Below are 288358 nucleotides of genomic sequence, written 5' to 3' on the forward strand. Positions count from 1 at the left end.
ATGGCTCACGGGCCCAGCCGCTCCGCGGCGTGTGGGATCTTCCCGGACCGGGGCACGAACCCGTGTCCCCTGCATCGGCAGGCGGAGTCTCAACCACTGCGCCACCAGGGAAGCCCCCAGCTCATTGTTTTGAAACCTTATAAGTAAAGGGGAAGAATTAAGCCTATTTCTCTTTCCTATACAACCAGATTTCCAGGTAATCCAATAGTCAATGAAGCGAGGTTTTTCTTTGTAAATGTTTTCCAACTTATAAATGAAGAAAAATGATAAAAATAGAATGACACTGTGGTGCTATTTCTAATGAATTAACAATCCTAAGCTGATCTTCATAGCTGCTAATCATGAAAATGAACAACCAGACACTCCATGGCTCCTAATGGAAGTCACAACACCACCTAGGAAGTAAGTGGTACCAACAAATGTCCCCTGAATCTGGGCACGCCACTAGATCTGTCTGCAGGCAGTGCAAGAGACAAGGAACATGTAATCAATCCTGAGGATGCTACCAACCAAACTGACTGTGGGAAACTTTACAGGAGAGACACCAACAACAAAATAGAGAGGCTTAAAAGACACTAATCTCAAAATGTGGACCTTATTTGGATCCTCATTCCAATAACCTATTTAAAAGTTTAATATTTATCAATATTAAACAGGGAAGTTTATACACTGACTGGATATTGATGTTGAAAGAATTATTACTAAATTCTTAGACATAATAACTATGTTTGGGTTATTTTGTTAATGTCCACATCACTTGTAAGGGATTTGCTTCAAAAGAATTCTGAAAACGAAGAAACAAGGTTGGCCATGGCTGGTAATTATAAAAGCTAAGTGATGAATCTACAGAGAATATGAGTTTCTCTTCTCTACTTTTGTGTAATTATTAAATTGTTCATAACAACAAGTTTTAAAAAATGAAAAGAGAGTTTCTTCCACTTTTTCATGCCTGTCTTACTTATTGTATCATTGACCTAGGTATATTTTTCTGATTCAGCTGAATTAGTACATTCTAATTCTATGCCTATGAAAAAGGATAATACACAAAATATTTCTAAACACAAATATCTGATAAGATAAATTTCCCAATCATATTACCTAACCTAAAAATGTCTTACTTAATTTTCTTACTTAAATTTCTTTTTTGATTAGCATCTCTCATCACCTCCTTCCCAACATCTGCTGCAGGTGTCTTTCTAAACATGTGATCTAAACATAAAAGGAACCAACTGCTGAGTAGCTCCCCAACTCATCTCCTGTCAATATCCCCAATACAGAGTCACTACAACTGGAAGTTTATCAGCGCTTCACTAAATAAAAGTGATGGATAATCACCAGTCAGAAATAGGAGGAAGAGGAGCTGGTGGTGGTATATGGCCTTTGCTCTCCAGCTGACCTGTCTCTACACTCTGTTCCTTGGGCGGATTATTTCATCTCAGTGACCCCTTCATAGAGTTTTCATAGAGAATCAGATAATGCATATAAATATTAAAAAGAGGTCCAGGGACTTCACTGGTAGCACAGTGGTTAAGAATCCACCTGCCAATGCAGGGGACCCAGGTTCGAGCCCCGGTCTGGGAAGATTCCCCATGCCGTGGAGCAGCTAAGCCTGTGCGCCACAACTACTGAGCCTGTGCTCTGGAGCCCGCGTGCCACAACTACTGAGCCTGCACTCTAGAGCCCACGAGCCACAACTACTGAGCCCACGTGCCATAACTACTGAAGCCCGCGTGCCTAGAGCCCGTGCTCCGCAATGAGAAGCCACCACAATGAGAAGACTGCGCACCACAACAAAGAGTAGCCCCCGCTTGCTGCAACTAGAGAAAGGCTCGTGCGCAGCAACAAAGACCCAACGCAGTCAAAAATCAATCAATCAATAAATAAACTTATTAAGAAAAAATGAAAATAAGAAATAAAACGAGGTCCAGACATAGAAAAAGTGCCCAAAGTAGGCAAGATTCTTTCCCACTGAAAATGGAGGCCAAAAAAGACAATGGGAACCTCAGTGGTGGTTAAAAAGAGGGCCCAGAGGAGTCAAAGGAGCCCAGAGACAGTGTTCAAGGTGCAGGTACAATGGCCAGGGTGACAGAAGAAGAAAGCTTCTTGGGATACAGTCAAGTATCGACTACAGGAAATCTTAGTGGACCCACAAAGTAGGTCACCAGGTCCCAGGAGATGGGGAGGCCACTGTGAGATGGTATCCACATGGGGAATATAGGGCCACTGCTCATTCCTGATCTGCTGTCTCCACACACCTGCCCCTCACCTTATACCTGCCAGCTGGCACCCACCCCATGCTGCTCAGCTCCCGGCCAGCTCAGCCTCTCCAGTGTGGCCCGTCCTTTGGTCTTCCTCCCTGTGTCACTTGTAGACTCCAACTGGTAGTCTTCCCTGGCACAACTTCTTTGTGCCTAATAATCTTATCCATGGGTCTCAGGCAAGAAAGAAAAGGCTTAGATAATATATTCAAATGATCCATGAAATCAGATTTTGAGGATCAAAAGCTACAGACCTGCGCCATCACACTGAGTAGGGGTCCTTGCCACACATGCACAAACGGGGATTCCCAGTCCAGACAGCTCCCTCCTCCCTCAGCAGGAGCCCCTCCCCTGCCTTAGGACCTATTTGCATGAATTGGCACCCAAGTTTCCAGGCAAAAGAGGCAAGTAGAGATAAATGAAGGTTTGCTTGATGTCTTTTTCTAACTAACCCTGAAGGGACAAAGTGACCGCAAGCAAAAGCTGAGAGTTCCTTTAATGAGCACCCATGAGGTTCCAGACACAGGCTGGGCTGCCTGAGGCCCAGGTGGAAAGGTGGCATAGAATGTGGGCTCCATTTCTGCCTGACACGTGACCCACTTTGATTCAGGAAGGCTGAGGCATATGCAGCACTGTGCAGCCCTATCTGAAGAGCACTCAGAGACAAAGGCCAGGGAGGAGAGGCCGTGGTGAGGGGCTTCACTCAAGTGACAGCAGGAAAGGACCCAGCAAGGAGACCAGAGCAGAAGAAAATGAGAGGACAGGTTGTAATCCCATCTGACATTCCCCCAGGGACCCCAAGATCTCTAAGCACAATTGGGAGGCTGAGATCCTGCCTTTGCCGTGGAAGTAATCAGCCACCAGCATTCAGACTAGTAATACTGCCGCTATCTTTTTGTACTTACATGCTGACGGTCCCAGGGCACTCAAATCACACACACATGTGGCCTGAACACCTGTGCAAGGAGATTCAAAGAAAGGGGGCCTTGTCTCAGGCACTTAGGACACAGCTCCTTGCAGGAAGGACAGGGTTTATATTTGACCAGGAAGACCAGCTCTAACCATACACAATAGCCCACGATCTAAGGTACAATGAATACCAAAGAAAGCAAGAAAGTTGAAATTCAGAAAAGCTGAACGTCAGTGTGTGCTGAGAGCTCTGAGAAGGCATCTCAAAAAAACTGTGTTTGTTCTTTCCCTGAATATTTATTTATGGAGCAGTTCCCAGGAGCGAGCCAGGCATTGCTCCCATCTCTGGGAACCAGAGAGAAGTCAGGGTTGCCCTCAAGAGGCTCAGAGCCTTGCAGGGTAGCAGGGCTGAGGCGCTGTGACAATCTCTCTGCGGGTCCATAAGGGAGGGAGCTGTGGGAGCACAGAAGGGGACTACTCATGCCACCCAGGCGGGAGGGAGGCACGAAGCCTTCTGGAGGCGACGACTGCTCCAAGCTTAAAGCAAAGGAGCAGCGCTAGTCCAGGCAGGGGGACAGAAGCAGCAAAGCCCCTGAGCTGTGATGGTTTGTCCATGGAAGGTCTGTGGGGTAGGAAGTAAAGGGGGGAGCCAGACCCCAAGGGTCTTTGAGCCCTGATAAGGCAGAAAGTATCAGAAATGCCAATGGGACTCGTGGCTCTGGGGAAAAGAGAGAATGAATGAGGTTCGTCAGTCAGAGGAAGGAACCAAAGCATCAGGAGTGAGAAGGCTCATCCTGGCAGCCTCCGCCCGGCTGTCGCCTTCTCCTGGGCTCCTTCTCCTCCTCTGCTAAGCAGGAGCCACCCTGACCCTCCCCCTCCTCACCCCAGACACAAGGACCCAGTGAACTGCGGTCTGTAGAGTCCTGAGACTAGTTCCAAGCGCCGTACAAGCACTGGAGCAGCTCTGCTGTGAGCTCCCAGAGCCAACCCGGTACATCCCAGACAGCGGCACACAAACAACGAACCCGCTTAATAACCATGCACTCAGAATTGTATCCAAGGGTGCCCGGCTCCTCTTTTCTAGGTAGAAACCAAGTCTAGCTGATTTATTTTAAGTGAGAGTTACACAAGTCATCACCAAGTATGGATTTAAGCTTTAAGAATTAATGAAAGGGAAAAATTGTGAATGTGCCCAAACCACGATCCAAATGAAGCTTTGTCCTTGAACAAGCATAATTTAGGACTGTCATCTGTGGGCCTGGTAATGAAAAGGAGACTTTATCCAATCCCTTCTCCAAATACTAAAAATTGATTTTTGACCAAGGTCAATCTAGTGTTCTGGATCATTAACTCCAGAGAATAAATCATTTTGCGATGCAGTAAAACTGGTTTCTGGGGGTTTGCTGTTTCAGGCGGCTGGTAATGCAGAACTGAGAGACTCTTTCAGCCTGAAGCAGCTCTGGGGAGGACAAAGGGGCCCCCCTTTTCTGATTCTATGGGCTTCCTTTCAGGCATCTGAATTCCAACTAGACCTGCGTGCTTTCAAAACAATCCCATTTTAGCCTTCTCCTCCGGAGGCCTGAATTCCAGCTTTTCCTTCAGGAATGCCCTCTGCCCATCCGCACTCTGGGTCACATCAGCAGCTGCTGACCCATGGGGCCCTGGTTGGACCAACCTGACTTGGACAGCGGAGCAGGAGAAAGTGGGTGTCCCCCAAGGCCGAGATCCGTGGCGCTCATTCAGAATCCGAATGAGCCATAAGCAAACTTCATTATTATCAGTAAGAGGTAGGAACTGTAAGACATTCAGGAAAAAATACATTCTTCTCCCTCAGGAGTGAGCACACGATGATATTCGCCTGATTCTTATTCTGGGTGACAAAGGTGTCTCTTCCCAGCACGGGGACAGGAAGCTAGCACTTTTCAAAGGATCAGCAAGTGACAGATGTAGTTCCAGGACCAGCAGCACTTCTGGCTTCCCCTCAGCAGCCCGAGCTCCTCCTCTGTTCTCAGCCCACTATCCTGCCCCCTGCCTGTCAGGCCAAGGAGTGGGGTGGGGGTGGGGGGTACTGTGTTCAGGCCTCAGGCAGGACTTTCCCCAAACCCTGCATCCTCGCCACCACAGGGGAGCGGAACGCCCTTGCATCTTACCCTCCTCTTCCCACCCAAAGGGCGGAACAACCCACATTTCCTACTCCTTAGACCTCTGAGTCTCCTGGTCCAGCCTTACAGTCAGATTCGACACACAGAGAAAAACTGCTTTATCCTAAGGGAAGTCACCGGAGGAGGCATTTAAAAAACACTACCCTCTTTTCATTTAAATTGTCTTCAGTCATGTTCTTTTACTTGTAATGATCCTTAATGAGTATAGGACTGGATAAGACATTCCTGTTTGGACCTTTCCAAGGACAGCTTTTGGGGCCTCTGCCTTCTGAAAACACAAGGATTATGGGGGTGGGGGAGGATTAAGGGGAGTGGAGGGAGGGGTTCAACCTTTGATTCCATCTGTCCAGTGACCTCCAGGGCAGAGGGGTCCCTAAGCACAGAAAGGAGGGCCTCTGGGCTGGCCTGCTGCTCGACCCCTTCTCAGGTGAGTAGAAAAGTCAGGGGACCTGGCCCTCTGGGGTTGGCTGCACTTTGACACATGAGCCTCTTTCCACTTCCTGCACCCTGATCCCTGGAGGGCAGGGTCTGTACTAGATGTCAGGTGCCGGACCGAGACTGACACCTTTCCCACCTGCCCAGTCCTCCCTGTCTAGCTTTCACCCTGTTCCTCATGAGCCAAGCCACTCATTGTCATGGACTCTGCAGAGATCACAGCACTGGGCACCGCGTCCCTCCACGGCTGGGAGGAGAGCGCCATCTGGCCAAGCAAGGCCTGAACCACCCACAGTGAGAACTGGCTCTTTAGATACTGTCATTAGAAAGCTCACCCCTCCCACCACCTGAAGCCCCAGTTCACTGCCCAGGCCTGCTCACTCCACCCCCGGCTCTAGGGCCTCCCCTGGCCATGCCATCCCTGGTCACCGAGGCCTCAGCAAGCGCACACTGTCAGGATGCAGTGCTCCTGATTACCCTTAGATCCGCGTAAATATCACTCCCCAACAGATCTAAAAGGACACCACCAAAAGCTTCTTGCCTTCATTCTGGCCTCAGCTATTTGTGGCTTGAGAACCCAGGAAGCAGCGTCCTCAGGTCCATCGGCACCACTGCCCACCCCCAGCCGTCAGTCACCCCCTGCAGGGGCTCTGCACTTCCTCTTGGTGGAATCACTGTGGCTGGGTAGGTAGAATCCACTTCTGCAAATCCCAGAGGCTTGCGCTGGGGGAGGGGAGAGGAGGGACACTGAATGAGCAGGGGTGCCCATCTAGGACAGCAGGGAGGGAGCTGCCGTTGTGGGAACACTGGGGTCCTGCACATTTGCTCCCTCAAGGCAAGCAAGGTCTGAGGCTGACTTCCCTGCAGACGCATCTCCGCATCTCCATCTGGGATTGGAGTCTTTGATTGAGTTTAATATCTGGATTCAAAAATGCGTTACCATTTATAAAATCATCTTTAATAATTTCATACCACAATCTTCAAAATTTAATAAGCCCTCCAGAGATAATTAATAAAAACGTGACCTAACTTAAAAGTAAAAGGTAGTGGTAGAATATCTTCAGATATTAAAAGGCTGTTCCCAGGCATCCAGTCCTGTGATCCTTTTCCCACCTTTCTGGGAACCTTGGCTTTTTCCCAGCACTGCCCTCAGCAGGAGGAGGAGGGAGAGATTCAGACCAGAACAAAGAGTTAAATTCTCACCTTTGAGCTCAATTCCAAGAGCTGGGTGCTTAAAAGGGAACTGATTGTCCTTTGAATTTCAAAGGATGGATTTGAGCTGGATAATGTGGAACCACAGCTCTGAGAATGCAGCCTGGAGTTAAAGTCCCAGAGTGGAGGAGGTGAATGTGGGGAAGGAAACAGGAAAAGACAAAGAAGCCTCTCCCTGCTGAGATGGGGCTGGGGGTCAGCAACAGGATTTGGAAGTGGTGACACCAAGAATGGGACATTGCCTGCGTCCCTTTGAAGGGACTGAGAGAGCTGAGTTTTGTGGAGGGGAACCTGAAAGCAGAGGGTGGGAGACTGCCCCACTTCCTGCTGAAATTCTGGAATATTATCACCTAGATGCTTTACAGCAATGTGGGACCCCTAGAGAATAGAGCTGGTGGCACGGCATGTTTAGCTAACATATTTGTCAAGATTCTTGGTTTAAAACAAAGAAATCAATTCTGGCTAAATAATCAGAAAAGACATTTATCAGCCGGGTATCAGAGCATCCCCAGAATGGACATAAGGGACATGGAACATGCAGCCTTGGTTGGGCAGTGGAGACCTCTGGCCTTTGGCCTCTGCCCTTGCAGATGCCACGGCTGAGTGTCTGAAGCTGGTGCAGCTCATGCTCTCTGCTGGCTGCATGAAGCTGGCCCATGTCCTTCTGTAGGTGACGCCATCATTCTTGCACTGCTGACCCTCTGAGACTCAGCCATGCCCACCCTTGTCCCCAGCCCACTCCTCACTCACTGGGAGGACCATGCCTCACCCCACAGTGACCTCTGGCAGGCACACTGTCTCAGAATCCCTGGATAATGTCTGCATCCCTCTCCAAGAGGTACAGAAATTGTTGTGGATTTTCTCTAGGCTCTGCGAGAGATGAGACAGGCTGGGGTAGGTGGGCAGAGGCTGACTCAGGCCCTCTCTGGTTCCAGAAAATATTTATCACTTTGGCTTTCCAAAATCCAAACATCTTTCCTATGTGAGGGAATCCCAAGACAGAAAGGAAGCAGCTCTACCTCTGAAGCCATGGAGTGGGAGAACAGGTGGCAGATACTCCCTCTCCCCACCTGCCAGCCCATGGGGTAGACATGTGACCTGAGTATGGCCAATCAGGCGCTACCACCAGGTCTTGGCTCCTGAGTGATGCAAGAGCTCAGGGTCAGGTAGCTGGTTTCCATGGTGGCAGAGATGGGATGAAGTCCAGCACTCTGGGGGCAGCAATGCCCATGGTCAGGTGAATAGGGCTCAGCTGTCAGCCGTCCATGTCTATGAAGAGACAGCCCCGTGATGGTGTCTTGCTGCACCCTGCTGTACCCTTCTCAGTATTTGCCTGAGCCCTGTCCTGCAGCCTTGCTCCAAAGCCAGGACAACACAGAAACAGACACTAAGAACTTATTTCTCCCCAGAGGTGAGGACAGGAGGAGGGCAAAGGGTCAGTTCTGAATTTGGCTGAGTATTTAACCAAATCTACAATGTCTTAAACCAGAAGAAACTGCATTACTAAGATTAAAGTTAGTTGGTTGGTATGTGGTGAGAGGGGTGGTCCTGCCTTCATTGAAAATGAGGTCTCCTGAGCATGTTCGGTTCAGTGATATAAAAAATGAGATTGTTTTATGTCTGGTGTAGATAGTGAGATTAAGTGTAAAGAGCCTCCAAGCAGTGATCTAGAAAGAAATCACTGCATATCTGATCACAGTGGGTGGCCATGAGTGGGTCCAGGGGGAACAGGAACTCAGCCATGGGAGGGGACTGGCCCACAGGCCTGGAGCCCTGACACGGGAGCAGAAGGCATCACTTGCTGCTGATGGGAAACTGTCTCCCTTGGAAGACTTGGGGCATGGAGCCAGACCAACCCCTCTCTATTTTCTTGAGCGTTCCTGTCTTTTCCAACACCCTTGGAGTTTTCCCTTTTACCCAGAATTGCACTCTCTTCCCTGCCCTTGGATGATGCTGCCTTTGGCACTGTGCCCTGGACCACTGTCCTTAGTGCCCTGTATCACACCACTGCTGTACCCACCACCAACCCAGGGGCCAGGCATCTGCCCTGAAATGTGGGTCTCGCCTGCCTGGAGACTTGGTCAGACATGGGACACCATCTCAGGAGTGATAAAGGCAAGGAATGGAGCTGATGAAGGAAAGACCACAGGACAATGACAGGAACCCCCATAGAGCCCAATGGGTGTCTCTGACTCAGGAAAGAGTGGGGGAACCTGGAAGTAGAAGAAAAGAGGGCCAAATGGCCTCCATGGACCCCTCACTAGACTCCCCACTCACCAGCAGACAGGAAAAGGGGAGGTGGGGCTGTGAACCAGATACCCTTCTACTTGAGAGATACATTTCTTGATGGTTCAGCAGAAGATGTGGCTCAGAAAGAAAGACAACTGGACCATCTAGCTAGAACTCAGGGGTGGAGATGATTTCAGTAGCTCTTAACTGATGTTCCCAAATCCCCAGGTGAACAGCACATGTCTGAGGACGAGGAGAGAGGGCAGGACAACAGTGTTCTCCCCACTCACAACCATACCCAACAGCCTGCTCCTCAATCCTGGGCAGACACCAGCAGCTGAAGGTGACAAGTGCAGTCCTCTAACCACCCCATTGGAGCCCATGCCTGCCCTTCCATCATAAAGGAGCAAAACCTACTGTTGAGTGACAGTCTCCCCATTGCCTGAGAATTAGTGGTTAGGGCCCCCACTAAAAACACATCCTAGGGCTTCCCTGGTGGCGCAGTGGTTGAGAATCTGCCTGCCAATGCAGGGGACACGGGTTCGAGCCCTTGTCTGGGAGGATCCCACATGCCGCAGAGCAACTAGGCCTGTGAGCCACAACTACTGAGCCTGCGCGTCTGGAGCCTGTGCTCCACAACAAGAGAGGCCGCGATAGGGAGAGGCCCGTGCACTGCGATGAAAAGTGGCCCCCGCTCACCGCAACTAGAGAAAGCCCTCGCACAGAAACGAAGACCCAACACAGCAAAAATTAATTAATTAATTAATTAACTCCTACCCCCAACATATTCTTTAAAAAAAAAACACACATCTTAGCTTCCAAGAAGGTGAGATGTAAATCAAGGCTGAGATTGAAGGTGTAAATTTGGATTAAATTTTAATAGCCAAAAGAGACCTGAAAGTTACAGAATCTTACCAAGATACTGTGAAGGATGGGAAAGAGATTCAACAGGGTGTGGATAAAAAAAATGACTGGGGAAAAATAAAACTGCTCATGTTTACACCCCTCTGGGTTGAGCATCCTCAACCAGCCAGTTACAGGGAGACTTCAGCTCAGTCACCCACCCCTTGAAGCTCCAGACAAGCTGGTAGAGAGAATTTGCTCCCATGTCATCATTTTCTTAGGGAACTGAAACCATATACACCTGGCCTTTCTTTTCCCATCTTCTGTGAAGGAGCAGGAGATGGAAAGAGGTGAGAAGAGAAAGAGAAGTCACATGATGTTGGGTTTAGTGCTTCCCATACATTATTTTCCTTATCCAGGCAACCCATTCAACAGGTAGCAAAACTGAGCCTCCAGGAAGTGAAGCAACGAGCCCAGGTGATCTTAAATTTACAGGCAGTTGTGTCTGATGCAAGTCACACTCCTTCCTCTATGTGACAAATAGTATGAGATGACACCGTCCCTGCCTAAAAACAAACCACTTTCGTCTTTCTCCTATTTTCCCCAATTCATACCACTCTGCACAGGCCTCTTCCCCCTGTTCCCTCCCCCAGGGCCTGGCTTTGTCATCATCAACGATGCATTTCCTGATATTTTCCTGGATATTGGGAATGACGCCAAACATCTGAGCCTCCCCGCCCCCCTCCATGAGAAGGTGGCTGTGAAGACATGTTTTTCATGAATCACAATCCTGAACTCACTGGACGTTGCCTTTAGCACTTGAAAATATGCCAACTAAGAAGAAGGTGACGTTTCTTCCCTATAAAATGCCACTCTATTTTTACAGGTTCAGCTCCCCATGCTTGGTCAACCAGCCTGGATACTGTGGGTCCCAGAGGGAATTTCTGCTAGGATTACTAGGTCAGACTAAAAACAGCTCATTTCTCTCCCCAGACTGCCTCCTGCCCAGTCTGCCGGGGCTCAGCTGATGGAGGAGCTGGGTTTTGTTCACTCATTCATCCCCTCAGTCATCCACTGGACCAGTCTTTGCTGAGCACGAGGTGGGGGGTAGGTAGTGAGCCCTGGAGCTCAGGCAGGGGAGATGCTGGCGAGAGTTGGCCAGCAGCCCACGGGGGCCACGGGGAGCTCTGAAGGCACAGCAGGAGGAGGCCAGACTCAAATCCAGGAGGCCAGGAAGGGCCTGAGGAGGTGGCACATTGACTGGGATTGGCTGGACTGATGTTTGCTGGCTAAGAAAGAGTCTGCGTGTGCCTGGTGCTTGAGGGGTGGTGGGAGTGAGACATGCACCGGGGTGGACTGGGTTCAAGGTCAAACGTGGTTTCTCCTGCTTCTGGAAAAGATGCAGTAACAGGGACTGGATTTAGCCTCCTGCCTTGAAACAACAACAAAAACATTAAATGTATGAAATAATGGTTTTCAAGATACTGGATCTCTGGCCATGAAGAACGGTGATCCTTGAGAGATGGGAAACCGACACGGTCAGCTTCCTGCCTTGAGAGAGCGTCAGGGGAGGCAGGGAGGGCCCACACAGGGTCCCGGGCTCCGTGAGTTGAGGAGACAGCAGTGAGAGTCCAGTGAGACCAAGGCGGCCGGAGTTCACAGGACACAGTGGGGATGAGGACAGAAAGACACACGGAGGGAAACCCGGATATGTGTAGCCCATCCCCTCGGGTACCTAGCAGAGAGTGTGTGTGTGTGCGTGTGTGTGTGTGTGTGTGTGTGTGTGCGCGCGCGTGCACATGCGTGTAAACCACCTGAACCTTGCGTGGGAGACACCTTCAAGTATTAGAGTGATCAGCACCCAACAGGGCCAGAAATAGCATCCATTCCCACAGGCCAGACTGGAGAACCAAAATCATGAAATGTGGGTCCCACCGACAAGGGTCTCTGACTTCAACCCCAGGTGTGAAATCTTCATAAGCCCATCAGACACGAACCTGCCTCTCAGTGTCCTGTGGTGCTTCTGGGCGGGCGGGCGTCACACTCCTGTCTTCACTGTCCCCACCCAGTGGCGCTCCTCCTGGGCGGCCCTGGGCTCATGGCCCTGAAGTGGACCTCACCTGTCTTGGCTGAAGCTGCAGCTCCTGTGGCCACCCCACTGCAGACCTGTGATGCTTTCATTTCATTTCTAATCACTGCACTCACTGCAGTGTCCTGCCATGTCAGCTTTGGATGTTCTCTTTCCCGGCCAGGGAGGACTAGTGTGTCTTTTCTTACAGCTCTTTCATTTGGCTCAGTTTTAGGTGATTTGACACCTCCTCTCCTTAGCAACTTGGAGGACCTTCTGGGGACTGGCCAGGAAGCAACAGATGTGATACTGATTGAAACACTGTCACTCCACACTGCCCCTGTACAGCGTTCACCCTCTTCCCCACAGTGCACACTGCCCAAAAGGCCATCAGCACTGCCCCTGTACAGTGTTCACCCTCTTCCCCACAGTGCACACTGCCCAAAAGGCCATCAGGAGGAGAAAAGGGTGAGAAGAAGGGAGACAAGGACGAGGCGGAGGAGGAGAAGCATCAGATGCTTTGCCAGGCTCTGCCCCCTCCAGAAGGGGACTGCTGCCGCACTGCCACCCATGTGGCTGGCCTGGAAGACAGTGGAAAAGGGCAGTCCTTGCAGCTGCCAGAGCTTTAAGAGGTACAGCTATTGTGAGTCTGCCTGAAAGGTAACATGAAAATGCACAAAAGTCCAGTTCACAGAGTCTTCAGAAACCACCAGCCATTTCTACTCACACTGCAGCATTGCCCTCAGATTTCCATTAATTTTTTTCCCCAACTGAAGCCAAGGAGAGTGTTCTGGTCATTGTCACTGGAGAACAAGCCCATAGACAATAGCTTAAAGTGTCTTCTGTTGCATGGAACACTTCAAGGACACAAAACATTAACTGTAGGAAATGAAATGAGGAAAGTGTACACAGAGGGAAGGAAGAGAAATAACTAACCGTTACTGAATACCTTCTCTCCAGACCTTTCATTATCTGACTAGACGCACCGAGTGTAACTTCAACAGTTCCAGCAGATCTCAGTAGTTATTAATAAGACAGTTCTCCAGGTACTGGGTGTGTTTGGCTCTTGTCTCCGGCACCTTGCATTGTCGATCTCCAGGTTAAACATATTCCCCTGGTTGCCCTTCTCTGCTCCTTCCAGCTTGCTGACAACTGTAGCCCCAGTACTTTCACTGGATGGGTGCTAAGGGACTCCTCACGCTTCTCTTCACAAGTACACTTCTCTTTATTCAATGTGCTCTGCTCATCCTCATGGCTCCAGCACTTCACTCAAGTGTATTGGTTTATTTTATCTCATTTCTAACATTTCATTTTCATTTCTTCCATAGTTTCTCAGAATTCTTCCTTGTGGGAAAAGGAGTTTTTCACCTCTTGAACTACTTAAGCCCTTGGGTAAGGAAACATTCTCAAAATACATGATATTATTTGATTAAACTCTCAGAAACATAGCATTGATATAAATGCTTATACATCCTCAATTTTTTTTAAGTAGAAGAAATTTATTAGTAACTAATAAGTTAGTTTCAATTATTTTTGACATACTCAAACACAGGCTACCTCCACCTCATATCTTCAACTGTGTGTGTGTGTACACATATATATGATATTATGATATATATCAGTTTAATTGAGATATAATTCACATTGCATAAAATTCATCCCTTTAAAGAGTACTATTCAGTGGAGTTTAGTATATTCACAGTTGTGCAGACCCCTTATCAACAATATCTGCGTTAGAATATTCTCATCACCCCAAAAAAGAAACCCCATTCCCGTTAGCAGTCACTCCCCCTCAACCTCTAGTAAACACTAACCTATGCTCTGTTTCAATGGATTTGCCTGTTCTGAATACGCCATGCAAATGGAATCATATAATATATGGTCTTTTGTGACTGTATTCTGTTGCTTAGAATAACGTTTTCAAGGTTCATCTATGTTGCAGCATGTATCCATACTTCATTCTTTTCTATTGCTGAATAATATTCCATTTTAATAGATATACTACATTTTGTTTACCCATTCATCAACTGATGGACATTGGGTTGTTTCTGCTTTGGGGATGTTATGAATAATGCTGCTACAAACATTCACGTACAAGGTTTTGTGTGGACATGTTTTTATTTCTTTTGAGTATCTACAGTTGGCTCTCCATATCCATGGGATCCATACCTGTGGATTCAACCAACCACGGCTCAAAAATGTTTTTTTTAATTCCAGAAAGTTCCAAAAAGCAAACCTGAATTTGCAGCACCCCAGGAACTATTTATGTAACACACTGTATTAGGTATTATAAGTAATCTAGAGATGACTTAAAGTATACAGGAGGATATGCATAGGTTATAAGCAAATACTACACCTTTTTATAAAAGCAACTTGAACAGCTGAGGATTTTGGTATCTGCAGGAGTCCTGGAACCAATCCCCCGTGAATCTAGAGGGATGATTGTACATAGGAGTGGAACTCATGGGTCATATGGTAGCTCCATGTTTAACTTTTTGAGAAACTTCCAAAGTGTTTTCTAAAGTGGCTGCACCATTTTACATTCTCACAAGCAATATATGAGAGTTCCAATTTTTCCACATCCTCATGAACACTTGTTATTATTGGTCCTTTTGATTACAGCCATCCTAGTGGGTGAGAAGTAGCATTTCATTTCAGTTTTGATTTGCATTTCCTTAACTACTAATGGTATTGAGCATCTCTTCACGTGCTTATTGACCATCTGCATATCTTCTTTGGAGAAATACCTATTAAAATATTTTACCCATTTTTTAATTGGGTTATCTTTTAACTATTAAGCTGTAAAAGTCCTTTTTATGTTCTGAATGCAAGTCCCTTATCAGAGATATGATTTGCATGTATTTTCTCCCATGCTGTGGGTTGTCTTTTCACTTTCTGGATAATGTGATTTGAAGCATAAAAGTTTTTAATTTCGATGAACTCTAATTTATCTATTTTCCTTTGTTGCTTGCATACTATATCTAATAAACCATTGCCTGACCCAAGTTCATGAAGATTTACTCCTATGTTTTAATCTAAGAGTTTTGCAATTTCTCTTACATTTAGGTCTATAGTCTAATTTAATATGTATGTGGTGTGAAGTAGGGGGTTCAATTTTCATTTTTTGCATGTGGATATCCAGTTCTCTCAGAAATATTTGTTGAAAAAACTTTCCCCCATTGAATTGTTTTTTGTTTTGTTTTGTTTTTGTTTTTAGAAAATATCTTTTTTTTTTTGGCTGCATTGGGTCTTCGTTGTTGCATGGCTTTCTCTAGTTGCAGTGAGCAGGGGCTACTCTTCATTGCAGTGCATGGGCTTCTCATTGAGGTGGCTTCCCTTGTTGCAGAGCACGGGATCTAGGCGTGCAGGCTTCAGTAGTTGTGGCACACAGGCTCAGTAGTTGTGGCTCGCGGGCTGTAGAGCACAGGCTCAGTAGTTGTGGTGCACGGGTTTAGTTGCTCTGCAGCATGTGGGATCTTCCCGGACCAGGGCTCGAACCCATGTCCCCTGCAATGGCAGGTGGATTCTCAACCACTGAGCCACCAGGGAAGCCCTCCCCCATTGAATTGTTAAAAACACCTCCCTTATAGAGTTCTTAGTTGGAATCACTGAGCTAATTTGTTTTGTCTGGTAAAAAGTAGGCACTTGAAAAATATTAGCTGATATTATTAATTGCCAGGCTCTGTGATGAAAATACATAAATAAACAAGATGGCCTGCTTTTAAAGAGCTCTCCCTCTACTAGAAAAGACAGAAATGGACACAGATAAATTGCAAAAAATAATATGATCCATGACACAGAGGTTTACAGGTGAAAGCTGCTGTAGGAACACAGAGACTAGATCTTGGGAAAGTCAGGGAAGATTTCACAGAAAGAAAGAGGTGGAAGGACATTCCAGCTGGAGAGGACACCCTATGCAAAGTCAAAGAGTCATGGAATAGCAGCAGTGTTTTAGGAAAAGGAAAAATGTACAGTGTGGCTCCAGTTTTAGATCTAAAGAGAAGGATGGTGAGAGATGAGGAAGAAGGGGAAAGTAAAGGTCAGTAGATGGAGGGTCTTGTGAAAAGTTAGAAAATAATTCTGTTTGCAGTGAATAGCCCTCAAGGGAGAATCATGATCAGTGTTGTGCTTGAGGAAGATAGCTTGGACCTCTGGCAGCCCTGTGAAAGGTCTATGGGGGAGAAGTTAGTAGAAGGAAGGGGAAGAACAGAAGGGAATTGTTTCCATGTTAGGGTGGGTCCTCTACCAAGGTGGAAGAGAAATTCTGGGAAGTAGCACTTAAGGCCCCAAGCCCTCTTCTTCCAGAATCCTCAGCCACAAGGGCCCCAAATGGGATGCTACTCTTCTGCATAGATCCCTCACAGCCTTGGAGAGAAAGGCAAAAGAGAATAATCATTTATTAAGCACCTTCTGTATCCTAGGTACTCACTCTTGGAGGCATCATTTGCTTGTAAGGAAAAGAATCCAGTTGAGCTAACCCTAGCAAAATGGAGAATCTATTCGAAAATTCAGGTGAAGCTCACAGAATTAAAAGGGAGAAGATGCACCTTGGACAGCGTACCAATATTATAAACTTTGACAATTAAATTAATAAAAGGATAGAAAATCACCACTAGAACACCACAGTAATAAATGCTTATAAGCAAGACCCAATGATGCATGCTAAAAATTAGTGGGCAAATTTTCAGGAGAAACAAGGATATTTGCATAGCCTCAAAGTATCTCCACCAAACCATTGCTATGGTGGTTTTAACATATGTCCAGAAATTCTTTGGTACTCCTCCCTCTTGAATGTGGGCTGGACTTAGTGACTCAATTCCAAAGAGCAGACTATGAAAAGGCAGAAATAGCGACTTTACACTGGAGAAAACTGACAGACATCAACCTAACTGAGCAGTCAAGGTTAAATCACCAGTAATAAGTCATTTTGATGTCATGTACCCACCCCGATATGATATGACAGGAAGGGCACTGCTTCCTTCACTCTCTTGTATTCCTAGCCCCAGACCATTCATGAGAAAATATCGGACAAACCAAAATTCAGGGACATTCTACAAAATACTTGACCAGTAAGAAGTATCAAGGTCACGTAAATCAAGGAAAACCCAAAAATAGTCACTAATCAGAGGAGACTAAGGAGATATGAGAACTAAATGCAAAGTGATCTCTCGTATTGGATCCTGGAACAGGAAAAGGATGTTAGTGGGAAAACTGTGGAAATGCAAATGAAGTCTGTACTTTAGGTAACAGGGTGACCAACCATCCCAGTTTGCCAGGACTGAAGGGGCCCCTTGGGCATGGGACTTTCAATTTAAAAAATCAGAATAGCCCTGGTTTGTCTGGGACTGGGGCCTTCCTCGCACAAGAGGCTTTCAGTGCTAAAACCAGGGAAGTCTCAGAAAAACCTGGATGAGTTGGTTACCAAGTTCATTTCTTAATTTTGACTAGTGTCTCCTGGTTATGTAAATGGTAACATCAGGGGTAGCTGGTGGAGGGTATACAAGAACACTCTGTACCACCCTTCCAACTCTTCGGTAAACCTAAAATTATTTCAAAATAAAAAGGTTAAAATAAAACAATAGAACTAATAAAATAGTGGGGAGGAGGCAAGAGGTAAAAGGAAGTATAATTATCCTAATAGCCTCTCTTTTCATGGCAAAAAGTTGATAGATACAGTCAAGGATCAGGAGGGAATCAGAAATGGAAAAGTCTAGAACTAGACTCCCCTGCGTATCCAGGCTACAGCGGCAGGTCTCATTCCTCTCTCAGCCCTTCATCTCCCAGCAGCCCTACTGCAGCCTTCTTTCTCCCCAGCCTTCTCCCTCTGCGCACATGGGCGCCCCAGCTCTTCATGACACCTCCTCCCAGCACTCAGGACTGCAGAGGCAGAGTCTCTGAGTCCTATGCAAATTCCATGTTGAACAAATCTGGGTCTTGCGCCCACCACTGATTCAATCAGTTATAGGCAGGGGTGTAGGGGACATAGCCCACCACCCCTCTATCAGCAGAGAAGGTGAGTGATAGGCAAGCAAAGGGGTCACCAGATCACTAATGCTTATGGTGGGGTGAAGTGAAAAAAATCCAGATAATACTGAAGAATACATAATGTCATTGAGCACCTTGGTGTTGCCTCCAGACAAACAAACAAAACTGTTTTGGTTTGGTTTTATTTTTTTTTAAAGGTGCATATTCATTCCTGCTCAAAGCAAAGACCAAAGGCTGCCATGGCCTCCTGCCTGGATCACATACACACAGACCCTCAAGAAAGACCCCGTTAGTCTCCTCCTCTCCAGCCTCAGCCACCTTCTCTTTGTTCCCTGTCGGCATGAGAGGGGTGGCCTCCTCCTTCATTTTCTCTCCAGTCTTACCATTGTGATATACATTCTGTACCTTGCCTCACTTGGGCTTGCCCTTTTGAATCTTAAGAGCCTGTTTTTGGGAAACAAATAGTTGAAATTTGCCTATTCCTTGCACTTTTTATTCCTATTTATCTTACTCATCTTGAAGACTACGTGAGGGTCTTGCCTGACCAGAGGTGAGAATCAGGAAATGTATACAAAGAAATGGCAGGAAAAAGCGGTAAGCATATGTTATTACTGTACACACCAAATGTGTACCGGAAGAAATAAAAAGTGTAATGTGAGAAAAACCTGCAACAGACCTATATATTTTAAGTGTGTTTAGAGGTGGTTCCATCTTGGAGAGGGTAAATAAATATATCATGTAACCCCCAGTTATGTGTCCTAAAAGACATAAAAGATCTTTGCCTCTTTTCCTTAATTTTGTTCTTTTCTTTCACAACCAAATTCACATTCAGCTGGTTCAAGTCCAGTGAGTATCTGATTCAGGTAAGAGATTTATTACTTTTGGCACGCCTAACGATTTCCACCTTTGATTCTATTGGTTTAAATTTATGAAACCTACACTTCTTATCTGCACTTTCATTTTTCCCATCTTCCCCTCATTTTTATAAAAGAGGGACAAAATGCTGAAGTAGCTGCATAAAGGCACACTGCTGTGTAGACAAAGAAGGTGTGCTGTGGCCAAAACTGGACTGTTGGCCAGTGGGCAGTGCCACCAGCACCAGCTGAAAGGGTGATTTACCGGCTGATGGGCAAACGTGTAAGTTCAAAAATGCAAGGTTTTATCCCTTTCTTAAATGCTCTATTAGAAATGTTTAAATGTTTACTTTAAAAGTTGTATGTGCTCATTGTAAAAAGATGGACAATCGAGTTGTATGAAGAAAAATGTAACTCTCTCACTCTCCCACATGCCCTTTCACCCCCAGTGCCATTGCTGGAGATAATCAATGTTAATTGCTTGGTGTGTTTCTTTCCACATCTTTCTCTATACAAACAGAAATGTATACAAACATATGCAGGCAAACTTTTTTTATGCTTTGTTGTATTATTTTGCATCTCAATGGATTCATATTATGGACATTATCTTGCAACCTATTTAGTCAACAGTATACAATGGACCACCTTCTAGACCTCTGCATAGAGCTCTAGTTAGTATTACCTTATGCATAATGTTTCATATCATGAATTTATCAAAATTTATTTAACCATTCCCCAAGATGAAACTTCAGATTAGTTCCAGTTTTTTGACACCAAATTTTCTCATATGTTTAGAGAAAAAAAATAGCCCTGTTACTTCTGTAAGAGAAAGATAGCTAAAACTGGATTTATTTACTAAGTCAAAGGATTTGTATGTTATTTATGTTATTAATCACCATATTACTTTCCCCAAAGTTACAGAAATTCACACTCCAACCAGCAATGTTTAAAAGTGTTTACTTCCCACTGTTAGGGTGTGTTATCAAGTGCTTTAACATTTGCCAATTTGATGAGTGAAGAATGGTATCTTGTTTTCATTTGCATTTACCTGCTTCATTAGTAAGATTAAGCATCTCTCCAAATGTTAATTGGCTAATTCTGTGAATTACCTGTTCATATCCTTTGCCTGTTTTTCTGTTGAGTTATTTGTCTTTTTCTCACTGTATTAGTTTTCTATTGCTGCCATAACAAATTACCACAAACTTGGTAGCTTAAATAACGCAAACTTATTTTACAGTTATGAGGTAGAAGTGAGAAATGGTTCTCACTGGGCTAAAATTAAGGCGTTGGCCAGATTATGTTCCTATCCGGAGGTTCTAGGAGAGAATCTGTTTCTTTCTCCTGCTTCTAGAGGCAACTCACATTTCTTGGCTTATGGCCCCTTCCTCCATCTTCAAAATCAACAATAACCATCCAAGTCCTTCTCACGCTGCCATCTCTCTGGTTCTCTGCAACCAGGAAAGGTTCTTTTGCTTTTAAGGATGCATTAGATCAAGCCCACCTGGATGATCCAGGCATAGCTTTCCATCTCAAGGTTCATTAATCACACCTGCAAAGCCCTTTTGTCACCTAAAGCAACCTATTCATCGGTTCAGGGGATTAGGGTGGGGATATCTTTGTGGTCCATGAGTCTGCCTACTACACTTAACAATGTATGGAAGTAATTTTTTAAAGAGGGTATTTGCCCATTGTCAGCACAAATGTTGCACACATACTTTAACCCTACCATTTGTTTTTTTATATTGTTTATGTCTCTGCTCTCTTCAGACTTGGAAATAACTTTCTGATTCACCCACCTTAATGTTGTATAATTATTGTTAGGTAAGCGATAGTCTTCTGCAGTTTCCTGAGTCAAACAAAAGCAGCCTGAAGAACCAGAATGACACCCTCACCAGATCTCTCATGGTAAAGTTAGAGTAATAATTGGAATGGACCCTTAGAATGGGGTCATTTGAGTAGATCTGGATAAAACCGAACACCTCAAATTCCCAAATCCTTCTAAGTCATCCTTTGCCAAGAGAAGCCTCCCCTCACTCCTCAGGGATGAGTGCATAGTTCTGCCTTGCTTAAAGAGCTTTGCCCTTACCTGGGGTCAAGAGGATTAACTGCAAGAGGAGTCTCATTCTCCTTAAGATCCACACCTCCACTACCACCACTCCCTCTTGCCTGAAGACCCATTACCAGGATCAGATCCCAGCATAACTCAGGGGTATGAGTCTAAATACGGCACAAAGTGGAGCTCTGCTGGTTTCAAGCTCGTAATTACTAAAGGAGAAATTATTCCACCGGAGACACTGGGAGTTAAGATTCCCACAGCTCCTCATGCTATTAAACCAGCAAGCAACAAAGGGGACTAACTATACAGACTGGGTTACCTGATCCTGATTATCAAGGAGAAATAGGATTGCTGCTTCCCAATGGAAACAAGGAGGAGAATTCTGAAATAGTGGAATGATATATGCAAAGTACTAACTGACAGCTAAGAATGTTATACCAGCATAAAAATCCTTTATGTCCTTCACAGTAAAGACAAAATACAGACATTTTTTCAGATAATCAAAAACTAAACATCTACATCAGATGAAACACTAAAGAAAGTTCTTCAAGCAGAAGAAAAATAATTCTAAATGGAAGCACGGATTTCCAGAAAAAAAAAAAAAACAAAGAGAATTAGAAAGGATATACAGTGTACATACATATAGACAGACAGATCTAAATGAATACTGACTGTATGAAACAACAATAATAATGACATCATGTGAGGTTTAAGAATATACATGCAATTAAGATACATGAGGAAAACAGTAAAAAAGGCAAGAAAAACATTAAGCTAAAGTATCCTAAAGCCCTTGAATTACTGAGAAATGAAAGATAATTTATTAGAGTTTAAAAAATTAAGGATGCCTACTGTAATGTCTAAGATAACCATTTAAAAAACAGTAAAAGAATATAAAAGCCATCAAACTAATAAAGAAGGGAAAAAATTTAAACCACTTGATGAATCTATAAGAAAGCAAGAAAACATAGGGAAAGGAACATAGAACTGCTGAAACCAATAGAAAAAAGCCATTAGGATGACAGATTTAAACCCATATCAACAATTATATTAAAAATAAATAAGTTAAATATTCTTTAACTTATTAAAAGGTAAAGGTAATAAATAAAAGGTAAAGGTTATCATGGGGTAAAGGTTCTCATGGGGATTAAAAATCAATTACCAGGGGTTAATTGAAAGAAAATAATAAAGAACAGAAATTAATAAAATAGAAAGCAAATGTAGAACAGAGAAAATTAAAAATCAATTACCAGGGGTTAATTGAAAGAAAATAATAAAGAACAGAAATTAATAAAATAGAAAGCAAATGTAGAACAGAGAAAATTCAAGAGAACCAAAGTTCAAAAACAAAGCTTGCTTCTTGAAAGCTTTAATGAAATTTATAAATCCCTAAGAAAACTAATCATGGGGGGCAAAGGGAAGGTACAAGAAATCAATATCAAGAATGAAAAAGGGAAATGACTACATATCTGCCAGGCGTTAAAAAGAAAATAAGTAGAAATAATGAACAACCTTTGGACAATAAATTTAAATATTTAGGTGAAAAGGATAAATATCTAAGAAAACACCCCCAAAATAGGAAATATGAATTGTACTATGCATTTTAAAGAAATTAAATCCATAACCAAAAATATTCCCTCAAAGAAAACTTCAGGCCCAGACAGCTGCACTGGTGACCTCTTCCAAATATTTAAAGAGAAATAATGCCAGTCACACCCAAACTCTTCCAGAAAACAGCAAATAGGAAACACTTCCCTACATGTTGCTCTATGTAGCAAGTACAACCTTTGATTACAAAATCTGACAGTCTTTATAAGAAAGGAAATCACAAGTTAATCTCTCTTATAAACACAGAATCAAAATTCATACAAATCGCAGAGCGGCTGGGCCCATGAGCCATGGCTGCTGAGCCTGCGCATCCGGAGCCTGTGTTCCGCAATGGGAGAGGCCACAACAGTGAGAGGCCCGCGTACTGCAAAAATAAATAAATAAATACATACATTTAGCAAAGTCACTGGATACATGATCAACCCACAAAAAGTAGTTGTAGTTGTAGTTTTACATTCCAATGAGCAAGTAGATAAGGAAATTTTAAAATACTCCAATTATAGTATGGTAAAAAATAAACCTGAAAATAAATTTAACAAAGAAGGTACAAGAACTCTAGTTTTCGCAGAAAACTACAAAATACTGTGAGAAATTGAAGATCACCTAAATAAATGGAGGGATATACCATATTCATGGACTCTACCAAAATTTCAGCAGGATTTTCTAATTCAGCTTGGAAGTTGGCAAGACAATTTTAAAATTTATATAGAAATGCAAAGGGCCAAGAAAAGTGAAGAATCTCTTGAAGAAGAACCAGATGGAATAATAAAAGCTACTCAGCGTAAAGACGTAGAAAGCCAAAATAATTAAGGCAGTAATTAAACTAATGGAACAGAATATGGAGTCCAGAAACAGGCAATCCAATATGACTCCTTGGTTTCTAACACAGGTAACTTTGTATAGCACAGGGAAAAATAATGTTCTTTTAATCAACCTGGTGTTGGGTCAATTCGATAAACATTTGGAAAAGTTGAATCTTGACCTCTATACCATCAACAAAAATTAAACATATGTGGATTGTACACTTAAATAAAAACAAAAAACAATAAAACTTCTAGAAGATAATATGGGGAAACTTCTTCATTATCTTGGTGTAAAGAATCATTTCTTAAACAGGACCCAAAAGGCACTAACTTTAAAGGAAACAACTGCTAAGTTGAACCTGATTAAAATTGAGAACTCTTGTTCTCCAAAAGATACTATTAAGAGAATCAAAAACAGGTCAGAGGATGAGAGAAGAACTTCTGCAATATACATATGTGAGTAACAACAGACTTGAATCTAGAATATATCAAGATCTACTACGAGCAAATAAAAATAATACACCACAATAGAAAAATGGGAAAGACTCCTGAATGGGCACAAAGTATGGAAAAATGCCCAATAGACATATGGAAATGTATTCAATTTCATTAGTCATCAAGCAATTGTATATTAAAACCACAATGAAATATGATTTCACACCCACCAGAACGGCTAAACTTAAAGAGATGAGTAATACCAAGAACTGTCAAATATAGCAATTGGAACTCTCGTATTTGTTTAAATAAATTATGATTCAACAGATCTACACAATGGAATACCACTCAGTTTTTTAAAAAGAATGTGGTATTTATATGTGCTTACATAGAAAGAACTCCAATGCATGTTTTTAAATGAAGAGTAAAAGGAAGAACAGTATATTACATCATATGTATTTTTAAAAGAAAGGATACAAACATGTATATATATTTACATGTATTAATATAATTACATAAACATTTTTGAGTTAAGAGCATATATCTGGGACCAGACAGAGCTAGATGTGAAGACAACCTCTGACTCTTGTTAGCTCTGTGACCTTGTGCAAACTTCTTAATATCTCTGAGCCTCGGTTCTTTGTTAAATGGAAATAAAAATGGCAACTCCTTTATGGAGTTGCTCACATGATTAATGCACACAAGTGCTTAGCATAGTTCTAGGACACAGTAAATGCTCAATATATTCAGCTAAAATTATTTCGTTTTACCATTATGGGCACATAATAGATTTTTTTTTTTTTTACTCAATAAATGAGCCTACATTCAGGGAACCTGGGGTTCCTAGCATAGCCTGTTGTGCTGGGGCTGTCCCCAGGCCTCTGCCAATGCTGATTTGCTCCTCATAGAAGGTCTGGGGCTGTAGAGGGTCCCCCCCCCCCACAGTCCTGCCTACTGCCTTGGGCCCAGGTCAATTCTGAGCTTCTGCCTGTCCCATTCTTAGCAGTGGCTGGGTCTGGCATCCTTCTAAGCATGCCCCCAGAACAGAGGACCACTACTGGCTTAATCACCAATCCTACCACCACCCAGAGGCACAGCCTCTTTGACCCTGATCCCCAGCCCCAGGTTCCCCTGCCCCAGCCCTAGCTGAGATGCAGAGGCAGACCAGAGGCCACCATCAGTCCCTTGTTTTCTATGGATGGACGGATGGCCTCTCCCAATTGGCCACATTCTCACATCAGTCTCAGGCTAAGGTCATACTGGGGAAGAAAATAGACTGATTCACTGAAAATCAGTTTGCCAAAGCCAATCTGTAAATGACTGAGTAATAAATTTTTGAGAATTAATTTTTGTTTTAGTTTCATCATAGCTTTCTTGCAGCCATTTAATCACAGAGCAACCTGCCCAGGTCAACTGCATATGGAATCCTTGTATGTTTCACTGTTCAAAAGCTGTTATTTAACTGTAAACGGATAGACTTTCCCTTCATCTCATGGTTCCTAGCTTCTTTATTTTTAAGGATCTTTGCCTAACCCTTGCCTTTGCTTATGAGTCTTCTCTACATGTGCTTCTTGCTCCGACAGCAAAACATCTACAGCCACCACTCCTAAACGGGGTTGAGGGTTTGACAGTTTTCAGTGAACTGGTCATTCAGTGTTTTAATGATTCATCAAATTTATTTTCAGCAAATTAACTTTTGGTGAATTGGCTTTTGGCAAATTAGCCATTCAATAAGTTAGTTTTCATCAAATTGACCTAGTTCCATCAGCAATCTAAATTCCCAAGTGATATTTTAGAATAAAATGCCAACTGGTAGCGAAGAAAGAGTCACATTTTTCTTACACTGTAAGAGAACTAGGACTCACTAACTATTAATCAGATGCATGCTAATATACGAGTATAAACACACAAACACACACACACAAATATGCTCTTAACAAAGCATGACAGATAGCCTCATCCACCAGAGGGCAGACAGCAGAAGCAAAAAGAACTACAATTCTGCAGCCTGTGGAACAAAAACCGCATTCACAGAAAGATAAACAAAATGAAAAGGCAGAGGACTTTGTACCAGATGAAGGAAAAAGATAAAACCCCAGAAAAGCAACTAAATGACGTGGAGATAGGCAACCTTCCAGAAAAAGAATTCAGAATAATGATAGTGAAGATGATCCAGGACCTCGGAAAAAGAATGGAGGCAAAGATCGAGAAGATGCAAGAAATGTTTAACAAAGATCTAGAAAAATTAAAGAACAAACAAGCAGAGATGAACAAAAATTAACTGAAATGAAAAATACACTAGAAGGAATCAACAGCAGAATAACTGAGGCAGAAGAACGGATAGGTGACCTGGAAGACAGAATGGTGGAATTCACTGCCATGGAACAGAATAAAGAAAAAAGAATGAAAAGAAATGAAGACAGCCTAAGAGATCTCTGGGACAACATTAAACACAATAACATTTGCATTATAGGGGTCCCAGAAGGAGAAGAGAGAAAGAAAGGACCTGTGAAAATATTTGAAGACATTATAGTTGAAAACTTCCCTAACATGGGAAAGGAAATAGCCACCCAGGTCCAGGAAGCACAGAGAGTCCCATACAGGATAAACCCAAGGAGAAACACGCCGAGACACACAGTAATCAAATTGGCAAAAATTAAAGACAAAGAAAAATTACTGAAAGCAGCAAGGGAAAAACGACAAATAACACACAAGGGAATCCCCATAAGGTTAACAGCTGATTTCTCAGCAGAAACTCTACAACCCAGAAGGGCGTGGCATGACATATTTAAAGTGATGAAAGGGAAGAACCTACAACCAAGATTACTCTACCCGGCAAGGATCTCATTCAGATTTGATGGAGAAATCAAAAGCTTTACAGACAAGCAAAAGCTAAGAGAATTCAGCACCACCAAACCAGCTCTACAACAAATGCTAAAGCAACTTCTCTAAGTGGGAAACACAAGAGAAGAAAAGGACCTACAAAAACAAACCCATAACAATTAAGAAAATGGTAACAGGAACATACATATCGATAATTACCTTAAACGTGAATGGATTAAATGCTCCAACCAAAAGACACAGGCTTGTGTAATGGATACAAAAACAAGACCCATATATATGCTGTGTACAAACACCCACTTCAGACCCAGGGACACATACCGACTGCAAGTGAGCATATGGAAAAAGATATTCCATGCAAATGGAAATCAAAAGAAAGTGGAGTAGCAATACTCATATCAGATAAAATAGAGTTTAAAGTAAAGAATGTTACAAGAGACAAGGAAGGACACTACATAATGATCAAGGAATCAATCCAAAAAAAAGATATAACAATTATAAATATATATGCATCCAACATAGGAGCACCTCAATACATAAGGCAACTGCTAACAGCTATAAAAGAGGAAATTGACAGTAACACAATAATAGTGGGCGACTTTAACACCTCACTTACACCAATGGACAGATCATCCAAACAGAAAATTAATAAGGAAACAAGCTTTAAATGACACAATAGACCAGTTAGATTTAATTGATATTTACAGGACAGCAGATTAAACTTTCTTATCAAGTGCCTGTGGACATTCTCCATGATAGATCACATCTTGGGTCACAAATCAAGCCTCAGTAAGTTTAAGAAAATTGAAATCATATCAAGCATATTTTCTGACCACAACGCTATGAGATTAGAAATCAATTACAGGGAAAAAAATGTAAAAAACACAAACACATAGAGGCTAAACAGTATGTTACTAAATAACCAAGAGATCACTGAAGAAATCAAAGAGGAAATCAAAGAATACCTAGAGACAATGACAATGAAAACACAATGATCCAAAACCTATGGGATGCAGCAAAAGCAGTTCTAAGAGGGAAGTTTATAGCAATACAAGCCTACCTCAAGAAACAACAAAAATCTCAAATAAACAATCTAACCTTACACCTAAAAGAACCAGAGAAAGAAGAAAAAACAAAACTCAAAGTTAGTAGAAGGAAAGAAATCATAAAGATCAGAGCAGAAATAAATGAAAGAGAAACAAACAAAACAATAGCAAAGATCAATGAAACTAAAAGCTGGTTCTTTGAGAAGATAAACAAAATTGATAAACCTTTAGCCAGATTCATCAAGAAAAAGAGGGAGAGGACTCAAATCAATAAAGTTAGAAACGAAAAAGGAAAAGTTACAACAGACATTGCAGAAATACAAAGCATCCTAAGAGACTACTACAAGGAACACTATGCCAATAAAATGGACAACCTGGAAGAAATGGACAAATTCTTAGAAAGGTATAACCTTCCAAGACTGAACAAGGAAGAAATAGAAAATATGAACAGACCAATTACAAGTAATGAAATTGAAACTGTGATTAAAAATCTTCCAACAAATGAAAGTCCAGGACCAGATGGCTCCACAGGTGAATTCTATGAAATTCTATCACCTATTATTCTATCACCTATTTAGAGAAGAGCTAACACCCATCCTTCTCAAACTCTTCCAAAAAAATTGCAGAGGAAGGAACATTCCCAAACTCATTATATGAGGCCACCATAACCCTGATACCAAAACCAGACAAAGATACTGCAAAAAACGAAAATTACAGACCAATTATCACTGATGAATAGCGATGCAAAAATCCTCAACAAAATACTAGCAAACAGAAGCCAACAACACATTAAAAGGATCATACACCACAGTCAAGTGGGATTTACCCCAGGTATTCAAGGATTCTTCAATATACATAAATCAATCAGTGTGATATACCATATTAACAAATTGAAGGATAAAAACCATATGATCATCTCAATAGATGCAGAAAAAGCTTTGGACAAAATTCAACACCCATTTATGATGAAAACTGTCCAGAAAGTGGGCATGGAGGGAACCTACCTCAACATAATAAAGGCCATATACGACAAACCCACAGCAAACATCATTCTCAATGGTGAAAAACTGAAAGCATTTCCTCTAAGATCAGAAACAAGACAAGATGTCCACTCTCACCGCTATTATTCAACATAGTTTTGGAAGTCCTAGCCATGGCAATCACAGAAGAAAAAGAAATAAAAGGAATACAAATTGGAAAAGAAGAAGAAAAACTGTCACTATTTGCAGATGCCATGATACTATACACAGAGAATCCTAAAGATGCCACCAGAAAACTACTAAAGCTAATCAATGAATCTGGTAAAGTTGCAGGATACAAAATTAATGCACAGAAAGCTCTTGCATTCCTATACACTAACAATGAAAGATCGGAAAGAGAAATTAAGGAAACAATCCCATTCACCATTGCAACAAAAAGAATAAAATACCTAGGAATAAACCTACCTATGGAGGTAAAAGACCTGTACTCAGAAAAGTATAAGACACTGATGAAAGAAATCAAAGATGATGCAGACAGATGGAGAGATATACCATGTTCTTGGATTGGAAGAATCAATATTGTGAAAATGGCTATACTACCCAAAGCAATCTACAGATTCAATGCAATCTCTATCAAATTACCAGTGGCATTTTTTACAGAACTAGAACAAAAAAAAAATCTTAAAAATTGTAAGGAGACACAAAAGATCCCGAATAGCCAAAGCAGTCTTGAAAGAAAGAAACGGAGCTGGAGGAATCAGACTCCCTGACTTCAGACTATACTACAAAGCTACAGTAATCAAGACAATATTTTACTGGCACAAAAACAGAAATATAGATCAAGGGAACAGGATAGAAAGCCCAGAGATAAGCCCACACACCTATGGTCAACTAATCTATGACAAAGTAGGCAAGGATATACAATGGAGAAAAGACAGCCTCTTCAATAAGTGGTGCTGGGAAAACTGGACAGCTCCATGTAAAACAATGAAATTAGAACACTCCCTAACACCATACACAAAAATAAACTCAAAATGGATTAGAGACCTAAATGTAAGACTAGACACTGTAAAACTCTTAGAGGAAAAAATAGGAAGAACACTCTTTGATATAAATCACAGCAAGATCTGTTTTGATCCACCTCCTAGAGTAATGGAAATAAAAACAAAAATAAACAAATAGGACCTAATGAAACTTAAAAGCTTTTGCAAAGCAAAGGAAACTACAAACAAGATGAAAAGACAACCCTCAGAATGGGAGAAAATATTTGCAAATGAATCAACAAAGGATTAATCTCCAAAATATATAAACACCTCATGCAGCTCAATATTAAAAAAACAAACAACCCAATCCAAAAACGGGCAGAAGACCTAAATAGACATTTCTCCAAAGAAGACATATAGATGGCCAAGAAGCACATGAAAAGCTGCTCAACACCACTAATTATTAGAGAAATGCAAATCAAAACTACAATGAGGTATCACCTCACACCAGTTAGAATGGCCATCATCAGAAAACCTACAAACCACAAATGCTGGAGAGGGTGTGGAGAAAAGGGAACCCTCTTGCACTGTTGGTGGGAACGTAAATTGATACAGCCACTATGGAGAACAGTATAGAGGTTCCTTAAAAACCAAAAATAGAATTACCATATGACCCAGCAATCCCACTACTGGGCATATACCCAGAGAAAACCATAATTCAAAGAGACACATGCACCCCAATGTTCACTGTGGCACTATTTACAATAGCCAGGTCATGGAAGCAACCTAAATGCCCATCGACAGAAGAATGGATAAAGAAGATGTGGTACATATATACAATGGAATATTAGTCAGTCATAAAAAGGAACGAAATTGGGTCATTTGTAGAGACGTGGGTGGATCTAGAGACTGTCATACAGAGTAAAGTCAGTCAGAAAGAGTAAACAAATATCGTATATTAACGCATATATGTGGAACCTAGAAAAATGGTGCATTGAACCAGTTTGCAGGACAGAAATCGCGACACAGATGTAGAGAACAAACATGGACACCAAGGGGGGAAAGTGGCAGGGGGTGGTGGTGATGGTGGGATGAATTGGGAGACTTTGATTGACATATATACACTAATATATGTATAAAATAGATAACTAAGAAGAACCTGATGTATAAGAAATAAATAAAATTAAATTAAAAAAACAAAAACGTATGCCATGCAGTTGCCACGTATAGCAGCCAGAGTCTATTTGAACTGATCCAGCAGCCCTCAAGTGAAAGGAGGTTAAGAAGATGGAATGAGGCCACTTGGCATGCTGCCATCTGGAAACAAGGGACTGTGGAAGCCTGAATACACTCAAGAGTTGGTTACTGAATAAGAGAATCAAGTTCAATGGCTTCACCCTAGACGAATGGGCCTGATGATTACAACAGGCAATGTATTATACATTGGGCCCTTAAAAGCACAGACATCATCCTAAGTCATTCCATTAACTCTAGAAGGTAATTATTGTCAATTATCCCCACAACACAGATGAGAAAACCAAACAACAGGGAAGTGAAGTAACTAGTTCAATGTCACACAGCTCATGAGTGGCAGAACCAGGGTTTAAATCCCGAGCCCAAGTCCCTCTGCTTCTCTGGTAGTTGTCAAAGCTGGGTCTCAGCTAAGATGGAGCATTAGGAAAGATCGTATCCGGGCCACAGTGCAACAGAGTGGAACAAAACCATAGCCCAGGAGTAGGAATAGGGGAGCACAAGGGAAAGAGAGGAGAGAGAAAAAGAGGAACTAAAACATGCTGAGCGCCTCCTCTGTGCTAAGAATTTGGCCAGCACTTTTCTCCCAATGGTCTTGACACTGAGGCAATGTCCCTGTTGCACCGAGAAGGAAAATGAGGTCCAGAGAAAACAGACGAACTGCTCAGGGCTCACAGCTTTGAAGTGGTGGAGCCAGGCTTAGCATTCAAATAGGTCTGATTGTAAAGCCCACAGAAATTGGACTCAAAATTGGGGCTGAGTGGGCTGAGAAGGAAAGACGGAAAATGGGAAGATGGCTGCATGTGAGGCAGGCAAAGCCTGGTTCCAGCAGGAGAGCCATCTCTTTTCCCAGAGGCAATATTTGAAGAAAACTCAAGGCCAGAAAGCAATCACTTGGCTCTCAGAAGTGTTTCTGAATGAGAGGAAGGGTGTTCTGGATACAGCCCCTGCCCCCGGAGGCCACCAGGCACTCACAGCCCTTTTATAAGCCCCCTCCCGGCCGTCAAGCACAGAGTTCACCATCCACCGAGCCATTTAATTTGGCAGGGCAAACACTGGTGATCAGTCAGAACGCTTATCAAATGTCAATTAGAGCTCTGCCGTAATTGATGTCTACTTAACAGCCTGTTGTCCGATGCCAATTAAATGCCTAAACAATCCATCCCATTTTATTGTACCAGCAAGACAGTGATTGTACATTTCTCAGTCAGTAACTTTGGAGTTAATTTTATCATGAGCCTTTCGGAATATGGAAACCCAGAGAGGACTCTTAGGCAGATATTTAATTGATACGCTGCTTTGATACTGCTAAAGTCTTTCTGATGTTCACTACCTTCCCCGGGAAATCAAATTATTCCTTTCTGTAAAGGTCAGACTCCACTCTTGGTATTGGTGCCATGCTTGGGTAAACACGTGTGACAGCAAGGAGCTGGGCAGGTGAGGAGGGAAGGGAGACAAGCACAGAGGGACTTGGCTTCCCTCCCTCCCTGCCCAGCCTGGATCTCTCTGGGAAGGGACTTGGGAACTGCCCGGGACTCAGCAGAATATGGGCTCTGGAGCAGCCAGGAGTGGGGGGGTGTGCAAGGCTGAGTCTCGGGCCCTGCACGTAGAGGACATACTATGCACGTTCCTCAGTTTGGTTTGGAGAGGGACCTTACCACTCGGCTATCTGCATCCCATGGAACAGTACAATGGCTACGTGGGAATCTGAGGCCAGATTCTTTATCTGTGGAGCAGCCAGAAGGCTGAGCAGAGCCCACCTGGCCTGTGAGAGGAAGTGGGTAAGGTGCACGTCCAGAGGTATGAGAGACAAGGCCTCAATCTGGGCAATGGGAAGATGTGCCAGTTATTCCAGTGCCTTTCAGCTCTACAGGCAAAGGACGAGCTCTTTCAGACACCATGGAAGGAGTGGGAGGTGAGCAGACATGACCACTGCAGGTAACCCCAGTTCTGGTCAGTGTGACTGTCAGTCAAGGAAAACTCTTGGCAAAGCCTGAGTGACATGGAGAAGGAAACAGGAGGGAGTGGAAGGCCGTGTGGGGTGGCTTCCTGTCTGACATGATGCAAGGACACAGGAGATCATGCAAGCAGTACAATGCCTGGCATGTGCAGTGTGTAAGCAGCCAGTAACTGGACACTGTCACTCCCTGTCTTTGTGGGCACTGTGGCCCTCCCGGTAGACGCCTCACCAGCTCCCCCTCCCCAGGCCCCATGGCGGGGTTCTCAGTCTTGGCTGCATGTCACACTCATCTGAGAGGTGAAGAACTACCTGTGCCCTGATATAGAATTAGAATTTCGGGGAATGGGGTCCAGGTTTTAATATGTGCTGGAAGCTATCACCACTCTCACCTCCACCCAAATAGTCTAATAGGCAGCTAGGTCTGAGGACCACTGACCTATGTCTGTGGTTTCCAGTGCAGCCTAAAACATTAGAATCACCTGGGGAGCTTTAAAAAAAAAAAAGAATCCCAGCTTCTGGGCCCTACTCACAGGGTCTGCTCATACACAGCTCCTCTGACAAGGGCGGGGTACCCCACCAGTCACCACCACTGAAGTCGCTGATGGGGACCTGTTACATAAATGAGCACAAGATGGCCTCTGTGTGCTGGCCTCCACATTGTTTTATTTCTTCATTGCAAGCTAAGACCCCTTAGCTCAAAAGCCTGCCAATGCTAAATTCAAATTTTTACACATCCAATTATTGTTAATATAGTCCAAACAAGCACCTTTTAGCCATTTAGAGAATGACTGCTTTGCAGACCACTTCACCCAGCAGCTGTTACCTACTGACAGGATGGGGCTTTGCAGTCACAAGGCCCCAAGCTGCTAAGAGACCTCACCAGATACATAAGCCCCCTCTCACTTCCCTTCTCTCCTGGGGAGTTCCCTTGCCCTCCTCCCCTTGAGTAGCAACCCTGAGCTGCCATGCCTTCTGGCCAGGCTCCTGCTACAATGGACTCCTTTCCCCCACACGCAACCCTGTCCGAGCATCACCCAACAAAGCTTACTGTGTGTTACTGCCTCTTGTGGTCGTATCTTTTTCTTTAATCAGCCCCCCCAAACCCTCACACCCATACAGGACTGCAACCTCCTGAGAAGAAAGGGCAAGTGTGGACCCAGCGACCCACACCCATCAGGAGCAGTGGCCTTTCACGACAGGCCACGGAAGTGGGGATGGGCCCAAGACCCCTCTATTGAGAGGCGCTAGAGGTAAGGAACAATGCAGGCTGGTCCAGTGGGAACTGGAAATGCACTCTAGAAAACTCCCCTGGAACCTGGAGCTTATTTTTGTGCGTGGAGTGAAGCCAAGGTTTAACTGCTCTGGTTTTCCAAATATTCTGGCAGAGGTTGCAACACCATCAACTAGATAATCATTGTTCCGCTATTTTGATATGCCCTTTTTATTATGACCAAAATTCTAATATTACTTGAATATATTTCTGCATTTTAATATCATCCATTAATATATCCATTTCTGGACCAGTACCATATTCTTTCAATTACTGTCCCTTTATGATAGGTTTTATTATATGAAGGAAGTTTAATTCGTGGAAATTTTTCATCTCAGGATTTTCTTGGCTGTTCTATGTTCATGATTTTAGATGAACTTTAAGAATAATTTGATTAAGTGTTTAAAAAATAAAATAAGACCCTGATGATATTTTAACTGAACTGCAATTCTATATAGACAAACTCGGGGAGAACTGCCATCTCTGGAGTGTTGGGTGTTCTGGTCTTTTCATTCATTTACTGAATAAATTATTAGTGAGCTCTCCTATGTGCCAGGTGTACTGAAGGTGCTGGGACACTGTCAGCTATGATCCCTGCCCTCTCAAAGCTTATTCTGAACTTTATTTACTTAAAGAATCATTCACACATAGATGAGAGTTGAACTGTGGCTGCAAGTGTGTCTTCGCTAATAAAGACATGATTAGGACTCAGGACTCCAGTCCCCACTTCTCCCAGGGTGAGTGCTGGAACACAGGGCCAGCCCTCACTATCTCCGTGGAACACCCAGGCGCTGCCCTCCCTCAAGTGTGTGTCCAAATGTAGAGAGCCTGGGAGCCTGCTGAAAGACTCAGCACAGGAGCAAGATGGGAAAAAATTGGAAATAAAATGTCTAGATGTGAGTCTTGAGGATCGTTGCTAATGGGTTCACCTTGGGAAGAGGACTGAGAGCCTAGCTCATTTCTTACTGCCCCGAAGGACCTTAGGGAGGTCTTGGGAGGAACTGTTGTCAACTGTTGTCAGGAAGACCCAGAGACTCTTTGCTTTGTGGAGGGTGGAGTTGAGAAGGGTCACTGGACTGGGCAGCCTCCCTGACCCCTTCTTCTGGCCTCTGGGAGGCTGTGATGTCCTCAGTCCTCACCGGGTGGGTCAGCTGCTCCTGCTAAGTCCCTTCCCCAGCTTCTCCTCCCCACCCCACTCCCCAAGAGGCTTTCTTTAAAGCACAGCCTTGGACCCTTGGCTCAAATCCCTTCTCAGGGTCTCAACTTCCACCCTCCTGCCCTAACTGGCCATCGCTAACTTTCTGTTCACTCAGATTCTAGCCCAGGGAGACCCATCTCCTCCATCCCAGTCGTACAGTTGGGCTGGCTTCTCTGCTTCCCCTGGTTCACCTCCTCACTCTCCGGCAAACATTCGCCAGAGGCAGCCTGGGTCTGGCCCTGAGGGAGATGCAGGGATGCAGGGACACACTGATGGATAAGACATGGTGTGTACAGCAGACGAAGGAGTCAGCTCCAGGACACAGAGCGACAAACAAGCCACTAAGAAAACCGACAGCTCACAGAAGGGAAAATCTGAATGACCAACAAACATATGAAAAGAGGTTGAGGGCTTCCTTGGTGGCACAATGGTTATGAATCCACCTGGCCAACGCAGGAGACACGGGTTCTAGCCCTGGTCTGGGAAGATCCCACATGCCGTGGAGCAACTAAGCCTACACGCCACAACTACTGAGCCTGTGCTCTAGAGCTCTCGAGCCACAACTACTGAGCCCACACGCCTAGAGCCCATGCTCCGCAACAAGAGAAGCCACCGCCATGAGAAGCCCTTGCACCACAGTGAAGAGTAGCCCCGGTTCACCGCAACTAGAGAAAGCCTGCGCACAACAACAAAGACCCAGCACAGCCAAAAACAATAAATAAATAAATTTTTTTAAAAAAGAGAGAGAGAAAAGACAAAAGGTTGAGGTCATGGGGCAAGGAGAATGAAACAAAACTTCCTTCTCTTCTACGCAGAGGAACAAACATTGAAAAGTCTCCTAACAGTCAGTGTTGGTGAGGTTTGAGGGTATCTCAGAACTGAAATCCCTTGGGGGCATGTGAGCAGGTACAACACCCTGGTGAGAACTCAGTCAAAGTTTATTTAAGGTGAGGATGCATGGACTCTACATACTTATGAGCCAACAATTCTACCACTGGGTTATCTGCTGATACCTTCCTGCCTGTGATCTCAGGAGACACATGCAAGAACATTCCCTGTAGCACGTTTATAACATTGAAAAATCAAAAACAGAGCCATTCATTGGGAGGAGAAAAAGGATAAGTAAACTACAGTTTATTCTTAAAATCAAAAGCCCTCCATTATGGTACAAATGAGCAAAACATATTTACATAAATCAACATGGATAATTCTCAAGAGCATAATGTTGAATAGAGATTCCATCCAACTGCAGGAGCCTGGGAGCGGAAGGAAAGGGAACGGGGGAATCGGGGCTTTGGTGGTATTTTTTAATATCTACTTCTTCAAAGAGAAAGCTAAAACAAATGTGGCAAGCTGTTGTTATCTATCAAATCTGGGTTTTGAATACATATTTGTAATTTTCTGTAGTTTTCTAATGTTCCGTAATAAAAAATTTAAAAGAATATTTTATAACACAGTCCTTAAGGAACTTCCAGGCTCCTGGGGACATGAGACAAGAAGGCAGCTGTTAAAACCGATAAAGAAAGAGCCAGCACAGAGAGCCTGAGCACAGACAAATGCCTGGGAAAACCTGGGGGACGCATCACAGAACAGGTGACACTATCTGGGTCCTGAGGGATACACAGGAGTTTTTCTAGCTGGACGGCAGGGGTGGCTGGGCACCTCAGGCACATGCACATGCAAAGCATAAGCATGGGACAATCACGATGTTTGGAGGACCTGGACTGGTCTGAGGAGGCTGTAGAGGGGGGCAGAGGCCTATCCAGGAAAGGTTCTGTCATCACACTCAGTACTCTGGCCTCATCCTGCGGGAGTGAGAACCACTGGGGTAGTGAAAGAGGAGTGGCATGCTGAGGTTTTGTGTTCCACAAAAATGTCTCAGACAGTAATGATTCCGGATGGAGAAAAGAAAAATGGGGGCTCAAAATAAGGCATCAGCAATGCAGGCAGAAAAGGGGATGGACCTAAGAGCTATATGGGTGGGAATCCCATATTTGCGGGACCCATGCTGATTTGCCTTCCTAAAACATCCCAGTGGGCTCTGGGCTGGACCCTGCTTCATCCCGCCTGCCTACCCGTCATCAAGCATTGTCAGTGAGAATGAATCACCAGACTCAGGCAAGGATGCAGGACCATCATTTGGGGACCATGTGATTCAGGTGGAGTCCACGGCCCAGGGCTGGCCAACCGGAGCACTGCATTTCGACTGGCACGCTGGTTGTTTTAGGGATGGGCACACAGGCCAGAGTCAAAGGTAGGCAATGACACGTTCCTGGATGCCCTAGAAAGGGACTGTCCCTCTTTCCCCAGAGCCTGCCAGGATGTGGCTGCACTGCCAGGGGCAAGGGTCTAACCATGACGGGGAGCCTGAGACAAGACCCAACATGGGAGAGAATGGAGTGCAAAGCAGGAAAAACGAGAAATGGCACTCTTATGGCGTCCTTTAAGCCCAAATCAAGCCACATCGAATCCCTTCTGCTTAAGCCAGTTTGGAACTAATTTTCTGTCATCTACTTGAGTCAATCCCATGGCTTCACCCCTGGCCCAGCATGGAGTCAGCTGCCCTGTCTTCAATGTCAGGTCCCTTCCTTGGCCCCTTAGACTGTGGTCTGTCTCCTCCCAGGCCTGCTGGGGTCCAGGCCGACCACCTGAGGTTTGCATCCCATAAGATCCCTGGGGTCATCCCCAGGAACACCTGCACTAGGCCTAAAGGAGCAAATGCCTGACGTAAGAACAGAGCAATTGCTGGAAGGACTCTGGGGAGGGGGCTCAGAGGGCCACAAACACCCTTTTCTCCAGGAAACACGAAAGTCATACACTGCTTGTTCATCCTCCTTATTGAAATGGGGCCTTCCACCTTGGCTACATTGCAACAGGCATATTTAACATCACCCTTTTCAATCTGTGACAGCCATTTCTGCATTCTCGTCATCGCCATTAACATAGAAAGAGCTCTATAATGACTCCAAGCCTTACTGAGCATCCTTTCCGTTTATCTCATTATAAATAAAACTATCTTGTTATTTGGGTAAACTAGAAAAAGAAACGTTCTGTGTCAGATGTCACAGGGCAACTGCTTCTTGTTATTTCATCATATCGAAAGGAGTTGGAGCGGCTGCTGAAAATCTGCTCCCATTTTTGAGTTTCAGAGAAGAAGCTTGGACATCAAACCCAGTGGATCCTATGGGGCCCCTGCGTTTTCTGACAACTCTCTGGTATTTTCTGTCTTTGCACAAAGCAATGCCCAGGAAGACATGAGATGGTGGGGAATGGGGAGGGCATGGAGCTAGGGGAGATCCAGAGCTGGCCAGAAATTCCCCCAGTCACCCACCATGTCCAAGTGGGCAGCAACGGGGGGAAGGGGAGCCCGCAGTGATTGGCCAAAGCCAGCTGTCAATGCCCCACAGGAAGCCTCCGGAGGCTTCTACCTACCCCATCAAACCAGAGGGTGGAACCTTGTGAAGCTGCCTCGCCTCCTCTTTCTCTGAGTTCTAATGGTGGACCTGCATGGGCTGTGGCCTGCCCTCCACACCTCGGCCCACTGCTCACATCATGGCTTTTCCTGGCTGGTGGCTGACTGCTGTGGACACCTGTGCTGGGCCCTCAGGTCCCTATTCGCAGTGCTTTATGCCTCTGGGGAAGGAAACCACTTCCTGGCGTGTAAACTCAGGGCAAATCAGGATCTTTACACCACAAAGTTGTACTTAAATTATGGGCGGACCAGAAAGTCTGTAATGCTTGGAAACCCTGATTCACCGGCGACAGTACCTGCTGTGGCATCAGAATGGAGACGGGACAATGGCCTTACCTCTACCCAACAGAGGAAAGACAAAATCAGAATCTACCCATAGGCAGCAACTGTTCCATAAGCAGAAGGCTTACAGGACTGGAGGACGACTACTAATGATGCTGCAGTGTCAAGCCGCCTCGTCTGTAAAGTCTAGGAGGACCTCCATTCAGGGTGACGTTGGGTGGGAAACCGGCCCCTCACCTTGTGCAGGCCATTTGCCTGAGCCCTGACCGGAGATCATGTCCTCTCCCCACCAAACATACACACACACACACACACACACACACTCTCACACAACACATACATACCGTACATACCTCACACACACCACACACACACACAATCTCACCACACACACGCACCATATGTACACACCATATATAACTCACTCATATCACATACTCACACCACATATGCACACCGTACACACACACCACACACACTACATGCACACCACTCATATACACACACCCCACATACACACCATACACACACACGCACACGCACACAACAAAAACTCCTCCCCCAGGAAAACCAATGGCAGTCTAGCTTGCACAATCTTCAAAATATTAGTGTCTCCATGAAGTCTTTTATATCATGGAATTGGGCTGTAACTCATTCAGACCTGACCCCAAAATGGCACTAATCGTTCAGCTTTGCTGGACAACCGCCACAAACACTCAGTGGCACATGACGGTCAGCACTTATTCTCATGCTTATGAGTGTGGCCCACTGAAGACCACCGGTTGAGGCTGGGCTCAGCAGGGCAGCCCTGCTTCAGCTGTGATCTCCCCACTATGGGCTGGCACCTGTTCTATATGCGCTCATCCTGGGGCCCAGGAGGAAAGGGCAGCAGTCATGGGGGAAGCTGGCCTCACGTTCGATCCCCAGAGCCCAGGAGGGCAAAGTCAATCTGTCATGGACATCACAAAGCCCCGGGCACCCCTCACAGATGGACAAGGGATGGATCCCAGCTCTGTCACTGCTTCAGACTGAAGGGTTGGTTTCCCTTCAAAATATCATGTCGAAATCCTAATCCTCAACGAGACGGTTTTTGGAGCTGGGGCCTCTGGGAAGTAGTTAAACCCTGTGGGTGAACCTCTTGTGAATGGGATTAATGCCTTTCAAACAGAGACCCCTCACCCCTCTGCCAAGTGAGGTTACAGTGTGAAGACAGCATTCAATTAGGAAGTGGGCTCTCACCAGAACCCGACTAAGCTGGCACCCTGATCTCATACTTCCAGCCTCCAGAACTGTGAGAAGTAAATTTCTGTTGTTTATAAGCCTATTCCATTGTAGCAGCCCAAATAGACAAAGACAGTCGCCCTGTGTTAACCCCCCTCCTCCAAAAGGAAAAACATGGCTGGACCTCCCCCAAAGGGGGGAAGGATGATGATCACCCTTGGGCTCTTCTACTTCTCCCCCCACTTTCTACTCATTCTCCAATTTTCTCTCTTCTACACCATCCTGTTCGACTGCTGAGTCAGGTGGGCGGGGACTGTGGCCAAGAGGGCAGCATGCCTGTGGGGCTCCCTCTGGGCTTGGGCTCGGCCTCCTTGGAACACTGGCAGTTTCTTGCCGGACTTGCCTCTGCCCTACCGTCCTCCATGGAGCCCTGTGGGGTCACGTGGAAAACCTGGGCTTGGAGTCAGGAGGGTCTGGGTTTGACCATACCCGCTCACCCTGCCTGGCAGGTGACACGGGCAACAACACTCATAGTCGCTGAGCTGCTGAGGATTAGGGGCGATGGTGCATGTGGATGGGGTACCGGGGAGGCATAATGTCATGTTGGGTGAGAGATGATGTCTAGCAGTTCGGGTTTTTACTAGTTGAAACGTCAAACAGTGGAGAAGACCTTTGTTTTTTTTGTTGTTGGGTTTTTTTGCGGTACGCGGGCCTCTCACTGTTGTGGCCTCTCCCGCTGCGGAGCACAGACTCCGGACGCGCAAGCTCAGCGGCCATGCCTCACGGGCCCAGCCACTTCGCGGCATGTGGGATCTTCCCGGACCGGGGCACGAACCCATATCCCCTGCATCGGCAGGCGGACTCTCAACCACTGCGCCACCAGAGAAGCCCCGAGAAGGCCTTTGTTTAAGACCCAGCCCAACTAACGCCTCAGGACACACCCCTCCGGAGCACCTGTGTACCCCTCCTCAGGACCCAGGCAGTGGAAGAGGCCTGGTGGTTGGGATGAAGGGGAGGAGAAGCTGAGATGGTGGTGGGGCCGGTGAGAGCGGTGGGCACAGGGCCGCCTGATCCTGGCTGGGCCTGGGACCCCCTCAGGTGAGGCCGAGGAGGACAGAAGGTGCCCTGAGGCCGGACGCCACTCTCCTCCAGCTTCCCCCAGCAAAGTCACGCGCGACCCGCGGCGAGGGAAGGGGGGAGGGGAAGAGCTTCCCCAGGCACCCCACGGAAGCATTCACCCAAAGCGAACTGCATTTTAGTGAAAAGTCACAGACTTACCTCAGGTTGTCACAGTGTCGCTCTCTAGTGGAAACGGGGGCTGTGAGCCATGCAGAATTGTGTCGTAGAGAAATAACACGACTATTTTGATACACCCAAGTCCGTGACGGTCAAATTCACGTCTGCCACGTGCTGGGAAGGAACTCAAGCAGCAGAGTCGACGAGTGTGCCCGGGTTGACCACTGACTGCACAGAGGGTGGTCGGGGCACTGCTCGGAAGGGCACTACGGGCAGAGACCGGAACGTCCAGGGCTCCTCCGGCCCATGTGCGCAGGCGCTGCGGGGTCGGAAAATGAGAGCTGAACGGTCTGCAAGGGAAAGACCCACAGCACCAGAATAACGAAAAGTGGGGATAAGCTCATCAGTGGAGCCTGGGCATTGAAGCTGCTCCATCACGGACCGGCTCGTGTGCCGCAGGGACATACCTGAGCCAGACGGGAAGGGAAAAGGCCTATGGGTACGTGGGTGGCGGACTTCCGGCGCGGAGGAGGGGCTTGGGGGGGAGACGCGCCGTGACCACTGCCCCGCCCACTCCTCCCATCCTCCCTGCCGCCCAGATGCGCAGCCTCCCAGGTGCTGACAGCGTTTGGGGCCTCAGGGGCCTGTGAGAGGGAGGCCCAGCCCCTCCACCTGAGGGGGATTCGAGCATAGAGTTTGTGAGCTCTGCCGGCCAATGGCACGGCTCAGCCTAGAATGGACGTTGGAGGCGGGCGACATCTAGAGGCCCAGACAGGAACTGACACCTGGAAAGCCAGACCTGGAAGCCAAGGGCACAGAACAGAGGGCCCAGCCTCCTTTGCCCTAGGAGGTCGATCAGGAGCCCATGGGCTCTCCACGTGGCTCTCCACAGAACAGGCCTGGAGTACAGAGGGAGAAGCACTTTGGAGTCATTTGGACCTGAGTTCGAATCTCAGCTCACCGCTTCCAGCCATGTGATGTGGATTAAGTATTTTTTCCTCCCTGAGCCTTAGTTTCCTCCTCTGTAAAATGGGGATAATAACACCAGTCTATAGATATGGTCTCTGCCATACAAGTCACTCTGTGACAGCCCCTTGCACCCCTTCTCCCAGAAGCAGCCCTCTCCTGGCTAGTCACAGTCAGCAGTTCCCAGATGGCCCAATCAGAGCCCTCCCTTGGGATTCCCACACTGAGGCTGGAAAGCCACAATGCCCAAGGGCCAGGGAAGAAGCCCAGAAGTAGCTGTGTGAAATTGAGATGCCCCAGGGCCAAGTGCACAGCCCTGCAGGAACGTAGCATCAATCTGCCGGTCGTCAGAGGTCATCTGCAGATTGGCTATAGGCTGTAGATGGGGAGGCAGGCAGAGAACTAGGGAGGGTATCTGGTCCCCCAATGGATGACCAGCCTTCCAGGTTTTCCCAGGACTGAAGGGACCTCTCGGGTGGTGAGACTTTCAGTCCTAGAGCCAGGCCAAATCAGGACAAGATTTTCAACCTCTGGCAGTCAGCAGAGGACTCTGCCAGGACCTGGGCTCTGGAATCTAATCACACAGAGATAGGCACTTGTGCACATATGGCTGGGGCATCTGCCTGCCAAGCAGACAATGAGAACCATGTTGGCTGGGAGACCTGACTTCCAGGGCCACCGTGGGCTGACCCCTCGCAGACCCATCCACAGGAGACCTTATGAGTTCCCGAAGCAGGATGCTGGGGACACACATGCGTCGGGAGCCTTGCAGCTGCCTCCTCAGCACATTAACTGGCAGAACTTCTAATGATTTTAAATAAAACACTTTATGAAGGGCAAATTCCACATTTTTGCCCGCTGCTATCTAAAGTTTTAAATTCCACGTTATCATACAGTCAAATATATTACAACTGTAACCAGCTACTCGTCTAGAGGACGTTCACCTTTTTGTCGATTTTCTTGTTTCCATGTCCCTGGCCTTGTATTTACAGAAAATGCTGTCTCTGGAGCCTTTGAAAATATGACCCATCATTTTTCTACAGATGCCAATGCTGAGGACTCTGGGGGGCCCAAAATATGCACCCCATCTGCACCAGGGCTTGAAAACTTGCTTCTCCAGCCCCAGCAGCCTCGGGTCAGAGGGTGGGGTCACTTGGTTAACTGCACGTCCCTCAGGGATTAAGTGAAACGGCATCTTCTCAGTGAGGCCTGCTCTAGCCTCCCAATCAAAAACAGAATCACACACACACCCTCACACAAGCTCCTCCTCTCCTGTCCTTTTTTTCTCTAGCACACATCACCATTTAAAGGTCCATGTATCTTCTTTTCTGTCTTTCCCACCAAAATGTAAGTTTCATGAAGGTAGGGATTTGTGTCTTTTTTCTTCATACTGGTGCATCCCTAACACCTTAAACTGGGGCAGACATAGAGCAAACACCTTAAAAATATTTGTTGAATAAAGAACTCCAGGCTTTCACATAAAACATGGAAGAATCCCCCGGGAGTTATAAGACACCTCCCTGGTCCTTCACAAGTGGAATTCCGCACCATGGGTCAGCCTTTACTCTGGGCCTAGACCTGCCCTAGGTGTCTTACAAGAAACTCATTTCACCCCAGCAGTGGTGGAAGGTGTAGGTGGTGTTAGACAAGGATGCTGAGCTCAGATAGCAAACCTGAGAAGCTGCCAGCTACTAGGAGAGCAGGGATTCAACCCTTGGGTGAGTCTAGGTCCTGGACCCTGCAGTGGTTAAGGTCAGACCCCACAGCTCTGTAACCCCTACAGTTGGATAGCTGTGGGCAAGTTCCTTAAGCTGACCATGCTTCCTTTTTCTCACCTGTAAAACCAGAACCATGAGCACCTACGTCCCTGAGCGAGGGTGGGATTAAATGAGGTACCACGTGAGGCGTGGAGTGCTGGGCCTGTAGTGAGTGCCGGGCGCTGGAGCCGCTACTGCGCAGGCCCCAGCCCCTCTGTCACCGGGTCTGTACCTGGGCAGGGCCCCGTCATCCCAAGCTCTCCTTTGAGAGTCTGGAGGCTGATTTCCTCTATCACTCAGGACAGGACTGAAGGTCAGGAACCCCTGCTTCAGCTGTCAACTTTATGGCCAGCCCAATTCTCTCATCGTGCAGGCTCCCCAGCTGGGGGCAAAGGCTGGGGCCCTGTGAAACACAGACAGAGAAACAGACCCATGCCCGGAGGCGGGGAGGAGGAGAGATGCGGGGACCGCAGAGGGTTCCTGATGGAGACCCCAGCCTGCCTGTTGTTCCTAGGCCTCCGCGGCACCCTGTCTCCGGCTCTGCTGCCCACTCTACCGCCAGGACGAACCCCCAGCACAGACCCCCGTCAATCTCCCCTGCACTTGAGAAGTACTAATTGAGCCCTGTTAACATTTTCCATCTCTCAACAACCCTGCAGGGAAAAGCTACTGTTACCGATCCCGGACGATGGGCGGGAACCCAGGCTGCACCAGCGGTCCCCGCCCGGGGGGCCTTGGAAACGAAGTCGGAGAAGACCTCCAGGCGCAGCGGCGTCCCCCTTAGATACTCAAGGGATATCCCGCCCTGAAACAGGCGTACAAGGAGGGGGCCCAGGGGCCCTGCGACCCTAACAGGAGTCGTTCTCTGTCCCCGGCCTGGTTGCCTTTCTCCCTACTCTCCCGACCCAGACCCAGCCGCTGCTCCGGAACGGGAGCCGCGCGCCCCCGTGTGGCCATTTCTGGGAACGCAGGTCATGGAACCTGGCCACCCCAGGTCAGAACCGGCTGGGAAAATGCCCTGGGGAGGAAGCACCACCGAGGGGGGGGAGGGGGGCAGGAGGAGAAAGAGGGGAGGAGGTCCCTGCAGCACTTCCACAGGCCTTACTCAAATTGGAAGACACTTGATAGAACAGGACCTCCTAAGATAGCCACCCCCTGAGGAGCATCCTCTTCTCTTCCTCTTGGGGGCTTAAGAAGCACCTACTGGCCCAGGGTCTTGGCCCTCCCATGAGAACTTTAGCCTGAGCTGGGTGCAAGGCCCCTCCAGGGCTGCCCTAAAGATGTGGGACAGAACAAAAGAAGTGGCCCAGAGTAACAGGCAGCAAGACTAGCACTGCTCACTCAGCTTCATCCCTGCAGTCATTCAGCAGGACTGATGGAGTGCCCTCCAAGAGCCAGCCACCTTCCTGGCACCAAAGCTGTGTCCTCTACAGGCTACTAGAGTCTTTAGATCTATCCCCCAAATTCAGACTTACCAAAGAGCCAAGGCCCCACAGTGAATCCTGTGCACCTCAGCAGGAGGCTTCTCATCATTCCCCGCCCTCCTTCCAGCCCCAGGTGGAGGCCTCCTGCACATCTGGCTCCCCTAATGTGGAAACTCATACTTAAGGAGGAGTTACTGTGTGGGAGGCACACACACCCCTCCGATAACTCCGGTGGGCACTGGTCCTACCTAACCTTATCTAAGATGGAGTATGCCCTTAAATGCATTAGGAGTAGACCGGAAAGTTTGAAGAAGGCCATCCAGGCAAGTTGCCATCACATTTTGGCCAGTCTGCCCAGGGTACATGGAAGAGGTTGATCCCATCTTTTGGATTTTGCCAGAGATTCCTGTTGTCCTCCAACAGCACTCTAAGGAAATTTTGCTTCATTTAGTCATTATGCAGAGCATGGCACACTGGGATCTGTTGACATTCACTTGACGTGACTGTGAGGGTTTGTTACTGATTGGGTAGTCAGAGAAAAGCCACTGAAACTTCTGGGAAATTGACTCAATATTGTAACACATTATGTTGAAAAAAATGGAATCACAGTAATGATGAGCTCAGTTATGTGATTGGAGACTTGTGGTACCTTCATTGTTGAAAGTGTGTGTACTTGTATGCACTTAGGATATTTTATAGTTTACAAAAACGTTATGCTCTCATCTCCCTGACTCTAGCCTTTTCAAAACCCAAAGGAAATCTGCAGAGATTGGCCTCTTAAAGCCATAACCAATGCAAAAGCAAATCAGAGTGTGCCTTAGAGGGTGGAGTTTAAACCCTGGCCCCTGGACCTAGACCCTGAAGAGGACTCACCAATATACACCTGGAAACTGAAGAATATTTTACAAAGGAGAGACCTACTTCAGGTACATGGGGTTGTTCATTTTGGACTTCAGAAAAACAGACCTGCTTTCTGTTTCTTCCTCTCCCGCTGTTGGCAAAACACCCACCCCCCCATCCCAGGACTATTTACACACATATAGAGAACCAGATGTCCCAACTGACAGAGCAAAGTTGTTTGAGACTACTGAATATTTTAGTCAAATTCTCCAACTCGAACCCAGCTTTGGCATGGTTCGTATCAGGGTCTTGCAAATCCCCTCTGGAGCCAGCCTGTATTTGGAAGACAAAGACAAGTATTCTTCTCTTGATAGCACAGAAGATTCTTAAGAGTCCTGGGCATCACAGGGCAACCACACTGCCAAGTCCACCTGCTCTCTGGTAGGAGCCAGGAAGAGGAGGGTAAATGGTCTGGACCAGCACTAACAGAAATGCAATGCTAGCCACATATGTGATTTTAAATTTATTTAAGGACACATTTAAAAATTGTAAAAGAAATAAATGAAATTAATTTTAATGACATATTTTATTAAACCCAATATGAAAAAATTTATTCCAAATGTAATGAGTATAAAAATTATTAGTGAGATATTCTATATGAAATCCGGATTTTATACTTACAGGACATCTCAATTCAGACTAGCCACATTTCAAGAGCTCAGTAGCAATGTGTGGCTCACAGCCACTTTACTGGACTGTTCAGGTCTAAAGTTCATTTCTGTGAGTTCATGACACAACTGAGCACCATCATTGTCATTCTCCAAAGTCCAAACCAGGGTGTCAGGTCCTCAGTGCTGCTTCTGAAATATAACTGGGCCAAAAGTACCAAACCTGTGGGCATGGGGGCCTGTAAGATCTAGTGCATAGGAGATTGGTTCAAGATGGCAGAGTAGAAGGACGTGCTCCCACTCCCTCTTGTGGGAGCACCAGAATCACAACTAACTGCTGAACAATCATCAACAGGAGGACACTGGAACTCACCAAAAAAGATACCCCACATCCAAAGACAAAGGAGAAGCCACAATGAGATGGTAGGAGGGGCACAATCACAATAAAATTAAACCCCATAACTGCTGGGTGGGTGACTCACAAACTGGAGAACAATTATACCACAGAAGTCCACCCACTGGAGTGAATGTTCTAAGCCCCACATCAGACTTCCCAACCTGGGGGTCTGGCAACAGGAGAAGGAATTCCTAGAGCAGACTTTGAAGGCTAGTGGGATTTGATTACAAAACTTCGACAGGATTGGGGGAAACAGAGACTCGACTCTTGGAGGGCACACACAAAGTGGTGTGCACATTGGGACCCAGGGGAAGGAGCAGTGACCCCATAGGAGACTAAACCAGACCTACCTGCTAGTGTTGGAGGGTTTCCTGCAGAGGCAGAGGGTGGCTCTGTCTCACTGTGAGGGCAAGGTCACTGGCAGCAGAAGTTCTGGGAGGTACTCCTTTGCATGAGCCCTCCCAGAGTCTGCCATTAGCCCCACCAAAGAGCCCCAGAAGGCTCCAGGGTTGGGTCGCCTCAGGGCAAACAACCAACAAGGAGGGAACCCAGCCCCACCCATCAGCAGACAAGTGGATTAAAGTTTTACTGAGCTCTGCCAACCAGAGCAATACCCAGCTCTACCCACCACCAGTCCCTCCCATCAGGAAAATTGCACAAGCCTCTTAGATAGCCTCATCCACCAGAAGGCAGACAGCAGAAGCAAGAACTACAATCCTGAAGCCTGTGGAACAAAAACCACATTCACAGAAAGATAGACAACATGAACAGGCAGAGGACTATGTACCAGATGAAGGAACAAGATAAAACCCCAGAAAAACAACTAAATGAAGTGGAGAGAGGCACCCTTCCAGAAAAAGAATTCAGAATAATGACAGTGAAGATGATCCAGGACCTCAGAAAAAGAATGGAGGCAAAGATCAAGAAGATGCAAGAAATGTTTAACAAAGACCTAGAAAAATTAAAGAACAAACAAACAGAGATGAACAATACAATAACTGAAATGAAAAATACTAGAAGGAATCAATAGCAGAATAACTGAGGCAGAAGAACGGGTAAGTAACCTTGAAGACAGAATGGTGGAATTCACTGCTGCAGAACAGAATAAAGAAAAAAGAATGAAAAGAAATGAAGACAGCCTAAGAGACTTCTAGAAAAACATTAAACGCAACAACACTCACATTATAGGGGTCCCAGAAGGAGAAGAGAGAAAGGACCCATGAAAATATTTGAAGACATTATAGTTGAAAACTTCCCTAACATGAGAAAGGAAATAGCCACCCAAGGCCAGGAAGCGCAGAGAGTCCCATACAGGATAAACTCAAGGTGAAACACACCGAGACTATCAAATTGGCAAAAATTAAAGACAAAGAAAAATTTTTGAAAGCAGCAAGGGAAAAATGACAAATAACATACAGGGAACATCCATAAGGATAACAGGTGATTTCTCAGCAGAAACTCTACAAGCCAGAAGGGAGTGGCATTACATATTTAAAGTGATGAAAGGGAAGAACCTACAACCAAGATTACTCTACCCGGCAAGGATCTCATTCAGATTCGATGGAGAAATCAAAAGCTTTACAGACAAGCAAAAGCTAAAAGAATTCAGCAGCACCAAACCAGCTCTACAACAAATGCTAAAGCAACTTCTCTAAGGGGAAAACACAAGAGAAGAAAAGGACCTACAAAAACAAACCCATAACAATCAAGAAAATGGTCATAGGAACACACATATCGATAATTACCTTAAATATGAATGGATTAACTGCTTCAACTGAAACACACAGGCTCACTGAATGGATACAAAAACATGACCCATATATATGCTGTCTAAAAGAGACCCACTTCAAACCTAGGGACACATACAGACTGAAAGTGAGGGGATGGAAAAAGATATTCCTTGCAAATGGAAATCGAAATAAAGCTGGAGTAGCAATACTCATATCAGATAAAATAGACTTTAAAATAAAGAATGTTACAAGAGACAAGGAAGGACACTATATAATGATTAAGGGATCAATTCAAGAAAAAGATATAACAATTATAAATATATATGCACCAAACATAGCAGCACCTCAATACATAAGGCAACTGCTAACAGCTATAAAAGAGGAAATTTACAGTAACACAATAATAGTGGGAGGCTATAACACCTCACTTACACCAATGGACAGATCATCCAAAATGAAAATAAATAAGGAAACACAAGCTTTAAATGACACAATAGACCAGATAGATTTAATTGATATTTATAGGACATTCCATCCAAAAACAGCAGATTACACTTTCTTCTCAAGTGCCCATGGAACATTCTCCAGGATAGATCACATCTGGGGTCACAAATCAAGCCTCAGAAATTTAAGAAAATTAAAATCATATCAAGCATATTTTCTGACCACAATGCTATGAGATTAGAAATCAATTACAAGGAAAAAAACATAAAAAACACAAATACATGGAGGCTAAACAATACGTTACTAAATAACCAATGGATCACTGAAGAAATCAAAGAGGAAATCAAAGAATACCTAGAGACAAATGACAATGAAAACACAATGATCCAAAACCTATGGGATGCAGCAAAAGCAGTTCTAAGAGGGAAGTTTATAGCAATACAAGCCTACCTCAAGAAACAACTAAAATCTCAAATAAACAATCTAACCTTACACCTAAAAGAAACAGAGAAAGAAGAACAAACAAAACCCAAAGTTAGCAGAAGGAAAGAAATCATAAACATCAGAGCAGAAATAAATGAAATATAAACAAATCAATAGCCAAGATCAATAAAACTAAAAGCTGGTTCTTTGAGAAGATAAACAAAATTGATAAACCGTTAGCCAGACTCAACAAAAAAGAGAGAGGACTCAAATCAATAAAATTAGAAATGAAAAAGAAGAAGTTACAACGAACACCACAGAAATACAAAGCATCCTAAGAGACTACTACAAGCAACTCTATGCCAATAAAATAGACAACCTGGAAGAAATGGACAAATTCTTAGAAAGGTATAACCTTCCAAGACTGAACCAGGAAGAAATAGAAAATATGAACAGACCAATCACAAGTAATGAAATTGAAACTGTGATTAAAAATCTTCCACAAATAAAAGTCCAGGATTAGATGGTCTCACAGATGAATTCTATCAAACTTTTAGAGAAGAGCTAATACCCATCCTTCTCAAACTCTTCCAAAAAATTGCAGAGGAATGAACACTCCCAAACTCATTCCATGGGGCCACCATCATGCTGACACCAAAACCAGACAAAAATACTACAAAAAAAGAAAATTAGAGACCAATTATCACTGATGAATATAGATGCAAAAATCCTCAACAAAATACTAGCAAACAGAAGCCAACAACACATTAAAAGGATCATACACCATGATCAAGTGGGATTTATCCCAGGGAGCAAGGATTCTTCAATATATGCAAATCAATCAATGTGATACACCATATGAACAAATTGAAGAATAAAAACTATATGATCATCTCAATAGATGCAGAAAAAGCTTTCGACAAAATTCGACACCGATTTATGATAAAAACTGCAGAAAGTGGGTACAGAGGGAACCTATCTCAACATAATAAAGGCCATATACGACAAAGCCACAGCAAACAACATTCTCAACGGTGAAAAACTGAAAGCATTTCCTCTAAGATCAGGAACAAGACAAGGATGTCCACTCTCGCCACTATTATTCAACATAGTTTTGGAAGTCCTAGCCATGGCAATCAGAGAAGAAAAAGAAATAAAAGGAATACAAATTGGAAAAGGAGAAGTAAAACTGTCACTGTTTGCAGATGACATGATACTATACATAGAGAATCCTAAAGATGCCACTGGAAAACTACTAGAGCTAATCAATGAATTCTGTAGAGTTTCAGGATACAAAATTAATGCACAGAAATCTCTTGCATTCCTATACACTAATGATGAAAAATCTGAAAGAGAAATTAAGGAAACACTCCCATTTACCACTGTAACAAAAAATAAAATACCTATGATTAAACCTACCTAGGGAGACAAAAGACTTGTATGCAGAAAACTGTAAGACACTGATGAAAAAATTAAAGATGACACAAATAGATGGAGAGATATACCATGTTCTTGGATTGGAAGAATCAATATTGTGAAAATGACTATACTACCCAAAGCAATCTACAGATTCAATGCAATCCCTGTCAAATTACCAATGGCATTTTTTACAGAACTAGAACAAAAAATCTTAAAATTTGTATGGAGACACTAAAGATCCCGAATAGCCAAAGCAGTCTTGAGAGAAAGAAACGGAGCTGGAGGAATCAGACTCCCTGACTTCAGACTATACTACAAAGCTACAGTAATCAAGACAATATTTTACTGGCACAAAAACAGAAATATAGATCAAGGGAACAGGATAGAAAGCCCAGAGATAAGCCCACACACCTATGGTCAACTAATCTATGACAAAGTAGGCAAGGATATACAATGGAGAAAAGACAGCCTCTTCAATAAGTGGTGCTGGGAAAACTGGACAGCTACATGTAAAAGAATGAAATTAGAACACTCCCTAACACCATACACAAAAATAAACTCAAAATGGATTAGAGACCTAAATGTAAGACTGGACACTGTAAAACTCTTAGAGGAAAACATAGGAAGAACACTCTTTGATATAAATCACAGCAAGATCTGTTTTGATCCACCTCCTAGAGTAATGGAAATAAAAATAAAAATAAACAAATGGGACCTAATGAAACTTAAAGGCTTTTGCAAAGCAAAGGAAACTACAAACAAGACGAAAAGACAACCCTCAGAATGGGAGAAAATACTTGCAAATGAATCAATGGACAAAGGATTAATCTCCAAAATATATAAACACCTCATGCAGCTCAATATTAAAAAAACAAAAAACCCAATCCAAAAATGGGCAGAAGGCCTAAATAGACATTTCTCCAAAGACATACAGATGGCCAAGAAGCACATGAAAAGCTACCCAACATCACTAATTATTAGAGAAATGCAAATCAAAACTACAATGAGATATCACCTCACACCAGTTAGAATGGGCATCATCAGAAAATCTACAAACCACAAATGCTGGAGAGGGTGTGGAGAAAAGGGAACCCTCTTGCACTGTTGGTGGGAACGTAAATTGATACAGCCACTATGGAGAACAGTATGGAGGTCCCTTAAAAAACTAAAGATAGAATTACCATATGACCCAGCAATCCCACTACTGGGCATATACCCAGAGAAAACTATATTTCAAAAAGACACATGCACCCCAGTGTTCATTGCAGCACTATTTACAATAGCCAGGTCATGGAAGCAACCTAAATGCCCATCGACAGACGAATGGATAAGATGATGTGGTACATACATACAATGGAATATTACTCAGCCATAAAAAGGAACGAAATTGGGTCATTTGTAGAGATGTGGATGAATCTAGAGACTGTCATACAGAGTGAAGTAAGTCAGAAAGAGAAAAACAAATATCGTATATTAACGCATATACGTGTAACCTAAAAAAATGGTACAGATGAACCAGTTTGCAGGGCAGAAATTGAGACACAGATGTAGAGAACAAATGTATGTACACCAAGGGGGGAAAGCGGCGGGGGTGGGGGTGGGGGTGGGGGTGTGTGATGAATTGGGAGATTGGGAGTGACAAGTATACACTGATGTGTATAAAATTGATGACTAATAAGAACCTGCTGTATAAACAAATTAATTAAATTAAAAAAAAAAGATCTAGTGGATAGTTTGCTAAAGCCTTCACAGGGCATTCCCATCCCAGGAGTGACTGCCTGCAGAGAGTAGGAGGTTGAGTCAGGGCTCCTATATAAACAGGCACACCTGTTCTATTGAGACTCTATGCTGGCTTTTCCAGGTAAATGAAAGTCCACACTGAGGGAACCTCCAGCATTTTTAGTGCTGTTGTTGAATTGCTAATGAAGTCCAAGACCAGTAAATCTCTTGTGATGTACTGATCTACTTTTTTTCTGGCAGTGATAAAAATGGAACACATTAAAGTTCCCCTCTTTGCCTTGGCTGCCAGGAAACTCAGAACCAAGTCTGCTCTCAGTTAAAAGATATTGCCTCCACCATTACCATGTAGTTGTTGTCCCTTCACTCTTATTTTAATGCTTTGGGGATTTTGCAGGGTTTCTGTCTTCTGAAATATTAAGCAGCTTTGAAGTCTTTTGGAAACGGGTAAGGCAATGTACGTGTAAGGATGTTTCCAAATTTTACCACTAGATGGCAGCATAATTCAATAAAAATATATTGGCTTCAGTCCCACCCCCACCCCCACCCCCACCTCCACCCCGAACCAATTCTGCTAGTTAAATAAGTGTGTGACTTTGGGCAAGTGACTTTTAACACCCTGAGTCTCAGTTTTATCACATGAGAAAGGAAGGGCTGTTGTGAAAATGAACTGAGATGAAATATACCTTGGGAAGCGGTAATGGCCTTGTGATTAAATTGCATGGACCCTGAACCAGATGGCCTCGTTTCCAATTCTATTGTGTCACTTAATAGCTGTGAAATTTTAGGCAGCTTATTTAACTTCTCTGAGCCTTACCTTCCTCTCTGTAAAACGGAGATACTGCTGCCTGCTTCATAGGATTGTTGCTAGAATTAAAAGAGTAGCACAGGGCTTCCCTGGTGGAGCAGTGGCTGAGAGTCCGCCTGCCGATGCAGGGCACGCGGGTTCGTGCCCCGGTCCGGGAGGATTCCACGTGCCGCGGAGCGGCTGGGGCCCGTGAGCCATGGCCGCTGAGCCTGCGCGTCCGGAGCCTGTACTCCGCAGCGGGAGAGGACAACAGTGAGAGGCCCGCGTTCCGCAGAAAAAAGAAAAAAAAAAAAGGGTAGCACAGAGTGCTTAGAATGATGACTGGCACGCATAGGACACCAAGGGTTATTAGCTATCATGACTGTAATGGACACATACAGTACATATCAGAGTACTTGTCACAGCGCTTTTTTATAAACTAAGGTTTGTGTTACTATGCCTGTTAGTATCTTAGATGTTTGAAATGGGACCTCCATTTGGCCCACAGGCTCTTCCGTGTGTGAGGCTGTAGGATTGACTGCTGGCCCTGCTTCTGTAACACGACACTTCTATAACCCTATTAACAGGACACTGTGAATTAAAACTGCTACCTCAGTGGCTGGGCCCCTGGAAGCAAGACATCTATGGGCTGAAGTCAGCAAGGGAAGGCGGCTTAAGATAGCTGAGAAACCTCAAAACTAAATCTTGACCAAATCACCTATGGAAGAGAATGCAGAATACTTAAGACTATCCAGTACAGCTAAGAAAGGCGTTCTTGAATAAAATCAGATTATAAAAGGCCAGGTTTTCAAAGGGAAATAAAGAACTGTAACCAAGAAAGGTAACACAGAAGCAAAGATGAGAATAGTGCAAGGGAATTAAAGCCCAGAATGAAATGAAAGGAGTGGAGTTTTACTGTTATCCCAACAAGATGATGAACTGGATGAGAGGGTATTAAAAACCACCTGTGGGTTCTTCAGCTCCAGGAGGCAGAGACCACGCAGCCTTCCTCTCTGCCCACCCAGCAGCCAGTACAGTGATGGCATACGTAAGATACCCAGCAAAATTACTTAAACCCGATCATCACAAGAAGTTAGAACTTCTACTTGTTTTCTCTGTTGGGGAAGAAAAAGATTTTCCGGATGGAAAATGTGGGGAAAAAACATAATGGGAAACAAATGACTGCACTTGATGAAAGACTAAAAAGGAAAAATTTTGAGTTAATTTAAGAGAATACTTGCTAACAGCTCAGAGGGCCTTAAAACTGATATAGGTATCTTAAGACATGGTAAATGCCATTATCACATTTATTGCTAATAAAATTTCATTCACTCTTTTCCTGGCATTTATGGAACCATTTTCGGTAATAATGTGATACATCACTGAAGCAACTTCAAATATCCTATTATATAAAGTCTATCACATATAGTTAAACTGGAAAATAAAATAAATTATAAATTCCCTATTCCTTTTACTCAATCAGGGCTGGAAGTGTGGTGTGTATGCTGAAGGGAGTGTGTGAAATGATACAGAGTTTGAAAAAAAATCAACGAAATGAATATTTTAGATCTTTGTGGAAAAGAAGTTATGAGAGAAAGTACACTGTGGACGTCAGTGTTGAGAAGGACAAGGAAACTTTTATAATTATGAACTTTATTTTTATTTACTATGCCAACATTTTCAGGAAAGAGACTTTACATCCAGTTTTTATAATTCATTTTACAAGCAAATTCTAATATACAGTATTTACTCTGAACTGTTTTTTTAAATCGGTGGGAAAAACAATACTGCAGACATTAAAGACCGTGGTGTTTCTGATTTTAGTCAGCAGTGACTTAAGAGATTTTAAATTCTTAGGGTCAGTATTATTTTGTTACGGCAATGCTTTACCAAGGAGAAAGTGGGTAGCTTTCCCCCAACAAAGTTAAAACATATGATGTATCTTTAACAGCATAGTTGTAGATTGGTGCTCACCATCATAATCATTTACCCAAACATACTCTTTCAAATTGCTGCAGCAGAAAAATTGAAGGGAGGTGTGGAAAGAAAATTTTAAAATATAATTCAGGCATCAGAATTAAGAAAAACAGCAAGGCCATCATCCCCAAGGAAAAACATCAGGTATCTGTATTACAGCTATAATTAATGTTCAAATGTGTGCATAAGCATGCAAACATAACCACCCCAACTAATTCATAAACACGAAAACTATTACGTAAGATTGACAGTAAACTGAAACTATGCTGCAGTCTTACTGCTCTTCACTGCAAGCCTATTTGATGATTCCAAATTGCATCCTCAGTGCCCTAGAGGCCAGGAAACCATCATGACAACTCTGCTCAGAAATGAAGAGTGCATCTCTGTGTCTGTTACACCATCCATGCTACAGGAAGATTTAGAAGTGACAGCTCTACGGGGACCATGTTCTCTCTGATGCATCTGAGTAAAATACTTAAGGGGACAATGAAACATTCAAAGAACTTAGTGCTTTAATGGAAAAAGTGACATGCTTAGAATACAACTGTGAAAGGCTGTACTTCGAACAGCAACAATTATAGAGAAATTCATTTCAACAAAGAAAGCCACACCCAATAGGAGGCATTTCGATATTTCAGGCACAACTCCAAGCAATTAAGCTCATTTAAAGTGCAAATCTGATATTTTCTTTCATATTCAGATTTTTACTTGTTAAAATACTTAGTAAAGTTCCCTAACATCTATATAAATACGATGAACAGTAGTCTATAGGCCTGAAAATATTGCACAAATTAAAATGAGACTCCAAAAGAAAAATGCTAGAGGGTCTCAGTTATTAGAAACATTCTAAATGATATTACTATACAATCCTTTAATGCCTTAAAATCATCTGCACCTGTACTGATTAACTCCTTAGCCAAGCTGTCTTTAAGGAATTTTATATGCACCCCATTAACAGCCAAATGTATAATTCTACATACTCTATTTCCTCTTTCACCAATGTGAAACTTAACCAATGCCCATAAGACTTCTTCCTCGGGATTTAGAATTCATACACTGCCACCATCTTCACCGAAATCACAAGAACAAGGAAAAGAGTGATCTGAGTTCCTGTGCAGGGGGATTTGGCACAGAGTTGACTTACAGAAGCACTAAAGAGAGATCGAGCCAAATGTGAGTGAGCTCTGATTATTCAGGTGAGCTACAGCCTCACCTCATTTCTGACTTAACATTTACTAAGGAGCAGACTAGCATAATATTCTTGCAGTTTTTAAAGAAAACTGCAGGCAAATACTTTGTTGTTTCATGCAAGCATCCTAGATTTTTTCTCTTAAATTTAATAGTATGCTTCATAATTATATTAATGAGCCTTCTGCCAAGACTCAGGCTCAACAAAGGTACAGAGAAATTGAACTGATGGATTAATATTTCTGCAAATTCATCAGGGATAAAAAACAGAGCAGGAAAAGGATTAGAATAAACATATTGCAGGAGTCAACATTTTTAATAAAGACATTTCCCTCAGACTAGGGGATTAAAAATAAAGTAAAAATTTAAAAATTTTCCCCTAAAGATAAAGGCCTACTTGTTAATAATGTTTCACAAGAGTTTATATAATTTCTAAATAAACCAAGACCTACTAATCGGTATGTTTTACTTTAGGGAAACACCCCATTTGCAATATCTGAGATCAGTTTTCTTTCTCCTTCAAAATAAAAACCACATGTACCCACTTACAGCTTCAGCTATTACTGCTTGTCCCTATGAAGAAAAAAGAGCCTTCCTGATATGTCTGATCGCTTAGCATAGTAACAGTATCTAGACTATGGGAAAAACTTTCTCAACTTTAGTGCTTCTCTGGCAGAAGTGCTGTCAGATGAGAGTATGATACTAGATTTGTGTTGCTCACCTCTTACCAAATCCAAGAATCGCTGGTATCTGGTGAATGGCAAATTCATTCGAATGGTTCCTTATAGGTAAGGGAAGACTGCATCAAATGGTAGTAAACACCTCTTTTCAAATTTCTGCTAGAGTACTTGCTGTGTTGTTCCTCTAAAATGGGACGATGTACATTTTTTTAAAGGGATCCCTAGGAATTTGAGTGACTGATTTTTTGGCCATAAACCCTTTTGATAAATTTTTGGTCAGCTGATCACAACAAAGATTGACGTTGTAAATACTATCTGTGTGAAAGACATTAATTCTAACAAAAGCAGCAACAGTTGAACAGCCTACAGATGCCATGATTTGGGAGAAGAGGAGGGCAAATTTACTGAACCACCTGACAAGCGGCCTGCAGCATAATTAGGTTAATGCATATGGTCCCTTGGCAGTTCCACAGCTACCTTCTTAGCACATTAAAATAAATAAACATATTGCCATTGAAATATCTTTTAATACCTTTTAATAAAACATAATTTCCCCTTTCTAATTTTATTTTTCTTCCCAAATCTACTTTCAAGAAATTGTCATTCAAACATACACCAACATAAAAGGGAAACCTGGAAAACTCAAAAAAACACAGCTATGAATTCCGGTTTTCTCAAGATAGTCTTACTTAAATTTATAATTATATTCAAAATACTTTAACTTGCTTTGCTATAGAAAATAGTTTTAAATCCCTATATACGGGATATTTATATCCCATCAAAGTTCTGTGCAAACATTTCAAGTCCATTATTCCAGTCTTCGGATATTAGCAGAAAGTCAATAAATATAAACATTGCAATAAAGACTTAATTTAAAATATATACTGTGGAACCTCAAAACAGCTATCATGGATCCATAAGTCGATAGGGTTCAAAATGGAATTAACAGCAAAACTCTAGCACCAACATATGTTACAAATGAATACATCTTTACGTCAGGTTTCAAGATGTATCCTCACTCGAGCTTTCCAAAATTTATTCAGTAATAAAAACAAACACAAATGGTGTGTGTGTGTGTGTAAAACAAGATGTTAAAGCAACATATAATTGGTTTATATACATAATATGAAACATTTTTAGCCAGGGGAATTTGTCTGGTAAATAAATATTGAGACTATAGCAAAGAAAAATAAAACTTACATAAACTTCCCAATAAAAGCCTGATCTCCTGTATTCATCACAGAGCTTTTGCATAGACCTTTTAAATATACAAATCACTGGCCAGAACTCTACGTACAGACTACCATCTTCCATTATCACCAAATCTTTAGTTATAATAGTAACCATATTCACAGGAGGGATGAGTGAAAAAGGGTGAGGCTGTGACAACCACAATTAATACAGACCTTAAAAGGACTAAATCAGCAAAGCACATTTGTTGCTTGCTAAGTGGAATATTATGAATTTTCTGATGTGCAGAGGGATGGATAACATGATTAGAGCCTTCTGTAGACCTCTGAATGGGTAAGCAAACTTTTGTGTTTACCTGAGACAAATATGCTCAAATACTATGTACTTCAACCAGGATATAAAATGGAAGAGCCAAACTAGTAGAAGCTTCCACATTTTAATTTTTAGATTTGCAAGCTTTCAATGGAACCTCCATCACAGTAGCAAACTGCACATAAAGCTATTACAGACTGTTTTTTAAAAAAAACAAATTGGCAGGTGATGGCTATGCTTAATGTATCTTTGGTTTAGGAAGACGAGAATATTGATTAGAGGCCAAACAATCCCCAGAATTCAAATTGTCATTAGGATTCTGCATGATTTCTTTTCTTCTTGTTAGTGGCCTTGGGATGCTTGTCTTGGCCTGGAAGTTTTGAGGCTCTAGTCGGGGGCTGCTTATTTGTTTTTGTTTGAAAGAGCCAGCAGGGGGGCGGAGCTTAGATGCTTTTGGATTTGGATTATTTGCAAGATTTGTTTGACTAGATGTTGGCTGGAGTTTTGCAGAATTACATGGTGTGATTATTGGTGACTTCTTACAAGTGGGATTCCCACTTGGACACGTTTCAGGAACTGGAGGAGGTACCACAGAATTCAAGATGGATGGCTTAAAAAGCTTCGAGGACTTGGGCTGAGATGTGTAGCCCTCTGGTGAAGACTGATTTCTTCCAGCTCTCTTAGCCTGGTCTACTATACTTGACTGGGGAAGTGTCTGAAGAGAAGTGGTTACAAATTGCATGTCACTAATTTGATTATTTGCCAAATGATAAGGCTCTTGAGCATTTATGGTCATGTTCAAGTCTGCTTCAGAAGGTGTACTCTTCACCACATCCTTAGTGAATTGTGGGCTTGATGAAAAAGGCCGGTCTCCCAGACCACTGCTGCTTTCTTGTTGCAAGCCGTGTGTAAAGCTTTCATCCAGAGGTGCAACAGCCTGATGTATGCCCTGGATTATGCACTCACTGTGGGCCTCGGTATGTTGTGGCTTTGCTAGTTTTCCCTGGGCGTGGTCTGTGGGTCTGGGAAGGCTGCTGGAAGGCTGTAGTACTTGAGGCTATTAGAATTAAAAACAACATTAGCAACAATTCATTTTAGAAATAACACCCAGAATTAATATAAGTTCCAATTAGGCTGTGTTGGTACTTATTATGTTTTAATATGAGAAGCATGTGGGGGTTTTTCAATTAAAACATAAATTGCAATATTCAAGTAATTCATGAGACACATACAAGAGTGATGATGCAAACAAAAAATGGTACAGGCAGTAAACACTAAACAAGATCCAAAATCAAACAGGAGAAAAGAAAAATATTAAAGTACTGATTTACTGTAAAAAATGATTCCTACCTTAATTGATTCATTAATTATTTAAAACTTTATCTATAAGACAGCTTGACAGAATGATAGCAACTATGACCTTCAGATCTTATTACCCATTTTAAAGGCTTATTTTTTAAGGGAAGATCTATACCACTTCAATACACTTCATCAGAGGAAGCATTAACTTCAAAGTGTCAGGTGCTGTACCTCTATCGAGAATTAAAATTACCAGCAGATAAACAATTTAGAATGAAGATTATGTTCTCAGTTGATGTGAAATTCTAATTACTTAAAAAAAAATAGGTCAACATCTTTAGCTAATGTTAACCTACCTTTAATATTCTTACTGAAAAGTTTCAGAATAAAATGTTTTCACAGCTTATTTGTTCTGTCTCACTGCCATTTGAGGGATCAACCAAGGTTCTCTTATGGCTGATATATGAAAAACAGATTTACCTTCCCCAAGAGCAAATGTCCATTAATAAAACTAAAAATAACCAGCCTTTCGAATGATGTCTGAGATTAAAACGGATTTCAAGTTGCCTGTAACTTGAACTAAAGCTCAGAAGCCTACAAAAGTAAAGTTCTTACGGCTCACATGCCTTGCACACACTTCTCTGGAGCTTACTGTGTGATTATATTCTATACAAATCAGAGGAAACATACAACTTCCATTACTTTGGGGCATTCAGTAAAGAAATATGAATCTTAAAGTTATCTTTCAATGGCCCAAACAGTTAAAAGTTTATGGGGCAGAGCCTATTGGTCATATCATGATACAGGAATAGTTGCTCTAAATGTTTAAACACACACACACACACACACACACTCATATATACGTTCTATTAAATAATGTGGGCTGAAAATGCCAAAAAATGTGGCAAAGGGCTTTGAAACATGAATGTTTTTAAAAGACCATATTTTACTAATAATTTTTTTACTATGCTAATCCACAAACAAATCTACACAGTATCTCTAATTTCCCCAAAAGAAAGGGTGAATCTATTTATGTTGCATCACTTGTATTTTGCTCCTTTTTTCACCTCCTTGACCAGCACTGGACGATGGCTACCAGAGTCAGAAATCAGGGATTAGATTATGGAGGGGTTACAAGTTACAGAGAACAAAGGTCACCAATTCATGGAGGGATGGTTGGTCGTGATGGCATGGGGTCGACTTGCTACTTATAATAATAATAAACATCAGGAAAATGACTACTCAAAGTTAATCCATGCAGAATATGTTACATTAAACTTTTATCTTAGAATATTTAAAATAAATAAGTCATCTCAGTTTTTGCTTCAAGATAAATGTCCTAGTTAAAGTCACTGGGCATTTTCACAATATATCACCATAGAGATGATTTAGAGGTACTAAAATCATCAAGGAATTTATTCAAGACTCTCCTTGGGATTCCCTAGAAAAAACTGGCCATGCCAAAGTGATATATTCTTTAGAAAGATCAGTAAAAATATAAAGCAGGGCCCTATTAAGCAAACCAAAATCTACCTAAGGGAAAAAAAAAAAGCAACCAAGGAGGAGAAAAGTGCAACATTAAACGGTTAATTGAATGGGGATCTGTTTTCCCTTTTTACCTCTTTTCACCTTTAAAAACAATAAGATAGTCTACTCTCGAATTAAAAATCTTAAAACAATTTAAGACCTTTGAAAATATCAGTGACAATCTAAATAAATGATTTTATTGTAATATGTCTATCGCCCATAAGGAAAAAAATGGTATAAGTATGCACTACCAGCTCAAAGCATACAGGTATAATTTTCTAAGTAAGATTAAACTGATTATTAAGACAATCAAGCCTCCAGAAAAGGGGCATTATGAACTGTAGATAAATTATCCATGCGCATTGTTCTGATTACTTATATTACCCAAATGACCACTGCTTACCAGAGAACTAAATGGAAATACAACAGAGTGTCATGTCAGAAAGATGTTCTGCTTGTATTAAAGGCAATAAAGCTCAATAACAAATACTAAAGAACTAGAAAATAATCAGGTTTTTAAAAAATAATAAAATTTTGAGTCTTTTAACTGAGAGGAATTAGACTAACCAATTATACAAAAAGTGTCCATACTATCATTTAATTACATTAAATAAATCAGTGGTTTCTAAATGCTGAATAGTATAGATTTTATATTTTTATTAAAAGTTTATTTTAAATAAAAATTTAATTTCCCTATCCCAAAATAAACGTCTTATTTTATTACTTATTTGAAAACTAGTTTGTAAATCAATTCTGCTACTTGATCTTCTGTCTCTAGAAGAAGATCAAGAAATGACTATAGTGAGGACCAAGGAAAGGCTTACTCCTGATTTGTGGAAGACTGTAAAACTGGCTACCCACTAAAGACTGGGTTGTCATTAATTACCTGTTGACAAGTAGAACAACAAGTTGCCTCTTAACATCTAGCAAGCAAAAGCAAAGATGTGTTTGGACAGCTTGCTGCTTGCAGTACAATCCCCCAAATTCTAAACTCTCAGCTGTATATTAATAATTCATCTTGCCCACGTTTACTACTGCACTACCACAGGTGTTTTCAGAATGCATTTTAAATATAAAAAGAAAAACCCCATGTAATCAGGGATAATAAGATCAATAGGAAGGAATATCAAAACCATTCATTCATTTAAAAAATGTCTGATATATCATGCACCGTAGTAGGTGTAGGAAAATATGAACCTGAACACAATGCTGTTCCTGTGGTTGAGAGGCCTCATAAGAAAGAGTCAGGTAGACAAATGATGAGACCATGTCTCAAGCATAACAAAATGTAGAAGCAAGAAGAAAATATATGGCTGATTAGAGAGGTCACAGAAGGCATCCAAGAATTGCAAACGTCTGAACTGAGTTTTAAGATGAGTAGGAGTTTGCCAAGAAGACAAGAAGGGAAGAACATTCAGGGTAAAGGGCCAGTACATGCAAAACACAAAGGCAAAAAAAAAGAACATGATTATGTTCTAGTAACTTCAAATTGTTTGAATTGGCAAGCACAATGTTGGTAGGGAAGTGTAGGCAAGGGCCAACTCATAAAGGAACTCGCATCAGGCCAAATAGTTCTGACTCTGTACAGTAGATGATGGGAGACATTGATGAATTTTAAGCAGAGGAACTGTAAGACCCAATGTGTATTTTAGAATGTCACTCTGGTGGGATCGGTGAGGAATGTAACAGTAGGGGATGAGACTGTTAAGCATAACACCCAGGTAGTACGCCATTGCTAACAGCCCAAGTGATAAATTATAAGGGTTTAAAATTAGGATATAGGAAAAGAAACTGGAAATGATTGAAAGAGTTTTGAAGGAGATAGAGAAATTTAAGATGAGTTCAGGTTTCCAGCTTCGAAGATGAAAGACGAGGTATTGCCCTGTATCAAAAAAAGACCTCTGGGGAAGTTGCCCACCAGCCCATTCATTACATAGCTTCAGCCGCCCACAAGACTCAGAGGGCAAAACGAATTCCCCCACTACTGCAGGGACCTCTGGAAACTCTCTGTAGTCACAAATTCGTAGAGCTTTAGTACTCCATCCTTGCAACTTGTAGAAAGGTTGGTTACTAAAGCTTAAAAATGTGGATCCATTCCTAGACTGAAAGAACTCAGGGCTTCTAACTGGACTCAGCAACTTCAAGTCTTACTTTAGTAGTTAAATACATACACTTCAGCACACTATTCTGAGACTTCTCAGATGCAATGGCTACAGATGTTAAGGTCAAGAGTGCCAGCAATAGGCACTACTGGGTAATTATGCAAGGGATTGATAGGCATCTTCAATGATAACCTTAAATGTCTTTCTGTGCTGCTTACAAAGATAAGCAGAGACTATGCGCTTCTTAAGGCACGTACCACGCTTTATTCATTTTTTGTTGTTGTAGTTGGTATCCTCAGTATTTGGCACACAGCAGGGATTAAATATGTATTTACTAGATAATAAATAAATAAATGAGTATTGGTAAGTGGTATATTCCAGCACGGCTTCTTTGGTAACAGACTAGCAAAATGATACTCCCCTATTAGGTCAATGATGCAGCACTAATTTAAACGAGTCTTAATAACTGATGGAAAAGAAATCTTATAATTAAAAAAATGTTTTCTCTAAATAAGTTTGGGGTCAGCTTAATGATTCATGTTTAGAAACATAGCATGAAGGATTCATTACATGTTAGCTTGAACACAGCACCTCCCATTATGACCTGCACCTCCCATAATGATCCACCAGCTACGCCAGAGATGTTTTTTAGTTGGGAGACTCGACATTTCTGGATGAAATATGTTAGGGAAACTGTCTTAACAAGCATTCAACTATTTTCCATTTCTAATTCTAATAATTAAAAATGATTATAACTGTAAAACACTTAGGATAGAACCTCCCAGAGCACATCAAAATTGCTCAGTAAATGTCACTCACGACTATGAAAAGGTGTGAAAATGATTAATTCAAGCCATTGTCCTTTTGTAACTACATCTTGGGGGGGCGGGGAAGCAACTTCTATAATAGTATTATAATAAACTAGTTGCTACAGATTGCAAGGTTTCTAGGCTCCAAATACATATCTCAATAATGTCAGTCATATCTAAATGTTTTAAATCCACAGGAGGCATATCTGATATGACACAGAAGTCAAGATTCCTCAAGTGTCCTCCTGGAGATAAACTAGAGCTAGGACATGCAAGGCACTTTAACGTTTAGAGAAAATTTACATGTGGCTACATGAAGGAGCTAGTACAACACAGTATTGAATCACTGAGCTTTGGAAGTCAGACTGATCTGGGTTTGAGTTCTGGCTCTATCTCTATCAGTGAGATATTGGGTAAATTATCTTACTACTCTGAGATGGAATTTTGTAACTTGTAAAATGAGGATAATAGTGCCTACACCTCATTGAATTGTTGTAAATCACAAATGATAACATGCATATAAAGTGCTTAGTATTATGCCTGACACATTACATATACTTGAGAAATATTATACTCTAGACTGTAAAAGAAGGGTTTCCCTTCTTTCCAATGGTAGACAACCAAACTCTACGCTCACATGCATAATCTCTAATTATCACAAGACCTTAGGTGGAAGGTACTATCTTCTTTTTGTAAATGAGTAAACTGAGGTTAAATGAAATTAAGTAGAATCTCCAAATTCACAGACTTTAGTAAATGGCAAAGCTAGAATTTGAACTGACAGAGAATTTAAAATGCAGCACTAAAATTTTATTATTCTTTGATATTTGGGTTAAGTCCAATGAGTTCACAGACTTTCAGAATATGCAATATAGCCAGATGATTGTTTTAAAAACTCAAAAAGACAGATTCAATACCAACATTCAGGTATTAACTTTCCTAGATAATGTCCTATTTCCTTCTTAGCTGATCTGTCCTACAGAGGATAACTCTCAGACACCAAATTCAAGCCACATGGTGAAGCAGTATTTCCAGGGAAAAATGGTTCCAAGAGACCCACTGGAGGAAATATACTGAACACAAGGAAATGCAAATTAGCACTCATCACAAAAACTCTTCACCTTCACCATTTCATAGCACTTCAAAGATTTCTAGCATTAACATAAGAAAAAATAGTCATATCTGTAAACATACAAAGGAAGTTTCTGTAAACATTCTTGTTCTAAAGTCACCAATAGTAAGACAGCAGCTAGAAATATCAAGTCCTGATGGAGTAAAAATATGTCAAAGTGTGTAAGGTAGAAAACAGAAAATGTTCATAAAAATGCTATTGCATAACAGACACAGGAATGACCTAATATTATTTTCTTGATATATACAAGTTTATTATCATTATTAAATACATTTCAAAGGTTAAAAGGAAGATGGTAATGGAGCCATTTATAACATGCCTGTAACTTCATGCAGGCTCTGACATGCATCATGCAAACTGGGGGGGGAAAGTTACAATGAAGAAGGTGGTAGGAAAAAATCTGAAATTGTACTGTACCACGCTTTGTCAGAGAAGTAATGGACTAACTTCTCAACTCCTTGCCAATGGCATAATGGGAGAGCAGAGACAAGAAAAAGACAGGACAGTGGTGTCAGAGACCACATACAACACCAAGGAATTGCCATGACTGGGTAGCAGCCAACGGTATTTGCTTTTCTTTTGTTGTATTTTTCTAGGACTTATTATTTTAATATATTTCTATAAAATGAAAACATATTCTTAATAGATTTATACTTTCTTGCTGAAGTGGTTTGCAAGTTAATACAAATATTCATATCCACAGAACAGTGTATATAATCTTCTTACCCTTAAAAGGAATCACTTGAAGAATCTTACCAAATAAAATACTGAAAAGAATTTTGACACAATTAATATTCATACTCCAAAGATCTAAAAAGGTTTAGCTGCATGTAATCCCTTATAAAGGAAGTAGAAATTATTTTTAATAATTTCAGTCTTGCATATTATAAATACAACTGAATGTTTACTTTTAACTGCTGCTGCATTAAAGACCAATAAAAGAATAATCTGATTTTCATGTATGTCTTAAATATAATGTTCTACATTATAAGCAAGGCTCCCCACATCACTATAGAGATGGAAGACAGGACTGGATCCCTAGTATAACTAGATTCAAAGAATTCTGGTCTATAATTCACATGACCCCAATGAAAGCTTCCAAGGATTCCTGAGGACCAGGAATGCTCTCATTCCCTAGATCTCAGAATAGTGCCTCTAGATCTCAGAGAACTTAGGGAAGATATATGACTGATAAATATAAATTATAAATAAGCAATTTCTGAAATAAGGAGTTCAATGACTTTTCTAAGTTGATCAGTTAACTGCTTTTAAAAACTATCAACACAACACTGTAAAGCAACTATACTCCAATACAAATTAATTAAAAATATAAAAACTATGGACGTGAATAATAGTGACTTAAGTAAGTATTTACTGCACAGGCATAATTAGTGTGAGATGCTTAATTTTCATGAGTCTGTATCTCTAAGACAAAGAACCCATCAGCATCTACCCCTGGGATGGAGAACAGTTCAGGGAAAAAGAAAAAACTAAACTAAATAACATCATAATAGTACAATTCCACTGCTGTGACCAATACGCATGGTATATTTATCCAGAGTAGGATACTGCAGGCACTATGATATGGCAACAAATACAGCTAACAAGACAATCCCACAATCTGCAGAGCAGGCTATAAAAGGCTTATACAGATAACAGCAATTGCTTTGTTTCTCATAATTGCAAGGTGTTGAGAAAGAAACTAACCCATGCCTACGTTTATGGGACGGCCTCCTGGACCATGAGTTTGATGCACATTTCTAGTCAATTAACCAATGACTAATCTGCACTTGAATTAACTGCAAATATGGACACAGTGCCATATTCTATATCAACCACACTTTTAAAAAAATAGCTTACTGTAAAATCAAATTGTTCAGTTTTTACTGAGTTACTCTTTTCGACTTCATCAAAAATATTTTATTTTTATGAAAAGTCACTCTCAGAGCTAAATTCTGATTAAAGCACTGACTGATGCTATCTTTACATGTACAATTGATTACAGTCACATGGTGAAGCCAATCAGATTGAGCCACGTTAATGTATACCTTATGAACATGTTTGACAGTTCAACAATACACATCACGCATCTCTAAAAAGCACACATCCTTTAAGAACCATCCTTCTAGTGCTGACACTGATCTAAACACAAGAATAAATTGCACTACAATAGTATCTCTGTTTAATAGGGGAAAATGGAAACAACATCAATGTCAAACAACAGGAAAACATTAAATAAATGATATCATAGTCACATGATAATGTATTATCATGTAGCCATTAAAATGTTTTCAAGAAATATTTACTATATAAAAAATGCTCATATAATACTATGTGAAAAAAAGCAAAACAAAAAATTGGGAAAAAAATATGAGAGTATCATATGTCCTAACAGAAAGTACTGTTTCATGAATCTTTAATCTGAATATTAAATATACACACGTGTGTCTTGGGTTGTAAATATATAGTTTCATTCAGTAAATATATACTGGGTTATGATGTAAAATGAATTTGTCAAAAAAGGTTTGTGAAACAACCCCTGAAGGTTGTAAGAGGAGGAGGAAAATATAAGGCAATATAATTGCCATTCTTAATATAATTCTGGTGAATACAATTAGTGATTATTATAATATAAATTTAGAAATCAGGCAGCACTGCATCAAGAAACTGCTGGGCTGGATTGGGAGTTTGGGATTACCAATGCAAACTATTATATATAGGATGGATAAACAACAAGGTCCTACTGTATAGCACAGGGAACTATATTCAATATCCTGTGATAAACCATAATAAAAGAGAATATGAAAAAGAATATATGTATGTATAACTGAGTCACTTTGCTGTACAGCAGAAACTAAATACAACATTGTAAATCAACTATACTTCAATAAAATTTTTTAAAAAAGAGACTGCTGGGCTTAATATGGCTATTAAGACATAAACATGTATTTGTTACTTTTGTTGCTTAAAAACAACTTTTTTCTTCCAATTTAAGTTACTGTATGTGGAAGCTAAAGGAAGTTAAGATTTCTAAATTCTTTCAAGAAAGGTGTTAAACAGCGAATTTTAAGTCTCTTTAGGCATGATAAGAAATAGGTATTATTCCAAGATATACTTTTTGAAAAGTCAGGTATTCCTGAAAGCACATGCTCTGGCAAGAAATGTTATTTGAGATTACCATTAAGGCTGTTACTTGCCAAAAGTAATTATTTTTATTAAATTTTCATACTGTGAGGTAGGTTATATATATATCATTCCTAATTTTACACAGTTGGAAATTAGAAAGACTAAACCAATGCCAGTTAAGTCAGTTGGACAAAAGCTGAAGTGCCTACTGACAGCAGGAAGACCTTTGAATGTTTAAATGTAGATATTTTCTGCTAACCTAGGGAAAATTTAATTTGAAACTGGGAGATAAGCATCATCAAGCTGAGACTAGTAATACACCTGAGAAAAGGAATGTAAGTCAAAATTTCCTGAGAAAGTAAAAAAAAAAAAAAAAAAAAAAAAAAAAGACCAGGATTTTCCTTTTATCTCCATTTTTTTAGAGTTATTCTTAAATTCACCAAGAACATCCTTGGCCACTGCAGCTTTCTGGAGTTACCAGAGCTAAACAGTCCCTGTAAACATTAGTTATTTCACTCTCTGCAATATCTACAACAGGCTATCTCTTTATGCCTGTTTTATTAGGTCCACTACTCTTACACATTTTAAAAAACAAAACCAAAAACAGACTACCTTACTGAAGACTAATAGCCAAGCTTACCTGGCTTCTGCATTTACAAAAAAAGGCAGTTCGCTTAAGTTGATGTTCAAGAGGGCATCAGAAGGAACTTATTATTGAAACACGATAATGTAGGAGAACTCTCTCAACTACATACCATCACTTACAGAATTAACCTCTCAAAAATTAAAATCAGCACTAGAAATCACAAACTGACTAAATGTGGAGACAAATATTATTTCACTGAATACATAGCAGTTTAGTGCAGGAAATGGGGACACCTATTCCAAAACTCTCTGAAAAACTACTGGATTTACTCCCATAATTTCATATCCTTCTCCTTCTCTATATTTTATCATTATAAAATAATAATCATTATTATTTTACACTCTTTTATATTATTTTTTTATACTCCGTCAGGCGTTCTCAGGGTAAATTTAAAAGTGTAGTAGTTTAAACATATTTCCTTTAAAGGAACCTTCAAAGCTCAATAAGAGCTGTCAAAAAGCTGTGAACAGGGCTTCCCTGGTGGCGCAGTGGTTGAGAGTCAGCCTGCCAATGCAGGGGATGCGGGTTCGTGCCCCGGTCCGGGAAGATCCCACATGCCGCAGAGCGGCTAGGCCCGTGAGCCATGCTGCTGAGCCTGCACGTCCGGAGCCTGTGCTCTGCAACGGGAGAGGCCACAACAGTGAGAGGCCCACGTACCGCAAAAAAAAAAAAAAAAAAAAGCTGTGAATAAGTCCTCTAGTTAGCACTTTCCACAAACAGAGTTCTACAAGTCTCAATGATCAAGTCTCAGGGCCAGTTCTCTTAGCTGCATAAGCCATGAGAACTTACCCAGGAAAAGACTCCAATGTATATACCTTCTCCTAGGTGGCCAACACATCCAAACTCTGGTGAACCAAACTTTCTTTTTGCTAACTTGGAGATGCAGAGAAAGCAGGTTTGATCTAGAAAAGCTAGAAAGACAGTTCTTGATATAGTGCTGAAGGACAGACGGTGCTGCTTCATAGTCAGAAATGAAAAAAATACCTCTGAACCCAAAGGAGAAAGAAGCATTTGGAAATGGAGAGCCAACGATTCAGGTGAGGGATAAGTAATTTCTAAAGCTATACTAATGAGAAACTAGTGAAATGGGTGCTTCTGGGAAACATGTTTTAAAAATAAATCTAAACTATTTGTAATACTGAATAATTAACCTTAAACTCCAATTCCATATTACATGTAGCTGAGAAGGAGAATAGGGGAGAAGAACAGTGGAGAAAAAGAACAGGGACTATAAGGGGGCTTCAGAAAAGTTAAGGTAGGTGCGTAATTTACCTCAATCTGAGGTAAATCTGTCAACCATGCAGTATACTGGCTACAGTTTAAGAATACATTATCATTTGTTGTAATTGCCCTTTGAAATTCAGATTAGTTCACTAGCAATTTAGTATAATTCTTTATGTGCTAGCCATCTTCAAATAGAGAAGAAAGCAACCTAATTGAAGCAAAGGAAGTAAAAAGGAGGATTTACAAAGGTGGTAGGAGATGGGAAAGGAGGAAAAGGGAGGAACGCTTTCACCCAACAAATTAACTTGCTAGTAAATAAACTTGATATAAAAGCCTATGCAAATTCTATTCCATTGTTCTTTAAAAAGTGCAAAAGGGAAGGAAAGGCATAATGGTCAAAAAATAAACTTCAAACCTTGTCTCAAATTCATGTTGATACTTTATAATTGACTAATTCAAGAAATAAAGTTTTATTTGAATAAATCACATTTTAAAATTTTAACTGCTTAAAATTTCCCCCTTTTGGACCTTTGATACTTCACATGACTTTGTTAAGAATAATTTATGAAAAAATTGATATGAATCACAAATCAGGGCAAATCTATGGAGAAGGCATAAAAGTGACTCTGACAACATTTATATCTTTTTCATTAACATTAGCTTTTTTTGGGTGACTTTTCAAAAAAGATAAAATATAACCAACTTACCAGTTATATACTTAAGTACATAATACAAAATAATAAACGCTGTTTTGGAAAGCAGATTTAATGTAAACAAAGATTTTTTTTAAGTCAAACAATTACTAAATCATTAGAAATGTTAGTAAACCATGCATATTCAAAAGCCATTTCTTCTGTACTGTAAAGCAGCTGATAAATTACAAAGACATATTAGTTATTAAAAAACACTCTTAAAAATGATTTAAAAGATTTTTGTATTAGATGACAGTGAAACACAATCAACACCTTTTGATTAGAAAATATTTAAAGAAATGTGCAATGGTCTAGTAAGCCTGCTCCCTAAACAATATGCATCTGTCCATTATACTACTGCAGATAGTGTATACATTTTTAACATGACTAGATTTAAAAAATTTTTATTCATATATCTCAAGGTCATGAAAATAGAAAATATATTAAAGACAGATGCATGTCAGTAGGTATAGGGTCACTGGCAATAGGTTTAAACGGCATTAGAATGACATTAACTTCAGACAGCTTTCCTAAGGCTCTAAGGAGAAAAGTCTATTTACATGCAGTCAAAGGAAGTATTAATTAAGAGAGGAGAGCCCAGGGAGTGCTGGTTTAGCGTGTGCCTGCAGGTCACTCTGGAGGGAGAGGAGGTGCTGGGGAGGGATAGTCATGCAGAAGGGGAATACCATGAATGGGAAGCCAGAGCAGGATAGGAGTGAGAGACACAGACTCACTCTGTCTGCGGTGCGGTGGAACAGTCCGTGGGATGCCTTGGAAGGAGCCCTGCCAAGGAGAGAAGGAGGGGGCAGAATACCCACCCTGTGCAGAGAGAGATGGGGGTAGGGAGGTATAATAAAAAAGGGAACCAAAAAATAGAGAAACCACAGTCATACTTTTAAAAAAAATAACAGTGTTAATGAGAAGACAGATTTCATTTTTTTAAATACAGGCAGCCCAAATTACTAAAAATACATCATAATCCAAAACTAGTTATTTTTCATATGTTAAGAAAAAAATTATTTTCCTCTAATATTTGTAGTTAATGCATATGAAATAATATATTTTTTCTGGCATACAATTACATTTATCATCATGTATCTCTTTTTAAAGTAGCAGATTCCAGTTTTTTTGCAAAAAATGAAAGCATTTAAAAGGGGAGATAGACTTTAAGAGTTAAACACACAGAAACTGCATCAATAAGAAATTAGGCATTAAAAAATTATCATACAAAATTTTTTTCTTTTTAACTCATAGGTTTTCAAAGGATTAGCAGCTAAAATAAAGAACATTAGCTGAAGATAGCAGAACCAACACAGCATTCAAAAGACTTAGGATGTTGTAAGAGTGAGTACTATATCAAGAATGTGACATACAGGCCACAGGTTACACATGCAAACTTTTTAATTTTATTAACTTGTGGCTTCTTAGCTTTACTTATTTTGATCAGATTATCAGAACTGGAAAACAACAGAAATGTCATTTACTTCTATTTCCTCACATTCCAGGTGAAACTGGGTCTTCAAGAGAGAATTTGTTCACACAAATAGAATCAGATTGGGTCTCATGTCTCTCTCTTCCTAGCCTCCTCACTGATGAGACATATCCACACATAAAACTATAGAAACACTCATGATAGCATCAAGAAAAATGAGCTTGTAAATCATCATCACACCCAGCTCAATTTGCAAAATAAAGTATGCATAATTTTTCACAGCAATTAATCTGATATAGAAATGATGTACTAGAAGATTACTAATGTATTTTACTGATGTTTAGATATTTCGGGAACACTGATCCAAATAAAAAACTTATGTCCACTCCTGTATCAACATTCCTTGTCTCAGGTTCAGTATAATCAGACACATTTAAATTTAAGAATAATCCTACATTGCTCACTACAAAACAAAAACCAAAAAAAGATCCATTTTCTATGTTGATTAAGGAAACAAATAGCTACAAGAAATTAAATAAAATTAATGATCTTTAGAGTATCCTAGTAAATAAAGATCTTGTCTTTTGAAATTATTGTAACTTCTCCACTAATTTAGCCATGGGTGATTAGGAAATATTTAATAGGGTGATGACACCAGGTGCTCTCCATAGATATTACCTGATACAACTCGATTTTGCTGTTTCAGAGATGTTTTGGTCCAAAACCTTTACACAAAGCAAGTCCTCAGCCAAGAAGGGGCATGTACTTTTCTCCCTATGGGTTTCACCAGGCAGGACCAGCTTCTACTCACTGCACTGGGTAAAGAAACTTTCAGATAGGGATTTTGTAAATAAACTAAACCAGCAGTCAGAGATTCCTTCTCAAAGAAATAACGTCTCCCTGAGGGTTTATGGAAATAGTACCCACTGGGAATCAGGGAACTGTGTTTTTCCTTGGATCTTCTAAGAGCCTATAACCTTGAGAAAGCCACTGATCTTCTCTGAGTCTCAGTCTCTTCATTTGTAAGATGCAGGATTGGAATGTGCTACAGACTAAGTCATTTGTGCTCCCGCCCCCAAGTTTCATATGTTGAAACCTACTGCCCCAGTGTGATGGTTTGGAGGTGGGCCTTTGGGTAGTGATTAGCTCATGAGGGTGGAGCCCTCACGAATAGGATTAGTGCCTTGTGAAAGAAATCCCAGAAAGCCCCCTCACCCCTTCCACCATGTTGAGGACACAGGGAAAAGACGGCTGTTTATAAACCAGGAAGCAGGCTGGTGCCTTGATCTTGGAATTTGCCGCCTCCAGAACTGTAAGAAATAAATTTCTATTGTTTATAAGCCAGTCTGTGGTATTGTTATAGGTGCCTGAATGAACTAAGATAGAATGGTTCATCTCTAAGAAACGTCTCACTTTTAGTTGTAATTCAGTTGGCTCACACACCCCCAACTCCAGAGTCGCTGTTATCCTTTAATTTTATAACTCTATTTATACGGCACTTAAAACAATCAACTGTATTAAATTGTCTCTCATGATAAATCATTAGTTCTTTAAAATAATTTAAGTGAAAGTATCTGTAAAAATACCTAGAACCTGTCAGGAGTTTAAAAGATGTTAAATGTCCCACATTCCCTGCCTAACCGTCCCCAACAAACGGGAGACTCTGTTTACTGATTCAAACTGAATTAAATTAAGTTATTGTGTTTACCTAGAGATGAAGATATAACATTTGACAGGCCTGGACACACACTGCAAGCACCTAAAAATCTTAAAAAACAAATACAATGATACCCATTCTTTACTCCCCCAAGACAAACAAATCAATGAGATATCAACTACACACCTACCAGAATGGCTAAAATTTAAAAAATAATAATGACAACACTAAGCGCTAGTGAGGATGCAGAGAAACTGCATCACTCATACAATGCTGATGAGAATCTAAAATAGCACAGCCACTCTGACAGTTTGCCAGTTTCTCTGAAAACTAAACGTACAGTTACAATATTACCCAGAAATCGCACTACTGGGCATTTATCCTAGAGAAATGAAAATTTACATCTACACAAATATTTATAACAGCTTTATCTTTAATAGCCAAAAACTGGAAACTACCAACATGTCTATCTATTATAGACACAAGTGGTTAAAAAAACCGTGGAACATCCAATATTATGGTCTACTACTCGGCAGTAAAGAGGAACAAATTACTGATAGACACAACCACTTGGATGGATCTCCAGGGTATTATGCTGGGTGAAAAAAAGCCAATCTCAAAAGCTCACACACTGTATAACACCATTTATATAAAATTCTTGAAATGACAATATTTAGATATGGAAGACATTAGTGGTTGTCAGGGGTTAGGAATGGTAAGGGAAGAAGTGGTTGTGACTATTAAAAGGCAGCGCAGAAGAGAGAACTTTGTAGTGGTGCAATAATTCTGTGTTTTAAATATGGTAGTTGTTGCAGGAATCTACACAAGTGATAAAATGGCACAGAACTATGCATTCTCTAAAGTCAATTTCGGTTTTGACACTGTACTACAGCTATATAAAATGTAACTGTTGTGGGATATTGGGTGAAATAAGGGATCTATTTTTGCAACTTCCTATGAATCTACAAGAATTTAAAATAAAAAGTAACAACACAAACAGAGGAGTAAAAACAATGCACATTAGAGTGATACTGAGGAAAATTATTTGAAACGCTAATTATATTGGTAGGATCATATTTTCTTGGGGAGAGAAGGAAAACATGTTTAACGACCTTCTCATCTCTATAAACTAAAGGTAATTTCCCTGATAATAAAAAGATGATTATATATTCCTTTCAATAGTAAAAAAAAAACTGAAACAACTATAAAACATGACTAACTAAACCTTGACACCAGGCAAGTTCAGAGACAGCAGACATGTGAGCAACAGCAAGCAGCAGCGCTAAGAAACAGCATGTGCTGGCTCTCCATGATTCCATGTCTACTGGAAGTGTTTCTACAAAGAAGGGAACTTGTACGGAAGACCCTAACTTCGAAACTAGGAAGATGTATGATTTATAAGATCTAAGGAAAGGATGGGAAACATGATTTTGAGCAAAAAGACAGTATTAACGAAGAAAGAAAAATTTCCCAGACGGATAGATCTCTTCCAGCAGTGAGTGCTGGAATACACTACACTCCTGAACTGAAGATTGCTGGAAGTCACGGCCATGTGAAGATAGATTTGAGAGCCAGATGGTCTAGTCCCCGTAACTGGAAGACATGTCCACCATCCTCTGGTCCAGAAACAAGGCCTCACTGTCCTATCATCTGATTTACACTTTGCTGTCTGTCCATGAGTACCATAAACTAAGAATCAAGCAATGTCTTTTATTTAGTATCCAAAGCCCTTAGTACTGGGATTGAAATATAGAAAAAACTAGTCAAAGTTCAATGAATGAATGAATAAATGGACCCATGGTTTAAAACCTGAAGGAATTTTCTATTTTGTGTTATTTTTTGGTTAATTCCTGCTACATAGTTCAGGTTTAAAGCCAAACCCAGTGACCTCCATTCAGAGCTGCACTATCCAATATGGTTGCTAGCAGCTACATGGGGTTAAGCAGATAGTCTCAATCGAAATGTGGTATAAATGTAAAATACACACAAGATGTCAAAGACTTCATATGAAAACAAAAACTAGAATGTAACGTATCTCAATATCTTCTTTATATTGATTACATGTTCAAATGGTACTACTGGGTTAAATAGAGTATTTTATTAAAATTAATTTTGCATGTTTCTTCTTGCTTTAATTTGGATACTAAAGCATTTATATTATATATGTAGCTCACATTACATTTATATTGGAGCACTAATTAGAGGGCAGGAAAGTGCATAATTCTTTCCTAGTTGATGCTGTGAAGATCCCTAAGATCTGCCCAGGAAAGGGCCTTTTGCTCAACTGAGTCTACTTTAAATCTTCTGCTGACTTTTAAGATGAAGATATGAGACGCTTTCTGCTGGAGAAATCACAATGGTTGTATATAAAAACAAAAAGCAGTAGGAATGCATATGAATATATCACATCCAAGGGGAAAAAAAATCTACTTGTAGGAAAACATAGGATATCTGACATATAGTTTAACCATATGCATAACATTCTAGTTACACTTTAAATCGGTGGGACAAAATACATACATATGCACACAAACAAGAACAAAATAAAAGAATACGAAAACATTAAAAAACAAGAGTATCTGGATTCAGGGTTTTAGAGGAAATTTCATTTCTCTCAAGATAAAGCCTAGGGAGACCAAGTAAAAACATCTTTCTGTGAACTCAAACCTTGTGGGATAAGATAAAGAACAGTGAACCGAGTTCTTCAGAACACATGCAGCTCTTCCCTCAGCAGCTGCTTTTTCTTAAAGCAAGGGATGAGAGCAGATGAGAGTTACCACCTGAGCTTAGAGGATGGAGAATTTTTAATCTTAGCACTGAAGAGATAAAACTTTTCCTGATTCAGGAAGATTAGTTTGCTTGTGTCTCCCTCTTCTGGGAGAGCTTAGGAAGCCTCCTGGAATGGTCTTATTTGCTCCGAAAGGGGTCTGTGGCAGTTGGCACTGTAGCACTGAGCTTCCTTAGTGGATGAAACTCTTTACTAGAGATTTCTGTCTTCCATAAACTCATTCCCACCTCCCACTGCCCCACTTTGAATCTACATCTATATCTAACTTCTCTGGCACTTTTCAAGTTCCAATCCTACATATTCAAACTCCTCTACCCTTCTGTCCTGCCAGAATCTCAATCTCAAGTGATTAAAATATATATTTAAAACCTTTAGCAGTTTTCTTACCAAATAAAATCCCTTCTCTTGGTTCTCCTATTTTCTTAACTGACATGTCATCTTCCCAGTCATCCACATTTGATAACTTACATCCATCTTCTTCCCATTCATCACACCTTTTCATCTAATCACTTTTCAAGACAACAGATTCTGCCTCAGGGATTTTCTCTCCATCTCCATGAGAGATCAAAAATCATAGGTTAGCCTCATCTCCTGGGCTATTATAATAATCTTCTAAGTAGTTTTCCCTGCCTTCACTGTGTTCTCACTGGAACTGATTCAATCCTACTGGGCCCTGTGCTAAGCCAGTAAGCACAGATGAAGGAATGAGACACAACCCCTGCCTCATGACAATCACAGTTTCTCCTCTCACATTACTCTCCCTGTAACAAAATACAGTTAAGTCTGGCCCCTGCTAGAACCTTCTGGCTACAGAATTAAGTTGAAAGTTCTCAGTCTAACATCTAAGTCTCTCCGTAATGTGATCCAACTCTAACTCTCCAAACTTCTCTTTCCTCATAATAATTCTTATGTAATCATTACTACTACCACCACCAATAACTACACTAAAACATGGCAAAGCATAGTAAATGATTTAAAAAAACAGAGAGGTAACAATCCAAATGTTACAGTTACAATCGTAAAAGAAATTTCATCTGGTTGGTAAATTTTTATTTAATCCATGCCCAGGTATTCCTTCTGTGAAAGATGACAAGCAGCCCCTAGTGCCCAGTGATCTCATAAACAATCTCACAGAATACCATGGTTACTCTGAGACCATGGTAACATGAAACAAAATAAGGTCACTTCATAATTTTGCCTAAGTACAGATAAAGGTAAGGTCACACTGTGCCATCCAGAAAGTACTCTAGACTTTTCTATCTTCTGATAGTATCCAATCTGAGCAAACCCGATTCCTTAGACCCTCCCTCAAATCATCCAAGAAAAGCTCAAATCCTATAAAAGGTTCTTTCTGATACAATCTTGATATCATTTTTCACGATGTGTGTTCTCCCTGGCTGCAACAAGTAATCCACCCAACTTGTTTTACAGATATATTCCTGGTGGGCTTTGGCTGAAGGTACATTGACACTTCACTGCTCTGAATGATCAGGATAGCTATATTTGCTTAGAAATTTTAGGACTAGGTAAGAGTAATGGTATTATTTTCTGCTATATCAGGAATATCAATGTAACTTTTTGAAAGAACCCTCTGAGAATAATACTAAAGAGACATTCTCTAGGAAAAAATTTTAGTTACATCTGACATTTAAACAATAGTAATTTTCTAAAACATCTGTAAAAATGTTTTTGTAATTACCTAAGAACAACAGAAGTTAGAATGCTCCAACAAATAAAGGCCTAATAAGTTAGCACTCTGCTAGCATAAACTAAAAGAGGAGCAACTTTTATTACCTCTTATGGAAGCTGATTAATTTCTTCTAAAAGACTAATTTGATCATGCTGCTTCTTGGAAACCTAACAGGATCATCCATTTCTCACTGATTGCTATCTAACATTAAATTCTAAGAGTAAAATCTCTCTATGTCCTGCCTACACCCTCACTGTGTTAAGTCAGTAAGTTAAACCCTACATTACACACATGAAATGGATACCAGCAGTGGAAAACTTTGGTGCTGTCCTTTGTTTTCTAACTACTGTGCACACAAACTTTGTTTCTTTCAGTGGACATTTTATTTATTTTATTATTTTTAAAAAACTTATTTATTATTTATTTATTTTTGGCTGCGTTGGGTCTTTGTTGCTGCATGAGGGCTTTCTCTAGTTGCGGCGAGCGGGGGCTACTCTTCATTGTGGTGCATGGGCTTCTCATTGCGGTGGCTTCTCTTGTTGCAGAGCCCGGGCTCTAGGCGCGCGGGCTTCAGTAGTTGTGGCATGCAGGCTCAGTAATTGTGGCACACGGGCTTAGTTGCTCCACGGCATGTGGGATCTTCCCTGACCAGGGCTCGAACCCATGTCCCCTGCATTGGCAGCCGGATTCTTAACCATGGTGCCACCAGGGAAGTCCCTTTCAGTGGATATTTTAAACAAAGTTCCAAAAATGCTTACTTCAGTTCTGGTATTTGGTATTAGAGGATACGAATTTACATACCCTTAAATTTATGACCAGATAAATCACTCAGCTGCTCTAATATCTATATTTCATTTGTCCCTAGCCTTGTAAAACAATTCCATTTTTCAGTTATTGGTTTCAGGTGCTATTGCTCATAAACTACAGTGTAAAAGACACATATAATAGAATTCTTGGTGTGTTGTCATACTCACATGCCTACTAAAATGTGATGTCTCAGTACAAAGATGGTTCCTATCAGCATTTAGCTCACTGAAACATAGGTCATATTTAACGTTCAATGTCTAATATTGATTAAACATTATTGCATGACCATTAAATATTACATGTTTATACACCAAAGGATATAGATATTTCACTTAAAATACTTCTAGTGGCATATTTTAAATATAAGTAATAGTGAATATAAATAAAAAGCTTAGCAAAGAAATAAATCCCTTAATTCCCTTTGGAAATATATATAAATAGTAATGTAACGACTCTCTAATTGGGAGAAAATGGCACATCTAAGTTTAAAATCAGGTTATTAATCTTACATAAAAATTAACCAATAATACTGCCCACTTCCAAATCAGAAAGGCATGTGGTCTAAAAGAAAAAGGACTTAGGAAAGAGTACTTGAGACAAATCTTTGGGTTATATTGTTCCTTATATTTAACATTTCATCTTATCTCCCAGGCAAGGGGAAAAAAAGGAGCAAAGTTCTTTGCTAGCACATATATCATGACTGGTAGGACTAAGTAAATTCCTTCCCCTTTGGGAATTATAAACAATTGATTTTTTTGTGTGTGATATGTCTGTGATATATTTTTCTGATTCAATATTTTCTATTTTATAAATAGTTACAATAGGAACATAGTTGACTGTAACATTTTGCAATATATGTATGATCCAATAAATCTGAGTCATGCGAACCTAATTCTAAGCACAAAGGATTGCAAATAATGCTGATGATATTCCAATTCTTGAATTTATATAAATTTTATTCATATCTATTAAATATGCTATAAAGTGGATTAATCTGTGATTCAGTACTAGAAACTAATTCCAACAGAGCATTTAAATTTTATATAAAAGCATCTTTCTTAACTCCTTTGCTATATATAATAAGAGTTAGTTCTTAAAATATGAGAGGAAACTAGTATCAGGTCAAATTGTGCACAATCTGAGTTTTAACTGATTGGCAGCTTTCCCAATGATACCAATAAAACTGTTTATTCCTACACTCAATTTTCAGAGTAATCCAGGTTGGGTCATTATGTAAATCCTTTGGGTCCATCTTGCAATCCCTTCTTTGAGATTCAAGGGCATAAATAATAAGCTTTGATGGTGTGAGTCTAGAAATGTATTCTGATATTTTGTCTTCTCTAGTTAATTTAAGATGTTCAAACAAATGTTCTATAAAAGTACCTATCATGAAAATTTACAATTTACTTAATGTGCAAAATAACTATTCAAATCTTCAAATACTGATGTTAAATCCTTTAAAAATGATATTGGAAATACATTTTAAAAACTTAAAATTCAGTCCAAGATAGTATTATTTATAAGAACATGCTTGTACATGGATCAACAATGTCATACTATGTTTAAAATATAGTCTTATAAGTTTATATATTTAAAGTGAATCCTTATTTCTCACATAATCACCATTTTCCTGCATATGCCTAGTCTCTTCAAGTATTCTTGTATGAATGATTAGGCACCTTCCATGTTTTTATTCTTCTTTCCATGTTATCCATTTCACTATTTTATCTGGGCATTCTGTCCCTCAGATGAGAACATTTGGTCAGAATTTGACTTATCCATTCTTCTTCTGAAGGTACCATCTTCTCCTACAACTCATTTTTACCTTCTTTCTCTCTTTTTTTCCACTACCTAAATATGAACTCTGTCTTTTTTATTTTCCTTCATTTCTTCCAAAAATTGCCTTCACTGACTTCCCTTTATTGTTCCAGGTGGCTTTCCTATAATCCATCTAAGTCTACTTCATCATTAACTCTAGAGATGCTTTGTCCAATATGGTATCCACTAGCCATATGTGGCTATTTACATTTAATTACAATTAAATATTATTTACAGTTATCTTCTGCAGTCACACTAGCCACATTTTCAAGTATTCAACAGTCACATGTAGCTAGTGGCTACTGCACTGGACCTCAAGGAAACTCTATGGAAGAGTGCTGATGTAGAATAGTCTCTCATTCTCAATTCTGGAACTCGTCTCTGTCTACTGACATCTTTTGCTTTCTATGATTCAACCACTACCTTCACCCTTTTCACCAAGCTTGATTCCTCCACCTAGACTTTCCCAATCCTTTGAACCTTACAGCACTTTCTACACTTTAACTATATCACACCGTCAGTTCCTTTAATAAGCACTTGTTAATGGAAGAATCCTTATTTGTCTGTATATTTTCTTTCCCAATTCCCCACTTCTACTTCAAGAGGCTAATAACTGAGATGGGAGGGGCTCACCAAACTTTTGTTGAACAAATTAATTATTAGCTTTGTACTTTATACAGAGCATACAAAAAATAACTACTTATTAGATGAAAAGAAATAAGTATCGTATAAACTTTAAAGGCCTATAGCTAAGTTTAAAAAAAGCAGATTGTTGATTACACTAACCATTATAATTCCCTGTTCATTTGTGTTAACGAGGATTCCACTGCTTAAAATAAGGCAAAAGAAGAGCAAGGCTGGCTTATCAGGCATTCTTTTACCATGAAATACCTATTACTTGGCACCATACAATAGGATAACAATGACTGATAGCCATGATGACTCTCTGGCTCAGGCATATCCTGAGCGAGTTCAGAAAGTGTATTTTTAACACTAAACATGTTTTGAGATGTAGTATTTTTGAAAAACAATGAAGAAGCACAGAATGCATGGTTATTTTCTACTGTTTAGAAGAAGCCATTCCCTACCCTAACTATGCCCAAAACATAACCTTTACTATCTGTATCTTAATGCATTTATACTTCCTAATAGCCTCAATATTTGTTTGAGTAATTATAATAACAATATATTTGAAAAGTCTCAACAAATAAAAAGAACAGGCTACATAATATATTTTCAGAGTCATATGCTGCTAAAGAGGGAAGACTGCATTTTGGACTTCTTTTTCTTGTAGGGCATGGGGAACTACTACTCTCATAAATACATGCAATAAGAGAGAGACTAGACACTCAAATAAAATGACCTACGGTATGCAGAATGGAAAAGCTATTAAATGCACATTCATTCAAATAAGACACAGAAGAGAAGCTTTAGAAAGCACAGAAACACCTAAGAACAAGAAAAATCCACTTACCTTAAAAAAAAACTGACAGCCACAGCAGATTCAAAATTATTAGCGTAAAAGGAGTAGAACAAAACATTGAAATAGTAAATGACAAGAAAAGAGGATAAGAGTATGTGTTACTTACAGGAATTCTTCTCCAGGGTGTTTGGGTATATTTATCAGCATATGTGCGTTTTTCCTCTTTAGATTTTTGATGGCAGTTACACCGAGTTGCCTGAACAAAAACATAAATTTTTACATTGGTATAATTCTATATATACACATATACATACAAACAAAGTAATTAGGGTCTTTCTTAGGGGGTTAAAATAAAAAATGCAAACATCAAAATCTATTCAGTAGTCTCCCATCTTTTTCACAGACTGGATTTTAGATTCACCCAGCAAGGCAAAATTTTGAGTAGTCAAAATTACCGTTGGCAATCTCTTATACTGCCTATACAACACACTACCTATGATTTTATTTATATAAATATATGTGTATATAGATGTAGAACATATACAGCAATATACAGTATATATAGAATATAATAGCAAAACTTTAAATACGTCCCTAAAGTATTATGGTACTACAATCACTGCAGCACAGTTTCTTTCTTAAATTCATTTTTGATGGGACTCGGCTATTAAATACCACCAGTCCACAATTAAGGTTGTCACTTCACCCGTGCAACGCATTTAAAAGCCCTTTTAATGATGTGTTGACTTTACTGGACTGGAACATTTTAAAGGATCTCTGCCCTTTGACAAGATCCATCTGACCATCTCAGTTCATAAATAAATTCTCTTCACATGACTTCACTCAGATCATACTCATTCAGTAATTTATACAACACAAAATAACGTGCCTATTGTGTAAACTACGGTCTCTCAAATAAATATCAAATTTTTAAAAAAGGAAAAGATTGATAATGATAATTTCTCCTTGGTGTGAGGTTGGAATATAGCCATATTATTTATTAAACAACCCCCCTGGAGGTAAATATGCTTTCTTGTAGGAAAACCTACATAACAAATTCTAGATTATTGCATCAAGCTAAAATGGTAAGTTTTTACTTTTAAAATATTTACCAATATTCAAATTTTTTCTTAATTGCAATCGGATCATCCCAATTTCCATAATCAAAATAAAATCTAATCAAAACAAAAATCTCTGTAATACAGACGTGTTTCACATTCTTTGTATTCTTAGTATAGACATATTTCCCATTCTGAAACATGGGACAGTCACTGAAACAAAATTCAATATATATGCAGGTCAATCAAGACCTCCTGGAATTCAATATAATAGGAATTTGTAAAGAAGAAAACAGATAATATAAGACATTTATCTTTTTTTTTAAACATCTTTATTGGATATAATTGCTTTACATTGTTGTGTTAGTTTCTGCTATATAACAAAGTGAATCAGCTATATGTATACATATATCCCCATATCCCCTCCCTCTTGCAACTCCCTCCCACCTGCCCTACCCCACCCCTCTAGGTGGTCACAAAGCACCAAGCTGGTCTCCCTGTGCTATGTGGCTGCTTCCCACTAGCTATCTATTTTACATTTGGTAGTGTATATATGTCAATGCCACTCTCTCACTTCGTCCCAGCTTACCCTTCCCCATCCCTGTGTCCTAAAGTCCATTCTCTATGTCTGTGTCTTCATTCCTGTGTGCCCCTAGGTTTTTCAGAACCTTTTTTTTTCTTTTCACATTCCATATATACGTGTTAGCATACGGTGTTTCTTCTTCTCTTTCTGACTTACTTCACTCTGTATGACAGACTCTAGGTCCATCCACCTCACTACAAATAACACAATTTCGTTTCTTTTTATCTCTGAGTAATATTCCATTGTATATATGTGCCACATCTTCTTTATCCATTCCTCTGCCGATGGACACTTAGGTTGCTTCCATGTTCTGGTTATTGTAAATAGTGCTGCAATGAACATTGTGGTACATGACTCATTTTGAATTATGGTTTTCTCAGAGTATATGCCCAGTAATGGGATTGCTGGGTCATATGGCAGTTCCATTTTTAGTTTTTTAAGGAACCTCCATACTGTTCTCCATAGTGGCTGTTCAATTTACATTCCCACCAACAGTGCAAGAGGGTTCCCTTTTCTCCACACCCTCTCCAGCATTTATTGTCTGTAGATTTTTTGATGATGGCCATTCTGACTGGTGTGAGGTGATACCTCATTGTAGTTTTGATTTGCATTTCTCTAATGATCAGTGATGTTGAGCATCCTTTCATGTGTTTGTTGGCAATCTGTATATCTTCTTTGGAGAAATGTCTGTTTAGGTCTTCTGCCCCTTTTTGAATTCGGTTGTTTGTTTTTTTGATATTGGGCTGCATGAGCTACTTGTATATTTTGGAGAGTAATCCTTTGTCAGCTGCTTCGTTTGCAAATATTTTCTCCCATTCTGAGGGTTGTCTTTTCATCTTGTTTATGGTTTCCTTTGCTGTGCAAAAGCTTTTAAGTTTCATTAGGTCCCATTTGTTTATTTTTGCTTTTATTTCCATTTCTCTAGGAGGTGGGTCAAAAGGATCCTGCTGTGATTTATGTCATAGAGTGTTCTGCCTATATCTTCCTCTAAGAGTTGTATACTGTTTGGCCTTACATTTGGGTCTTTAATACATTTTGACTTTACTTTTGTGTATGGTGTTATGGAGTGTTCTAATTTCATTCTCTACATGTAGCTGTCCAGTTTTCCCATCACCATTTATTGAAAAGGCTGTCTTTTCTCCATTTCCCTTGCCTCCTTTAACAAAGATAAGGTGACCATATCTGCGTGGGTTTATCTCTGGGCTTTCTATCCTGTTCCACTGATCTATATTTCTGTTTTTGTGCCAGTACCATACTGTCCTGTTTACTGTAGCTTTGCAGTATAATCTGAAGTCTGGGAGCCTGATTCCTCTAGCTCTGTTTTTCATTCTCAAGACTGATTTGGCTATTCGGGGTCTTTTGTGTTTTCATACAAATTATGAAATTTTTTGTTCTAGTTCTGTGAAAAATACCATTGGTAGTTTGATAGGGATTGCACTGAATCTGTAGATTGCTTGGGTAGTATAGTCATTTTCACAATGTCGATTCTTCCAATCCAAGAACATGGTATATCTCTCCATCTGTTTGTATCATTTTTAATTTCTTTTATAAGATAGACATTAATGTCTTTTGTAAGACATTTATCTTAATGCAAGCACATTACTTGTTCTATCCTGACTGCTGCAATTCCAGAAATAATGTCCTGTCTGTGGCCTATGTGGTAACATATGAAGAACAATAACCGCCAAATATTTGAATTTTCCACAATTTGGAAAACCTAGTTTTTAGTGATTTCAATAGATAGAAAACAGCTACTCAAATCACTCCCTCTCCATCTGCATTCTTTATTGCTGACAGATTCTGTTCAGATGCTCACCTTCTATGCAGTCCCATATTCAGGGATTCAGTATCCTCTCTTGACCCAGTGATAGAGTTTGATTAGTCTGAACCAGTCTGATTAATCCCATTCCTCAGTGCTTAAGGGACAAAGAACCCAAATCTAGCCAATAAAACATGAGGCAAGCCTGGGTTATTTCTAAGAAAGTGCTCTTAATTTTTAAAATTGGTATGCTACAGAAAATAAGTGCTTTTCATATCTTCGGGGACTACTGAGTATATGACACATACAGCTATGGCAGACATCCTGTGACCATGAAGGGGTAGCCAAGAGGATTCCAAAAAAGCTACCCTAGAACTTTGCCATTACCCAAATGACCAATTAGGAAACCATGGAAGCAGATGGGACCAATATACTTTCTTGTTATTTAAGTTTATAAATGTTCTTATTTTCAAGTCACTTTTAGTTAGACTTTTACTTAAAACTTAAAACATCATTAGATATGCACTGATTACTAGCTGGGTGATTTGGGACAAATCATCAAATAAGAGTTATTATTTATCATGCACCCATGGGCCAACTGTAGCATTAGAGAGTTTACATATGTAGTTCAATTAGCTATCACAACCCTATATGGTCAGTATTATTTTTATTATCCTCACATATAGAAGAGGCTTAAGAGAAATTAAGTAACTTCCCTAAGAGAAGACGGCTACTAAGTTTCAGAGCCAGGATTTGAACCCAGGTCTATGCAGCTTCAGGCTGGTTATGGCTTCTCAAATATATTACAGTGCTAACCTACTTAAGCTGAATTCCACTTTCTAATGTCTCCACAAAGAAAATTCTACACAATAATTTCATAAGATTATTCTGAGGATTCAATAAACAAATGCATCTAAATTAACTATCATTTAACTAGTACACTAAGATGAAAATAAATGGGCATTCTCAGCACTTTGGAATAAGGTTCAAATAGTCATGCCTCTATACCTTTCAGTTTCATTTCTGGAGCACTGCAATCTGATTTTATATCTGTATATTTCACACAAAATATGAATTTAACACATCATATTGTCGCTATATTTTTCTTGAAGTTTGCATGTAAACATAGGTTAGAGCTGAGTGCCTATTTTTGAAAAAAGATAAAAAGTATAGAAAGCTAGAAATGGAAAAAGACTTTGAAATCATCTAGAAAAAACACATTTTTGATAAAGAAAGCACTAGAGACTGATGGAAACTGCCAATGTCATTCAGCTAATTAATACTGAAGACAAGAGATTCAGCTAATTAATACTGAAGAAAAGTTATCTAATTCCTATTCCATGGCTCCTCTGATGCCATTTTGCTATTTTTAAGAAGAGCAAATTAGGGATACAAGGAAAGAAAAAAACTGTAAAGAGAAAGGCAATTTTAATTTTGGTAATCTGAAAAATGCTCTTACCTATCTCTACTTTCAGTGGTTTATATCTCTTTAAATTCTCTTGATTTGAACAAGTGACTTCCCAGTTCCACAACTAAACTAAAGGTAGGTGATGGGATCTTCCAAGATAAATACGATTTCTAAGTTTAATGTATCAAATACAGAGAATTTTGAAGCACATATCGCTAAAGAGTAATGTTTTCACTTTTCTTTGCTTTTCTTCCTTTCTTTAGGATTCTCTTAGATATTTCTAAAACCTTTCTAAAAGTTATTTGTAAGGTGAGATATTGTTAAGGATAACTGGCCCAGTCTCTTCAGTAAGTCAGTACAATGAAAAAAGAATAATTCTAAAGTAAAAGAGACTTAAGGAATAACTAGATGTAATGTACAAATGTACAGGATATTTTTAGAACTGCAGAAATCTGAATATGGAATGGATATTAGAAAATATTTTAAAAATTACTATTAACTGGTTAAAGATAATATTTCAGCTAGGAAGAGAACATTTCTTATTTTTTAAGAGGCACACTGCAGTTAAAAAGGACACTATTAAAAGTTCTCAGCATAAAAAGCTATATCTTTCATTATTTATTAATCATATATCAATATAAAGTGACCTCTTTTCATAATTTTTTTCAGTCTTAGATTTCTTCTTCTAATTTTAATACTGCAACTTCAGTTTTTTAGATGAGAATAACTTTATTGTCTCACCCAACCTTTTATATTCAGCATTATTGTGCTGTTTTACTTTATCTAAATTTCCTTTATACAAAGCAATTAATGGATTTTGCTTTAAATCCTCAACAAAGCTCTCTCCATGAGATAAGGCCACTTGCATTTACTATTATATTTATTACATTTGGTCTAATTTCTGTCACTTTACTTCTGCTGTTTTTAGACATCCTTGGTATTTCTCTACTTTAGATGTCTTCTTACTTTCATCTTTTGCAAGATACATTATTCTAATCTACTATTAGTTATCTTAAAGCATTTCACAAACATTTATCTAAGTATATAAAAAGAATAATTTTAGATACCCATTTGTAGATACACAATTCAGTGCTACTGACTTCTTCAGCATATCCCTTAACTCTTTTCTCAAACCTATTTTATTTAATCTAAATATTTACAAAAATTAATAGCAATTTAAAATTTTAATTAAAATTTTTTATTTCAAAACATGTTTTAATTAATAAATTAATATTTTTTAACATTAAATTATATATAATTACATAAGATTAAATAATGAGCATTAAGTTTTCTCCCGTTAGTAGTTGGGAAGTTTATCCCACCTAATCTCTCTAAAGATGGTTTTCATTTCACCACTCATTCATTTTAATCTTTATTTCCTTATTCTTGAGTTTTTTTTTGTTTTTTTTTTGCAGTACACGGGCCTCTCACTGCCATGGCCTCTCCCGCTGCAGAGCACAGGCTCTGGACGCGCAGGCTCAGCAGCCATGGCTCACAGGCCTAGCCGCTCCGCGGCACGCGGGATCCTCCCAGACCGGGGCTCGAACCTGCATCCCCTGCATCGGCAGGCGGACTCCCAACCACTGCGCCACCAGGGAAGCCCTTGAGTTATTTTTAAATTTCTCTCTCAAGCATTTAGGATGCATTATTAAATAATTTTACAAAGATAACTGGGTGGCATATTTTTCAATATGCTAAAGGTCTGAGAATGTATCTTTGTATATAAATAAAAATGCATTTAGTTATAAAATGTGAGGGTCATAACCTTTTTTTCTAAAGTGCACTAGATACAACTTCTTGTGCTCTGTAACAGATTTTTGCAAAATTTGAAGCTTAATTTCCTAAAAGTACCTTTTCTTCTCCCTAATAATTGGTTGGGTTGGGTTTTGTCTTTAGTTCTTAAATACGAACACTGGTCTTACTCTTTTCCTTTTTAATCTTATATGTAGTAGGCCCTCAATTTGCAATATTCAGTTATTCTTTTTTCAGATTCATAAGTTTTCTGATACCCTTAATCATAACATCTGATCCATCTGTTCTTACTATTTATTCATAAGGTGGATTCTGATCTGACCCCAATGGCTCAGAGCTCAATATATTATATCCTTTATATTCTGAGTGAGATTACTCCTTCATATTGCTGCATTGCTTTGCTATGTCAAAATAAGTTTTGACTTCCAACAAAGATTTTCTTTGGCCTCTTGTGATTGTTATGCCATTATATTCTTGTTATCCTGGCCTTTTATTATTACAAACCAAATTATAATTAAATTCAAGATACAGCACATACAGTTTTCATATGGAACTAACATTTGATATCATAACAATTATAAAATTATAAAGATTCAGACATATCTCTGAGAGATCACTCAGTATCATCCATGGGCAAGAAACATTTTTTTTTAGAACAGCCATTCTAACAGACAGCCATTCAGATTCCTAAGACTAAACACCAGTTTCGTTCCTCAACAACATGAATGTAAATTGGTGAATTTCAAATACCCAAAACAGAGGCAACTGAAAATGGATTGAGTTTTTCACCTTGAAAATTTATTATTTAGACTGAAAGTTAAACCACATACTTTAAGAGAGCATGTAACTTAAAAATAATACAATATTGCAATCTTAAAAGCTAAAAATAAAATCCAGTTTCAATTCTGGCTAGTTTTATAAAAAAATATACATATTGCCCAGTTTGAAAAGCCTGCACTTTACATACTACACTATAATACTTACAAGCTGATGTTCTAATAGTTGGATTTTTTCATCTTTTTTCTTTATTTCATCTTTAAGTTGTTTTATTTCATTTAATAAATCTTCATTCTGAAATATTTTAAAAAATTTAACATGAAGTATTTAATTGTATTTAAAAACACTAATGAGAAGCATTAAATCAATGATGAAGACTGAGTAATGAATTGGTTGTTTATTTAAGGGGGAAATTCTTCTTAAATATGTCAGCTATTAATCCATTAAAAAAAAAAAAAACCCATTTTGGTCTTCTAAGAATTCATAGTCTAAGGAGTCTGACACGTAAACAATGAACAGTAATAGCAGCAACAGCTAACATTCATTGAGTATTAATCAGGTGCCAAGAACTAAGTACCTTTTAGGTATCTAAGTAGTTGATTCCGACTGCAACCCTGAGGTAGGTACTATTATCCCCATTTTACAGACAAGAAAATCGGGAACTAGGCCACGTAGTAAAATAAATTACACACAAAACAGTAACTTCAGCTAGATTTCAAGGAATGTATAAGAGTCGCCTGTCAGAAGAAATGAAGGCCACAAGTAGAGAAAACTGTGTAATTAAAGGCACAGAGTCATTTCATGGCTGGTTCAGAAATCAGCAGAAAGATAAACGTGCCTGAAGGATAACAAGGAAGATTCTTTTTCCATGAGCTACTTTCATGAGAACTGCCTAAATCAAAGAGTAAATACCCTGTTAACTTAGTCTAAGTTCCTAATAGTATTAAGAGAAACCTATTGTCAAGGTTAGCAGGAATCCAGTTACATTTCCAAGTATAAGGTATCATTACCCTATAGTTAGCCCATTTTGTTTACTGCTATTCAATTATCCAGAAATATATACTGAAATATATACTGAAATATATACTGATGAAGTAATATATATATACTGATGAAGTAATGCAAGCAAGGAAATCACAGTTGACTCTTGAACAACACAGGGATTAGGGGCACCAAAGCAGGGGTTAGGGGCACCGAACCTCTGCAAAGTCAAAAATCTGGGTATAACTTTTAGTCGGCCCTTGACATCCACAGTTCCTCCACAACCACAAGGCTCACATCCTTGGATTCAACCAACTGCAAATCGGTGTAGTACCACAGTATATATTATTGAAAAAAATCCGCATGTAACTGGACTCATGCAGTTCAAAACTGTGTTGTTCAGGGATAAACTGTAGAATATATATGTGAATGATACATCTTTCCAGAGAGAAAAGTGAGCAAATAATTATAATGTGTTGGTCATGAGCAAAGTATACACTCGTCTTCAGATATATTGGGAACAAAAAATAATATTGCAGTCTCATTAACAAGAGATTGGAAACAGACATTTTATGAAGGCTTTCACATATCAAATAAGCATCGCAATGGGGAAGAAACAACAGGGAAGAAAATATTTTTTAAAATGCTGTTATGTATACCACCATTGGGAAAGACTAATTATTATATATAAAAAATGACTTCCAGTTGAATTTAAAGAGTTTAGGGCCTTTAAAAAATAATATATCAAGACTAAAAAAAAAAGATGGACTGCAAATCATGAAGGACATATTTTTAAACTAAGTGGCAAACTAAGCTATTAAGAAATGATAAGTATATTTGATTATATAAAAATTTAAAGCATCTATACAATTAACATTAAAGTTAAAAGCTGGTGAAAACCTATGCTAATATGACAAAGAATTTATAACTCAAGTGTATTAGGAGACTGTTCAAACATATAAGATCATTTCTAGGCCCCAATAGACAAATAGTCAGTTCTCACAAATATACATATAACTGGAAAAATGTTCTATTTGACTTATTGAAGAAATACAAATTAAAGTATTAAAGGTATTGTTTTACAGGTATTAAATTGGGGGAGAAATACTCAATGTGATTAACAAGACTGCAGAAAAAATGGTACATTATCAGACATAACAACTGACGTTTCTGGACAAACGTATGTCTGTATATACAAAAGTCATAAAAATTACTTGCACTCTCTGATTCAGTTATCCAACTCCTATGCCAAAGAAATGATCCTAAGTACGAGAAAACCTATAATAAGATATTCTCTTAAAGTTACAAATTTAGAATTGTCCTGTAAGAGGACAACTGAAATACAATACAGTAAGCGACTTGATGGAATACTACACAGCCATCATTCAGTCATGGCTAGGTTCTGCTGGTGCTGGAGGAAATGGACTCAAAGCTGAAATCAAAACACAGTATGGTAATAACATTTATAGCCGACATGCATATAGCACTTACTTTAGAATAGGCACTGCTCTAAGGATTTTACACATAAAGACAGGCAAAGGAGAACACATCAGGAAATGGGTAATTCCAGTGTAGTCTTAAAGGATAAGTAAAAAGTTCTAAGGACACAAAGTGTGTCAGGCTTTGTATTTTAGGGTAAGGGATTCTATAAGACAATACAGAGATGGGGACAAGCATAGCATATTTGGAGAATTACAGGCAGTGATGCTGTCACATGAAGGCTGTGGTATACAGTGGGGAGCAATGTGGTTAGTAAATTAGGCAAGGGCCAGATCATAGAGGGCCTGAACATCAAGCGTGGCTTTAGTCAGGGAGTAACAGATAGATCTGCATTTGAGATGGCTTTGACAGCTGTTTGGAGGATATACTTGACAAGGACAACAACAAAACTAGGCTAGGAAACTGGTTAAGATGTTGTAATATGCCAGGTAAGAGCAGGGGCCTGACCCAAGAGAATGATAATAGGGAGGAGAAGAAACAGGAGAAAAGAAGATGTTGGCAATTCACTGCATGAGAGAGAAGAGCACAGAGAAGTAGTCAAGACTGACATCTCCATTTCTAGCTTAGATGATATAGTAAATAGAAACAGAGAATGAAGGAGAAGAAATATGTCCAAAGAGAAATACATATATGTATATTGGCAGCGTCGTGCAGCTCATGGGATCCCTGACTAGGGATCAAACCTGGGCTCCTGGCAGTGAAAGCGCTGAGTCCTAACCACTGGTCCGCCAGGGAATTCCCCAATGAGGAATATTTTTGAGTTTTAAATACATTGCTAGAGGTACACACACCTCTTGAGAGGTGTGTTAGAGGTATTCCATCTGTGAGTGGGACACACAGTGGAAATGTCCAGTGGGACAACTGGATTACCAAGTATGAGAGAGACTGATCTTATGTGTTATCAATATATATGTTATATGTGAAATCATGACAGTAGAAAGTTTGATGAGGACTGGACTAAAGATATAAATCTACATGCTAAAGAAGAAAAGGAACCTACAAAGAAAATGGAGGGGGGCGATGTTAAGGGGTATATAGGGAATTCAGACAGAAGTGACACAAAAACCAAGGGATAAAGCTTGTAGGACGACAAAGGCCAGGCCAAATGTCTATTTTCCCAGGTTTCCACATTAACTGGAAAGGTAGTTTAAGGAGAGTCAAGAAAAGGTTTATTCGATTTACTGAATTTAGGATAGGTAAGATACAGAAATTTATAAGGTGAGGATGAAGGGGAAGTTGAGAAAGCACACTGCACAGAGATGAGAGAGGAGGTCTTTAACTGCAGCAGAAGATAAGAGTCCAGAACACGAGAAGAAAGGTTGGTTTTCCACAGCACAGCGGTCACTTTTCCCTACAACTGGAATAAAGTGATTGAGAGTGACATAGACACAGACTAAGTCAGAAGGCAGGCAGCAGAAGATCTTGCTTGAAAAACACAAGGCCACCTGCAGAAGTTGAGAAGAGTAGCTGAGAAAGAGGCTGAGGAGAGTGGCCAATGTCTGGAACAGCTCATCAAGGGAATGGGAGAGACAGCTGTCCTGAGATAAAGGAAAGACTGTAGACATGGCAGGTCCAGTGTAGATTTTAGACCCTAAAATTGTAATGGTATAAGTCACCATATTTGTATCATTTGAAACTGAACTGCGAAACCATCTTGGATAAGAAGATGACATACTTGGGGATTTGCTGATGAAAGTGAAGGACAGTCTAGTGTACTGGGCTGAGACAGTGTGAGCTATTGCATCTCACCTTGGAAAGAAGGAAGAAAGACTAGGAATGATCTGCCTGAAAGGAAGGCACTGGGGACAAGAAATAAATACATGATATGTCTATCATGTAGTATTAAATTAACAGACAAACTGTAAAGGAAGATGGACAAAATGAAGACATTAATTCTATAAAAAAGTTGGAATTAAACTTTTTTTCTTTAAAAAGAATTTCTTTACATGTAAAAAACTTTTCACAAAAAAGAATTCAGGAAAAAAGTCAACTTTACTCTTAAAATATCAGTCACAAAACTTAAAAAAACTGAGATAATCAGAAATCATCTAAATCAATGGTTCTCAATTGAGTATGCAAGTAAAAGTTTTTTAAAAAGAGATGTCCTACTGCAAACCTATTATTATACTCACAATAGGATGGAAGCCCAGAGACGGGAAGAAATTTATATGACAACAGGTAGGTAACATGTTGAAAAGCCAAGATTAGATAACCAGATGTGACTACTATCCTATATTCTTTTGATTTTGTGTTTTATACATAAATTTGTTCCCAATAGGTCACTCCACATCCTATGAGAAAATTACGTTTCTCTGACCCCTAATACCAAGCGTGGCCACTTGACCTGTTTTGGAAACGACATATGTTACATCCAAGCAGAATCCACATGTTATTATGCCAATGTTACTTTCCCTCAGGTACAAAAAACATGTCCCAGGATAAGTGCTGATCCTTCAGCCTGGATCTCAGAATGAAGAGGACACGTGAAGTCCCATTGATCTACAACCAAAATGCAACATATCGAGAAATAACAAGAAATAAACTTTTGTTATTGTAAGCCACCAATATTTTGAGGTTGTTACTACAGATAAGCAGCACACACTGACTATTATACCTTGAAAACAGAATGTGAAAGGAAACAATAATTTTACTTGGAAACATGAAAGACATCAAGAATACCTGTATGTGCTTAAGAAGTAAATATGTGATTCAGGTAGATGCAAAAAACAAAAAGAGCTTTCTTCAACTAAAAATAGACCTCAAGGTGAGAACTATAAAGAAATACACCTTCAAACACTAACCTGCATCTGCATTCTATAATTTTATCATTAAACATGAAAAAAATAAATTAATGTCATTTTCATTAATATTTCTTCAATGTTGTGATTATATATGAGAAGTACCTATTAACTGTTTTAATTTTTGTTGGTAGTCATATTTTAAAAACTGTTATTCATAATTATAAAAAAGAATTTAATGATTTTTATTTTTTTAAAAAGAATCCTGTACCAATATTAATACAGGGACAGATGATTATCCAACTGATAAGACAAACTCAAATTAAAGCACCACAGTGATATCATTTTAACTTAATAAGGTAGTAAAAGAAATCTGATTAAAATCCAAGACAGCAAAGCTGCAGGTTTTAATATATTTATTATTAAATGTTTTAATTATTATTGCTTTATAATTTTAGTAATAAAAATTTTTTTGAAAAATTCAGCATGACTACCTAGTCATCATACCTTGTATATTTGATCACCATCTTCTGGTTCTGGACTAGATGACAAGGAGAGTTGAACATCATGCAATGAACCACTTTCATCATGCTGTCAGAAAGAAGAAAAAGAAAACGTAAGATTAATACAATTAACTGCAGACACTGAATTCAACCTGAATTCACCCCAGGCCAAATATAAGCATGGCAAACAGGAAATAAGATTTTAGAAATCTCCTTTTCATCTCTATGCACTGGTAGAAAGAAATGTGGAACAGGAAACAACAGAGCTCAGGAAAGAATATTTTGTGGGAATAAATAACATACACTATACAAGTCGATGATGCAGAAAGCCACTGAAAGTTTTAAAGTGGGAAAAGGAATATGGGAAATTTCCTTAAAAATTTTAAGACTACCTCACCTATGAAAAATGTAAAATAAAAGTCAAATTAAGTCTGATTTGAATCAGCTGTGGTGTTCTGAGTATAAAGGAGTCAGAAACAATAATATTAAATGGCTCAAAAAGGTTTGACCATGGGCTTCCCTGGTGGCGCAGTGGTTGAGAGTCCGCCTGCCGATGCAGGGAACGTGGGTTCGTGCCCCGGTCCAGGAAGATCCCACATGCCACAGAGCGGCTGGGCCTGTGAGCCATAGCCGCTGGGCCTGTGCGTCCGGAGCCTGTGCTCCACAACGGGAGAGGCCACAACAGTGAGAGGCCCGCGTACCACAAAAAAAAAAAAAAAAGGTTTGACCACAAAAATCATTTGATTAAAAATACTAGATACATATTGCATGACTCTATTTATATGAAGTTTGAGAAAAGGCAAAACTAATTTATGGTGCTACAAATCAGAAGAACAGTGGCTGACTCAGGGGAAAGGGGTTATTGACAGTAAAGTGCATTATACTCCATAAGGATGCTGGAAATGTTCTATGTCTTGTCTGTATGCGTACATACAAATGAAAAGTACAAGCTTTACACTTAAGACGGGTACACCTTAAGCACTTTACTGAATGTATGCTATACCTCAATTTAAAAAATTGAAAAAATTAAATTTTTGTCCTTAAACTCAATTTTTTAAAAATGACAGAATAGTATTATGTCCTACCCCTTGCTGAAGTGGTTTAGGAATAACCAGCTGAAAGATGGCCATGTTCAATGATTCACGGACAACCTTAAGAAAGATGAACCAGAAAAGAATATGCCTGGGATGATGGTGAGGGACTGAGTCCCTGACCAAGGCAGTACAACTGCGGCTCAATACCTTATTTGTTCAGATGGTACCTAGCTGCCTTGGGACACCCACTGAGTCAACAACCTTCAAGGAGTACTGCCATAGCAACCTTCCTCAGACCTATCTGTCCTGAAGGAAATCTCCCAGACCATGGAAATGTCCTGTATTGAAACAGGAGTGCTAAAATAGGAGACATAAGTATGTAGATCATTTTCTTCTTTACTTATTGTACTGTATACCTATTGAATCAGAATCTCTAGCGATGGGGCCTAGGAATGAGTATTTAGAAAAATTGAACAGGTTAACAGTGATTGACAGTGAAGTATTAGCAGTTGCCAAATTTCCAGCAGAGATAAATTACATTTTTATTGGTGATACCATACAGACATTAAGAATCTGACCTGAGAGAGAATGTAACATCCTAATGAAGAACAAATGTTCTCAGAAAACATTAAAAAATGTTTAAAAAAAAGAAAAAGAAATTTTACAAGATTCATCTCAGTAAAAAGTTTATCTCTGCCTTGACATATAAAAACAGGGCCAGTCCTACAAACAAGTATATATTTGAGAAAAAAGGAGTGTAAAATTTGACTTATTTCCCAACATCCACAATAACTTCCTGCCCAGTGCAGAGCAGGAACCTCAAAGAAGAGGAGGACAACATAAACTCAACTGCCTTGGACATGGGGGTAGTCGTGGGAAGAAGCAGAACAGGAAAAATAATACATCAGTTTTCACTGTACAGGAATAAAAAGGTGAGCCCAGGAAAATGGAAAATAAGGAAGTCATAAAGAAAATGACTCCAGGAAGTTGTATGTAAATTACTAGATTCACCATTCCTGAACACCACAGTTGCTAGTAACTGATCCTAAATAGCATTTCAAAGACTTTGAGAAATAAACTAAAACTATGCCCAGGTCCCAAGCTAGCCTTTGGAAGGTGTACACTCAAAACAGATGTGGCAAGCATGGCCGAGGCTTTGGAAACAACTGATATTACAACCACAATCCAAAGGTGGCTAATTAGAACTTGCAGTCTGACCCTAATCAGATCATTTGTCTGCTTTAAAAAAAAACAAAAAACAGGGCTTCCCTGGTGGCGCAGTGGTTGAGAGTCCGCCTGCCGATGCAGGGGACATGGGTTCGCGCCCCGGTCCAGGAAGATCCCACATGCCACAGAGCGGCTGGGCCCGTGAGCCATGGCCACTGAGCCTGCGCGTCTGGAGCCTGTGCTCCGCAACGGGAGAGGCCACAACAGTGAGAGGCCCGTGTACCACAAAAAGAAAAACAAAAAAACCCAAAAAACAGTATTCTCCATAAGATTTAAACAAGATCCAGAGTCTCACAACACAACATTTGAACATCTAAAATGTAATCCAAAATTACTCAATGTAAAAACAACAAAGAAAATCTCAAGTCACACAGAAAAAGATAATCAACAAACATCAATGACAAAATAAAAGAGAAGTTGAAATTAATTAGAAGATTTTAACAGAGCTATTATAAAAATTCTCCAAAAGTAAGGATGAAATCTTAAAGGGAATGGAAAGAGAAAGTCTCAGCAAAGACAGAATATACAAAGTGGAAACAAATGAAAATTTTAAAACTGCAAAGATTCAATAATCAAAAATTTTAAATGCACTGGATGGACTAAATTCCAGCATTTGAGGTAACAGAGGGAACTTGAAGATATATCAACATAAATCATCCACTCTGAACAATGAACAGAAAAAAAACAGAGCCTGCTGCAGGAGCTGTGGGGCAATAACAAAAGATCTAATATTCATATCATTGAAGTCACAGAAGGAAGGGTGTGAGGCAGAAAAATATTTGAAGAAATAATGGATAAATACACCTCATATCTGGTGAAAGACATGAACCTACATATTTGAGAAGCTCAATTTAAAAGTAGAGAAAATAGAATGTGCTCCCTGAACATAAGGGAATTTAACTGGAAATTAGTAACAGAAAAATTATCTTCAAACACTTAGAAAGTAAATAACAAATTTCTTTGATCTGTGGGTCAAAAGAAGAAGTCCCAAAGTAAATGAGAAAATATTTTGAATGGAAGGCAAATGAAGTCACCACATATCAAAATTTGTGGAATGCAACTAAAGCAGTGCTTAGAAGGAAAAATTATTGTATGAGATACTTATATTAAAGCAAAGGTGTCAAATCCATAACTGGAGCAAATTAAAGCCAAAACAAACACACAAAAATAATAGAGAACAGAAATTAATGAAACTGAAAATCAAGAAACGGAAATCAATAAAACCAAAGCAGGTTTTTTGACAATTGCAAAATTATTAGCTAAACTGCAAAAAAGGCAAAAGGCATTTATAAAGTGGCTATTTTTTAACAATAGCAACAACAAAAATAATGATAATGTGAAAGTCTGGGGTTTTTTTTGTGTGTGTGTGGTAAGCGGGCCTCTCACTGTTGTGGCCTCTCCCGTTGCGGAGCACAGGCTCCGGACGCGCAGGCTCAGCAGCCATGGCTCACGGGCCCAGCCGCTCCGCGGCATGTGGAATCTTCCCGGACCAGTGCACGAACCTGTGTCCCCTGCATCGGCAGGCAGACTCGCAACCACTGCGCCACCAGGGAAGCCCAAGTCTAGGATTTTTAACTGACTCCATTAACTCACAATTGTAAATACTTTCCCAAAAAGCGCATTCCATTTTTTCAATATTCATTTGTCTCATAATTTATATACCTGATAAAGGACTTATATATAAAGAACTATCAAAAATCAATAATAAAACAGACAAAATTTTTGTTAATAGGGAAAACAGACACTTCACCAAAGATACACAATTGGAAAATAAGCATACAAAAGATGCTCAATATCATTAGTTATTATGCAAATGCAAATTAAACAGTGAGATACCAACGTATACCTATGGGAACGGCTTTTGAAAAATATTGACAATACCAAGTGTGGACAAGGATGTAAAACAACTGGAACTTTCATTAATTGCTGGTGGGAATACAAAATCATATAACCACTTTGGAAAACAGTTCGGCAATTTCTTAAAAAGTTAAATATATACTTACCACACAACCTAGCAATCCCCACCCCCAGGCAAGAAATGAAAACAACCTCACATGAAAATTTGTGCGTGAATGTTTACAGTGGCTTTATTCATAATTGCCAAAACCTGGAAAGAGACACAAATATCCTTCAACTGGTAAACAGATAAACAGACTATGATATATGCATACAGTGTAATACTACTCAGTAATAAATAGGAAGAAACTACTGGTACATGTTACAGCATGACTGGATTTGAAATGCATTACAGTAAGTGAAAAAGCCAGACTCCAAAGACTAAAAAATATACAAGTCCACGTATGTGACAGTCTTGAAAAGGCAAAACTGCAGAGACATAAAACAGATCAGTGGTTGCCAGGAGCTAGCAGTGGATATAGGGATTGACTTAAAAGGAAAAAAGAAAAGAAATTTTAAAGTGTGATTATAATAGCTGCACAACTGCATGCGTTTGTCAAAGCTCACAGAACTGTACAACAAAAAAGACTGAAATTTACTGCATGTATATACCTCAATAGAACTGTAACAGGTTGAATAGTGTCCCCCTAGAAATTCATCTAACCCAGAACTTGTGACTATGACTTCATCTGGAAATAGGATCTTTGCAGATATATTCAAGTTGAGGTCATAATGGGTTAGGGTGGGGCCTAAATCTAATATGACTGGTGTCCCTGTAAGAACACAGAAATTTGGAAGCATGGGTCATGTGAAGATGGAAGCAGACTGGAGTGATGCATCTACAAGCCAAGGAATGGCCAGGATTGCCAGCAACCTCCAGAAGCTAGAAAGGCAGGAAGGTTCCTCTCCTAGAGCCTCAAAGAACACATGGCCCTGATGACATCTTGATTTCAGATGTCTAGCCTCTAGAACTTTGAGAGAATAAATTTCTGTCGTTTATGCTGCCCAGCTTGTGGTACCTTGTTATGGCAGCCCTAGAAAACTAATGTAAGGCCTAATAAAACAAAAGAAAACAAAAAGAGAGAAACACCAGATAAATCTCAACAATCCCAAGGAAAATAAAGCTGACACAGCAATATTATTATAACACACGGGTTATAATTAAGGTATAATTAAAGATGAAAAGTATTAATGAGGATAAAGAAAGGCTTTAATTAATGACCACAGGAACAATCCACCAAGAAGATGTACCAATCATAAAGATTTATATACCTAATAAAATATCCTAAAGATACTAAAAGATTAATATAATAGATATACCACTACATAAAACATAGAGAATATATATCCTAGTCAAACAAACGTAGAACAGTCACAAAAACTGACCAGGCTCCAAGCCAGGGGTTAGTTAACAAACTATTGTCCACAGGAGAACTCCAGTCAACTGCCATTTTTATTACAGTCCATGAGCTAAAAATGGTTTCTACATTTTTAAATGGTTACATTTTAAATGATTTTATTAATATCTATATAACATCAATTTTGCCTCTCAGCTGAAAAGGCTAAAATATTTACTATTTGGCCAAGGAAAAGTTTTCCACCACAAAGGAAATATCAACACATTCCAAAGAATTTATATCATATAGATATTATTCTTTACTATTAATGTACTAAAATTAGAAATTAATTAAAAAGCTAGTCTCATATTTCAAACCAATGTTTTTGAATACTGAAAAAATTCTTCTAAATAAAATAAATTTATAGTACAGCCCAAGACAATTGGGAGTCATTAATGTTTAAGTTATTTCTATGTCTCAAAGGAAAAAAAAATCCTTCCAATTTTTTTTTTTTTTTTTTTTTGCGGTACGCGGACCTCTCACTGTTGTGGCCTCTCCCATTGCAGAGCACAGGCTCCGGACGCTCAGGCTCAGCGGCCATGGCTCATGGGCCCAGCCGCTCCGCGGCATGTGGGATCTTCCCGGATCGGGGCACGAACCTGTGTCCCCTGCATCGGCAGGCGGACTCTCAACCACTGCGCCACCAGGGAAGCCCCCCAATTTTTTTTAACAGACTAGTAGTCTAGATTCAACAGATCAAAGAAGGAAAAAGCTATTATTTCCATCAAAGCACAAGAGCTTAAAGATCATGAATATAATCTCCAATCAATAATAAAACCACCTACCCTCCAAATATCTTTGACCCTAAATAATGGTAGTACTCGCTATAAAACCTTGACTAGGATGAGAAGTGTTCAGGTCAAACATTTTGAGACATTAGGAAACATTTTGAGACAAGTTTTTTTAAGCATTAGACGGGGGAAAAGCATAAAATGTACAGAAAATATTCTCTTTTAAAAACACTGAATAACAACCATGCATGCAATTTTCATGCTTCATACTACACATACTAAGGAGCTAACAGTTATTGACCAGTGCTGGGAACTGTTCTAAGCATTTTGCATAAACATATTTAATAAATACATAGATACAAAAATAATACATAAAAACTATAAAACACCACTGCACAAAAGTAAGCAATTCATAGTTAACTGATTACCGAAGTATTCTGGCTGCTTTACTAAGTGAAGTGTCTTAGTGGGTTCTAGTTAGGATTTTTGAATTCTGGATGCAATTAACCTTAAGTTAATTGCATTCAATTAACCTTAAGTTGATTAACTCTTATGTCATTAACTCTTATAGCATTTTACTAAAGATTCCAAAAGATAGGTAAACCTTCCTCTGTCCTAAGAGGAAGATGTCCATGATATTCCACTTTTCTTTTTGACAAAGCAGAAAGGTAAACTTTTATTCTAATATTAAACTCTTCACATATTAACTTGTTGGAAAACCGTATAACAAACTCCATCTTACCCAAGTGGTTCTTCCATGAGTTTGCAAAAACTGGGATCTTCCTATGAGTTCCAGAGCAGCTGCAATGGACATGGACACTTGAAATGACTAACCAAAAGGTTTGGCAGCACTGACCAATCTCTGCTGACAAGCAGCATCAGTGATGTCAACAAAACTGCCTTGTGTTTCAGATATGCTACAACACAATCACAAGAGGCATCCTAGGAAAGGGAGTAGAGGAAGAGGAGAGATTTTTTTCATTTTCTTTTCAAAAGTCACTTTTTAAAAAAACAAAAGTATATATGGATGAACATCACATCACAGAATGTGTGCACTGAGAATAGTTTTTTGAGTAATACTGTAATTCACCTATGGGACTTAAAATCTAATGATTCAAGCTACATTTGGAAAGATTTTAAAGATACGGAGTCACAAAGCCTGATTTTCAGTAAGTGTTTCAAAGATGAGTTGATCCTCACAGATGGTTTGGGGCAAAGACATTTTCAAAACAGAAAACTCTCCCCGGCATTCAAATTGACTAGAACATTGTTATATATGGGTAAAGTCTGTAATATTCTAAGCAAACCTTACTTACAAATATCTTCTGTTTAAACTTTTTTTTTTATTAAACCTAATTGTTTAATTTGTACATATCTGACTCAGGATATCCTTTTCTGTAGGTTTCTTTTGTCACTTAAAAATATTAGTTGTAGATTTCTTCTAATTTTTCTACATTAAAAAAAAAATATTTAGGGCTTCCCTGGTGGCGCAATGGTTGAGAGTCCACCTGCCGATGCAGGGGACACGGGTTCGTGCCCCGGTCCAGGAAGATCCCACATGCAGCGGAGCGGCTGGGCCCGTGAGCCATGGCCGCTGAGCCTGTGCGTCCGGAGCCTGCCACAACGGGAGAGGCCACAACAGCGAGAGGCCCGCGTACCGCAAAAAAAAAAAAAAAAATTTAACTCTTCAAACCACCTGAGTTTACTATAATATAAAACAAGAAATTAAATAATTCCTTCTATACTACTGAGTTTTTCTCAACATTTATTTCAAAACCCTTCTGTGTCCAACTGATTTTAGTACATACTTCAGCACATATTTCTGGGTTTTCTATTCTCTTCCACCGCTCTAAGTTTCCATTTGTGTCAATATTATAACCTGCTCTAAAGGGTTTTTCCCTCCTTCTCTTTTTGTCTTTCTTAATGTACACAAATCTTACACTTTGGTGTTAACAATTTTGGAGTCATTTTGATTAATCCCCAGAATAAAACTGTTGTGATTTTGGCTGAAATTGTATTACATCTACCAATAGTACCAGGAAGAACTACAGGCTCCAATCACACACTCAGATTGTATCTTATCTTTGCTCTTTCAAACACATCGTTCTTCCCAGCCACCCAACACCCACTCCTCACACCCCCACCGTGGGAGATAGAGGTCTCCCATGTGCCTCTCATGGACTAGACTCCCTGGCAATGCCTCGGAGAGAAAGGCTAAGGAGTTCCCATGAAATCCGGCTTCAGGGGAATTAGCAACTCTGTTTAGGAGCTGGATGGACCCTAACAGTACAGTGTGTCCCCCAGAAGTTCTTGCATATGGCCCAGTCTATTCCTAAGTGGGTTGGACCTGGAGACTGATCCCAGGGAGCCTGGATGTCAAGTCAGTGTGACACGCCAACACATCATTCTTACAGTTATTTAATACTCGTATGTTCTCCTAGACTATAATGTAGCCTTGATTACTACATTAATATCCATGGATTAAGATAATTTTTATAATATTTAGCCTCCCTATAGAATATAAGTATCGGTATTTTATCTAAATCTTTTATACAAAGTTTTGCAGGGTTCTTTATAAAACATCACAAACATCTCTCAGATTTATTGATGATTTAATGTTTTATTGATGCAGTGGTTATTTCATTATTTCCAATTTAAATCTTTGATTTATTATCCTTGAAGTCTTGAGTATAGTACTGTTTACCTGTTGGAGCAGGTTTTTTTTTTTGGACCATGTCCCACAATAAGGAATACATTTTACATCATAACCATGTACATATATACTTGAATATGTGTGCATGCATGTGTGTGTATGTTTGCACGCATGTGTCTAAAAAAAGATGGTGGATGGATAGATGGATGGTAGACAGAGAGATACAAATATCACACTAAAAACAAGTTTCACAAAACAATATCTGTCCTTATCATGCATACGTGATGCCCCCTAATAGTTTCTATACCATTCTACTTTATTAGGAAAAAAGTCTAGTTATGATGGACAAAATTTATTTCAAAACCCACTAACCATTTGTAATGTGTAGTTTTAAGAACAATGCACTAGATATAGGAAAGGATTATGTCTTCTTTCTTTTTATCTTCATTACTACCACAATCCTTGATACTCAACAAGTGCTTAATAAAGTATACTGAATGATGAAATAACAATACATGGATACTAAAATAAATGGAATTAGCTTTTTGGGCAGCTACATAAAACTGTAAGCAATGCAAGCAATTAAAAAACTTTCACATTTTTACCTTTGTTGATGTTTCTATTGTCAGTAAAATAACAGCTAACACTTACTTATTAACTGCTTTCTATGCATCAGACACTATGCTTAGCACTTTATCTGAATTTCCTCATGCTTTCTTTATAACAGTCCTGAGATAGGAGCTAGTATAATCTCTATTTCTTTTATGAGGAAGTCTAGGCATAGGAAATTTAAGTAATTTAATTTATCCAAGATAATTTATCCACAACAAACAAGTGGGGAAAATGGCCTAAATTCAAATTCTGATTTTTTGAATACATCTATTATTATTAACTTTCATCATTATTCTAGAGATTCGACATTACCCCAATTAACCCACAACAAAAACAACTCAAATGTCTATCAATGGGTAAATGGATAAAAATAAAATTGTGGTGCATACATGTATAATGGAATGCTATTCAACAATAAAAAGGAATGTACTGAAACTCACAAAACACAGATGAGTATCAAAGCCATTATGGTGAGAAAAAAATCCAGCAACAAAAAAAAGCACACATTGGATGGTCTAGAAGAAGACAAAGCTTTTAGATGAAATTCTAGAAAGGACAAAGCTTTAGTAACAGAAAGCAGAGCAATGGCTGTCTGGGCCAGGTTTGAGAGAAGAGTGACTCCAAAGGGACATGACAGAACATCAGCAGCAACAGCAGTGTTCTATACCTTGATGGTGGGGCTGGGGGTTTCACAACTGTGTCTATTCATCAAAACTCCAGCTGCATACTAAAAATGGGTACACTTTACTTGAATGCAAATTCTACCTTGATAAAGTCAATAAATTTTTTAAAATTTGCTTCCTCTTCCTCCTCACTTTCCTTTATCTTCCTGAATAAGCCATCAGGTGAGACAACAAAAGATAAGTCTCCACCCAAAACGACAGCCCAGCATAGGGTTTCAGAGTCTAAGTGGGTTGAGAAACATGTCCCTGCAGGGGGTCAGCTTACCAAGGCAAGTCAGAGCTCAGAGGAGTAAAAAGGGCATCCACAGAAAGGATGGGGGAAGAAAGATTCCAGTGTCAAACCTGAATAGAATGAGGAGGGTGCGTGCACACAGGGGCAGCCTGGTCTGGGCTGTCAGAGTCTAAGCTGAGTGGGGTGGGTGTACTCCCACAGGAGGGCCTGGAGAGGGCTACCAGAACTCAAGCAGCATGAATAGGGCACTTATGCAGGAAAAGGCCCAGTGCCAGGTGTCAGACCCAAGGAGGGCTAAGAGGGCATCCACGTGCAGGCATCAACTGACACGTGGCATCAAGCCCAAGCAGAGTGAAGAGGCATCCACAGGAGGAGGAGACTGGTGTGGGGTGTCAGAACCCATGGGGCTGACAAGGAGTCAGAGCCCAAGTAGGGTGAAGAAGGTGTACACAGGTGAGCAGCCAGGCATGGGGATTCAGAATCTTAGAGGGATGAGGAGGGCAACTGCACAGGACAGGTGGTGAGAAGCTGGTTATAATCAAGAGAATTGGTCAAAAGAGTAAGTTTATTAAGGTCATCAAAGTCAAGAGAAAACTGAGGAAGTACTACAGTTCGAAGACATCTACAGAAACATGACAGCTAAAAGCAATGTGTGATTCTAAACTGGATCTTTCTGCTTCTGCTATAAAGGACACTACCAGGACAAATGGTGAACAGGCTCTAAGGATTAAATGGTGGTAATGTGTCAATGTTGATTTCCTGATTTTGAAATGCAGAATAAAGCCACAACTAAATATCACTAGATTCCCATCACATGACAAAAATTAAGAAGTGTGATAATACGAAGTGTTGCTCAGATGTAGAACAATGGAAGAAAAAGCATCTATTACTTGAAGGAGTGAAACAGATTGAACAATTTTGGAAAATAGTTTGGTATTTGTAGGGTGGAATATTTCTATGCCCCATGATTCAGAAATTCCACTCCTAGTTAGTTACTCCAGAAGAATTTTCACACAAGTATACCAGGAAAAGTTCATATCAACATTATTTGTCATGGCAAAAAAAAAAAAAAAAAAACTGGAAAGAAACAAAATGGACATCAGGAATAAAATGGAGAAAGAAATTGTTCACAGAATTGGATAGTGCAAAAATGAAAATTAATGAAGCAGAACTAAACGTAAATATGAAAGAACCTTAAAGAAAATGCTGAATGGAAGAAGCAATTCACAGAGAAATACTTACAGTATAATTTCATTTATATAAAGTTCTAAAAGAGGCAAAAATAATATTCATGAGGACACAAACAGAGACAGTTAAAAATTAACAGAAAAAGCAAGGGAAATACTAGATTCTGGAAAGGGAAGGCACTACAATCAGGAAGGATCACATAGGGAGCTTCCTAATGTCTCGTTTCTTAACCTGGGTGGTGAGTACAAACCTGTTTCACATTATTCATTAAGGTGTACCCTTATGTTGTATATGCTCTTTTTATGTATATTTCATAAACTTATTTCTCCTGGAATGAAGAGAAAAGTCTGGGGATAGAGAAGCATAAGTTCCCTGACTTTTCTATAGTTCTCTGCCACCAAGTGGCAATCATTCAGCAGCTCCTCAACTCTTAGTGCACCCTCCCAGGATGCTGCTGCTGTAAATATTTCATCCACCTGCCACTGCACCCATGCATCCACTCCCCCCCATACAGAGACAGAGAGATAGAGACACAGGAACAGAGAGAAAGAGTCAGAGGCAGAGACAGGCAGACAGACAAAAGAATTATGTGAGGGACAAGTTACTGGTTTTATTCTCAACACTGGAGCTGAGAGGAAATAATAAAACAAAACATTTGTATATCATACTTGACAGTTCATAAAACACTACTATATACCCCTTTATTTTTATCCCCAAAAAAAGGTAGACAGGGTATGAATCATCAGGATCAAATATTTTGCAATCCCAAAGAAAAATGTCAGAAAAAGATACCATCATATTCTTCCCATTACTCCACCTTAGATATTTCATTTCTCACTCCAAGGTCAGAAGAGATGCTCAATGTGATAATACGATAAAAGCATACAGGAAAAATAAATGAGAGTGAAGAAAATGGATGAGTATAACCACTCTGGAAAACCGTTTTACAGTATCTACTAAAGCTGATTCCACTCACAGGTATATACCAAACAAAAATGCACACGTATGTTCACCAAAAGACATATACCAGAATAATGTAGCAGCTCTATTCATAATAGCCAAAAACTGCCTAAGTGCCTATCAACTGTAGAACAAATGAAATAAATTGTGGTATATTCACATCATGTAATACTCTATAGCAATAAGAACAAATGAAAAAAATGAAATAATTCACAAATATAATATTGAGCAAAAGGAGCCACACACAAAAAGGAAATATAATGCATTCCCTTCATTTATGTAAAGTTCAAACACAGGCAAACTCATCTATGTTTTCAGAAATCAGATAGTCACCACTAGAAATGCAGGTTAATGACTGAAAGAGGCTTCTGTTCTGGGGTCCTGGTAATGTTCTTCTTCTTGCTGGGTGCTAAGTCCATGGGTATTTTCAGTTTGTGAAAACTGACTGAGATAGACATTTATGAATTGTACCCTTCTCTATGTGCATATTATGCTTCAAGTGGTTGAAACAGGAAGTACACAATTAAAGTAAGGAAATAAGACACCACTAAAAATTTTTTTATTCTGTATGTGCCCTTGTCTTCAGATCAGGATCAAAAGTTCTTATTTAAAATTCTCTAAATTAGGTAATACAATATGAGAGGTATTATGCTAAAATATTTCAAAAGCCTTGGGTTTAAAATACATTCTGCATTAGTATGCAACCAGGTGACCTTGAAAAACACAATAAATCTGGGAGTCTCAGTTTTCTGACCATTAAAATAGGATCACTGCCATCCTCCCTATCCCACAGTTACTGAGAAAGAAAATAAAGTTCACAAAGGCGCTGTTTAAATTGTGAAGTACCCTTGAGTTGCATTAACAAAAACAAAAAATAGATCAAGACTAAACACAATTGTTTACAATTTTTAAATTTTATTTGTGTGCACTGAGAACTTTGTTCAAGTGAACTCTTAAACACAGAGGCCTATTTAATAAACCATTGTTCTGGGTTTGGCTGAAGGGATGCAACGCGATGGTGAGGAGAGTGCTAGAGGCTGCCTTCACACTCTCCTCTTCCTGTTGTACCCCAGGGTATCTCCTAGAATGCCACTGTGTGCAGCAGGCCTTGGAGTCCATATAGACTGGGGTAAAAACTCCGGTTTTATCAATAATTAGCTCTCTGAGTCTCAACTTCTTCAACTGTGAGATGAAACCAATATCACCCACTTTTCAAGAACTAGAGATAATATACATTACAGAACCTAGAAGAATGCCCAGTATGAAATGTATGACCACTACATAAAATTTTTACATACAACTCTGTAAGACATACAGGAAAGAGAAGACTTTTTAAAAACTTTAAGCTAAAACCTGGATGTCCTCAACAGCCGCCTAAATATTATGAGTTAAGTCACTCTCTCTGCTATTCATTTTCCACAGATCCCTTCAAGTAATATTTTTAAAATACCAATTTGGCCATGTCACTAATCCCAGCTTATTACTGCCTACAGAATAATGCCCAAGCTCCTTCTGTGGTACACAGACCCTTTACAATCTGCCCTAAGCCTATTTATCATTCCTGCCTCTTCCCTAATACTCTACATTTTAACCATATCCAATTTATAACTAATCTTTAAGTAGGACACATACTTTTTCAATAGCCTTTTATTTTTTCCAAAACAGTAAATATATATTGCAGAAAATCAGGAATTAGAAAATGTAAATTAAAAAAAAGAGATCACATTCTCACCACCCAGGTATCATCACTTACCGCCTTAGTGCATATCCTTCTGGAGATATAAGTATACAGATATACAGAGATAAAGATATATGATCATAATGCACATACTGTTTTATAACCTGCTTTTCTTCAGTCAACAATCTTTCCATTTCAGTAAAATTCCACCTCATCTAATACATAGGCCATAGTCAAATTTCTCCAACTGACCCAAAATGTCCTCTATAGTTATCTGTCCAACCAGTATCCAATTCATAATTTCACATTGCATCTAGCTGTCTCTTAAATTCCTTTTAAGGTAGCACTGTCACCTCCCTGTACTAAATTTTTAGGACACTAATAAGCTGAAGTGACGTCACTAGCTTTCCTACAGAATTTCCAACCATTTGAATTTCTTTGGTTCCTTCCTTCTTTAATCTTCTATCATTTGTTTCTCCTATAAAAAGGAAGCTGTAAATAATGACTTGAGGAATTAAAATTAAATATTTTTGCCTAGAATATATTAAACATAATGCTGTGTATCACATGAGAAGATACACACTATCTGGTTAACGCAACTCAGTAGTGATGGGAAAACTAATCACTGGATTGGGGTGATGGCAATTTGATCTCTCCAATGAACACTTATGTGTTTTTCTCTTGCAACCATAAAGTAAGTTATACAACGTTACTTTGGCACTATATGAATTGTCTGGGAAAGCATCACTCTTTCACCTAATGCTTGTAACAATAATAATCTCCGCATAAATTTCATTTATGGAATTTCATTAGGGTTTGTAAAATGATGTTTCTCTAATTGTATCACACGTTCTACATTCATTTGCTGGCACTCTTCAGCAGAGATGAATTATCTTTCATGAAGGATCTCTTTAGTTACTGAAATATATATCCTACTATAAATGTAGCGTAAGTGCTTAATGATTTCCCATTAATAAACTTTTTTAGAGTAAGAAGTTGTATTAATAGTCACCTCAAAGTGTACCAAGTGAGCCCTGATTTTTCTGGTTTTCTCCTTGTTGAGTATCTTAGTACTTGTGGGTTTTCCCTCAGTCAATGCAGCTCCTAAGAACTTATGCCTTTGCACGTGCCAACTCCACTGATCTCCCCAGAATTCTTCACCTGATACACTCAATTTTCAGGAAGCAAAATATCAATGTCTCTAAAATGGCATACGGTGAATCTCTTCATCTCCATTCCCAGCGCATTTTCTCTATTGCATACTACATAAATATACCTCTGATATAACATTTGGTTGCACATCTTTTTCATTCCCTTCATATCTCTTTTACAGGTAAGGACAGTATCTTACACCAGTGTTATTCACAGTTTGATTTGCAGAACAGTTCTGGTCCACAAACTGTTTCCTGTCTATGACACAGTAAAAAGCTTGGACCAGAATATAAATCAAGTAGTCAGTAAACATACTGTTTAATTTGGCTCAATTTTTTTCCCTGGTAGCAAGAATTTGTGGAAGAAGGATGAAATGTGTTGATGTCTATTCTGGCAAGAGCTACTTTAACTCTAGTGGACCAGGAACAGAAAATTCATGTACAAGTTACTTTGAATAGCACTGCTAATCATCAATTTACCGTTACTACCAGAAACACAGAAGGAATATAAACAACTGCTGGTAGAGAAAGAAGGCAGTGTAGCAGGAGTGGGGACCATGGGCATGTCAAGATATCCCTTCTAAGGTAAAGTATAAGCTGTTGAATCTGGATCTTCTTACAACCAAAAAAAAGATGTACAATGTCTAGTGGACCTCTTTGGATTTTGAATACAATATATTCTTCATTTGGATGTGTTATTTCAGCTCATTTACCAAGTGACTGGAATAGCTGCTAGTTTTGAGTAGGGCCCAGAAGACTCTGCAACAGGTCCAGGTTGCTGTGCAAACTGCTCTGCCACTTGGGTCACATGATCCAGCCGATCCCCTGGTATTGAAGTGACAGTGGCAGATATGGATGCTGTTTGGAGACTTTAGCAGGCCTCCACTGGTGACTCTCACTGTAGGCCCTTAGGATTGTGGAGCAAAATCCATCCATCCTCTGCAAATAACTACTCTCCTTTTGAGAAACAGCTCTTGTTCTGCTACTGGATCTCAACAGTGACTAAATGTTTAACCTTGAGCCACCAAGTTACCATGCTACCTGAGCTGCCCATCATGAACTAGTATCATCTGACACACAAAGCCATGAAGTTGCGTGTGTACAGCAATATTCCATCATCAAATGGAAGTGGTATATATGTGGATCAGTCCCAAGCAGACCCGGATGATACAAGTAAGTTACATGAAAAAGTGGCCCAAACGCCCATGATCCCTACTCCTGCTACAGCCTTTCTCTCTCAGCCTGTACTATGGCCTCATGGGGAATTCCCTATAACCAGTTGATAGAGGAAGAGAAGACTCAGGTCTCGTTTACAGACAGTTCTGTACAACATGCAGACAACAGCTGAAAGTGGACAGCTAAAACACTACAGTCCCTTTCTGGGACATCCCAGAAAGACAGTGGTAAAGGAAAATCCTCCCAGTGGGCAACTTCAAGCAGTAAATCTAGTTGTTCACTTTGCTTAGAAGGAAAAATGGTACAGTTATATACCAATTCATGGGCTGTGACCAATGGTTTGACAGGTCAGGAGTTGGAAGGAATATAAGTGAAAAATTGGTGACAAGGAAATCTGGGGAAGATATATATGTGGATAGACATCTCTGAATAGGTAAAAAATATGAAGGTATTTGTGTCTCATGTAAATGCTCACCAAAGGGTGACCTCAGTAGAGGAGGATTTTAATAATCAAGTGGATAGGATGACCCACTCTGTGGATACCAGTCAGCCTCTTTCCCAGCCACCCCTATTATCATCCAATAGGCTCATGAACAAAACAGCCACAGTGGCAGGGATGGAGATTATGCATGGACTCAGCAACATGGCCCACCTGGCTACAGTCACTGCTTAGTGCCTTACCTGCCAGCAGCAGATCAACACTGAGCCCCTGATATGGCACCATCCCCTGGATGATCGGCCAGCTATCTGGTAGCAGGTTGATTACACTGGACCACTTCCATTACGGAAGCAGTGTTTTGTCCTTATTGTCCTTACTCTGGATATGATTCACTTCCCACACTCGCAATGCTTCTGCCAAAACTACCATCAATGTGGACTTACAGAATGCCTCCCGAATGTGGGTGGGCCTTATCCAACCTGCTGAGGGACTGAGTAGAAGAAAAGGTGGAGTGAGGGAGAATTCACATTCTCTCCATCTGACTGTCTTTGAGCTGGGACACTGGCTTTTGGATTCTGAACTTACACCATTGACTCTCCTGGTTCTTAGGTCTTCAGAATCAGTCTAGAACTTTATCATCAGTCTCCTGGGTTTCCAGCCTAACAACTACAGATCTTGGGATTTCTCAACCTCTATAATTATGTGGGCCAAATCCTTATAATAAACCTCTTCATATATTACATGTGTGTGTGCATGTAGATAGATGAATACACACACACACACACACACACTATTGGTTCTTTTTTCTCTGGAGAACCCAGACTAACACAAAAGCAATTCCTTCAGACTGGTAATAGATACTAAAGGGAACTACAAAATGCAAAGGTGACTTCTACCTCTACTCCAAGCAAAAAAAAAAAAAAAATCAGAGGTTTCTTCTCTGTAGAAACTGTAGCAAAACCTAAGAAGGAAAAATCCTCCACTTAGGAAGTACTGAGGGTCCACTGACATCCATCCATCACTGTAAAATGAAGCCAGCCAGTTGACAAGCCCAGCCCATGTATAAAGAGTCCTGAACCAACTTTTTCCCCCCTCACTCTTAAATATTAATAAACAAAGAATCATTAGACATCTAAAGAAATATTCCAAAAGAGAAACTAAAATAAACACAAAGAACAAAATGACCATTTAGAAAGAGATAATAATGTAAGGAACCTGAGAAATCTTAACAAAAAAGAACAGAAACAAGCTACTTAATATAGTTTACTGACAAAATAAGAACTGAGATATGAATAAGGAAAGATATACAATAAAGAGTTCTTGGAAACTGGAAATACAATTGCCAAGATAATTCAACAGAAACAGGGAGCTGGAATATGAAGTTGAGGAAATATACCAGAAACATAATCAAACTCAAAGAAAAGGAAAATATGCAAGAAAAAAGACTGAAAATTCGTAAGTTCTAGTTTTGACTACCAAGAATTCCAGAAAGAAACAGAAAACAGGGTAAAGAAAATAATCATAGAAATGACTTAAGAAAATTTCACACTACATGAATCTTCAAAAGCTCACTAATTACCCATACATTAAGTGGAAAACAAACAAAAAAATCCCAGGATATCACTGTGAAACTGCAGAATGCCATAAATAAAAGACTAAAAATCTCCCAGAGAGATTAAAAACAGACAAAACAAAATGTAAAATGGATTAGAATGTAGTAGACTTTTCTCAGTGGCTAAACTGGATCTTAGAAAAGCAATGCCTTCAAGTTTCTAAGGAAAAACTCACTTCTATCCCAGCCACACTACTCCATCCCTGCCAAACTATTAGTATCAATTAAATGTGAGAGTAGATAAAAAGAGATTTTCAGTGACACATTAATTTAAAAAAATTTCCCACCCATTTGCCCTCTCTTAGGAAGTAAATTAAGGATAAACGCCAGCTAAATAAGGGAGTAAACTAAGAAAAAAGAAGATATGTTATCCAGGAAATAACAGTTGAAATCCCAGAATATGACAAAAGAAGTCCCTGTATGATAGTTCTAAAGAAGCTTCAGATAGTAACCTGTTCAGATTAGAAAAGGCTGACTGAAGTGGGGAGAGGGACAGAAATACTGTTTTTTCATTAAGCCTCTCTATACTATGTGATTTTTTTAAGCCATGTATATGTATTACACTGAAGTTTTTAAAATTTAATAACATTAAATTTTAATGTTACTAAATAAAAATTTAGTAACATTAAGAGGCAATTGGACTTTCCTGGTGGCGCAGTGGTTGAGAATCTGCCTGCCAATGCAGGGGACACGGGTTCAAGTCCTGGCCCAGGAAGATCCCACATGCCGCGGAGCAACTAAGCTCATGTGCAACAGCTGCTGAGCCTGCGCTATGGAGCCCGTGAGCCACAACTACTGAAGCCCATGCGCCTAGAGCCTGTGCCCCACACCAAAGAGAAGCCACCGCAATTAGAAGCCCACACACCGCCATGAGGAGTAGCCCCCGCTCGCCGCAACTAGAGGAAGCCCGTGCACAGCAACAAAGACCCAATGCAGCCAAAAAATAAAAGAGGCAATTATACAAAATATTGGACTAATTCAGCTTTTAACTTCTATTAGCATTTTGGGAAACTTTAAAGATGTCTTAAAAAGACAGTTTTCTTCTCATAATTTGTTTTCACTGCGTGAACAAAGGATAAAGTCAATCTGATCAATGTGTACTATCTAAAATTTCAGAGGCCATAATGACAGAAAAGAGCCATTAAGATATTCACAGTTTTTCATAAAGTGTCTCAAAGAACAGTCTTCTATTTTTATGGTACCTATGGTTGGTTACCAATTCACCTATTCTTTCCTGAATTATGCTACTTTACTCATTATTAGAGGTGGCCTGGTCTTAATTAGATGATATTCAATCATGCTTCATGTTTCAGGGCAATACACCCAGACACAAAAGAGGCTATGTGGTAAAGCTAGTACAATGACTAACTCCAAGTAGATATTTAACATATTTTAGCTATTTACCACCTTTTCTACCTTCTCTTTCCTTTGTCTCTGAAGCTCCTGACAGAAAATCTTCTCCTGGAACCAGCAAGAAGAGAAATACTACGAAGAGAATCTATATCCTAGTTACAGTTAAACTAAGTTGTAAGCTTTATGTATGGGTGTTTCAATCACTGAATCTCTTTCTGCCTCAAGAGGAGTACAAGAACCTCAGATCCGAAAAGGATCCTCCACTTTCTTGCTCCCGGCCTTAGCACAGAAAAGTGTCTTTTCAAAAGGTAGTTAAATATCTACCTTTTTGAATGGAGAAGAATAGGGACTTCCCTGGTGGCACAGTGGTTAAAAATCCGCCTGTTGGCGCAGGGGACACGGTTTGATCCCTGATCCAGGAGGATCCCACATACTGTGGAGCAAGTAAGCCCATGCACCACAACTACTGAGCCTGCACTCTAGAGCCTGTAAGCCACAACTGCTGAAGCCCGCACGCCTATAGTCCATGCTGCGCAACAAGAGAAGCCACCGCAATGAGGCCCGCACACCGCAACAAAGAGTAACCCCCACTCACTGCAACTAAAGAAAGCCCGCACGCAGCAACAAAGACCCAACACAGCCAAAAATATAAATAAATAACTTTTTTTTAAAAAAAGAATGGAGCAAAAAATAAATAAAGAAATAAAGAACGGAGAATAGTCCAGAGAATCCACAATCGAGTAATATAAAACAATTTACATGACTAACAGGATATTCACACTAATTGTAGTTATTAACAGAGGAGCCACAGTTCACTTCAAATAGCCTTTACTGAGTATCTATCTTGATGGCTGCTAGATGGTTTTGATGGCCGCCAGATGGTTTTGATGGCCACCGGAAATTCTAAGACTTGGTCCCTGATCATAAGAAGTTAGAATATACAATCCTGAGGAAGGTAACTCAGAATGTAAACTGAGAAGAAAATCCAGACTGTTCTTTCTCAACGATAATTTTAAGTTAAACTTGCCCAGTCTACAAAATACAAATATAGATTTAAAACTAAACAAAATATATTCCCAATTTAAAATTAGTATTTTATTCCTTAGCTTTCTGCTTTGCATTGGACTTTGTCTGTATGTGCTCTGTTCAAACAAAGAAAGTGCTACTGAATCAGAAGCCAGGTTCTACCATCAGCTCACCATGTGTCTTTGGACAACCATATCATCTAGCTTTTCTCCAAAAAAAAATGAAAAGACTGGGGATGATTAAACTTGAAGGTTTCAAATAAAAGTGAAATTATATGATTATGTACATTGCTATTCCTTATTTCTCACTTAGCTGAAATTATAGTAGCAGCCACTGAGGACTGAACACCCAATTTACAACTACTAACTCTAACTCTCTCAACAAACTTACGATGTAGGTACTATAAAAACGAGGAAACAAGCAGAGAGTTTACCAAATATCACATAGCTCATAAATGCTGGGGACTGTATTGAGACCACCATGCAAAATCACACATTTTTTTCCTCTCAGAGAAGTTCCTATTATGTACTATTTAAACCATTATTTCTCCACAAATCTAAGTAGACATTAGAAATTCAACTATACTTTAAAAAAAAAGTAAAGTCAATCCATTTTGCAATTCAAAATATCAGAGCTGAAAATGTTCACTACATACTAACCTGATGCAGCAGCCGTTTCAGTTTGAGTAACTGAGTTTTTACAGCGGTGCAATCCTGAACCATGTGCCGGAGGGTCATCTCATCCAGTATCACTGTATTTTCTGGTACATCTACAAACATCTTCTGAGCCTGGAAAAAGGGGGTCCCTCCATAGCTTTCAAAATGGCCCAAAGGAGATTCTCTATAGGGAGAGCCTCTGGAAGGGCAGGGGAAGAAGTTGGAGGGAAAAGATATACAATATAATTTCAGAAAGAAATAAAGGTTATAAAATTATTACAGTGATTATTATAAATCATTTATCATTATCACAAAACCTTTGACTTTTACTCACTTCAGATACTGAATTTGTTTCCACTGAAAAGTTCAATCAATCCTAGTTGTCATTAACACAATTATCATCTGCACTCCCTCCTCTTGTGTATTTTACACATTGGTTAAGTAAATCTTATTCCTTAGGAACTAGAGTAGAAACAAAAACCTCTGAGGAAAGGCCTTGCCTGGAAAAAATTATACTTATTTTACTTTTCTGCACTGATAGTCTGATCTTTAGCTTCTAATTTTAATTACCCTCTTAAACTTCACATCTTTTTTAGCTGCATCACTATTCTACCCTCATTAATTCCCAGTTTGGACACACCCCTGGACTCCTATGTCCTCAAAGTGCCAGAAGACAGTTAAGACAGATACACTGTTATTCTTTTGTTTTTACATTGTTGATAAACCATCTTTTCCAATAAAGATTAAACAAGGTTTTATAAAAGTCTTTTACATACCACATATTTCCTAATTTTAAACTGCCTTAAAAAAAATTCTACTCTAAAAAAATTTAAGCTTCCCTTTAGTTTCATGCAATAACATACATGCTGAATAAGAGGGAAAAAAAACAACACAACTAGGGATAATGTGTTTCACGGACGTGAAAAACACAATGTTTTAACCAGAAGTCATAGCTATAGCAATTTAAAAATTACTGCATTCACATTACACATAATTCCAGGTGGTTTTTAAGACAATAACTTGTTATATGTGTGAAATCTCAACATTTAAAGTAATACATTGAAAAAGTATTCTCTCCAATATAACGGCTACATTAACATATTAGGATTAAAGTTAAATTCATGGATGCATTAAATTTCAAAAGTAGAAATACAGTTTCTATTAAATTTTCTAGCTTTTAACAAATATTCCCAAATCTCTAAATTCTCAAATATTCAATATGAGCTTGGTTTTCATAAGATTATTTTTCTCTGAAGCTACTTCTCATACTTGATTTCAGGCCTGATTTTTCTTTTAACCAAAGAAGAGATTTTTAAGAACCTTTAAATTGCTGATCCATAGATAAGAATTAATTGTTTTATTTTTACAGATTCAAAATATAGTTGAATTATTAAATTTCAAGTACTGATCAATTATTAGTAAGAATTTATCATCCATAACTGAATAGAGAAGCTATACACAAAGTGATGAAAAAATTTTTAAATAGTAAGACAAAAAGATAGCACCACCTGGCAAATGAATAGTAGAGACAAGAGTTATGGTTCTGGAGAAAAAGCTGACATAGACATACTTTGGGAAATTTTCTTGGGTAGGAAAGAAGCTGGGATGAACTATAAAGTGTGAGGTTTGAGTTGGACTGAAATGAAAGGTAAAGTTTTCTAGAAAAAGAAAATGAAAATAAATGGCACAAAAGTGCATGTTTTTCAGGGACAAGGAGACTCCTATACATGGCTTATGAGACTACAGACAGCCTGAATACAATTTATTCTTCAACTTCATCCCTCAATATACCTGCCTCCCTCAGACTGACTTCTTAATCCATAGCCAATTTCCTGAGACTGCCAAAGCACACGACAATCGCCCTCATCTCCAAACCCATGTCCTCAACCTCTCTGTACTCTTGGCCAATCTACCCATTCTGCCCTCCACTGCACACTTGATCTGGAGAATGAAAACTCCTCTTCAATTTAAATTAGTTAGCTCTTCCTCAGGGAAAGCTTCCTTAATCCCCTAAAACAGCACTTGGTACTTCCACAGGTGTCCTTATAGAGCCCTCTGCTGGACTCCATCACAGTACTTGCCACAATACATTGCATTCATTTGCAATCCATGCCGAATGACAAACTCCATGAAGACACAGACTGTGTCTTCTTTTTTCTGTCAGAAACGACTTTTTGTTTGTTTATTTTTGTTGTTGTTTTTATTGAATGAGTAACAAGTATGAATTTTAACCACTAGGTTGGTTTTTCTTTTTAAGCTTCCGTCTCTGAGATTCTAAAATTCTTTATCTGTGACATGAAAAAGCACTACTTTAAAATTATAATCTGTAAGCAGTCATGTTAAAAAAGTTCCAGATAATAATCAAATTAAGATTACTTTTTATTTTACCAGGTAAGTAAGAGAAAAAGCAGAGAGGAAAGAGACTGAAGAAAACTGGTCTGTAGTCTACAGCATAAGAATCAGGATTACAATAATGGCTTATATTAGGTTTAGGCATAAATATGAACCACATGCAAGAGACTAACCAATTAAAAACATTTCAAAGGAAGTGTCAACAGGCCTTGATCACTAACTGAATATGGGGACAAAGAACTGGCATCTAGAAAAGCCACAATAGTATAAAAGAGACAGCTCTGGCCTAGGATTGAAGTTTATATCTTGGCTGACAGTAACTAGCTATTAAAAATACTTAATATCGGGCTTCCCTGGTGGCGCAGTGGTTGAGAGTCCGCCTGCCGATGCAGGGGACGCGGGTTCGTGCCCTGATCCGGGAGGATCCCACATGCCGCGGAGAGGCTGGGCCCGTGAGCCATGGTCGCTGAGCCTGCGCGTCTGGAGCCTGTGCTCCGCAACGGGAGAGGCCGCAGCGGTGAGAGGCCCGCGTACCGCAAAAACAAAAACAAAAACAACAACAACAAAAAAAACTTAATATCTTCGGGCCATAGGTTCTTTAGTTCTCAGTGTTGTCCAGTGCCTACCAAATAAAGTTCATATGCCTTAGGCTGCATTTCAAATACCTCCACCATGAGACCCAAAACTAAACTTACATCTTCTCCTAGTCCTGATGCCCCTTAACTAGATAAAACTGTTTTATGACGCTTAACTTCTTTCACAGCATAAGTGAAAGAAATCTGCATAAATATCACCTCTAACTTGATGATAACTTGAAAACAGGGACTTATTCATTTTTATATTATTCAATTAATGCACAGATTATCTGAGCTCAAATCTCAGCTCTGTCACTCACTAGCTATATAACACACAGGGCAAGTCACTTTATCTATGCTTCATTTTCCTGAGCTGTAAAATGGGGATAACAGTATTTATCTCATTAGGTTGGTATAAGGATTAAATGAGGTAATAATATATGTTAGAATGCTTGGAATGGTGCTTGACTTACAAATAATTGTTAAATAAAAACCAATTACTATGTATTATTATTATCAATAATTTCTAACTTCTCTATATTGAAATTTTTTTCTAACATAAATGTCAAAAGAATACTATAATGCCATATACCCCTCGCCTAGATTCAACAATTGATAAATATTGACACAATGCTTTATATCTATGTGTATATTTGTTGCTAAACCATATGACAATAAGCTGGAAATAACATAATATCTCAATGAGGGCCATTTTAAGGTTGCTGGAAAAAATGAATATAATTGAGAAGGCTCAGAGGCAGAAGAAGACAAAAATGAAACAGAAAGCAAATACATAACAGAAGTTATTTTCAGAAAGTAAAAGGACACTGTTAAAACAGGAGGAGAAGAAACAAAATAAGATAATGAAAGATAATGAAGATTTTGAAATTTCACATTCTGAGATGATGCAGTTCACATAGGAAAACCTGAACCTGTGAAACAGAATGAGAGGTAAAAACATGAGACAAAAGAGGAATTACTGGATGGAGGTTCCTTAAAAAATTAAAATAGAACTACCATATGACCCAGAAATCCCACTACTGGGCATATACCCTGAGAAAACCATAATTCAAAAAGAGTCATGTACCACAATGTTCACTGCAGCACTATTTACAATAGCCAGGACAGGGAAGCAACCTAAGTGTCCATCGACAGATGAATAGATAAAGATGTGGCACATATATACAATGGAATATTACTCAGCCATAAAAAGAAATGAAATTTGAGTTATTTGTAGTGAGGTGGATGGACCTAGAGTCTGTCATACAGAGTGAAGTAAGTAAGAAAGAGAAAAACAAATAGCGTATGCTAACACATATATATGGAATCTTAAAAAAAAAAAAAAAGGTTCTGAAGAACCTGGGGGCAGGACAGGAATAAAGATGCAGCCATAGAGAATGGACTTGAGGACACAGGGAGGGGGAAGGGTAAGCTGGGACAAAGTGAGAGAGTGGCATGGACTTACATATTCTACCAAATATAAAACAGATAGCTAGTGGGAAGCAGCCGCATAGCACAGGGAGATCAGCTCAGTGCTTTGTGACCACCTAGAGGGGTGGGACAGGGAGGGTGGGAGGGAGACACAAGAGGGAGGGGATATGGGGATGTATGTATATGTATAGCTGATTCACTCTGTTATAAAGCAGAAACAAACACACCACTGTAAAGCAATTATACTCCAATAAAGATGTTAAAAAAAAAAAGGAATTACTGGAAAAATACCTCATGTTAGGTTAACAGTCATAAATTTATACTTTTGTACAAATTTTAACAATGATGGACTTCTAGTAGGGAAATTAGATCATGAAAGCAACAAAAGACTCCAAGCTGCTTTGGGCAAAACACTGGAAGGCTGGCAGTGTGTTTGCAAAGGCAGAACCTATGTGGCCAATCATAGGCCAAGACGGCTAGTGGATATGAAGAATTGAACCAATACAGGTATGGATGAAGGCAAAAATTATTTCAGTGGTTACAGAAGCATAAGAATGAAATGCCCACTATCATTAACATTATTTAACATTGTTCTATTAAGTACAGCCAATAAAGTCAACAAGAAAAACAACACGATCAGAATAACTATAAAAAGGAATTTTTAAGAAATAAGCTTTTTTAAAACCAATTCAAACTTAATCCATATACAGTAGCAGCACCTGATATTCAACCCACACACCTAATAATCACATTGCTACATAATCACTTATTGCAGTTTTAAAGTAATCTCCCCAAATTATATGGCTCTATCCATATATTTATATTCTTCACCACTACTATCAGAGCTTCTTGATTACTAAGATGTGTGATTTTTGTGCAAATCTTAAGATTTGTGATTCATAGGTTAGACTGGTGAATGGAGATTGTGTGTGTGTGTGTGTGTGTGTGTGTGTGTGTGTGTGTGTGTAATGAGAGAGAGAGAGACAGAGAGAGATTGAGATTTTTCTTCCTTATTTATTTCCTAATCTGAGTCACAGTTTGACTTCACAAAACCTTTGTTTCTTTTCTCATCATTAATAAAAATTGTATATTAAAAGTTAAACATATGTATTTTTACCTTCTTGGTTACATTTTTTAATGCTAGATTCAACATAATCTCAATTAAAATCCCAGCAAGTTATTTTGTGGGTAGCAACAAAATGATTCTAAAGTTTATATGAAAAGGCAAAAGACCCAGAATAACCAATACAACACTGAAGAAGAAAGTCAGAATACTGACACTATCTGACTTACAGATTTACTCCATCAAGTGACAGTAATCAAGACTGTGGTACAAAAAAACAGATCAGTGGAACAGAATAGAGGGTCCAAAATACACCCGTACATATGTATGGTAAAGGAGCAATGGCAATTCAAAGGAGAGAGGACAGACTTTTCCATAAATAGTACTAGAACAATTAGACATTCACACCTTCCACAAAAATTAACTAAACATGGATCAAAGACCTAAATGTAAAACGTAAAACTACAATATAACAACGAATAAAATCCAGGTGACCTTGGCAATAAGTTTTTAGACATGACACAAAAAGTACAATACATGAAAGTAAAGATTGACTAGCTGTACTGCATAAAATTAAAAACGTCTGCTCTGTGAAAAACATCATTAGGAGAATGAAAAGGCAAACCACAGGCTGGAGAAAATATTTGTAAAATATGTATCTGATAAAGGACTGGTATCTAAAATATATAAAGAACTCTTAAAATTCAATAAGAAAACAGATAACCCAATTTAAAAATAAGCAAAAGATCTAAACAGACATGTCACTAAGAAGATACACAGATGGCAAATAAGTATAAGAAAAAATGCTCAACATCATATGATTAGAGAATTGCAAATTAAAACAACAATGAGATGTCACTACACACCTATTAGAACAGTTAAAATCCACAACACAACACCAAATGCTGACAAGGATGTGTATCAACAGGAGCTCTCACTCATTGCTGGAGGAAATGCAAAATGTACAGCCACGGCAGTTTCTTACCAAACTAAACATACCCTTACTATATGACCCTGCAATCGTGCTTCTTGGTATTTACCAAAATGAGTTGAAAACTTACCCACATAAATGTTTAGAGAAGTTTTATTCATAATTGCTATATCTGGAAGTAATCAAGAAGTCCTTCAGTAGGTGAATGGATAAACAAACTATAGTTCATCCATACAATGGACTTTTATTTAGTAAAAAGAAATCACTGTTCTTTAGTGATATAAAGCCATGGAAAGACACAGAGGAACCTTAAACACGTATGGCTAAAAACAGCCAATCTGAAAAGGCTACATTCTGTTTCAAACTATATGGCATTCTGTTTAAAAGGCAAAGCTATGGAGACAGTAAAAAGATCAGTGTTTGTCAGGAGTGTTGCCAGGGGGTAGCGATAGGGAGGAGAAGAAAGGGATGAATAGATGGAGGATGTGGGGTTTCAAGGGCAGTAGAATTATTCTGTATGATACAGTAATGGTGGATATACATCATCATGCATTTGTCAAAGTGCATAGAATGTACACACAACTTATTGGTTCCAGGCATTTAAAATGAAACCTAATATAAACTATGAATTTTAGTTAATAATAATGTATCAACATTGACTCATTAATTGTAACAAATATTCTACACTAATGCCAGATGTTAGTAATAGAGAAACTGTGCATAAGTGGTGAAGGAATATATGAGAACTCCCTGTACTTTCTGCTCAAAATTTCTGTAAACCTAAAACTGCTCTAAAAAATAAGGCAATTTAAAAAAAAATCCATGACAAAAGGAAAAGAAGGAAGTACTTACAGAATGGCAGAATAAAAGATCTCAAAAATCCACTCCTCCATAAAAGCTCTGAGAATACTGGCAAATTTGTCAAAACTTTTTCAGAGCTCTGGAATCGCTTGCAACAACTGAAGAGCACTTACTGAAAAAAACTACCTGAATCTCATGAGAAGAACAAACTCTGTGACATTTTAATTTATTCTATTTCCCTGCCTATCTTCCTAGCTCTGTGTTGGCTTGCAAAACAAAAGCTTTACAAGTACAATGGCTGTGAAATTCAGCAATCTCTAGGGGCTGGGATAGGAGGTAAACTGGGATTGGAACTCTCCAAAAAGCACCATTTCTAGAGAATTGTTACTATTTGACCTAAATGGCACCTCCCTAGAAAAGGCCCATTCTCAGCAGTTGTTTTATTTGGCCTCATTCAGGGCTCCCTCAGGGGGAACAGCCTTATCTCTAGTACATTTGTTTTAAAAAAACAAACAAAAAAAAATCAGTGGCAATTGTTTTAAACCTCAGCTGCCTAAGATGGCAATACCACTTGGAACAAACAAGAAGGTGACCAAAAAACTTAAAAAGAAAACCTGAGGAATGAGATGTACACAGGAGTCTTTGGAAAGCTCCAACATATTCCTGGGCATAGAGAAAGCCATGGAAATACCTGAGTTCTTAATCCTTCACCTTTTGCTAACCTTGAGCCTCTGAGCAAGCAGGAAATGAAGGCTAAGAAAGTGCTGCAATCTGCTTATCAGGTTGCTGAAGGCACCCCTGAACACACACACACACACAGAGCCCCTTGGCAAAAGGCTGCGAAACTTACTGGTGTAAGGCATTTAAGGAAATCGCTTTCTAATCATTAGCTCAACAAACTCCAAAATATGATATATCATAACCAAAAGAGACACATCATAGTTAAACTGTCAAAAGCCAAAGAAAAAGTGAATCCTGACACAGCAAGAAAAAAGTGATTTATGGAATTCCCTGGTGGCGCAGTGGTTGAGAATCTGCCTGCCAAGCAGGGGACACGGGTTCAAGCCCTGGTCTGGGGGGATCCCACATACCCCGGAGTAACTGGCCCCATGAGCCACAATTGCTGAGCCTGCGCATCTGGAGCCTGTGCTCCGCAACAAGAGAGGCCGCGATAGTGAGAGGCCCGTGCACCGTGATGAGGAGTGGCCCCTACTTGCTGCAACTAGAAAAAGCCCTCGCAGAGAAACGAAGAGCCAACACAGACATAAATAAATAAATAAATAAATAAATAAATAAATAAATAAATAAATAAATATTTTTTTAAAAAAGGCAAAATTCCTTAAAAAAAAAAGAAAAAAATGATTTATTATGTAGAAGACATGCTCAATAAGACTACAAGCTGATTTTTCATCAGAAAGCATAGGGATCAAAAACGTTAAAAGAGGGGGGAATCGGGAAGATGGTGGAAGAGTAAGACGCGGGAGATCACCTTACCCCCACAGATACACCAGAAATACATCTACACGTGGAACAATTCCTACAGAACACCTACTGAACGCTGGCAGAAGACCACAGACCTCCCAAAAGGCAAGAAACTCCCCACGTAACTAGGTAGCGCAAAAGAAAAAAGAATAAACAGAGACAAAAGAATAGGGACGGGAACTGCACCAGTGGGAGGGAGCTGTGAAGGAGAAAAAGTTTCCACACACTAGGAAGCCCCTTCGTGGGCGGAGACTGCGGGTGGCGGAGGGGGGAAGCTTCGGAGCCGGAGCCGCGGAGGAGAGCACAACAACAAGCGTGCGGAGGGCAAAGCGGAGAGATTCCCGCACAGAGGATCTGTGCCGACCCGCACTCGCCAGCCCGGGCGGGCGGGGCTGGGAGCTGAGGCTCGGGCTTCGGTCGGAGCGCAGGGAGAGGACTGGGGTTGGCAGCGTGAACACAGCCTGCAGGGGGTTAGTGCACCACGGCTAGCCAGGAGGGAGTCCTGGGAAAAGTCTGGACCTGCCAAAGAGGCAAGAGACTTTTTCTTCCTTCTTTGTTCCCTGGTGCGCGAGGACAGGGGATTAAGAGCGCTGCTTAAAGGAGCTCCAGAGACACGCGTGAGCCGCGGCTAACAGCGCGGACCCCAGGGACGGGCATGAGACGCTAAGGCTGCTGCTGCCGCCACCAAGAATCCTGTGTGCGAGCACAGGTCACTATCCACACTGCCCCTCCCAGGAGTCTGTGCAGCCCGCCACTGCCAGGGTCCCGGGATCCAGGGACAACTTCCCTGGGAGAACGTACGGCACGCCTCAGGCTGGTGAAACGTCCCGTTGGCCTCTGCTGCCGCAGGCTCGCCCCGTATCCATGCCCCTCCCTCCCCACGGCCTGAGTGAGCCAGAGTCCCGCAGCAGCTGCTCCTTTGACCCCGTCCTGTCTGAGCGAAGAACAGACGCCCTCAGATGACCTACACGCAGAGGCAGGGCCAAATCCAAAGCTGAGCCCCGGGAGCTGTGCAAACAAAGAAGAGAAAGGGAAATCTCTCCCAGCAGCCTCAGAAGCAGCGGATTAAAGCTCCACAATCAACTTGATGTACCCTGCATCTGTGGAATACATGAATAGACAACGAATCATCCCAAACTGAGGAGGTGGACTTTGAGAGCAAGATTTATTATTTTTTCCCCTTTTCCTCTTTTTGTGAGTGTGTATGTGTATGCTTCTGTGTGAGATTTTGTCTGTAAAGATTTGCTTTCACCACTTGTCCTAGGGTTCTATCCGTCCGTTTTTTGTTTTAATTTTTTCTTAATAATTATTTTTTATCTTAATTATTTTATTTTATTTTATCTTACTTTTATCCTCTTTCTTTTCTTCCTCCCTCCCTCCCTCCGTCTCTCTCTCCCTCCTTCCCTCTCTCTCTCTCTCTCTCTTTCTTTCTTTCTTTCTACTTTTTCTCCCTTTTATTCTGAGCCATGTGGATGAAAGGCCCTTGGTGCTGCAGCCAGGAGTCAGTGCTGTGCCTCTGAGGTGGGAGAGCCAACTTCAGGACACTGGTCCACAAGAGACCTCCCAGCTCCACATAATATCAAATAGCGAAAATCTCCCAGAGATCTCCATCTCAACACCAGCACCCAGCTTCACTCAACGACCAGCAAGCTACAGTGCTGGACACCCTATGCCAAAAAACTAGCAAGACAGGAACACAACCCCACCCATTAGCAGAGAGGCTGCCTAAAATCATAATAAGTCCACAGACACCCCAAAGCACACCACCAGACATGGACCTGCCCACCAGAAAGACAAGATCCAGCCACATCCACCAGAACACAGGCACTAGTCCCCTCCATAAGGAAGCCTACACAACCCACTGAACCAACTTTAGCCACTGGGGACAGATGCCAAACACAATGGGAACTATGAACCTGCAGCCTGCAAAAAGGAGACCCCAAACACAGTAAGATAAGCAAAATGAGAAGACAGAAAAACACACAGCAGATGAAGGAGCAAGATAAAAACCCACCAGACCTAACAAATGAAGAGGAAAGAGGCAGTCTACCTGAAAAACAGTTCAGAATAATGATAGTAAAGATGATCCAAAATCCTGGAAATAGAATAGACAAAATGCAAGAAACATTTAACAAGGACCTAGAAGAACTAAAGATGAAACAAGCAACGATGAACAACACAATAAGTGAAATTAGAAATACTCTAGATGGCATCAATAGCAGAATAACTGAGGCAAAAGAATGGATAAGTGACCTGGAAGATAAAATAGTGGAAATAACTACTGGAGAGCAGAATAAAGAAAAAAGAATGAAAAGAACTAAGGACAGTCTCAGAGACCTCTGGGACAACATTAAATGCACCAACATTCAAATTATAGGGGTTCCAGAAGAAGAAGAGAAAAAAAAAGGGACTGAGAAAATATTTGAAGAGATTATAGTTGAAAACTTCCCTAATATGGGAAAGGAAATACTTAGTCAAGTCCAGGAAGCACAGACAGTCCCATACAGGATAAATCCAGGGAGAAATACGCCAAGACACATATTAATCAAACTGTCAAAAATTAAATACAAAGAAAACATATTAAAAGCAGCAAGGGAAAAACAACAAATAACACACAAGGGAATACCCATAAGGTTAACAGCTGATTTTTCAGCAGAAACTCTGCAAGCCAGAATGAAGTGGCAGGACATATTTAAAGTGATGAAGGAGAAAAACCTTCAACCAAGATTAATCAATCCAGCAAGGATCTCATTAAGACGTGATGGAGAAATTAAAACCTTTACAGACAAGCAAAAGCTGAGAGAGTTCAGCACCACCAAACCAGCTTTACAACAAATGCTAAAGGAACTTCTCTAGGCAAGAGAAGGAAAAGACCTATAATAATGAACCCAAAACAATTAAGAAAATGGGAATAGGAACATACATATCGATAATTACCTTAAATGTAAATGGATTAAATGCTCCAACCAAAAGACACAGACTGGCTGAATGGATACAAAAACAAGACCCATATATTTGCTGTCTACAAGAGACCCACTTCAGACCTAGAGACACATACAGACTGAAAGTAAGGGGATGGAAAAAGATATTCCGTGCAAATGGAAACCAAAAGAACTCTGGAGTAGCAATTCTCATATCAGACAAAATACACTTTAAAATAAAGACTATTAGAAGAGACAAAGAAGGACACTACATAATGATCAAGGGATCAATCCAAGAAGAAGACATAACAATTGTAAATATTTACACACCCAACATAGGAGCACCTCAATACATAAGGCAAATACTAACAGCGATAAAAGGGGAAATCGACAGTAAAACATTCATAGTAGGGGTCTTAAACACCCCACTTTCACCAATAGACAGACCATCCAAAATGAAAATAAATAAGGAGGGCTTCCCTGGTGGCGCAGTGGTTGTGAGTCCGCCTGCCAATGCAGGGGACACGAGTTCGTGCCCCGGTCCGGGAAGTTCCCACATGTCATGGAGCGGCTGGGCCTGTGAGCCATGGCCACTGGGCCTGCGCGTCAAGAGCCTGTGCTCCACAACGGGAGAGGCCACAACAGTGAGAGGCCCGCGTACCACAAAAAAAAAAAAAAAAAAAAGACAAGAAATAAGGAAACACAAGCTTTAATTGATACATTAAACAAGATGGACTTAATTGACATTTATAGGACATTCAGTCCAAAAACAACAGAATACACATTTTTCTCAAGTGCTCATGGAACATTCTCCAGGATAGACCATATCTTGGGTCACAAATCAAGCCTTGGTAAATTTAAGAAAATTGAAATTGTATCAAGTATCTTTTCCGACCACAAGGCTATGAGACTAGATATCAATTACAGGAAAAGACCTGTAAAAAATAAAAGCACATGGAGGCTAAACAATACGCTACTTAATAACGAACTGATCACTGAGGAAATCAAAGAGGAAATCAAAAAATACCTAGAAACAAATGACAATGGAGACACGACGACCCAAAACCTATGGGATGCAGCAAAAGCAGTTCTAAGAGGGAAGTTTATAGCAATACAATCCTACCTTAAGAAACACGAAACATCTTGAATAAACAACCTAACCTTGCACCTAAAGCAATTAGAGAAAGAAGAACAAAAAACCCCAAAGTTAGGAGAAGGAAAGAAATCATAAAGATAAGATCAGAAATAAATGAAAAAGAAATGAAGGAAACGATAGCAAAGATCAATAAAACTAAAAGCTGGTTCTTTTAGAAGATAAACCAAATTGATAAACCATTAGCCGGACTCATCAAGAAAAAAAGGGAGAAGACTCAAATCAATAGAATTAGAAATGAAAAAGGAGAAGTAACAACTGACACTGCTGAAATACAAAGGATCATGAGAGAATACTACAAGCAACTCTGCCAATAAAATGGACAACCTGGAAGAAATGGACAAATTCTCAGGAAAGCACAACCTGCCGAGACTGAATCAGGAAGAAACAGAAAATATGAACACACCAATCAAAAGCACTGAAATTGAAACTGTGATTTAAAATCCTTCAACAAACAAAAGCTCAGGACCAGATGGCTTCACAGGCAAATTCTATCAAACATTTAGAGAAGACCTAACACCTATCCTTCTCAAATTCTTCCAAAATATAGCAGAGGGAGGAACACTCCCAAACTCATTCTACGAGGGCAACATCACCCTGATACCAAAAGCGGACAGAGATGTCACAAAGAAAGAAAACTACAGGACAATATCACTGATGAACATAGATGCAAAAACCCTCAACAAAATACTAACAAACAGAATCCAACAGCACATTAAAAGGATGATACACCATGATCAAGTGGGGTTTATCCCAGGAATGCAAGGATTCTCCAATATACGCAAATCAATCAACATGATACACCATATAAACAAATTGAAGGAGAAAAACCATACGATCATCTCAATAGATGCAGAGAAAGCTTTCAACAAAATTCAACACCCATTTATGATAAAAACCCTCCAGAAAGTAGGCATAGAGGGAACTTTCCTCAACATAATGAAGTCCACATATGACAAACCCACAGCCAACATCGTCCTCAATGGTGAAAAACTGAAAGCATTTCCACTAAGATCAGGAACAAGACAAGGTTGCCCACTCTCACCACTCTTATTCAACATAGTTTTGGAAGTTTTAGCCACAGCAATCAGAGAAGAAAAGGAAATAAAAGGAATCCAAATCGGAAAAGAAGAAGTAAAGCTGTCACTGTTTGCAGATGACATGATACTATACATAGAGAATCCTAAAGATGCTACCAGAAAACTACTAGAAATAATCAATGAATTTGGTAAAGTAGCAGGATAAAAAATTAATGCACAGAAATCTCTTGCATTCCTATACACTAATGATGAAAAATCTGAAAGTGAAATCAAGAAAACATTTACCATTGCAACAAAAAGAATAAAATATCTAGGAATAAACCTACCTAAGGAGACAAAAGACCTGTATGCAGAAAATTATAAGACACTGATGAAAGAAATTAAAGATGATACAAGTAGATGGAGAGATATACCATGTTCTTGGATTGGAAGAATCAACATTGTGAAAATGACTCTACTACCCAAAGCAATCTACAGATTCAATGCAATCCCTATCAAACTACCACTGGCATTTTTCACAGAACTAGAACAAAAAATTTCACAATTTGTATGGAAACACAAGAGACCCCGAATAGCCAAAGCAATCTTGAGAACGAAAAATGGAGCTGGAGGAATGAGGCTCCCTGACATCAGACTATACTACAAAGCTACAGTAATCAAGATAGTATGGTACTGGCACAAAAACAGAAATATAGATCAATGGAACAGGATAGAAAGCCCAGAGATAAACCCACACACATATGGTCACCTTATCTTTGATAAAGGAGGCAGGAATGTACAGTGGAGAAAGGACAGCCTCTTCAATAAGTGGTGCTGGGAAAACTGGACAGGTACATGTAAAAGTATGAGATTAGATCACTCCCTAACACCGTACACAAAAATAAGCTCAAAATGGATTAAAGACCTAAATGGAAGGCCAGAAACTATCAAACTCTTAGAGGAAAACATAGGCAGAACACTCTATGACATAAATCACAGCAAGATACTTTTTGACCCACCTCCTAGAGAAATGGAAATAAAAACAAAAATAAACAAATGGGACCTAATGAAACTTCAAAGCTTTTGCACAGCAAAGGAAACCATAAACAAGACCAAAGACAACCCTCAGAATGGGAGAAAATATTTGCAAATGAAGCAGCTGACAAAGGATTAATTTCCAAAATTTACAAGCAACTCATGCAGCTCAATAACAAAAAAACAAACAACCCAATCCAAAAATGGGCAGAAGACCGAAATAGACATTTCTCCAAAGAAGATATACAGACTGCCAACAAACACATGAAAGAATGTTCAACATCATTAATCATTAGAGAAACGGAAATCAAAACTACAATGAGATATTATCTCACACCAGTCAGAATGGCCATCATCAAAAAATCTACAAACAATAAATGCTGCAGAGGGTGTGGAGAGAAGGGAACACTCTTGCACTGCTGGTGGGAACGAGAATTGGTTCAGCCACTATGGAGAACAGTATGGAGGTTCCTTAAAAAACTACAAATAGAACTACCATATGACCCAGCAATCCCACTACTAGGCATATACCCTGAGAAAGCCAAAATTCAAAAAGAGTCATGTACCAAAATGTTCATTGCAGCTCTATTTACAATAGCCCGGATGTGGAAACAACCTAAGTGCCCATCATCAGATGAATGGATAAAGAAAATGTGGCATATATATACAATGGAGTATTACTCAGCCTTAAAAAGAAACGAAATTTAGCTATTTGTGATGAGGTAGAGAGACCTAGAGTCTGTCATACAGAGTGAAGTAAGTCAGAATGAGAAAGACAAATACCGTATGCTAACACGTATATATGGAATTTAAGAAAAAAAAATGTCATGAAGAACCTAGGGGTAAGACAGGAATAAAGACACAGACCTACTGGAGAACGGACTTGAGGATATGGGGAGGGGGAAGGGTGAGCTGTGACAGAGCGAGAGAGAGAGAGGCATGGACATATATACACTAACAAACGTAAGGTAGATAGCTAGTGGGAAGCAGCCGCATAGCACAGGGATATCAGCTTGGTGCTTTGTGACCGCCTGGAGGGGTGGGATAGGGAGGGTGGGAGGGAGGGAGGCGCAAGAGGGAAGAGATATGGGAACATATGTATATGTATAACTGATTCACTTTGTTATAAAGCAGAAACTAACACACCATTGTAAAGCAATTATATCCCAATAAAGATGTTAAAAAAAAAAAACACTCACATTTACCATTGCAACAAAAAGAATAAAATATATAGGAATAAACCTACCTAAGGAGAAAAAAGACCTGTATGCAGAAAATTATAAGACACTGATGAAAGAAATTAAAGATGATACAAATAGATAGAGAGATATACCATGCTCTTAGATTGGAAGAATCAACATTGTGAAAATGACTCTACTACCCAAAGCAATCCATAGATTCAATGCAATCCCTATCAAACTACCACTGGCATTTTTCACAGAACTAGAACAAAAAATTTCACAATTTGTATGGAAACACAAAAGACCCCGAATAGCCAAAGCAATCTTGAGAATGAAAAACGGAGCTGGAGGAATCAGGTTCCCTGACTTCAGGCTATACTACAAAGCTGCAGTAACCAAGATAGTATGGTACTGGCACAAAAACAGAAATATAGATCAATGGAAAAGGATAGAAAGCCCAGAGATAAACCCACACACATATGGTCATCTTATCTTTGATAAAGGAGGCAGGAATGTACAGTGGAGAAAGGACAGCCTCTTCAATAAGTGGTGCTGGGAAAACTGGACAGGTACATGTAAAAGTATGAGATTAGATCACTCCCTAACACCGTACACAAAAATAAGCTCAAAATGGATTAAAGACCTAAATGGAAGGCCAGAAACTATCAAACTCTTAGAGGAAAACATAGGCAGAACACTCTATGACATAAATCACAGCAAGATCCTTTTTGACCCACCTCCCAGAGAAATGGAAATAAAAACAAAAATGGGACCTAATGAGCAAATGGGACCTAATGAAACTTCAAAGCTTTTGCACAGCAAAGGAAACCATAAACAAGACCAAAGACAACCCTCAGAATGGGAGAAAATATTTGCAAATGAAGCAACTGACAAAGGATTAATCTCTAAAATTTACAAGCAGCTCATGCAGCTGAATAACAAAAAAGCAAACAACCCAATCCAAAAATGGGCAGAAGACCTAAATAGACATTTCTCCAAAGAAGGTATACAGACTGCGAACAAACACATGAAAGAATGTTCAACATCATTAATCATTAGAGAAATGCAAATCGAAACTACAAGGAGATATTATCTCACACCAGTCAGAATGGCCATCATCAAAAAATCTACAAACAATAAATTCTGGAAAGGGTGTGGAGAAAAGGGAACACTCTTGCACTGCTGGTGGGAATGTGAATTGGTACAGCCACTATGGAGAACAGTATGGAGGTCCTTTAAAAAACTACAAATAGATCTACCATATGACCCAGCAATCCCACTACTAGGCATATACCCTGAGAAAACCATAATTCAAAAAGAATCATGTACCAAAATGTTCATTGCAGCTCTATTTATAATAGCCAGGAGATGGAAACAACCTAAGTGTCCATCATCGGATGAATGGATAAAGAAGATGTGGCATATATATATACAATGGAATATTACTCAGCCATAAAAAGAAACGAAATTTAGCTATTTGTAATGAGGTGGATGGACCTAGAGTCTGTCATACAGAGTGAAGTAAGTCAGTAAGAGAAAGACAAATACCGTATGCTGACACGTATATATGGAATTTAAGAAAAAAAAATGTCATGAAGAACCTAGGGGTAAGACAGGAATAAAGACACAGACCTAGTAGAGAATGGACTTGAGGATATGGGGAGGAGGAAGGGTAAGCTGTGACAGAGCGAGAGAGTGGCATGGACATACATACACTACCAAATGTAAAATAGACAGCTATGGGAAGCAGCTGCATAGCACAGGGAGATCAGCTCGGTGCTTTGTGACCACCTAGAGGGGTGGGATAGGGAGGGTGGGAGGGAGGGAGATGCAAGAGGGAAGAAATATGGGAACATATGTATATGTATAACTGATTCACTTTGTTATAAAGCAGAAACTAGCACACCATTGTAAAGCAATTATACTCCAATAAAGATGTAAAAAATAATAATAATAAAATAAAAAAATAAATAAAATGAGCAAAGGATATGAACAGATATTTCTCCAAAGAAGATATATAAATGAGCAATAAGCATATAAAAAATGTTCAACATCATTAACCATCATGGAAGTGTGCATCAAAATCACAAGATTCCACTTCATATCCTCTAGGATGCCTAGAATCAATAAGTCAAATAACAAGTGTTGTCGAGGATGTGGAGAGATTGGGACCCTAATAAACTGTAAATGTGAATGTAAAATGGTTCTGTCTCTTTAGGAAACAGTCTAGAAGTTTCTCAAAAGTTTAAACAAAGAGTTTCCATATGACCCAGCAATTCTACTCTTAGGTGGCATACCCAAGAGAAATGAAAACATACATCCACACAAAAACTTGTACACGAATGTTCATAGCAGCATTATTTATAATAGACCAAAACTAAAAAAGAATGAAATGACCATCAGCTGGTGAATGAATAAATAAAATGTGGCATATCCATACAATGGATTAGTATTTGTTGATAAACAGAAGTGAAGCAATGATACATGCTACAACATGGATGGACCTTGAAAAATCATGTTAAGTGCAAGAAGCCAGACACAAAGGACAACATATTGTATCATTCAATTTATATGAAATATCCTAACGGGCAAATCTATAGAGACAGAAAGCAGATTAGTGGTTGCCTAAGGCTGGAAGGTATGGGCGAGTAGGGTAGGGGGGTGACTAAGGAATATAGGGTTTCCTTTCAGGGGTGATGAAAATGTTGTAAAATTGATTGTGGTGATTATTGCACAATTCAGTAGATACTGAATATAAAAAGCCATTGAACTGTACACTTTGAATGGGTGAACTGTATTAGATGTGAATTGTGTATCAATAAAGCTGTTAAAATTTAAAAAAAATAAAATAAAAAGGACAGAAAAAAAAAAACGTTAAAAGAAAGCCTATCAACCAAGAATCCTATATCCAGCGAAACTATCCTTTAAAATTAAAGAGAAACTAAAACATTCCCAGATAAACACAAACTGCGTGAATTTGTTGCTATCAAACCTTCCCTACAAGATATATTTAAGTTGGAGACTTTAATACCTCCTTCTCATTAATGGATAAAACAACTAGGAAGAAGGTCAGCAAGGAAACAGAAGACTTGAGCAACACTACAAACTAAGGAAACCAAACAGACATGCACAGAATATATGAGATTAAATTAGTAATCAAAAAGCTCACTGCAGGGCTTCCCTGGTGGTGCAGTGGTTGAAAGTCCGCCTGCCGATGCAGGGGACACGGGTTCGTGCCCCGGTCCAGGAAGATCCCACATGCTGCGGAGCGGCTGGGCCCGTGAGCCATGGCCGCTGAGCCTGCGCGTCCGGAGCCTGTGCTCCACAACGGGAGAGGCCACAACAGTGAGAGGCCCGCGTACCGCAAAAAAAAAACCCCAAAACAAACAAACAAAAAACTCACTGCAAAGAAAAGCCAAAACCCAAATAACCTCAATGGTGAATTCTATAAAACATTTAATGAAGAATTAACAAAATTCCTTCATGAACTCTCTCAAAAATAGAAATGAAACACTTCCCAATTCAATTTATGTGATAATATCAAAACGACGAAGACATCTCAAGAAAACTACAGACCAGTATTTGTTATGAATGTATACAGAAAAATCTTCAACAAAACACTAGCAATTTGAATCTAGCAACATCTAAAAGGATACCATGACCAAGAGGGATTTATTCGAGAAATGCAGGGTTGATTCAACATCTGAAAATCAAAGTCATACACCACGTGAACAGAATGAAAGGAAAAATGATTATCTCAATAGACACAGCAATAGCATTTGAAAAATGCTATCTAATACCTGTTCGTGATTAAAAAAAAAACACTCAACAAAATAGGAATAGAAGGGAACTTCCTCAACCTGATAAAGAGTATCTATGAAACCCACAGTTAACGTCATACTTAACAGTGAAAGACCAAATGCTTTGCTCCTACTATCAGAAAGAAGACAAAGATGTCTGCTCTCATCACTCCTTAACTTGTACTGGAGATTCTAGCCAATTATGCAGGGGGGAAAAAAGGGAAAGCATCCAGATTGAATAGAAAAAGGTAAAACTATCTCTATTCTCAGATGACAGATCTTATATATAAGAGACTCCTAAGGAACTAGGTAGTCGGAAGGTTAAATGAATCATGCACATGAACATTGGAGGCTACACTCAGAGTTGTAGCAAAGCTTACAATGAAGAGGGAAAGTGAGCCAAGGGCCAAGATTTTTGTGAGCTAGGGATTGGGACCGTTAAGGAGGAGTTGATAAAGCCAAATGCCCTAAGTGTCAAATGAAAGAGGCTTAAGAACACTTCATTTAGAAGTAACAATGAGGAGCGAAGACAAAGACCTCACCCCTAAACAGCACAGTACTAGAGTGCCTGGAAAATAAGAATCTTTCATGTAAGAATGCTACTGAGGAATTAGTACATTTAGGAAAAAGTTACAATCAGGAGAATATAGGTGAAGAAGTCAAGGATATGGGTTTGTTAAGATGTGAAAGAATTCCATATGGTTAATGGAGGGTGCAGGGAAAAGGGGAGGTCTGGGGAGAAAAGAGGAATAAAAGGATAGGCCAGGTGAAAAGAGAAACAGTACTGACAAAAATACAGAGAAAGTAGATAAGTGGTTCTGAACCACCAGTCCCCTGAATTACAGATTAAGACATAATCCTGTAATTAATTATGACAACGATGGGAACTGAAGGACAGACAGGAAAGGGGACCAGCAACATTCAAGAAGTCATAGAATGGGAAGAGGAATTTTTACACATGTAATATTAAAAGACCCTGGGGTTAGTACATCCAATTCTTTTAAAATCAAGGTATAGAAAGAAAATAATAGTTTTAAGGTTTGCTGGAGTAAGGCTTATCTTGGATGAGATTTCTCTCTCTACCACCCATCCCCATAACTGGCTCTGAGAAATCTAGAAGTCCCAAACCTCGCACAGCTACCCAAAAGCCTGAGGGGATCCATAAACTGGTTAACCTATAACCAGTCATAACAAACCAGTATGTGTCAGTTCACTTGTTGGGAAGTTCTGCGCTGAGTCAGATTAGCAACCACCAAGAGTTCTGTGCATTTCTCTCTCCTCATCGAGACTCACAAGTGTGGATGATCCACAAACCACTAGTCCCTCAAAATACACTGTGTAGAAGGGATTTGTCCTCATGTTTTGGAAAATGGCTACATATTTTCCTGTACCACCTTTTGTAACATCACAGTACTATAATTATATATTAAAGGCACTGCAGAGTCTACTATTTAAAAAAAAAATTAACTTCGATTAACTTGTTCTTCCTATACTCATCTGATCAGTCTCCCTTTTCTACACCTATTGAAATCCAGGAATACAGTTTTTGAAAAATGTTGCTTAACTTTTCTGGCAGATAAATAATCAGTCTCATTGATCTCTTGATCAATGAGATCTCATTGATCTCTTGATCTCTTGATCATTCCCAGGGACAGAGACTGCTATCTCCAGGTAATTCATTCCATTTTGGATATTCTGATTAATAGTCTCACAAAGCTGAAATTTGCCACCCTTTATCTTAAAATGCATAGATAATTTTGCTATCTACAGTTAGAGATCACATTTATTCATTCCTCCAATTGGTAGTTCCTCCTGAACTACCAATTCAGCTAGGAACCTAAGAGCAGTTCTCTGAAAATGTCACTGTTTCATACATGGTTTTGCACATGCTATTTTTTCCATCTGAATACTCACCCTTCTACAGAAACTGATCCTCTGCAATTGCTACAGTCATGGTTATCAGTTCGACAGGAACTTTCTTTATGCATCACTATCCTAGACAAAAACCTGTATGCTCCTGGAGTCCTGTATACAACACTCTGAGGCACCTCTCATCATTACACTGTACTAATACTGCATTATAACTATCTACATACCTGTCTCTCCCATACACTAAACACCCTGGCAGCAGGAAGTATTTACTACTCATATTTGTATGGGATGGAAAAGGCACAAGAGTCTGCTACCTACCTGATAATTGCAATGATTCCAACTGACCTCACACACTGCATAATTCTTTTTAACCTCCTCAAAACAATGCTCCCAGAAGCCACTACCAATCTACAGCTTTCACCTCTCACACCATCTCCAACTTCATTCCAGCTTGAGAATTCAGCACAGAGCTCAACATACAGGTTCTCAAAAAATACTTCTCAAATGGTTGAATAAATCTTGTCTTATAAGCAAAGGTTCATATTTTAGGTAGGCTTCTAAATTTTCATAAGTTGGCCTTAAATTTACCTTCTTATAAACCAACCATCAAAGATGAAGGAAGCATCATCTTCATTATTAGCAATGAAGACTATCTTTACATCAGATTCCTGCCTGATAATACCAACTCTCTGATGTCCATTCCTTATCAAAAGCCCAGATAACAGAAACAGAACAGCCAAAATAATGCCTGGAAGGGTATGTACTCCATACATTCTTCCAGATCTTCTAAATTTTATCCTGGCATCAAATTTTACCAACAGAAGGATCTTTAGTTGGACCTCACTGTTTCATGATCCACTGTACAACTGCCTTTTGTCACTTAAGAGTTTTTTGTAGCATGGATTGAAGAACATAAAGAAAATACAGACTTAAGGAATTTATCATTATTTCTACTTTGGGAAGCTGTCTGAGACCTGTCCACTATATCACAAGGTAGTCTCCTTATAAGAAATCATGCAAAGCAACTGCTTTCAGGTTTCTATCTCATAAAAGCAAATTAACTGAGAAACATACCCTTTATCTTATATATATTATAAATCTTGTAATGGATCAAGTTTTGTTCTTTGCTTTTGCTGCAAGGAATCTTAATTTTTTTTCTTACTTCAAGAACTATACAGTGCCTTAAGTTTCCCCCCTTCCATTGTGTCTTTATCCCAATTTTATTATTTGTATTGTAAATGTGCTCCAAAAGGACCTCAAATCCCTAGGAGAATGAGATGACAGAGTAAAAAGGGAAAAAATTAATAACTGCCATCGGGTGCCTATAGTAAGTCAGACACTGTTCCAGGCACTTTTATCCCTGATCCTTGAACACTGAGAGAAAGGTATTATTAAGTATGTTTTACAGATGGTAAACTGAAGTAGAGAGGGGTTAAAAAATTATCTAAGCTCACAAAACTAAGTTGTACCAGGCCAGGGTTTGATCCCAGGTTTGAATGACTATACAGCCACACTATACATAAGGTCTGACCAAATTAAAGAGTATGGTACACTTCAAAAAGAAAAAGAATTCTAGTACAGTACTTGAGGAATTTTAAAATTTCAATTTATTATATAAGCAAAAGAAGACAAATCACTTGAAACTAATTTTACACATTAATATCTTAAACATAATAAACTTCAACAAAGTCAACATCTCTGATCATTCCCAAATAAGAACCAGAAAATCACACGAAAATTTAAAGTTCAAACAGCAAAAATTTAAAGTTCAAACAGCTAATGAAAAAAGATTTAAGTCAAAAGAAAAGAATTAGACAGATTATTCCAATTAGTATCACATATAACTTGAAATGTTTTTTGGTGCCTCTAAAAACAAAGACGAAAAACAGTTTTAAGGGGTGGGCGGAAATATGATTCTAAACTAATAAGATGGAAAATATAATTGAAATTAGACTCACCTGCTCAAGTCACTTTTTCCATAGTGATGATAGTGGTCAGGATGGCTAAGGTGGTAATGCTCCTGTCCACTCCACCTCTGGGGTGGCCTTTTCCAAAATCCTTCTTGAGACTGCCGAACATTTCTGTCTGATCGGTCAAAGCGGTTCATATTGTCACACTCCACTAGACAAATTCAAAAGCGAAACACTAGAAACATGTACACAAACTCTATAAAAGCTAACTACTTACAGCTCAATAATTAAATGCTGCTGAAAATATAAAAGTAATGTTCTAAAACTACCAGCCATTTATGTTAGCTAACCACAAAATCAAGATTTCCAGAAGAAAAATGACTAGTTCTTTCAGTGAAAACCAAACTTTATATTATTCAAACTGAAGTAAATTATAGAACTTTCATTATCACAGTCACTTAAGTAACAACAGTCCCACTGTTTTAAAACAAGCAAATTATCCTTGAAATCAACATTATACATTTTAAACACCAGTAGTCAGTTTTAAGTGGTTTTCATCATTATCAGTAGTTGGTTCTGACTTCAGAATGAAAATGACAAGAAAAAGTAGAAGATTTTAAGTCTGGTAGAGAACTCATTCCTAAAAATGAATGCCACAATTAATTTTTACTGATTTCAAGAAGCACAAATTAACTCTTCATCATAAACAAATCATATTTTTTAAATTAAGCTCACAGTTTTAGAAAGTAAAATGCTCCAATCTGCCGACAGTGGAGCTTGTTCAAAAATGCCACTGAAAACAAAGCCAGTACTTTGCAGCAACAAACAGTACACTCCCTGAAATCTAAATGCCACAAAAACATGAAAAGAATTTCTTTGAAACACCCCAAGCTTCTCCTTCACTTACCCAAACACTTTTTCCTCACATATCTGAGCACTCACTAAGAGAGTTACTTTGTACGAGGGAGACATTGTGTCGCTTGCTGCCTACTCAGACATAGTTGCATACAAGGCACTGACAAACAGGCCTTCCTTCCTGCTCAACTCCCAGCCCTCCCTGTGGGAAGCAAGCCCAGTTTACCCTGTGACTCCATCTTCACTCAGTGCTTACATAGCCTCTGAGTTAAGACTGTTACTAAAAATACAACTAAACACTAACCCAAGGCAGGAACAGGAAAGGTTTCTCTAGTCTGAGAATTATTACATGAGAAAGTTCAAATTCTGCATGTTCAGAATCCCTTGTGATAAGAAAGCTTTAGAAATCAACGTAATCCTCCCCAATTAAAATTAAAAAAAAAACCTCATTATTTAAATGATTTTTTTAACTTAACCTAAACCTGAATTTGATACATGGCAAGTGTTTGATTACAGTATACCAGATAAAAACAAACTTCCCCACTCCAAAAAAAGGTTGATATAATTAAAGTGTATATGTTCAATTCTCATATACACTGAACTCACTGTGAACACATTACTTGTATATGAGTAACAATTTAAATAAGGTTCTAAAAGACATTGAAATTTTGTTTATTAGAAAATTTCCATTAGAGAAATCAATTTGGGGGAAAAAAACGATAGGTTTTATAGTTTAAACAAATTTTTTTTAAGAAAAAATTTTTAAAGAAGACTTACATTTGAAATTATTTCTAACAATTTCTCATCATCTTATTGGGATAAATTAAGATATACATATTTTTTTAAAGTTCAATAAAGAAAACAGGACTGTTATGTAAATAAAGGCATGGTGATCATTATGCCGCAAAAGTAAGGAGGAGAATATAAGACGGCAAAAGAAAAATAAATTGAAAAATAATCCTAAGAAGGCTTAAAAATGCTTTTAGTTGACATTCACATTATACTCATAGACTCAGTTAACTTCCTTAAGTATTTTTAAATGGCATTAAAATGTTACTTTAGGTTAAGAAATTCTGTATAGCTGAGGGATAATCTATATCTACTTTTAAATCTGAATTCATATTTCCTCTTAATTCACACAGGTAAAATTCCACTCACTCCCCAAAAAAGAAATTCTGCAATAAGAATCTGATATATAATTAGTATATCATCCACACAGTGCACTCAGAGTAATAAGAAGCACACTAATCAGGAAAACAAGTCAGGAGATGGGGTTAAATGCTGTGGGAAATTATAATGCAGAAAATGATGTGCTGCTTTTGTATTTACTAAAGATTGTTGGTACTACACACAGGCTCCAAATAAAGCACTTTCATTGAAACATGAACTCAACCATCACCATAACGACAAATAGGCACCGGAAACAAATATTTTCCGTGACTACAAAACACTATTGTTAGAATTGGGACAGAGGGGGGTTTAAACTCTCAGAAAAATGTCTCCTCCAAGACTCTGAAGGAAGGAAGGGTCCCGCTTATACTACTACCTGCAGTATCCATCAATCATGTTTTGATACACTTTAAAATGTTACTAAGAAGAGAATGCGAAATAACATTAGTGGTGGTTTCTTAGAAAAGACTAAGGGCAGAGAGAAAGAAATAACATAGAAAATAAAATGGAAAGCCAATAAAATTACAAGATGGAGTTAATTTAAAGCCAGTTTCCAGCGCCAATGAAGGAACAGGACAAACAAGACTAAGAAAGGAAATAAATCCTTCTGAATGTGTAATATCATAGGGAAGGATGAGGCAAACCTAAAGGCTTTCCAAAAAAAATTTTAACCAATATGCTGATCAAAACTATCTACACACCAGATTTGACCCTAATTATGAGTTTAGGAATAGAGAATAAATAAACGCCTTCTAAAGGGGCTTTCTAGCTCCCAAAGTAAAAGGCAGATTTTAGTAGGTTTTTTACTATGAGTAGGAGACAGAATTTTCAGTACTTCTACCCTGTGATGAGGGAAAGAGAATCTAACATAGCTAACTGAAAGGTATGGGATATGGAGATGCCTATGTCTAACACTCATCATACCCATTTCTTCTGATTTGATAAAGAACGAAATATGATGCCAAAAGTACCCTAGATTCTTTCTAATAACTTAAAGTCCTAAGAAGATAATGGCTGACACAGGTAGTATTCCTATCTATGACTAACAACTGGCTATGAAGATAGCAGGAAGAAATTACATATCAGAAAGTCTGGAAAGGATGTGTCATGCAGAAGGTTTTACAATATGAACAAGAAAGTTTTTTAAATGAAATTTGGTTTGAAAGGAGAAAAGCTCATGCTAAAAAAAAAAATCATGAAGTTGATATTACTAAATGCCATTAGTACTGAAAAGATAAATTTCCAGAAGAAAATACAGTAATTGGAAAGTGGTAAAGGACAATACTATTGACCTCATATGACTATATCTCAATAAAATGTTTAGCAAAAAAGTGGCCTTAGGAAATATATTAATAGCATGAAGTAAGTGCAATTTAATAGGCACCATAATTTGATGGGATAGGATTCAGGAAGTAATTAGAAATATATCTTTTTCAACAGAGAAAAGTTTAAAACAGAACGAGTGGAAGAAAGATCACACCTAAGAAAATGTATACTATGGAAATTTCATAAACCTAAGGATGATGCTATGAATGTGCCAAATGCTAGGCTTTAATCTGTAGGCAATGAGTGGCCATTAGAAGTTTCTGAGCAAGAGAATAAAACAATACAACTATGCCTTTGGTATAACCAAACTGTTTATATGAGAGACACTTTAGAACAAAAAGCAAGCAAAGCTCAAATACCCACTGGTCCGCTAAAAGAAATTCAGATTCCAAAATTTCCTTAAGAGATTCCCTCACCAAGGTAAAAGAAAAATATAAAAGAAAATAGTCTCTCTTTTTAGATCCTCCCAAATTGCTACTCAAATCTAAAGTCCTTTTTCCTTTTATTCCTCTTCCCTCATTCTATATTCAATTTCCCTCCACCCCATCTCTCCCTTTAACCTCTTTCCCTACCCCTCAAGCTGACCAGAAACCTAAAAAACTCTATACCTCTTAACCCTCCTTCAGAAGACGGAAAATTCCCTTAAGGTTGACTTGGATCTGGTCTCATCCTGAGCTGAGAGCCATAGCTACAGACTTTCTAAGGTCTAAACAAGACTGGGAGAAATTTCCAGAAGAATTTAGAATACTTTTAGCAATTGATAATCCAGGGCCTCCAGATTTATACCAATTAGTTCATACATTAGAAGGAAATCTAGGTGCATAAAAACAGTATAGAAAAAGCACAGTGTGAAAAACCTAAAGTTGACTGAAGAACCCACGACTGTGTAGTAGAGGAGGAAAGATTTTCTCAACTCTCTTAGGGCCTGAAAATAAAACTGATAAGATAGATTAATGGGAGAAAAGCATACAAATTTATTTAATATGTGACATGGGAGCCTTCATGAGAAAATGAAGACCCAAAGAAACAGTTAGACCTGTATATTTTTATGCTAGGCTTGATGAAGAGTAGACAGTCAAGGAGGAATGTGACAGGTTAAGGAGTCTAAGTGTGGTAAACTGGGGGAAACTTTAGCAAGGCCTGTTTGTTAGGATCTTCTTAGTCTAACTTTGTCTTCAGAGATAAGGATGCTCCTTTCCTCTAGGTATGGGGAAGGTGCCCCTCACATGACGATTTTATGACCTGTTTCAGGGAAGATGGGCAAGAGGGGGAGGAAATCAGAGTGATTTTTCTGCTTCTGCCATTTTCTCAAACTCCTTCAGCTTAAAATATTCAATATGCCAAGGTGCCATATTTTGGGGTCGTGTGTCCTGAACTCCATCAATTGCAGAGGAAATCAGAAGTTAGAAAAGGACTTTCAGAGGCTGTCAACAAAGTATTTCCTGTGAACGTAGACTGGGCTCTGATTCAGTTCTGTAAGCAAAGGAAGAATAAATCCACTAGAGATTTCACAGATAGACTAACACCATCAGATAGCATTCAGGAATAGATGCTGAAAGAGATGTGACCTCGTCTCCCTCCTCCCTTGCCAGACTTCCACTGCTTGGAAAGAGACTTAGAAAAAAGCAGAATAAGACTCAGAATAAAATGATGTCCTTCATATATAACGAGATGCCTCCACCCCAGTAAATTAAACACTGGAGAAAGGAGTCTCTTGATACACTTATAGATAAATAGCAGGGCACTGAAAAACTGTCTTGCATTGCCTAAGAAATAAAGGAGAAAAAATAAGTGGGCAATTAGTCAAAGTGTTCTGAAGGAAAAATCAAGCACCCAATTTCAGGTTTTACCCTTAAACTCAAAGATAAAATTTTCTAAACAGTAAAGGACAACCCTGAAAATATATTATTGATATAGGCACTATAATATCAACTTTAAACCCTGTGACTATTATATAACCTCCCCCTCAGTGTCACTAAACCACCCAGTGTAGCTATCTCCAATAACTCAGACAGTTCCCAAGTCCTAGCCCATAACTGTCCAAGAAACATTTGACCAACAAACATTCTTTCCTTGTCTGTGCTACCACATATGCTACCTTAATAGGTTCACAAATGCAATTGCCAGATAAATATTCTCTTCATGGCCTCTTCCTTGAAATCCCAGATGACTTCCCTATTCATAATAAAGTCACAGCAAACTTGTGTCCAAATCAAACCCAAACTAAAGATCTGAACAAGGTGCCAGTCTTCTTGTTGACAAAAATTCCACTGATACTGGCAGAATTAGTGGGGCTGAACCCATAAAATCCAGAGTGATCCATCCAAAACTCTACCCAAATTTGCACAGTAGCTTCAAAAACCAGAAGCTAAAGGCAACTAAAACCAATAGTCTAAGTATATTAGAAGACCCCTTAAACCTTGTACCAATCCTTGTAACATTCCTATCCTGCCAATAAAAAAACTCAGCAGCAGTGGGTATAGTCATTCAGGACCTCAGACCTATAAAGAGAATAGTCATTCCCTCCTTCCCAGTAGTACCAAATCTAAATACTGTTTTATCTTTGGTGCCTCTGAAGGCTACATATTTTAGATCCAGGTTCTGCTTTCTTCCGTGTTCAATTAGCTCAAAATAATCAATACTTGTTTGCCTTCTCCTAGGAAAATCTATAATATATGTGAGATGTTATACCTCAGGAGTTCCCTCCTACTTTTCACAAGTCCCCAGCCAAGACCTCAGAAACTTTAAATTGCCTTGTGATTCTACTTTTACCTAATATATGGATAACTTTTTGTTGTGCTCTAAAGATGAGGCAGGCTCTAAGACCAATGCCATCTCTCTACTTCCTGGTTTAGCTAAGGTTTCCAAAGAGAAGTTGTTATAGTTCTGTCAAAGTAAAATGCATTAGATAATTTATTCCATGGAGGTAAATCCTTCATTCCTCACTACCAGCCCTTAAAACTTCACATTAAATCTCCTGGATCATAAAGTCTCATTATTTTTTCCCTTATAATCATTAATGGTTTATGTTTTTCTTCTGTGTTCTAAAATACTTTTCCACTTGATCTTCCAGGCCACTAATTCAGATTTCAACTATGCTTTCTGTCATAGATTGAACTGTTTTGTTGGGAAATCTTCTTTTATAATAAGCTCCAGAAAGTATTGTGCTGCAATTGAATCTAAGTGCTCTCATTATCATCTCTTTCGGCCACTCTAATTCCGGGAGTTCTGCTGTTTTCCCTGTTCCTCTTCCTGGGTACTGGCTGTGGTTTTTCTTTCTCAGTTGACTAGAACTCAGCACTGATTGCTAGAGTATCCCAAGTGACAGCAGAACCACAAGAAGATGCAACAGTCTCTACCCCTGTGGTAGAGTAGATACTGTTCTCAGCTCTACACTCTGTCCTTCAATAGACTTATACATCCAATGTCCTCTGCTGCAGAGATTCGCACTGTGAATAGAGTATACTTCCAAGTCGCACTGCTCTTAGGGTTGGCCATGTAACTTGCTTTGGCCAACAGAATGTGGGTAGAATACCAGTGTGCTGGTTCTAAGTGAAGACTTTAAGAGATACTATATGCATGCTTCTCCGCACCCTATTGTCCTTCTGCCATCTGCCATGAGCACAACCTGCTCCAAGGAGTCCTGGTTTCAAAATGAAGAAGCAAGGAGTAGACCTGAACTCAGTCCCACAGTCTGAGCTATCCCAGCTAATACAAAGATCCATGAATGAGAAAAATAAATGTTTATTTTGAAAGCCACTGAGATTCTAAGAGTGATTATTATACAGCATCCTGGCAGCAGGGGAAAAGAAAAAACAAGCAAAAAAACCCTGACCATAAGACAAAAGTGAACAGCAAGCAGGCTCCTTGTACCTCGATGAAGCACTAGAACAACGAACCACGCTCTCTGAAATATCCTTGCATTTTTCTAGCAACATGTATAAAAAGGACTTCACTACCCTTTTTAGTTCATCCCTGGCCCCTGGAAGGCCTAAGAAACCTGGCAAATGTTGACTAACAGGGAATCCACAGCTCTCTGAGATTCTTCTTCCAGGAGGATCCTCATTTCAACCCTTGCCCCAGAGGATTCCTAGGCTGGTCTCTGGTTCCTGACAAGTCTTTAAGACAGAAAATCCTTCAAATGCTATGGCAATGGGGGCAAGAGCACCCAGGCCCCTCTTGCACATGGATTATCTAAAGCCCCACTCCAGCAGTTACTGGGATCCAGAGACGAAGACAGACCAGATTTGAGAGTAAAAAGGATAGAATGATTCATTCAGGTCACCATTTTCCCAGAATTGATTTTTTAAAAGTATTTATTAACTTAATGGTTTTTGCTGCTGTTTTACAAGTCAAATGATATCTCTTTTTCTCTAAATTTATGTTTTCTTAAAATCAAAATGAGATAAAGGAATAAAAAATTGGATAAGACAAAGGGAAAAAAGGACAAATCCTATCTACCAGATACTTTAGGATATAGGTATACAATCTTATTGGATCATACAGTTATACGTAAGACCTACAAAGTCAGGTTTTAAACATTTAAATAATTTTGCAAAAGAACCTGTTTAACATCACTTATGATAAATTCTCAGCCTGAAAAGGCTACCACCATAGAGATAAGGAAGTCTGTAAATAACAAATACCAAATTGGATGTAGTCAAGTAGCTCAACTATATACTTCTGAAGGTTCAATATTGTCCCCCCTACCATTCTCAAGAGGTGCATCCTCAGGCAGATCCACATCAAGCATAAGGTCATCATCCTCAAGGTCACATGATTCAAGATTATTCAGAATATCCTGTAAACAAAAGCAGAAAAAATGCTATAACCTAGCTCAGTGTAATCATTATTTTCAAACATCACTATATGAGAATCTTATTTTACTCAATGTTTGTGTGGTTAAGAATAGATTTTAAAGATAAAATTAAAAAAAAAATAGATTCAACTGGTTTACTTGGTTAAGCTATTTGTAACATCCTTTTCCTAGTCTTCTTCCCCACCAGTAATTTTTATTTGTATTTTTAAAAACTTACACAGTGCTCACTATCTGCAAGATATTGTTCTAAGCACTTCACAGATATTGATTTCTTCAGTCTTCACTATGATTTAGTGACTAGTATAATCTCCATATTATACATGATGAAACTAATGCACAGAAAATCTAAATCCCTGGCCAAAATAGAATGTGAACAACAGGAGGTCAATCTCCCGAGTCCACGCTTTTAACAACTTCCCTAATAACATGAATAATCAAAAATGGTAAACAATCTCACAGGATGTATTCATATTTGGTGTGGGAGGTGGTATTTTATTATCTCTAGGGATCTGACTACTTACATAAATTAATGAAGTGAGTCTTTAATGATGTCATTATTACATTTCCTTTCCTGAGCCAAACACCGATGCTACTACTACTTTCAGCACCACTACTGCTTCCTTGGTTTATCTTAATTTGTTCTTTCTCTACAGTAGGACTGGACTACTCAAATTGGTTATAAGCAGTCCCTCCTGGGTTCTATTTGCAATCTTGTTAGCTGTTATCTATCCTTAGAAAAGTACTGTTTTGCTTTAGAAGACTCTTATTCTGAAGTCTAAATAACTAAATAAACAAAAACTAAGTTTAAGGTAATGAACTCAGTTTGACCTATAGCCCACTAGTGAATCCCTCCAGTCCAAAAACTGATCTAATACTGCAAAATCTTGCCTTAGTATATACAAGTAAAAAGATCACAAATTCACAAATCTTTAAATGGGACTGAGAGATTATGACCTTGAAAAACACTCACAGAAGGGGAATATCTACTTTATTACAGATAATATGAATAAAATTAGAAGTGTTTCCTGTATTGGATATTCCACACAAATCTTTTCAATTTTGTGTTGGGCCTTCCTTCCAGGATCCACTGAGAACTAAGAGTAACTGGAATAATTGTTATTATTTAAAATGAACAAAAAAGCTGCATAATTATTTAACCTTGGCATAAGAAAAAGTTATTTCACAGAACCTCTTTCCATTATGAAATATTTGCTGTTCTTAAAACAGTCTTCCTAAAAAAATCAAGGAAAAAAATGAATATGGAAAAAAAAAACTGCCAAAGGCCATAATGGACAATTCACAAAATAAATAGAAAATAAACGGCCAATAAATACAATGTAGGAAAGAATGCTACCACACCAATGTGGATCTATCATGATTTAGAGGAATCTAGTATCCATACAAACCATCTGGAGGCTAAAGCCTTTGTTGTTAAAATTTAGCTAAAGCCTTTTTGAAAAAGGCAAAGTCTTCCCTCCTAATAATTTATCCCTTAGAAACAGACAAATGCAAAAAATATATGTATAAGTGTGGCTATTGTAGCATTGGACAGAATGGCAAAACAAGTAGAAATGAGCTAAATGTCCAACAACAGAAAAATGGTTAAACAGGAAGTACGATATAGTCATACAACAGAATATGATGTTGTTCTTAAAAAAAGGTAATAAAAATGTATTTACAGACATAGAAAGATGTTAATTGGGGAAAAATACGGACTAGTTTGTTTCCAATCTTTTGCTCTTACAAATAATGTTTCAACAAATCCCTATATGTCAACATTAAATTGAAATAAATGAATCTGTATATCAGGTTGATGGTATAACACTCAGAGAGAAACTATTTCAAGTGGGGGAAAAAAATCCTCAAACTATTTTCAGTAATCACATTACAGATGGTAATAATGGTGTTGTTATTCTGAGACTTGTGTATATTGGTATTTGCTGAAAAATGGATTCTCATCTCAGGAAAAAGAAAATAAAGATGTAAAAAACAATGAAATTAAGTAAAAATTCTATGCTATGTTCCTGAGTATAAGTGGGAAGTATCAGTATGAACACAAGATGTTTTTCATCTTAAAATAAAAGATACATTTCTTCCACTGAAAAGGCCTACATGTTAACTGGAAAAAAAAAATCACGTCTCTAAAACAGCACATACAGAATTATCCATTTTATTAAAAAAAACTGTATAATATGCATTGGAAAAAACTTAGAGGAAAACCAAAACACAGGTTAACTATTTTAGGATTCTGAGATTTTTCTTTTTCTTCTTCTTTTTTTTTTGATTAGAGTACCTGTATTTTCTCATTTTCTGCAGTAAGTATTATAACTTATATAATTTTACTCCTAAAATCATATCTTCAATTAAAAACGTTTGGCTATTTGTATGAATATGTGTGAAACAAGATGATGTTGGGCACCCCAGGCCAAATCTGACAACTAAAGACACAGCAAAGAATCAAAGGCAATAGAACCTCATTTTCTAAGTCCAAAGTAGGGCTTGCTGAGAAGCACCAGTCAGCAAAAGGAGCACTGTCACCACTGCCAAAAAGGTGTTCAACTTTTAATAACTAATTAAACTCTACATATGTTTTGTAGGGTTTTCTGTAGGTTTCATTTTATAACAAAGATTTAAAAACATAGTCTTAGGGAATGGGAATGAGCCTGTTCTAATGAATTCAAAAGTGGTCAAAAAATTGTATCACTTTGAGAAGTTACTAAGGCTCAATGGAAAAGTAAGGGGGACACAGTTAGCAATAGTTACAGAAAGGGAAAACCATCCACATTTATGCTTCAAGTTAACACTCATCAATAAATCATTATATATGATATTTCAGAAATTTATCTAGACACATGGAAAGATGCTCTGTAAAATGGTGGGCGGGGAAGCAATTATATATGTACAATATGACTTCATCTTTAATGCTGTAAAATACATTTAAATGTCTGAATGGTGATAAACCAAAGAATTGTTATTATTTTCCACTATGTGAGACAACATGCGCTTATGTTCTTTGTATTCCTTTTGATTTTGACTTGCTACACTTTTTTTGATTTTGTAATAAGAACATACTGCTTTTATAATAAGCAAAACTTCACACTTAAAACAGTGAACCTCCCTTAGCAACAGCAGGGAAGTTCAAACCACACAAGTCTAGCCTGCATGTGGGAATCCTCAACCCAGCCCATCCCCTAACCACAATAATAACCAGAGCCACCTGCCTCTCCCCTCTTCACTCGAGCCATTCTGGACTAGTTTGGGTGTCTGTCCTGGTGTTCCCAGAAAGTCTCACTATGTGAATAATAAATGTTTTCACATTCTCTTGCTACATGTGTGGCACCATCTTTCTCGACACTGAACAAATCTGGGGGGAGGGCAGTTGATCCTGCCTCCATGTGGCAACCACAAGACACACCATCAAAAATTCAACACATATGAAAACCAATATATGCAAGGCATAATTCTGGGTACATGATATATTCATGTAAAAAGACAATCCCTATCTTGAGAGTTTGCTAAACTACTCAATGATATTGCTGCCCTGGCATCCATTTTGTGTGACCAAGAAGTCTGCAGGGGCCTGCCCTAGATAACAGTTCCAGAGTCATAAGCAAATGTAAATTCCTAACAGGACTTCTCCAGCAGCCCTTGTGAGCAACAGTTTCCCCTGCCCCCCAGGGACTGCCCCTTGTGAAACCTTAGATAAGACCGCTGCTGAGCTTACCAAAACCCTGCACTTCTTGGTTTGAACTGCCCAATCAAGCCTTAGCCCAAGAACCTAAAAGCACTCCAGCCATGGACCCTAATAATAAAAGCATGTGCCCCAGGTTCCTGCCACTCTGTTTGCCCTTGTATGGCTCCTCGAGGCATGCCACGTTTTCCCATATGGCCCCTGCAGGCATGCCATGTACTTCCTCCAGGACCTGAGAGTAATAAACTTCTCTATTTCTATTTCCCTTGTGGTCTTTTGTTGAATTGGGGCTCACCAAACAACACCTTGGGGCTCTACTTAACAAATGTTAATTTAACAAAGTCACAACAACCCTCCAAATTTACATGTCTCTCCTCAAACAGAAAATTCCTTCACAGTATGGTATTCCCAGGTGTCATGAGGGTATATCACATGGATATATATCTTGGCAAATCAGAGCCAATCTAAAACAAATTCAATTGCAACAAAAAAAATAAAATACCTAAGAATAAACCTACCTAAAGGGACAAAAGACCTGTATGCAAAAAACTGTAAGATACTGATAAAAGAAATTAAAGATGATACAAATAGATAGAGAGATATACCATGTTCTTGAATTGGAAGAATCAACATTGTGAAAATGACTATACTACCCAAAGCAATCTACAGATTCAGTGCAATCCCTATCACACTACCAATGGCATTTTTCATAGAACTAGAACAAAAAATTTCACAATTTGTATGGAAACACAAAAGACCCCGAATAGCCAAAGCAATCTTGAGAAAGAAAAACGGAGCTGGAGGAATCAGGCTCCCAGTCTTCAGACTATATTACAAAGCTAAAGTAAGCAAGACAGTATGGTACTGGCACAAAAACAGAAATATAGATCAATGGAACAGGACAGAAAGACCAGAGATAAACCCACACACATATGGTCACCTTATTTTTGACAAAGGAGGCAAGAATATACAATGGAGAAAAGACAGCCTCTTCAATAAGTGGTGCTGGGAAAACCGGACAGCTACATGTAAAAGAATGAAATTAGAACACTCCCTAACACCATACACAAAAATAAATTCAAAATGGATTAAAGACCTAAATGTAATGCCAGACACTATAAAACTCTTAGAGGAAAACATTGGCAGAACACTCCATGACATAAATCACAACAAGATCCTTTTTAACCCACCACCTAGAGAAATGGAAATAAAAACAAAAATAAACAAATGGGACCTAATGAAACTTAAAAGCTTTTGCACAGCAAAGGAAAACATAAACAAGACCAAAAGACAACACTCAGAATGGGAAAAAATATTTGCAAATGAAGCAACTGACAAAGGATTAATCTCCAAAATTTACAAGCAGCTCATGCGGCTCAATACCAAAAAATCAAACAACCCAATCCAAAAATGGGCAGAAGACCTAAATAAACATTTCTCCAAAGAAGATATACAGATTGCCAACAAACACATGAAAGGATGCTCAACATCACTGATCATTAGAGAAATGCAAATCAAAACTACAATGAGGTATCACCTCACACCAGTCAGAATGGCCATCATCAAAAAATCTGCAAACAATAAATGCTAGAGAGGGTGTAGAGAAAAGGGAACCCTCTTGCACTATTGGTGGGAATGTAAATTGATACAGCCACTATGGAGAACAGTATGGAGGTTCCTTAAAAAACTACAAATAGAACTACCATATGACCCAGCAATCCCACTACTGGGCATATACCCTGAGAAAACCATAATTCAAAAAGAGTCATGCACCACAATGTTCACTGCAGCTCTACAGTGAACCTTTACAATAGCCAGGACATGGAAGCAAACTAAGTGTCCATCGACAGATGAATGGATAAAGGTGTGGCACATATATACAATAAAATATTACTCAGCCATAAAAAGAAATTAAATTGAGTTATTTGTAGTGAGGTGGATGGACCTAGAGTCTGTCATAGAGAGGGAAGTCAGAGAAAAACAAATACCGTATGCTAACACATATATATGGAATCTAAAAAAAAAAAAAAAGGTTCTGATGAACCTAGGGACATGACAGGAATAAAGACACAGATGCAGAGAATGGACTTGAGGACATGGGGAGGGGGAAGGGTAAGCTGGGATGAAGTGAGAGAGTGGCATGGACGTATATACACTATCAAATGTAAAACAGATAGCTAGTGGGAAGCAGCCACATTGCACAGGGAGATAAGCTCCTTGCTTTGTGACCACCTAGAGGGGTGGGATAGGGAGGGTGGGAGGGAGACGCAAGAGGGAGGAGATATGGGGATATATGTATAGGTATAGCTGATTCACTTTGTTATAAAGCAGAAAACCAACACACCATTGTAAAGCAATTATACTCCAATAAAGATGTTCAAAAAATTTAACAATTTAAAAATTTTTTTAATAAAATAAAATAAAATTGTTTTAAATGAAACAAAGTCAAGTCAAGACAACCTAAGAAACAACAAATTCAGCCTCTAGAACGTGGAAGAGGAGACTATATTCTGCATAAACAGTATGGTAAGGGCAAGGAAGCAAAAAGCATAATCTATTCCAAACGTTGGCAGAAACTTTTTTAAAAGGTGAAAAGTATTTTAGATTTTGCAAGTCTACAGAGAAAATCAAGTATATTATGTAGGTACTTATATAACCATTTAAAGTGTAACCTCTGGAAGTGTAAAAAACATTCTTAGTTTTCAGGCTGTGAAAAAAACAGGTGGTTGGCCAAATTTCGCTTACAGGACATAGTATGCTGATCTGCTCTATTCAAATAACTTCAAGTAGCTCATTAACACTTGTTATGGACTGAATGTTTGTGTGTGCATCCCCCCAAAATTCATATGTTGAAGCTCTAACCCTCAATATGAGGATATTTGGAAATATGGCCTTTGGGAGATAATTAGGTTTAGACAAGGTCATGATGGTGGGGACCCGATCATGGGATTAGTGTCCTTAGAGGAAGCAAAAGAGACCAGAGCACACAATCTCTCTCCCCACCATGTGAGGATTCTGTTAAAAGGTGAAGAGGGCCTTCACTAGGAACTGAATCTGCCAACACCTTGATCTAGGACTTCCAGACTCCAAAACCGTAAAAAATAAATGTCTCTGTTCAAGCCACACAGCCTACAGTATTTTGTTACAGTAGCTAGAACTAAGACAACACTCAAACAGAGTGTAAGGGGAAGGGACAGAAATATATCTACATCATGAAAAACTATTTCAGCCATGTTAAGGAGTTTGGACTGTATCTCAATGACAGGGATATGACTGTTGAGTTTTAAGAAGTGACAAATTGAGATCTACATTAAAGAAACATTATTCTGGTTACAGTGTAGACAATGGATTTAAATCGGGGAAAAAAAGCAGTTTTGTAGCTACTGCAGAATCCATGTGGCATATGACAGCAGCCTGATATTAATTAGTGTCAGTGACAATGAAAGAATAGCAATTATAAGACACACTGAGGGGTTCGGATCTAAAGAACCAAAGTTAACTAAGAAGTAAAGAAAGAGCCATGAATGACTCCTTGGTTCCTGGATTTAGAAACAGGTGGGTGATTCCCATTCACTGAAATAAAGTACTAAAAAAGGATGACCAGATGTGATAGGAGATTAAAAAATTAATAAATAATATTAGAACCTGACAGTTTTGACATGCCTGCTGCATCTTTAAGAAGACATGTCCACCAGACAATTAAATATACAGGGGAGTGGAGTTGAGGTGTGGGAGTCACTACCACATAGATGACAACTGAAAGTTGTTGAATAATGAGTTTGACAAGAGACACAATGCTGACTGAGAAGACTGGATTCTAATATCTGTCTTAGACAGTTTTTCCCACATTCCCATAGAAGGTCTCTGTTTCTCCAATATCAGATTTTGAGAACAGTAGTATCAGAGATATTATTAGACCTTTCAGAAAGGATTCAGGCAAAGAGATAAGAAAAAAATTATTATAATTTTTCTTCACTAGTGTAGAAATCTGTCATTTGTACACTCTAGGAAATGCATTATTATAGGAAGAAAGGAAGCCATATAAGCATGGAGACTGCTTAACATGGCAAAGTGTTTCTCTTCCATGTTTGTGATGGTGGCAGGCTCTTCCTCTCACTGGCAAGCCTGCATTTGTTGGAAGCCAACATCCACATATACCTGGGAGACGATCTAGCACAGCGATTAGCTGGGAGTATGACAATGAAAACATAAATCTGTATACTGTCTGGCTTCCAGAGGCTTCCCACAAATCTCACTGGAATTAAAACCCTGACTAAACACATATGAGCAGAAGTGCCACAGAACTTCCTCGGTCTCTGAGAATGCTTTTCCATTCAAAAAGAGTGAACTGTGAGATGGTGGGCCAGTGCTTCCTTAACGAGTTTCTCCTTCAGTAATACACTGAAGAAAGCCTAAATGTTTCTGGCAAATAAAGGACTTCATCACAAGTTTGTATTCATCACCATGCAGTAAAATTAATTTTTTCTTTTGGCATACAGTTTATGAATTTTAAAACACATATAAGTTTGTGTAATCACCAATATAATCAGGACACATAATTTCTTCACCCAAAGAAACTTCCTTGTACTATCCAGTTTTAATTACACCCTCTCCCACCCATCACCCCTAGCAGACAATGATCTGTTCTCCATCACTACAGCTGTTTTTTTTAAGAATGTCATAACTGCAATCATACACTACGTAACCTTTTGGGACTGGTTTATTTCACTCGGCAGAATGCCTTTATGATTAATCTAAATCATTGAATATATCAGTAACTCATTACTTTTTACTAGTGAATAGCATTCCACTAAATGGATGTAACAGTTTGTGCGTCCATTTACTCACTGAAGTAAACTGGTTTTTCCAGTTTTTAGTTATTATAAATAAAGCTACTACGAACATTCATGTACAGGTTTCTGTGTGAATATAGGATTTCATTTCTCTAGAGTAAATACCCAAGTGAGTAGGACTGTTCGGTGATATAGTGAGTTTATGTTTAACTTGATAAGAAACTGCTAAACCATTTCCCAGAATTGCTGTAACAATTTGCATTCCAATTATCATTGAGACCAGCCCTTCCCATATGCCCCTCCCCAGCTTGACTGCAGACTTTAAAGTAGACCTTGTTCCCAGTGTGGGACTCTGCTACCTGGTTCCAAAGGGCACAGTGGCAAACTTATTCATGAAATACTGTGTTTGTCCGCTCTAACCTGTCTGGGGTTACATGAATAACTAACACAAAGTGCTTTTCTTTGTTTTGCCCAACTTGGAATTCACTCAGGCAGAAAAGCTGTGGGCACTGCTCAAAAACTACTGTAAGTCAAACAATCCACAATCACCCTGGGGCAAAAGATTATAGTTGATATAATAGAATACTAAAAGACTGAGAAAAAAGGCTGGGGAGAGAATTTCTTTGGGAAATTAGGTAATTCAAAAGTGCCATGTATGTTGGAAATTTAGAAAGCCACAAAAATGCCCAGGGCAGAATGTATTCTCAGTAAAGACCTAAGAAAGCCCAAAGCTTTCACCTCTGGCTGATCTCTAGGCCCAGAAAAAGTAGCAAGTGAAGGCTAAGGTAGAACTGTAAATGGTCAGGCTAAAGATTGAAGGAGTGGTCCAACACAGAGCCAATATGCAGACAGAGACACTGAATGGGTTTTTTTTTTTAATTTTGACTGTAAGATCTTTTAATTCTCCTTCCTTTTAATTCTTTGTTGTTTCTCTGCCTCCTTCTCTTCTTCTTTCCCTTATTCCCTTCCTCTTCCTCTCTCCCTCTTTTTTGCTTTTCTTTCTTTCTTTCTTTCTTTTTTTTTTTTGCTGTACGCAGGCCTCTCACTGTTGTGACCTCTCCCGTTGCGGAGCACAGGTTCTGGACGCGCAAGCTCAGCGGCCACGGCTCACAGGCCCAGCTGCTCCGCGGCATGTGGGATCTTCCCTGACCAGGGCACGAACCTGCATCGGCAGGCGGACTCTCAACCACTGCGCCACCAGGGAAGCCCTCTTTTCTTTCTTTTTATTTGCCATCTGGCACTCAAGGAAATCTCTGCATAAAACACTAAATAAACACAAGCTAAAATAACACACACTTCATAGACCACACATGAAAAGAGAGGCTTTGGAAAAATAGTTTAGAAAATTCACTAAAAAAAAAAAAAGGGGGCACTTCCCTGGTAGTCCAGTGGGTAAGACTCCATGCTCCCAACGCAGGGGGCCTGCATTCAATCCCTGGTTGGAGAACTAAATCCCATATGCATGCTGCAACTAAGAGTTCACATTCCGCAACTAAGAAGCCCACATGCCACAACTAAGAGTCCGCATACCACAACAAAGATCCTGCATGCTGCAACTAAGACCCAGCACAACTAAAAATAAATAAATAATAAATTTTTTTTTAAAAAAACAGCTATAGCCTAAAAAAGTAACAAAAACAAACCCTAAGAAAGATGAAGGATATGATTTCCAGTGTTGCTATATTAAAATATTTAAAATGACTAGTTTTCAACAAAACCTTAGGGACCTGCAAAGAAAGTATCATCCAGTCACAGAAAAAAAAACAAAAATTAACAGAAATGATCCCTGAGGAAGCCCAAGCACTGAACTTAATAAAGGCTTTAAATCAACTATCTTAAATATGCTCAAACCTCAGGCAAAGTATATTTAACCAAGTACAGAATATCAGTGAAGATATAAAACATAAAGGAATGAAAAGTAAAAATTCTGGAGGTGAAAGTATAACAATTTAAGAGAAAAACTCCTAAATACATAAAACAAGTATTAACAAACACAAAAGGAGAAATTGACAGTAACACAATAATAGAAGAAGACTTTAAAACCCCACTTGCATCAACAGACAGATCATCCAGACAGAAAATCAATAAGGAAACACTGGCCTTAAAGAACGTGTTAGACTCATTAAACTTAATAGCTATCTACTGGACATTCCATCCAAAAGAGCAAAATACACATTTTTTTCAAGTGCACATAACACATTCTCCAGGATAGATCACATACTAGGCCACAAAACTAGTCTCAAGTTTAAGAAAACTGAAATCACATCAAGCATTTTTCCCACCACAACACTATGACAACTAAAAATCAACTACAAGAAAAAAAACTGAAAAAGACACAAACACGTGGAAGCTAAAGAATATGCTACTAAACAAACACTGGATCACAGAAGAAATCAAAGAAGAAAGAAAGAAAAAAAAAAACTGGAGACAAATGAAAATGGAAACACAATGCTCCAAAATCTATGGAATGCAGCAAAAGCAGTTCTAGGAAGGAAATTTATAGCAATACAAGAAAACATCCTCAACAAAATACTAGCAAACCAAATTCAACAATACATTACAGGGATCATACACCTTGATCAAGTGGGATTTATCCCAGGGATGCAAAGATGGTTCAATATCTGCAAATCAATCAGTGTGATACAACACATTAACAAATTGAAGAATAAAAACCATATGGTCATCTCAATAGATACAGCAAAAGCTTTTGAGAAAATTCAACATCCATTTATGATAAAAACTCTCCAGAAAGTGGGTATAGAAAGAATATAATAAAGGCCATATAGGATAAGCCTAAAGCTTATATCATACTCAGTAGTGAAAAGTTGATAGCATTTCTTCTAAGATCAGGAACAAGACAAAGATGCCCACTCTTGCCACTTTTATTCAACATAGTATTAGAAGTCCTAGACACAGCAATCAGACAAGAAAAAGAAATAATAAATGGAAAGTAAGAACTAAAACTGTCACTGTTTGGAGATGACATGATACTATATATAGAAAATTCTAAGGACACCACCAAAAAACAGAATAAGTGAATTCACTGAAGTGTCAGGAAATAAAATTAATATACAGAAATCTGCTGCATTTCTATACACTAACAACAAACTATCAGAAAGAGAAATTAAGAAAATCCCATTTACAACTGCATCAAAAAGAATAAAATACATAGGAATAAGACTTTTACTCTGAAAACCGTAAGACAATGATGAAAGAAATTGAAGATGACACAAACGAATGGAAAGATATATGTCCTCACGGACTGGAAGAATATTGTTAAAAAAAATCATACTACCCAAGGCAATCTACAGATTGAATGCAACTTCTATCAAAATACCAATGGCGTTTTTCATAGAACTAGAAGAAATAATTCTACTAATCTTTTGTGGAAACACAAAAGACCCTGAATCTTCATGACTTTGCATTTGGCAATAAATTCTTTGGTATGACATCAAAAGCAGAAGTAATAAAAGAAAAAATTAAATTGGATTCATCAAAATTAAAAACTTTTGTGCATCAAAGGACATTATCAACAAAGTGAAAAGACAACCTACAGAATGAAAGAAAATATTTGCAAATCATATCTAATAAGACTCTAGTATCCAAGATACATAAAACCACAAAAAATCCAATTTTTTTAAGTGGGCAAAGGACTTACATAGACTTTATCTGAAGAAGATATACAAATATCCAACAAGCACATGAAAAGATGCTCAACATTATTATTCATTTGGGAAATGTAAATCAAAACCGCAATGGAATATCACTTAATATCCAGTAGGTTGACTATTTAAAAAAAAAAAGACAGTAAATAAGTGTCATCAAGTATGTAGAAAAACTGGAAGACTTATACATTGCTGTATAAGACTTACACATTTTACATTGGGAATGTAAAATGATTCAGCTGCAATTAAAAACAAAACAAAAACGGTTCAGCAGCTCTTCAAAAAGTTAAACACAGAATTACTACATAATCCAGCAATTTCACTCCAAGGTATATACACCTCAAAAATTTAAAGCAGGTACTCAAACAAACACATGTACATGCATGTTCATAGTAGCACTATCCACAACAGCAAAAAGGTAGAAACTGCCCATATGTCCTATGTCCATTAATGGATGAATGGAATGTACATATGATGGACTATTATTCAGCTTTAAAAAGGAATGGACTCCTGATACATGCTACAAAAATGTGGAAGAACCACAAAAACACTATGCTAAGTAAAAGATCTGGGCACAAAAGGTCACATGTTGTATAATTCCACATATGAAATATCCAAAATAGGTAAATTCATACAGACAGAGAGCAGATTGATGGTTTCCAGAGGCTGGGGAGGGGTGAATGGGGAGTAACTACTTAAGTGAGTACAATCTTTACTTATGGGTGATGAAATGTTTTGGAACTAGACAGAGGTAGTGGTTGCACAGTATTGCAAATATACAAAATGCCACTGAAATGTTCGCTTTAAAATGGTTAATTTTATGTTGAATGAAATTTCACTCAAGAATAAAAAAGAGCTTTTGAAAATTAAAAAATATTGCTCAAATTTCTAAGAAAATTACTTGTACATTTAACCTTTGATCCAATATCACCATTCTATATATCTATCCCCAAAATGCAAAAAGACAAGGCTATTTATTAAAGAACTAGTTGTAATAGCAAAAGCATAATATATATGTTTAGAAGCTGAGGGGTGGTAAATATATTCATATTTGCTTACTTTTTCTAAAAAAAATGAAGTAATAAAAAATTAATTTAAAACTTTTAAACAAATATCTGTATTTTCATACTCCTTCTCCTACCTTAGCCTCTATAATATGCTATTCTTATGTAATATGAATGTTATTTGGGTGTTTGTGTTGTTTCCAATATTCTACTATTGCAAATAATGCTTAAACGAATCCCTAAAAGTCAAAAGTAAAATAATATACACAAACCTGTGTATCAAGTTCATGGAATAACCATTCAGAGAGAAACTATTACAAATAGAAAAAAAGAAAGAAAGAAAAAAAATCCTCAAGCTGTTTTCAATAATTATATTGTTGGTGGTGGAATTATTGGGTTGGCCAAAAAGTTTGTTCGGGTTTTTCCATAACATCTTACAGAAAATTACAATATTATTCTCAGACCTTCATAGGACAATAGTCCCATCAACTTTGCATTCCTAACAGTAGCCTCTATTAAAATTTCACCAAACAGTTTTGCTTCACAATACTAGATAGGGTATAATATCCTTTTCCGTAAAACATTCAGCTAAGAAGACCAACTACTTCACATAAAGCCTGTTTAAACTTTCACTTGAACTTTCATCTTAATCCCATCAACCAATGCATTACTATTTTCTCTCAGTCTAAAGTGGCCCCAGTTAAGACATGTTCGTCAACATGTTTTGATACCAAAGTACATGGGGGTCTGTGTCAAGGAGTCCCAGAAAGGTCTCTTCTACACCTGGTGACCATTTTACCCACTCACATACATAAGGCCTTAGGTCCCCAGAGGGGAAGAATTAAGAGCCAAGGGACCCTATCCCTTCTGTCAATCTTCACTTTCACTAATCTACCAGAACACTGTCCCAGGTGATTCCAAGTCAGGTTTCTCAATTTTACCTTTGCCTTTAAGCTTTTAAAATTCCTCCAAACTGGGATAAATACAGTGGTATTGTTCAGGCCCCTTTAAAGTTGTAGAACCAGCATTAGCTCCCATTGGTACACTCAATCTTCAACACTGCTGCATTAACACCTTTGTCTTAACCTCATCAATGTCCAATATATTCACTATATTTCTCATAAACATCGACCCCTGATGGGACGAATCCCTTAGCTCTCCCCTTCTGTTTTCCTCCCTTTTCTTTTTAATGACTTTTTTTTTCATCTTTAACATCGATAAGGGAAACTGAGACAACAAATCTAATAACGTTTCTCAGCTGCTTGGTTTTACAACAGTATTGTTTCATGAGGTGCCCATGTAAAAGGGGCCCTCTTAATCACAAGAGTTACCATGACCTGGTTATAGGGCATATTCAGTAGATAAATAACCTTCATATGAAAAGCATCAAGTCAATCCAGCATGGCTTGCTATGAAGTGCACAGACTCTTCATCTGTGGTGTTCCACTTGGCATTTATAGAAGAAATACAGTCTCTCTTCTCAGATAAACAGACTTTACAGCAAGTTTTATCCAGTCCACCAGGCTACCCACTCCCTCAGGTAACCTACTATGGACAGCCATCTGTGATTGTTCTACAGTGAGCTGTGGGTCCTATGTCAACCCAACATTCTCTTCCACTCTGTAGCATTCAAAACCAAAGATACTACCCCTAAATTAGTCACTCTCGCAATCCATTTTACTAAAAGTTCTTCAGGAAGTTGACACAGATCCACAAAATAAGACTACTCCTTGGCACTATAACCCTTGGTTTCAGTAGTTTCTTGGGTTTTCCTTCTCCCTAACTGGACCACCTTCCTGGTAACCAGAGTTCATAACAGTACTGCCTTTTGTCCTAGAATAATCTCTCTCATTAGGGGTGGCTTTAAAGTTATTGGTGGTAGATCAGACTGACTGAAATCTAAGCTTGGCCCAGCATCAGGATCAGCCCCAGCACTCTATATTACTTTCACTTTAGCTATTATAAGTAACAATAGCCAACACATTATATATTTAGTTTGCTTATTATTCTGCATTTCCTTCTGTAACCAGTGAGCCACCTCATTGGGGATTGTGTCTCCCACCGTTTCTAAATTCTATTCCACAACTTTTGCCTTTAGTAATGGATCATAGCACAGCTGCAGTTTCATATCATGAGTAACTAGATAGCCATCCAAGAATCAAAATTTCTTCATCCCCAGTCCTTTCATCCTTTCTCTTCCCACAAGCTACAGTGAGGCAGGGTTATCTAGCATATTCCACTTTTTCTGACACCAACTACAAGGACTTTTGACACTAATGATCCAGAGTTAGGACAAACTTCACAGGTTAAGGGCACAGTCTTCCACAAGACTGACATTAATTCAGACATCACTGGCCAAAAAAGCTCAGGGGTTCCCAGGCCCTGTATGTCCTACTAACTGCCTACAAATGCAGAGGTTCCCGTGACTCCCTCAGGTTATTCACTAGAACAACTCACAGAACTCAGGAAAGCAATATACTTCATGATAAGTTGTATTATAGCCAAAATGGTATAAATCAGGACAAACCAAAAGAAGAGACACACAGGGCAAAGCTTAGGATGGTCACAAACGCAAAGCTTCTGTGTTCTCTCCCCATGGAGTCAGAACAGGTCACCTCCTTGGCACACGGATCAGCAACGTATGCAGAGAGTATGGTTAATTAGGGATGTTCACCTGAGATTCAGTGTCCAGAGTTTTTATTGTAGTTTCATTACAAAAGCATGCATGGTTGAATCATTGGCCACATGACTGAACTCAATGTCCAGCCCACTCCCCCTGCTCCCCAGAGATCAGACTAATAGCAGAGGGCTCAACACCCCAACCCTCTAATCACATGTTTGGTTTTTCTTGCATGGACTACCCTGACCTTGAGCCGCCCTGTTAGCATAAATTATTAGGGCCCACAGTGAACAAAAACACTTCTATCACTTGGGAAATTCCAAAGATGTAGAGGCTCCCACGCAGAAACTAGGAACAAAAGCCAGCTGAATTCTTCATTATACAACACAAGACTTACTATAAGACATAACAAGACAGTAATCAAGACAGAATGTGACTGGCAAAAGGACATGTAGATCAACAAAAAAGAACAGAGAGCTCAAAAGTAGACCCACACAAATACACTCAACTCATTCTGACAAAAGAGTAACAGCAATTTAATGCAGAAAGGATAGTCTTCTCAACAAATAGTGCTGGAATTCTTAGACAAAAGTTTATGCAAAAAAATTAACTCAAACATAGGTGTTACACAAAAATTAACTCAATATGGATCACAGACCAAAAGGTAAAATACAATACTATAAAACTTCTTGAAGTAGAAAAACAAAGTAGAAAAACTACATGACCTTGATCTGTGAAAGAAAAAATTAAGTTGGAATTTATTAAAATGTTTGGTCTGTAAAGGATACTATTTTTTTAACATGTTTATTGGAGTATAATTGCTTTACAATGGTGTGTTAGTTTCTGCTTTATAACAAAGTGAATCAGCTATACATATACATATATCCCCATATCTCCTCCCTCTTTCGTCTCCCTCCCACCCTCCCTATCCCACCCCTCTAGGTAGACACAAAGCACCAAGCTGCTCTCCCTATGCTATGTGGCTGCTTCCCACCAGCTATCTATTTTACATTTGATAGTGTATATATGTGAAGGACACTTTTAAGAGAATGAAAAGACAAGGCACAGGCTGGGAAACACATGCAAAACACATATCTGATAAAAGACATATCCAAAATATACAAAGAACTCTTAAAACTCAACAGTAAGAAATGAATTTTAAAATGGGCAAAAGATCCAAACTGACACCTAAAGATATACAGATGACAAGCATATGAAAAGATGCTCAACATCATTTGTCATTAGGGAATTGCAAATTTAAAACAATAACAGGATACCACTATACACCTATTAGAATGCCTAAAACACAAAGCACTGACAATACCAATTGCTGGTGAGGACACAGAGGACCTAGAACTCTCACTCACTGCCAGTGGAAATGCAAGATGGTACAGCTACTTTGCAAAACAGTTTGGCAGTTTCTTATAAGGCTAAACAGTCTCACCACGTGATTGAGCATTTGCACTCTTTGGTATTTTCCCAAATGAGTTGAAAACACCTGTCCACATAAATACCTGCATGTGAATATTTATAGCAGCTTTATTCATAATGGCCAAAAATGAAGCAACCAACATGTCCTTTGATAGCTGAATGGATAAACGAACTGCGGTACAATGCAATATTATTCATCAATAAAAAGAAATGAGGTAGCAAGCCACAGAAAGACCCGGAAGTATCTTAAATTCATATTGCTAAATGAAAGAAACCAATATGAAAAAGCTATGTGCTGTATGATTTCAATTATATGACATTCTTAAAAAGACAAAATTATAGAGATGGTCTATACATTAGTGTTTGCAAGGGGTTCACTGCAGGGAGGGATAAACACATAAAATATAGGGGACATTTTTTGGATGGTGAAACTATTCTTTATACAAGACATTAAGCATTTGTCAAAATTCAATGATCTTTATAGCACAAAGAGTAAATCTTAATGCATGCATATTTTTTTTTAAGTTTATGAAACAACCTCACTGAAGGAGGTGAAGGGAATAAAGCACTGTCCAAAGTAACTGTGGAAATGAATGGAGTCTGCAAGACTAAAGGTAAAGGAATTCTATATAAACACCTTACTTTAATTGATAAAGGTGTTTCCTATGGGGGTACACTTAAGTGACTAATCATTTAGGTTAGAACAGCAACTTCAACAACTCCTAAAATTCATAAAAGGCATTTAACTCCTCAGCCTCAGTGTCCTCACTAACCATAACTAGTTTATAACATCTATCTGATTCAACTCACAGAATTCAGTATTTTCTTCATAAATATTACTAACTATGCATCTACTCTATGCCAGGTCCTATGCTAGGTAAAAGGGACCTGGTAGTGAACTAATTACTCTTTTTTTTTTTCTTTAACAAACTACTTTTATTTTTTTAATTCATTTTTATCCGAGTATAGTTGATTTATAATGTTGTGTTAGTTTCTGCTGTACAGCAAAGTGAACCAGTTATACATATACATATATCCACTCTTTTTTAGATTCGTTTCCCATATAGGTTATTACAGAGTACTGAGTAGAGTTCCCTGTGCTATACAGTAGGTTTTTATTAGTTATTTTACATATAGTAGTGTACATATGTCAATCCCAATCTCCCAATTTACCCCTCCCCTGCCTTTTCTCCCTTGGTAACCATAAGACAAACTACTTTTAAATTCACTAACTTTTTCTCTGAAACACAGGCTTTGACCCAGAAGGAGTTTAGACAGTCCAATAATTCCATTTTTATGAAAAACGAAAAAATGCTCAGAAAAAAATAGTCATGGTCCCAGTACATAGACAGGAAGTGTGTATAAAGATCTGAAATAGAGATATTGATATAATATTTAAATTATATCTGTCTTATTCTAAAATCTGATTTGTAAACATCACTTGTCTTTCTGATTTGAGATACAAGATTTTTCTTCCTTTCCACTTTATTAATTCCACAGCTTCATCTCTAATTTCTCTCTACTTCACACTTTATACTATTAGTGTGCAGATATTCCTCTCACACATCACGATTTTGTGATCCCTCCAGGTCACTGTACATGCTATTCTTTATGCCTAAAATGCTCACCCTCCCTTTTCCTTGACCAGTTGGTCAACTTTGTATCCATTTTTCAAAACTCAACTCAGATGTCACTTCCTCTTAGTATACCATGCACATGCTAGCACAGCATGCATGATATCATTTAAAAATTATACTATTTTGAATTCATAAAGGACAAAGACAGCCTTACACATATTCAGTAATTTCAGCACTTAACAGTGTGCCTGAGACATAGCAGAAGCTCAATAAATAATTACTGAATTGAACTTCATATTAAAGATTTAATCTACAAGAAACAATATAGAGTGAAGAAAAACATTATGTTTAAAGGGTCACAACAACCATGTGTGATAAATTTAAACTTTGTTTTTAAACCTAAAAGTTACATTAACAGCCCAAAAAAGAAGCTATGCTAGTAATTAAATAGACATGGGAAATTCACTAGTCTAGCTAAAAAAAAGGAAATTAAGAAAAATTTAGTTTTCCCATCTCATTCCGTCCCCTTATCTGTAAAATAGTTAAATGAGTTGGATTACATCCCTTCTATGCATTCAAGTTCTGTATTCTGTATCAGAGCATACTGTAAATATTAATGTCAGTTTGAGATTTTCATTTACCTATATCAGGACGGTCTCAACTTTCTGTAAGCTGTCCCTCCACTATTACACCTATGCTAATGTCACATTTTTAGTTACTTGCAACTTGCCATTATGACACGTGGTACCTTAGAAACTTACTTTGTAAATAGATTATGTCACAATGTGTATGGAAAAATACTGAATAATATTAAGCATTATATTTAGTTTAAGGGTTTCCATTTATTTTGAATTAAATGGCATGTCATCATGGCACCCATTTCAAAAAGTATGTATTGAGTCTTTATTTAGTGCCAGAAATCTAAAAGAATGATGAGAGAGAGAAATATCAACTATATTCAAGACATGTAGTAGGAACTGGAGATTAAATGCAACTAGACAGACCTATATAAAGTGAGCACAGACCATGGAGAGCCAGTCAAGGAGTTTACATTTGACATTATAAGGAATGGGAAAATCATCAGGAAAATAAGAAGTCAAACTGATAATTTAGGATGATTCTGGCAAAATGAATGAGAGCAACAGTACTAATCGTAACTTCTAAACGGGAGGAGGTGACACTTTTCTCCCCTACCGTCAATGAGTAACTGAATTTCATCAGCTGTACCCTCTAAACCCGTTTTCAAAATTGCTGACCCCACTACATCTTCACTCTGCCGTCACTTTAGCCCAAGCCACTACCACCCCTCACTTGAATGACAGCTTCCAGCATACTTTCTCTCTCTCTTCTAACTCTGTCTTTTTTTTTTTTTTAATTTATTTATTTACATTTTTGGCTGTGCGCAGGCTCTCTCTAGTTGTGGCTACTCTTGTTGCGGTGCACGGGCCTCCCATTGCAGTGGTCTCTCCTGTTGTGGGGCACGGGCTCCAGGCGCACAGGCCTCAGCAGTTGTGACCTGCGGACTCCAGAGCATAGGCCCAGCAGCTGTGGTGCACGGGCCCAGGTGCTCCACGGCATGTGGGACCTTCCCGGACCAGGGCTTGAACCCGTGTCCCCTGCATTGGCAGACAGATTCTTAACCACTGCGCCACCAGGGAAGCCCCCTAATTCAATCTTTATACAGAGCGTTTTTAAAATGTGAATCAAATTATGTTCCTTTCCAGCTTAAAATCCTCCAACAACTCCCCTTCAGTTTTTAGGATAAAGATTCAAACCCTTTGTGCTCCATAAAAGCTCTATACTAATAGCCTCCTCTCTCCTGCCACTCCTCCCCTCTGTGTCAGTGCTCAGGCCATACTGGCCTTCTCATATTTCCCCAAACACTCCATGATCCCTTCCTACTTCAAGGCATTTCCATATGCCGTTTACTAAAACACCTGACATTCTTCCAATTACATATACCCTTTTTACCTACTGTATCCCTGGGCCAACTAAGCCTAAACATCATTTCCTGAAACAGCCTTACCTTACACTCACACCAGACCAGGTTTTCCAATAATACACTTTCACACTTTGTAATTCTCCTTTGTAGCACCTTCTCCACATATCGATTGAAGATAATGAGTTAGCTAAATATTTCAACTACATGTGCCTTAATAGAATATAAGCACGAAAACAGATCCTACAGCTGTCTTGATCACTGTATCCTCAGTGCTCTGCACATGATGGTCACTCAAATATGTTAAATGAATTGATGGATACCTTCCACTGGGGGTCAGAGGAAGAACGGCGTAGCAATGACAACAAAGAGAAAATTAAATGCTTAAAAATATTCCATAGACTTTTCATTGGTCTAAAAAGTTAACTCCTGAATCTTTAAAATTATCTGCAGTGTTCTAATGTAGGGGTCAGCAAACGTCTTCTCAAAGCCCAGATAGTAAATATTTAGGTTTGTGTACAATAGTCTCTGTTGTAACTACTTAATAGTGCCACAGTAGCATGAAAGCAGCCACAGACTACATGTAAATTAAACTTTACATATACGTAAATTTACTTACAAAAATGGGTGGGGCTTCCCTGGTGGCACAGTGGTTGAGAGTCCGCCTGCCGATGCTGGGGACACGGGTTCATGCCCCTGTCTGGGAGGATCCCACACGCCACGGAGCGGCTAGGCCCGTGAGCCATGGCCGCTGAGCCTGAGCCTGCGTGTCCGGAGCCTGTGCTCCGCAACGGGAGAGGCCACAACAGTAAGAGGCCCGTGTACCACAAAAAAAAAAAAAAGTGTGGGCAGCCTCAAGGCTGTAGCTTGCTGGTTCCTGTTAATATACCCCAAAGAAACAGGAAACAGAAATTAAAGCCAATAAAACTAAATACGAAAAATAAAAACCAAATTTGATATTCTAGTATTCCTCTGCTACATTTCTAGACCACAGGAAATTCCAAAATTCAGTGCAAAAAAACCTATGGGAGTCCTATTCCCACATAAATTACTGCTAAGAATATTAAGATATTCGGCATACATTTAAGTCTCAATAAAGTCTAGCAACATCAGCCACGAAGGTAGAAACCCAAATCTAGCCAGCTCTTCCCTTAGTAAAACACAGGAAAAAAATGTGTAATAAAACGTGTTAGCATCATGAGGCATAACTACTTACTGATGTGTCAAAAGCATTCAAGCAAGAATTTGAATCTACATTTCAAAGTAAAAAAGGTTCTATTTAAATGATAAGGTTAAACCTGCCTACTATGTGAACATAAGTCAAGGCTGATAAAATAGAAAAATAAAGCTAGACACTTTCAGGGAAAATCTGGTTCAACCACTTCTTTAGCCTTCCATAAAAATCCTTCCAAAAATAAAAGCACTCCATGTGATGATTTAAAATTATCAATCCCTAAATATATCAGTGTTAGGAAATCAGTCATTGTGACATTGTAATTCAATTCCTCTGCAATGAAAGCTCTTATATTGGTCACAGCACCACAGCAAAGAGGGTTGCGATTCGCTGTACAACAGCGAAAATGTTTTTGCCTCTAATTGTTCACATACACTATGATTCGGACAATATTTACTAACAAAAAAAATGCTGTATTTCATGTTCAAAAAAGTTAAATGTCGACTAAAAGTTTCCTGAGTTTTAAAATGCTCAGTTATCCTGAGTAGATAGAAGGCTGAAAAAGAAGAATACCGGACCGAGAGTACAACAGTCAGCAAGCTAGTTCCCAACCTATCAATATCAGTTTACTCAACGCATCTAAACTCATCCAAATCTGAAGCAAGAGTTAGTAACTGGTCGATAGCTACTTCAAAGGATTATTATAAAAATACAAAAGATGATAAATTAAAAATATACTTACTGCAGCAAACAAAGATAACTTCAAATCAGTACCTATGTCAGAGTCCTCAAGACCACCCCCAGGTTAGATGGTTCACAAGAAGGACTCACAGGACTCAGCAGTCATAGATATTCACAGCTAAGATTTGTTCCAGCACAAGGACACGAAACAAAATAAAAAAAGGAAAAGGTTGGGGCTTCCCTGGTGGCGCAGTGGTTGAGAGTCTGCCTGTTGATGCTGGGAACACGGGTTCATGCCCGTGGAAGGGTCCGGGAAGATCCCACGTGCCACGGAGCGGCTGGGACCGTGAGCTATGGCTGCTGAGCCTGCGCGTCCAGAGCCTGTGCTCCACAACAGGAGAGGCCACAACAGTGAGAGGCCCACGTACCTCAAAAAAAAAAAAAAAAAAGGAAAAGGCACATGGGACGAAGTTGAAGAAACAATGTATAAGCTTCCAAGAGTCCTCTCCCAGTGGAATCGCAGCGTGTGCTTAATTCCTCAAGCAACAAGTTGTAACAACACATGAAAAGTGTTGTCTATTACAGATGTTCCTAAGAAATTCGGTTGTTTTTATTGAGGGCTGGTGACATGGGCACCCTCTGCCTAGGACATAACCAAAACTCCAGAACCCCAGAAGGAAAGCAGGTACACAGCATAAACCACATGCACAGTTGAGGCACAGTGAACCACTCTTTATCACTTAGGGAAAGTTTTGTATCACAGTAAGGGAACTGTTTACCAGCAAAGGGCCAGCTAAGGAATAGGCAATCTCAGGCCTGCTGTGTTAAGTCTTTTTTGCACAGCAAGTATATTATGAAAGAATATTACTGAGGGTAAATTATTATGCCTCATACCAACTTCAGATGGATTAAAGTCTTAAATGTAAAAAAATGAAGACAACAGGAAAATAATAAATGGCTAACATTTGTTGAGCTCTTGCTATTTCCCTGGCATTAAGTATTTTATATGTATGACCTTACTTAAGGTTCACAGCAATTCCAGGGGGTGGTCCGAGATGACACTCAAAATACTCAACAACCATTATCACATAGCTGTTAAAACATTCACGCATGTACTTCCTAATATCAGCCCTGTAGATATATACTGTTATTATCTCCATTTTATTAAAAAAAAAAAAAGGAACAGAGAATCCAAAGATATACAACTAGTACATGACAGTGACGGGATTTTTAATCTAACCTGTCTCAGAGCCCTGGCTCTTGTCTTTATTACACACACACACACACACACACACACACACACACACACACACACACAGTAAAAACCATAAAGAAAAACATCACTAAATTTAATTACATGAAAATTTAAAACTATACATGGTAAAGGCAACAAAAAAAGTCAGAAGCCAATGGCTGAGAGAAGATATTTGTGACACATTTAACAAGAATTAAATTCAGACCACACAAGAAACTTTTTCTTATCAATAAGAAAAAGACAAACAACTCAGTAGAAAAATCAGTAAATAAGTAATACACAGAAAAGGAAACCAACCAGTAAATATATGAAAAAATTATAAAATTAATAGTGATATAGATGCAAATTAAAATGAGTATCATTTCACACTCAACAGACTGGCTAAAATTTTAAAGTTAGATAATAGCAAGTGGGCTAAGATGAGGAGCAAGAGAAATTTTCATTCACTGCTGCAAAGTATAAATTAGTAGAACCATTTTAGGAAGATATTTGGCAGCATCTGGTAAAGCTGAATATCCACAGATCCTCTGATCCAGTGATGCTATCCCTAGGTTTATATCCTAGAGAAATTCTGACGTATAAGATCAAAGAAACATGAGTAAGAATGTTCACTGCTGCACTATCTTGATATTATCAGTGAGGAATAACTTGAATGTCCATTAGCAGAGGAACGGAGAGCAAAAGAATGGTATATTTAAATGATATTATACAGTAGTAAAAATAAATGAAATAGACCTATAATATAAATACACATGTACCTCAAAGACATAAAACTGAGTAAAAAAAAAAATCACAGAACATCATGTATCACTTATATAAGTTGTAAAACAGACATACAAAACAATATCATGTATTATCCACAGATACATAAATGCATTAAAGGTTAAAGAAAAAGATGGCCTATATAACATGGTTTAGAATTCATTGTTTTAAAGTAAGACACATTAGAAGAAACTCATTTTTATATTTGCTACTAGGGTGCTAATGAATGAATTAGCAGGAATCAGTAATCAGGAAAGAAAAAGTGAACATCACTACAAGACCATAAGGATGTTTAAAAAAAAATAAGATAATCCTGAACAACCTTCACCAACAAATGACATCTTAGATGAAATGGACAAGTTCTCAAAACCAACACAAGAAGAAATATATATATAAACCTTAATGGGCCAACATCTATTTTAAAAATTAAATCTGTTCTTAAAATTCTTTTCCCAAAGAAAACTCCAGGTCCAAAAGGTTTCATTGGTGAATTCTTTTAAACATTTAAGGAAGAAGCCACATGAATTGTACATAAACTCTTCAAAGGAAAAAAAAAAAAAGTAACACTTTTCAACCCATTTATAAAGCCAACATAACCCTTATACCAGACCACCACAAGAATACCCCTCCCCCGCAAAAAAAGAGGAAAATTACAAAGCAATCCTGCTCATGAACATAAATGCAAAAAAAAGAACATAAATATATATTCAATATTAGGAAATCAAGTTTATAATAAATGTTAAACAACATTTATTATTATAAGAGGATAGTACATCACACTCAAGTGCCAAGTAAATCTATTTCAGGGATGGAAAGGTGGTTTAATATTTGCAAATCAATAAATACAATCTAGGGAATTCCCTGGCAGTACAGTGGTTAAGACTCCACACTTCCACTGCAGGGGGCATGGGTTCAGTCCCTGGTCGGGGAACTAAGATCCTGCAAGCGGCACAGCACGGCCCAAAAAAAAAAAAAAAAGAAATGCAATCTACCACACTAACAGAAATAATAATAATAATTTAATCATTTCAATAAATGTAGAGAAAGTGTTTGATAACAAAATTAACATTCACTCACAACAAAAATTCAGCAAATAAAGTAAAAGGGAACTTCTTTAATCTGATGAAAAATATCTACAACCCCCCCCCACACACAAATATCCACACACACAAATATTAATGGTGAGCTATTAAAATTTTCCTAAAATTCTATCACCATTTCAATTCAACATTATGTTGGAGGTTCTAACCAGTGCAATAAAGGGTGGGGTGGGAGGGGGGGTTAGGAGGGATGTTGAGCCTTTGCAAATGGTATCACTGTATAGTATATGTAGAAATTCCAAAAACATTCACAGGCAAATTATCAAAACTAGTAAGTGGATTTACCAAGGTCACTGAAAAAACAGGTCAAAATATAAAAATCAGGAAATAAAATTTTTAAAGTGGTACCATTTATAGCAACCAAATCAAATACCTAAAAATAATGCAAATATGCATAAAATTTTACAGAAAAGTACAAAATGTTAGCAATAAATATTTCTTAAAGTCCCAAATAAATGGAGGAGCAGACCATACCCATAAAGTAGAAGACTCACTATAGTAAATATGTCATTTCTCCCCAAATTGGTCTATAAATTCAATGCAATCCCATTCAAAATTCCTATAGGTTCTTTGTAGAAACTGACAAACTCATTCTAACATTTAAATAGATTACAAAAAGCCAACTAGGGAAACCTTGGAAAAGAACAAAACTAGAAGACTTACACTACCAGATGTCAATACTTATTTTAAAGCTACAACAATTAAAGCAGTGTAGCACTGACACAAGGATAAACAAAGAAACCAATGAACTAAAAGAGAGGCAAGAAATACATAGATACAATTACTAACTTAGGACAAAGAAAACCCTGCAGTAGAGTAGGAAAAATATGACTTTTCCAAAAAAAAGAAAAAAAAATTAATCTTGACCTCTACCTCATATCATGCACATAAATAATTCCCAGATGGCTTGTAGACCTTACTATGAAAGGTTAAAAAACAAAGCTTTTAAAAATAAACATTGGGGGCTTCCCTGGTGGCGCAGTGGTTGAGAGTCCACCTGCCGATGCAGGGAACACGGGTTCATGCCCCGGTCCAGGAAGATCCCACATGCCGCGGAGCGGCTGGTCCTGTGAGCCATGGCCGCTGAGCCTGCACGTCTGGAGCCTGTGCTCCACAGCGGGAGAGGCCTCCATACCGCCAAAAAAAAAAAAAAAACATTGGAATATACCTTCATAACTTTAGAGTAGACAAAAAATTCTCACAGTGCAAAAAGTGCTAATAATAAACGAAAAATGTTAAATTGTTAAATTCTACTCATCAAAAGACACTATTAAAAGGTTTTAAAAGCAATCCATATATATAAAAATGTATACACATATGTGTATATGTGTGTATATATATAAAATTTATATCCAAAATATATAAAGGATTTTTACAAAACAATTAAGAAAAAATACATAAAGCCCAACAGAAGGCACTTCACAGAAGAGTATATACTAATGGCAAACAAGTAGTTACCACAAACCACAGGACAAAAATCTCAATGCAATACTACTATACCCCCACCAGAATAGCAAAAATGCAAAAAAAAAACAGACAACATAAAGTATAAACTAGAAAGTGGAATTTCGGGAATGCTTATTTACTGCTAGTGAGAGTTTAAACGGATACAACCACTTTGGAAAACTGAAAGCATCTAAAGCTATAGACATAAGTATACACTATAATCCAGCAATTCCTCTCCTACATATTTTGTGAACAGAAATGCATAAATGTTCACCAAAAAACATGTTGCAAAATCTTCACAGCAGAAGCAGTAGCCCAAAACCAGATACAATCTAAATGTCCACCAATAGCAGAATAAAATAACTTATAATATATTCACACAATGGATTGTTATGTAACAAGAAGAATGAGCAAACAACTAACAAATATGCATATAACATTTACTGGAAGAAGCCAGATATAAATAACACATGTCTATAATTCTACTCATATTGAATTCAGGAATAGGCAAAACTAAGCTACAGCAATAGAAATCAGAACAGTGGTTGCTCCTGGGGTGGGGTAACAGAATGACTGAAGAGCACAAGAAATATTCTGGTGTGCTGGAAATATTCTATATCATAAATGTGGATGATTGTTAAACAAGTATACACATTTTCAAAATTCCCTATGCTATATGCAAAAGACTTGTACATTTTATTGTATTTAAATTATACCTCAACAAACCACTGTCAATATTTAAGCAAAAAAAAAAAAGCCTAGATTCTAGACAAGTGCTATGCAAAGTAGTCCGTCTACAAACTGTGAGGACCTATGACAAGATAAGGAGCTTGCACCAGACTGCATCAACACACTGCTTTCTTCAAAGAGAAAGTCAGCTGAACTAAACAATGGATTTCAACTAAACTGTTAGTTGTGGACACAGCTGACTCACATTCTAGTGAAGGCTCCTAACCTCAACCTGGACCGGAATGAGCACTGTTGTAAAGAACAACCATAGTGGTGCTTGTGGAGAAGATTAGGAAATGTCTTTGGTGAGACAAAGGAGGCAATGGAGAGACAAAGGAAAATGAGAACAGGCTAAAGTTCTTTTGGGGTAAGTTAGATATACTATTTTAGAAAAAGGAGAAAGAAGAAACAGAAAAAGTGAGATAATTTAAATAAAAATATAAGATAACAGAGTTAATTCCAAGTATATCAATAAATGCAAACATAAAGGACCAAACTCACCAGTTAAAAACAAAAGACAGACTGTATTATTTATTTATTTATTTATTTTAAATGTTTTTGCGGTACGCGGGCCTCTCACTGCTGTGGCCTCTCCCGTTGCAGAGTACAGGCTCCGGACGCGCAGGCTCAGTGGCCACGGCTCACGGGCTCAGCCGCTCCGCGGCACATGGGATCTTCCCGGACCGGGGCACGAACCCGTCTCCCCTGCATTGGCAGGCGGATTCTCAACCACTGCGCCACCAGGGAAGCCCACATAGTATTTTTTAAAAAATAATAACCTATTATATATCAAAAGAGCTGATAGTGAAAGGATAGAAAATATATAAATAAAACTGGTAAAGTATACTAATTCTGAAAAAAAAGAGGCCTTAAGACAAAAAGCATAATGAGGCTTAGAGAGGTTCACTAAACAATGACTGAAAGTCCAATTCACCAAGGAAACAATTCTAAACAGGTACACATGTAACAAAATTAATTTAAAATAGAAAAAAGCAAACAGTTGATAGAATTTTAGAACATAAATGGTAAATCTACTATCACAGTAGATCTTAACACACTCTTTTCAACTTTTACCATCAATTCGCCATCCTTTCTCAGACTATCTTCTTAGATCCGAAGAGAATGACACACAGACACCATTCCGTTCCAAAGCACAGAATGAACACTTTTGTAGTCTCCCATCCCATATACACAAGCCAAATAATCAAGGAGGAAATTCATGGATCTTAGAGACTAATGGTCAATTCAGATGTGTACTGAAGTCTTCCAGAGGCTATTTCATCATTTATGTTACAAGAACAGTGAACTGTCTGAAAAATGTCAGGTACTAGGCAGCTGACTGCTGCCATCTACTGGACACAATGGTCATTTCAACTTCAATCATATTCGCTTAAAAAGTTCTAGTAAGAGAGCACATAAGGCCCTAAACCGTAATCTTTTCTGAACTTCCTTTATCTAACGAAATAAGAGATGTTGCCTCTAAATTAAGTACGTGTCCTCTCCATGTCTGTGCAATTTAACAAGCCTCTGGTAACATTTATTTTTTTCCAAGTCACAGGTTTATATGAATAAACCTGTGAAAATTACATCACCTGAAGTCTACCTGGAATTTAATATACCACAAAGACTACCAATTTTCCCATACAACTACTGGAAAATTGATTTTATATACTCAGTAACTACAGGGAGTAACTTTAATCACACCAACTATACTTTACTCACATGGCATATAATCCACATTACTTGCAATTTTTCTTAAAATATGCATGTATAAATATATGGTAGGTCCTCTAGTGCTCATTCATATCTGGTGCCCTCGCCTACCAGGCACACAGGAAAATTACACTTCCTGCCCACTCAGTACATAAGATTAGTTCCAGTCAGTATGTTGTGAGTAAAAGTGCCATATGCCACCTGCAGGCCACAGCAGTAACTGCATGTGTGAGACCCTCTGCCAGTAACTGCATGTGTGAGAACCTCGTTACCAGAGTGACAAAGGGTCTCAAAAGAGCCCCAAGATCAAAGCAGCTTGGAACACTGAAGACAGTTGCCCTAGAGAGTTGTCCAGACCTACAATAGACATTTTAAGGGTAAAAAATAAACTTTTATTGTGTTAAGTCACTGAGAGTTGGCACTGAGAATGTTACCTCAGCACAGCCTAGCCCAGGATTTCTCATCAGCAGCACTATTTACATCTTGGGCTGGATAAATCTTTGTTGTGGGTGCTATCCTGTGCATTACAGGATGTTAAGCAGTATCCCGGTGTGTACCCATTAGTTGCCAGCAGCATCCCTCAATGTGACAACCAAAAATGTCTCCAGACATTGCCTTCCCCTACTGAGAACCACTAACCTAGCTTAACCTGAACAGTACAGGGTGTCCATATGAATATGTGTGTGTATTTATGTACATACAGCTGACCTTTGAAAAACATGAGGTTAGAGGTGCTGACCCTCTGCACTGTTGAAAATCCACATTTAACTTACAATCGGCCCTCTATATATACACTGTTCCTCCATACCCGCATTTCCGCATCCGCAAATTCAACCAACCACAGACTGTGTAGTACTGTAGTATTTTTACTATTGAAAAAGATTCATATATAAGTGGACCCTCGTAGTTCGAACCCATGTTATTCAAGGGTCAACTATATTATGAATGTGTATGAGAACATATTTAACTCGTGCTATATTATACAAATATATGCTTTATTATGTATTAAGACCAGATGTTTTGTAGGCCTTTAAGAGATATGAATTCCCATTTCTCAAACTAGGAAAGTTAGTTCATAAACTTAAAAAATCCAATCAATATCCCAAGTCTCTCTATAGCAAAGTAAACAAAATGTTCCAAAATGGTATATAAATCCATACATACTATGCTGTTCATCTCAGAGGACTCATAGCTCCCAACTGGGTGGACATTTCCAATGGGCTCCAAGCCCTCTTCATCCCACATGTACGTTCCATCAGAGCTATCAGATGGAGAGAGTTCAAATGAAGAACCAGCTCTGTAATCTGTATCTGGTGAAATCAAGTTGTTTCCAGAAGCATGTTTTGAACATTCACTCCTGTCTTCAGTTGATTTTTTAAAAGAGAGGAAAAATAAGTTATTAATTCATAAAAATATAATTATTTCTCAGGTTCAAAAAATATAAGATTTAATAATTTGATATATTATAGCAAAAAAGTTGGCAAAAAAGTATTCATAACTAGAATCTTCTAAATCTAAACAATAAAAAAATCAAGATGCAAAATCTTAAAAATAAACTACTGAAATATTTCCCAATAAAGAAAATTCATTGAGCCATCTTTCACTTCTGCAACATTTCTAGAAATGTACATAAAGCCTCATATTCTTTGAATATTTCCTAAGATATTTATTTTTAAGCACTGCCCAGGAAAGTCTTTACTCTGTGTATATCATTTAACCTTGCAGTTGACTCCTTATAAGGAAATAACTTGCTCCAGCAGTCACTCCTAACTAGAAGACCCTCAGGCAGTCAAGGGTGTATGCATATCTCCAGGGATGGCCTAGTCCTTCAACCAGATTACATGCCTATACCCAAACCGTCAGTTTGTTCCTTTTTCAGGCCAGATGGGCACAGAGATAAATTTTCTCCAGTATTTAGCACCAGGATTACCAAGTATAAGAAGAAATGTTTAACAGGTGCTATCTCACTCTCAATTAAAAGAATTAAGCTCCTCTGAAAGTTTAACTATTAAGTCTACTAAGCAAGAAATCTAACTCTTCCTTTAAAAAAATGAAAATTGCCTAGGATAAAAAAATTCATTAGATTGGACATAACCTATATTAGTCCATTTACCCTTTGGTACAGCTTTACTCTTAACAAATAGTAGTGATCTACTACCCTAAAGGAAGAGATAGTTTAAAACAGGCTGCCACTGATTGGAGGAAGCAGGGAAAAAAAATAATTTTGAAGCAAGCAGGAATAAGCCTGCGTGTGACAAAGAAGAGCAAAGGTAAAATACCATAAGGGAATGAATATTTTTATGGATGTTGTTTTAGCATGAAAAATAGAACAAGGGACAAAAGTCACAAGGAAGGTAAATGTTGCCCCATTCCAATTTTGTCTAGATCCATCCTTCCATGAAATTGTTAGTATCCTGGTATTAATCAGAAGATAATCCTAAGTGGAAATTCAGTTCTATTATCTAGGAGAAAGCAAAAAAAATTAAGGACATTAATATTTACCAGAGACACTTATATCTATCCACTCATCAGTTTTACTGAAGGATTTTTCATTTTCCTTGGGGGAATCAAATATATCCTTTGGTGGTTCATTTTCACACTTTTCTTCTTTGAGAGAAATTTCTTCTGGAGTTACTCTAGTTCTGTTGGAATCTTCTATATCTATAAAATCATCACTGAAGTCTTCACTTAAATCATTCTTATCAGAAGATGACAGAGAAGACAATGAAATGTCATCCACATCATCACCCAGGTATCTAATTTTAGTATCATGTTTCATGGTCTGGTCATTTTCTGTTATATAACTATCATTTTCAATTAGTTCTTGGTCCTTATCCTTAGCTCTGTCCTTAGCCACAAGTGCAGCATCTTCCTCTATACATGTGTCAGCCGGTGAATTTTTATTACCATCAACTGTGATAGTCCCAGAAAATGGAGATCGGCCAGATTTCAGTAGAGAGGGATGAACCATCCTATAACCCAAAGTGGAAGTTACACCCGGGCCATTTGGTAAGGCCAACTTCTTTCCACCAGCAGCATAAGGCCTATTAAATCCATACCTTAAATGTTCATTCCCATTGAGTACTTCTGACTGCCGAGAATTTCTTGCTAGCATACTTGACCTCAGAGGCACTCTAATGGGTAGCTGTTGATTCTGATAAGGCTTTGTAAGATCTGCAGCTCTATTGAAGGAATGTGATCTGGTTATAGATGAAGGTGGAAGGAATGAATTCTGAATGGAATGTGAAAAACTCTGTGACCTAACCATTTTTTCACAAGCAAGAGATTTAATATTATCTAGGGATTGTGCTAAGCTTTCTCCAGAACTGCTTCTGGTGGCACAGGAGTTTGCTCTAGGCCTTTGGATGCTACCAGCTGATCGGTTTCCATAAAATCCATTCAACTGCGACTTTGGAGCACTGACTGAAGCATATGAAGTCCTTCCTAATAATGTGCCTTTGGTGAATTTACCCAAATTAGACGGTCCAGACAAAGACTTTTGGTTTAACTCTTCTGCAGATGACACAAACATAGTAGATGTCTTTGCTAACTTTGATGTGAGTAAAGAAATACTTTTCAAACCTCCCTTCATCCCATTTTTATCAAACATTCCTTGAGCAGGTGCATGTTTTTCAGGATCAATTTCTTTATCATGTGAAGTCTGAGTACCGTTAGGCTCTTCAGGACTTTGTGCACTAAACTGGTATTTATTTGCCGTTCTCCAATTAAATGAATGGGACAATGAACAATCAGAGCCATTATTTTTGATGTAACTTTTGGCATTGCTACTCTTGGAAGTTCCCAATAAATTAACAGGTTTTCCATTTGGCATTGGCTGCAGTGTACTTCTTACAGGTTTTGTTCCATACTTTGGCAACTTGGAACCCAAAAAAGTCTTGATTTGTGTTTTTTCTTCCATGAGCTATATGGTGCATTTGTTCTTAAAATTTGACAAAATCTGAGGAGACAAAAAAGCAGATTAAACATTTCTAAATAAGGATAATTACATGGATTATTACATAATATGAATGCATATTCTTAAATAAATGCAGCAAAAACCAAGTTACTCATAATTCCTACAGAACTCTTAATAAATACTGATTACACTAATTAATAACTTCATGTTAGAAGAAAATAAACATTTTTGTAAACCCTTTTATTAACTTGGGCTATGGATGATGATAGCAAAATCCAGAAATAATAAAATTAGACTATCAAATTTGTATTAAAAAAATAACACTTCTACAGCACATCTTCCAATTTCCAATCCAAATTATTTTTTCCATTTTGGGTAATATTATTTCCTTCAAAAATAAAAACGTGACTTTGTTTTTTTTTGGGGGGGGGTTCGTGGGCCTCTCACTATTGTGGCCTCTCCCGTTGTGGAGCACAGGCTCCAGACGCGCAGGCTCAGCGGCCATGGCTCACGGGCCTAGCCGCTCCGCGGCATGTGGGATCTTCCCGGACCGCGGCACGAACCCGTGTCTCCTGCATCGGCAGGCGGACTCTCAACCACTGCGCCACCAGGGAAGCCCTGTTTTTTTTTTTTAAGTGCACTTGATCTTATAAAAACTGGAATGCAATTTAAAGCTTTCATTGTTAAAGTTACGAGAAGGATGTAGATAAAGAATCCAACAGCACCAAAAAAATTCTTCTGGCATCAAGGGCTGAAATGTCAGCTGTCATGTTAAGCAAATATCTCAAAAGAATTTCTATCCAGTAATATAAACAAACATTACAGTTAGTGTCAGGGTGAGAAGTATAATGAGTTAGTAACATTGATTAGTCCATTAATCTCAACCTCTCAAATTTTTTTTCTTTAATATTTATTTATTTGGTTGCACCAGGTCTTAAGTTGCAGCAGGCAGGCTCCTTAGTTGTGGCATGCGAACTCTTAGGTGCAGCATGCATGCGGGATCTAGTTCCCTGACCAGGGATCGAACCCAGGACCCCTGCATAGGGAGCGTGAAGTCTTATCCATTGCACCACCAGGGAAGTCCCTCAAATTATTTTAAAGGTAATAAACAACAACAAAAAGGTTCAATGAACACAAAAGAGCATAAAAATAAAGTGTCCTCTATGTGAGTAACTTTAATAAATTATGTCATCTGATGAGATTACAAAAATGAGATAAAAATATTAAAATGCCCTAACATTAACAAAAATATAATATGGTCACTATATGTTCACTGTGGTTATATAAAAATGTTGTAACACGGGCTTCCCTGGTGGTGCAGTGGTTGAGAGTCCACTTGCCGATGCAGGGGACATGGGTTCGTGCCCCGGTCCGGGAAGATCCCACATGCCACGGAGGCGGCTGGGCCCGTGAGCCATGGCTGCTGAGCCTGCGCGTCCAGAGCCTATGCTCCGCAACGGGAGAGGCCACAACAGTGAGAGGCCCACGTATCGCACACACACAAAAAAAGAGACAGACTAGGGCTACCCTGGTGGCACAGTGGTTGGGAATCTGCCTGCCAACGCAGGGAACAAGGGTTCAAGCCTTGGTCCGGGAAGTTCCCACGAGCCACGGAGCGGTGAAGCCCATGCACCACAACTGCTGAGCCTGCGCTCTAGAGCCCGCGAGCCACAACTACAGAAGCCCCGTGCCTAGAGCCCCGTGCTCCTCAACAAGAGAAGCCACCACAATGAGAAGCCCGCGCACCGAAACAAAGAGTAGCCCCCGCTCGCCACAACTAGTGAAAGGCCGCGTGCAGACCCCAAAGCAGCCAAAAATAAATAAATAAAATTAATTAATTTTTAAAAAAGACACAGACTATACATACGTGTGTGTTTCATTTTTCAGCCAAAAATCCACCAGCTACAGTCGAACAAGAAAATGCTTAAACTAAACATCTCTAAACTTTAAAAAGTAGTGGCCAGAAAAAGATTCTGCACAGTGTGATCTGGCTCCTAGCCTGATTACACTGCCTAGAAGCAATAATGAGAAAAATTGGTGAGTTCATAAAACTTGAAAATTTTAATATATAAATATTTTAATAAATATCCTCCGGTTTGGATATAAAGACCTGCTTTGGCATGCCCTAGAAAAGTCCAGGAGAACACCCTCAGCACAGAAGCTTTAAAACCTAAGCTGAGACAGGCAGAGTGGCCACCAGAACCTGTTGACTTCCAAGGCATTCTTCTGAGTTAAAGAAAGGGTCTGAAGCCCCTAGAAATGTACTACACCCTCGGCAGGATGGAATAAGGCCAGTACAGGACACTTAACAAAATCTAAGGAGACAGGAGAGCCTGGAGCCCCAGAAGAACTCTCCCCCCACCACCACTTTATATCCTTCAACTACAGAGAAGCAGACAGAGAATAAAACACACTGCTCAAAAGATGTATTGAGGGGGTACAGTAAAAGGAGGAGACAAAGTCACAGCTAAGATGAGGATGGCATCAAGGAGAACTCACCCATGTTATATCAGGGCAGATACAAAGTCTTGACTTCACTATCCAAGTATTTACCTAGCAAGATATAAAGAAAAGGCCATGCAACTGTATAAACAAGAGGGTGGAAAGACGAGGAAAGAAAAAAAGAACCTAGTCTGAAAGCAAACATAACACAGGAAAATAAGGAAATCCCCAATGAGTTCTTTGTAACAGAAAACAACCTAATAAGCACATACATTTAATAAATCAAAAGCTCAAAGATGAAAAGACAAAACAAGTAAGTTGAAAAGAAAAGCTATGGAGCTAAGAAAATCAATTAAGAAAAATGAATTTGAAAAAAAAGCAAGAAAAAGAACCAAACACTGAAAATCAAACTAATGGCAAGAAGAAAAATCATAAGAAAAATCTCCTAAGTACTGAGGAGAAAAACAGACAGAGATACCAAGGCAATCAGATAGAATAAGTAGGACAGAGACTAAACAGAAAGATACTTAGTATCCCTGAAGTAGAATAACTAAACAAATAGAAGAGAAAAAGCAGGTAGACATGATAGAAAATAGTCCTAAAATAAAGGTAAAGAAAATCTACAAAAGGAAAGGAAAAATACAATAAACCACAGATCCAAATACATATCTAAATTAAATTAATAAAACAACAAGGATAAAGAAATAATTCTCTGGGAATGCAGATCGAAAAAAATCATTTTGTAAAGAAAATTTTAAGACTTTTGAATAAGCAAAAAAGATCCTTCTGATGAAATGCTGCAGCTTCTAGGGATAATTTAATCCTACAGGAATTGTCATTGGACTATTTTACCACTCTGTAAAGATAGAGGTTAACATATAGAAAACTAATGGTAAAGCACACAATTCTTGTCTACAGACATGCAAATAAATTCTGCCCATTTCAGTTGACTTCTCTCCACCATGATGGAAGAAGCCAGCTTTGCAAATTCACTTCAATATTCCTGATCTATAAATGTACGTGTCCTTTGCATTCTCCCTTGGGCCAGCTATAACATATCTCTGACTCCCTCATTAATGATTAGATAAATAAAACCTTTAACATGTCCATTTGATATCTGAATAAGAGTCATGATTTAATTCTTTTCTAAAATTTATCCTTAGTAGTTTTGGAAATTCCACCAAGATACCCAGTGGATTCACCTGACAGAGCTAGGTAACTTCTTTGCCAAAATAGTACATACACCTCACAGGCAGCTCAAGCCCAGACATTTCTTGTCTCCCAGAGGTGAACTAAGAACAGCAATAGAACTTTGTTAACTGTGCTTTCTATTTTAACTTTCCTCTCTTCTAATTTTGTTTTTGGTTTATTTATGGTCAATAAGTTATTCTCTGTTGGTGATAACAATGATTCAGAATTTGATTTTATGGACTGTCATTCAGTGATCTCTGTAAACAAATTAATGGTTTATACAGATCTGTGTTGGGTGAGAGAAAAAGAAGAATTTGATTCATTAGTCACCTGTTCACTTATCTCTTTTGTTTACCTATCTTTTTTTTTTTTTTTTTTTTTGCGGTACGCGGGCCTCTCACTGTGGCCTCTCCCATTACGGAGGGATGTGCAAGCTCAGCGGCCATGGCTCACGGGCCCAGCCACTCCGCAGCATGTGGGATCTTCCCGGACCGGGGCACGAACCCGTGTCCCCTGCATCGGCAGGCGGACTCTCAACCACTGCGCCACCAGGGGGGAAGCCCTATAAAGTCTCTTAAAGCAGCTCTGTTCCGACTGGCTTATAGAGATAAATATGCACTATTTTTATAAATTGAATATTACCAAAATTCCCAGAAAATAAGCAAATTGATCTTCTAATATTTTAAATGTGTTATATATTTTTAAATTATTCTTACAGAAATTAATTCAGAAAGGTTTTAAGAACCAAGTTCATATAATTAAGGTAAATGGCAAATAAAAATAGTTTAATAAAATAGGTTTATCTTCTGCTTTTTAAAATCAATGTTAAGTATAATACAAGCATACATCTTTATTCCATTAGAGTAACTTTCTAAAACATATATAGGCTTACGGATCAAATAAGCCAGTATTACTCACACACAGTGTTTAAGACTATGAAAATGTAAAACTGTATTTAAATTGAATGACTATTCTGACAAACTTTTCATTTCAACAGTAATTATGTTTTATAGTATGTCAGTTTACAAATAATTTCCAAGAACTTTAAGGTAACAAAAGCTTAGACTAATATTAAACTGAATTAATTAGTGGATAATCACTGGCTTGCTAGATCATTTCTAAGTAAGAATATTAAAACTTTGGTTACTAAGCATAATTTCAAGTTTATATGCTTTTGCTTCTTGTTATTGTGTGCTACAGAAAGACCCTCTTTGGGACATGTAAATGAACATGTTCGTTTTTGCTACTTTGAGAAATTGTACACTAGATCCCATTTTTATAAAAGTAACATGCCAGATAGATAGATAAATAGACAGACAGAGGATATAACATAGAGATGTGCGTGCACCTATATATTTAAACACACAAACTGTTAATAGTGATTACCATTAGGGAAGTGAGAATTAGGTGAAAAGAAGTCTTCTTTTCACCTTTACATCGTTATTGCTTAAATACTTTAAATATGCCCATATTTTTACCATTTAAAACATGTTAACTAAAAAACTGCATTTAAAAAATTAAAACTATTTATTCAGTATCAAACAAGACTCTTAAACAGTTTAATCTTACCAAAAAAATTATTTAAAATTAAGTTTAATATTACAGAAAATATACTTAAAAGACATAAAAATAGAAGTTTGGATAAAACACAAAAGAGGATTTTTTTAGTCAACAGACATTATTTTTTCATAAATTACTATTTCAATTTCTCCAGACTTCAACCTCAATTTATTGTTTCACTTATCAATTTTATCTTTAACATTTTATTCTAAATTCACCATATCCATTCCACAATTCTAGTTCTTACCCTCATCTCTTTCTGCATTACTAAAAAGCCTTCCTATTCCTACGTTATCAAGATTCCGACTCCATTTCTATTCAAACTGTCAAAACAGTTATTCTCTCAAAGCACAGATCTGATCATGTCATTCTATAGATTAAAAACCACGTGTGGCCCAGGAACAACAAAATAAAATCCAAAACCCACTGTACAGAGATCAAGCTTCTCTATTTGCTTCTACCCTATCACTGCAGTACTATACATTCTAGCCAAGACACATTGTCTATCATTCTCCCAAATCCATCCTATATTTTGTACCTTCTATGCCTTTGCTAAAGTTGTAAAGACCACCTTGAAGATCCTACCCTCCAAGTCCAAAATCATTACACTCACAAACCTTTCCAGTTAAAATTAATTTTGCATCCTTCTCTATTCCCTTCACACCAATAATAGAGCTGAATCTGTCTTATAATTGTGTGCATGTTTATTTGACCCATAAGAAAGTATGAGAACATAAACTGTGCCTGCTATAGGATCACAAATATGACAGATGGTCAACTTTTAAGTAAACTCATAATCTTAGTGCAAATTAATTTAATAAATAGTAATCCAAGACTGAAAAGTAATTTCATTTTGTGGGCCTGTGACTGATTGGTAGTAGCGGCCTTGAGCAATACGTTGAGGACTCTGAGGTGAAATCTAGACTCTGCAGTAAAGAATCTTGATCAAACAGCAATATCTGCCATGAGCAGGAAAAGGGACAGCATATCCATGCTGGATGACTGCCATCCTCATTTTCTGATAATGACCTTTACCACAAAACATACTCCACACCTACAAATACTTTCAGGGTGACCATAAGAAAACTAGTAATGATATTAGATATAAGGGTCATTCTGCAAATCATTAAATAACACACATTAAAGATTCTGTCCTCTGGTGAGTCATCTGTGAGTCAGAAAGGCCTTAACATTTCCCTGCCAGTCACAAGTAGACTGAGAACAGAACACTCTATTCTTTCACTTCTCTATGCTTCTACTTGACTGTCTGAAATGAGGGTAATATATGTTATCCCCCAAGAACATCTTAAGTATTAATAACTTAGAGGCACAAGATAAGCCCACAAGAAAGACACACTGTTACTACAAAATGTTTAGGGTACTATCACGTGGCAGGGGAGAAAAAAGATTAGAACCTGAATGTACTATTTCCTATCAAGATTATTTACTGACTTCTAAATGCACAAATAACTGCAACATAATTGTTATCAATCATCTTGGACTGTGGTCTTAAAACTAAGCTAATCTGAGAGCTCAACTCTATAAAGTTTCCATATTTGCTTATGTTATGAATATTGTCACTTCATTTGTTGATGAGCTACCTTCTGTCTTTAAATATTCATGAAACTTTCTCCTATACTTACTTGTAACTCTGAAGTGAAATAAAACAGACATTGTGAATCTGCTTCATTTTAGTAGTTGTGCTGTCTTTGCTACACTTTACCTGATATGCAGTCGGTTAAGCAATTAAAAAATGCAGTCATGGGCTTCCCTGGTGGCGCAGTGGTTCAGAGTCTGCCTGCCAACGCAGGGGACACGGGTTCGTGCCCTGGTCGGGGAGGATCCCACATGCCGCGGAGCGGCTGGGCCCGTGAGCCATGGCCGCTGAGCCTGCGCGTCCAGAGCCTGTGCTCCACAACGGGAGAGGCCACAACAGTGAGAAGCCCGCGTACCGCAAAAAGAAAAAAAAAAAAATGCAGTCATAAGTCTGAAAAAGTACATGTTGACTACATCATCTAATGATATAATCTTCTCTGAAATACTTTAACATTGTCTGTGAGCTTTAGTTTAATGCTGAACTAAGAATAATACCTGGTACAGGGCCTGGAAATATCTGAGATTTTGAGTTACTTCCTGTAAGAATAATTTTTTTAAGTATAGCACATTTAAAGTATGGTAGTTCACATATGAAAGAATTTTCAGAACTACTTATAAATTCTTTTTTTTTTAAATTACAAATCAAAGTTTTTTGCTTTTAAAAGGAATCCACAATTGGATAAGAAGGGAAAAGAAGGAGCAAATATTACTGAGTACTTATATAACAGGTAACATCCTTACCACATTGTCCCTGTTAATTGTTTAATCTTCCTAATATTATAAGGTGGTAGATTTCATTCTATTTTAAACAGATAAACCAAGATTCAGAAAGGCTAAAACACTTGCCCAAAGTCACAAGTTCATAAATTACTTAAGAGAATTCAGGTTCAACTCTACCTGATTCCAGGATCCAGGCAGACTGCCTTCCTGACAAAGGAATGAAATATTCTGAGAAGTTTACTGATAGCTAAGGACAACAGTGAAGGAAGGAACTGGATAGCTAAGGTTAGAGGAGAAGCATGAAGACTGCAAAGAACCTAGGTATTGATTAAAGAAGTTTTTGCAAAAGAACAAGTAAGAGCTTTCTCTTTTTCAAATTTCTTTCATATCAATTACCTTATCATCTGAGGAACCACCCACTCATATTCTTTTTTTTTAGTTTTTCAAATAGCTTTTTAGAAAGTATGAAATGCATACATTTTAGGGATTTTACATAGGCATAAATTCACTACTGAGTCCAAGAGCAGTTAACTGAACAACAATGCTGATGACTACATGCCCCTACCAGTCACTTCTTGAAACTTGCTTTCTCATTCAGATAACCACAGTTAATTTAAAAAAAAAAATTTTTTTTTTTTTACCTTGTGTTACCCAACCATTTCCCTCATATCTTCTTCTCCCATGTTTTTTCTGGCTGTTATCTATGTCAAGTTGATTCAAAGCCTTGATTATAGCAATTAAATAAGTAAAAATAACACCTTCAAAAGTAAAGGTTTAAAACAATACAACTTCATTCCAGATTCTTCACGGTTTTAAAGAGTGCACACCGAGCTCAACCCAAAACCCCATTTTTTTTTTTTTTTTTTTTAAATCAAGCTGACCTTTTTGTCCTCTAGCTACAATTTTTTACTCAGGCAGATGGGGATCAAAGCAACTTGTGGAAGTCTCAAAATGAATTTGTGGTTTGGGAACATTAAATGATGTTATTAAATGCAGATTCAAAGTATATTACTTCCTGAAACTTTAATTTAAGGAACAAAGAGAATACTAGCAGCTAAAGAAGAACTGGAAGCTCCCCTGGCCAACCACAAAAGCTCTCTCTCCAAATTTATTTAGTTCAGGTAAAACTCAATAACTGCGTAGGACATTCAAATGAATGTGTACTCCTATTTCTTGTCAACAAGCCAAGAAGGGTTCCTCAGAGCACTCCAGGTTTATGTTCCCTTCACTGGAAACCAAGTTCTTTGAGAATACAAACTATGCCTTTCACTCTTCTGTTTCCTCACTGTGGCCCTAGGACATAGGCTCGCACATAATTGGCATTTTATAAATGCAGGTTGAAAGCAAGAAAAGCATATCCCTTAACAGTGATTTTCTGAGAATTTTGTTAGTTTTACCTCTAATCAACAATATAAGCATTTAGGGCTTCCCCGATGGCGCAGTGGTTGAGAATCCGCCTGCCAATGCAGGGGACACAGGTTCGAGCCCTGGTCCGGGAAGATCCCACATGCCACAGAGCAACTAGGCCCATACCCCACAACTACTGAGCCTGCACTCTAGAGCCCGTGAGCTACAACTACTGAGCCCGCGTGCCTAGAGCCCGTGCTCTGCAACAAGAGAAGCCACCGCAATGAGAAGCCCACGCACCACAACGAAGAGTAGCCCCCGCTCGAAGAGAAAACCCACGTGCAGCAACGAAGACCCAATGCAGCCAAAAATAAATAAATAAATTTTTTTAAAAAGCAATAAAAGCATTTATATGTATAAAGCATAACACAGCCTGACACAAGTACAAGCTTCTGTTAATAAACTCCTATTTTCCTAGGTAAAACAGGTACCCAAATTCATGATACTGATTTTTTTCCCACCCCTCCACAAACCACACTGGGTTATTAAACCCAATGAAAAAGCCAGTCTCCTCCCTGGTAGCTTTCTTGCTTAAGAATTTATTCTAATTTGGAATCTCATTCCCTATTCATACCCATGGCACCTAACTCTTTAAGTTTTTTCCAAGAAACCTACAACATTTGGCATAAAACATTATTTTAAAAAAATAAATTACAGGGGCTTCCCTGGTGGCGCAGTGGTTGAGAATCTTCCTGCTAATGCAGGGGACACGGGTTCGAGCCCTGGTCTGGGAAGATCCCACATGCCGCAGAGCAACTGGGCCCGTGAGCCACAACTACTGAGCCTGTGCGTCTGGAGCCTATGCTCCGCAACAGGAGAGGCCGCGACAGTGAGAGGCCTGCGCATCATGATGAAGAGTGGCCCCCGCTTGCCACAATTAGAGAAAGCCCTCCCACAGAAATGAAGACCCAACACAGCAAAAATAAGTTAATTAATTAATTTTTTAAAAAGTCTCCATTCTTAAAAAAGAAAATTACAAAAGAAATGGGACATGACACAATCTCAGTCTGATTGTGCTCTTTATATGTTCTTTGTGTGATTTAATTACAAAGTATTTTAGATAATTACTCTGCAACTTTTAATTGAACTAGGATACTCATATTTTAACATTTTTAAAAAGTAAACATCCTTAAACTAGTTAACAGCATTTAATCAGTCCCCAGAGGTATTGGCACTGAGAATCTTATTGATTTTGTAAAAATCAGAGTGATTAAAGTTAGGTACAATATTTGCATCTATAAGTTGATCATGATGTAAGGCATAAGGACCACTGAATATAGGAGCAATCTTATTGTGCTTAGGCCTATCACAATTCAACTTCTTCCTCTGCAGGGAAGCCCCACTTAATTCACTGCATACCTCCACCTCAGATTACTATAACACTTTTTTGTTAAGCATCTATGAGACAAGATCCTAAAAAATAAACAAGGTAGGATATAATGCCTGCCAGGAGAAGCTTATGATCTGGCAAAGGAAGGAATGTTTTCATCATGGTCATGACTTAGAATACATTAATTCAGTCATCAAACATGTATTGAAAGCCTTTTTGAAGACATTTATTAAAAGATTTATTACAAATCAGGCTCTATGCTAGAGGATGTGGATACAACAGACACTCCAATACAGAGAAAAAGACATATAGACAAGAAAAGGGCAATGAAGTGCTATAATTGCTATAGGAGAGTATATGGGATAGTACATGAGGGTACAAAAAAGAAAGTACTTAATGGGAGAAGGGGATTTCATAAATGGCTTCATAGAGGAAGCCAATGCTTGAGTTGGGTCCAAATGATAAATAGTAAATAATAATATAATAATAAAGAAAATGTGAGAAGCAATACAGCCTAAGTAAAGAGTATAAACAAAAGCACAGAACAAGCATGGCACATTCAGGAAACTGTTATTAATTAAATAAGGGTAGTGAACAGGGTTCAAAGAAATGCTGCAGGAAACGAGAAAAGTTCAATGGAAAAAATACAGCCTGCGAAAGGCCTTAAATGCCATACTAAGAAATTTGAACTTTACTACAGGCAGTAAGGAAGCCAAAGGGTTTTAAGTCAGAAAGCAATGACCTGACCTGAATTTTGAAAACTGGCTCTGATTTCAGTATGAAGGATGGACCAAAGGAAGAAAGGTAGATAGGTTAAGAGGTTTTAACATGAAAATGATGGCAAGGGTTGTAGCAAAAAGGTTAGAGAAAAGATACAAATACAAAAGATATTAGCAATACTGAATCTTGAGAATTTGATCATAACAGTGGACACAAAATGAGAGCACAATATTTAATGAATAAATGGATGAATAATTGACTGCCTGATTAGGTGTAGGAGATGGAAATGGATAACTGATTGACTAATTTGATGTAGAGAGGAGAAAGGGTTCATGATTCCAGGCCTGACTGGACAGAGGGTGGTGCCTTTAATTGAGGGCAAACATTATGTCTAGGGAAAGAGATCGTAAACTTAGCATGTCAAGCTGACTTTGAGGTAACTTTGAGGTACCTACAGAGGGTGCAGGTGGGGATGTTTACAAGCCATGTAAAGAAGTCTGAAATGCAAGGGCAAGATCTGAATGGGAGATGATTTGGGAACTGTCAATACAAAGAAAACAGTCAAATGTTCTACCAGAAACAGGTGAGGTCATCTGGGGAAGATGTAGAAAAAGGAAAGAAAGGCTAAGGAGATCCAGGGGATCACGAACATTTAAGGAATGGACAGAAGGGGAAAAAAGCAACAAAGGCGGCTGAGAATGCACAATCCAAAAGGAAAGAAAAGAACTGGAAGAGAATTTGAAAATAATAGGCAGTAGTGTCAAATTCCACAGATAAGCAAAGAAAAACTAAAGACTGAAAGGAATGATCACCCTTGGTAGTTTGCAAATTTGGTCACCTTTGCCAGAGGAGTTTCAGGAGACAAGATGAGGCACAGAAAACTACAGAGTTCAAGAGTAAAAATAAGGTAAAGAAATAGAGTCAGGAAACGTTAATCCATTCTTTCAAAGACTAGAAAGAAAAAGGCAGTAACCTGAGAGGAAATAAAGGCAGTAGTTTTGGTTTTTTCTAATTTTGTGCTCTCTTTTCTAAGATGCAGAGAAAGAGCTAAAACAGCAGATTAAAAATAAGAAAATGGTGGGAAGAATAGCTACAGCAAGATACCACAGGATATAAGATGAGGATGGGCTTCCAGTCCCATGATGAGGCCTGGAATGCTAGACAGGAAAACAAGGCAGACATTCTGATTTACAGCTGAGTCACGAAGAAGGTGGTAGCTTGACAGGCACATTGCTCAGGGCTCTAGCCCTGGGAACACTGGACACTACTGCAGGCTCCACTCACCCACCTTAGTCGGGACTGGCTAAACCTGCAGGATGTGGGAATTGTGCTTGCAGCTGAACGGGGCTGTAGAAAGCAGGGACTAGGTCTTATTAGATGTTATGAGCAAACTCAACCAGCAAGATTATTGAGACAGTGGGCAATACAAATAATTTCAAAAATATAAATGTAATGAAAATGTCTGTAATATTTACTCAATAGCTTAATTTAAAAACTCATTTTTAAAGTTCTCATCATCTAGCACAGAGCCTGGCACATAACAGACATCAGCGCACACAAGTGAATGATGTTGTGGGACCGACTCAGGGCAATATCCCAAGAGACAGAACACCTGTGGAAGGCAGGCTCTGCAGTGTTTCCAATGACCTGGATAGAAAAATCTCCTTCCTATGGGACCAGGAGGGTGGAAAAACCTAATTGTCCCTACTGAAAACAAAAGAGGACAACATGACTGTGAGGGGTCTTAATGATAACATTTTAAAAAAAACATTAATTTTTATTAAAAACATTAAAAAAACATTAATTTTTATCAAGAACAGTATATGTATGGCACTGTGCTGATCAGCTGATCATTACAACACACAACAGGTACATTTATTCCCATTTCAGAGATGAAGAAACTCAGTTTTCTTCAGAGGTTAAGTAACTTGTCCCAGTTCACATAGATAATAAAGAACCAAGACTACTGAACCCAAGTCAGTAGCACTCAATATGATGAGTAGTGATAGTAGTGGTAGTAGTAGTAACAGCAGGAACAATAGCAGCTAACAAACACTCTTATAGCTCTTACTATGTGATAGGCAATGTTCTAACGGTTTCATATTTATTAACCTTCACAACTACTTTATGAAGTAAATGTAATCATTTTACAAAGCAAGAAAGTAAACACAGAGGGGTTAGGTAGTTTTCCCAAGACCACACAGCTACTAAGTGGTGGGGCCAGGATTCAAATTTAACCATTACCCTATACAGCCTCTCTCCTATTCATTTTCTCTAAGCTAAGATGCAATATACTGTGTTTTTCAAACTGTTGTTCATGACATCAATGTATTGGTTTATGACAAGCAAGTTTTGTTGTAAATGAAAAGACTAGAATAGAATGGACTACTCCACTCTTTTCCCAATACCTTCTCTAGTGCTGGACGAGATGGCCAACATCCTGGGTGAACTACAAGAAAAGCATATGTAACGGATGTGTTTGTTTAGTTTTGTAATGGATGGGGAAGGAATCAATCAAATTTAACAGTGAAAAATATTCAAAAACTTATTCATGGAGCACAAATCAGAAAATCTGTTTCTTCTTTAAATGTAAAAGTTGTATAGAATAGATAAGAGAAAATGTTTAAGAATTATTCAAAGTAACAGTAAAGTCAATTTCAATGAAAAAAAACCCAAAGAATAATCTATTTTTTTGAAGAAATCAACACTTCAGGGAAACAAGAATATGATGAAAAGGGTCAGGGATTGAAAATAGAAAGCTGAAAAAGATGCTCAATTTAACTCCAATAAGAGAAAAAAATGTAGCCACAAGGGGGAGACAACAGTTACTAGAGCCTTCTGAAGAACTGAAAATAAATAATATACAAATTGCAGTTTTTTTCAAGAATATCACAGTAAGAGGGCTTCCCTGGTGGCACAGTGGTTGAGAGTCCGCCTGCCGATGCAGGGGACACGGGTTCGTGCCCCGGTCCGGGAAGATCCCACATGCCGCGGAGCGGCTGGGCCCGTGAGTCATGGCCACTGAGCCTGCATGTCCGGAGCCTGTGCTCCCCAACGGGAGAGGCCACAACAGTGAGAGGCCCGCGTACCGCAAAAAAAAAAAAAAAAAAAAAAGAATATCACAGTAAGAAAAAAATTCACTTTTTAACAATGAATTATAACGTGGGTAGGAACTGTATCTTAAAATAATTCTTTATGCAAACATAGCTAAAGCCAAGAAAATGGAACAAGGAATGCAAATCAGACAACTATTGCAACCAAAAAAACGGAAGTCTCTTGTACGCTGAGTCAAAGATACTTCTTACCACCTAAAGGAATTAGAGGTAGCTAAGAAATCAACAAAAGGAAAATGAAAAGCAATTCTCTAAACAGGAAGATGACATAAGAACACTGGAAGTAGAACTGTCTGATTCAGATGATGCAGACAGAAGTTCTAAAAGCAGTTTGGGAAAGAAATCCTAAGTAAAAGGAGAGATACTGTCAGCTTCATCATTAAAAGTAAGTTACGGAACAAATAAGGAAAAACGAAGCTATAAAATGACAACTGGGAAATTTTTAGTGAGACAAGGCGACAGACGAAGGAAGACATTTTTGCAAAGACGTAGCAGGTGAAGTTCAGGGAAATCTAAAACTTATTAGAGAACAAATAGAAGGCAAAGAGATGTTGGAAGAGTACACAAATAAATGTAGGCATTGATTGTTTGAAGAAGAAAAACAGCAAGGAGGGCTTCCCTGGTGGCGCAGTGGTTGAGAGTCCGCCTGCCGATGCAGGGGACACGGGTTCGTGCCCCGGTCCGGGAAGATCCCACATGCCGCGGAGCGGCTAGGCCCGTGAGCCACGGCCGCTGAGCCTGCGCGTCCGGAGCCTGTGCTCCGCAACGGGAGAGGCCACGACAGTGAGAGGCCCGCGTACCGCAAAAAAAAACAAACAAACAGCAAGGAGAAATTCTGATTGATGTAATTGAAAAATCAAAATCAAAACTGTCTGAAGGTGAAAAATAATTATATTATTTGGGGTGAATTACAAAATAATACTGGAATGGACCACTGTGAGGGAAAATGCCAGCAAAGGAGGACAGAAGTTGCAGATAACCTCAAAAGGCTTTATCGGAATTCTATTATCAAACCACCGATGAAAGATTAAGGTAGATTAAAGACAGTAAAATGTTGACAGACTCAGTCTTTTCATGTGAAGTAAGTGATTCCATTTGTGTGTAGTAATGGTCTTACTTGTCAGACCAAAGAAACGAGGCATGTCACATTCAGTGGACTTAGAGTAATAAACTTGCCTGCAATGTTTTTTCAAACCTGAAACAGTACTATAAAATGTAATTATTTTATGTAAACATTTTTGCCTTTGTATTTCATATAAGGAAAACCAGTGTAGAACCTAAGACAGTTACAGCTTCAGCAGTTGTTATAATGTTCAGTTGGATTTTTAAAATTAATTTTGCAACATTTCACTGAGTCATTTTTATATATTTTGGAAACTAGATTTATTTTTAAAAAAGCAGTTTACTTATTTAAAAAAGCAGTTTTTCCCTACTTAATAATGAATCAATACCTTTGCTACATATACAGCAATAAGAATAGAACAGAAAATATCAGAAGGCATCATGCATAGTGAAAGTACTTCATGACACTTTAGTTTCAGTTATGTGTATATATGTGCGTGCAGCATGTAAAATGTTCTGATTATAAGTTTTAAAATACACAAGGATAAAACATTTTATTGCAACATCTAAGAAACTTGTAAAATGTAAAGACCCTACTGACAAACTTTTCCATATATAAAAAAAAAACCTTGCACACTGGCTGCCACTCATCCATAGGACTGCTCCCCTCATTCTTCCCCTTTCCCCAGACCTGAGTAGACACTGTCACCTGATGGCCAGTGTAAACAATTGTATGTCTTTGGGGCCCTGTTCACACATCTCCTCTCCCTCACCCCACCTTCAAGATTTAGTCTCTTTAGCCTTAAAAGGAATGTGTGCACACAAGTCACCATTTTGTCTGTCTCCACTCTCATGAGTAATCCCATTCCATACAATCTCTTATTCTAGCACTATCCATAAAATTTTCTACAATAACGGAAATGTTCTATATCTGCCCTGTCCTATACAGTAGTCACTAACCACAATTGGCTCTTGAGCCTTAGAATATGACTACAGTAGCTAAGGAAATAAATTTTTATTTTTATTTACTTTTAACTCATTTAAATTTAAAAGCTACACGTGGCTAGAGGCTACCATAATGGACAGCACAGTCTTATACACAAACTTAAAAACCAAATATTTATCCATCTCTCCTTCTGTCTTTTCAAATTCTTGCCCAGTTACTACTTCAGAGAAAAAAAAACAAAAAATCCTCTTGTTGGGACTTCCCTGGTGGCGCAGTGGTTAAGAATCCACCTGCCAATGCAGGGGACATGGGTTCGAGCCCTGGTCCAGGAAGATCCCACATGCCGTGGAGCAACTAAGCCTGTGCGCCACAACTACTGAGCCTGTTCTCTAGAGCCCACGAGCCACAAGCACTGAAGCCCGCACCGCCTAGAGCCCGTGCTCCACAACGAGAAGCCACCGCAGTGAGAAGCCTGTGCACCGCAATGAAGAGTAGCCCCCACTTGACACAACTAGAGAAAGCCCGCGTGCAGCAACGAAGACCCAACACAACCAAAAATAAATTTAAAAAAAAAATCCTGTTTATTTTCACTCCACTTATAAATCACAAAACGTGCCTGAGGAAGACAGATAAACCTTGAAAATTAGATAAACAGTTAAAAATGGCTTATCATGAAAAATATTTTAAAGTAAAATTAGATATAATAAATAAAAGTGCTATAAACAATCTCTATATCCTTAAAAATGCCACTCTGTCATACAGTGTACTTTAAATTTAATAAACCAGAACTTTGGAATTGGGAAATTACAGATCATATAAGAAATTGAGTCCAGAGAAGTTAAAAGAATTTCCATTCAGATTCTGTTGACCACAGAGCCAGCTTTTCTAACACAGAAAAGAAACCTAGAAATTCTAGAAATTTCTAGAAATTCTTACCTAGAAATTCTTTCAGAATTCACTCAACAACCATTTACAACAAATTACTAGATACAAAGAACAGTAACACAGAAATCCTGCTCTCAAGCCCCTCATTCTTTTTAAATGTCCACCTATCTCCTCAATACTCATCTAATAAAACTTGATTTTCTTCACATATCAATTAAAAAGCATAATTTCAATCAATTTTATTTTCTGGATTTAATTACTAACATCCAATGGTGTTACTGTCTATTATTTTGGGTTGACAAACATAAAATAATGGTTTTATGAGAAAATAGCTTTCCAAGTATTAAATAAAACATCTTTAAGTTTGGAAATTACTATAATTCAATTCTAAAGACATTTCTCTGTAAAAACAAAGTATGGAGTTATTTTTAAGTTTGCTTTTAAATATGCTAGTTATAGTATATAAGTAAGCTTCTCAGAAAAAACTTTCTAAACTTTAGTTATAATTACCACTTAATTATTAGTTTTAATTGAAAATATTAAAATAGTAACCTATTTCAGGATAGTAGGAATTGTAGTCTTGGTAGAAAACATTCAAATAATATACCAGCAGTCTAAGGTTTTGGTACCTTCAAGAAATAATTTAGACAGGAAAGAATACCCTAAACAATCCCTCAAGTCATTCAGTCTATTTCAGGTCTCTAAGCCAATCTGATACATTACTGCAGAAAAATTAAAATGTTTTTAAATCTCAAGAAAATAAATTTGGGGCCTTAGTTTAACTTTAGCAATTTTAGTTGATGAGCTCAAAAGGGTTAACAGTGTGATAAGGCCACACACAGGCAATCTTAGACTACACTAAAAGAAATGCACCATGGGGTTTCCCTGGTGGGAAACCTGTGTGCGTACCAAAAAAAAAAAAAACAAGGACCACAACATATTTGGGTTTTTTTAATTCTTAAAGATGTAGGAAAAAACACTCAGTAAAAGCTGAGGGAAGAAATAAAAGTTACTAAAGAACCTAAATATGTTATGACTACAATTCTAGTAAAAAGGTGTTTTGGTTTTTTTCTTTACCTTGGACATAGCAGTATGTAGAAAGAGTCTTCCTCTAATTACATAGCAAATGAGACACAGCAACTAGGGGTTGCTGATAAAGAACTGAAATATTAAAAACACTATGCACAATCCCCAAATCGTGTTTACTTCAGTAACACAAATAATAATTTCATAACTACTTCAATAACAAATAATTTCATAAACTATGACTGAAAAAAAGTTAAAGGCTGAGGCCTGAGTATCAACCACACCTTAAAATCAAAGTACATTTATATTTAACCTATGCTGGCAACTGGTCAATACAACGCAAGGAACGCTTCAGTGACAAGAAAATACATATGATAATATTCTAGACACAACTTTGTTCTCTATTATGAAAGTAACTTTAAGTAAAATTATGTTAGGTAAGAATAAGCAACTTAGTAAACAAATTAAAAACTAATCATTTTACTGTGAAAGGTAGTTTTCAAATACTACAATTAAACTTGCCAGTCACAATATGATTAAACGAGAATACACATAAAGTACTTCAAAAACAAAACTATAAAGCAGAAATACATCTTTACCCAAAATGACTATAATAATACTATAATAATACTATTACTATAGTAATACTGCAAAATGTCTCACTATCAAACGTTGAAATACCAAATGCTTGAAGGATACTACTGGGCTTATAAAATTAACAAAACTTAGGTTAGTCCTTAGTGGGGCTTGATCCTCTTTTAGTACTTAGAAAATCCAAATATATCACAACACTGTCAGTTTGTCCTTCCAACCCCTTAGGAACTAGCTCTTTCTCTATTTCATGCCTGGTACTGCTTAAGGTCTACTTGTGGTCTACGTCACTTCTCTCCTCCACTCATGAAAGCTTCCTGACACTTGGCATATAATCCCCATGTGCTGCCCAAAGTTACTGCTCTGGACTCATCCAGAGTTGCCCAAACCCTCCAGCCCCATCTGGGGAACAGTAGGCAACCCAGCTCAGTCATTAGTTCCTTGGCAATGGCAAGTACTTGCTTCTAACCATCCTCTTCTGCACTCTCTTATTATAAGTAGGAGAATACAATGTTTCCTACTCATCTAGGTACTCTGTCTATATGATGGCTGTCTATTCTCCTAGTTTCCTTTAGATCTCTCCAACTCGTGGAATACAATGCACATGTCAATTTGTAATAATTCTCAACTCTGTCCTGTGTTCTCCAACACTACCTCATTTCTTAATCTAGAATCTTATCATCTAGAGCCAGTATTCTAGCATAAATTTCCTTAATTCCCTACCTTCAGTTTCTTCCCCTTCAATTCATCCCTATAGTTTTCCCAGAGTTGATATTTAAAATCATAAATCTGGGGCTTCCCTGGTGGCGCAGTGGTTGAGAGTCTGCCTGCTGATGCGGGGGACGCGGGTTCATGCCCCGGTCCGGGGGGATCCCACGTGCCACGGAGCGGCTGGGCCCGTGAGCCATGGACGCTGGGCCTGCGCGTCAGGAGCCTGTGTTCCGCGGTGGGAGAGGCCGCGGCGGTGAGAGGCCGGTGTACCGCAGAAAAAGAAAAAGAAAAATCATATATCTGATGTCACTCTTCAATTTAAAATCCTTCAGTGGTCCTCCAAAGAACAAACACCTTAAAACAGTACTAACAACAGCAGGTGACAGCTGCTGAGAAGTTGTATGCCAGGTACCTGCATTACCTCATTTAAATCTCACAACAATCCTACAGTGTAGATATATTCATTATTCTTATTTTCCAGATTTAAGCAAAACGAAACTTGGAAAAATCACATGATCTGTCCATAGCCACACAGTAAGAAAATGCAGCTAAGATTACAAAAGCCTTCAAAATCTGGCTTTTACTCCTTTGCAGCAGCTCTCTCCCACAACTACCCAATAAACCCTGCCTTCCACTTATATTAAACCACCCAAAGATATGTGACCATACTATGATCTTTCAGGACTCCTTACCAGTCTTGGTACCATACTACCCCCCTTGGCTCAAAATGCCCACTCACCCACCTTGGTCCACCTTGGGAACTCTCTCTGAAGACTTTTTCCTTTCTTTCTTACCTCCTCCACAAGGGAGGTTCCTAGGCAGAACAATATAAGCCAAAATGATACACACACCCCACTCTGAACTTCAAAATGCTACAATACAGAATGCTCAAATAGATTTTCCAAGGTAATTTCCAGGTGAGAATATAGTGCCAGCCTCATAAACTCTACATTTATCAGAAAAGTAAATAAAGATCAACAATGTAGCAAGAGCAAAGGCTAATAAAAATACATTTAATACTTTTGCAAAACATTCACAACATGTAAAATTCAATTATTTTGAAATATGTGGTAAATCATCCCGAATATAAAGGATCAAATTTAAAAATACTTTCTTCTGCAAGTTTGGACTTCTTTAAATGTAACAAGCAAGATAAATTCTACAAAATTTTACAAAATCTGTTAGCAAACCAAGACAAAATTCAAGAAACTAAAGAGCTCTTCTATGACTATATCTGGGATCAGAAAATGACGATTCAATACTAAACAACTTGTGCTTATGAATATTAGATGATGTAGAGGTACAGGGATTATGTTACCACATCTGCAGCATCAGCATATTAGGCCTGCATCTTCCAGGAACATGCAACAATAATATCAGGAGTCTCTTTTGGGTATTAACTGAGTTTAAACAGCATTTCTTCAAGGTACTACTCAAATACATTAGCTTACAATTCCCCACGCTAAAGCTCCTATTTTCATCTATTCACAGCCTCAAGATCTTCCTGCTTAAGGGTTAAGCTAAGAAAGGAAGAAGTCTTCAGAGTTTCCATGATGGACCAAGGTGGGTGAGTGGGTATTTTGAGCCAAGGAGGTAGTATGGTACCAAGACTGGTAAGGAGTCCTGAAAGATAGTAGTATGGTCACAGATCCTTGGGTGGTTTGGTATAAGTGGAAAGCAGGGTTTATACTTAATTGCTCTTTAACTGGCATTTGGACACAAAGCACCAAGTGTTGCTTTCAAAGTTTTAATCTCTTTTCTAGCTCATTAAGAAAATGTCCTATAAGAGCACTTCTAGAACTTATCCATATATCTTTTCTTGCTTTTCCCCACTAATCCTTACAAATCATATTCTTAACTCTTAAGCAAATTTCTTGTAAAAAGCATAAACTACTTCTTAACAATATCACCTAACAGAGATATTTAGGAAATTGACCTTTAATGGTTCAAGCACTATTCTAGGGTGGCATATCCAAAATTATTTTGCCTTTGACATTCCTACTGGATACAACCAACATGCATTTCCTGTAGAATATCCAGGACCAAGCAGAAGAATTACTTTCAAAGGGTTTTTTTTACAATGGTCTACTCAGGATATTAGAGCCTGGCCGAAGGAAACAGTAAGGAGAATGGAGAAGGAAAAGCTCCATCAGCAGAACTTGACAGGCAAAGGAAAATGAACAGAAGTCAAGATGATTCTCAGGTTTATAATTTGGGTAACTGAGTGACTGGCAGCATCACTAACCATGGCAGGAAATGAAGTGAATACATAAGTCTGGAGAAGACCACGTACTAATTTTTGATGTTTTAAATTTCAGGTTTTCTGCTGAACTATCAGGTAGGCATTCTAAATAGCAAACTTAAGGACTGTAATGCTCAAGAGAGAAACTAGGGTGGATAAAAGAACACAGATATGAGATAACAAAAAATAATATGTTCAAGAAAGCATAACAATGAAGAAAAAAAAAGTCAGGCTGAAACCTTGGAAAACATGAACATTAAGGGACAGGAGTTAGTAATGATAGCTGAGAAAGAAGAGGTAAGAAAGAGAAACAGGAGAGAGTGATATCATGGAAGCCAAGAAAAAGAGGGTGTCAAGAACATGGGCACGATCAGCTAAATGGTTCACTCAGGATTTAACAATTAGGAACTATGTCCAAGGTTAATACAATTTCAACAAGTAGAGGAAGCAAAAGTAATAAAAACACTGTTGGGAGAAGGAAACAAAAAAGGAAGAGTGCAAAGTGTATTTGGCAAAGTGTATTTGGAACAGAATGTAGAAGAGTTTTGCTGGAATGGAAAGTTCATGTAGCAGAAGACAAGACAGGAAGTCTGGGCCAAAGACTTTGCATTCAAGATTTTATTCTATTTTAGATTTTATTCTGTGAGGAAGAAGAAAGACAAGTAGCTTTTCTTTTTTCTTTTTGAAACAACTACCCTGGTGACAACATTCATGATGAACTGGAATGACGAGAGTTACAAGCTATTAAGCAGCCTTAAAATTATCTAAACATAGTAATGAGGGCCTGAAAGAGGTTGGCAGTAGACAAAGTAAGAATTAAGAGATACATGAAGGAGAGATATTCTCTAAGCCCAGTGTGCCCTAGATATTCCACTATTACTATATTATTATACTCATCACATTGCACCATAATCATCTGTGGACTGGAGTATAATAATAATCATAGGGCTTCCCTGGTGGCAGAGTGGTTGGGAGTCCATCTGCCAATGCAGGGGACACGGGTTCAAGCCCTGGTCCGGGAAGATCCCACATGCTGCAGAGCAGCTGAGCCTGTGTGCCACAGCTACTGAGGCTGCACTCTAGAGCCCGCGAGCCACAACTACTGAGCCCGCTGGCCGCAACTACTGAAGCCCGCACGCCTAGAGCCCGTGCTCTGCAATAAGAGAAGCCACCACAATGAGAAGCCCGTGCACTGCAACGAAGAGTAGCCCCCGCTCGCCGCAACTAGAGAAGGCCCGCACACAGCAACGAAGACCCAACGCAGCCAGAAACAAAATAAATAAAATAAATTTTTAAAAATAATCATATTATTATACTCATCACATTGCATCATAATCATTCGTGGACTGGGACCCTCTCTTATTCGGCCTCTCATTACTAGAACTAACAAAACAGGACACAGGAAGAGGCCAAAAAAATTTTGTTGAATTACAATAGAACTCAGTAATGATAAAATATAGAAGTGGGACTTAAAGTTACTGCAGAGAAACCTAAGTGACTACAAGACGGTAATATAGAAAACACTAATGGAGAAGTTAAGATCAAGTTTAGGGAATGAGTTTAAAATATGTTTAGGATGAGACGTGTCTAAGGACAACATTCAAATAGAAATATCAAACAGCAAAAAATGAAACCACAGAAGGAAAAAAAACCCATAGGGATTAGGGGTGCCAACCCTCCATTCAGCCAAAAATCCAAGTACAACTTACAGTAAGCCCTCCCTATACTTGGTCCCTCTGCATCACAGATTTCACCAGCTAAGATCCTGTAGTACTATAGTATCTACTCTTGAAAAAATTCCACACATAAGTGGACCCATGCAGTTCAAACTTGTGTTGTTCAAGGGTAAACTGCATTCAGATATTCAAACAAAAAAGAGAATTTTGAGATACATCATGAAATCATCAACAAATCTTATTATTTGCTCATAAGAACAAATATTTAACAAAATACCAATTTCCTAAGACACTTTGGGGGTATGACTCTATCTTTAAGAATGCTATCTGAATTGCTTACTTGCATATTCTGTAAAAATTAAATTGATGTAAAAGCCCAACCAAATAGGTCAATCAAAACTGGGTCAATAGGGCTTCCCTGGTGGCAGAGTGGTTAAAAATCCGCCTGCCAATGCAGGGGACATGGGTTCGAGCCCTGGTCCGGGAAGATTCCACATGCCGCAGAGCAACTAAGCCCATGCGCCACAACTACTGAGCCCGTGCTCTAGAGCCCGAGAGCCACAACTACTGAGCCCACAAACCTAGAGCCCATGCTTCGTAACAAGAGAAGCCACTGCAATAAGAAGCCCACGCACCGCAACGAAGAGTAGCCCCCACTCGCCGCAACTACAGAAAGCCCACACGCAGCATAGAGAAAGCCCGCCTGCAGCAACGAAGACCCAACGCAGCCAAAAATAAATAAATAAAATAAATTTGTTTAAAAAAAACTGGGTCAATACTAAATAATTACTTGCTTTATTTATTCATTCATTCAAAAATATTTATTGAGTGACTATCAGTTTGCATTGGGACAAGGGGAACCAGATACAAAGCAAATAAAGTAACATATAGCAAATACTACAACAAAGTCACTGCAAAATGTAAAGAAACACAGGTAACACAGAACAAAGAATATAATGGAGGATGGGTAGAGAAGGCATGATGAAAATAGACCTAGAAGCTGTCCTGGAAGAGGAGACACCTATGTTGGGCTTTTTAAAAGATGAAGTGATTTAACAAGATAGCTAAGAAGCTGAATGGTATTCTGGAACAAAAGGAATAGTATGTGCAAAAGCATGGAGATGTCAAAAAGAGTTTCTCATCTTCATGGAAACATGACAGATATGTCATGGCACAGCTCATGGAAGACTTTCTGTACACTGATAAGGAATCTGACCCTTATCCTATAGTCCTGTGGTAAGAAACATCAGATGTGCATTAGAATGCCCTAAGGAGTACTCCAAATCCCCTAAAGCAGAGTGCAAGTGCAGGCAGGAGATGGAGAAGCAAAAAACAGGGCAGAGCCACAGAAGATTTTTAAGCAATAACAAAACTTGTTTCAGAAATCCAAAAGTCAGTAGCAGTGGCTAAGGGAAGAAAACCTTGAGGAAAACTGAAGAAGATTAAGAAGCAATTGCAATAATGCTCCAGCACTAAATACTGACAACTACCTACTCAAACATAAATGAACCACAGAAAGAGGCACATAAATGCTGTAACTGTAATATGCGCTTTGAACCATGAGTTTCAGAATTCATCTCTGATAACAACTCAATAATCAGAAGCAATTACAGTAAAAGTACAATCAGGGACATTAAAAAAAAAGGGAAAAAGAGTGGCCACCAAATTTTCCCCTTAAACGTACTTCATCTATACTTTAATTTAAAAGGTTTTTTTTATTAAAAAAAATTTTTTTTCTTTTTAAAAAAGATACTTCATAATAAAACTACCATAGCAGGCAGAGATTACTAAATCCAAATTTAGAACCTACCAAATGGCTACTAGCACTGTGCAAAACTACTGAGAATGATAATCAGTAAAAAGTTACCAGAGGGCTTCCCTGGTGGCGCAGTGGTTGAGAGTCCGGCTGCCGATGCAGGGGACACGGGTTCGTGCCCCGGTCTGGGAAGATTCCACATGCCGCGGAGCAGCTAGGCCCGTGAGCCATGGCCGCCGAGCCTGTGCGTCTGGAGCCTGTGCTCCACAATGGGAGAGGCCACAACAGTGAGAGGCCCGCGTACCGCAAAAAAAAAAAAGTTACCAGAGAAAAACTGGTCAATAACAACAACAACAAAGATTATTTAATGGATTCCTAATAATTCATTAAAAATTTTGTTACCCACATATAAAAACAACAGTTTTGAACTGATGAAAATTCACCAAACTGGGGGGAAGGGATGTTCTTTAATACCTATCTCCACTAGTCACTGTCTTCATTTGAAAAAATATAGGTCAGTACATAAGGACACATATATGATAATGACAGACCTTAGGGTCACAGATAAGGATAAAATTAATTTCATTTATTTTTCAAAGAAATAGTTCCTGTAATTTTTTTTCTCTCTACTGGGTCATTCCATCAGCTACAAATATACTAGAAAAGCACCCATCTTTTAAAAAAATTAAAATTCCTTGACTCCACATCCCCTCCAGCCAGCACCCTGTTTTTCCTCAGTTTCAGTTGAGACTCCTTGAAAACACTGGCTGTCTCCAATTTCTCTCCTACAGGTCCCTCTTAAACCCTCTCCAATCAAGTTTTCATCTCCATTAATCCACCATGAACAACTTAAGGTCACCAATGATTTTCCTTTTTTGTTTGTTTGGTTTTTTTTTGGTTGTACCACGAGGAATGAGGAATCCTCATTCCCTGACCAGGGATCAAACCCATGCCCCCTGCAATGAGTAGAAGTGCGGAGTCCTAACCACTGGACCTCCAAGGAATTCCCACCAATGATTTTCATATTGTTAAATCTAAGTCACATCTTAGTCCCCGATCTAACTGCAGCCAACAAAACTGATCACTCACTTCCCCCTTCTTAAAACATTTCACTTGGCTTCAGAGATAACCACTCACTCTTCATTTTCCTTCTTTGGAGGGTGCTTCTTACTCTCATTTTTTAGCTCTAGCACTAACTCTCTCTCCAGGTCCCTCTCTCTCATTAGAGGACCCCAAGGCAAAGTCTCTGACTTCTCCAGTCACACTCACTTCCTAGATTATCTTAATCAGTTCTAATGGTATTAAATACTATCTCTATGCCAATGACTGGAAATTTATATCCCCAGCCCCTCCTCTGAACTGAAATGCAGACTCATGTATACCCAGCTGTCTAGACAGTGTCTCCACTTGGACTGCTAACATATCCAAAACTGAACGCCTTACTCCCCCTAAAACCTGCTTCTCCTGCAGTCTTCCCCATCTCGGTAAACTCCATTCTTTCAGTGGTTCAGGTCAAAACCTACAACCCACATCTAATCCACCATCAAATTCTGTTGGCTCTGCCTTCAAAATATACTGTGAGCACTTCTCCTAACCCTGCCTAAAATCACCATCATCTCCCACATGGCATTATTGCTGAAGCCTGCTGAATTATCTCATTATGCCCGCCTATGACATTCTCTACACACCAGTGGAAAGGTCTATTTAAAACAAGTCAAAATCAATGGATGGCTTCCCACTTTCAGGGTAAAAGCCAAAAAGTTCTATTGGCCTGTAAGGCCATATATGATCTATTTTGCACTCCCACTACCATCCCTTTGGCCCCTTCACCCACCTCTCTGGCCTCATCTTCCACCAATCATTCCTCACAAGGCCTCCAATGATCTGTTTATCACTCCTCAAACAGGACAAGCATGCTTCAGACAAAAGACATCTGCACTCTTATTCCATCTTCCTCAAATGCTCTCCCCTAGTATCTGTACAAATTAGATCACAACCTCACTTCTTCCACATCTCTGCTCACCACTGATCACTGCAGCATCCCCTGTGTTCTTTTCACCTTATTCTGCTTTGTTTTTTTCCACAGCAGTATAATAGCTGACATATTGCATACATACTTGTTTATTTTCTGTATCTTATTATTAGAATATAAGTTCCACAAGGTCAGAAAATGTGTTTTCTTCACTGCACCATTACTAGCAAGTGCCCAGCTGGTATTTGTTGAATGGAAAGATGGCATGAATGAGGAAAATCCAGATTCAGGATCTGGTCTCAAAGTCTGGGTTGAGGAAACTTACAGTGTAGAAATCCTCAAGTAGTGAAAAAAACATCAACTGCAAAAGTGGCCACAACAATGGCCAAGTCTACATGTCTAGCTGATGCCAATAATAAATAAGGGCTGACAAGTCCAGACTATCTTAAAATAAAGAAAATAAGCTTGAGATAAAATGTTTAAATAAAAATAAAAGAAAGAAGAAGAAATGGCCATCCCTGCCTCGCTATTCCCTGTAAAGAAATACCACCTGGATATGTTTCCTGTAAGCTGGCCTACCAAGTTAGACCAAAATATTACCAGACCCATTCTACACACTTAAATAGCTGTTAGGAATAGTCCCTGCTTTTCTAAGGTATGGGCTTCTGAGAAAATTGTAACTCCCAACCCTAACGCTGGCTGCCAAGACATAATGGTCAGAGAAAGCTCTCAAATTTCCCCAAAGCACTCAGGCTGCAACCAAATATCATTAATGTAATGACAACAACAATTCAAAGTACCTTCTGGTGTCTGCCTATCTTCATTTTCTCTAGTGTATGCACTAGGGTATCTGTCATCAAGAGACTGTGGTATCTTGATATGGGGGGAGGGAGGTGTGTGGAGGGGGGAGAAGGGGAGAGAGAGAAAGAGAGGGAGGGAAAGAAAGAGAGAGCAAATTCAAAGAAACAGGACCTGGATTTATTTTTTTCCATTTTAAAGAGAGGTAGATTGCCAGGGAATAGAAAGCATCTGTTAAGATACAAGATGTCACCTGGGCTCTTCAATATGACACCAAAACAGAGATCACAGAGGAACCAAAACCCTGAGAAATCCAGCATTCCTCAGCTAAAGAGCTGTCTTGCATCTCCCATTACCATACATAGAATTGAAGAGATGGCGCAGGAGACCATGCCAAAATGGACAGCTGAGAGCAGTAATGGGGGAGGGAAGAGTGGTAACAACCATGGAAAAGCAGGGGAGAGGAATAATTACCCATGTTTTTTCTCTTTTCCCCCTTCCTATTCTACTTACCAAGTATAGAAGAAACTGGGCAGATGAATACAAGGAAGGACAACACAGACAGTGAAGGATAACGATGCTCTGAAGCAAAAGGTAGCAGAAGAAATCATGCACAAATTCCTTTTCTAAGTCACTCTTCGAAAAACAAACATGAAGTTATGAACTGACCGAGGAAATTTAAAATTTAAAACAAATTCCCACACTTTAGATAATAACAAAACTATACAAAGAGAAGAGAGATTCTTAATTATTTGGAATGATGGTCCTGGGGCATTTTTAAGATCAACAATCCTCAAAGATGATCTAAATATTTTCGAACTAACTTACTGATCAACATGGGAAAGGTGAAAATCTTTCACTTTCATGGACGCAGGCTTTAAGAATTCTCTGGCTTCCCAATGGCTCCAAATCTCAAAATAACCCATTTGAAGTCAGAGAGGTAACTCTGGGGGCATTCAAAGGCAATCAACTCAGCAGAGAAGAGCTAAAAACTCAGAGATTACACCTATCATACTCTTGATTGGTCAATTCACTTAAAAAGAAAGGAGCGTTCTGATTGGTTGCTCTCTATAGGCTGAGTCACGCCCCAGCATCAGCACCTGTAGCAAGAAGATGGTAGAAGCTAAAAGAGGGCACAGGATACTCTGAGAAAGGGGGAGGGGCGGGGGGCCGGGGCGGGGGGCGGGGAGGTCAGTAACAAAGGAAAGACGATTTAATGCTATGCAGCCACTGGCCATCAGCAAATCACAGTAGTGCACGCGAACCAAAACTGTTCGTAGCGTGAGGTGGCATTCCGTGTTTACTTCTGTGCGAATACTTCCCTCTCCTTAAGGCTCCTCTTCTAATCCTGCACTGATGGCTCTTCCCCCTCCTCCCTGACAACTGTCATTCTCTAGAGCTTCTCTTCCTCCAGCCACTTTTTGATTTTGGTGTTTCCTACCCCCAGTTCAGTCTCTTGCCATCTTCCTGAATTAGCTCATCCTGTATTAGCTCATGCTTTCTACTCAGTCCCTGTCCTTGACAAGTACATAACCCAGTGGGGGAGTTAGTTGTGTCACTAAGTTAGGTACAATAAATCCCAGTCAATGCTATGAAAGAAATATAACAAAGCGCTGTGAGCGCATATTCATCTGTCATTACCCCACTTGATAACGTCCAAATCAACACTCCAGCTTCCCACTCTCTTATCAGTTACTAAGCCCCACAGCTTTCTATAATACCCCTGATCTCCACTTCCAACTTGCAGTTTAGGCTTCATTTCTCATTAGACCTATTTCAACCACTTCCTATCAGAAACACAATTCAATATATTTCCACTTTGCCACATCAGCCATCTCCCTAAAAGATATAACATACTATATCATCCCTTTGCTTTGAAACATCTAATATTTTTCCAGTACCTAAGAGATAAAGTTCAAATCCTTAGCAGAGAAAATAAAGTAATATAATATACTTTTCAAATAGAGCCCTTTAAAAGCAGGCTGTTTGAGTTCTGGTTCCGATGCTTCCTAGCTGTGTTACCTTTGGCGGGTCACCTTACCTCTCTTTCTCATGTGCAAAATGAGGATATGAAAAGAACCTACATCTTAGGGTTGTTATGAGGATTAAGTAAGAAATTCTATCCAAGTACCAGCAAAGTAACCAGCACTCAATCAATGTTAATTACTACACCAGGGTTGTCTCATCTATCTAGAATGTCTTACTCCCAAAGGAAGAAGATAACCAAGGTTTTATTTTCGTACATTTTAGAATGATTAATAAAAGTTAAATCAGAAATGATCTTCTAGTTAATCCAGAAACAACAAAAACTTCAATTAACCAAAAACTGCTTTCATGAAATTTTTGCCTAAGTTTACTATAACTTATTAAAAAACAAATACCCATTTATAAAAAAAACTAGGTTAGTTTCGTTTTGTTTTGTTTCCTATTCAAGTTCAAGAAGAAAAAAGGCAGCAGTTTACCAATGGAAACTCACTTAGATATTTATAAGAATGTGATTCTCTATAGTATAAAATCCACAAAAATTAAATGCAATCTCAATTGCATATATTATTGTTAAAGATATATACATATAACAAAAAGAACCATAGAAGCTTAAGAAAATAAAAATATGCATCAGATGGTAGAGTGACATTTGTTCGTAGAGCTCACAATCAAAAGATGAAATCACACACAAAAATTGTCAATGATTTTTTTTTGGTTTTTGTTGTTGTGGTCAATGACTTTAATAATTTTAAAACTGCAAAGTCTACAACAATAAAAATAACAAAAATAAAACAGATCACAAACATATTTCAAGAGAATAATATATTTATGATGCTAGGTACTAATGAAAATTGGTAAGAAGAGTCCAGTAAATTTATGGGCAAAGGACAAACAATTCATACAAAGGAGGAAATAAAATGAGAGAAATACTGCACTTCCTTTTCTATTGTGAATAGTGATCTTAGACAGCAGGTACCCTTATACCCATTTGAAAAAAAAAAAAGTTCAAAACAAAAGCCTGTAAAAGATAAAACTGGTCAACCAAACTGCTGGAAGCAGTAAAAAAAAAAATACTACCTTTCAGAAACAAACCTAGCAATATTTTTCAAAAGTGACAAAACCCTTCATACCTTTTGACCTTATAATCCCCCGCCTGGGGCTTTAGCCGAAAGGAAAGAAGCAAAACAAAGGACATCTCCATGTTAACTGCATCCCGTGAAAAACGGGAAGCAGCTGAGATGTCCAATAATTATAAATAAGTAAATAAATCAACTCACTGTAACACTGTATGATAATTTAAATATATAAAAACTATAGCAGTAAGAAAACATAAACATGAAGGCAAAAATTGAACTGTAATGCTGTGATTACAGTACAAAATCATGTATATATGATGAGAAATGAATAAGAGAATATTTTAAGTTTATTTTTTTTCCTTATTTCTTTGATCATTAAGTTGTCTGTTAGAATTGATCAGGCCTCCCATAGGAAGTACACATTTCAAAACTAACTTTTCAAAGGCATAAAACCACAATTTTTCTTTTCCAAAAAACCTATCACATAGAAGTAATCAGATAGGCTCTTTTCACGTACAGACTAGCGATACATGTAATTTTAGCCATGCTATTAGCCAGCTGTAACCTTATTTTATTAAATCTCATTTTACCATCAAAATGTAACTGTATGTGGGGGTCTCCATATGGTGAGCAGAAGCCACTTATTAAGGAGCACTCTATCCAGCAATGAGGTCAAAAACCCCAGACGAATGGAATAGTGGAGGTTAGGTTTCTCCTATATCCTAAAATGAATCATCATGTTTCTTAGCCTCAAGGGCTCTAAGACCCTAGAAGCAGCAGGCAATTAAGCAGCCAAAGAGATTGAAAGTGGAAGCTGATTTGCTCTCCCTCTGAAAATTGACAACTTCCTCATTTTCCCCCAAAGCACCATGGAATAATGAAAAATACACAAGTGTGACATCAGGAGATGTGGGATACAAGTGACTCTTAGTAACTTCAAGTAAGTTTCTTGCCCTTTGGGGTGTCAGTCGTTTAACGGGTAAAATTTTTAAAGTTGAAACAAATAATCTATGAATTCTTTCAAGTTCAATATCCTACTAATAGACCCCTTTAACCAATATACGTCCAACTCTCTCAAAATCTCCCACTCTGATTATAAAACAAGACTTAGAAGTAGGCAACTGGGGGCAAGGACACAGATGGTCAAAAGACCTGGATTGTATCCCATCTCTGTCCCCTTCTACCTGCATGACCTTGGGCAAATTTCTTTGTCTTAAAGTCCTAAATTAAAGAAACAGCAAGGGCTTCCCTGATGGTGCAGTGGTTGAGGGTCCGCCTGCCGATGCAGGGGACATGGGTTCGTGCCCCGGTCCGGGAAGATCCCGCATGCGGCGGAGCGGCTGGGCCCGTGGGCCATGGCTGCTGAGCCTGCGCGTCCAGAGCCTGTGCTCCTTAACGGGAGAGGCCACAACAGTGAGAGGCCCATGTACCGCAAAAAAAAAAAAAAAAAAAATTAAAGAAACAGCAATACTTACTGGCCATATTCTTTTTATTCTTGTGTCATAAAACATATTGGTTTTTTTCTGTCTTAAGTGGGGTTTCATTCCTAACCAGCAACAACAATTTTGACTTTATTCCTGGAAATTTTAAAGTACCTTGTGCAGTCACCGCTTCTAAGTTTTCTAACACAGAAAGAGGTAGTTAATATACTTTACCTATAAACTATATTCAAGATTAGGAGCATTCCTCAAAAGTTCATTCAGTAAACAGCTTGTGAGCACCTGTGCCATAAAACAGCATGTGTTAGGGTTGCAAAGGTCCCTTCCCTTAAGAAGCCCAAAAGTCTGGTGAACACAGCCATATTAACAAATCATTAACTACCAACTGACAAGTCCTAACTGCAGAATGTACAATGTACTAGTGGATCAGTGAAGACAAGTGAGATAAGATGTCTGGACAAGATTCAGAGGTGATAATTTGGTCAGGTCTTGAAGGGTAAGTTGTTTACTAGATGGAGAAGAATTCTCAATAGAGGCAACAGTGTAAAACCACAAAGGAAGATGACATCTTCAGAGAACTCTAAGTAGTCTTTATTCAGAGGGCAGGCAAAATGGTAGAAGATGAAATGAGAAACAAAGACAAGTACGAGAAATCGTGAAGGGCTCTGACTTTTATCAAATACAGATTATGAAGAGTCACTGCCAGACTTTTAAACATGAAATCAAAGTCCCCTCTTCTTCCCCAATCAAAGTTGAGTCAAGACAACAAACAGAAAATGAAGGTCTGGATGTGAAAAGGTACAATAAATTGCCTTGTTGTGTTTTTTTAAATGGAGAGTTCCTGCTGTTCAGGATGGCTTCTAGCAGTTTCTTACTATGGCGTATTAATACAACACTGAAGTAAAACAGTATGAATTACAGCTAAAGGTTCAAGAAAGTGTGTGTTTACCCAAAGATTATTTGACATCAGTGTTGTTGAGAACACTAAAGAAAACAAGCAAATAAGAAAATACTAAAGATACTAAGTAATAAATTAAGAGAGGCAAACAGTAATAACATCTAAGACTGACTTCAGGCAAAACATTCAGGAATGTTTAAATCCTTATAATACATATATTGATTACAGATAAGACATGTTTTTTGTGACTATCTTTTGCAGAAGGCAAGTATCTTAAATGCCTTTTGGTTAAAGAAGAGGTGCCACAACCAAACTCTCTTTAAAACTAGTCTAGAAGATGATGCTTAAGAAGAAGAAAAAGAAAAAACTGGCAAAATTAATAGGTTCCATTAATATTTTAATGCTCAGGAAAAAAAGGGAGAAAAGAAATGCCTTTCAAAAGGTTATTTTGGAAAGCCTAAGCTCCATTTATCTCACCAATGGGAGTGAAACACAGACATTCCAATCTGGGACTACGAAGAGTCCCTGCATCAGTAATTTCCCACTGTTCAGGCCTAGTCTAGGAACAGCAAGCCTAACTGGCTGGGTAGCCCACAAAGATGAATTTGCAATTACTGAAATTCAAACTCAAGCTTAGCCGTCAAATGCTCCCTCAAAGGAGTCATTCTCCCTTTGCCTGACAAAAAAGAGTAGGTGCATTAAAAATATATATATATATGTATAAAAACAGCAGATGTCTAAAAAGGAGAGAGAAGCAGCATCTGAACCTATGGGAACGATGTGGTCCACCAAAGTTTTGTCTCAGGATGTGTTTAGGGTGTGTCTTTGTTTGGGCCCAGTAATTAAAAAAAAAAAAAACCACAGTCATTCGGGGCACCCCGGTACTTGGTACTTTCCCTATCATCCCTCACTAGCATCCTGGCTCTGAAATCACTGGGTATCTCAGCCTCGCCCTGATTTCTCCTTGAGAGAGGGCCGCAGCCGCAGCGGCCCACGGGCCCTGATATGCCTGTCACAGCCCCAGGGGCGAGGGGCGTCCGACCTCCCCGCTCCACGCCTGCCTGCCCTCAGGCGGCTGGCGGAGACTCCAGAGGGTCGCTCCGGAGGACAGGAGGCCGGAGGACGCCACGGCCCTATCCCGGGCGCCCGGACCTGGGCCCCGGACCGCGCCCCCTGCCCAGGGCTGCCGCGGGCGCTCGCCCCGCCCCGACCCCGGCCCCTGCTCCCGCCCCGACCCCGACTCTCACCGTGCGGAGGTCGCGCCGCCTCCTCAGCCGCGGCCCGGCTGCGGGTCGCCCAGCGACCTACAAGCCAAAGGACGGCAGGTGAGGCGAGGAGCCGCCCGTCACATCCCCGCTGGCCCAGCCGCCCGACCCACAGCAGCCAGCATCACGTCCACGGCCTGAGGGAGCGCTGGACTCCAGAGCCACCGCGCCCCCTCCCTCGGCCGGCGCCCTCCTGGACTCCGCCCTCCGGGGCCCCCGAACCGCGCGCGCGCAGCCCCGCCCCCGAGACGCCCTGCGCAGGCGCGAGCCTCACGAGGTTAGGCCCCGCCTTTGGGCCCGCCCCTGCCGCCTGACTCCGGCTTCTGCCCATTTCTGGCACCGCCCCGCCCTCTCGCCAGCCTTTCCCAGGCTACGCCCCCACTTCAGGACCCGCCCCCTTCCACTGACCTTGCCTCTCTGCCCCCTGACTCAGGCCTTTCCTGCGCCCAACTTGTGACGCCAGCCTGGTGGCTGACGCACCTATAGCCGGCCTCCTGGACCAACATTTGCCTCTTTACCTCGGTCAAACCTGTCAACTAAACCTCCTGACCCCGAAAAGTTAGGAGTAGTCTGAGCTTTGGGACTGACATGGGCTCCTCTCCCACATTTCGGTGAAGTGGACAGATCTAACATTTTGTGTTTTCAGGTCCATCCCTGTTTTCTGCCCTCCGGTGCTTGCTCTGGATAATGCCGGATCTTACTGAGAACCAACACTCTGCCGGATCTTACTGAGATTGAGTGGAAGAAATAGGCACACCGGAGTGCTGAGAGTGGAAACAGCTTCATGACATAATCAATCTGGGTTTCTTTTGCCAGAAGCCAGGTCCTCCTGCCCTCTGGGACTTCCATCAGCCATAGGCCTTCTCTTCCCCTCCTTTCTCCCTTGATGGCTTGGCTTGTTGAGTGCCCTTGCCCCTGGAAGCCTCCCTCGTCTAGCTGGATGTAAAAGCCCTGGAGGTTCCCCTGTCTGGCAATAGACTTACCTGAAATCCCTGTAGGCCACGCTTATCAGCAGCTCCACTGCAGTAAATAACTTTGAGGATTTCTTGAGAAATACTGATTTCTTTCATGCGTCCAGATCAGTGATACTCCAAGGGGAAAGGGAGTGGAAAGTACCAGACTGATATGAGGGGGCATGCCTGATTTGTAGAACCAGACTTCTCTTAATAATATACTTTTATATTTGGAAAATAGTGTCATGTTTAAAATCAACCCATAAAGTTAAAGATTGAATTTCTTGGAAGATAAGATGTATGCTTAAAATGTAGAGAAAGACTAGAACTAAACACTCTACGATTTATCTCTGGATTAAGTAGACTAGAACTAAACACTCTACGATTTATCTCTGGATTAAGTCAGGTCATTAGGCAAACACCAGACTGAACACTTGAACACACCCCTCAAGAACATCCCTCAAGAAATGCAGTTACTGGACTTCCCTGGTGGCGCAGTGGTTGGGAGTCCGCCTGCCGATGCAGGGGACGCGGGTTTGTGCCCCGGTCCAGGAGGATCCCGCGTGCCGCGGAGCGACTGGGCCCGTGAGCCGTGGCCGCTGGGCCTGTGAATCCGGGGCCTGTGCTCCGCGGTGGGAGAGGCCGCAACGGTGAGAGGCCCGCGTACCAAAAAAAAAAAAAAATAGAAATGCAGTTACCAGCATGTGCTTTGGGGTTTATGCCATCAGCTAAATTGAGAGGTGGTACAAGAAATGTCTCCTCGAGCTTCCCTGGGCACAGTGGTTAAGAATCTGCCTGCCAATGCAGGGGACACGGGTTCAAGCCCTGGTCCAGGAAGATCCCACATGCTGCAGAGCAACTAAGCCCGTGCGCCACAACGACTGAGCCTGTGCTGTAGAGCCCGCAAGCCACAACTACTGAGCCTGCCTGCTGCAGGCGGACCTAGAGCCCATGCTCTGCAACAAGAGAAGCCACCGCAATGAGAAGCCCGCACACCGCAACAAAGAGTAGCCCCCACTCGACGCAACCAGAGAACCCACACGCAGTAGCGAAGACCCAACGCAGCCAAAAATAAAAATAAATAGATTATTTAATTAATTTAAAAAAAGAAAGAAATGTCTCCTAACAACTTGTATGCGGGAATTGGAGAAGATGCTACATACTAGACAGTCTGCATGTGAGGATCTAGGAAAGGAACATCTCTGTTCCAAAAACCAGAAAGAGCTATGCTATAGCTCTTATATAGGTTGCTATCTTGTGATTCTCTAAAGACGTGAAGTGATTATGTTTTCTCTTTTCTTTAGCAGCTCTTAAATACTGTCACCTTTCCCTTCTTCCTCTACAAAGGTTACTGGGGGCTTGCTGTGTATGAATATTTCCCAACTTCATCTAATTTTCCTTATTGCTGTTTAGTCTTTATCCCAATTTCCTCATTTACTTGGTTGTTATCATGTCACATTAGTTCTGTCAGGCACATCAAGCTATATATAGAAAAGCTTTTAATATTAAATATAAATATATTGTATATACATATTATATATATCCTTAGAAGTCTGACCTCTGAGAGTCTGAAGCCTGCTTATGACTGAGGCTAAATGTGAGAGGGCAGATCAAGATGAGCAGTGGTTCACAAATTTTAGTTAGAATTACCTGGGGAACTTAGCAAACTGTAGCTTGCTGGGCACCACCCCCAGAGTTTCTGATTCAGAAGGCCTGGGTGGTACCCAAAAATCTGTAGTTCTAATAAGTTCCTGGGAGGAATAATGCCCAGGGACCACACCGTAAGAACCATTGCACTAAACTACCTCTTCAACAATCTATTCTACAATCATCCTAATCAGGTAGGAGATGACCATCTCCCAGAAACCCATGAATGACTGATGGGAGACAAAGGTTTAAGTGTCATGTGTTATGTGGATAAGTAACCCAACTGTGGCAGCCTTCAACACAGGCTAGGCAGCAGAGAAGGCCTGAGAAGGCCAGGGTATAACCCCAGCCCCACGAGCAGGGGAAGTAGAACAGAAGATGAAGAGTCAGGGGCAGATGTATAAAATGCTGTGGTGGGAACGTTGGTAGTTTGACAAACCTTCCCAGTGTTTTTTGGGATGGGCCCAGTGGTGTCAGGGAAAACAGGGAATCAGATGATCTTTTGGATCGCAGTCTGGACTTGCTTATTAAGAAAAATGGTATGATAGCACAGAATGTTTGGAGGAAGGGGTGTCTGCCTTACAGATGTCTGTATGGGAATGAGTCTAGAGAAGAGTCAGCAAGCATATTTATACATTTTTACTATGCATGTTTATTAGATTAAAAAAGTATCTACAATAGGATCATAATGGGTAAAACAAGGAAAAGACTTCTCACAATTCTCAAACACACTTAATACAATCATAATAATATTTCAGTGTATTTTCTTAAGTTTATAGACATCTTAACATGTTTTACTAGTTTGGAGTTAGTATTCCTAGGGACTTCTGTATTTATTTATTTATTTATAGCTTAAATACTGTAATACACATTTATTATCTTTAAAAAGATGCTCAACATCACTAATCATCAGTGAAATGCACATCAAAACCAAAATGAGATATCACTTCACACTTGTTAGAATGGTTATCATCAAAAAGACTAGAAATACATGTTGGTGAGGATGTGGTGAAAAGGGAACCCTTGTGCACTGTTGGTGGGAATGTAAATTGATGCAGTCACTATGAAAACAGTATGAAGTTTCCTCAAAAAATTAAAAATAGAACTACCAAATGATCCCACGATTCTACTTCTGGATTTTCATCTGAAGAAAATCAAGACACTAACTTGAAAAGATACATGAACTCCTGTGTTCAGTGCAGCATTATTTACAATACCCAAGATATGGAAACAGCTGTGTTATTGACAGATGAATGGATAAAGAAGATTTGGTATATATACAATGGAATATTATTCAGAGAAGAAAAAAAAAGAAATCTTGCCATTTGTGACAATGTGGATGGACCTCGAAGACATTACATGAAGTGAAATAAGTAAGACAGAGAAAGACAAATACTGTATTATTTCTCTTATACATGGAATATAAAAAAAACAAAAAAACAAAAAAAACAAGCTCAAGCTCATAGATACAGAGAACAGACAGATTAGTGGGTGCCAGAGGTGGGGGTGTGAAAGGGTGGGAGAAGTGGGTGAACTGTTTTTGGTTTTTTGGTTAAATAAATTTCTTTTTTTTTAATGTTAAAAAAAAAAAAGGGAGAGAGAGAGAGATCACCTCATACCTCTTAGAATGGCTATAATTTAAAAAAGAACAAAAAAACAAGAGATAAAAAAATGCTGGCAAGGATGTGGAGAAAAGAGGACACTTGTGCAGTATTGTTGGGAGTGTAAATTGGTACAGCCAGTATGGAAAACACTACAGAGGTTCCTCAAAAAATTAAAAATAGCACTACCATATGACACAGCAATCCCACTTCTGGGTATATATTTGAAGGAAAGTAAAGCACTATCTTGAAGCTATGTCTCTTTCTCAATGTTAATCACAGCATAATTCACAAGAGCCAAGACATAGATGAATAGATAAGGAAATTCTTAATTGAGAATGGTCTGTGGTCTCCTTTTATTGGGATAAAAAGCTTTGGGACTTCCCTGGCGGTCCAGTGGTTAAGATTCTGTGCTTCCAGTACGGGCCGGGGTTGGCGGGGGGGCGGGGGAGGGGGGGGCGGGCGTAGGTTCAATCCCTGGTCAGGGAACTAAGATCCACATGCCACATGGCACGGCCAAAATAAAATGAAAAAAAAAAATTTACAGATGGAATAAAAATCTTTGGAATTTATCCTAAATGAGTTGAAATGTATTGGAATAAAAACCTGATAATCTTCATCAGGTTTAGAGATTAATATTATATATAGTTTAAGTAACAATGAAATTATCTGACCTTTAAAGATTATGTGGAATTTCGTTTGGCTTGGTGACTCTTTGTGTATTATTTTGTGCAATAACTCTTTAGCCTTTTCATTTCTTTTATAGCAATTAGTTTGTTTAGACTTTCTGTCTTTGTTAGGATCAATTTTGGCAACTTCTGTTTGCCTGAAAACATGCCCATTTCTTCTAAGTTTTCATGTTTATTTGCAGAGTTGCACAAAGTACTTTATTCTTAAAAATTGTTTTCTCTGTTTTTATGCTATTTCCCTTTTATTTTTGTGATTTCTTTCTTTTTAAAGAATAAGTTAGCTAGTGGTTTACTCCCTTTTATGCGATTTCCCTCTTACATTTGTGATCTCTCCCTTTTTAAAGCTTAAGTTAGCTAATTGTTTGTGTATTTTGTTGTGTTTTTCAAATAACCAACTTTTGGATTTATTAGTTCTACTCTTTTCTGTTTTCCAAGTCATTATTTATAATTTGATCTTTATTAGTTTCCTTCTCCTTTCTTTTAGTTACTTTTTTCCTAGCTTTCCATTTTGGTTGCTGAATTCATTTATATTGATGTTTTTATTTCTATTGCACCAGGTGTTTAAAGCTATAAGTTTTCCTGTGATAACAGCCTTAGTGGTATCACAGAGATTCTATGTCATGTTTTCATTATTATTATTTTCAAGAAATTCTGAACTCTTGTTTTTTTATTTTCCTTTTAATCCAATGGGTGTTTAATAGTTTTTTTAAATTACCAGGAAAAAGGAAATTTTACATTTTTAAGAAATTCTGTCACTAATTTCTAAAAGTTTTATTGCATTATGATCAGAGAATGTTATTTGTATGTTTCTATTCTTTGGGATTTCTTGAGATTTTCTTGGCCGCCTAATATTTGGTTAATTTTCATGAATTTTCCACGTGCACTTCAAAAAATGGTATATTTTCTTTTCTATAGGTACAGAATCCAATATAGTTTTATAGGATTCCTTAGTTCCCCCTTCCTGCTTAACAATGAACAAGAAACCAAAATTGCAGCACACTAGAAGACAACCTCTAACACAGAAGACAGAGACCCAAACAAATAGACCTGTAAGGAACCAGAAACTCTTCAGGAAGAAGAAAACTACCCCCCATTCACTTGCCTCACAAAAAAGTATAAATAATGTGTTTAAGGAAATATGAAAGAAATAAGAAATATCCTTGCATCCATGAAACAAGAATAGATGTCATAAAAAAAAGAAATGTTCTGAAAACACTGTTCAAGAGCCTTTGGAAATGAAAAAGATGAAGCAGCAAAGAAAAAACTCAATAGAAGGGATAGAAAATAAAGTTGAGGAACTCTCCCAGAAATTGATGAAAACGGAAAAAGAGATTGAGAACAGGAGATTAAATAATTTAATGAGATCTCCTGAAGGTGTGCCAAGTTCCTGGGGTAAAAAGAGGAAGCTCCTCACTAGCAGATGATTCACTAGGGGACATGGATTTCATAGGCTTTCCCAGGAGGCTGGGCAGGCAGCATCTAGGGCAAGTGCCCACTCCCACAGTTTCCTCTCCCCACTGTGCAGCCTGCCCTGGCTGGTTGCCTCTGGTGTAGGACAGCCCTTCTCTAGTCTGACGTCCACCCTGGCCACTCCAACAGAACTCCCTACAGTCCTCTGCCCCCACTGGCATTAGACCTGACCCTTTCCCAACTATATACCACAGATGGGACCACACAAGTATGGGCCAGTTACTGGACCCCAGGACCTTTCAAAGGACTTCTTCCTGTCCCCTGTTCCCAGGCATTTCTTAGGGTGCTAGCTCCAAATCCATCTAGTACCTCTCCTACAAACTCTCATTTTACTTCTTTTCTGTCATAATATGACTTAAATTCCTTTCAGGCAAAGCTTCTCAAAAAGGAGCTCTACTAAATGAAGGAGGGCCCACCAATCCTGAGAAACACAATGGCCACTCTGCTCCTTGGGGATGAGAGGAAATGCCTTAATTCTTTCTGGATGAATCACTGTTCCTGAGGATGGTCAGAAGGCTACTTGCTAAAGCAGCAAAGGCATCAATGCAGGTTTAATTTTCATACCCTGGAATAAAACTATAATTCCATGTGACTCTTTAAACAAACATGTACTGACATGGAAAACTGCCAGGAAGTATTATATTTCAGTGAAAAACCAAGTTTCCCTGTGCTGGTGGAGCATGTAGCTCTGGTGTCTGTCTAGCTCTGAATCCTGGCTCTGCCACGTGCCACTGATGCTTTGTGAGGCTTTAGAAGTTACTTTCTCTGTCCCTCAGTGTTCATATCTGTAAATGGAGAATAAATGAGGTTCTTATAAGAATAAGATGAATTAATATATGTAAGCCCTTAGAGTAATACCTGGCACAGAAGAGGTGCTAAATAATTAGATATTAGTACAACACACTTCAATTCATGTAAAAATTAAAGTCGTAACAGGGATGTAAATTTATTTACACTATTATTCAGATATGCAGATATATTAGTTTGCTAGGGCTGCCATAACAAAGTACCAAAGACTGCGTGGCTTAAACAACAGAAATTTTTTTCTCAACTTCTGGAGGCTGGAAGTCCAAGATCAAGGTGTCGGCAGTGTTGGTTTCTTCTGAGGCCTCTCAACTTGGCCTGTAGATGGCCATCTGATCCCTGTGTCCCTCTGTGTCTATGCCCTAATCTCTTCTTACAAGGATACCAGCATGTCGAATTAGGGCCCACACTAATGACTTCATTTTACCTTAATTACCACTTTAAAGACTCTATCTCCAAATACACTCAGTACAGGGGGTTAGGACTTCAGCATATGAATTTTAGGGGGACACAATTTAGCCCATAACAGCAGAGAAATTTAAATTCCTTTATTTGACTATAACTAATCTGACTTTTCCCCTGACTCCTTATCTGCTGGATTTTGGAAAAAAATATATCAATCTGCTTAAAACTTGGACATAGCTGATGTTTTAAACAATAAATTTTAAGAAGTCTTTGATTATTTCCTGGTAAAAAGACCCGATATCTCTATGGCTTCATCTGTTCCCTGCTTCTCTCTCTAAGAAGGTGTCTGAATTTATGGGGGATGGGAAGGGCTATAGCTTTTAAGACCTTATGGTGCTGGGGAAGAGTTGGGGTCCTCAAAGATGCTGTCTCCTGCCTTCTGTAGTCACTGGAGCAATGTCCCTTGTTTAACCTTCCAAGTGGAAGACTCCAAGTAAGGTAGCGGGAGATATAGTCCTCTTGACTTGTTCAGGGCTCAGTAACTCTCTCTGGATGACTTGGCCTCACCTTGGCCCCTGCAAACACCACAGCACCTCTGAAATCTGTCTGTGATCCCGGGCAATTGGCTCAACAATGGGCCAGGAAGGAAAGGGATGATGGGTGATCCCAAGGCTCAGGTCACTGAGGACATTGTAGAGAGGATTTCCAATATAGGGGGCAGGGATTCCAAATCAGCATGCAGGGTACATAGCAAATATGAGTTACATTATGAGCTAGTATCCATCCCAGTCTGGTGTAGTGATGGAGCCCAGAATCAACTTCTCCAAGCAATATGGACACTGTTGGCAGCACCTGAGCACTTCCAACTGACCCATCTCGTTCAGAGCTGGGCAGAGTGTAGGGACCAGGCACCAGCAACCCAGAGAGGCTTCTGTCAGAAACTACACAGATTACCCTGGACCTTTAAGCTGGGTAAATGTGCCCATGCACCATCGGCCAGTAGTGGTGCCAGTGATAGGAAACCATCTGCTTAATGACCCATGGGCTGCCTTTTTCACTTCTTCCCAACTGGCTCCTATGCCAATTCTGCTGTCAGTTTCCCTGGTACTTGGGACTAATCATGGAGAGGATATCCATCGTAGGCCACTGACCAGTAGCCAGCTCTTCTAACAGACATAAAAGAGGATGTGCACCCTTGAGGAGTGAATGACCTGCTCATGATGGAGAAGCAAGACATTAAGGGTCAGGCGGATGTTGGGCTGATCACACAGGTGTGTAGAGTACCATCTGGGTAGCCTGGGCATATTGGAATCCAACCTCCTGAAAGAACAATTCCAAACTCCTCTATACCCCCTGCCCTTCTCCACATGCATACTCCATACCCCCTCCTCAGGCTCACGCACTGAGTAGGACTGAGGTTTCAAGCTGAAAAATTAACTATGTAGGTTGGAAAGGCAGGGGGCTGAGAATGGCTGATAGCTTTTAAATCAACAATTATAAATTAACCCTTGCCGTTACTAATAGCAGAGATTTTAAAATAAACATGAAAATATATTTCTTCAGAATTCTGAGTGGATGGTAGTTTATGACTTAGGTAGGGATGGGGAAAAAATTCAGCAAAATTCAACCTGACAGAGGTTACAACCACACCAGAATTTCTTTTTTCCTTCAAGGAAAAGTCAAGAGGTACATGTCCAGTATCGTTATGGGGCTTGGCGCCATCAGTTTCTCTTGAAGTTCCTCTACCATCCCTAGGATGTGGCTCTCGCCTTCAAGGTCTAAGTCAACAACTGTGTTCTAAGCACTAGGCTGGAGAAAGGAATGAAGAAAGGGCAAAAGGCATGCTCCAGCAGTCTCTTAAGGTAGGTTCCCGAAAGTGGCCACAGGACGCTTCCTCTTATATTTCCTCAGCCAAACTTTAGTTCATGGCCACACCTAGTTGTAGGGAGGCTGGCAAATGTGTTCTTTCCTCTCTACAGTTCTGTGCCCAGATATAAAATCTACGCCTATGAAGAAAAGGAGAATGTGTATTAGAGGCAGTTTCTACCACGGACGACTTCAGTGCAGTATCTGATTCCTTCTCCCTTCCATTCCCTCCTTTGCATTATCCTGAGCACCAGGGCATTAAGTCATGGAAGCCAGGAGACTCTGCTTGACACACCTGATCTGTGGACATGTCTGGAGAAAGGAATAGGAACCAAAAGCAAGCAGGAAATTGAGCAAAGGTTTTTATCCTTCCCATGAAATTACAATGAACATATCAATATTATACAAGAAACAGCCATCAGGTTTTAGAGCATGTGAGAGGGAAGATTGGAGAATTAAAATAACAAAACAAACCAAAAAAAAACAACTGGACTGAGAATAGGGACCTTCGAGTACGGTTATATTCTTGGTACCTAGAATACAACCTGTAACGTAGTGAGTATTCAAAAATATTTGTTGAATTGGGGAGAAAAAGGCTAACTTTTTAAGAAGTGATAATACAATAACCTGCATGATCAAGGAGTAAAGAAATTGAGATATCCTGCCGCCCTGGGCCCTGAGAAGGATGCTGACTGTTCCTCATGGAAAGTGACCCCTTGTTTATCTTACAGGATAAACACGCAGATAAAGAAGAATTTGCTGATTTGATATTGCTGAGCCTTGCCCTCCTGTATGAATGCCATTTGCCCGCTATGGCTGGGGAGGTTTTGTGACTCTGCGCTCCTCGCCAGGCGTCAGCATGTCATTGTTGAAGGTCCACAGACTCCCTTCCAGAAAATGCCATTTCCCTTTTCAGCTCAGCTGTTCTGTGGGAGAAATAAAGTGCTGTGGCTAGAACTGGCTCGTTCCTCTCCATCATTGGCAGGAAAGCCTGGGAGAGTGGCAGGGATGGTGCCAGTCCCTGAGGGTGGGGTGGACTGAACGGAGTACCTCTTACTGGAAGCTGCAGTGTGGGGAGTAGAAGGCAGCTTTGAGGGTTCTCAGAATGACCCAAGACACTTCCAAAAGTCAAGGCCCAAGAAATGTAATGACATCAACAACAATGCGCAGGTCTCCACGTGCTGGAATGGAGCTCCCTTTAAGTCACGATGTCAAGGGGAAAATGCCAGGTGTGAAGTATATGTATAACGTGCCACAACTTGTTTAGGGAAAAGTAAATAGGTGTATATACACAAATATTTGTAGTTTCAAAGGCCATCTCTCAGAAGATACTCAAGAAACTTCTAACAGTGGTTGCTATCACAAAGGGGGATTCTGTTACTAAGAGATGTGGAATGAAAGGAGACTTTATTCCCACTGTATACTCGTGTAGCTTTTCAATGCTGTACCATATGAAGAAAATACCTATGCAGTATAGGAAATAAATTCAAATAATAACAATAATAATAATTTTAAAACGCAACCAAAAAGGAGAGTACCAGAATCATTGGTTGGAGTAAGAAGGCTTGAGGGAGGAAATGGCAGACAGGATTAGGAGCCAAGGGTGCGAAATGCAGAAAAGCCCGGTGCCAGGACCACAGGATGATGTGAGCTGGAAGGAGGGCAGTGGGTGAGTGAACATCAGGGGCAGGGAGCCATTCTCTGGCGCTGGGTGTTCATGGTCTAGGGGGTAGGAACAGACTCAAGTATATTTCATCTGTTGACTTAAAGAAAAACACAACATAAGAGTTGTGAGTTTAAGTTTTATTCAGGGTCTTACTGAGGACTATAGCCCTGGAGAGAGCCACTCATTCAGCTATGAGGTAGGAGAGGAGCCAGTTTGTATATGATTTTTTTTTGGCTAGGAAATACATATAGTCAAGGATACATCATGGTAAAAGATTACTGCTAATCACAAAGAACAGACATCTCAAGTTAATGATTTTAGTGTTTTTTTAAAATATATGTGGGAAGATGCAAGAATCTAGGGTCATTGAAATTCTTCCTGAGATAGACTTCTCACTCTCTAGGAATATAGGGGCCCATTTATTCAAAGCACAGAGTGCCTCATCCTGTTTTTCATCCTGAATCCCTCTCAGGGTGTCCTCTTAGTGGGCAACCACATGGGTTTCGATTTAACCCTTGTATAACTAGGTGATGAGTGACGCTCTCTGTTCTTTGTTCACACATCCCATAGTAAAACCCCACCATAATCCACTTAGAAGAGTCCAAAAAATTCAATTTTGTAAAATGTACAGGTTTATGTTACTGCAAGTTTAATGAGATGAAAAGATGGGGGTCACATCTTTGTAGCTGGGATTTCCCCAAATCCATCCAGGATCTGGCTGCATTTGGTGTTACCTGCTAGCTGATGGCTGTCCCAACATAAATATTCACAGGAGTGCATTTGAGTTCTGTGGCTGATTACATCCAGGACATGAGCAACAGTCCCAGGATCTCTTACCTGGTGTTTTCCAACTGACCTGGGGCCAATGGGCCAGGGGAATCCCAGGAAATTGGAGGCCATATTCTCTTCACTCCATTGCCCAATCTCACATCTTCTAAGATTCCCCTTCCTGTGAGGAAGATAAGAATTTTAGCTGACCCCATTTGAAAAGGAAGAAGAGGACTTCCCTGGTGGCGCAGTGATTAAGAATCCGCCTGCCAAAGCAGGGGACACGGATTCGATCCCTGGCCTGGGAAGATCCCACATGCTGCGGAGCAATTAAGCCCGTGTGCCACAACTACTGAGCCTGCTCCCCTAGAGCCTGTGCTCCACAACAAGAGAAGCCACCATAGTGAGAAGCCTGCTCACTGCAACGAAGAGTAGCCCCTGCTCGCTGCAACTAGAGAAAGCCCACGCGCAGCAACAAAGACCCAACGCAGACAAAAATAAATAAATAAATTTAAAAAAAAAGAAAAGGAAGAAGAAGGCTCAGAGGAGGGGAGGAACAAAGCACTGATCTCAGTAAATTTAGATCTAGTATGTCTAAATTCACATTATCTATGAGGCAACCTATAGCAGGATTTTAATGTCTATAGAAATTTAAAGACAGTGAGAATCCTACATGTCGAACTAATAGGATACAGCCAAAGCATTTAAAGAAATAAATTTCTAGCCTCAAATGTTCTATTATATAAGAAGAAAAAGGCAAGGGGCAGTGCTGATGCAAAGGGATGATGTAACTGAGGGTGGCAGAGAAGGTATCCACATGTGACATGATCCCATTTATGTAAAATTACCTATTTACAGTATGTGATTGTGAAATATATTGATATTTTTAAAGTTCAAGATGATGAAAATTAATAAACTAAGCTTTCTGTTCAAGATGTTAGAAAAAATCTAAAACTGAAGAATGTCATAAAGGTAACAATATTATTGAATGTGAAAATAGGAAGAAGTAGAATTAATAAATCAAACCAAATAAAAAAGCATAAACAAATAGACAAATGTCTTGCAAATGTAACAAAGAAAAAAGATAACACAATTACTGAATGTATCAGAGACAATCTTTTGAAAACATTAAGCCATGTTTTTTTTTTTTTTTTTTTTTTTTACGGTACGCGGGCCTCTCACTGTTGTGGCCTCTCCCGTTGCGGAGCACAGGCTCCAGACGCGCAGGCTCAGCAGCCATGGCTCATGGACCCAGCTGCTCCGCGGCATGTGGGATCTTCCCGGGCCGGGGCACGAACCCGTGTCCCCTGCATCGGCAGGCGGACTCCCAACCACTGCACCACCAGGGAAGCCCAGCCGTGTATTTTTTAATATTCTCTCAATCATGTTCCCCAGAAGCCACTCTGCCATTATGGCCCCAGGGAAGGCGGCCAAATGTCCACCACAGGAAGAAGGAGGCATTAACAATGAAAAAGTGATTTTCAGACAAAGCGAGCAATGAAAGAAAGCCTTTTTGGTTCTGGGAGGAAAGGAGAGGAGAGAAAGAGATACAAATGATGTCAGGTGCCAGTGTCCTTGTGTTTACCCTTCCCCACATTTGGTCCTAGTTTTTTGTTGTTTTTTTTTAAGATGTTGGGGGTAGGAGTTTATTAATTAATTAATTTATTTTTGCTGTGGTGGGTCTTCATTTCTGCGCGAGAGTTTTCTCTAGTTGTGGCAAGCGGGGGCCACTCTTCATCGTGGTGCGCGGGCCTCTCACTATCGCGGTCTCTCTTGTTGCGGAGCACAGGCTGCAGAAGCGCAGGCTCAGTAGTTGTGGTTCACGGGCCTAGTTGCTCCGTGGCATGTGAGATCCTCCCAGACCAGGGCTCGAACCCGTGTCCCCTGCATTAGCAGGCAGATTCTCAACCACTGCGCCACCAGGAAAGCCCCGGTCCTAGTTTTAAAATGGAAGAACTGCCTCTTCAGATCGAAGCCTAAAGCAAAGGGAGCTTGTGCTTCTCTTCCCATTTGGTACTTTGGAAGGATGCCTCTCACAGGGAACTCCCACCTCATTTTAGGGGAGAGGAGGCAGCATGGAATGTTCATCCAAGGGAGAGCTAGAGAAAGCACTTCCGCAGCACCCACCCCTGTTTCTTTTGTGGAATACAAGAATCCAGAAATTCTCCTAAGTTCCCAGTAACATGTGGGGTAGACAGCTTAGTTAAGAGCCAATGAGCCAGCCATAGGACCACCTTGGTGAGAGCAAAGTGACCCCAAAGCAGAGGCTGTGGTGGAGACGTGGACCAGGGCTGCACAAAGTATGGTCTTTGGACCTGCCTTACCTGGGAGCTCGGTAGAAATACAAACTCTCACAGCCCTATCTCAGACCTGTAATCAGAATCTCTGGGTATGGTGCCCAGGAATCTCTTTTGACAGGCTCTCCAGGTGATTGCTTTGTGTGCCAAAGATTGAAAAGCACTGGTGAAGACAGACTGGCCAGGGGACTGATGGAGAAAGTGTCTAGGCTCAGAGGGCTTGCAGGAGTCAGGGGTCAAGGGCTCAGGTGGTAGAAAGGGGTCCCCAGAGACTTCATGCTAGACCCCATGACCAGAGTACACAGCTCCAAGCTCTGCCCTAGGACCTGCCCCCTCATTCCTACACACACTGTGCTCCCGTCAACCCAGATACCAATTTCAGAAGAAGGAGACTAAATATTGACAGGCAATTTATCTCTAATGAGAGAAGAGATAGCAAACTTTTAAATGGCAAGTCTAAATTTCTGTCATTACACCACCTGATAGAGAATACCTTGTGATAATTACGGAGAAAATTTAAAGCTGTACGCTTTTGCACCAGAGGAGACTGTGCATAACTTTTTACCCCACCACATACGTACAATTTGAATAATAAAATGCTGTTTGTAATTGGCAATGGGTGCTAATAAAGAATGATACAAACATGCAAAGGAATACTAGGCAGCCACTAAAAATTATGTTGTTGCCTTTTTTTCCTGACAAGCGTACATGATTATTCTTAAGTGGTAGAAAGAAAATTATAAAACAGTACACAAGATTCGTTTTGTAAAGTGTGTGTGTGTATGTGTACGTACACACATATAGGAAATAAAAACTTGAAATATATACACCAAATATATTGTGGTTGTCTTTGAGGAGTAATATACTGCAAGCAGCTTTTCTTTTCTTTCTTTCTTTTTTCTTTTCTCATCTGCATTGTCTATTTTTTCTATAATAAATATAAATTATTTGTATTATTGTTTCACAAAAAAAATTGTACAAGGATGTTTATCAAAGTGAGCTTTAGGAAAAAGAAACCTTATATTTAAAAATGAGGATAGCTAAATTTAAAAAAAGTAATAGCTACAATTTATTGAGTGCTTACTATGTAACAGATGCTGTTTTAAGCACTTTGCATGTATCCACTGATTTAAATCTCACAACTGCTCTCGGGAAGCAGGTCATTTTACAGAGGTAGAAACCGAAGCTGTGTCAGGTGGCAGAGTCAGGGTTCCAGCCCAGAGGATGGGACTGGTACACCTGCATTCTTAACCAGCAGTGTTGTTTTTGGCTTTGCCACTAACATGGGATTGTCACGACATGAGACTAGATATCATTTTGACCAAATTTCCAAAGGATGTATATATTGCACACACACACACAAAATGCCCATAAGTGTAAAAAGCAAGACACAGAGATATGTGAAACATCAGTGTCAACCTCGACTTCCCCATTCAAAGCCAGCTTTCTCTTACCTGCACAAGCAGAGAGAAGGTCTAACGTGTGTCTCTCAGGAGGGGTCCTTGCAGGGTGTCCTCAGCATTAGAGCTGCTCCCTGGACTCCACCTGTTAAATGGCTGGCTGCTGTTCGTCCTCCAACACAGCACAGACATGGGGAGGCGGGGGTCATGCGGGAGGCCCCTCTCCTCCACCACCCTCCTGTAGTCCCCAAGACCCCCTTTCCGTATACCAGCCATGTAAACAGGCATACTTCCATTTCCCAAATAATTTCATAGATTTAATTTTTTGGGTAAAAGTTATACACAAACATGGCTAAGAGAACTAAGAGGAAGAGTAGAGGAGGATGATAAAGCAATACCTTGCACCACCTCTGACCACACCCCAGCTCCCCGGATGAGCACTTTGAATCATAATTTATTAATTTTAGACATTCTCTCTTTACTTCCTTTAGATCATGATTTAGCTTTCTTACATCATCTTCTTCTTCCATTCTCCCAATATAGCTCCATTACCATTTTGGTTAAATCAATAAACAAAGGCTACCTTATTAGGTCCACGTTGACAATGCTCTCTGTGGATCTGGGGAGAGTATTACATTTTCTTTCTTTGTGTCTTTCTTTCCCGAAGTCCTCACATTCTTTCTTTTCTTCCGTTAAACAATAACCACAAAAACAAGGCTTCCTCAGTCTCAGATATGGAGTTATCTCCTTTGTCTCCAGAAGACAGAGCCCCTCCCAGTGGCATCTGTCTGTCTACTTTGACCTGGGCCTGCTGCCCTGATGTCATTCAGGGGCTTTGATTAGGGTAGTGGAGGAAAAGGATTTGTCACATTGAAGGTGATAATTAGCATTTCTCCCCAGAACCCAAAGAAACAGTAGGAAAGAGATGAGCTCCTCGTGGAGGAGCCCCTCAGGGCATGACCCAGGTCCTAATTTGGCACTAGGCCCCTGCTCACACCTGCCCCACTGTGGTGATGCCTCTTTCTTTAAACCTCCACCCAACTTTTGAGCAACACAGCCCTCATCCCCACGCCCACCGCTTTATAAGGCGCCAGTGCCTTTCCCCAAGCCTGAGTCTGTGATCCACTGGGCTTTGGAAGGATGATGGGGGAACTCCCACTCAATAATCTAGTCCCCTGCACATCCTGGGCCCGGGAGGGGCTTTGGCCCTCAGATATCAATGGTCTACGTGGATGCTGGCATCAGATCGGCTTTCCTTTGCCACATTTCTCCCAGGGAATGCACCTGTTACATCCAGCTTCTTCAAATGATGCACCTGCTAAAGCCAGCATCAACACCCATGTGTCCCAAGGACAAACAGCAATGCTAGTGGTCAGAGTCAGTGTCCAAACCTGCAATGAGAAGGGAGTTCTTCCCTGAGCAGCTCCATAATTTGAGTGCACCTCCCTATTTCCTGGGAGTCATCATGCTGCATTGTTAAGCTACGTCGTGTTTGGTTTATTTCCTGCCTCTCCTTAAGGCTGGCCTGAAAAACAAAGGAGTCACATTATGCCTCAGAGGAGGCTCCCTTGGTTACCCCGAGAGGGGCTGTGAAATGACGCTTCTAACAATGCCTTCACTTCATTCTCAGCCAAGGGCCTTTGATCTCCCAAGTCCTTCTGGAGGAAACGGAGATAATGGCCAATTCTTCCCATTACCGGGATGTGTGGTATGTTTCCAATTTCATATATATTGGGGAAAAAAACTGGAAGGAAATATACCAATATATTAACAATTGTTATCAATGGATCTGGATGTAAAAATGATTATTACTTTTCTTTTTTAAACTTTTCTGCGTTTTCCTATTTTGAAGAAATATCTACCACTAAGTGCTATTTAACAAATGTTTAAAAATATTTTTAAAAAATATACGTAACATAGCAGGGGTAAGAGAGCCCATCATGAGTCTGAACTGGAAGCAGGCCTATTTGGACACATCTGACCACTGGGACACATCTGACCACTGGTGTGATGGAAGCAGAGGTCCCTTTGCAAGAAGGGGCTCTTCAGGATGGTGGAGGCTGTGTGGGCACTGCTGAATCCCCAGCGCCCAGAGCAGTGCCTGGTGCGCAGGCACTCAAAGTACATTTCTAAAATGCACTCGTGAGTGAATGAGAGGGGAGGAATTCCCTCAGGCTGAGCCTGATCCAATCAGGAGCTTGGTTATCAGGAAGGAGCCAGACCTGGCATCTCTCAGCTTTGTCTCTCAGCCCAGCCGTTAATGTCCAAGTTCTGGCAGAAGGGGATGTAGTAAGTAAAATCAAGGGAGCTGTCCTTTTAAAGGCAAGCACCTTACTTTATAATCACACCAAGAAAATCCATCACAGAAAGTAGGAAAACTCTATTCACTCCCTTGCTTGTTTGAAGACCACCCACGGTCTTGGACCAGAGGGACTCCCTGTGAAAGGAGGCCCAGCCAGTCCCAGTGGAGCCGAGGTGCTTGGTGAAGCAGTGGCATCAGCTGGCAGCGGGAACTCGGTTCTGAGCAGCTTAGCTCTCACTCCGTGGAGGACAGTTATGAAGATTCAGCAAAGCAGTAAGATGCTCTGTGACAAGTTCCTATTTGGGGAGAGGATGGTGGCCATTTCTATCTGTGTGGTTTTTCCTGCCTTGCCAAATCTAAAAGCTCATTTTTAATTAATTAATTAATTAATTAATGTATTTATTTTGGCTGTGTTGGGTCTTCGTTTCTGTGCAAGGGCTTTCTCTAGTTGCGGCAAGCAGGGGTCACTCTTCATCACGGTGCGCGGGCCTCTCCCTATCGCGGCCTCTCTTGTTGCGGAGAACAGGCTCCAGACGCACAGGCTCAGTAGTTGTGGCTCACGGCCCCAGCTGCTCCGCGGCATGTGGGATCCTCCCAGACCAAGGCTCGAACCCGTGTCCCCTGCATTGGCAGGCAGATTCTCAACCACTGTGCCACCAAGGAAGCCCCTAGAAGCTCATTTTTGGGAGTCAGAAGACAACAGCATATATGGGAAGTGAGATTTTCCACTTCAATCATCTCTGATTATTAGGTTTGTGGCTTAATCCTTCCTTGCTCTTACCTACACATAACACTGTGGGGCCTATATCAGTGTTTTTAGCATTTTTGCCAAGGCTCAGCGTCTCCGGGACTGAGAGCCTACTTTCAGGTTCAGGCGACTGTTTTTTCCCTCTCCTTGGCAATGCATCTTGTATGAAGTGCCTCAAAATACCCTTGCTCAACAGCCAGGGTCTGAAGGAGGCAGATGTTCCCAGAACAATGGGTTTCTGGATAAAGAATGTCCACTTGAGGTAAAGGCACAAACATTTTCTACCTCATTTTAATCTCTAGGCTATTAAGAGGAGCATTGTACGGGGGAGGGGTCTTCTGTATCATCTTCTCTGAAAATAGGATCAGGAGGCTGGTGAGTGCCCCTCAGAAGTCAAAGGGGACTGGACGTGCCCAGCTGGCCTTCCACATACTTTCTTTGAACCTGGTGATGGTTAATTTTATGTCGGGGTGGTTCAACTATGGTGCCAGTCTTCTGGTCAAATGCTAGTCTAGATGTTGCTGTGACGGACGGTATTTTGTAGATGTGATTAACATTTACAGTCGGTTGACTTTTAAAAAAGCAGAGTACCCTCCATAATGTGGGTGGTTCTCATTCTATCCATTAAAAGGCTTAAGAGCAAAAAAGAGAAAACTGAGGTTTCCCAGAAAAGACATTCTGCCTCAAGACTGTATCACAGAAATTCAGCCTGGGTTTCCTGCCGGCTGGCCTACTTTATGGATTTCAAACTGGCCAGCCTCCATCATTACATGAGTCAACTCCTTAAAATAAATCTCTTTCTCTCTCCTTTCTTCCTTCCTTCCCTCCCTCCCTCCCTCCCACCCCCCCACCCCTTCTCCATATCCATATATCCTGATGGTTCCGATTCTGATACTGACAAAGGATTCTGACTGATACTGACAAAGACTCCCCCCTTGATCTGCTTGACTAGGTCTCATCCTTGACCTGCTGAGCCTAATTTTACCAAATAATCCTGCTAAGCCAGTTTATGAAGAATCTCTCCCAACCACCCTTTGATTTCCAATCATACTCTTCTTCTTCCACCTTTTATCAAGGGCTAATGCAGTTCTTCTTCCTCCCAACTCTTGATACCCAACCAAGTTCCTCCTATCCTCTCCTTCTCTGTGTGTATTCAGAGTTGAGTTTGGTCTCTCTTCTGTTGCAATAGTCTTGAATAAACTCTGTCTTGCCATTTTTAACAAGCATCCACTGAATCATCTCTTTTTAACAATATGGACCCTAAGCCTAAAACCAGTTATTATAAGAATTTTATAATATTACAGGGTCAAACTCAGTTTCTCATGTGGCTGCTATTTCCCCTGTTCCTATAGCAATCAGAAATACTGAAATCAGGAACAACCCATGGGCTTCCCTGGGTTACAGTAAGCAGGTGGAGGGGAGAGACTGTGTTTTAGTGCATCCACTAAGGGGTGTGGCTCAGAATGGAAGGTGGTAGCTTTAATGGATGGGAAAACTTCTGAATCACTTTGCCTAAGTGGGTAAACCAGACAGCTGGCTGCCATCTGTTGTGAAGTAGGGCCCAGGAACCGAAGAGCAAGACTGTTTAATTATAAGCAGCTTGTCTTGTGTATAGGATGTCCTTTGTGAGTTTATCTGCAACATCCACAGGGACCTCAGCGATATGATATTTTGGGGAAGATTGGGAAGCCGGTTAGGTCATCATAGGATGGGAGAACCTCTCTACAAAGCAGCTGGTGATCCACAGGTGCATGGCATGTGCTCATCTGGGTGATGGGGTCACAGTGACAGCTGCCACATTAAACACAGTGCCATTATTCTTCTGACAGGCGGCACTCACAGAGGACTGAGCTCAGCTGTCGTCTTAGGGCGTGGGAGCCTCTTCCCCCCAACCTCTGGGCAGGGGACCACAAGATCCATGTGGACATACAGCCCCAGACCAGTGTCCAGCAGAGAAAACCAGTCAGAAGTCAGGTCAGATGGACAAGGACAGGAGAGGGGGTGGCCTGGGATTCAGTGGGCACCTGACAAGAGGCTCAACTGTGGTGCAGCTGGTGGGTTGAGGCCATGATGTCCTCCTGTCCTGGTTGGGAATGATTCAGGAGATGGGTGGGGCTGCTTCTGTAGAGGAATGTGTGCAGAGGAATGACAGTCCAACAGGGAGGGCCTGGGAGGGAAGTGAGGCCAAGCCCATCTTGTCTTTCCAGCTCTGCTTCAAGGAATATGGAGACACGCTAAGGACCTTCTTCCTTTTATTGTTGAAACTCTGCCTTTTCCTTCAGTGACCTGCATCACTGCAGAGTAATGATGTTAATAAAAATAGGTAAAGTTGATTGAATACTTTCCAGAGGTCAAGCATATGACATACATAATTGCATAAGATCAACTCTATTATCCCCATTTAACAGATGGGAAAACTGAGGCTTATGGGGTTAAATAAATGCACCCCAAATTACACAGCTAGTGGAAACAATGTGAATGCAGACAGCCTGAGGTGACATTAACCACCATGCTATTACCTTACCATAAAAGGTTTACCCCATAGTGTGGTGTTTGTTGAACTGACCACATCTCAGGCATGGCTTCAAGATGGGGTCCTGGTCTTAGTGTGTGAAGCCTCTTCTGTTCCCTGGGACCTAACCACACACCAGCAAATCCCTTGGTTGCTGTCAAGCATTGGCCTTCAATGGCTTAAGTCACTGTCCCAGGGCATTGCCAGCCCATGTTTTCAGGAATGACCTCACTTTCTCCCACTGAGTAGGAGTGAAGCTATTTGCAGGATCTTTCCATCACCTAGAGGAGCTCCCCTGAAAGCTGAAGAAGGGGTGTAGAGGGATCAGTATCCCCTGACTTCAAGCAGAGCACTTCGATAATAAATAATCCATATTATTTATTACCTAATACAAATGCTATTTAGTTCTTCTTAGGTCAAGAGTCCACTGTGTTGTTGACTTTTTGGAAATAGCAGCATCCAGAGTGTAAGGAGCTGGAGCTTTGGACGGAGAGAGACCTGGAATGAAATTCTTTCCCCACTGCTGATTAGCTAGGTGACCTTCCGCCAGTTACTCCAGTTCTCAGTGTCCTGGGTTGTTCATCATTAGGGAAATGCTGACACACTTGCTGACATATAGTGTTGTGAGAACCAAATAAAATAATTTTTATGAAGTACCTAGTCCAGTGATAAACACAGAGTACACATTCTACCAGTATCCACTCTTTTCTTCCTCCCCTTTAAAAAGGTTATGTGGGTCCAAAGGCAGCTCACATCAGGCCAGAAGGCCTCAGCTGATTCAGGTTTTGTTTCATTTTCTTTTAAGAGACTTTTTATTCCTAGGGGTCCTCAGCTCTACTAGCCTGTGTTCCCTGCCATTTCCACAATATCCTGTTGTTCACACATCAGCCCTATTCACTGTAGGAGACAACTACAAAAGGGCATGAAGGCCAGGAGGTGAGCATCATTTGAGGATCTCAAAGCTGCCTCCCAACATTTGCATAGAGAAACTGTAATTTGTTCATCTGTCAGGGCTGATAGCAAATCATTGCTTCCTAAATCCCATGGCCATCTGCCTGATATCTGTAGCAGACAGTTTTTTTCTAAGTAGTAAAGAAGGCGAGTGGGAGGTGGCTATTGGGTGAGCAAACAAATAACAGTGTCTGCCACAACATTATACACTGGTCAGACAAGAAACCCTTCTTGTGCTCACCGTACAATTGGCCTCTACATCTTTTCTCCCAGCTTATTAACCAGAATAAATTGCTCTTGTGTCTTTCAGGCCTGGTTTGCACAAGCCAACTTTGTGTCTCTCTGATTGAATAGACAGCCTTTTCATGGGGTGGGGCTGGATTTCTGGGCAGAGAGTAAGGGGAAAAAAATGAGGCTGATGTGCAAGGCAGAGTTTTTTCATCCCTGAGGAGACAGGGGTAAATAATGTTCTTACCACATTTGGCCTGATCACAGGTGCATAATCCCGAAGCTGTTGCTTGCTGGGTTAATAAGCAGGTTGAACAAGAATGTTCCGTGACTACTCCCAAGGCAGTATCTTTGGAAGAATTTGAAATATTTTCATAGCAGTGTGCAATAAAGCCAAGAGGGGTGAAAGTAGTTTCTATAACAAAGTATTTATGATTATTAACATTTGATTCCTTGATAATATAAAGGGCACACATGAATTCTGAGGTAGGAAGATGCTGTCATCACAGACTGCTTTTACTGAGAACTTTAAAATGAAGAGTTCCAAACAACAAATAGTTAATAAATCTTCACCTTGTAGAAAGATGTGAATGAAGTAGATGCCACAGATTTCCTTCTTTATTCTCCCCAACCTCCAAATGGAAGACTTAAATCCAAGGATTCTCAAATAGAAAGTGTATTTTCCTTCTAATGGAGATTACCGGGTCTGGGACAAAATGCTTTGAATGTAGCTTTCTTTATTAATCAGATCATTTGTCCCGTTCACCTACAATGAGGGTACTGTGTAGAAAATCACACCACGCACGAGGCTTGCCAGACTGAATAGAACCATTTGTGGTGGGATCAGTAGACAGGCAGATTAAAGAACTGCTTTAGACAGTAGTATCTGGACTTCAGCAAGGCACAGGATGAATGAATACCTTCTAAGTACCATGAAGACAGTAGTGAGGGATGGGGGCTGGATGGCAATATCATAGAGAGAGTAATAATTGGTTGTTTTAAAAGGGTCCCAAATAACAATCTCTATTGAACTGAAGTGAGGTTTCCTTTCTTCCTCATAGAAACTATTAAATGTGTTCTTGTCAAAGTACCTCTTAGAGGCATTTTGACAAGAGGGTCTTTTGCACAGCTAAAGTTTTTAATTTTTTAAATTAATTTTTATTGGAGTACAGTTGCTTTCAAAAGTTTTTAATTTTGATGAAGTCTAATTTACCAGATTTACCTGTTATGAATCGTCCTTTTGGTGTCAGGTCTAAAAACACTTTGGCTGGCTCTATACCCTGTGAAGTTTTTCCCTAAATTATTTTCCTAAATGTTTTATAGTTTTGCATTTTATATTTATGCCCCTGATCCATGTTGAGTTAGTTTTTGCCTAAAGTGTGAGACTTAGGTCAAGTTAATTTTTGTTCATTTACTTGTTTGTTTGTTTGTTTATGCCTATGGACTTGCATTGCACAATTTGTTGAAAAGCTTACCCTTCCTCCATTGAGTTGCTTCTGCACCTTCCTCAAAAATTAGTTGGGTCTATTAGGGTGGGTCTTTTTCTGGGTTATCCACTCTCTCCCACTGATCTATGTGACTATATTCCTGCCAATATACTACATAGTCTTGGTTATGTAGCTTCATAATAAGTATTGGAATCGAGTAGATGGATTCCTCCCAGTTTATTCTTCCTTTTCATAAATTTCAGGATATTTAAGTTTCTTTGCCTTTCTATACAAAATTTTTTAAAATTTATATCTACAAAAATTGTTGCTAGGATTTTAATAGGAGCTGTGTTATACTTTTACATCAATTTGGAGAGAATTACCATCTTTGCTGTGTTGAGTCTTCCAATTCACAAACACGATGTGTCTCTCCATTTATTTAGGCCTTTGATTTCTTTCATCAGCATTGCATAGTTTTCAGCGCACAAGTTCTATATATGTCTTCCTAGATTTACACCTAAGTATTTCATTGTCTTTGAGCAATTGTGAATGGTATTGTATTTTTTTTTTCTTTCTTTCTTTTTTTTTTTTTTTTGTGGTATGCGGGCCTCTCACTGTTGTGGCCTCTCCCATTGCAGAGCACAGGCTCCGGACGCGCAGGCTCAGCGGCCATGGCTCACGGACCCAGCTGCTCCGCAGCATGTGGGATCTTCGAGGACAGGGGCATGAACCCGTGTCCCCTGCATCGGCAGGCGGACTCTCAACCACTGCGCCACCAGGGAAGCCCGATGGTATTGTATTTTATTTTCAGTTTCCACATGTTAGTTGTTAGCATATAGAACTACAGTTGATTTTTTATGTTTTTCTTTTATTCTGTGACCTTGCTGAACTCACTTATTAGTTCTAGGAGTTTATTTGTATATTTGCTGGGATTTTCTACATAGACAATCTTGTCATCTGCAAATAGAGGCAGTTTTATTTCTTCCTTTCCAAACTCTATGCTGTTTATTTCCTTTTCTTGCCTTGATTATATTGGCTAGAACTTCTAGGACTATATTGAATAGGATGTATGAAAGTGGACGTCCTTGTTTTGCTCCTGATCTTAGGGAGAAACATTCAGTTTTTCACCTTTAAATATAATGTTAGCTGTAAGTTTTTGTAGATGCTCTTTATCAAGTTAAGGAACAGTGTTTGTCTTTCTTTGTCTGACTTAAATAACTTTATCCTATTTTTTTGAGAATTTTTATTATGAATAATATGGTGTTGAACTTTATCAAATGTTTTTTCTACATCTATTTGTATGATCATGTGATTTTTATTCTTTAGTCTTTATTCTTTAGTTAATATGGTGGATTATATCGACTGAAGAAAAATGCAAAACCTAAAAATTCTGAGTTCTGTTTTATTCAGGGACTTTCCTGTGGACCACAGCCTGAGAGACAGCCTCTCAGATAGCTCTCAAGAACTGCTCCAAAGAGGTAAGGGAGGAGCAAGGATATAGAGGAGTTTTTGATGAAAAACAAAACAACAACAACATGTAGTTGAACATCTAAAGACTGCTAATCACAAAAACCAGACAACTCAAGTTAATGATTTTAGTGCTTTTCTACGTATGGGAATATGCAAGAATCTGGGCATACTGAAATTATTCCTTAGATATGCATCTTAACTATTTAGGGCCAGTATCCTGTTTTTCTGTATCTTGAATTCCCCTCAGGGTGCACCGTGGGCAGGTGGCAGCTGCAGTGGCTGACGGCTTGATGGCAGGCAACATTTGTGGTTTATTGGAAGAACAGGCAACATTCTTTGTTTGTCCACAATTACATTGATAGATTTTCCCATATTGAACCAGCCTTGTATCCCTGGGAATAGATTCTCCTGATCTTGTTTTTACATATAATTGTTTGTAAGTATTTTTGATTTCTATGTGCTGATATTCTGTTAAGGGCTTTTGCGTCTATATTCATGAGGTATATTGGTCTGTAGTTTTCTTGTCTTTGTCCGGTTTTGGTATCAGGGTAATGATAGCTTCATAAAATAAATTGAGAAGCCTTTCCTCCTCTTCTACTGTATGGAAGGGATGGCATAGAATTTGTGTTAGTTCTTCTTTAAACATTTGGTAGAATTCTCTGGATCTGGAGATTTTTCTGGGAATTTTTAAACTATAAATTCAATTTCCCTCATAGGGCTATTCAAAAGATCTGTTTCATATTGGATGTGTTGTGGTAGTTTGTGCTTTTAAGGAATCGGTAAAATTTAAGTTGTCAAATTTACGCGTTGAAATAACATTTTCCCGTGGTATTTAATTAAATTGGGGTGGTTATTGCCTAAATGTTTTCTGTCTTGCCAGGCTGCACCTTTCCTGTTGACTTGGCTAGAGAGAGCAGGTTTTTATTGGGGTTCTATTTTTTTCTTCACTGATTGTCGTGACTGGAGGCTGGCTTCCTCAGCTTCAAATCTGTGGTATTGGATGCAAAAAGAAAACCCAGGGAGCAAACCTCTGTGTCATTTCTCCATCCTGAGGTCTCTAGGCAGGCTTCCTTCTCTCCATCTCTCAGCCATTTTCTTATGTTTGCTTTATATATCATGTCCAGGGTTTTTAGTTATACTTGGCAAGAAGAATAAGGAATCGCAAGTCTATTCCAATTTCCTGAAAACAGGAGTTCTCTCCTGGTTTTAATTTGCATTTCCCTAATGCCTATAATGATGTTGAACATCTTTTCATGTGTTTATTTGTAATCCTCTTCAGTGAAATTCAACTTTTATTTTAAACCTTCTTCATTCTTATCATTCTTCCCAATCTTCTGACCTTCTCACTTTTTCCCTTGCTAATAGCGGACTTCCTCTTTCACAAAGAAAATTGAAGTCATCAAATGGGAATTTCCTTAAAATTCTGCCAGTATACCCACAAACATCCCAATCTCCCTCCCTCCGCCCTTTCTCTTCTCTTGTGTTAGGTCCTATCTACTTCCTCTTCTCAGAACCCTACACTATGTGGATGTAGAGAAAGATAACATTTATACAGAAAAGAAAATGTGAAATGCTCCTCCAAATTAGGAAGTTGTGATAGCTTCATTTTCAACATGAAGACACTGTATACCTAAAAGTTGAGAAAAACATGTTTAGAAGTGCAGATGCTTAAAATCACATCTCATATGTTGCCATAAAAAAGAATGATATTTTTATGGACTTAATAAAATTTCATGGGGCTTCCCTGGTGGCGCAGTGGTTGAGAGTCCGCCTGCCGATGCAGGGGACACGGGTTCGTGCCCCGATCCGGGAAGATCCCACATGCCGCGGAGCAGCTGGGCCCGTGCGTCATGGCCGCTGAGCCTGCGCGTCCGGAGCCTGTGCTCCGCAACGGGAGAGGCCACAACAGTGAGAGGCCCGTGTACCGCAAAAAAAAAAAAAAAAAAATCTCATGGACTTAATAAAACCTCAGCTTTCAAAAGACTTGTAAAATTTATTCTTTTTTTTTTTTTTTTTGTAAAATTTATTCTTAAGCAGGTTCTGTCCTGCAGTTAAATCAAGTATTTAAAAGGATTTTGATAACTTTTCCCTTTGGCTTACACTGTAATCAGCTCAACTAAATCATGGTCTTTGTGCCATAGAAAAATGAGAAACTTTGATTCTGTGCATACCAGAACAAACATAAATAATTAAAGTGATAGGCTCTTTTTAAAAAAAATTAAAATGAACCTTACACTACGAATTACTGCTTCTCTTTCCCATATGTACAGTTGTTCCTTCTTAATAGAGCTTTCCCATTAACATTTAAGCTTACTCACATCTCGTCCTTCTTAGAGTTCACAGAGTTCCCTTTCTCCCCCACATTACCTTATTTCTATTTTTCACCTCACAGTTAAAATTCTTGGAATAACCTCCTGTTTCTCCACTCTGGCTTCCATTCTCTTCCCTTCACTGAGACAGTTCTTACGCAGGTCAATAATGGCCACCAAGTCACCAAATCCAATGCACATTTTCCCATTCTTACTTGACCTTGCTTTCCTTCTCGACACACTCACTTCCCTCTACTTCTGGACACCCCCCACTCCAGGTTTTTTCCCCCCCATTACTCTGGATATTCATTCTGCATCTCCTTTCAAGACTTTTCCTCCTGCATCAGGCCATTAAATATCTTGGGGTTCCTCAAGGCTCGGTAGAGGCTCTTTTTCCCTCTCCATGTATAATCTTTCCCTGGGCAATCTCATCTCGGAGTACAGCTTCAGTTATCAACTCTGTAGCAAAGACTCGCATATCTACATCCCATTCAGACTTCTCTTATATGCAATCACCCTCTCTTCATCTCCACTTGACATCACACGGGTATTCCAACCACAACAATCCCAGGCTGAACTCATAATCTTCCCCGTAAACCCAGCCACCTTCCAGTCCTTTCCTCCACTTCCACTGCCATCATCACAGCCCAAGTTACCACCATATTTTCCCTGGATGTCCATAAATAGACTTTAACTGGTCCCCTGCCTCCGCTCTTCCTAACAAAGACCCTTCTTTGTGCCAGAATGTCAAAATATAAATTGGATTATATTGACCTATGCTTAACCCCCTTCTGTGCCTTCCAATTACACTTAGCGTAAAGTCTAAAATCTTTAAACTGACCTGTGTGGTCTGGCCAGTGTCTCCTGCCCCAGCTTATATCATTCCTTTCCTTACATTTATTATTTCAACTCCAATGGCCTTAGAGCAACATCTCCTTTCTCATCTCATCAAAAGCACCCCAACTAAAAGGGTATGACTTTCTCAAACCTCAGTGATGTTAAGGTCCATAGAGTGGTGGGGTGGGGGAGTGGAGAGCAGGCAATTTCTGTGCTAAAGATGAACGCTCCTTCCTCCAGGACCTAGAGTTAGGACTCCGTTCCTCCCAGCCCATCTCCAAATCTATCCTCCATCAACGGTGCCCCTTGGATGCTTCCACCACTGTTTGTTGCTCTGTACTCTGTCCCCTTTCTGATCAATACACAACCTAATGGATCCTGGCATTGGGCCGTGGTTTCCTTATCAGCATTGCTTTTATGGCATGCAACCGTGGTGCAAGCATAGTGCGTGGCAAAACCATGCTACAAGTCACTAGATAATGCCCCTTACACACCCGGACATTCAGCCCCTAGCACGCCCCTTCCCTTCCATTCCCATGGGCTGTCTCTTTCCCACCTTGCTCCAGCCTTAAACATGTGGAAGATGTGAAAATTCTCATGCTAGATGTCTATTAGACATTGATTTTAAAATGACTATGAAAAAATATATTCAGATGTAGAAGAAACTTCCACTGAAGAAAGGATGGACAAAGAGAGCTAGGAAGATTTTGTCAATGTAATGTAAAGCCTGTATAGAGGAAAGAAAGGCACTAGGAAGAAACATCAGCATGTGAAGTGGGACCTTAGTGCTGTGGTGAGACATTGCTTTGGAAGGTGATTGTGAGCCAACTATATTTCAGAGACTTGAGAGCTAGGAAGAGAAGAACTTATATCACCTCCTCAGGGAAGCCTTCTTGGATGCCCCTATAGCTTTTAACTTTCTTCTGAGCTCCTGTAGCACTTTCAATTTACACACCCTAAAACTGAGCTATATGGTTGAGATATATATTGTTCCATCATTCCTGCTGACACCCCATGGTATTTTGAATCAACTTTTCTATTATAGCACTTGTAACAAATAATAATGTATGACTTTATTTTCCTGCTAGGCTGTGAACTCCTAGAGTGAAAGGATTATGTCTTATTCACCTCCTATCTTCACCTCCAGAGCCAAGTCAGGTGCTTGGTAAATAGTGGGCTGCTATTGAAGGAATGAATGACTGAACTCCGAAGAAGTAACCACCGAGGACAAGTAATTGTGCTATCTTTCGATGCTCTGGCTTTATTTCTAAATCCTAGAGAATCTTAGAAAAACTATTCTTCCATTGGTATCTACATAATTGTGAGGGTTTCTATTCCAGTTGTGTCACTTATTAATAGCATCCTAAGGCAGTTTTTATAATCATTTAGAGCCTCAGTTTTCACATATATGCAATGTGGGAAATAGTACTTAGTATCATAATACTGTGATCCTAGTATGGTTCAGAGGATTAGATGGGTTGACACAAAGCAAGGTGTCAGGCATTGTTGCTCATAATTACGAGTGTTTATTCTTCCTGCCTTTCCTAACTCCAGGGAGCCCTTTAATCACTTCCTGTTTAAATTAGGCAAAGGTTTGGCAAATGCACCTGCCAACAGCGACAGATGGATAATAGCGTCTTTAGCTCTCTGATGCCTGAGCTTCCACAAAGGTCTTCTTTGAAACCCAGGCAGGCAGAACAACCAAGATGCTCCATCCATGGGGCTCATGCCCTGACAGAGCTATGAACAGAGGGCACCTGCTGCCTTGTGGGGCTGCGAGGTGTGAAGACAGGGACTCTGAGACAGCTTTCCTGGGGCACTGGAGGCTTTAAAGCTGGGGGCAGGTAGGAAACCCCAGGACTTACCTAGAAAGGCAAGCAACCCACAGACTCCTAGAAAGCAAAGCAGAGAGGTCATCAGACCTTCCAGGATGATGGTTCTTGGAGAAGAGGACTGGGGACAAGTTAGGCTGGGATCCCTCTAATTTATTTACATCCTGGTGTGGCTTTTCTGAAACAAACAAACAAAAACTTCCATTTTTTTTAAACTTTGAAAACAACTGATATAATCCAAACCCCTTATTAGATGAAAATACAGACCAGAAAAATTTAGTGACCCACCCAAAGTCAGACAGGAAGGGAGCAGCAAAGCTGGAACTCCAAGGTGGGTGCTGTGCTGACTGGGAGCCCAGGGTTTCTTTCCACCTTACCTGCTGCCACCCTGTTAAGTCACCTCCCAAAGCACCTGAAAAAACATTCGAGCACGTGCTGTCTTGAATCATGTACGTATTTTCCAAGAATAGTTTATCTGGCCATAGGTATTTGGATCTGCAGGGTTTGGAGGCTTAATTTAGAATCAAGGGGAAGGGGTTCAAATGCAGGCTCTGGTGTCATCAGTTAACCTGTGTGAATCTCAGTTTTTCATCAAAAAATGGGACTCCAAAGCCCCTTCCTGCTTTCCTCTTTCGTTTGTTCTAAGGATCACAGAAATAAAAGACTTGAAAAATGTTTTTAATTCTAATTTTTCCCAATCCACATGTTCACTAAGGTCCTCCATTTATTCCCGTAGTAGCAGAATACTGATGCTCATGGCTTTATTTATTTCGGAGAATCACAGGCCCTAAACTTCTCAACAGAATCCTAGAGCACTCCTTTCCTCATGCTAATTCCTGGGCTGTCAAGAGAGACTGTGCTAAGGCTGGGAGTTTGTGACTCTGTCCCACACCTAGAGGATGCCATGTGATGTTGCCCCGCCCAGGGCAACTCCCTTTAGCTCCTGCCCATGTTTCCAAGTGCTCACTGGACACCACCTCAGAGCCGTCTTCCCTGACCACCACTGCCAGTCACTTCCCATCTTAGCCCTTATTTATCTCCTTGCACAGCACAGTTCATAATGATCTATTTTATACACTTATTTATTGTCTTAGACTGTAAACTGCAAGTGAGGACCTTGACTGTCTTGTTTAAACGGTGTCCTGATAAAATTAGGCCAAATAAATATTTGTTTCACGAACACCCAAGAGCAGCTGAGCAATATGAAATCCTGTAGGGAGGTGTTCCCAGAGCGCCACCCAGTGGTAGGCTGAGTCATGGCATGGAGGTCAGCCGATCTCCACAACCTGATGACACACCTTGAATCTTTGGTCTGAAACATCTGGCAGGTGAGGGAGACTGAACGAACACCCCGGTCAGCTGCTGGGAAGGGAGAGCCGTGCAACGGGGACCAGGGATCATAGTGTGATGCCCTGGCCAAACACACTACAGCTTCGGCCGCCTTGGCTTCACTTGGGAGCTTGTTAGAAATGCAGAATCTCAGCCCCACCTGAGACTTACTGAATCAGAACGTGCACTTAACAATGATTCGTGTGCACTTGATGGCTTGAGAAGCCCGGTTCTCTACCTCCTGCATCTGAATGGCCAGCACTGATACCCAAAAATCTGGGCTGAGAGTCAGGAGTCATGTTTCCCCACGTACTGTATGGCCTTAAGGAGTATGTTTAACCTCTTTATGCCTTTGTCTCTCCATCAGTTACAAGACCTGACCCTGTTCTCTTGTAAATGATATCATGGTGATAAAACAAAAAGCCTTAGGCTGAAACTCTACTGCTGGGTCCATGATCTTTGGGATTTGGGGAATTAGTAAGAGAAAGATGAGAGCAAGCCATAGGACTAGATGGGGGTGAGTAACTAAGAAATAGACTTCTAGGGCTTCCCTGGTGGTGCAGTGGTTAAGAATCCTCCTGCCAATGCAGGGAACACGGGTTCGAGCCCTGGTCCGGGAGGATCCCACATGCCGCGGAGCAACTAAGCCTGTGAGCCACAACTACTGAGCCCACATGCCACAACTACTGAAGCCCACACACGTAGAGCCCATGCTCCACAACAAGAGAAGCCACTGCAGTGAGAAGCCCACGCACACTGCAACAAAGAATAGCCCCTGCTCGCCCCAACTAGAGAAAGCCTGTGCATAGCAATGAAGACCCAATGCAGCCAAAAATAAATAAATAAATAAAATTAAAAAAAAAAAAGAAATAGACTTCTAGAGAGAAATGTGTATGCATATGTGTGTGTGGATATAGATATATAATATATTCATATAAAACAGCAAATAATAGCCTCAGAGATGACTCAGAGTAAATCTCAGCTAAATCACTCTTCACAGAATGAGCGTCCATAACCCCCACCCCTAGTCAATGGTTCTTAATCCTGGCTGCACAATAGAATCATCTGGGAGCTTTTAAAAGCCTCAAGCCCCGCCAGCCCTTCAGACCAATTACATCAGAGTCTCTGTGGGAGGGACCCAGACTTTACAGTCTGTAAATCTCCGCTGTGCTTTTCAAGCTTTACGATGCATACAGATGACCTGGGGGTCATTTAAAAAGCACATTTGGATTCGGGAGGTCTGGGGTTGGGGCCTGGGAATCTACCTATCTAACAAGCACTCAGACGCTTCTGGTCCAGGGACCACTTTGAATGGCCAGGCCCCAAGATGCTTCAAAGGTGCAGACAAGTTTGAGAATATGTTTTTGAGGATGTTGTGGGGAATTAAACGAGGTTGTAGATGTGACACATGTTGCATATAATTGTCACTCAATCATCATAATTTTCCTGTACACCCCTTTCTTGAGTAATAGTAAAAATCAGGGGATAGCAAGGAATAGTCGATAAGGTGGGACTCTAATATTTATTGAACACCCACTACGCACTATGTGCTTTAAAATATGCCACCCCAATGAGGCCATTTTGGTGGGAGCAGAACAAAATCAGAGATAAGAAACTTGCTCAAACTTGGTCACACACTGAATAAAAGGCCAATCCTGGATTCATGCCAGGTCTTTCCAATAACCACACCTAAGTGCTTTCCAAGCTGCCACGCTGCCTCTCACCTAGATGGCAAAGGACTTGCATGTGTTTTGACAGCTGCGAAAGGAAGGGCAGCTGGGCAGAGCAGGCCTTGCAGGGAGACAGTGGAGGCCATTGTAGCAGCAGCTGCAGGGATGTGTGGAGTCAGGGCCAGGGAGCAGCTTAAGAGTGGAGAAGCAAGTTACCTCAACCAAGAGGACAGGAAGATTTAGGGATTGTGATTTTGGCCTTCACCCAGGGCTTTTCCAGGACTTGTTACCTTAGAAATGTTACCATAACCAAAAGCCATTTACTGCACCTCTGCTGAGGCTCGGGCTGCTTCTCTGGGTACGGTCCTTGCAATGCCCTTATGTCCCACATCCCATAGTTTACTGTGTGTTCCCACATGTAATATCAGCATAAGGTGCTCTCACCTCCACTTTCCAGATGAATAATCCAAGTCAGAAAAATTCAGGGACTGCCCCAACTTCTCATGATTAGACAGAGGCAGAAGCCAGACCAGACGTCCTAACCAGATCCTATGCATGGGAAGACTTTGGAGGTTTACATCTGGCAGAACTTTCAATGACTGTTCTGTAGGCAGGAAAAAGGGAGCTGTATAGGGCCCTCTGGGAGTCCTCCAGACAGTGGGTGTGCAATTCTGTGTGCCCTTCAAGGAGAGATGTGGAATCACGTCATTATTTGGAGTGGAAAACAACTAGACATCAGGTTTCTGTAGCAAGAGCAGAAAAGAATGCTTGTCCAGGATCCTGCAGGAATCTATAATTCACCCCAGTAGCCTTGTGAGGAACCGCCAGGCTCTTCAAAAGACACCTCCGGGACTGGAGACCCAGGTTGAATTAATTTATCATTGAGTTAGCACTGCCACCCTGTGGTAGAAACTAGGCACTGCGTCATCCTTATCTTCCAGGTAAGGACTTCGGCCTAGCACGCTGTTGCATTTCCCCGCTTTCTTCTCTCTTCATTTAGCTTATATGACAGGACAAATAGTAATGATATTACTGAGATGGGAAAAATAATCCAGGAGACAGTTTTGTTGGAGGGAGAATGAGCCTGTATTTCAACAAATTGAATTAAGTGTGTCTGTAACAGGGAAAACAGCAGAATTCCTTTCAATTTCATGGCAAGGGGAAAGATATAAATAAATTAGGTCTACTACTTTGCTATTGAATGTAGAAAATTTGTAAAATCCTTTTACTTTTAATAGAAAATATAGATGTAGTTTAGGCCATAATTAATTTATGTTTCCTTTTTTTCTAATCAATCAGGCACACAGTCCCTCCTCTTCCCAGGAAAATTGTCCCAGTGGGGATCTTGGGGAGGAGACCAGGGATTGTACATTCCTTTACCTCAGAGACAACTTGCTACTTTATTTGTAACCTTAATTCAAGTCCATTTGTCAATAGGCAGAGTCATCCTTCCCAGCGAGAAGATGGGGGGGAGGGATGGGGGATAGTATTCTACTGTACTTATATTTCTTTTTAATAAGAGCTTAAATAAACTCTGAAATCAATGGATCTTAGAATGTAGGCACTCTTAGGAAGCAAATTTTGTGCCTTTTAAATTGAGCTTTATACAATCCCGCGGTTCTGCAGAAGTGACACCTTGATGAGTCTCCCTAAACCCATTACCTGAGTGAGATGCAGGGGTATGAGTGGGTGGACTTGGGGCTTCTGAACAAACAGCTTCAGGTGGGGCTCTGGTCGTTCCCCACCGGGTGCTGTCAGCCCCTCCCATCTCCTGCCGACCCAGCCAGGGTGGAGATGCCCCAAGCCCACCTTCCCCTCTCCAGACAGACTTGGGGATACAGGGCTCAAGCTGACGCTGTCCTTGGCCACATCCGGCCAACCTGTCTTCCTCCCTTCCTCTCTGAGCACCAGCGGGGGCTCGATCTGTTTGGGGACATGGGCCACTCTTGCTGGGTGTCTTCAGCCTCGTCTAACCTTCCAGCCCTTCCCTATTGGAGTCTTGGGCTCATCTCCCCTCTTCTCAATGTGTTTCCTCAACCCTCCTTAAGGATTTAGTGTTTCTAATGGGGACATAAAGGGCGGGTCCCCAATAAAGACCATTTAAAGGTCCACGGGCTGTGGAGGCAGAGTCAGTATCTCTGGGCCGCAGAATCCATCGCTTTCCTGGTGACCCACTCCGTCGGTGTGTGAGCCCGGCTCAGGTCCCAGGTTTCCCCACCCCATCCCCACTCCAGGGCTGAAGACAAGGACCCTGTGTGGACGCTGGAGTGAGCCCGAGTGGCATCTCGACCTCCACAGTGCCTGGCACAGGGCGTGGTCTAGGAAACAGTGCTGTGTGAAGGTTGCGTTCCCCTCCCCACCCCACAAGGTTTTGCAAACTGACTGAAACGGCCTCTGCTTTGAGCAGACTTCTTGGGAGTTAGATGTTTCTGTGGCCTGATTTTCTGCATCTGCAAAACCAAGAGGCAGGTCCTGGTCTGCAGGGACCCCAGATGCTGTTCTCCTGGCCACCCGCGCCCACCCCCGATGTGGCCCCTCCTCCCCTCAGCTCCACGGGATTGGCTTTCAGTCTGCTGCCTCCGCGGTGCCTGGGGCAGCTGTCCCTCCAACATCAGACCTTCTGAAGAGCCCTCAGTCACCCTCCACCCATCTCCATTTCCCTCTAGGGCCATGGGTCTCGCCCAGGCCCGTGCACCTGCTGTGCCTCGTCCCTGAAGCGCTGGCTCTGTGGGAGGAGCAGAGGGACATCCAGGGATGGGGACCCCAGCGTTAATGTCTCAAACTCAGATGCCCGCGGGCTCCGCAGGGAAACACACAAGCTGTAACTGATGGCAGAGCACGTGCCCTGGGCAAAGGGCAGAGCCACCCCGCATCTCAGACTGTCACCATGGAGCCTCCCCTGGGGCTGGTGGGGCCTCATCTTCAGATGTCTGGAGTTCTAAATACATTGTCCCGAGTTTTTAAATGTCGGCAACTAAGCAACGTACAGCTAGCTGTCTTGACTGGTGGGTGCTGGCGGCTACTCTCAGTGAGCAATTCGCATGTGCCTGGTAACATTCTGGGCCTTTCTGCACAGTTAAGTCACCATTACTGTCGTCACACCTCACAAGTTGGGAAACAAATGCCCAGAAAGAGTAAGTCATTTGCAAAGATCACGATTTAATAAGTGGTATTTGAACGCTGGCAGCCTGGGTTGAGCTCCCACAAACAAACCTGGGGCTTTCACCCCTTTCTATGCAAGTTTCTGAGTCCTAACAGCTGTTCTAATAAGCAGCAGCTTCTGCGTGCGTGGTGAGGACACACTATCATGTTCAAGTCTCACGACAGACCTGAGGTGCATATTAACATCCTTATGTTATGGGTCAGGAAGCTGAATTCAGAGAGCATGACTTTCCCAAGATCTCTCAGCCTCCGTGGGGACCGCTATGACCAACACTCAGGTCTGTCTGGCTCCAAAGTCCCGGCTCCTTCCACGCAGCTTGGTTTCTCTCTGAATTCCCGGTGTCCAGCCTCGGGCCAGGCTCAACAGGCCCATCGGGGCTCCTGAGGGTGCTGGACAGGACTCCCGGGCAGCCTCCTGCGAGGGGCTCAGTCCAGGGTGGCCAGGGTGGGCCTGGGTCTGAGCAGCGCCCTGGAGAGGCTCACTGCTCTCGGTCCCGCTCTCTTTTCTGCGGCGAGAGGCACTGCCAGATTCCCCTGTGCACCATCTCACTGCCCAGAGCATAGTTGATGGCGTTGACCGTGGGCACAGCCTTGGCAATGAGAGCGGGCACCTGTTGTGACAGAAAAGTCCAGGAGAGAAGTTTCAGAGCCTCTGCTCCTCTCTCTGGTCCCAACTGGTGACCGCAGTCCCCCATGCTCGCCCCGACATCCCCCCAGCCGCCAAGCATCTGTCCTTATCTTGATTCTGCAACCTCTAAGCCTTCTCTGACTATGACATACGTCGGTGGTTGATGCATGGAATCACAATCCTCTGGGCACCAATCTCAGCCCCTGGTCCCAGAGGGTACGTGTCACCATCTGGCTGGCTGTCCCTGTCATCTCACATAAGCCTAGGCCATGTCGAGCAGCGGCCCTGCGTCACCAGGGGACAAGCTAATACCCAGTGAGTTATGAATGTTCAAAGGAAAAGAGAAAGAGAGAGCTTATCTTGGAGGCCATAAAGCCAGAAAGAGAGATGGGGTGAAACAGAAGCACAAAAATGGGGAGAGCTTTGGGTACTGGCGGTGTCTGTACCATTTGCAGCTTGGGGGAGATGGAGGTCACATCCGCAACGGCTGCGTACAGATATAGGAGAGCGTAGGGGCCCCAGCCGAACAGCAGCGTCCTGGCTGGCAGAACGGTGTTCACCTGGGGAGACATGGGTAAAGGAGGGAGGCATCGACTTGCTCTAGGCGGTCGGCAGCCCCGTGAGGTCCAGGAACCAGGTCGGCACTCGGCAGGGCTGTGGGAAGATGCTGAGCCTGTGGGGGAACCTGGGACCAGATGAATCTCTCTTCTGTTTAAGATGCCTGACCCTAGGCCTCTCGTTCAAGCTTACTTGACCTCAACTGCCTTGTCTGTAAAGTGGCCTGATAATGCCTGACTTGCCGGGACTGGTGTGGATAATGAGCTTCCTTCCTGGTCTGTGTTCTGAGAAACCAGGGGCTCTGTGAGTGTGAATGTGTGCGTAAGGGTCCTCAAGCTGCGCTACCCTCACAACTCAGCCCCAGAACCAGCTGGCCATCAGTAGCTGCAGCCAACTTGCAGGTCAACCAGTCCTGGGTTCAAAGGGGCCGCTTTCCGCCGTGTGAGATAGAATCGCAGGTGATGTGGTACCACCTGTGGCCACAGGAGGGCGCACGACTTGCGCTCTAATTTCAGGGTGGAACTTGCTAAATTCCAGCTCCCCACATACATTCAGAGGTTAAAATCCTGACGCTAAAAATCAGTGCCTATTTTCTTATTGACCATGTCGCCTTTTAACAAAGAAGGTGACTTAAGCTCGCAGGCGTGGTCCCTGGGACAACGCGTGGCGACCTCTGCTGATGTTACTGAAACGGATGGTTTAAAGTCAACACGGAAAAATCCGTGTGGCAGCCTTGTCTCCTGGTCGATTGAACCTCCAATAAAATGTGGCGACTTTGAGCACCCAGGCAGGGCTAGGGGAGGGCAGAGCGAGGAGGACAACCGTGGAGGCGGTGATGAGCGGGAAAGCACCGGCACAGCCCTCGCCCTCCTTCTGTGACCAGGGGAACCTGGGTCCACAGCTAAAATCGATTTGTACAGTGCTTTTCCAATTCAAAGAAAAAAAAAATGTGGCAGACTGTGGCAGAGTGTTTCTTTTATGCACTACGATTGCCCACTTGAGTGGTGGAGTCCCAGACCTGGGTTTGATCCAACTCTGCTATTACTAATTGCATGGCTTTTGAGTTGTTTAGCTAATAACCCCTTTCAGCCTCAAATTTCTAATCTGTGACCTAGGGACAGTAAAACCTTCCTTCCTCGGGGAGTGGGTGCAAAAATGAAATGATATAATGCACATAAAGTAACATTAGTACCTGGGTTTTTTGGTTTGTTTTGTTTCTGAGTTTTTGGTACTTCTTATGACTCATCTGCTAGAGACTGTTCAGTTGATAAAGTTAAAGGAAAATCGTGGCAAGAGAATATTAATGCAGAAATTGAGAAATGACCAGGAGGGCTTATTTTGATGTATTGTTTTTCTTGGACAAATGTGCTTTCAGGTGTGGTTTTATGTTGTGGGTAACAGCCTGTGCCTGTGATTCAATGAAACATCTTGAAGCAATTTATAAGTAGCATTTAAAATGCATGTAATTTTGTGCCAACCCTCACATTCTTGGGAAGGAGCAAGTGTAACAGCAAGGATGGTGTCCGGTAGGGCACCCTGGCTCTCAGAGTTACGGGGTCTGGGTAAGTCTGAGCAGTTCTGATACTTCCTCCCAGGTCTTGGTGATCCCCAGCAATGGGGAAGGTATGTTTCTGCCCTAACACCGCATATGCTCAATGTACGAAAGCTGGATTTCTTTCCTGATCGTTGAAAACACAGAGAACCCCTGGTTGTTGTCGCATCATTCATGTTCCCTGGTGTCCCTGAGAGGGACAGAGAGATTTCTCCTGCTCTAGGTGTTGATCCTTACCGGAGGACGGCCAGTCTTCCTGAGTTTCTGCTCCATGAGCCGATAGGATATGACTGTGATGAAGAGGGGCAGGAGGAAGTTGAAAAAGGCCATGGTGAAGAGGAAGCTGGTGAAGTTTCTGCAGACAGAGGGGATGGAGGAGTCAGGATTGCCTCTCAGAGACGATCAGCTACCCTAGAAAGCCCACCAGACTTTGCTCTAGACAGTCAGGTGCACGGAACTGCTCCCATCAGATGCGTTTTCAGGGTGTGGGTGCTCCCAAGTCCCAGCTGAACTCCCCTCGGAACCAGAGAGCTACTAGGTCCTCCTGGAACCTGCCTTTAGGAGCCAGGGAGCTGGAATGAAGGATAGTCCTCCTTTAACTTGCTGTTGGGTGGTTCATGTGCTCAGCCCTGCTCTCTGTATGTGCCCCAAGCATAGAGAATGGGACACTTTAGTTTGGGAAATGTGTTTCCCAAATGGAGATGTCAGTGGACCAGGAGAAAGGCTCATCCAAGGAGTGTTCTTGACATAGGGATTTGGAAGGACCCTGTGGATGAGACTGGACGTTGTATCACTGAAGAAATCATTGAAGGGACCAGAGAAGAGCCTGGGGTCCAAGGTAGTGGTCACGGGGAGGCAAGAGAGCTGCCCAGAAGCAGGTGGGAGTTACAGGGAGGTAGGCTGCCATTTCATGAAGGGGAGCCCATGTCACCTGGGTGCTGTCCACTAAGGAGGAGTGGGAAGGAGGGCTGCCAGAAGGACTGGACACCAGCTCCGGAAATACCTGCAGGGAATGCCCTGAAGGGCATTAGACAAGACCCAGGGTTCTCCAGTGGGTTTGACCAGGGAAACGGGTCATCAATGCAGGTGCTTTATGAGTAAACATGAATAAACATGTAAAGCAGATGAATGCAATGTGGCTCTAGTGGAAGCAAGAGGGGGGCTGAAGCCCATGTGGTCCCTCCCCAAGGCAGCCCCTAGAGGGAGCTCCGGACTCCCCAGAGCCAGGTCGACCTGGCAGTATACTAGACGTGTGGCCCACAGAGGTAGGCTCCATCATGCATTTATTCTTGTCTCTCCAGGGCTTGGCTCACAGCAGACGCTCAAGGAATTCCGAGAACTGAACTCTATGCCAAGGAGGTCCCTTCCAATGCAAAGACCTTAACATTCTTTGACGCTATCGAACCAAGGATATGACTCCCTGTAGAAGTTGGTAAGTCAGAGCTGGGACATCTGACTGTACTGAAGGTGGAAAAGGGGTCCTGGAGCTCAGTGAATGTTATAACCAACACAGGCCAATAGCTCCCCAGATAGGACCCCTTCTGTGGCCCAAATCTGTACCCCAGTTTGCATAACATTCCCATCACTTGGCCAGTCTTTGGAATGGGCTTTCCTTAGTGGGTATCATGACTAGGGAGTTGAGATTGTCTGGCAAAAGCTGACATGTCCCCATTTGGATTTTCAGCTGACACTGCTGTCCTATAGACTCAAAGCCAAGACTCCCATGGAAAGGAGCCTCGAAGCCGCTCCCCTCACCTCACCTGTCCCTCCTGGAATAGTCCAGGGTGCAGCATGTCCCCAGCGGCTCACGGTCATAGTGTCCCCAGCCCAGGAGGGGCAGTGTTGCCCAGAAGGCAGAAGACAGCCACACAAAGAAAACCAAGGAGACGGCCGTGTTCCAATCCAGTCGGCTGCCTGCATGGGACACAGGAGGAGGGTGGTTGAGAAGAGGAGATAGCTTGGCAGAGTGAAAAATAATGGACTCTATGGTCATGCAGAATGTCCCTAACTGCTGGCTCCAATGCTTAATAGCGTAGTGCCTTGGGCAATTAAGAGTTTCTCTGAGCCTCAGTTTTCTCCTTCACAAAGTGGGAATGATACTCCCTGCTTCAGAAGATTGTTATGAAGAATAAAAGAGATAATTTTTATTATAACACAACCCCCCTTCCCTCTTCCCTGTTTTCGTGCTGCTCGCCTGTGCCCTCCAGCACGGGAAGGGCTTTGATCCAGAGGCCCATGTGACAGGGATTAACTGCTCTATATTAAGGCCGAGAGAAGGTGTGCATTCACGTGTGCACATGTGGGAGTGCATGTGTGTGTGTGTGTGCACGCATGCATGATGGTCTGAGGGAGCTTTGGGGACAGGGATGGGGTAGAAGTGGTGGGAGAGGCGCTCCAAGGTCAGATGGGGTGGGAGGGGCTCAGATAGGAGTTAGGATAAGAACAAAGGCTTTTTTTTTTTTTTTGGCCTGGACAGAGGCATGTGAATTTGTGGAGGACAGGGGGCCATGTGTGTCTGTGGCCAGGGCAGATCTGCGATTCCAAAGGGGAAGTGCTCAGGTCTTGAGGTCATGCTAGCTATGGACCCCAGAGTAGCCTCTGTGCCAAGCAAATCCACAGCTCCAGGACTCAGAGCCCAGGAGACAAAGGGAGAGACTCCCTCTGGAGGCATCCAGGCCATGCCCAATCCCAGCTCTGCCCCTATACCTGTGTGACTCGGGGCAAGCTACTCAACTTCTCTGAGCCTCTGCTTCCCAGTCTGCAAGCTGGGGGTTTGCTGTGAGTGGTAACTGAGCCACGGCCCCCCAGATACATGTTTATGTATCTCTGTGGTGAGTGTTATTCTAAATGGTCTATGGGTGAACGTGTTTTTTTACTTTAATGTGTATTATAATTATAAGGACACTAAAGTTGTGATTTCACAGATATTTTTTGGAATGAGACTAAAGCAGGTGTTTAAATTTTTTAAAACGGGTCACTTTTAAGAAAAAAAATAACACAGCAGGTGGTACACTGATATGGATAATTATGAAGATGGAATTTGACAATACAGCTTGAAAAATCTGGAGCTAGACTGATTTTCATGAAGCCTTCGCATGACAGAGGCTCCATGGAAGTGTGGGGTGTGAAGGCACATGCCCAGTTTTACACACACACACACACACACACACACACACACACATACACACACACACACGCCTCCTCTCTGCCTCCCAACAGTGCCTGTTTTCAAGGGTATTTTCTGTATCCAGGATCTCATTTGATTTTCAAAATAAAACTGTGAGGTAGGTTATAAAAATCATCCTGCAGAGGAGGAGACTAAGTTCACAGAGGACCTCTGACTTGCCTGAGGCTGTAGTGGGGGCACAGGCAGCCTTCCCAGCATGTGCCTCAACACCTCTCCTGCACTCTCCCCACCCCTCCTTTCCTGAGTGCCCACACCCCACGCTCAGGGTCACCTACACCCACCCACAGTTCCCTGAACTGGGAAACACTGAGCAGACCTTCTCCCTGATCACCCTCAGTAGGTGGATGTCCCTCCACTGTGGGAACCCGAAGACATACGGGTGCAGTAGTGGTGATAGCGCCCCCAGGCGATGGCTGCACTGCTGCAGATGCTGGCCAACACGGTTGCAAAGCCCTGGAAGCCGTGAACCTGGCATCCTTCTGAGCCATAGGGCCAGCGCCTGTGGGAGACACGGGGCACCAGTGATCCCTCCCCCCGTCCCTGTCTTCCTCCCTCACCTGCTCAGCAGCAGCTTGGAAGGCACTTTTAGCTCCTTAGAAAAGGGCTTTAGTATCTGTTTTTCCTATGAGGAAACTGGGGCCTTAGAGATGGAGCCGCTGCGGTGAAGGGGTGGAGCCTGATGCCGACTCTCCAGGCTCAGGGTCCTTCACGGCACCTCTGTTGGACCGAAGGGTCTCCCTGGTGATCAGATGCCTGCATCACAGGAAATGGAACAACCTGGTTGGGAGGAGAGCTTGTGCCTGAGGCTCAGAGGGGAAAAGGTACTGAGCCAATGTCACACAGCAGATGAAGACAAAGACAGAGGGTAGATCCCAGGCCTCCCAACTCCCAGCCTCATGGGCCAAGCAAGGTGGAAGCTTCAGTTGTCCCTCCCCAGCCCTGGGAAGCGGTAGGAGGAGAACAAGGCAAGGAATCCTCACTGATTCAGACCCTACAGACTGGTCAGCTCTGAGTGTTCATAGGAGGGCAGCGGTGGGGTGGGGGTGGGGCTCTAGCTTTCACAGGAATGTTCCGTCTGCTTAAGAAAACAATCCAGTAAACACCTTCTGAGGCCACTTTGGAAGACCCTGGTTTGCACATAAGGTCTTAGACACGTGTCAAAATCCTGTTTGCTTTCACAAACACTTATTTATGGCTTCCTAGGTGCCAAGCATTGTTTTACGTTATTTACAAATAATAAGTCAATACTTCCAACAACCATATGGGTTAGGTAATAATATGCAATTTACAGGAGAAGCCGAGAGATAGAAATAATGAAGTCAGGATTCCAACCTAGGCAGCTTGGTTGCCGAGCCCATGCTCTTAATCCCCGCAGTCAGCCAGCTCTGATGGTCAGGTCCGAGCAACTCCTGCGTTCCAGAAATCGGCTGGGGTTCTACAGGGATAGTCTGGAATTCGGATTTAACCTAGTTCAGTCTGCCCACCCTCTCCCCTATCGTCTTCTACAGGTAGGCAGAATGTCTCTGGCTTGCTGCCCAGTGCCCAGAGGTCGGGCCCCAGAGCCCAGGGACTGCGGAGGGGGCAGGTACCGGAGGAGGCTGGACGTGGCTGCCATGAGGGCATTCAGGCTAATCCCACTGTCCGACAGCGCCAAGCTCAGCACCAGCAGGTGGCTGGGAGTCCGCAGCTCCGGGTTCTTGCAGAAACAGAGGATGGTCAGGCTATTGAGGCTGAGGCCGGAGAGAGCTGAAAGGAAGGGGAGAGCTGGCACCGGGGCTGCAGAGGCCCTCCTGGGCTCAGAATGAGGGGCCATGGGGTGGCTGGGGCCTCAGCAGCCTCCCCGAAACCCTCAGCATCCATCTCAGTACAGCTCACCAAGCCCCTACACAGCGGGCTGGCCCTCAGGTACCGAAAGCCACGAGCTGTACACCCTGCCCTCTACCAACGCACGGTCTGATGGGAAGACAGACAAGGAAGAAGTCCGCTAAAGTGCAGCACGGTGTGTGCCGGAACAATTACAGTCATGGGCAGCCACTGAGCCCTTATTACGTGCCCGGCAGGGTGTTGCGCACTTTACTTGGGTCCTCCCTCCCAGTCAGTCTTCACCTGGACACTGTCCTCCCCACTTACTGCAGAGAGGCCGAGGCTCAGAGATGCTGGCCAGCTTGCCCTAAGTATGCAGCTAGGAAGTGGCGGAGCTGGGACTGGAAATCAGGTTTTTCCAATTCCAGAATGCCTTCTCCAAGGGCTCTGGAACAACGTCAGGGAGAGCACTGGCTAAGGGGTGGCAACGTAGAACTGGGAGCTTCCCAGGACACCAGGCAGTGAGGTGAGCTTGAAGGGAGTGGTCTCCAGTGGTAGACAGACTTGACCTTGAACTTCAGTTTTATCACTCATTTGCCGCCCCTTATGCTCCCTGCACCTGGGCTTCTCCCGTCTAAAGAGGAATGGGGAAGAATCCTGCATTCAAACTGTGAGCGTCCACTAGGAGAACAAGGAGTGGAAGAGCATTCTAAAAAGAGGGAACAGCACGTGCAAAACCATCAAGCTGTAAACTTTCAAGGCATGTTTGAAGACCTAGAGAGATGCTAGACTGTAGGGTTCCCAGTGGAGAGGAAAAGGGGCTTCGGCCACCGGACGATGACATCCAGGGTCTCTGGGACCAGCCTGGTGGCTGCGGCTCCCTCTCCACTGTCAGTTCTTGTTGGGTGAGAGAATGTGTTGATTATTTCTCTGGACCTGCTTTGAACAAGGACTGCAGCCTCCATCAACCTAGTCTTGGGCTGTGGCCCAACTCCAGCACCTGCCGGCCCAGCTCTGGCCTCAGTGAGCATCTTAGGGGCTCTGGATTGAACCTGGTACCTCATGGACCCAGGTCACCCCTAGAGCAGGAGACCTTAGGGCCAAGGGAATGGAGATGGTGCAAGTAATGTGGGGCTGGAGAGGAAGGGAATGAATGAACTGAAAACCCTGGGTGTCTATCTAGGCCAGCACTTTATGCCCTGATCCCATCTAACCTTTACCGCCACCCACTTGGCACGTCAGGGCACCAAGGGCCAGAGAGCTCAAGTGTCTTGGTTTCAGTGACACAAACAGCAAGTGTCAGAGCTGTCTGCCTCCAGAGCCTACCAGGGGCCTGATCTTATATGAGATTCTTAGCAGGACTTCCAGGGAGCGGATTCAACTTTCTCTTGGCTGCAGAGACATGAAAAGCCCTGGTTCTTGGTCATGCCCTGCGCAGACGTCCCCTTCTCAAAGTTCCTCCCTCCCTGAGCCTGACCAGCTTCTCTCTCTTGGCTTCCCAGCCTGCGTGCTGCATCCCGCAGGTGCAGCCATCGGAAGACCCCATGGGTCTGGGCACAGAGGAGTAGGGTTTGGGGACCTCTCCTTGCCAGCTTTGCAGCTGCGGTCTGGGTTCTGGGACCCAGCCGAGTTCCTGCTCCACCCCGGCTCCTGCCTGGCTCACCTTCCACCAGCAGCACCGTTCCCACTGCCAGGACCTCCAGCTCGCCGAAGCCGGTGGGCAGGGTCCCGGACTCTGCCATTCTCTCTGCCTTTCTCCCCGCTGATCCAGCTCTTCTCTGGCTCCCCCAGCCCAGGTGCCTCTGTTATAAAGGGCCATTCCACGTGCTGGCACATGCAGGTTATTATGCTAGACATTGAGCTCCTTTTTGCTGCCTTCCCTGGCCCCTCCAAATCGTCCTCTTGGCTCGGGCAGAAGGAACCCATTCACCAGTTAGACAGTGCCGCCTTTGTGAAGCCAGCACAGAGTCCTGCCTCATTCATTTCGGCTCCATCGGATTAAGGACCTGGAATCCAAATGGTGTATGGCTGAAAGCTAAATTAGAAGAGAGTTGCATAACGCAGGGAGGGATGGGGGCAGAAGTGGGGATATGAGCTGCAGCTGAGCCTGAGAGCGGGTCAGGAGCCAGGCCCTTCCATGTTTTCAGGTGCTGACAAGCCTAGCACCTGTGTGCATGTGTGTGCACGTATGTGTGTGTGTCCACCTGCTCATGTGTGTGTTCTCACAAGCGATGGGGAAAGAATGCTGGTTGGGAAGTCATTTGCTGTCATAGAAAGAGCTCCAACTGGGACTAGAGACTGGTTCTGGTTCTGCATTAACCATTAACTAGCTATGTCCCTGGGGCGGGACCACTCGGGTCATCTCAGTTGCCTCTTTTGCAAAGTAAGCATCTTTGCCCCTGGCCTGTGTGAGTCTTGGTCAGAAGAATACATGTTGGATAGAGCCTTTGGGGCTGCATTTCCTGTCTCCCATAGAGCACTTAAGTTATGCAACCACAAGCATCTCCCAAGGCACTGGATTGGGACAGAGGGGCTTCTGTCTTCTTGTAAGTGGCCCATGACCCACTAAGAGTGGTGCCTTCTATAAATGAGGGACTGCTACAAGTTACACACTGGCTTATAGTGACAGTTACATCAAGAAACACTATTCCTGGGAATTCTCTGGGGGTCCAGTGGTTAGGATTCTTCGCTTTCACTGCCAAGACCTAGGTTCAATCCCTGGTCGGGGAACTAAGATCCGACCAGCTGCACAGCGCAGCTAAAAAAAATAAGAAAGAAAAAAAGATAAGGAAAAAAAAAAAGAAACACTAATTCAGAACAACTTAATTCATTTTCAGGTAAAGAGACCAAGGCTCAGAGTGCTACCATTACTGAACACAAGCTCATGTGCCCGATGCAGTGAGGCTAAACAAACGTAAACATCAGTTTGAAGCAGAGAAAGGTTTATTGCAGGCCATGCAAGGAGAAGGAGTGGCTCGTGCCCCCAAAAACGCAAACTCCCCGAAGGGTTTCAGCAAAGCATTTTTAAAGGCAAGGTGAGGGAGGGGCATGGCTGGTGGTTGCAGACTTCTTGGTATCAGATCCTTTGTTCTTGCAGCTGTCCACCTATGTCAGGCCACGATGTTCTTGTAAACCTTCAACAAGACAAATGTTATTCTCTCTCTGCAACTCTTTATCTCTTTATGAATGGCAAAGTGTTATACTCTTAAAGGTCAGAGCTTTGAGAATGGGCTATTCTGTATCTTTCAGGCTATAGTCAACGTTCTTAACTCTAAGCCAAAGCAATAGAATAACAAAGTTAAAGAAACAGATCTAATATGGAGTCAGGTTTGTTCTTCCTTATTACACTACCAGTAATATAGCTAATATTTATTGAGAGCTCGCTAAGTAAGGGCTAGGCACTGTGCTAAATGATCTTATGATGATTCCTACCACAAATGAACAAATTAGATACCATCATCCTTTTTGTTCCACACAAAGAAACTGAGGCTCAAAGCAGTAAAGAATTGGCCTGAGGTCATGCAGTGATTCAAGGATGGAGCTGGAACAGAAGCCCAGTCTCCTACTGCCTGGGCTCCTGGTCAAGCAGCTCATTTTATCCTGTAAATGTTCCTTTCCCATGCCTTTCCTCTTGTTGGCCCTTTTATCCAAGCCTAACCACCCCTCAGGGCTGAGCTGACTTTCCACGTGTTCCTGGAAGCCTTCCTTGATTACCCAGTTACCAGAGAGTGTTCCCTGCCTTTCCTGATTTCCATCTTGCATTACTGTAACCAGCAACATATGTCAGGTTTTTTTTGTTCATGCCTGCAAGATTGCAAAAGACTTCAAGGGAGAAGAGAAAGCAAGACAGGACCAGGAACCAAGGTTAGAATTTAGGCTGGCAAAAGAGAGCAGGGTTGTTGCATCCCCAACAGAAGGAGGAAAAGCCAGCAGGAAGTCCCTGGTGTTCCAGTGGTTAGGACTACGTGCTTCCACTGCAGGCGGGCATGGGTTCAATCCCTGGTCGGGGAGCTAAGATCCCACATGCCATGCGGCATGGCCAAAAGAAGGAGGAAAAGCCAGAGAGGTGGGAATGGGCAGGGCTGGCTTTCTGGTTTGGGGAGGAGGAGGTACAGGCGGGAAGCACTGAGAAAATCACATTGGCTGAATCGGAAGATAGGAAGGAATGGGAACCAATGTTTCCTGGAAGCCAATATTGTCCAAACAGGCCTGGCACAGGTATTTTGTGCGTATACCGGGGCCCCAGGTATCTGCCTTGGTCACACCTCACTGGTGTAGGTTTGTCTAGGCGCATGGGCTGAGGAACCTTCTGGAAAAGCCATAGGAACCAGGTAGGGTTTTCTGGGCCAAAGAGCAAGGCCTTGGAGTCAAACGTGAAGAATCAATGAGTGACAGGTGGTGTCTATGGTGGGATGAGGTTGGGGGTAGGGGACAATCAGTAAAAACTGACAGAAGCTTTTAGCTTCTCTCAAAGCTCTGGGAGATCCTGCTCTGAGACCCTCCTTGGAGTGAGATAACTTGAGGGGAGGGGCACTCTCCACCCTCAGGCCAAGACACCTCATGCCTTTGTCATTGGTGGTAATGCCCTGAAGGCTCAGATGGCAGTGATCTGAGACTCGGTGCCGCAGGGTACCCCAGGAGGCAGCTGTTTGACCAGCGGGCTGGGAGAGCTCCTGAGTCCATGGGAGACACCTCTGCGGTTGTCCCCAAATAGCTGATTCTTCCCAGCTCCTCCGTGAGCAGGTACTTGGAAGTGCCCGTGGAACTGGGTACTTACTACTCCCAAGAAAGCTTCTGCTCCCACAGGCTGTCAAGGTCTGAGAAACTTGGGTTGTTTAATTTTCATAAACACCGTGAGTAGAGTAACATTACTTCCCTCTGGCAGATAAGGACACAGAGGCCACAAGAGACCGTGTGACTTACCCGACATCACAGCCTGCAAATGGAAGAGCTGGGATTTGAACCCAGCTGGCCTGGCCCAGCACTTGGGCTCTTTCTAATGCCTTCACCACCTTCATCTCAATGCCTTTTCACTATAAGACAGGGTCACTGGAGAGGATTTCCAGTGGCCCTTATTAGAGGCCAGCGTCCATCTCTTTTGAGCCCAGGCACCCTGTGGGGGCTGTGCATCCTCAGCCTGGCTGGCATAGGCAGTCCAGCAGCCGCTTGCCTCTGGGGGGCTGCCCACTTCCTGCCGGACCCTACGTGCTCTGGGCCTGAGGCTGTGGCTCTGGAAGGGGATGCCCCACCCCCATCTTCAGGACTGGGCGATTCCAGGAAGCAATAAGCCGCTGAGCCGCTGTGGCCAGGGCTCCCCCTCCCTAATCCCCAGCCTGTCCATGATTATCCGATGGCTTCAGTTGGGGGTGTGGGCAGCTGCTGGGTTTGCTGGGCCAGCAGGACAGAGCAGTAAGGGACAGGCCCCTGCCCGGCCTACAGAGGAGCCAGGAGCCATGAGGGTGGCGGTGGGCATTCTGTGGCTCCTGGCCCTCGGAGGACCCCCGCAGGCCCGGGGCGCCTGCCCTTCTCAGTGCAGCTGCAGCCTCCATGTCCTGGGCGATGGCAGCAAAGCCAGGTACGGCGCCAGGTGTGCGGGGCGGGGGGGGTTGCCCAGCCTCCCAGGCTCCACCAGCTAGGCTGGGCTGGGAGGGGTTGGATGCATGGCCCTAGGATCGTGGGGGGGTGAAACCTCCATCTCCCTGGCCCTCAAGACCCAAGAGTCTCGTGGGGCTTGTCTGGGCTGCATTTTCTTCCAGTCAGCAGGGTGTGGCTCTGCCTTGGGTTTGGACCTGAAGTACCAGGTACCTTTACACATGGGGCAGGGGTGGGGCACAGGTGTGCCAGCTCCAGAAATCCTTCCTGAGTCTTCCTCCAGGATCCTGTGAGTGGAACCCTCTTTAAGGGCACAGGAAGTCTCCCCCTTACCTCTTTCTCTTCCTCTCCTTCTCTCCTGCCCCCTACTATCTTCTATCTCCCCAGCCCCTTCTTTCCCAGGACTCTTCCATTCTCTTGCCCCACCTCCTGGGGGTACCCAGTCATATCCCAGGTATTTCTTACTGCCCCACCCATGATGGGACCACCCGATTCCTCATACTCTTCCCACTTTGGGTCTCCTCTGGCCCAGCCCCCAGGAGCCTCAGCCTTGACCCCTTTCGATGGGCTCTCAGAAAGGCCAGGAGTGCCCATTCCATTGCAAACAAGGGTCCCTCCATCCTCAGCCTCTTCTTTGACTTTCCTCATTCCCCATCTGAGCCCTGAGAGCACCTCCATCCTCTTCTCCTCCTCTCCCTGGGACGTCCCCAAGGTTCCTGTGGTTTGTGGACCCTTGCTCTTCCCCCATGACTCATTCCCTATCTCTCTTTGGCAGTCTTTAAACTATCTTTTCTCTGACCTCTTCAGCCCATCTGTTAATGACCACTGCATTTCCCAACTTACTCAGAGATTTCAGTCTCTGGTTTAGGGTCTTTCCTACCATCTTTCCAACCTTCTGGAATTTCATCCTCCCTTTCTCCCTTGTCTTAGATGGGTGTTGGGGAGCCACTGATGGCTTCTGATCAGGACAGCAATGTTATCAGTGCAACTTAGTGCAACTCTTTTTTTTTTGCGGTACGCGGGCCTCTCACTGTTGTGGCCTCTCCCGTTGCGGAGCACAGGCTCCGGACGTGCAGGCTCAGCGGCCATGGCTCACGGGCCCAGCCGCTCCGTGGCATGTGGGATCTTCCCGGACCGGGGCACGAACCCGTGTCCCCTGCATCGGCAGGTGGACTCTCAACCACTGCGCCACCAGGGAAGCCCTCAGTGTAACTCTTTCAATGATCTTAGCAATAGGTCAGGCTGATTGGGTGTGAGGGGAGGCAGAGAAAGTGAGGCACCCCCAAGAAAGGATACCCCACGTGGTCTGAAGAACAGGAAGAGCTCCATTTTTGGCCCAAAGCTGTGATGCTCCAACTCATATGGCTCATCAGAGGTAAGGATCTTCTCCCCAAGGGAAGCCAGGGCTAAGCCCTGAATAGGCCAGGAATAGCCCATGGCCAAGGACAGTGTGACCAAGGTGACAAAGAGCCTCCCTTTCAGCCTACAGAGAGCACAGGGCTCAAAGTCATACAGCATCAGTGGCAGAGCTGGTCCTGGAACCCAGAACTTCAGTTCCATTTCAAGAACTCTTCTTACCTGGTGATGCTGCCATGGGCAGGGACCAGGAAGGGCTTCTGATAGCAGGTTGACTTTAGGATGGAAAATGAAATTCCAAGGGCAGTTTCCAGGGCCCCTAACATCAGCTATTGGTTATGCCTCCTCTGAAGCCAGAGCTCTCACCGTCATTTCTACCTGCCCAGAAGTCCCACAGCTGATAGGCACCGGCCCATCTGCATGGAGTGTGAGGAATGAGGGGAATGAGGCCATGAAAGGCTGTTGGGAAACCTGAGATCTCCAGTGGCCAAGGGCACAGGTTGTGCAGTCAGACAGAGTCTCCTTTTGTGTCTCAGACACCTTCCTCACCCCATCTTTAACCGGGGTCTCTCGGAGGGCCCAGCCCTTACACCTGAGCACCTGATGGACCTGCCTGTGCTCCACGCTCCCCTATCATGAACAGAGTGTGTGTAGTTGTGGGTCCTGGGGTTTCCTGGGGCTGCGAGGTGGGGAGGAGCCTGGGCACCTGGAGAGATGTGCCCCCTTGTCCTTCATGCCTGATTTGCCCCACCAGGAGCCGTGCGGTTGGCCTGTGCTGGCTCTTATCGGTTTCTTTGATCCCTCCATTGACCATCTTCTCCCCCTTCCAGCACATGTTTTCCCATCAACTCCCTTCCTCCCACCTACATCCAGACCTTCCTCCCTGCAACACCCAAGCTTCCATTATCACTGAAGGTATCATTGCCTCCAATGCTTTTTCTTCCTTTGCTGGATTATAAGCTGTATGGGGACGGGGGCTGTGAGCCTGATATTCTTCTGTCACTCAGCAGGGGTTCCATGTATATCTAAAGAATGAATACGAGTGGGCAGAAGTAACTGGGCCTTTTGTGGGCACCATTGACAAAAGCAAGCCAAGCCCAGCTGACTTTGAGTACTGTATGAAAGTTAAGCTGAGGGATGCTGGTGGAGCGTGTGTGTGTGTGTGTGTGTGTGTGTGCGCGCACGCGTGTGCGTGTGTGTGTGTGTTTGTGTGTGTGTGTTTGTGTGTGTGTGCGTGTGTGTGTGTGGTGTCAGGAAGAATGATACGAGCAACGCGTTATGACCTTACAAGAGAACAACCTCTCTTAGCAGAGCTAAACAATATCCCCACCTCACTCCCACCCCACCTCCTTCAGTGTGAGCAGAAACATCCTCCAGACGAAACTGGGGCTGCCCAAGGGCTGGGTCCCTCACGGCCAGACTCAAAGTTTCGTTCTCTTGAGAATCTTTCCCTTTTTACCGTCTGTGTGTGTGTTGCTCTCAGTGATAGCGTTTAACACAGTCCTGCATTGTCAGCTCCTCGAGGGCGGGGACTGCCTCCTGTTATCTCTCTATCTGCTTTAGTGTCAAACTTAATAGAATGAGGTTTAAGAAGTCACTGTTTGGGCAGAAGGAGCATTGGAAGGAGCTGGTAAGACTGACCTGATGTACTTGCAGTGCTGGGATGCAGAAACTTACAACAGTGGTCAATAGCAATCGGGCTTCTACAGGTGACAGGTATGCAGAGCTGGTACACACCTGAACTCATTCAAACACCCAAACCACCCTGTGCGGTGGAGTCTATTATTCTGGGGAAACTGACGAAAATAGAGGTTACATAATAGACTCAAGGATACACAGCCAACAAGCAAAGAGCCCAGAGGTGAATCCAGCTGTGGGGCTGCAAAATTCCAGCTTTTAAACACCTTGATTATCTCATGGTCCCTCAGTGTCAGGAGAGGCTCGAGGCATCCCGTGTGTGGCTTCCAGTTCTGATGCCGTTGCTATATATATTTTTTTTTTTAAATAAAGAAAAGCCAAAGCAGTCACAAAAACTGAGCTATAATTTAACAAAGGAACCCTTTTAACTCATAGATGCAATGCTGCAATGCACAAAATGATCTCAGGATTTATAAATACTATTCATTCTTAGTGCACTGCAGGTGGTGTAGGCTGTAAGGGGACATAGTAGTTCAAGCTTGAGGTCCTTCAGGCCAGTGACCGAGACCAAACGGCCCTCCTGGGACACTTATGAGAGGCTCTGCAAGCAAGAAGCTCCCAAAGAGAAAACAGAAGGAACCTTGTTACTAGCCCACCTCCAGGGCACACCGCAGTCTGGGTTTGGTGTCCTATGAGGCCATGCGCACCAGGGGGTCTCTTGAAAGGAGGTTAAGTAAGGGGGAATCTCCGACCCCACAGGACTTTTGCTCAAATACTCCCATTTCTGTAACCAGGACAGTGGTGTGCAACGACCCTGACATGACCCTGCCCCCAGCATCTGTCCCTCTGGACACCTCCAGCCTGCGCCTGGAGCGGACGGCCATTCGCAGGGTGCCCGGGGAGGCCTTCAAGGCGCTGGGCCGCCTGGAGCAGCTGTGGCTGCCCTACAACGCGCTCTATGAGCTCAACGCTCTGATGCTGAGGGGTCTGCGCCGCCTGCGTGAGCTGCGCATGCCCGGGAACCACCTGGTCACCTTCCCTTGGGCGGCGCTCAGGGACGCTCCCAAGCTGCGGCTGCTGGACCTGCAGGCCAACCGCCTCTCGGCTGTGCCCCCGGAGGCCGCGCGCTTCTTGGGGAACCTCACCTTCCTTGACCTCTCCAGCAACCAGCTGCTGAGGCTCCCCGAGGAGCTGCTCACCACCTGGACTCACCTGCAGAAGGGACCCTTCCTTCCCGGCCACCACGTCAAGCTGGTCCTAGGTAAGAGATGGCATCCTTCACTTGGAACCACTTTAGTGAGACTTGGGGGTCTTAGGCAAGTTTATTAAAGCCTCTCTGAGTCTCAGTTCTTTACCTGGAAAATCACACTTGCCTTCTGGGTTTGAGTAAAGATTGAATGAGAGGCACACATTGGTAGGTAGGTTTAGGAGCTCAAGCTCCCAGCCAGACTGCTGCAGTTCAGACCCCAGCTCTGCTCCTTTTCCTTGTCCCATGAGGGGTTTGGAATCATGGTGAGGCCCTGCCAGAAAGTGGGTGGTAGGGAGTGGGTGGGCAGTGTCAGAAGAGAGGCCTCCTCGCAGGTGTCCCTGGAGCATGCCTCGGCTCATGTGAGGTCCAGCACCGAGGGCTGGAGCAATCTTAGAGCAGTTTGGGGCAGTTTGGAGCAGTCTGCCCTGAGGCCTGGGAGAGTCTCTCAAGGAGGGAATATTTATTTATTTATTATTTATTTTTGCTGTGTTGGGTCTTCGTTTCTGTGAGAGGGCTTTCTCTAGTTGCGGCGAGTGGGGGCCACTCTTCATCGCACTGCGCGGGCCTCTCACTGTCGTGGCCTCTCTTGTTGCGGACAAGCTCCAGACGCGCAGGCTCAGTAGTTGTGGCTCACGGGCCTAGTTGCTCCACGGCATGTGGGATCCTCCCAGACCAGGGCTCGAACCCGTGTCCCCTGCATTGGCAGGCAGATTCTCAACCACTGCGCCACCAGGGAAGCCCAAGGAGGGAATATTTAGACCCCTCACTTCCTGGATGTGGAGCAGGGAATAGCAAAGCCCATTCCAGCTCCATCCACCCTACAGACTATGTCACCTGATAAAGGACATCGTATAGGGTAGTACTTACATGGAAAGACGTTGTTTCTTTGAAAATCAACTTTGAATGTCCTATATATATATATTTATATTTTATGCCCTCTTCTTATAATTCCTTCTCCCCTCCTAAAAAGTAGCCACTGTTATGTTTATTTGCATGTTCCCTATCGTTTACATTTACATACACATGCATATACAAACATACATGCACATAGAAATTTTAGCAAACATACATGCATATAGAAATTTTAGCTGTGTGTTTTGCATAAAATTTCATCATATCATATGTATCAACCAGCACTTTTTTTGCCCTGCAATATGTCTTGGAGATCTTTGTAAGTTACTACAAATGGATCAACTTCATTTTTTAAAACTCTGGCATAATATTCCATCATACAGTTATACTACAGTTTATTTAGCCATTCCTCCTTTCATGGGCCTTTAAATTGTTTCCATTATTTTGTTAACACCTGTGATGCCGCAGAGAACATTCTTGGCAATGCATCCTCGTGCACCGAGACAAATGTTTCTCTAGACTAGGAACTGAGAAGTGGAATTGCTGGGTCACAGAGTATGCACGTTAGATGTTTTAATATTAATCATAGTCTCTAAAGTGCCAGTTCCTACCCCCCACCAGTAGTGTGCACGACCATCCATGCTTGTGTCCACTCTGCAAGCTTATTTGAATGCCAGCCAATGTGTGGGCTCCATTCTAGATGCTGCAGATACAGCAGTGAACAAGACGGATGAACATCTATTCTCTCATGAAGCTAACAGTTAAAGTGGTCAGAATGTTTAACTTTTGCCAGTCTGACTGGTGAAAGTTTCATTGTCCTTTAACTTTGCCATTTGCATCAATTCTTTGGGGATTCTGTGTGAAGTCAGATAGCTCACCACCAGAGCTGGGCAGTGATGACTCTTGGGGTGCAGATGCATCAGGAAATGCATTTAACCAGTGACACAAGGTAGCCGTCACCTGGCTGGGATGGGGGTGGGGAATAGCAGAGGAGCCGGCGCCTTCCCAGCTAGTGCTCTAAAGGACCCGGGAGTCATGGATATACAAGGAGGTCTGAATCCACCTTCCCCAACCCTTGACATTTCCATTCCCAAATGTATCAAATACAGGTATGCAAACATATAATATGCTATTGATTAGATGCTATCAAATTTAATAACAATCCGTGGAGGGTAGAAAGGACATCACATTAAATGCATTCATTTTGTATTTAGAAATGCAAACATATGAAAAGGAACTGTGTCTTAGAACTGAGGACCCACAATACCTCTCTATATGTTGAAGGTTATTTGACAGGGTAGGTGCAGTGACCTGCTTTCAGCTCTATAAAAGTGTTCAATTTTAAAGTAAAGATGGCTGGGAATATAACATAAGATTGGGTTCCCTGTCATCCTCACTCTTGTCTTTTTGAGCCTGTGTCAAAGGGACCGTGGCTCAGAACAGCCACACTCTTTGCTGGGGTGATGCTGAAAGTGCCACTTATACTGGGAGAACAGGGGTCAGGAATTCCCTGGAGGTCCAGTGGTTAGGACTCCAGGCTTCCACTGCAGGGGGCCTGGGTTCGATCCCTGGTCAGGGAACTAAGATCCTGCAAGATGCAAGGCAAGGCCAAAAAAAAAGCGGGGGGTGGGGTCGGGTTCATGAAGCATTTCTAGAAATGGATGGATTCTGGTGTATTGCAGTTATTGCAGAAATACCCACTGCCTGGCCGGTAGCCTGAGAGGATCAGTCTGAGAGTGGCAGCAGTAACTGCCAATTTTGTCGGCACGCTGTGTGGCTTACCCGGCGCTTAATATCATTTATCTTTATTTATGCTTATAGCCACCCAGAAACGGGAGTAATGCTGTCATTCCAGATGAAGAACCGGGCTTAAGGTTGTAGTGAAGCAAGGAGCTGGGTCTGGAGGCCAGTTCTGCTGACCCTGAGCTCACAACGTGCCTTGTCCTCCCTGGGGGAGAAGGGGGGCTGGGACTGGGGATCTGAATATCTAGGTCTCACCTCCTGCCCTGCCTTTCACCCCTGCAGGGCTGCAGGACAACCCCTGGGTGTGTGACTGCCGACTCTATGACCTGGTCCATCTCCTGGAAGGCTGGGCCCCAAACCTGGCCTTCATAGAGGCCAGGCTGAGGTGTGCCAGCCCGCGCAGCCTGGCCGGACTGACCTTCAGCCAGCTGGAACTGAGGAGGTGCCAGAGTCCGGAGCTCCGTCCGGGGGCGGCCAGCGTCAGGTCCCCCTTGGGCAGTGCAGTATTGCTACGCTGTGGGGCCTTCGGGGTCCCTGGGCCGGAAATGAGCTGGAGTAGGGCCAACGGGCACCCACTCAACGGCACAGGTGTGTGAGCTCTGGGGACGGCTGTGCTGAGATCCAGCCTGGGGTGGGTGGGTCATCATCCCACATGCGGGGGAATGGGGCTTCAGGTTTGCCAGGGAGAGGGAGGTAGGCTGAGCAAGGCTCTTTACTCCCACCCTGTCTGAGTGGAGTTGGGGGACTCCGTCCAGAGGCTGGACATGGGGACAGTGGCTTCAGTAATAACAATGGATCTCAACCTGTCCTGTCATATTCCACCAGCCACTCTATCAGAGACGTGGGGCCCACCCTGAGAGGAGCAAAACACTGGTTTTTTGGTAGAAGATGCTCTCTTAGTGTATTTAATATTGATAGTAAGGTTCCAAGTTGTAAATATGAAGCCAGTATCACTAGGAGTAACTAATGCTAGGAGTTACCATCTATTGAGCGCTTCATGTGTTAAATGTATTATGTACAAGGTGTCACTGAACTTTAAAGAACAAACTGATTATCCTTCTATTTGGGGTGTAAGTAAACCGAGGCTAAATGGCTGGTCTGCAGCACACAGCTCGTACAGGGAGGAACTGCCTGTGACGTTTTTGCTGTGCAGATAGAGGTGCTCCATCCCTGGCACTTGGTGGGGGAGGTTTGCAGGAGTCACAGCCCACCTACATGCAGAAAGAGGGTGAAGGAGGAATAATTTCTTGGCACCTGACAAGAACACCTCCCATCCCTCCCAGCTTTCTTCTGTGTTTCCCCCAACTAGGTTGGCAAGCGTTGCTCTAGGACTGTGGGCTTGAAATCAATGTACAAACAAAACTGTGTAAGGAGCTCCACTAATGTAATACAGAAAGTTGGAGATGCTGTGATTGAAGTGGCAGTGGGGCCAGGCAGGGGTGTGCAGAGCACTTCTAGCTGGGCCTCTGCCTCAGGTTCACCCAACCCACCATACTCCCAAAGCATCAGCCTGCCACCCCTGACGGGTTAGCTCTGCAGAACTCAGGCCCTTGAAAGACACAGTGGGAGCATCTCAGATTTAGAAGGCTGATCGTTCTTAGACTATGTCTCAGCCTGTGTCTCCCCAAATTGGAGCCCAGGTGATCTCCATCCCCATGGCTAATCTAAGAAAAGTTCAATGATGCCCAGTCTGTTCTTGGGATAACAGGGTGTTTGGCAGAATGTACACAGTCCAGGGGCTGTGAATTCAGCCCTGGAAGGAAGCTTGGGGCAGATGGGCCCGTTCATTCTCCCACACGTGCCTCTTCCCCACAGTGCACCAGGAAGTCTCCAGTGACGGCACGATCTGGACTCTGCTGGGCCTGCCTGCTGTGTCCCACCTTGACTCTGGAGACTACATCTGCCAGGCCAAGAACTTCCTGGGAGCCTCTGAGACTCTTATCTCCCTGGTCGTCTCTGAGCCCCAGACATCCACGGAACACAGTGGGGACCCAGCGGCACCGTGGGCAAGGACAGGTGAGGGGGCAGAAGCAGCTGCATACAACAAGATGGTGGCCAGGCATGTCCCCCACATCCCCGAGCCTGCTGTCCCAGCCACTCGGCCCCCTGTGCCCAACACGAAGGAGCAACTGATCCTCCAGCCCTTCCAGATGGGGGCCCCAGGAGAGCACCTGGATGTGCAGGCAGGACCCCAGGAGGCCCAAAGGGTGAGCTCTCTCAAGGTGGTGGGGGACACTTACCAGAGCGTGACATTGGTGTGGAAGGCCCCCCAGGCTGGGAACACAACTTCCTTCAGCGTCCTCTACGCAGTCTTTGGGCAGCGCGACATGCGGCGGATGGTGGTGCAGCCTGGGAAGACCAGTGTCACCATCCATGGGCTGGTGCCCAAGATCAAGTACGTGGCGTGTGTCTGCGTGCAGGGCCTGGTGCCCCGGAAGGAGCAGTGTGTCATCTTCTCCACGGACGAAGTGGTGGATGCTGAAGCCACTCAGTGGCTCATCAACGTGGTGGTGATCAGTGTGGCTGCCATCATCGCCCTGCCCCTCACGCTGCTCGTCTGCTGCAGCGCTCTCCAGAGCCGCTGGCGCAAGTGCCACACCAGGGGCTCCGCTGAGGCCACAGGTGCCTACGTCAACCTGGAGAGACTGGGCCACAGTGAGGATGGCTCAGAGGAGCTGTCCCAGCACAGCCTCAGTGAGGCCGACAGGCTCCTCTCTGCCCACTCCAGCCTGGACTCTCAGGCCTTGGGCGTCAGGGTGGGCAGACGGATCAACGAGTACTTCTGCTGAGGGCCGTGCACACAGGTGCCTACACGCCTGCTCCCAACCACTCTCCCTCTTCGCCTCCCACGCGCTCACTCTGACACCTGAATCCATGCTCACCCACTCTTACCTACTTGGGTATCTGCTTACTCATACATTTACACACCACCACCGCAACAGCAGCTAACACTTATATAAGCACTTACTATGTGCCAGAAAGTGTTCTAAGTGCTTTATATACATTAGCTCATTGAATTCTTATGACAACACTTTGCAGCAGGCACCACTCTTCTCCCCACTTACCTGGAGAAGGAACAGGGTGAGTAAGTAACTTGCCTGTATCAGTCAGTTTTTGCTGTGTAACAAATAAAGGCAAAATTGCAGTGGTATACAGCAAAAAGCACTTATTTTCACACAATCCATAGGTCGGTGGGTTGACTGTGGTGGCTCTGCTCCGTGTGTCCTACTTGGGGCTCAGGATGGAGAGTCAGTGGCTACCTGGGGCAGGCTTCTTTCATGGAGATGTCAGATGATATCAGAGAAATGAGCAAAAACATGTGATGCCAATTAAGCTCCTTAACACTGCCATTTCTTCCCATATTCTACCTGCCAAAGCAAGTCTCATGGCCAAAACTAAACTTTAAACAAGGCAGGAAAGGATAGTTCTCCCATGGAGGTAATGGTAGGGCAGGACATATTTTGCTGAGCAGTGATCTAATCTATGTTGCCCACAAGTACACAGCTAGGAAATGGCAGCTCTAGAAATTGGACCATGCACTTGTTTCCAGAGTTGATAGTCCTTGCTACTTTCCTATACTGCATCTTGATTCCATTTATGCTAACTCGTAGGCACTCACACATAGTCTCTTTATGCATTTGCCACATTTGTACAGCCACATACACACACATGCAGAGACCCTCACTGTGGACACATGGATTCTAACATTTTTTTCTCCGGGTGCCATTCTGCCTAGAGATAATCACCTGATTTTCAGTAAATTCTAGAAGTTTAGATGATGCCCAGGAGACTACTGCTCGTTTACTCTCAGAATGTCAGGCTGGAGGGATCTGAGAGACCCTCCGTGGCAGGTGGCACAGTACACTCAATGCTGTCTGGCACACAGCTCACCTCTGTCCCTGTGTAGCAGCATTTGTGATTCTAACTGAAACTTACCTGGGTTCCTGAGGGTGTCTCAGAGCCTTCTGGGTCACTCAGTAAGCCACTTCAAAGGAGGATTCCTGTTCAGTTTGCTTAAAGCTGGGAAACCTCTGAGATGTCATCTCTGTACATAGGAGAAGACAAACGTTCCCAGCAGAAGGGCCAATGTTCTGTCTTGTCTGAAGGAGTGGCTTCTAACGAAGGGAGCATCCAGGCTGTTTGGTGCCAAGGCCTTTGGGTAATAACTGAGGAAATTTGGGGACAGCAAGTGATGCAGGAAAGCTATCTTTCCAGTATCACCTAAGAGACACCATATTGTCTTGACTCTTTGCTAAACATAAAGACCAGCGTGATGCAGTGATGTCTAAAGTTACTGTACTTCCTCTCACATTTACGAAAGACCTTACAACAGATAACCTTACAACTTTTTTTCTTGGTTTCTCTCATTTTGATCTTCACAATGACCTGTTTTGAAGGCTGGGCTATTTGATTTTACAGACAAGAAAACTGAAACCCAAAGAGCTGAATAATTTATAGAGCACAGTGATGGATTTTCTTGGAGGATCCGTGTCTTTGATAATGTTCTGGCCAGGCTGAGGGTCTCTGTTCAGTATTGATCTCTGCAGTGTGACCCACAGCAGTTTTACTATGGAAATGGATTTTTTTGAGCTACTGAAACCTGGGATCAGAATCCTGAGAGCACCAGTGCATGTGAATGTGGGATTTCCATACATGGCTATTCCCTGCCCATCACCTGTAGGGTGCACCTGACTTTAACTTGGGGGCTGTTGCTATTGGTTAGAGAAATTATTTGGTTGGAAAATGACAAAGCCACTGTCTACATCATAGGTCAACAAACTTTTGTTTTTCTATAAAGAAAGCCAGATAGGAGATACTCGAGGCTCCAATACTACTACTCAACTCTGCTGATGTAGTGTGAAAGCAACCCCAGACCATATGTAAGTTAATGAGCATGGATGAGTTCAAATAAAATGTTATTTACAAGAACAGGTGGCAGGCTGGATTTGGCTCCCAGGCTGTAGTTTGCCAACCCCTGATCTAGATTTGTAAAGGCATTTCTGCTATGCCTTGTGAGACTTAAGACTCAACTCTGATGGTTTGGTATATGAGACTGACAGACACTCCCCAAATCAGAACAAATATAAGTGCAGTGGATGACAGCAGCCATCTGTTGAAATGATAAAGATGTTTTCTCTAAAAGATTGGCTGAGCCAATTGAGATTGAACAATTATTGACCCAACTAACATGCAGTTTTATTGAACTCTGTTTGAAGAAAAATCAGGAACGTGAAAGCAAGAATGTGTTAGTATTTATCCAGTAACGTGTGTGTGTGTGTGTGTGTGTGTGTGTGTGTGTGTGAAAGAGAGAGAGAAAGAAAGTTTCAACTTTCCAATGATTCATGAAGACCTACCTTGGTGGTCTGAATGGAATGGCCCCCAAGATGGTCAGCCTCCAAATACCCATATGTCAGCCTTTCTTTGTGTGTTCTGTCTTCCCTGGTTTGCTCTTGTAGAGAAGAATCATCCTGGATTGTGCTCATGAATATTCAAGTCACTGGAAAAAACAAATTCACGCTGTAAAAAATAAAATGATGTCCTGTTTATATATTAGTCTTTTGGTATATGAATCTGGTTAGTATGAGTCAGTCCCTGGAAACCTAATGTCTTCTTAAAATCCTGGAAGAAGAATTTCTAGGACTTCCCTGGTGCCACAGTGGTTAAGAATCTGCCTGCCGGTGCAGGGGACATGGGTTCGAGTCCTGGTCCGGGAAGATCCCACGTGCCATGGAGCAACTAAGTCCGTGCGCCACAACTACTGAGCCTGCGCTCTAGAGCCTGCGAGCCATAACTACTGAGCCCTCATGCCACAACTACTGAAGCCCGCACACCTAGACCCTGTGCTCCACAACAAGAGAAGCCACTGCAATGAGAAGCACGCACACCACAAGGAAGAGTAGCCCCCACTCACCACAACTAGAGAAAGCCCACGCGCAGCAACGAAGACCCAACACAGCCATAAATAAATAAACTAATTAATTTTAAAAAAAAGAATTTCTAGTCTCTCAAATGCTGAAGACCAGCCTGCACTAGGGTGATCCCACAGCATGTGGCCCTTGGAAGCCTTGTTTGGAGGTTGGTTGGAATCATGACGTCTCCAACATGTCTTTTTTATTTTTTTTGGCTGCAACATGGTTATATTCCTCCTGACCTAGGCAGAGGGTATGTCTGCTGTCACTTGATGTAGACATGGAAACTTACAGGGAACCAAAAGGCAGACAACAGAAATTTTATCCTGGAAAGTGGATGTGGCTATTAAAACTAGGCTGTTAGTCAAGGGGCTCAGTGAGCAGTGCGTTTAAAGGGCTAGAGCTGGAAACTTTTGTTTTAACTATCATATAATCCAGGAGAGACAAAAATCAGTTTACAAGCACTTGAGCATATTTTATTGTATGGGCATTGTAGTCAGGATTGGTTAGGCTTATGCTGTGCTAACAATTCTCAGATTTCAGCGGCTTAACAAAGAAACATTTATTCCTGCTCTCACAGAGTCTACTTGAGTGAGTGGGAAATGAGGATGGAGGGAGGGGTCTGCTCTCTTCTTCACTCAGTGGCCCAGGCTGATGAAGACTTCACCACCTGGAAGGTCAACAGTTGCTGCAACAAGGGAAAAGAGAACCTGGAGAATCACATAGGGGCTTTTAAAACATTATTTCGTCCAACATTTCATTAGCCTGAATATTGGTCACGTAGCCCACCTGTTTCAAGGGGGCGTGGGGATGTAGTCCTCTGTGTGTCTATCACAGGCACAGGGAGCCGAGAAGACCGTCTGAGACATGGTTGGAGCAGGTGGAGGAATGAAGGAAAAACACCATCTTGAGAAAGAGGAAGGACAGCCTATCTGCTTCCTGGTAGGTTGCCTAGTTCTCTGTCTGAACTCTCCCAAAGTTCCGATCATATTGGGGGATGGGGGGAAGGGGGCGTTTTCCAGTTGAAAAGACAAGCCAGGGAGCTGCTGCTCAGAAGCCATTTTTATCTAATTAATTTCACAAAAACAGAGTAACTCCTCCCCCAGGATTCTGTCTCTACTAAAAATCCTAAGAGCCAAGCTCCTAAAAGCATCCTTCCAGAAGGGTGATAGGGCTATAATATCCCCAGATTCCCTCCTTCCTTCCCTTTGTTGTTAAGTCTCTTGAGTTTAGGGACACCACTTAACCACTAGTTGTTTAAGAGAAACGACACGAGCCAAGCTAACTTTAATTGTTCTAGTCTCCTGTTTTAACTGACAGCACAGCTATTCCCTATGCCTATATACAAAATAAGGAAACTAGAGGATGAGGGAGTCAGGAGAGAAGAAGGAGCAGTGATTCCAGAGATGACATACCAGTGGGCATCCTTCTCAATTTTCCGGCAGACCACTGAATGGTTGAGTTGAGCTGGATTCATTTAAAGAGGCTGGATGGGATGAACAGAGAAGAAATTGTGGGGATGTAGGGCTCTTTAGGCCTTTCTATTTTGGGGTGAGAAAAGAACTCACTAGTCATTTGTGATACCCATGGATTGAATCACATTTTCCCGCAAAGCAAGGCTGGCAAAATTTTGGCCAACCTGGTAGAGAACTCTGGAATGAGAATCACCCATCAGAGTTGCCCCCATCAGGCCAGACTGGCCAGGGCCCTGTGCCCTCACCTCCCTCAGTCTCTGCCTGGGGCTGCCTGGGGAAGGGCATGACCTCATGCAAGCACTCCTTGGGGTTGAGCATCGACTCATTCCTTGAAGGGTGTCTAGGCAGCACCTCTCCACATCTGCCACAGCTTTGTGCTCATTGTACTCTCCTTGCTTTTTAAATTTTCACTTTGAGAGGAAGTCCAGAGATCTAGCCAGATTGTAGAGTTAGACTGTCTGGAAATTCCAGCAAAAATATCTGGCTTGGATGGAAAGCCTGGGGTGTAATCAGCTTACGTGGTGACCCATTTCCCCTCTCACTGGTTAGCTACTAAGCGGATTTTCTTCCCTGAGGTCTTTTATAGAATATAATGTATATCATGAATCTTAGGGGAACCCATGGAATTTCAATAGTCATCAGAAAGTACCCCAGGTAATGGAAAGCAGACTCTCTTCCAGAGTCTGTTGGTGTGGGAGGTGAATTAAACTTTATTGGGCACCTACTTTATGTTAGGTACTTTATTTTGCATAATATTAATATTTCCTAGAAACACTATAAAGAATTCATTAATTTTCTCACTTTGCACAGGAGAAACCGACTTTCCAAAGATCTCAAAACTAGGAAGTATAAGCTAGATAGAAGACCCCATGGGACCGGATCTATAACAGTATTGCTCACCATGGCCTTCCTTGCACCTAGCAAAGGTGTGGCTTAGAGCAGATGACCAATATATATTTGTTGAATGAATGAAGAATAGCAGATCAAATATACAAAACCACATATTATCTCACTTAAAAAATTTTAACTGGGCTTCCCTGGTGACGCAGTGGTTGAGAGTCCGCCTGCCGATGCAGGGGACACGGGTTTGTGTCCCGGTCCGGGAAGATCCCACGTGCTGTGGAGCGGCTGGTCCCGTGAGCCATGGCCGCTGAGCCTGAGCATCCGGAGCCTGTGCTCTGCAACGGGAGAGGCCACAACAGTGAGAGGCCCACGTACTGCAAAAAAAAAAAAAAATTTAACATAAGAAATACACAGCGTTCAGGGAAGATTTATAACATATGAAATACACAGCATTCAGGATAAATTATGTGATCCAGGATAAGAAACATGCTTTGATTTAATCAGAAAACACAATCTCGTGGTTTAACCTCTGTACTGTGATGCTTCTCTGATTCTGGTCATCCAAGCAGCAGGTGCAGCTGTCTTAACGCAGAAGAAAAATGAATCCACCACGCGAGGTGCTGGGGAGATTACCACTGATAGGAGTGGTTGCAGAATTACTTTGTTAACCATTATCTGCATTCACTTTTAGAGACTGGTTGAAAATTCTAGGTTACAGAAGCCAATTGTGATTGATGAAGTATTAGATGTATTCTGGCCAAATCTCCTGAACCATAGTGCTCAGGATAGCATTACCTGTTTGTTTCTCAGATCTTTTTTTTGTTTGTTTGTTTGTTTTTTGCGTTACGCGGGCCTCTCACTGCTGTGGCCTCTCCCGTTGCGGAGCACAGGCTCCGGATGCGCAGGCTCAGCGGCCATGGCTTACGGGCCCAGCCGCTCCGCGGCATGTGGGATCCTCCCGGACCGAGGCATGAACCCGTGTCCCCTGCATCGGCAGGCGAACTCTCAACCACTGCGCCACCAGGGAAGCCCTCTCAGATCTTTTTTATGAGACTGAGGGGAGGCAGTATCAGGACTGAATTGGACATCTGGCTTATAGTTTGCTCTCTGGACTCAAAAACCAGAAAAACGGTAAATCTTCTGACCTTAGTTAAGAGACATAGCTCCCTCTTCTGGGTTCTTACTGAGCTTGTGATCTGGGCCATAACAGACCTCAGAGCATCCAGGGGCTTTGCTGCTGCTGTGCTGACCTACGTCATTATGGATTACCAATAATAGGATTTGCCACTCGGAAGCTTGGACTATACTTATTCAAAAACTCATAAGGTAGTTTCTCACAGAAGAATATGGCTTCAGTTTCTCACTATTTCTTGCTAGTTCTGGTCTTTCTGGATTCACATACAGCTCAGCTATCCTGTCTGCCAGGATGTACCTGCTCAGAGGAGAGTTTTGGCAGGTGCGCTGGGCTAACAGGATCCCAGTAGGGGACGGGCTTTCTTTGGGGATGGTGTGAAGTGGGAGCAGGCCAAGATTTGGCAGGAAATCAGCAAAATCTCTGTGAGACTCCCTCTAACCGGTGCTGAGCTTTGATAAACTGCGCGCTTTTACCAAAATGGGTCTAACTCTTGTATTTCAAGAGAATCGTATTATTTCCTTCTAATGCATATGTCTAATGCCAGGATAAGCCTGATCCCACCTCCCAGTTTCCTGATGTACATCTCAAAACTGTTGTGGTTTTTTGTACAGGACTCTGCAGTGCGTGTCTATCACTTTGGGAAAGATCCCAAGGAAACTTCCTGAAGAGTTCAAGCAAGTGAGAATTGAAAATTCACCCTTATTTGAACTGCCCCGAGCGTCTTTCATCAACATGAGCACCTTGGAGTACCTTTGGCTCAATTTTAACAATGTCACTGTGATCCATCTAGGAGCCCTGGAGCACCTGTCAGAACTGAAAGAGCTGAGACTGGAGGGCAACAAACTCCGCTCAGTACCATGGACGGAGTTCCGTGCCACCCCGCTCCTGCGGGTCTTGGACCTCAAACACAACAGGATTGATGCACTCCCTGAACTGGCTCTTCAGTTCTTGGTCAACCTGACCTACCTTGACCTATCCTCCAATAGGCTTACAGTTGTAGCCAAGAGTGTCTTCTTGAACTGGCCAGCCTACCAGAAACACCGGCAGCCTGGCTGTGAGACCGAGATTCTCTCCAGCATGATGCTGGCGCTGCACGACAACCCCTGGTTATGTGACTGTCGCCTAAGGGGACTTGTCCAGTTTGTAAAGTCCATCAGTCTTCCAGTAGTCCTGGTGAATCCCTACCTCACGTGTCAAGGTCCTCTCTCCAAGGCAGGGCAGCTTTTTCACGAAACAGAGCTCAGTGCTTGCATGAAGCCGCAGATCTCAACCCCCAGTGCCAATGTCAGCATCCGGGTGGGACAGAATGTGACTCTGCGATGCTTGGTACAGGCTAGCCCCTCACCAACTATTGCCTGGACTTATCCCCTGAGCAAGTGGAGGGAATTTGATGGTAAGTGCATGCACCCTCTCCACGTATCTTGGCGGGGGGCGGTTGGGGAGGTCTGTAGCAACCCCGCCCTCAATAGAGAAGTTCTAAACTGGGTCAATCATGAAGGAGGGGTGCAGGTAAGACTGGGACAGACCTGAATTATACTCACCACGACAGAAAAAATTCCGAGACAGTGTTCCACTATTGGCATTATTTTATTATTATTATTATTTGGTCATGCGACTCAGTGAAAGCCCGGAATCCTAACCACGAGGCCGCCAGGGAACTCCCTATTGGCATTATTTTACATGGTTGCGTACAGATCTCTATAGGATATAAGATGTAAATATATGTACTCCATATAATATATATTTATATATTTGTTGCACACAGATCTATCTATCAATATAATATATATTTGTTACACACATATATGTATAATATATATCTATATATTTTTGCATACAGGTCTCTATAGGAAGTAAGATGTAAATATATATATTACATACATATTTGTTGCATATATATATATTTGTTGCTTATAGATCTTGATAGGATGTAAGATGTTAATATATATGAATTGACTTAACAATATTGTATTTATATAAATACTATAGAATTGTATATGAACACATATATTCTTTGAAAGCCTTCTAGATGCAAAAAAACCATACCGTGTATTTTTAAATCAGAGAATTTCTGACTAGAACTGATTCTAGAGATTATCTATTACTTATTTCTTAAACTTCTCTGAGCAGAATCACCTGGGGTGCTTGTTTCAAATAAAATTTTCAGGCCTCTCCCTGGAGATTTGATTCCGTTAGTCCAGGGGAGGGCCTGAGAGAATGTATTTTAACAAGTGTTTCATCCCTCTGCCATTGCCTACCCCCCAGCTAACTCTTACTAGGCAAAGTTGGGAAGTCCTAGATATTGACTGAATTTTACTTTTCCTACCGCTGTGTTGATCAGACCTTATTGGCTTGAAGTTGCCATGCTGGGACCCAGGGAGAGGGAGTGACCCTCGTGGGCCCCACCGCTGGGATTCTAAACTGCCTCTCATTTCCTGAAGTTCATGCTCTGTTATCACACCTCAGCTGAAATCACCTTTAATGCCACCCTTCAGCGCTGGGGTACATCACAAAGCCAGGGATGGCCTCTTTAGAACTATCTCGATGCTTCTAGAAGACAACTAGAAATATCTAAGTGAAACTTGAGAAGTACAGTCAGTCACCCAGATATTTGTTATATATGGTGACAAACTCTGGATGATTAAAAAATACTTAATTAGCTGAAATTTTGACTTTTTCCTATCATTTGATTACGTCTCATAGGCTTGAGGTTAAATACCAATGAAGGAGAAACATAGGATCTGTTGTCGTAGCCTCTTTGAGAATGATGAGATGCATCCAGATGTTATCTTTTGTGATGTTCTATTATCATTCTCTTCGGTACCATGTTAGATCCATTCTCTCAGTAATAATAACAGCTAACACTTACTGAGCACTTACTATCAAACTTATGGAGTAAATACTGTTATCATCCCATTTTACTGATGAGGAAATTGAGGCCAAGAGAATCTAAGCAACACATCCAAGACCATATATTTAGTAATGGATAGAATCCAGGCACTTGGCTCCAGGCTCTGAGCCACTCTACATCCTGGAGGTAAAAAGGCACTTCCTGAAGCTCACAGTATTGTACAATCACACTGTTGTTAGCGATCTCCTGGAAACCACGTGTTAGCTCAGCGAGACTAAGGTCGTTTGGTGGGAGGAGCTAGTGAAGTTAAAAGAGTGTGGTCTGGGGCTTCCCTGGTGGCACAGTGGTTGAGAGTCCGCCTGCCGATGCAGGGGACGTGGGTTCGTGCCCAGGTCCGGGAAGATCCCACATGCCGCGGAGCGGCTGGGCCCGTGAGCCATGGCCGCTGAGCCTGCGCGTCCGGAGCCTGTGCTCCGCAACAGTGAGAGGCCCGCGTACCGCATAAAAAAAAAAGAAAAATAGAGTGTGGTCTTCCTAGACAGAAGAACTAGGTTCCAGATCAATCGACACCCCTGAACGATTCTCACTGTAGGCAAGTTGCTTAATCACTCTAGTCCCCAACTTCCCATGCGTAAAATTTGGGTGCTTACCTTACAGGATTGCTGAGAGGCAACACCTGGCGCCTAGTACATGCTTAATAAATGGTCGCCACCACCTTTTAACAAAAAACTGGCATTGCTGGACACTCTCCAGCTGACTGTCTATCAGAGAAATGTCCACCTGAGCTGTTTTGCTGTCTCTCTACCCAGTGTTGACCTCGTCCACTGCAGAAGATGCTGCTCTGTCGGAGCTGGTCATACCTGCTGCCCACCTGGTAGACAGGGGCAGTTACACCTGTGTAGCCTCCAACTCCATCGGCAGGAGCAGCTGTGTCATCTCCCTCCACGTCCAGCCCGCCCAGGCCGCGCCCACACTCCATTCTCTTTTCTCCACTTCGGAGGGCAATGCCTACGTTGACCTGCGGGTGGTTAAGCAGACAGTGCGTGGGATCGTGCTGGAATGGTTTGTGGCGGCCGACACCCCTGAGAAGTGGTTCACCCTCTACATTGGGTCGGAAGAAGCCCGCAGGAAGGAGGTCGTTCATGTCGGCCCAGGAATCAGCACATACTTGGTGGATGATCTCCTCCCCGGCACAAAATATGAGGTCTGCCTTAGCCTGGGGCGCCAGCCCCCACGCCAGGGCCGGTGTGTGGTCTTTGTGACGGGCCGAGACCACGGCGGGCTGGAGGGACGGGAGCGCCTCCTGCACACCACGGTGATCCTGTGTGCTGTGCTGCTCTCGGTGCCTGTGGGCGCCTATGTCTGGGCAGTCCAGGCTCCCTGCAGCTGCAGGGAGTGGGGCCTGCGCTGCTGTCCTCATCGCAGGAAAGCCCCCAGATGCCCCCTGGCAGTCCCAGAGCACAGGGATGTCTCCTACAGAGACCACACAGCTGTCTGTGAAGATGGCCTGGGGCACAGAGGTGCTGAGGGGGAGGGGGACGAGGAGAGAGATGAAGAGGGAGATAGTGGCCC

General features: G+C 40.9%; 4 protein-coding genes across 8 annotated transcripts in view; 2 read left to right on the plus strand and 2 right to left on the minus strand.

Moving 5' to 3' along the window:
* Positions 1-55836: 55836 nt before the first annotated feature.
* Positions 55837-218284, minus strand: CCSER2 (coiled-coil serine rich protein 2). Of its 5 annotated transcripts, XM_060034672.1 has the most exons (11): positions 218055-218284; positions 182251-183706; positions 180913-181109; positions 150060-150150; positions 142047-142209; positions 118476-118671; positions 96773-96856; positions 91254-91340; positions 83876-83965; positions 72829-72913; positions 60372-60594 (listed from the first exon to the last, which is right to left on the minus strand). In XM_060034672.1, the coding sequence occupies exons 2-11, from the start codon at positions 183665-183667 to the stop codon at positions 60500-60502; spliced, it is 2505 nt and encodes an 834-aa protein (XP_059890655.1). In that variant the 5' UTR covers positions 183668-183706; positions 218055-218284; the 3' UTR covers positions 60372-60499. The 5 variants fall into 5 exon arrangements, with proteins under 5 accessions (XP_059890654.1, XP_059890658.1, XP_059890655.1 ...); XM_060034671.1 differs by lacking the exon at positions 72829-72913 and having other exon boundaries at positions 55837-60594; XM_060034675.1 differs by lacking the exons at positions 72829-72913; positions 150060-150150; positions 180913-181109; positions 182251-183706; positions 218055-218284 and adding an exon at positions 142906-143021 and having other exon boundaries at positions 55837-60594.
* A 36173-nt stretch (positions 218285-254457) lies between these two features.
* RGR (retinal G protein coupled receptor) lies at positions 254458-263895 on the minus strand. Its single transcript, XM_060033708.1, has 7 exons — positions 263807-263895; positions 261930-262086; positions 260718-260839; positions 258914-259067; positions 257391-257508; positions 255490-255603; positions 254458-255026 (listed from the first exon to the last, which is right to left on the minus strand). Exons 1-7 carry the CDS (start codon positions 263883-263885, stop codon positions 254895-254897), a joined length of 876 nt encoding a protein of 291 aa, XP_059889691.1. The 5' UTR covers positions 263886-263895; the 3' UTR covers positions 254458-254894.
* A 3701-nt stretch (positions 263896-267596) lies between these two features.
* LRIT1 (leucine rich repeat, Ig-like and transmembrane domains 1) lies at positions 267597-277362 on the plus strand. Its single transcript, XM_060033709.2, has 4 exons — positions 267597-267718; positions 271524-271990; positions 274856-275161; positions 276389-277362. Exons 1-4 carry the CDS (start codon positions 267597-267599, stop codon positions 277360-277362), a joined length of 1869 nt encoding a protein of 622 aa, XP_059889692.1.
* Positions 277363-284146: 6784 nt separating this feature from the next.
* LRIT2 (leucine rich repeat, Ig-like and transmembrane domains 2) overlaps positions 284147-288358 on the plus strand; it is a 4243-nt gene continuing 31 nt past the window's right edge. Inside the window, exons 1-3 of the mRNA XM_060033480.1 lie at positions 284147-284256; positions 284547-285328; positions 287596-288358. The exon at positions 287596-288358 is cut by the window's right edge and continues 31 nt beyond it. Coding sequence (XP_059889463.1) covers positions 284147-284256; positions 284547-285328; positions 287596-288358 — 1655 coding nt within the window. The remainder of the gene's footprint in view (positions 284257-284546; positions 285329-287595) is intronic.

This window comes from Delphinus delphis, chromosome 16 (genome assembly GCF_949987515.2).
Source record: "Delphinus delphis chromosome 16, mDelDel1.2, whole genome shotgun sequence".
Lineage (NCBI taxonomy): Eukaryota > Metazoa > Chordata > Mammalia > Artiodactyla > Delphinidae > Delphinus > Delphinus delphis.

What these genes read in the sequence shown, in the direction of transcription:
- CCSER2 (XM_060034671.1), bottom strand. Translation starts at nt 183,667, where the DNA reads ATGGAAGAAAAAACACAAATCAAGACTTTTTTGGGTTCCAAGTTGCCA. An exon ending in GGATGCACCTCTTGAGAATG is followed by an intron (nt 142,210 to 150,059) that starts GTAGGGGGGACA and finishes GAATTTGTCTAG; the next exon opens with TGGAGTGTGACAATATGAAC. An exon ending in GGAAAAAGTGACTTGAGCAG is followed by an intron (nt 118,672 to 142,046) that starts GTGAGTCTAATT and finishes CTGCCCTTCCAG; the next exon opens with AGGCTCTCCCTATAGAGAAT.
- RGR (XM_060033708.1), bottom strand. Translation starts at nt 263,885, where the DNA reads ATGGCAGAGTCCGGGACCCTGCCCACCGGCTTCGGCGAGCTGGAGGTC. An exon ending in GCCACGTCCAGCCTCCTCCG is followed by an intron (nt 260,840 to 261,929) that starts GTACCTGCCCCC and finishes TGTCTCCCACAG; the next exon opens with GCGCTGGCCCTATGGCTCAG. An exon ending in GACTATTCCAGGAGGGACAG is followed by an intron (nt 257,509 to 258,913) that starts GTGAGGTGAGGG and finishes CTCTGTCTGCAG; the next exon opens with AAACTTCACCAGCTTCCTCT.
- LRIT1 (XM_060033709.2), top strand. Translation starts at nt 267,597, where the DNA reads ATGAGGGTGGCGGTGGGCATTCTGTGGCTCCTGGCCCTCGGAGGACCC. An exon ending in CCACGTCAAGCTGGTCCTAG is followed by an intron (nt 271,991 to 274,855) that starts GTAAGAGATGGC and finishes TCACCCCTGCAG; the next exon opens with GGCTGCAGGACAACCCCTGG. An exon ending in GCACCCACTCAACGGCACAG is followed by an intron (nt 275,162 to 276,388) that starts GTGTGTGAGCTC and finishes TCTTCCCCACAG; the next exon opens with TGCACCAGGAAGTCTCCAGT.